The 288,358-nt window shown below is 31.1% G+C and overlaps 4 protein-coding genes across 10 annotated transcripts; 3 read left to right on the plus strand and 1 right to left on the minus strand.

The window, feature by feature from the left end:
* The first annotated feature begins 3,346 nt into the window (after positions 1-3,346).
* On the plus strand, positions 3,347-94,566 carry kay (transcription factor kayak). Of its 2 annotated transcripts, none has more exons than XM_075366923.1 (5): positions 3,347-3,655; positions 84,766-84,931; positions 86,862-87,043; positions 87,723-87,830; positions 92,456-94,566. In XM_075366923.1, exons 1-5 carry the CDS (start codon positions 3,521-3,523, stop codon positions 92,975-92,977), a joined length of 1,113 nt encoding a protein of 370 aa, XP_075223038.1. In that variant the 5' UTR covers positions 3,347-3,520; the 3' UTR covers positions 92,978-94,566. The 2 variants fall into 2 exon arrangements, with proteins under 2 accessions (XP_075223038.1, XP_075223039.1); XM_075366924.1 differs by lacking the exon at positions 3,347-3,655 and adding an exon at positions 77,768-78,026.
* Positions 94,567-96,708: 2,142 nt separating this feature from the next.
* LOC142325323 (ribokinase-like) lies at positions 96,709-137,382 on the minus strand. Of its 2 annotated transcripts, none has more exons than XM_075366925.1 (7): positions 137,118-137,382; positions 131,183-131,315; positions 129,229-129,355; positions 117,792-117,959; positions 109,101-109,183; positions 103,002-103,193; positions 96,709-97,011 (listed from the first exon to the last, which is right to left on the minus strand). In XM_075366925.1, exons 1-7 carry the CDS (start codon positions 137,231-137,233, stop codon positions 96,829-96,831), a joined length of 1,002 nt encoding a protein of 333 aa, XP_075223040.1. In that variant the 5' UTR covers positions 137,234-137,382; the 3' UTR covers positions 96,709-96,828. The 2 variants fall into 2 exon arrangements, with proteins under 2 accessions (XP_075223040.1, XP_075223041.1); XM_075366926.1 differs by lacking the exon at positions 96,709-97,011 and adding an exon at positions 102,000-102,138.
* A 579-nt stretch (positions 137,383-137,961) lies between these two features.
* On the plus strand, positions 137,962-178,461 carry Polr1C (RNA polymerase I and III subunit C). 2 transcript variants are annotated; one of them, XM_075366927.1, is made up of 9 exons: positions 137,962-138,178; positions 150,548-150,598; positions 156,391-156,498; positions 158,432-158,564; positions 159,420-159,539; positions 161,831-162,013; positions 171,325-171,444; positions 173,976-174,092; positions 178,036-178,461. In XM_075366927.1, the coding sequence occupies exons 1-9, from the start codon at positions 138,137-138,139 to the stop codon at positions 178,146-178,148; spliced, it is 987 nt and encodes a 328-aa protein (XP_075223042.1). In that variant the 5' UTR covers positions 137,962-138,136; the 3' UTR covers positions 178,149-178,461. The 2 variants fall into 2 exon arrangements, with proteins under 2 accessions (XP_075223042.1, XP_075223043.1); XM_075366928.1 differs by lacking the exon at positions 137,962-138,178 and adding an exon at positions 148,278-148,397.
* Positions 178,462-180,973: 2,512 nt separating this feature from the next.
* On the plus strand, positions 180,974-199,181 carry AP-2sigma (adaptor protein complex 2, sigma subunit). Of its 4 annotated transcripts, XR_012756513.1 has the most exons (5): positions 181,486-181,845; positions 185,940-186,089; positions 186,757-186,930; positions 191,171-192,579; positions 193,517-199,181. XR_012756513.1 is itself a non-coding variant. In XM_075366930.1 (4 exons), the coding sequence occupies exons 2-4, from the start codon at positions 185,997-185,999 to the stop codon at positions 191,270-191,272; spliced, it is 369 nt and encodes a 122-aa protein (XP_075223045.1). In that variant the 5' UTR covers positions 180,974-181,358; positions 185,940-185,996; the 3' UTR covers positions 191,273-193,325. The 4 variants fall into 4 exon arrangements, 3 of the variants coding, with proteins under 3 accessions (XP_075223045.1, XP_075223044.1, XP_075223046.1); XM_075366930.1 differs by lacking the exons at positions 181,486-181,845; positions 193,517-199,181 and adding an exon at positions 180,974-181,358 and having other exon boundaries at positions 191,171-193,325; XM_075366929.1 differs by lacking the exon at positions 193,517-199,181 and having other exon boundaries at positions 191,171-193,321.
* The last annotated feature ends 89,177 nt before the right edge of the window (positions 199,182-288,358 follow it).

Below are 288,358 nucleotides of genomic sequence, written 5' to 3' on the forward strand. Positions count from 1 at the left end.
TGTGCTTATTAATTTGGGAAACTATTTCATAGATATTTTTTCAAAATTGGGTATAATCATAATTCCAAATTTTGCATTTAAATTAAAATTAGAAATATAAATTTTTTCAAGAATATATTTTTTATATAAATAATCTTTTTGAACATGAAACAGTGTCATTTCCATGTCTGATTTGTACCGATACCTTGGTGAAAAGTCATTTTTTTAGTCAGTAAACAAGTTTTTCATTTCATCCTTCATTAACTAACAACAGATACTGCTCTATGAACAGTAACAGTTTATTAACTTCAAATAAATAAAATGAGGTTTTTCAATAACGTATCATATAATATAAAACATACTGAAGTAAAAGTTATTTTTACACAAACTCATCAGTTCTACCTTGACCATACCTAAACTTTCAGGATTATGAATTTTCAATGTTATGTAATGCACTAAAAGTTTTTCACATATTGTTATAAGAAAAGAGTAAAATTAATTGTTGTTGTTTAAGACATTCTAACGCTACATATACCGAGTATATTTCTCTGTATTTGAAAAATTTACTGAAAGTATTCATCTATTGAAATTTTATTTTTTTAGTGCAACATCATGAGAAGGATTTTTAATTAATTTTAGGGTTAAAGTTACCCATACTTCAATAATTCAATTCAATTCCCAATAACTTTAAAAACACTAAAAAAGTTCTTTCAAACTTAACTTCTTAAGTGCATCTGTAGAGAATAAAACACATTTTTCTTAAGGATAAGGATATATAAACCACTTAAAACAAAAAAGATACATATAAGTTAATAAAAAATAAATAAAGTAATAATTTTAAAGTCAAAAGGTAAAATAAAAAAATAATCATCCTCAAATAATCAAAAAATAAACGAACCACGAAAAATATAAAATATATACAAAAAAGATAAATATTTATGTAACTACTAAAAAAATAACTGTAAAAAAAGGACTGAAACAAATATCAGTCATATAAATCACCAACTCTTAAAATCAATTAAATGTTAGACATTAACAAACCCCCAAAAATAATTGATGAATAACCATTTAAGATGATTGATCATTTGCTTTTATTGCATTTCTTATTTTTATGCTTGTATGCAGTGTAATATTTTGTAATAAAACTATTATTACTATTTGTTAGAAGAGTTAAGGAAAAATAATCCCAGTGTGATTATTTTTAGTAAAGATGTAATCTGCATTACAATCATACTTAAGTGATGCTGCAAGTTTTGTTTTGTTTTTCAAGTCAATTTGTCCATTCTTGCTTTATGTTTAAACAGGCAAAAATTAGCTGGAGTTTATGAAATAGGAATTTCATAAATAGCTAAGTAATGTTAAAAGCTTTCTTTTCAAATTTTTTTGTATTTTAAATATTGTATATTTTATATTAATTTATTGCCAGATTGCTTTTATGAAACATTGTAATATCCACTTCTCAAAATTAATAAAATGTAACACATATTATACCTTGAAATCACAACCAGTGAATTGCTATTTCTAACAATTTATTTTTCTTTTCAAAACAAAAACATAGCTAAAAATATATTACCTACAAACTACTTATGATATGTAGTTTAAACTAAATATGAACTGCACCCAGAATTATTTAAATAAGTGATATGTGAGAACAAATCATTTTGGTGTAATATTCAGACATGATTTTTACTACTTCTATATAATCCTTTTGTATCAGAAAACTCTGTTTTCAAGATGATTCCTTAGGTGTTTCAGAAGCTATGAAACCATTACATTGTAAGGATGCCCATGATATAATGGTCCGTGACTGTTCCTTAATTCTTCCCTGTAACAGACATAAACTGATATTCTCATCACCGTGTATGCAATGGTTGCATCTTTCCGGTGCATTTTGGCTGTATTGAGGCATTAGAGGTTTACAGAAGAGGGGAAGAACAGAGTACTCTGTAGTGGGAGAAAGGTAGAAACAGTGTAACAAGATCCCACCTTGTGCTTTGTGATTTTGTGTAATCCCTTACATTCTAAACGTAACTCATCACTCCATGCACTCATCATCATCATCTTGTAGTAGTCATTTTCCCACCTTCCTGTACGACAATTTGCTAAATTAATATAGGAACATTATATAAAAAGATTAGGGTACAAAAAGTAAATTCTCAGTATACAAAGCTTTGGAAAGTTTTCAAATGTTCACTACACTTGAAAACTTTCAAGTCTAAATTTAGAACACTGTGCAGTGAGGAGTTCAGTTTGTGTATTTCAGGGACATTGTGTTCTGTGTGTGATGTCATATTTTGTTTGTTGCTTTGAAAGCAACATTCTTAACCATATTTTTAATTTGCAAGTTATCTTTTTCTGAATCTTTGTCTATGTACATAATATTTTTTGTTTTTATTTTTTAATTCTTTTATAGTTGATGACTTTAATACATTTGTGAGTGTTGGGTATTTTATAGTGTTGAAGTTCTTTGTGGTCTTTAGATGATGACAGTTTGTGAACCCTGCTTCTAAAATCAGAAGTGAAATTTGATATTCTGAGGTCTTCATTGTTAATTGTTTGTGTATTCTGCAAGTGTTTTCATTAGTTGCTATTAGTATATGTAAGTAGGATTAATTTTGTTAAACAAATCCTCAGTCTGGCTAATGAATCAAAATATGATTAAGTATTTGTATTTTTAAAAATGTCTTTTTCTACAGCTGTATTATGTTTGAATTACGCAGCTGGAACCAGTATCATAATAAGAGTCGTTATCAAACATTTTTTTTATGATTAAGGTGTCTAACCAATCGAAAGCCTCAACCAGCAATAAAGGCTCATGTCGTAACTTACTTTGCATTCGTGCATCGATGGCTATCATTATAGGTTTGTTGCATAATGTACTATTATACCTTGCTGGTATCACCAGTAGAGGGGTTTAGAATAATTTTAAGACTTAATTATTAAATGTCTAATGTTAGTTTATATAATTTTATAGCAATAAACTAAATGTTTTAGATGTAAAAAATATTTACAAGAGCGGAAAATTCTTTGTATTGAAATAAAACAATAGTGTTTATGTAAAGTCTATAAAATTACTTTTTTTATGCTTTGTTAGGTTTTCCTCCAAAACGGACATAGTACAACATTCCAATATCATGACTGTACATTTACGAGCAGTACACTGTTACATTCTACTACAGTCGGGAAACTGACCTTCTAGTAATGCCTACGATTCTTCCGGTTGTTCCGATGATTCATTTCATAGAACCGACGATATTTCGTGCATCGTCGTAAATGTTCGGTTAACATGACGTCAATTTGAAGGGAGGGGAGTCACGTGATCAGGGAGTGTACTGGCCTGGTCGTTCCTTGAAAAGTAAAAATAGTCTTCGTCTATTATGTCATTGGGGCGGGGGTTAGGTTAAAATGGTTTATCTCAAATAGGGGCTTCCCCTGTGGTGACTCATCTTCATTAAAAAAAGATAATAGTAAACATTGTAGTAAATATTATTACGATTGTATAACGGTAATTAAACGATCGATCGATTGCCGTAAACACGACATGTTTTCGACCGCAACGAACGCTAGGTTAAAGCACACGGACAAAAGTGCCCTATGTAATACTATCGAGTTTTTAGCGAATATGGCTAATGTGACTAGTGATGGCCAAATTCCTACCCCTTCCAGCGGCATATGTGTAAGTAGAAAACTTTATCTCAGTATACTACAACGTGGTAGTAAAATTTTACTGTTTAATCTTATTTTTAATTAATTAATTCTTTAACTTTTAAAATATTTGAAGAATACGTTGCTTAAGTGAACAATTTGAATTTGACACTATAAATAGTGAAAAACGTATTTTTTTAAAGTATGACAATCTGATGATTTTGTGATAAATTTTGTATCGAGAACGTTTATTAGAGGTTATTTACCTTTGTGCGACATGTGATTTTTAGAATTGGTCCGTGATGAGAAGTATTCTAAAAACGTAATAATACTTGAACTGTAGTTCAAGTTTTAACGTTCAATATTGTTAATAATTATTTTTTTTGTTGAGGAAAGAATAATGAAAATTAGTCAGTAAATCACTTTTTTGAAATTTTTATATGAGCCTTATGTTTATGTTAATTTTTTTTCCTTTTACTCCTCCGTAACCTGTAACTATATTAGAAATTATTTAAATCCATTTCTTTGTTTGTAAAAGTAATTCCTGTTTGGTAAATAAAGTTATGCTACAGTTAGATAACCTCAAAACATGCCAATTTTGTTCAGATACTATTTATAGAACCTCTGCGTCTTATCAAAATATAATTCGTTGCTTTTATTTCTAATTAATTGTAGATCTTTACTTTTATCAATAAAAATTTCGTACGAAAAATATCATTTTGTCTGAAATAAGTTAAGGTAAACACGAATAAATATTAATTTTTTTATTTAAAAAAAAAAAAAAATTGTCTGCGTTAATTCTAGCCAAAAAATGAATAAATTTAGCTTCTTTGTCCTTTGTATATATGATTGGAAAAGATAAAAATTAAAGCAATTTTTTTTTTTTTTTTTTTTTGTTAATTTTGTGGCTTACTGCATATGTTTATCGACGAAAGAAGATAATTTATGTTTTTATAAAAACAAAGATAACGAGAATAATTAAAAACATTCAGTTTTTATTTCTTTATTTAGATTTTTTTACTCGTGCATTAATTATTGGTAAATAGTAAATGCTATCATTGGAATGTAATGCGTAAATTTAATCTGAAAATTGAAATAAATATCTGTGCTTTTATTAGCTGGGATGCACGATTTTTTCTAAATTTTCAGTGATTGTTAGTTATTTTTTAATAAACAAATATAATGAATAGGTGCTTTTTTATACAGAATTTTTTTTTTTTTTAATTAACTACCATTTAGCCGAGTTAAAGAATATTTGTTTAACCTGTTTTCTATTTTAAATTAATTTTCTTGGCTGTTTGTCAATATAACTTATAATAATTATTTTTTTACTGTTCAGAATGATTTTTTTTTATATTGAAAACTATTTTGTATGTTATCTTAAATATTTTATATATTACGTGATACAATGCTAGCCTAAAAAGAAATGATTTTTTTCTATATAACTTCAAGGTCATGCAAAATATAATCACAACCGTTACATGTGCGAGACTCAACTGGGGAAGATCTGAGGCTATGTAAGTTATTTTAGCGTTATAAAATTTATTGGCCGGGAACTCTAAAGGAGGTCGAACACGTTGCTAATGATGACATCACATCCCCGAGTGCCGTTGGCCTTGAGATATTTAGTTCAGCTTTCTTTATAACCCTTATGAAAGAATTGCAAATTTTTTGTAATGCTACTTTTTGAATTGTGTTTTCCTAAACCCTACTTGCAGTATTAGTTTTTCTCATGTGATGTAATACATTGGTTCCTATGCAATGGCATTATAATATTGATTTATGAATCTAATGCATAATTTATTGAGATTATTATATATATATGTATATATATCCTAGAGCTTGGAATAAGGAAAATAATTCAACAACCTATATCCGAAAACGCTTTATCGAATTACGGCTAGTGTAAAGTTTCGCCTGGATTTCAGTTTCCCCAGTGAAATGAGGTCATACTGATATTTTTAAGGCGTTAATAAGGGGTAAACTTGATGGTATCTAGTGTCTTTTGACCTGAAAAATCGAATAAAACAGGTCGTAGGACTGTGTCTCCCGTAGTTTTCATTATATACAAAGTTAAACAGGAAAATTCGTTGACGACATGTCTTTTTTTAGGTTTGAAGTACAATACTTTGTTAAATACCTAATAAATGCGTAAGTTTTATTATCAAAACTTGTAAAAAATTTAATTCTGAAAACAGTAATGTAATAAAGTTTATAAAAAAAATTAGTATTTAAAACAAAACCGAACAGAAAAATATTACGAATTTGTAAAAATTAAAAACTTGTTTTTAGTTCAATAAATTTAGATCTTTGAAAAATTAAAATGTGTACTTTTAATTTACTTTAAATTGAGATCTCTGTGGTGGAGTGGTAGCGTCTCAGCCTTTCATGCGTAGGTCCCGAGTTTGAATTATGGTCAGGCATGGCGTTTTTTATACGCCACAAATTTCTATTCTCAGAGCAAAATAACCAAAGCAAAAGTCTATCATCGTCATCTTAATTTTTTTTAATATTTCAAAAAATAAATGCGCTGGTTTATACTGTAATGATTTACAATAAACGTTTGAAAATTCTACCATTGACACTGATTCACTTTTCAACTCGTTTTCTTACATTTTCTGTCGCCAACCTAATTATATATTGGAGTTCTTTGATGAGGGCAGCAGCATTGAGAATGCGAGCAGAGCGATCAATTCATCACGTTTGTCTACTTTCTGCTTGTTTACCTTACATTTCATCCATCTCCACAAACAGTAATATAAAAGAGTAAGAGCCGATGACCAATTTTACCTGTGGCCAATTTAACCGGCCCATTTACCTGTAAATGTTTCATCCAGGAATTGTCTTAATTCCATTCGTGAATTGTGTCTGTTGGTTGATCAGATCTACTTTTTATCACTTTTTGTAAGAAATGATCTTTACTAGAAAACTGTTAAGTTTTTTTTGAGGATTTGAACTCAGAAAGGAACAAACGGAGACAATCATATCTATCCCATCATGGAGGTTGACAGACCCCAAGTATAGGAAAAACTTGAATACACACCATAAGAGTGTAAACAGGGCAATAAATACTTTTAAAACACGGTAGTTCATATTTATGAACAGGTCCTAATATTTTTACAGACTTATCGATCACACATATGTTTTTACTTTCGATCGCATGGTGTGAGGGTAAAAATTAATTTTCTTAACGTTTTGAGGTAGGAGTAGTACGGTAAAAAATACCATTCAAAATACCATATTTATAGGCCTACGTATAAGATTTTGTGGCTCGAAAATCTCCAAAAATATTAGATCAATTTCATTGAATTATATATATGCCGTAGTAGTGTATCTGAAGTTGTGGATGTGAAAATTCTATTATTGATTGAATCGTTGAGATACGCTCAGTTTTTAAGATCGACAAAATTTGAACGGAACAATTTAGAAGCTTGTGGTTATGATGTTGCAAGTTGGAAGTTTTCGTTTCTTTACCTGCGATATCTATTGTTACCAATAGTAAACCAAATTAAAAAGGAATATTAAAACCAAATTAAATTAACGAAAAGTCGGTCCTCTTGCGCAGAACTGTATACGATTTTTATTATTGTGCAATAGCTTCACTTGAGCCATGAGAAACTATAACAGTTATAGTACTGAAGGGAGTAGATTGAAATATTTTAATTAATTTTTATTTTATTAACTTTTCTCTATTTCTGTCTTCAATCACTTGACTGGTTTGATGCAGCTCTCCAAGATTCCCTATCTAGTGCCAGTCGTTTAATTTCGGTATATCCCTTACATCCTCATCCCCAACAATTAGTTTTACAAATTCAAAAAGTTGCCTACATGCACAATTTTTCCCACCTACATGTTCCTCCAATATTAAAGCAACTATTCCAGGATGCCTTAATATGTGGCCTATAAGTCTGTCCCTTCTTTTAACTATATTTTTTCAAATGCTTCCCTCTTCATCAATTTGCCGCAACACCTCTTCATTTGTCACTTTATCTACTCATCTGATTTTTAACAATCTCCTATAACACCATATCTCAAAAGCTTCTAATTCTTTCTTCTCAGGTACTCCGATCGACCAAGTTTCACTTCCATATAAAGCTGCGCTCCAAACATATACTTTCAAAAATCATAAACTTTCAAAATTTTCTGGACGTTTAAATTAATTTTTAATGTAAGCAAATTGTACTTCTGACTGAAAGCTCGTTTCGCCTGTGCTAGTCGGCATTTTATATCGCTCCTGCTTCGTCCATTTTTAGTAATTCTACTACCCAAATAATAAAATTATTCTTCCTCCGTAATCTTTTCTCTTCCTATTTTTATATTCAGTGGGCCATCTACATTATTTCTATTACATTTCATTACTTTCTTTTTGTTCTTGTTTATTTTCAAGCGGTAGGTTTTGCGTAGGACTTCATGCACTGTTTCTTCTAAATCTTTTTCACTCTCGGCAAGAATTACTTTATCATCAGAAAATCGTAACATCTTTATCTTTTTACCTTGCACTGTTACTCCGGATCTAATTTGTTCTTTAACATCATTAACTGCTAGTTCTATGTAAAAATTAAAAAGTAACGGGAATAGGGAACATCATTGTCGGACTCCCTTTTTTATTAGTGCTTCTTTTTTATGTTCTTCGATTATTACTGTTGCAGTTAGGTTCCTATAAATGTTATCAGTTGTTCTTTTATCTCTATATTTGAACCCTAAGTTTTTTAAAATGCTGAACATTTTATTCCAGTCTACGTTATCAAATTCCTTTTCTAAGTATCTAAATGCCAAGTGTGTTTGTTTTTCTTTAATCTTCTTTCTACCGAGTGCTGAAATTTCTGCCTTGTCTCTTGTTTAGAGACAAGGCAGCAATTAGGAGAAGACATACTTAGATGTCTTCTCCTAACATTCTTCCATTCTCCTCTCAGTTTTTCTGTACAGATTCTAGTTAAGATTTTTGATTTTTTGCTAACGACCTAAATCATTTCTAACATTTCTTTCCTAGCATTTCTTTAACTCATATTATTTTTCTTACATTTCTTAGTTCTAACATTTTTATCTTAAAAAAAAAAACTCTTTAAAGGGCCACTATATTTTAATACTAATTGTTTACTAATAATGTAGTAATGAATAGGCTTGAATTTGGTGTGTAGAAGAATTTTTCCAGTTTTATTTTACAGATTATTACAATTAAAATTCTGATGTTTTGTTTTGTTTACCAAATTATTAAATACAGACAGCTTACGTATTGTATTGCTTGACAGAAAGGAGTAATTAATTTGTTACTTTAAACTATTTGCTCCCATTAATCTATCCTTACGATTGTCATATGTAAAATACTTGAGATACAACCGGCTCAGTTAGAGATTGTATCGTGGATCTTACGTTCATTTAATGTTCTGTTGTGATCAGAGTTAAAGTGTAACTTGGGTTGAGTATTACCTGATCTCGGTGGGCTCTGCATGCTAATAAACAACTTACTCAGTTCGGCGAAGGAGACAACGGGAATCTTTTCATTCCTCGTTTCCTTGTTGGGACTGTATGGGATGCTTGTTAATTTTGAGAAGAGTTGCCTGTTTTCAACCCGTTGTTCGCCTACAATTATAAAATATTATTGACCGAAATTTACAGGCCGGAGGTAAATCCCTCTTAGCATGTGGAATTATACAAAAGTCACATCAACACCGTCCCTCCATATAAAATTATTAGGCTTTCGGGTTGTTGCTTCTACGCATCTTCATGTTTACCGATTACGTTTATCTGAATGACGTATATTCTTACTGTTGATAGTCATGATCTATCTTGATTGGGGATAGAGTTAACGATTTGCAGTATCATTTTTGTTTGCAGTTTTGTAAGCGAAGATAGGAATTCGTATGATTTTTTAAAGTCAATTTTGTACTGCAAAAATTACGTTACATTAAAAAGATGATAAATAAAAAAAAAAAAAATATTGGTGTGGGTTTAGCTGAGTTCAGCTTCATAGCGAGCTTCTTAAAGTATCAATCGATACGTAAACGTTTCGCTATCGGACATGAACATTTCAAAATAAATATTATATTCAGAGACGCACGCACACAGTCTACGTGCATGCATGCGGTGATCATTTTATACATACACACGATGATAATTTGGCATTCGCATTTTAAGAACGGAAAGCTTTCTTTGAGATTCTTTTGCGGTAACATATCTTGTCCGTTACGTGTCTGAAATCCCTAATCCTCTCCGTAGATCGCGTCACAACTCACCACATCATACTAAAAAAAAATACAGCTCGTGTTTATCTCTCTCCTCGCATACTACGTTACTTTATTTTAATCTTACCAAAATAAACTGTGCAAATTCACTTGCAACTTACTTTTTAATAATTTTACCGTAATTATAATTTATTTATTTTTATTATTGTATTTTTTTTTTATTTACTACGATAATTAACTTTTTATTTCATTTCATATTTTCTTTTTGTTTGTTGTATTTGCTATAAAATTAAGTAGTTTTAATCAATCACTGTTTTAGTATTTATTTAATGTATTTAACGGAAGTATTCTTTATTTGAACTCTCTCTCTCTCACTCTTCCCCTTCCCCTCATTCAAACTCACTCACTCTCTTGTAGGTTTATTCTTACAATAAAAATTGTTTTAAATGAAATACAGTAACTTTTAATATAAATTTGCTTTTTTTCATGAATTCTTTGTTAACATTAGATTATATTTTATCAGTTATTATAATTACACTATCCGCTAACACATAATGAATTATCTCTGTATAGAAATGTAAATGGTGATTACGTTATATTGTGTTCGGAAATTTGTATGAATTTTTTTTAAAGGTCAATGTTCAAAAAATATTACTTTTAGTGTTTTCTTTGTTTGTAGATTCACTTAAGGCTTGTTTACATTAGGAAGTAGGTTTACAACTACGAAACATTAATTGTAAAATACTGTTATGTATACCTATTGCCTGCTAAAAGAAAGAAAAATAAATTATCTCTTCGTTGTAGTTTTTTAACTTAATAATTTAAAAAAAAAGCTGACAACACAATTGTAGGACTTTCCCGTCACGCGGCTTCTTTCTGATACACGACTTACACACGCATACACACACAACTTAATTAAAAATATTTATAATTTTATTTAAATGTAATATTTTTTGTTTATTTATTTCAATTATTCTAACTAAAGAGCGCGCGCTTACTATTTCATTCGCACGGGTGGCACTTTAAATATAATTCATTTATTTAATGCTACTGCTCATCTGTGACGTCACAACATACAGTCGACTACAACAGCTGTACGTCAGGTCTACACTAGCGTTCCTTGTGGTGAGAGGGAGTAGTATTGATGCAGTATACCCACTTTGCCTCTAGTTTATTTAGAGCATTTTTTGGGGTGAGGGTGTGATTTTGCAGAAAAAATTTCATTTATTATTTTCTAATTGTTAACAAATGTGCTGAAGAAAAATAAGACCTTAATTAGGCAAAATCTCGAGATGATGACCAGCAAGGTCATCTCGTCATGTACAGGTGAGCTTGTACAGTCTCACCCCCTTGACCTTTTAAGTTGAAAATTTAATGGTATCAGTGCCTTATATATAGAAATAATCGGACCAAGTTTGGTCAAAATCGGTTTAGTAGTTAGAAGTAGTGCGACACCGAACACACAGACACACGAACATCCGGAAAATTTTCATCCGGTTTTTTGGGTTCCTTAGGTGTCAAAACGTCAAGATCCGGTGAACATCGCATATGCCCAAATTGGACTGATAACAATAAAGCTAGAGCTCTGCTATGCGCCCTTCTAAAGCTAGAGCTCTGCTATGCGCTAGACGAGAAAGTAAAAGGAAATAAATAGCATATACAAAATCAAACATATGTTTTTTTTTGCTGTTTAATTAAGAACTTTAAACAAGCAGGAAACGCGTATTTTATATTCTAAAAAAGTAAACAAAGTTTTTTGTTGAGGAATATATATCAAAATTATTTTAATAAAATAAAAATTAAAACTAATATTTATATTAATTTAATAAAATTAATCTTAAAAACAATAAACAATTAAAAAAAGGCTTAGTCTTAAAATTAAAATATTTTGAAATCTACCCATAATTTTAAGCATCTACGAAAAACTTAACTAATTTTTAATTTTGTGTCGACTTCAAAAAAAAAATTGTTAAAACAAGAGAAATATTTTCAAATCATTTTCGAGCATTAAAAGATTATCCACTAAGTTATCTATAAAAAAATATTTACAATACGAATATAGAAACTTACTCTAGAGAGAATTATCGGTATTTTTTCCTTAGTCCATTTGGTGAAAAGTAAGAAGAGTAGAAAAAAAAGGGGTAAAATGTACAGTATAAGTCGAATTGAACACCCCCTCCTTTTTAATGGATTTCACAGAAAGGAGGCTTTCATTTCAGTCTATATATGTACATTTTATTGAATATAAATGTTTTCCCCTTACTCCCCTATGCAGGACCCGCAATTAAGCATAGAACAGCGTAGGGAGTGTCCTTTCTACTCTAACAGCCCTTTCCACCTACCGGCAGTATGTCCGGCATGGCAGATCGGGCTCTGCCGGTCGGATCTTTACTTTATATTATATTAGTAAGCCATTACTATTGCAATCCATTACGGCACCCCACTTCCTGTGCAGTTTTTTTAGCAGTGTTCCTATACCAGGCTATCCAGCTTCCAGTTGTCATTATACAAAAACTACCCCAAAGGGTCCCCGATCCCTCATCAAGAACGGCCCACCTCGGCGAACCGTCCTCTCCAGATCGAGGCTGCTCTCTCTAACTAAAAACACGCACGGTTACACACGATTGAGGTCCCAACCGTCACGGGATTTTGTATTCAATATTCTAGTAGCTAGCTTCTCCACATTTCCCCAGGCCTGCTTACTGGAAAGCATATAACCCATAGGCCTCTCTGGAGTAAGCCAGGTCAAACCCAGCTGCTGTCCAACGTCGTCCCACATGCAACAGTGGTATATGGTGTGCTCCGGTGTGTCCTGTGTTTCGCAGTATCTACAAACAGAGGTAGCGCGTTTACCATACCGGCACAATTACCCCTCAAACTCCCCATGCCCGGTTAGCAGCTTGGAGAGGTAGAATCCCCAAAGCCACGCTGAACTCACATATCAATGCTATGTGTAATGCGTCTTGTCCATTCTCCCGTAGGAGAAGCATTCCAGACTTCCTACCAATCTCTCAAAAGGATTTGTCTAGCCTCAACTTTAGGCATTCCATTATACACTCTGTACAGCACTTGAGTCCTCTGCTGAGGACTCAGGAGGGATGCCTGAAACAACTTTACCAGCATTACGGGAAACAGTCCTGTATGCCACAATAATTTTGGTGGAAATTCGCCGCTGAATAGAGGACAGTCTGTCAAGTTCCTTTTACTGGTAAATGAATCCATCCAGGCAGGGGCCGCTTAGAAAATTATGGATAAAGCCACCTGCCGGATAAGTCGCCTCTTGGACGCCCGCTGTCCTTTACGGCTTCCCATAAGTTGACCTAACTTGGTAACAACACTCTCGACACGCTCGGATATTCTCATCAGATGTGTGTTGAAGAGCCGATTCTTCGCGATCCACACTCCGAGGTATTTAGCGCACCCAGACGTCTCCAATAGTTACTCTCATCCTTTCGTATTCGCCTCCTCCCAGCGAGTGCGATGGCCTTGGACTTATGGGAGACCAGACTAAGACCTCTCAAATGTAGCCACTCACTCACGTTTTGCACAGCGGCATTCACCGTATCCTCAACCTCTGCTTCAGTATAGCTGGCGACCAGGAGGGCCAGGTCGTCGGCGTAGGCAACCAATTCGACGTCTCCATCAAATTCAAGACGCAACAGCCCGTTGAAGGCAAAGTTCTACAAGAGAGGACCCAAGACAGACCCTTGCGGAACCCACCAAACATATCAAAGGAGATTTTCCATCCTTAGTCGGAGTCGTCACCTTCCTCTCCTACAGATAGCAATTGACAATACTCAATATATATTCACTGACTCCGCGAGCACGCAACGAAGCCATAATCACTGGCCACGGAATGCTTCCACAGGCATTCCTGACATCTAGGAGCACTAGTAACGGTATCCTCCGTCGACGCCAGGGGCCTGCTGCCCGATCTTTCGCCCAATGGGGGACACGACTAATAGCATCCATAGTCGACCTTCTAACAAAACCATATTGATTAGGGAAGAGGCCGCCCGATTCCTCCACCTCCTTCCAAAGCCTGTTGACTATTAGCCGTTCCATTAGCTTGCCAGTCGTGTTTAACAGCGAAATAGGACGATAGGCAACGCTACCATCATTGGCGCAGGGTTTCGGCAGGGACGGCTGCTATCTCCCTTCGGATGCTGTCCTTCAGTTCACTGATGGTAGTGGGCTTTGTGGTGTACACCTTCTCCTTTAGATAACCTCCACAGAAAATAGTCCGGTGGAGTTAGATCGGGGGGATCTGGAACGGTGATGGATATCACCGAATCTGGAGATGAGGCGTCCCGGGAAGTGTCGAAGGGTTGTCATTGACACTACTGCAGTATGACTGGTGGCACCATCCTGTTGCATCCACATGTCCCTTAGGCCAAGCCGTCTCATTTCGGGAACGAAAAATGTTCGTAACATTGTGTTGTACGCTCAGCGGTGACTATGTCATTATGTTCGTTCTCAGAAAAATAGGGACCTATCACACAGGCATGACTCACTGCAATACCACACAATAACTCTGGCACTGTGCAATGGCGTTTCATGCAACAGTTGCTGATTTTTCTAAGCCCAGAATCGATAATTTTGTTTATTGGCATTACCATTGAGGTGGAAATGAGCTACGTCGGACGTGATAAGGTGTTGCACAAGTCATCATCTTTGCTGATTAGCCAATCACAGAATGTGGTTTGTAGAACCTTATCTTGGTCGGACAATTTATGCACCACCTGTATCTTGTATGGATACAGTTATCAGTCCTTTTTAAGGATTCGCCCCGCACTGGTTTGTGGAATATGCACTTGACGATAAAATTGCCGAGTTGACTTCTTTGATGTTTGTTGTATGGCATTGGACACGCGTTCAATGTTTATTGCACTATGCGACGATCGGGCTCTTCTAGGGACCGATTTTTGTTCGCTTTTGCGGTCTTACGAAAGTTGTGAACAGCACGCATTGTGACCTTTCGGGATCATACTACCCGTTTCTTAAAATGTTTGAAACTCCGTTGTGCTATGATGATGGAACTCCCACTACTGAAGAACGCCTCCACGACGTACAATATTACAACGGCGGTCCACATCACGATGATTCCCTATCACAATGAAAGAAACTTGTATCAGTTTCACATCCTTACATTTACTAATAATAAGCTAAATGAAAATCATGCGTGACTGGTATTGCTCGCAGTATTGAAAATATAAATATGTCCATAAATATGGCCCACCCTGTTATATATGGACTTATATCTTAACAATCAACAGATTTCCAGGTCGTTTCCACGTTTTGGTGATTATTTCGGTGATCGTGAGCCTTCAAAAAAAAGAAGAAATATTTCTGTCTATACTGTATTCGGTTAACTTATAGAATGAAGAATAAGCAAATGTTGCCTTTGTGCGAGTGAGTTCGCCATGATTCCGCTGAGTCACATCCCTTGCGTCAGTGCCGATTCACAACGCAGCCATAATATACAACACTAATCATTACGTATTGTATTACTATATTGTCGCTGTTTAATGTTGTCATGTAGAAGTCAATGTGATAAAACATTTATGTAACTTATGTCTTCTCAATAATATTAAAACCCTTGATCTTTTCATATGATCACTCTTTTGTTCTCTTGTTAAATTTTTGTGTTTTTGTTATTTATTTCTAATGTTATTTAAAGTTAATATTATGCAATTTTTTTTAAGTTTACTGGAATTCGAGTGTAGTGTATTCATAGATTTGTGTCTTTACGACTTGTGTTATACCATTATTTTGACATCATATCTGATACCGATTCAACTGATAATAGTGCACGATTACTGATATTTCCTCCGAAAAAAAGACCGCGTAAAAAGCCCTTAAGTCGTGCGGAAAAACATATCATTTTGAATGCTTACAAAAGCGAATTACAGAGTAATTCAGCGGCGTTGATTTTGGATATCGTTAGCATGTTAGCGTTAATAAACTGCTAATATAAGTGGAAGTTGTGCTGCTTTAGTGTACAATGTGATTCGCGAGTATGATTCTACTAATGAATTACGGTTTCCTTAAAAAAAAAATAAAACCTCGCAGATCAGTTGAAGAAAAAGTTGAGGATTTGGATAAAAAAGCAATTCATAAAAAGTACACGAATTTTATTTATTGAGAAATGGTTTACCGTTATGTTACCTCCTCTGGAAAATAATTCGGTTATTGTCTTACAGAACTTCCCTTATAATTCATGTAGAAAGGAGATAATTTTAGCCGTGTCTCGGAAAAAGAATGATATAATGTGGCTTAGTTCAAAAGGAATGATTTTTGAAGAGGATGAACTTAAGGTCCAATTATTGCAAAGGATTCCGGGTATTAAAAGTAATTTTAATGTGTATAAAATTGTTGGGTTAACAAGATCCAGTGGCAAAACCGTGCTTCGATTACCTCCCTATCATTGTGTACTCAACCCGATTGAGCTTATTTGGGGACAAATCAAAAGTTACATAGCGTTAGAAAATACTGCTTTCAAAATAAAAATAAAAACATCATAAAAATGTATGCTTAAAATCCGCTGATAAAACAGGGCAGCAAGAATGAAAAACTGTATAAAACATGTAACGGAAACTGTTGAACCAAATTATTGGGAATTGGATAATATACATAATAGAAAACGAAATTTTAGCGTCCCGTTGTATCTCTAAATACTGACAGCACTACGGATTTCTCGGAAACAATTGACGAAAACTGAATTGAATTCGTTTATTATAAAAATTGAATCAAAGGTAATAGTGAAATTCTACTGTTTATGGACAGTTGACAATTTCATAACTCAGAAAAGTCAAATAAAATACGTTAATTTATTTAAATTTAAAATATAATAGTGTGTGGTTACTGAATATTGCCTTCGCGTAGTTTCTTTTATATGCAATTTGCAGGAGATCATTGTGAATCGGCCGCCTGAACACTCGTACGTGCAGTTTGTTTACTTGAACTCTATAAGCTAACTGAATAAGTTTTTAGTAACCAGATTATAGTAAATATATTTAACTCTTATCGGGTTATTTTTTGTAGATTTCATAAGAAAGCTACCTATTGTAATGAGTACCATGATTCGACTTTCGGAAAATTTCGATGTATATTCAAGTTTCACATCCCCCAGATCCCACCGTCAACTCAAAACTTCACACACACACACACACACACACACGCGCGCGCGCGCATATTTATATATATTTCATTTTCTTTAGACACGATAACTGCTGTTATTTTGCGCCAATAACTTTCAAATTGATACGTAAAATATAACGACCGAAAATCTCGGTTGAGTTCGTTAACGGGAAAAATCGGACCATGGGGGTGGAAATGGGGGGCTTTATCGAGAAAAAAATATTGCTATAAACTTTCTTATTAAGTAAAATATCGAATTGGTTCAAAGTTCGTACTATTCTTTGGATAAGGTTCTAAAACTTATCTGATTAAAGTTTTTTGATATCACTAACTATTGGCTCAGGGGGTTGAAAAAATGGGATTTCAAAAAAGAATCATACCTCCCTTAATAGGCACAGTATCGAATCGGCTTAAAGTGGTCGTTAGTCCTCTAAACATTACCTAAAACTTTCGTTTTTAACAATTTTTGAAATGACCAGCCCTTACGGCAAGGGATAAGCAAAATGTTGCTGGAGTGTAAGAAGATGGGACTTGTATGCTAAAGATGTGAAACTTTTTTCACATGCAACCATTGTCGTATTGAGTAAATCTCAGGTGACCAGTACACATTCATACAAAATTCTCTTGCATACATTATATAAGAGAATTTTGTATTATGAGTGTATGAATGTGTAATATCATCTGAGAAAGCTTAGAGTTCTAAGTAAAACGTAGTGAATTTAATTTATAAGTTTGTATAATTGATTGGTTAACCCAAGAGATTATTAATAAAGATAATATTTTTAAGTAAAACATGTCCTGTTATTTTATATATGTCTATATATATTCGAAAGCGGACTTTCCCGCCGCTTTTAATAAATGAGGAAGCTGTGAATAGTAGTGATTTCTGGTATTAAGTGGTTGGCGACAGACTACTGAAAATAATTGTGTCCGGTTCATTGGCTGTTAAATGTAAACATTAAATTTTTTTTTACAAACAATGTAACCCATTTCGGTTACGGTGCTAAATGTTAGGTTTTGCTTATATTACAATTAAGAATTAATTTTTATGATTTCCAATTGAAAGTTAATGACAAGCTGTTATATATATTCGTTTTTAAATTGTATTACGAGTGTATTAATTATGCTATTTTAAGTTGTTATAAACTAAATTTTAGATAAGGAAAACAGAAACAGGAAAAAAATAATTTTTATTCGATTACGTATAATGCAGGCGTATCTAAAGTGTATTTACTATCTATAATGGTTTTTGAAGATGACATTTCCTATTGATGAAGTTTAATTAGTAAAATATAGTATAATGATAATGTATTTCCACTTTAAAATAAATATAATTTTCCTATATTTTAACTGTTATATTTTTTTAGTGGTTCCTCATCCGTCATTTAACATCATCCGGACCATTTTTTTGTTTCAAGTTAAAAAAAAAATAATAAAGACGTAAATAGTGCCGGTTTAATATAAAACTGCGGTGATGATAAGATTAATACTGTATAAGATAATGCGATGATAATAACTTCCAGTATATTTCCTGTTTGATACAGGAACTCGTCTCGTGTTGATATTTTTTGCACTGTACACTACACATAACTAATGGAGGCCTCATTTGATTTAGGTGTATTTAGATATGCAAATAGATTCAGTAGCTTCGTTTTTCTTTTTCCGAAGTTGCAATTTATTTTTAAAAAATCTCCGTTTTGCAGAATTTAAATAACTGTCTCCCGCCTAAATCTTCGTGGGAAGCGAGTCGGGAAAGATTCTCGAAGCAGGGGAAAGTTACCTCTCTGAAACCCGTGGCAAACTCTGCTCTGCGCAACATTTTACGCTGCTTGGAGTGGCTGCAGCTGGGTAGCAGTTATTGAATGTTCATCAGCGGAGACTGAGGAAGTTAACGTCCTCTATTTATTTTCGTTCGATCAGATGTGAAATATTAAAAATGTACATGGTAAAGATTGAAAAAATTAGTCAAATCTAAAAAATGAAAATCAGATAATTAGTTGGGTTGGGATAGTCGTTTCCTTACACTATCGATTTGTTTGTGGTATTTGACACATTTCTCTAGATTCGAAAATATTTGTTTTAAGGTAAATTTGGGATGTATCAGACAAGTACGAATTGACAGAAAAAATGTTTTAGTTTTATTTCCCAGTGATTACTGGTTGGCATTGAAATTAGTCTGGAATTTTGGATACTTTACGGTCCTTAAATAAAACGTAATAAAATAACCGCAAATTCAGAATCATGACGATATAAAGGTATTTTGTTTATCGTAGCAAAGGTTTTTAACTTTTTCTTTTTTATTATTAATTTCGATTTTTATAATGATTTTAAAATTTTGGCTTGACGTAAGGTAATTATTATTAATAGCTTCTAAATGTAAATAAATAATCGATTGATATAAAAATTAACATAAATGGAATACCATGCAAAAGTTTTTTTTTTAGAATTTCATGGTACTTTCCTGAAACTATACAGATATTTATTCTTTGTTATTCTCTCTCTTTTTATCTCTTCACATTAAATTTTTACTATAATTGTATTATCACTCATTAAAAGTTTGAAAACCGTAAACTTTAAACGTAAAACAAGGGGTGTATAAAGTAGTGTTGACATTGCTGAACAATGGAAGTATAGTATTTCGCAAGTATAGGACGTTGCATATAACGAGAAGCAAGTCGCCAGTCCATCCCACTCTGAACATTAACTGAACTGTTTCGTAACTTCGACAAGTAACTAGTATTACTAACATCAAATATTGGCTATTTAAGAATGTACGGGCAACTGTTAATTAACAAATTAACACTCGTCAGTTACTGTAATAGTTTAAAAGTAAATATTTTTAAAGATACTTTTTGGTAGCCTGTAATGTACTTATTTATTAATAAAAATTATATTAATTTGCCGATAATTTGTCATTTCTAATCCTTAAGCTTCAGGAAAAGAACTTCAGTCTTTTTTCTTTTACTCTAGATATCTCGAAAGCTATTAAAAATACAATTCTGGGGCCTATTTTTATTTTTTTTTCAATTTTTCAAATTAGATTTCATTTAAAACCACAAATTTAATTCTTAATATGGTTCCAAGAATTCATAGCTACCGAAAGCGCAGAATTCATAGCGAAAAATTTTATCACCTGACACTCGCTAATTAAGCGTTTCTGAATCTATATTTGTATGAAATTTTTTCTTTATTTTCATCAGTACAACATGACCGGAGAGTTTTTTACATTCTTCGTGAATCGCTCGGTATAAAAATATGTATTTGCTTACCTGAGTTGCATAATTTTCCCTTTTTAAGTTCCTGGTGGAAAAGGTTTTCTTTGAGGGGTAGTGTTTTCGAAGGTTCCGGGTTCGAATGCCGGTCAGGATTGACTTTTTTCACGCGCTACAATTGTATTTCATTTTATCTGAAAGTTGGGACATAATAAATTACTAAATTACGTCTACTTATCGTCACGAAAAAAAGGAATATAGACGTATATATACAAAAGAAATTATATAAGTTCCTTGGCTTCGATAATTCTAAAATAAACTGTTGTATAGGTTGGCTAATAAAGGACATTTTTTCGTTTTATTTGTTAATTATAACCAACTTCTATATTATAAAATCCTATACCGACTCTGTATTTTACATCTTTAAATATGTTTATTAAAAAAAAAAAAAAATCACTAATAGAAAGATAATGTTATTTTATAGTGAACATAATTTACTGCCGTTGTAACTGTTTTCTTACTTTTTAAAATACTAATAATTTTTTTCAAGATTAAACTGTTGTAATCTTTTTTCTTCAATAATTCTGTTTCTTTATTTTTGAATACTCCCGTATTTAAAATGTTATTAATTGAAGTTATATTGCTGTGTTTACCAGGACACATTTCTAAGCTGTTTTAATTCATTGTTATGCTTAATTGGCAAAAATATCCATTTAAATGTATAATATAAACCTAACAAACTGTTATAAAATGAGTCACTCGTTATCGGCCAAAGTTTGTGAATAATTCATACAATAAAAAAAATTCTCTATTATAATAACTACCATTGTTGTATCAAATTACAAAATATTTTCATTTGTTACGTTTTTATTATATTATTATGCTTTATCATGTTAATTATTTCTATTGCGTTTTATTATACTTATTTTTAACTCCAGAAATGTCACGTTCATTGTTCAATTATAACTTAATCTTATCTGCACCACTATGTTACTGATATGTTAATATTTTTTTATTCCACTCAAAATTCCTATTTATTATTCATTTACTTAGTAAATTTTTATTTAGTATTAATCGATAATATTGATATTATTAAGTAACGTGCCTTGAGTTCTGATTATAATACCGCTAGCTTTAGAACTTAAGCTTTTTATGGTTTTAGTGCATCAGATGATAACTTCAAGACGTTTTATTACGCATATTGATTGCATAATGTACGAATATTCTGGAATATCTTCAGAAAAATTATTATACAGAATATTGATTTTATAGTACTTAAAAACAAGGTGACAAAATTGTAATACTTTTCTGGCACTGGTTATGTATTCTTATATAGTGAAAAAATAATTATATATGAAAGGATTACCTAATTTCTTTTTTGGGGTGGAGGTAATTTATGATGAAGTTTTATTGTAAAATTATCATTATGTATTTAAATAAACCAAAAATGTTATAAAATTAAAAAAATCGGTATTTTTCAGCTTCCCTACCTTCAAAGTTTTTTTTTTATATTTCTATGTTAAATGGAAAAAATCTGATGTGGACCATATGACTTCCTTGTACGCCTATTAAATTACATATGCACATTTTTAAAATTACATAGAATTTTATTTCATTAATAACTTCTGATTTTTTTACAATCACACCTTAGTAATTATTAATAAATCAAGATATTAAAATTAAAAAAAAAAAAAAATTAAAAAAGGTACATCGAACCGATGTGCCTTCTTCTTGTAAGATCCAAATATTTCGTTAATAAAAATTTTATTTGGCTGTAACTCTGGAACCAATGAAAATAAATACCACTTATGATATATCGTTAAAAAGTTCTCAATAGGGCTTATTACTGCAGTTAAGAAAAAGTCTAATATCCAAATTCTTTTGGATTTTGGGATTTTTTTGACACTTTTGGTCAAGTTGATTGCAATCAAAAGGGGAGGTGCGCAACTAGATGTTACAACAGTCCTAAATCCAAAATTCTAACATATTACGGCTAATGGTTTTTTAGTTATGCGAGATACATACATACGTACGTACGTACAGACGTCACGTCGAAACTAGTCCTGAAATGGATTCAGGAATGGTCAAAATGTATATTTCCGTTGAAATCTGAAAACTGAAATCTTTCGCGATCACAATACTTCCTTTACTACGTACAAGGAAAATAAAAACTAAAATAATTCCACTAAAAAATTTACAACCAATAAAAAATTTCTTTTTTTGGGTAGGGGTTGGATTATGATGAAAGTTTAGTATTATTACTAGTAAAAATTTGAAATAAACCGATAAAAATTGAAAAATTTTAAAAAAATCGATGTTTTTAAACTTTTATTATTTTTTTTGGTCGCACTACTGCTATGTCTAAGAAGACACAAAAAATCTGTTAAATGTGGAATAAATTAGATAACCATGCATGCATGTACTGAGCTTAATAAAAAAATAGGTTATGTTTGCAAAGGTTTGAGGAAATTAACTCCCGGAAAATCCTCTTCCATTCCCTGATGATATTGACCCCAAAAGTTTACCAAAAAATTGCCCCATAATCGTGAGTATTTGTGCAAAATCTCATCAAAATCGATTTATCCTGTTAAAAGCTATTATGTCTCAAACTCGCCAACGCACTACATACGTACGTACATCTGTACGATTACTACTCCCACCTTTTTTTGGGAGGGAGTGGTCTCTGGGTTATCGAAATGCAAAAATCCATTTTTTGATTGATTACCAATATAGCTCGATGTCAGGAAAGTAAAAAATTAAATTGAGCTTTTTTATATTGTCCTCCCCATTTTAGATTTATTTAATTTTTTTTAAAGATGATGAAAATTATATTGATTTTGTTGTACTTAAAAAAAATTAAGTGGGTCTTTTTTTTTAGTGCCCTAGTAATTTTTTAGGTTTTTTTTTAACATAATAAGAATATTTTCAAATAAAAGTAGTGAACTATCCAATTAGTTTAAAAGTATAGAATGCAAATAAGTCTAAATAAAGGAGGTGACTGAAAACTAAGAAATTGGCATTTACAAAAATTGTATAATTTATTATTATACTTTTGGTTTGCAGATTACACCACGAACAATATATATTTTTTTATGCGTAGGAGATGGGAATTGAAGTTGTTACAGAACCGAAAAAGGATGTTATGGTTATACGATTACCACTACTAATTCGTAAATTTTTCGACCGACCGACTTTTTCTGATAATGTTTATGTTTAAATAGTGCTACTTTTTCTGTTTAGCCTCCGGAATCACCGGAAGGTATTACTTCAGAGGATGAAAAGAGTATAGAAACCTCGGGTTCAACCGCCATTTTGAGTAAAAGTAATGATGTCCATTTGGCGGTGAACCAGAGTTTTCGTGTGAATAGGGTGCGTTTTCAGTTAAATTTACAAGGTAAAGGAGCATTTGAAAAATACGTAGTAAAAGGTAGTTTTTTAGAAAAAAATACTAGAAAGGTACATTAATTAACAAATAATGATTTTGGTGTTTGAATGTTTTGAGGTATACATTAAATATAATAGACTGCTGATGACAACATGGGAATCCCGTGTCTGATAACATGACATCAGCTGTCAATCATTCATTAAATGAAATAATAATTAGTTGTTTTATATATATATTAGTTGTTTATATAAATAGATATTACAATAGGGTTGAACTTTGATCACATAATGTAAATTAGTTTTTCTACGCATGCGCAGTAGCGTGTTAATCGATGTTTGTTACAAATAAAGATAACTATTCGTATGATATTTTAGCCGATTTTAAGCTAATTATCAATGCAATAAGGATTTTTTTTTAACACTACTAAATTTTGTCAAAATGGTGGGTAACAATTTAAAGCATGGTATCTTAATGAAGAAAGTAATTAATTGAATTTTATATTTAAAAAAACCTCGGACTTCAATCTACATTTTGCATATATTAAAGAATGAAAAATAAAATAAAATGGACCGGTTGACTACGGGATGCGGCTGTATGTCGCCTTAATCCGTTCGGCTACACCAACTTCATGACATATTGAGTGAAAATTGTTTTACATAAGTTACATTTACGTGTAGTGAATGTTAACAGCAATACCATATGATCATTACTAGATACCGGATTATTTGCATTTGCATATTAACTCCATTCTCACCGGTTATTGCATATTTTCCTTAAATTCTAGTGGTGATGCATATTTTCGCTGTATTTACAATATTTTTCGGAAGGGTACCTAGTTAATAAATGAAACCTTACGTTATAGACGGCCAAACCTGTTAGCCGCACGACTGTTAAGAGCGCATGTCTACGGTTTTGGTAGGATAATATTATGAGGCCAAATAAAACAGACTCACGCGAGACAAAGACGGACGATACCGTTCTGCGTCGCGCTCGCATATTGCAGCACTCCTCCCACTGTTATTTTTACACGGATTTGAATACTAGATCGTGGATACCGGTGTTCTTTGGTGGTTGGGTTTCAATTAACCACACATCTCAGGAATGGTCGAACTGAGAATGTACAAGACTACACTTCATTTACACTCATACATATCATCCTCATTCATCCTCTGAAGAATTATCTAAACGGTAGTTACCGGAGGCTAAACAGGAAAAAAGAAAAAAAGAAAGCACTCCTCCCACTAGGCAATTAGATTACGCAAGTTATTATTGACGCGCTCATTGCATTAGTTTAGTTTTTTATTTATTAGAACAAAGTTTAATGTGTACCATGCCTCCCGAAAATAAAGTGCCTCTTCGTAGATAGCTGACTATCCTGGAACATTTATATACAACGGAAATGTTTTATGTTGTCGAGTTTGCGTGAAAAATATTTCGTGCGTGCCCAAAAAAGTTTCAAATAGACCAGCATGTCAAGACAAGTCTTTATATCGCAGGATTGCAAAGGAAAGGCCCACGAGAAAAACTTATAACAGCGGCAAGTAGTAGTGATTTCACTTCCAAAGGTAAACAGAAAATCTAATTTAGAATGGATTTATGTGAAGCATTGCTTACAAGTAATCTGTTGACAAACTTACAAATCTTGCCTTCAAAGATTTTCTGCGAAAATATTGCTTGAATCATAATATACCGCATGAATCAATATTGCGTAAAGATTATATACAAACAATTTACCTACATGTTCCGGAAGAAATACCCAATGATCTCAAGAATAGCATTATTTGGATTTCAGCTGACGAAACTACCGGTAGTTGTTGCCGTTACATTGCGAATTTAATTGTTGGTGCGTTAAAACTAGAGCCTACTTCTTCCTATCTGGTGGCCTACAAAGACCTTGAAAAGGCAAATCATTCTACGATCGCCAGATTTGTGAATGAGAGTATTAAAATAATATTTCCTGAATCTTCTGCAGATGAAAGAGTGTTTATATTTATCACAGATATTTTTCCTTATATGATCAAGGCAGCCAAAGCCCTCCAAGTATTTTAGCCCAATTTTATTCATGTGAATGCTTTGCTCACGGAGTACATCGATTTCCTGAGGAAGTACGATCCACGTTTTGGAATGTAAATAAACTGATTTCATCAATAAAGAAAGTATTTCTTAAGACACCTGCTTGCAATAAGGCCTATAAAGAAAAACTTTCAAATGTGCCTTTACCTCCCGAACTAGTGTTAACTCTGTGGGGAATCTGGATTGAAGCTGTACTGTTTTACAATGAACATTTCGAGATCGTCAAAGGTGTAGTAAACGACTTCGATAGTGAGGCTATGCCAGTTTGTCAATCTTAGGAAGCATTCAACGATTCTAGTAAAAAAAAAAAAAAAAAAACAGCTGTGGTTAGTACTCATTTTTCCCACAGTAAAAAGCTTGAAACCCAAAGTTTGGCGTTGACTGAATCTATTCAGTTAATGAATAAAATCCGCCAAATGAACTCCGCACTGCCAAAGGTATTCCCGTGTAAACTTAAAGAAAAATTTGAAAACATTTTGAACGATAATCCAGGCTTTGAACCTTTGCGTCAAATTGATAGTTTTATTAATGGGTCGGGGGAACTTTTACCAAACAATAAGTGCTAACATAACACCCAAATTCAAATATTGCCCAGTTACCTCAGTGGATGTGGAACGATCCTCTTCCACTTATAAAAATATTGTGAGTGAACGAAGACACAATCTTACTACCGATCATTTGGAACAGTACTGATTGTTTACGTTTACAAAAGTAACAAAATGTTAAATAATTTTAATTATCGAATTTATCGGTATGTTATTCAACTGCTTACTAATCGTATGCTGATTTTGAAATAAAATAAAAATTACTATTTTTTTATTATTTGAAGTTGCATATTTTGACACTTTCCATGCATATTTTAAGCATTCTTTATTCGCATTTGAAGCGTTTTATGTTGCATATAATCCGGTCTCTAATCATTACAGTTGTTCACCTTATTATATTAGATTTGTTTTCATGTGGGTTCTAAGTACTCCGACCAAGTGCCTATTTAACAAAACTTTTTAAAAAGTCATTACGGAAAAAATGAAACTTTTTGTTACTTCAACTAGATCTTATTGTATTTTTTCAATCACAATGCAATTATGTGGTAATGTTATATATATATTTAGATAATACATTATCTAAATATCTACAATTTAATATGGAACATCAACCCTTATATACGAATATAAAGATCTGTAGATTGATTAATTTCATTCAAATCTGATTGTATAAGATCAATAAATAAATTAATGATGCATAAATATATATATTATTTTTTTTTTTATTCAAATACATTATTGGTTATTGGTTACAGTGGATCAATGTTAAAATGTTTAAGTACAGTCTAATTAATATCAGTTAGAATCTGTAAACAATAAAGTATCCGGTATTGATGATATTATAACGTCTTCACAAATTTTTTTTTTTCATTAAAGGTTATTTGTAATTATCTTTTAACTAACATAATTTGTTTTTTAGTGTCTATTATTTCGACTTTTCTGTGTTTTTTTTTGAGATTATATTTTTACATTTATATTTATCTGTATCTACTGATTTGTATTTATTAATTTAAATATATATATATATATATACCATTATATAAACCTTTTGTTTTTATATAATTATACGATACGGTATTATTTAAATAAAAACGATTAAATTGCACTTCTAAAAATTATGTATGTTTTACTGTAAAACGACAGTATTACAGTAAAACGGAAGACATATGACATACTGTAAGACGTACAGTATGTACGGAAGACATACATTTTTACGATATCTATGATATACTTGAAGTCTTTCATTCCAACAACATTCATGTAAAGGAATTTGATTTAACGGTAATAATCGAAAATAATACTGTTATCTTTTTGATTTTTTTATACGACCAATTTAAAATTATTATTTTGTTTTTATATGAAAAGATAATTGTTATTTTGACGAATAAATAACAATTGTATCTATATTGATTGCTGTCTGCAAATAATGAAATATCCTTGGGGTTTTTACTATCTATTGGGATTTCCTCGTACGTTTTTTATTACAATATATACGTAAAATTTCGTCTAGTAGCGGTTCGTAATCTTTGTATTTTAATAGATTAATTGGAGATAAAAATATATTTTGTAGATATTTTCAGAAAAAGGAATTTTAGAAATTTACTTACGAATTTCAGTAAATAAATGCTTTACTACAACAGTCACCGCACCTTTTTTCAATTTGGTGTTTAATATATGACATTACATTTTTGAGATCTAAACCTAATAAAAAGTTTAAATATAAAGATGTCATAATTCGTAACTGTTTTTTACGTACACTTATTGTTTTTTTATTTAGACATTCTTTATATAAATCTTCTGTGATCGGTATTATCTGGTTAGAACTGTAAATTTCTTTATACAAATGCGGAGATTTGAATGTGATTGCAATCTAATATATAAAGAATATTTATTATAAAAAAATGTTGTTATTGGTTTTAAATTTTTATACAATTCAACTGCCATTTCATATGTATAATAATTTTGATTTATGTTAAACATAAACGAACTTCTTTTTAAAAGAGGATTTCTTTTGTTTTCAAAATTTTCTTTTTTGTATACCAATTCATAAGGTATATTATGCAATATATTTGACGCTGCGTTTTTATATTGCGAATTCCGTGTAGTTAACTTGGATGATTTTTCCATATGTTCAATATATATTCTATTTAAAGTTTTATTTCTACTCTTAAATTTATAATCAATAAAATTTACAGTTTCATCTAATTTTGAATATAACAATATAAGATATTCAGATATATTGTTTGTAGAATCGTCATATTTTTCTAAAATAACTGCAATCAGTAAACATGAGATCATTTTAATAAATAATAATTACTGTTATAATAAATAAATTATAAAATTGTTTTTAAACTATTGATGAAGTTTGTAAATAATTTATTTTTACATACAGTTTAAATAAAATAGTACTTATTTAACGATGAATGATAATAGATATTTGGTACATATACACGTATTGCATATACCGCAACACGAATGGAACTGTAACATAGATCCACAGATTGATGAAAATTATACATTTCAAGTGATATTACCTAAATACTATAATGTAAAAAATAAGTTATATGAATACTTTTTTTTTACAAAATAGTAAACAAACAGCATTAAATATGGCAAGTTTAAGTTTATTTTTACTATTATCATCAACAATATTTTCAAAGGAAAAATGATTCTTTAATGTATCTAAATTTTGGTAGCTGGAATTCCGCCCAACAAAATATTTCATACAAAGTAATTTTTTTTAACAATAAACAGCAATCTTTAAAAACAATATTTTCAGGGTTAATGATTCTTTAATGTATCACTCATTTCATCAGCTGGAATTCCAGCCGATAAGATAACTTAAAACTTTCGTAACATTTTTACAATAAACAGCAATCTTTAATGACTAATCATCACGCTTCAATCTTTTATCTGATTTTGTACCCGGTCCGCAATAATTGTAACTCGGCAAATGTGCCTCAAATGGTAATAAATCTATAGCTTTATTCCCTACAGATCAGATAATACCTACATTTTTACAGATAAACAACAATCTTAAACGATAAAATTATCAGTGTTCTGATTCTTTAATGTGTTTAAATTTGATAGCTCGAATTCAATCCCCAAAATATTTAATATAATGTAATTTTTTTAACGATAAACAGCAATCTTTAACGACAATATTTTCAAGGTTAATGATTATTTAATGTATATAAATTAGTTGTTGAAGCTCTTCACATATGCTGCTATTCGCACTCAACATAAATCTTTAAAACATAAATTAAGAAAAAGATATCCAATTAATGAATTCATCTATAAAAAGTAAAATATCCAAATAGGTTTTTTCAATCTTATTCATCAAGATCTTAAATTTAAAAGAAAATCTAACAATTTTGATACAACTATAAAGATATTGATCTAGCTTTTCATTAATTTCTTGTATGGGATCTATTACTGGTTTAAAGCGTTCAGCAAATAAAGCATTTTCTTCAGCCAAACCCAGCATGTATACTGCACGTCTACATTTAAAAGCTTTATTAAGCTTATCAATTTCTTCAATCATTTGCTTCTCCCTCTTGTACATGTTTCTATATAAAAAAAATTAAAATTCGCTACATTGAACGTGAAGGCTTTCGCGAATATACTAATAGTTTGAATTTGAATTTTTTTTAATCTTGTTAGATAACAAGTTTCTCCATTTACTATGGAGAAACTTTAAATGAAAAACAAACGCAACCATCTCATTAATTTATTTTCTTTACATGTGCACTTATTAATGTAAATAAACTGTTTATAATAAATAATTTTTTCTCATGAAATCATTTCATTATTATTTACGTGGAGAGTAGTAGGCTAATTTCGCGGTCCCCAGGGTGAGAAACTCTGTCATAAACCATTAAAAACGTTTTGTTGATCCCATTTTCAGCGCGGACATAGAACACACTGAGTCACGTTGGACGGCTGCTAACCCAGAAATATACGTGAATGGGATTCAAAAAAGTACTCATATCTGTTAATTTACTTATAGACACTCTTAATTTTAATATATATATTTAAATGCAGTATTTGTGAGAAGTCCCTTCAGCCATTTCCAGATTAGAGAAGCTAGCCATCCAAGTTACGAGTAAATTTTGTTGACCAAATTGGGGGCTGTAGTAATCTATAAATCGTAGCTTTAAATGCATTTATTAACTTGTACGATCTCGATGCATCGATTCTTAAAAAAATAATATTTCATTATGATTCTAATTTTTTGTGTAAATTAATTGTTTGTTTTATACTTACCGTATCCTTTTAGGTAGATTTTATAAGAAAGCTACCTATTGTAATGGGTACCATGATTTGACTTCCGGAAAATTTCGACAAATCTTCGCGTTTCACATCCCCCAGACCTCAAAACCACAGTCAGTTCAAAAGTTTATATATACATTTATGTAATTTATATATATATTTCACTTTCTTGTGGACACGATAACTGCCGTAATTTTGCGTCAATCTTTTCCAAATTGATACATAAAATATAACGACCCAAAATCTCGGTGGTTCCACCATGGGGTGGAAATGGGGCTTTTTCGAAAAAAACAAAATATTGCTATAACTTTCTTAATTAATAAAATATCGAATTCGTTTAAAGTTCTTACTATTCTTTGGATAAGGGCCTAAAACTTATCTACGTAAAGTTTTTTGATATCACTAACCATTGGCCCAGGGGCTAGAAAAAAAAATGGGGTTTCGAAGACAAAAAAATCATACCTCTCGTAATAGGCACAGTATCGAATCGGTTTAAAGTGGTCGCTACTCTTCTAAACATTACCTAAAACCTTTGTGTGTAACAATTTTTGATATGACCAACCATTACGGCAAGGGTTAAGCAAAATGTTGCTGGAATTGTAGGAAAGGGGCTTATCGTATGCTAAACATATGAAACTTTTTTCACATGCAACCATTGTTGTATTGAGTAAATTTGAAGTTTTTCTTAACTTTAAAGTGAAAATCCTTTACTTAGCACCGGTGAAATCTACCTCTGCCTTCCGGCGTGCCGAAAGGGATTTTTTCAGTTCTAGTTGTTTAAAGCTAATTTTTAATGGTTCATTGTTCGTATAGTTTTCTCTTCCACTAAATTTTTATTTTATTTATTTTGAATAATTGACTTTTCGGTGATATTTCTTTGTTTTTAAGTTAGTTTTTTGTATAAAAATTGGATAAACAAACAAAACCAGTACTGGAATTAACCCCGATGGTAGAAAACTCGTACTATTTATAGAGATAGCACAGCAAGACTACATAGCTTAATTAGTGTAATTTACTCATTACTTCATAAATTCCTGTCTAGACGCTGGGGGGAAGCGGTCGTAAAAGCCCTTAAATTGGCACTAATTCCTCTTATGTTAGTGATGTCACGGATATTAATTTAAGAGCAATATGTTTAGCTAGTTAGTATTGTAGAATAATATAATTAACAAAACTAATTTGTAATTCACCGAACTCTATTATATTTTCTTCTCTTCCTAAGTGGTTTTTTTTTGCTATAGCTATTGTGAGCATTGAAAAAAGATCGTCCAATATTTCTGTACCGCATACTTTTGATCAATCATTTTTATAATAAGTCTCTTGTTATTTTTCTTTTAATTTCAACATATTTATTACAACCAAATCATTTAATTATTTTTTTACGTGCTTTAATCTTTGACTTCCCTTAGTTTTTATCACTTCCTTCTGTTATCAGATGAATAAGGTGATAAAACCCTCGTTTTGTATATAAATATTTTCATAAGAAGTCGGATTAGTACAACTCAAAATTATATCTGACTTTTCCTCAATTTTTCTAATTGTTTAGGTCATAAAACCGATTAACAGCTTTGTCAATATTATTAAAAGGATTTTAAATTGACTATATTGAAAGGCCGTTGGACATTTCTTAAGTCGGGAGAAGGTGATCACCCTTATTTATATAGAATTGCTGCGCATCATACTCGGCTGATCATCAGTTTGTTCAGAGGAGTCGATGATCTTAATCTACGTGTTGCGAGAAGTCAGGCACTCACTCACTTTGAAGCATTGTTTGACAGTCTGGGAGGAAGGGCTCCTTTCGCAGTTCCCTTCATGCGTTCTCGATCCTAAAATTAGGCCGCTCCACGGTTTGGTTAATATAAAATCCCCTTAATTAGTTATTGTAAGAATTTATCACAAGGATCTTTTTTATTAGATTCCTTTTAAACCTTATTCATTTCGAATTTAGTTACCCGATATAATTAAGAGTGTATTTCTGTACGATGTTTTGCAGACTGAATCTTTTATTCTACTGAAACACCGAATCTAAATCCCTTGTCATTTGTCTTTCTTACTTTCTATTGTCTAAATTTTGTTGCCATACGTCATTGCATACATTCTAGACGTTTTCTATCCCTCCCGCAAATATTTAATGCTGATAAATGTTTCCATGCATTAAAAATCTTTTAACTTATAATTTATTTTTAATATCGTTTTCATTTTGTCCATCTTTTGTAATTTTATGGCTGAATAAAAGAACTTCTTTTACATCTGGTATATAATGTTCACCTGTCCTAATATTTCATACATAATTGCTTTCATTTTTTTCGGGTTTTTTTATTGCCTCCTTCTTCTTCTTCAAAATATTTCAGTTCTCTTTATTAGGTTGGCGAGGGCATCTGATTTTAAATATCACTCTCGTCTAACCGCAGAAAACGTGGTAGAAGTATGCATAAAAAATTCTTAAAACTTATTTTTTTACTGACAATCGTTCTGTGTGTCTTCAGTCTCATCATTGTTGCAACATTTTTTGTGATTTTTAGAGATACTCGATGTCATTATTCGATTTAAAGAAAGATTTAATAAATTTCTGGATGTCCGCTTCCTCTTTGTTTATCTAAGCCCAGTTTCCCAAATATTCTTCTTTTCTTTCTTTGTGCTACATTAATCTTCCATTATTGCATAATAATAATAATAATAATAATAATGATTCCATTTCGCCAGGGAGATCGGCGTGGTAGCGCCTCTGCCTTTCATCTGGAGGTGAAGAAACTGGGTGGGCGGGTTCGAGTTCCGGCCACAGATGACATTTTTTTACACGCTACATATTCAGTATCATCCATCATAATGACTATTTTTGGGTTTCAGCTTGTTTTTATTGGGTTTTTACAATGGTGTGGTCCAAGAACTGTAACTCTGTGCTTGTACAGAGTTACACTTAGTAACCAAAAGACATAAAAAAATAATATACAACAAATAAAGGCCTGTTTTGTTTCACTTTGTTATTTGAGAACTCGATTAAACATTAAAAAAAAACATCGTATACATTTGAAGAAGTTTGCGGAAAAATATGGCATTTACACCATTTTTTTTTGTATTTGTAATCGAAGCTAAATTATTTCCAAAATACAACTCTGTAAATTGTATACTTTTATCTTTACCGTCATGATACTTAAGGAAATGCCTGGATAACCTGAGCCTTAAAAAATAATTGTGTCTGTGTTTTCAGTTATTTTATCGAAAGGATTTGTTTATGGTAATAAACACATTAAAACAAAGGTTTAAAATTTCACCGTTCAAAAATTTGAACGGATAATTGAAAAGAAAATCAAATTTATGAAAATAGAAAATGTAATAATATCTTCAGACGACCACTCGCTTCGTTGAATCAGTGTAGTCTTCTGGTCTAGAAAAAATACACTCGCTATTTTGTGAAAAGTAAAGCGTTTGAATATTAGGAGGTATATTCTTACGTTCAGTAGCCATTATATATTAATGATTATATCATCTTCATCTATATATATAAAAATGTTAAGTTCGTTTGTGTACGGCTTCAAAAACTCAAAATGTCCTGCACCGATTGAGCTCAAATTTTAGCACGATATATAACTCGCATCAAAGATTGTTTTCATCTATTTTAATAAATCTATCTATCTATTTTTAATTTGTGCAGTTTTTTAAGAAATAAGAGGCTAATAAATCAGATGGAAATGTAAACAAAGGATAACCAATCAGATCAATGCAAGATGGCCGCTGTCAAACACAACGACCAATCACAAAGAGCCCGTATGGCCGTTGCCAATGTAAACAAAATCACAACTGATTAAGTAACAAATTTCTTTGAATTATATTTAACAGCTAAAATATCTGTATTTTATTAAAAAAAAAAGTAAAACACCAAAACAAAAAGAAAAGCTACCAAGAAGGATGACTTACAGTAAATAAATTAAAACACCCAACTTTCTTATAGCCCAGATAGACTTAAGACTATGCAAACAAAAAAAGGTCGAAATAACCAAATTCACAGAAAATAATATCCCTACATAATGACCAAAAAATCCTTTGTTAGGTTATTTTTTTACATATATATGACCAAACAATCGTTATTACTTGGTCCGTTCCATACGGACTATAATTACTTTTAATACGCGAAGCCCTTTGCAATGATTGAACATTAACTTAAACCTGTTCAAAAATTATTCGTTTTGAACTAAGCCACATTTTCATATCATTGTTTTTCTATAACACGGCTGGAATTCTTTTCGTTTAATGATAAGAAGCGTTGTCGAAGACAATAAGCGAATTCTCTTCCAAAGGACATAATACACCGCTAAACTATTTCTAAATAATTCAAATTCGTGTAATTTTTTTACGAATCGCGTTTTTATCGAAATCTCACCTTTTTCTCAATTGACCTGCGGGGTTTTCTTTTTTTTGGAAACCGTAATTCATTAGTAGACTCATACTCGAGAATCACGTTGTACACTGAAGCAGCACAACTTCTACTTACGTTAGCAGTTTATTAACATCTGAAATCAACGCCGTTTGATTATTCTGTAATTTGTAAGCATTACTCTGCTTTTGTAAGCACTTAAAATGTGTTTTTTCGCACGACTTAAGGGCTTTTTACGCAGCCCACAAATCTGTATATATAAAAATGTTATGTTCGTTTGTGTACGCTTCAAAAACTCAAATGTTCTGCACCGATTGAGCTCAAATTTTAGCACAATATATAACCTGCATCAAAGATTGTTTTTATCTATTTTTCGCATCAGTCACATACCCGCGACCGCGAGAAAACAGTTTTTTTAACGGTCAGCTGTGTACCAGTGACCGCGCTATCTGCCGGAAGCGAGGGGAACATTCGCCATACTAGCTAACGACAACCGCAGTCACATGTGAAACAATACCTGTTCCCAATTACATTGTTTATAAAAAAAACAAAAAAAAAAAACGTATCCACTTGCATCTGATTCAGATTATTATACAATCTGAATTAGATATTCACTTTAATCGAGGTACTTTTGTGTGATCGTGTCGTGATTGAGCTGCGCCTTTCACCAAGCTCTGAATTTATTAGAAAACGACCAACAGTAATACAATAAACCAAACAATATACAATATACCAACAATATACAATATATGTATTAATGACACGTGCAACACTGCACATCCAAACCAAATTCGCGCATTATTCGCAATTATATTTACCGCTTGCTTCCCTTCATCTCCCACAGAGTTGTGGGAAAGATATCGATCGCATATGGCTGAGGATATTTTGCATAGAGTACGCCTAGAAAATACCAATATGACCATGGAATTTACAGAAGGCATTTACAACGAAGCATTGATAAATATTGAAGACAAGTGCTTAGCTATTGCAAATAAAGTTCTTAATCGATTGGGAATGCCAACACCCACCCGAGCTGCGATTGATTCATTTGATGTGGATTTACGCCGTGAACAGAGTTACAACATTGGTGATCTTCAGTCATATGTCCAATCAAACATTCCCAAATTAACGCGTGAACAGAAAGGCATTTATGATCGCATAGTGCAAATGATAAATGACGGAGTTGGGAGGACCTTCTTCTTGAATGCGCCAGAAGGAACTGGGAAAACATTCCTCATTATATTGATTCTATCAATGGTTCGATCAAAGAATGACAGTTATCCTGTTGCGGAATATTAATCAGCCAAAACTCTGCAACGGCACGCGACTTGCAGTTAAGAAATTGATGAATAACGTAGTGGAAGCAACGATTTAAACGGGGCCTTTCAAAGGTGAAGATGTCCTCATTCCTCGAATACCCATAATCCCGACCGATACACCATTTTAATTGAAAAGATTGCAATTCCCAATTCTATCGGCATTTGCAATCACAATCAATAAAGCTTTAGAATCTTTAGTCAATCTTTAGAATTGTGTGGTTTAGATTTAGATGCGGATTGCTTCTCACATGGGCAAAACTGTATGTTACGTGTTCCCGAGTCGGCAAACCAGATAGCTTTTATATCTACGCAGACAGTGGAAAAACAAAAAATATTGTATATCCACAAGTATTGCAAAATTAAACTTCTATGAAACGTATGCTTTGTTTTGTTTCTCATTTCTCATCCATGCAACCACAATGTGCCACAGCGAAGCGTGGCGGGCAGAGCTAGTATTACATAATATAATTCTGACCCACTTAATTAATTATTTCTATTAAATATTTTTAATAAAACTATTTTTTTGGCCATAAGTTAACTATATTATGATTATTGTAAGTTACTTCTTCACAGAAGTTTATATTCATTTGAAGTTTGTGAACACACACACATACACCCATACAAATATATATATATATATACACACACACTAGCGGACCCGACAGACGTTGTCCTGACGCGGCATTATTCTGTAATAAATGCACAGACATAAATATAAGTAACTTAATTAAGTTAAAATTAGCAGGAATGTGTTCTAAATTTCATTAAAATGACTATTAGTATGATATTATCAGTTTGTGATTGTTGTATTATTGCAATGGGTTTATTGATTAATTATGTGTAGTATGGTTAATATTTATTTTCACTAAATATTGAGATGTCCGATGAAAGTTGAATTAAAAAATCGAAACGTCGTAAAATTAATAATTAGTGTAATTAATACATTTTCATCCACATTACTACTAATTTTCACTTAACATCTTTCTAAAAAAGTACCTCCTACATATTTTTTTTTATTTAATAATTTTGATGTTTCATAACCATGTTTCATAACCAGCTTAATTAATCAATTAATAAAAAAATTAAAGTACTGTAAAAAAGCAACGTAGTTAAAATTTTAGTCGAAATTTTTATCATTTTTCTCATTCTTTATTTTAACATCTATTTTACCAAATTTTTGTTAATTGTAAATTAAAAATAATTTTAGAAAACGTTTTATAAAATTAATCAGCTAAAACATTATAAATTCAATTTTTTAAATATACTTTAACTATATTACAAGTAACTTATATTTTAATTTTATAAATGTTATAATTTATTTTACAAACTTAAATTTTTATTTTCAAAGAGCCGTTCAATACTTCATAAGTTGCATAGAAACAAATGAGAACTGACAATTTAAATTTGTAGGTTAAGTTGATTGTTATTGAACGCACGTGTATACATCATTAAAATTCATGAAAAACAATGTAAAATACTCACTTCAATACTGCACCTTACAAATTTGCACAATGTACATTTTTTAATTAAACTTTAAAACGTTATTTCAATAAATATATAATATAATATAATATAATACTCAATAAGCGCGCAATTCTAGCAGACTCGATAATGCTTCGCTATTGCTAGATCTGAGTATACATACAGATTAAATGACAACAATTGAAAGTTTCATAAAACCTTAAAAAACTGAACATTAGCAATTTAACAAAATTTAACCTTTCACTTTATAAAAGTAAGAATGTAAATAAATCCAAATGGCAAAACAACAGCACTACCTATCGGATTTAATTCACACCACTCTCTAATCACAGTATTCGGTGGAAAATTATTTTTTAACGAAAAGTGTGTGGCTGCAAAATCATTACAATTAATACTGAACATTAAGAATACTTACAAAACATTACGGTACCTTATGAAATTTCACCTTTAACTTTATAAAATTCAGAATGTAAATAAATTCTATTGTCCGAACAGTACTACCTATCGGATTTAATTCAAACTATTCTCTAAATACGAATTTTAATGTAAGAACAACACTAAGCTACGACGCAAGTAACTGATATGCGAAAAAGCAACAAAATAAAAAAAAGTCCTAGAATCCGATCGCAGCACCAACTACCGGGTTTGACTGGTAAATCAAAAATTAAAAAAAAAAAAAACTTCTAAAACGTGATCGCAGCTCTGCCTACCGGACCCAATTGTGAACCTTAACCATCCCAAGATCAACAACACGTAAATAAATTTAAAAAACATTTTCACTTCAATACTGTACCTTACAAAGTTGCACAATGTATATTTTTTAATTTCACTTTAAAACGTTATTTCAATAAATAATAATATAATATATTATTTCTCAATATGCGCACAATTCTAAACGCGATCGCAGTGCTGCCTACTTGTTCTTAATCAGTTGTGTTTTGTTTACATTGATTTGTTTACATTACGGCCATGCGGGCACTTTGTGATTGGTCGTTGTGTTTGACAGCGGCCATCTTGCATTAGTGATCTGATTGGTTTTCCTTTGATTACATTTCCATCTGATTTATTAGCCTCTTATTTATTAAAACACTGTTTTCTCGCGATTTTTTGTAACACAATAATAACACAAAATTACGAAATATTTTTCTCAATTTGATCGCAGCACCAACTGTCGGGACAAACTAAAATTAAAATAGAATATTATTGAATATTCGATACTGCGATGGTAGTGCAGTCTGCCGGATCCAATGTAAAACATTCCAAAATCAACAACTACTTATAAATAAAAACATAATTAAAAAAATATTTTCCAGTGGACCAAATTGTGAATTTAAATCATTCTCGAATCCCCTTGAACACACACACAAAATTTCATCAAAATCAGTCCAGCCGTTTAGGAGGAGTTCACTTTCATACACACGCACACAAGAAATATATATATATATATATATATATATACAGAGTCATTGAAATAGCTTACAACAATTTAAAAAAATCCAATCTCAGGAACTACTAGGGATAATCAATCGAGTATTTTTTTTAAAAATTCACCAACTCAAAAAGTTTTTGTACATAACTTAGAATGTTTCGATATGAGCTCCGTTGGTCGCTTTGCACTTCGAGCCGATAATTGATTTCTGTTCAGGTCCGCTGGATCATCGTAGGCGTAAGTGTGGCAATACAGGGTTGACACATTTTAAATGTACTCCCTGATTTTTTCTCAGCGGACAATAATTTTAACGTATTCCCATAGAGAGTCTACGGGTGTCAAATCTGGGCTTCTCGGAGGCTAAAGCACAAGAATCCGGCCCTACCAATCGAACGATTAGGAAATCTTTCATTAAGAGCGCGTCGTACGTCTAGGCTAAAGTGTGGGGGCTCACCTTCTTGTTTATTTACAGCAACGTTACTTTCTTGTTCACTTTTGGTCAGCTTGCGGGAAAACGTACAGTTGTAGCACGTCTAAACAAACATTTTCTGTGATACTAGGCTCATGAAAAAAGAATGGGCCGATCACACGATCGGACATCAAACCACACGACACGTTTATTTTTCGGGAATCTCTAACATACTAAATAATTTTAATCGGCTTGCTGAGATATCCACATCCTAAAATTATGCCGGTTGACACAACCACTGACATCGAAAGTCGCTTCATCCGTAATCATAACACGTTTTAAAAATGTTTCGTCATCGTCAATGTTATTAAGCATTTTACTTACAAATTCAACAGTTTAGGACGATCCGTAGGTTTAAGATATGTAAAAACCTTTTTGGGTTTGTGTATTTAAAAAAAAATACTCATTTGATTATCTATAGTAGTTTCTGAAATACGACTTTTTTAAATTGCTGCAACCTTTTTTGATGAGCTATATATATATATATATATATATACTATTTTTGTGAATAGATTTATTACACATTTATTTTTTAATAGTTGATTGGTAAAAATATCTGTTTCATCAAGGAATGTAATCATATAAGTATATATATATATACTTATATACTTATACTATATATACACACACACCAATGTTAGGAGTTTTAAAACCAGTATTACTCATTTAAGTTTAGAAAGGTTGGTTGATGCGGTGGGAGGGGAGATTGTTGGATTGTCGGAGAGGTACAGGAATACCAACAAAAATGCACGTACGCGCGCAAGCACGTGAATGCCCTGTAAGGTGAACATGTTGTGTCTTTCCCTTTATAAACCGCCTTAATACTTTTATTGTCATAAAGTTTCGTGGGTTTAATTTCTTGTATCTGCAGTTCTGAGTCTTCTGTTTTTAAAATCCTTAATAACTTATTTAATATTGGCAATATTTTATGTCTTATATGTGAATTGTATTCAATATTTCTTAATTTGCATCTTTAAAAGTTAAATGTTAACTTCATTCCTTTACGTGAATCTCTGGGCGTAGTAAAAATTTTATTTTTCTTAGTTTATTTGATTCTGTGTTACTTTTTGCATTATACGGGAGGGATCTAGTAAAGTTCAGTTACGCGAACTTGAATTTTTGAACGAACATTTCTGGATTTTCTTTAGTCGTTTTTGTTGTAAACGTTAAACATTCAATATGATACATCTGTTTTACTTTTTAGCCACTTTTCGTCCTAATTAGATTTTAGTTCATGCATTGTGAAGTTAAGCGTGAATGAAAAGATAGAATTAAAAAGAAACCTGTTGTTAATGACTATTGAAAAATATTTTTTATAAAACTTAGAAACTAGGAATAGTATTGACAACGGGAGTGCAACAACGCGGCTGGCTGTTTTGCTACCTATGACGACGCGGTTCACTATCCTCGCCAGTAAACTATTATTATCAATGCGAACGCTACTTCAGAGGGGGAGAACTGGTGCTCATCTATGTGTTTACGCTGTTTAACCCTGACGAATAATAATTTTAAAGCTTGCTGATTGATGAGTCATTGTAGCGTTTAAGAAAACATAATTATTCTATTTAGCAAGCATTATAAAAGAAAATGTTATGTATATTACAGTTTCAAACAAATCATTGTATAATAAATTAACATTTATTAAATAGTTCTACTCCCCTTTGTTTTCTGTTTAGCCTTCGGGAATCACCGTCAGGTATTACTTCAGAGGATGATATGTATGAGTGTAAGTGAAGTGTAGACTTGTACAGTCTCAGGTCGACCATTCCTGAGATGTGTGGTTAATTGAAACCCATCCACCAAAGAACAACGTTCTCCACGATCTAGTATTCAAATCCATATAAAAGTAACTAACTGCCTTTACTAGGATTTGAACGTTGCAACTCTCGACTTCGAAATCATCTGATTTGCGAAGACGCGTTCACCACTAGACCGACCCGGTGGGTTAAATAGCTCTACCCTACCAGGAATATTAAAAACGTAGCATATTTAAGATAAAAATGTATTACTATTATTATTATATTAATAAAGTAATAAGTTGTTTAAGAACTTGTTTAAAATAAAAATTGTAACTTTTTTAAGTATGTGTGTTTCTTAAATATCCGTTTTAAACTTTGAAATATTAAGATTATAATGAATGCCTATATCAGTATGGTCTTAATATTTCCATAGACCACTTTAAAGTAAAATGTTAGAAATGTGTTTCTTAAAAGGAAATTATTACTTAGATTTAAGCTCAATATTTTTTGCTCCGTATCAGTCAGCATTGCCAAATGATTGCCAAATGTTTGGAGTTGCCAAATGTTTGGATTTGCCAAATCTTTGGAGTTAACTGACCTTTTAGCTTTCTGCATTAAGATCCACGGTTTTAAATCTGATACAGAAAAATGTTGAGTTTTCCTCCTAACTGTTCCATAATGTAAATAACGGTTTTATTTCATTATAAAGAAATGAGGAAGAGATGAATACAATTAAATAATTTTTTAAGCTTAATAAGATAATTTTTTTTTAAGCTTTGCAACAGAATAGAAGGGAATTCCCATTGTAAGGTGACCTCAAATGTCCTTGCTGTATCTAGCCTCTTAGCTTAACGGTTGTCGTCCTTCTTTCTTGAGTGTTCTTGCAATATTAATCCGTATAGACTAGATATGGGGAGACCTTTTGGCCTGTGATCACATACGCCATTCATTCATTGCCTTAAGATAGGAGGAGTATAAGTGGATACAGTAAGGTCATCGACGGTATTTCCAGTCGCTGCTTGCTACAATAGAAAAAATAAACAACAAACGGCAAAGCCATTCATATTAAATATTCCTTCATCCGGAGCTATTCTTTAATTAAATATTCCACCTAACCATTGACCTGAATAATTCTGCAACAAACATTTTCAAGTGTGTGTCTACAGGTATGAAGTGTGCCGCCCCTTCAACATTTATTTTGTAATATAATTTTGAAAGTTTCCATACTGTTGAAGATCGTCTAGTTCAACGGACTAGTGCTTTCGGTATATCTGAACGCAGTACTCCAAAAATACTCTCATATATGGACCAGAATAGTATTTTTGGCAATATAATCCTAACCTATATGAAAAATCATTAATAATTCTCATCTTATCTAAATAACGATTGAATTTTTTATAAACTGTCAACAAATCATCATCATCATTCACGATTTATTTTATATTACTTTAAAAATGGACGGCTATGGAGCTAAGTAAATTTACCAAGAGATTATTAATCCCATCTTCTTTACCATATTTCCATCATTCCCTGTTTTATAAACTAATATGACAATTTAGTTAAAACTGTTTACCATAAGGCAATTTAGGCGAAGTTATTGATAAAATCACTGTTTGGTTATAACCACAACAATGAGCAGAAGATTTCTTGAACGGAAAGTTCTTTTGTAATGAGCTGAAAACATAAGTAGAATTTTATTTATTTTTCCGTATCGTCTTTCTTTATTTTCCTGTTTAGCCTCCGGGAATTACCGATCAGGCATTACTTCAGAGGATGATATGTAAATGAAGTGGTGGTGTAGTCTTGTACAGTCTCAGTTCGTTCATTCTTGAGATGTGTGGTTAATTGAAGCCCAACCACCAAAGAACATCGGTATCCGCGATCTAGTATTCAAATCCATATAAAAATAACTGCCTTTACTAGGACTTGAACGCTGAGTCGAGAGTTCCACCTTATTTGGAAAGACGCGTACACCACTAAACTAACCCAATGGGTTTCTCCGTATCGTCTGCAGAACTTTATTTGCAAAACTTTTATATGGAAAAAGTTAAATTAAAAAAAGGAAAGGTATTAATTAAATTTTTATTATTAATAAAACCATTTTGAATTATATTTCTAAGATTAAACTACTACTTGTTTGTTGCTGTCTTCACGTGATGAGTTAAAATTACCGGTTTTAGCTGCTTAATTTTTTTAAAGTTAAATTGAACGGCATTTTTAAAATCATTTTAAAGAAAACGTTATCCTTACCTCTTTTATAAACCCAAGACCTGAAAAATTAGCTTGTCGTAGGACTCTTTCAATTCCCGCAATTTTGATTTAAATATTAAAATCCGTTCTGAATTACAGATAATGGTTGTATAGGAATTCGTAATAAGCAGCCTGTTGTATTCACAATTTTTATAAATTTGAAAGAAAAAAAAACGCGTTATAGATAAAATCAAATCTACATCCACAAGTATATTTTGTATCGTATTATTTGTTATATAAAATTTTATCAGCCGTCGTCAAACAGAAACTTTTTACTTATTCATTTAACTGCTTAAATTATTATTTTGCAATTCTAATTAGGAGCTAAAGTTTTCTGTTGAGGATTTAAAAATCATTGAAGACGCTTAGCTTGTTAATATTTGAACCAATTAACAGTGTACAACGTGACATCACACAAGTTGTTTCTCTCGCTTACCGTTTCCGATACCCTGCTTCTTTTTCTGAAAATCCTACATCTATTCAGTGACTACGTCTTAACGAATAGATTCAGTGCACTGTTCATTTGTTCTCCGGAGTTGAACGCTGGAGTTTGCTGGGAGAGAACCTACTTCCCTCGTAGGCGTATTGGGTGTTTATAACACAAACTACACCAGTTAACGGGTGCAAGGTTGCCTAATCGTCGTATATTCACAATTGTTACTTGTCAGAGAGTTGCTACGGCTTGTTGAAATGCTCATGCCGCTCTTAATGTTTGAGAGAGTGAGGGATACTCTGGCTTGACGTATATGAACACGTCTCAGATAAGTCCTTCCTTTCCTCCCTTCTAGCGCTAAACTGTGAAAAATACAAAATTAGGTTTTAATCCGCCGATACATACAATCGGTAATTAAATTTATAAAAAATATTCAATTTAGTCTATTATCGTAATTTTTAAAAATTATTTATAATATTTAATGCGAGCTGTTTATTATAAAATCGATTTTATACGGACGTTTTATAAACGGTTTATTTACTGTTATTACCTTTGTAGACTACAAAGGTAATAACAGTAAATAAACGGTTAAGACATAATTAATTGTATACCTGCTGTAAAAAAAAGTTATTCCACCTTTTTTTTTTTTATAAGATGTCTTTCCATCAAATCATGTAAACTTATGCGGTTGTTCCCTCGTCTTTACAACAATTCTAGTTATTTACCGTAATTTAATGTAGAAAACAGTTAATCCATTTATCACACAGGATCGTAGATCTTATGATTCTCTTTTAATACTTAAATGAATTGATATGAAATAACAAAAACTGCATCAGCTTTGTAAAGTATGAGAATAAAATAAAGCTAATATCAAAGTTATTTCTATTTAAGTATAGAGTCTGAAGCGCAGTTTACAAAGAAAAAAGAAAGAAAATCAGTAAATTAAATATATACAAATTTATATTGATGTCACATGACTTGCGTCATAAGACAAGATTATTACATGTGACATTAACATGCGGTTATTACTTATGAACAAACTCAGTTAATCTGTGAGTAGGATCTTCTGGTTATTTGCACTTGTGTATCATGTGATCTCATGAAGCATGTTTATTAAACGGTGGTACTTTATTTAGCAGTGATATTCTGTGGGATCTTGAGATAAATTAAAGTGTTGCTTGCGGCTAATTAATTTTAAAATTGAATGGTTTATAAGTATCATTTAAAAATACGATGATAAGATACGATAAAAACAAAGAGAACTGGTTGTTATTAGCGTTATAATATAATTACGTAATGTTGGAGAACACTGAAATTCGTTACGATGTTATCCCGTCTGGCATACATTTTTCAGAAAATTTTCATTTTGTATTCCACGCACAAATGTTGAGATTATATGGTGATAAATCATCAACCAAAATTTTGATCATGATACGGAATATTCTTTTCCATAAACTTTTCTATTGTAAAGTTTAGTTTTAGTAATATGCAATAATATAAACATAAATCTCAGCAATAACAAATATTTCTATAGTTAAAGATTTATCCAATAAAAATCACATCTCCAATTTTTATTGGAGATGTGATTGGCGGTACTTCAAAGAATTCAAATATGAGATAACATCAGATTCATAATAATGATACTGTCAAAAAGAAACGATATGAGACCGAAACAGAAATGGAGGCAAAAATCAGTACGTAAAATTGTTCAGTAATTTTCATTCAAGAATGACAAGTATTTCACGCTAGGCTCACTTGGGAAGTCTTTTTTCTCCTGTTTAGCCTCCGGGAATCACCGTCAGGTATTACTTCATACGATGAATGAGGATGATATGAATGAGTGTAAGTGAAGTGTAGTCTTGTACAGTCTCAGGTCGATCGTCTCTGAGATATGTGTGTAATTGAAACCCAACCATCAAAGAACACCGGTATCCACCCGCTTTGGAAGTCTGGAGTGAAATTAAGATGTTTCCTTTGATGACGTGAATCAGAATGCTGCGCTCAATTAAATGCAGGCGATTTTTAGTACTGCAAATGAAATTTGCGCTTTATTCATCACTACTGTCTAAGAATCAACTCTGATTGGTGTCTCATTCCGGAAGTATTTTATACTTATGTCAAAGTGTACCTTGGAAAAAAATATGTTTTCACTAACGTAATTTATCTTTTTCTATTGTAAAGTAGGATACATTACCTTTACCATCATCGTATTATGGTAGGAAACGACTGATTAAACATGTACACTACCCAAGCTTTGGAAAAATTAAAAATTTTCCCCGTAATTACGTTTTATCTTAAAAAAAATATTAGTTTTATTCATAAAAAAAATTGTTTTCCAGTAATATCATGACGGAAACTGTAACTATGGATTCCCATACAAAAAAAATCAATTTCTTAGCAATTTTTTATCTAATTCGAGTATTTTAAACTATCTTTGCGGACAGGAAGCAGAATTTTATAATTGGTTCACAGGTCAGTTCCCTTCCTATCTGATCACATCAAAGTCTCATTGGTTCTAAAATTTTCGGCATCGTCAACCTAAAGATACCAGAATCTTTTGTGTATCCATACGACCCAAAATCGGGAAGAAGAAATTAAAGATAAGGACTGGATGGTGAGAAAGGATGATTTACCCTGTCACTGGCAACTCGGCCCGGAAATTATCTAGAAGCCCATTTTACCTTTAGACACACATGCTGTCTAAAATTCCTTGGAAGATCGGAGAATTTTTAGTTGGAGTAGGACCAAATCCGATATATATTGATCTGTTACATCCGAATAAACTTTTAGTTTTATTTAATAACTAGACAAAATCCTAATTTTCCTGAAAGAAATGAAAAGAAAAGAGAAAATTTAACTGTTTCTTTGTGTGTGTGTGTGTGTGTATATATATATTATATAGTTCCAGAGTTATAGCCAAATAAAATTTTAATTAATGAAATATTTGGATCTTACAAGGGGAAGGCACATCGGTTCGAATCAGACTTCATCTCCTTTTTTTCTAACTTTTTTTTTTAAATTTAAATATATTGATTTATTAATAGTTATTTACCTCTGATTGTAAAAATATTTTTACGATGAGTTATAATAATAATTCAATAACAACAAAAAAAGTTTGGAAAAATACCAGAAGTTATTAATGAAATAATATTTTGTACGTTTCTTGTTTAAAAATTGTGTGTATGTAATTTGATAAACTTACAAGCAAGTCATTTGGTGTCCTCATCAAATTTGTTAAACTATATCATATCTCTTACATCGTACATCCTCAACTGTTTCTTTAGCGTATCCTAATTTTTATCTACTGTTTTTACAGTTTACATTTCTTTCATAATAAAATTCATCACTAAGTTTGGATGTCTTAACATTCGACCTACCAACAAAGATTCTGTCCTAAAATTCTCTTGGCCCTTTTCTACTATAGGAATGCACGGTTTAAATTTTTTTCCTTTTGGTTATGTTGATATACATTCGATTTGTCAGTACACCGAATCGACAAACTCTAACCAAACATAATCTACGCTCAGTAACCTCGTCTAATTAACCTTAAATATACAAATTAAATATAACATAACTAGATAACAGAAATAAACTGAATATGATAGTTATTAACAGTGCATAAAAACAGCGAATTTAATTCAGTAATTACTGCTTATAATCAAGTTGTTATTTTAATAACTGAATTCTATAGACAAAAATTAAGCCCACCAGTTAATTAGGAAATCACAAATTAACAGATATAACTAGTGTTTTGCTGGCAGATCTTATTATCGATAATTAAGAGTTAGTTAATAGTCAAGAGATAGTTGATTAATCATAAAATCGCTGTTTGTTTTTAGGTAGTTTAATGATAGTTGGAAATACTGTACTTCAGCTATATATTAGGGAATTTAGGATTTGGGAAATAAATTTTAAAGGTTGAGCAATGTGGCGTATAAACATTAAGAGATGTTGATCAAATAAACTGTATGACTGATCAGTGTGTAACTTTTTCATGAAACATACACGACATATATTGTAGAACACTGGTTCCCAAATTTTTCCGAGTTGCGGCGTCTTTTTTTAATTAAAATATTTTCGTGGCGTCCTGCCCGAAATAAAAGTAAAACTACTTGTAAGTACGAGATAAAAATAAATAAAACCCGTGCATTTTCATTATTTAACTTTCTTCTTCTTTTTTTTTTTTTACTTTATTAAAATTAAATTAATAATTATAAATGTCTTGGTTCAATTAATTATGAAGCTTTTACAATATTTCGCGGCGTCCTTGTGAAGAGGCCGCGGCGCATAGTTTGGAAATCGCTGCTGTATAGTTTATAAAGTGTTGCATCTGTCTGGATGTACCGTGCAATAAGTTTAAAAATTTTTTTATTTTGCTCCATTCAATGACAATTTATATGAACTTTGTTATTATTAACGTTGCTGGTATAAATAATAGGGATATTATATTATGAGTAATAACATCATTTCGTTACATTTTATGATGATTCGGATGTGCTAGATCAAAAATGATTTGGCTTTTTGATATGTAGTATGTAAAAGGTTACTTTATACATAGTGATTTCTATACGGTTGTTAACCGTTGGTATAATATTAAAATAAGTAACATTTATAAGATATAATAATATATATTTAATAACTCTCCCCCATGACGGATATCACTGCCCTACGATCACTTGTCCATTACATCTCTTTTTTTTCTTCAATAAAATACAAATAGTGTATTCAACTTATGTTTTATAAAAATGAATTATAAAACCAAAACACTTAAGCAACAAACCTTTTAATTAATTATTGACATAATCTTTCAAGTAAGATGGCTTAACAACTGTTCGCTCAATTCTAATTTTAAATACATTTTGTGTTATTGTGAAAACTATCTATACCCACATTTACGCTATTTTTATTATTAGCATTACATTTACTGTTAAACTGGCTGATATTAAAACAATTTTCCGTTTTTAATTTCAGTATTGAACTGCGTAAAATTAAATTTATTATTTCTGTCTTTATTATAAATTTTCTATTTCTATCACCCAAGAGAAACGCCCATTTAAATTTGTCTTATCACTAATGCCAACAGTTTTACCATTACAATTAGAGCTTACACTATCCTTAAAAAATACATTATCACCCTTGGAGAGTTTGCTCAGACATTTAGCACTACTGTTATAATACAATTTTTGAAAGTGAGTTCCATCGTACAATTTTTTTTAATTACTCTCTTGTCCTGACAATTCAAATTAGCCTCTGGTTTGCCTCTATACAATAATTCAGATTTTCAATTAAAGTCAGAAATTGAGTAGTTGTTAATTTAAGAATAGTTAAATATTTGTCAAAACTTGCCTCTTCAGCTTTTTTGAGTACACCTTTAACAATTTTAATATATGTTCTACTAAGCCATTTGATAGATGATGCAAAATGCTATTTATTAGTAAAATGTTTAAAACCCTATTTATTTACAAAATTTTTAATTTTGTAAATATTTTAATTTGTAAATATTTTAATTTATTTACAAAATTTCTAATTTTGTAAATAAATTAAAACTAATATAGTTTGAGACTTTATCAGAGTATAATAAATCAGGAATACTATTTGTAGAAAATACAATGTGCTAAAATCATACATTTGTGTTTTACGTACTCTCGCTTTACACTTTTCTATACCATGATGGTTAAAATGAATTTCTTTCAACATGTGTGTTAAGAGGCAAAGGAATGACTTGACAGTTATTCTTAAAAACTAAATCTTTGCATACATACAAATTTTCTATATAACTATATTATGGTTTTATATCAAAACTAAATTCTTAAATTCTGGTAAATTCTTAAATTCAGGCCAGTCATATTAAGCAACATATAGAGTTTATGATAATAAACTATCAATGTTAGAAAAATTGATCGATTGTTTTATAAACAAAAGTTGATAAGCCTAAAGGAATTCTGTTAACTATTATAATTAATCTCTCAATTTTATTTAAACAGTTCTTCTTATCAGATTATACTCAAGAGTAGTTGGCAAACCTATAACATCTTTGCTTTTTACTGCTTGAAATTCAATGAAAACGTTTTTCCATTTGTTAACGTACACTTAAGGTTAAATTTTACAACTTATTAATTTACGAACCATCATAATTAGATAATCGTGTTTTATTATTAAGAATATTACAATTTAAATTTATTTTCTGTAATATACAGGCATACCATCACATTTACTTTTAGTATCAAGCTTGAAATTAATATTTTTATCATTGATTTGTAAAACTTCATCAAAAGAATTTATATAATTACCTGCGTTTAGACTACCTATGAACAAATTTTCAAATTCAGGCTCCATATCTACACAAGAACTGACATTATCTGACACTAAATTCACTTTTTTAGAACGTCATATTTTAGAAGAATGATTTTACTTATTACATTTATGAAAAATTTTTTAGTAAGCCGGACACTTTTTAATATCACGACTGCTATCGCACTTTGAAAATAACTTGTTATATCGACTTCTTACTGCAGGCCTAATACTTTTTCATTTTGAGTTATTATGGTTTTTTGATGGGTAACATTAATTGAATGATCGCTTGAAATGGCTAGAAATTCTTTTACATGTAATAGAGTTACAAGTTCCGAAGATCTAAAAATTTTGATGTATCTTATTAGATTTAAATTCTATTCTTTTAATGATCTTTCTTTAAGATGTGCATCATTTAATCCTCTAATAATCTGATCACGGATTAAACTGTTTATTAATTGGACAAAACCACAAACCTTACTTAAACTTTTAAATGAGGTTAGAAATTCGTCAAATGTTTATCCCTCTTTTTTTTTCACGCGTAAAAAATTGATGACGCAAGAAAGTTTAATTTCTCTTAGGTAAGCATTATCTTTCAAAAGCCTCTAGTATTTTATTTATATATTTTTTCTGCTGCCGTAAGATTAAATATTTTGTTTACTTCTAGAGCTTCTTCCCCGATTACAGTAACAAACAATACAGATACTTTAATTTCACCGTGTTTTATTTCTGCTGCAACTGAAGCTTTAAAACATATTTAAAATTTCTGCTTCCAGTTTTTAAAGTTATCGTCTTAAGTTACCTTACAGTATTAAAGGTAATGGTTATTTCAGCACGTCCATCGTGCTGCCTCCTACTAGGGAATGCTACTAAACATATACATCGTTATATTTTATTACAAAACTTTTCGGTATCATATTTTATTCCGTATAATTAAAACTGGTTCTGTTTACGACTGACCATATTATATATAATCGTTAACTGGTTGTATAATATTGAAATATTTGTAACATATAATGTTCTTTTAATGATAACTGTCGTCCATGACGAATACGACTACTCTCATGATAACTCGTCTATTACAATAGTGTTTATGATTTTGTTATCGCATATTGGAGCATTATCATAGCTCTCATCCTGAGGGAATGTCTGCTGGTTTCAGTATGTACAACTTTTGTATATTTTAAATGTTTTACGTATCTTTCTTACTTAAAAATTATAAAATTTTGTTACTGTGGTTTTACTTCAGAGTTACTTTGATGTTTTTTTGTCATTGCTTATGGAAAAAAAGTTGTTTTGTTGGTTTCATTTTTTTCTTTTGCAGCTACCTATTAACATATAATACAGATTAACAGTCATTTTTTAATCGTCTCAAATCTATAAATACTAGAAAGATATTGGGATAATTAAATTCAATAACAAGGGATATATCAATCTCAGGTGGAGAGTTACTGCTTATTTCACTTTAAGGCAGTGATTTCCAAACTGTGCGCCGCGGCCTCTTCACAGGGGCGCCGCGAACTATTGTAAAAGCTTTATAATTAATTGATCCAAAACATTTATAATTATTAATTTAATGTTAATAAAGTAAAAAAAATAATGAAAATACACGAGTTTTATTTATTTTTATCTCTTACTTACGAGTAGTCGTACTTTTACTTAGGATATAGCGCCATGGAAAAATTTTAATAAAAAAAAGGCGCCGCGACTCGTAAAAGTTTGGGAACCACTGCTTTAAGGAGAACTTTTCTCTAAGCAGTTAAAGTAAGATAAAATTGTTGGCTATAATATATAACGATTATTTTTGAAATTATTTTGAAAACTATCAACAAGAAAATATTCTAATTTTTAAACCGGAAGCATGAAAAAATGATGAACGCTATCAATTTTTAGAAACATTATTTAAAGTTACTCAACTTTTAAATACCAAGTAAACTAACGGAAAAGGATATTGCTCATGGTTTTTTTATTCCGTTTTTAATTATAGTACAATTTTTATGAATAGTTTTTTTTCTATAGACAAATAAAAAAGTAAATGTTGCTCTTATTAAGAGTATAAAGCAGAATTTACAAAAATTGAGATTATTAATTTTATAATTAAATAAAGTAGGATTTAATCTGATATTTATTTCTCAAAAAATTCTAAAACTAAAATCTGATGTGTGTAATTGATACTTCTGAACGCGGTTCATGCTTACGTCTCTCTAAGGTGGATAAAATTTTGCCAGGAAACTTATTTCCCATGACTCAGATCGGTACAAAAAAAAGAAATTATTATTTTTTACTAGTGTATCCAAAAAGGAGGTTTCTGATTTTTAATTTTTATAAAACTGAGCTTATTTCGTTTTCCAGAAGGTTCAAATTATTCTTTTAATTTATGTATATGAACAAACAAGCAGCTAAAATATTATATGTAATGATCAATGCATGGTTACTGAAAAATAGGGATGTGAATAAAAACAAGGTATCGTCGTGTACGTCATCGTTATTTTACATATAGACTAAAAAAATTATTGCAGTAAATAAAAACAATTTGTCAAATAATACATGTTTGCCTAAAGGCAAACATGTATATATGTCTTTGCCTTTAGGGTGTTTTATATGTCTTCATTTCAGCCAGTATAATAAGTTGAACAACGTACGCTTGCCACGGAGGTTTTATACGAGATATATCATAAAGTAAGGGCCGTTTGGTCATTAAAAAAAAATTAACTCGTGAGAAAAGGTTTTTACTTACAGTTTTAGTTTACTACATATTACTTCACTTTTCCACATAATCGCCATTCATTTCAAGCACTTTTCGTAACTCGGCACCAGTTTCTTTAACCCCTCTGCATAGAAGTTCGCCTCCTGGGAATTGAACCACTTGACAACGGCAGTCTTGAGTTCCTCGTCGTTTTCAAACCGTTGTCCACCAAGCCACTTTTTCAAATGCAAGAAGCGGAAGTAGTCGCAAGATACAAGGTACTATATGCAGAATGGTCAAAAAGTTCCCGACGAAAATTTTGTATCTTCTTCGTGGTTAAAGCAACGGTATGAGGACGCGCGTTGTGTTGAAGGAGGATTACGCCGGTCAAATCCACATTCCACGAAATCAACCAAAATGACGCCCTTTTCATCCCAAAAAAACGGTAGCCAACATTTTTCAACTCGAATACGGAGATTGCTTAAACTTTTTCGGTTTTGGGGAACTTGAACGGCGCCACTGCATTGACTATTGTTTCGATTCTGCGTTTGTGTATGATATCCATGTTTCGTCGGCCGTAACAATGTTGTAAAACAAATCATTTCCATCTTGTCGATAGCGGTCCAAAAACGCTCGTCCACTGTACATTCTTTGCTCGTTGAATTGGTCGGTGGGCATTTTTGGTACCCACCTTGTACGTAATTCGTGATATCCGAGCCTTTCTGTAACAGTCGTGTAGGTAGAGATGCTTCCAACTTGCGGAAATTCATCAGCCAGAGCACTAATCGGTAATCGCCGATCAAATCGCAGTTTTCGGTTCACTTGTTCAACGACTTCATCAATCTGAATAAAGGGCCTGCCATTCCCGCTCTTCGTCATGCACATTTGTGTGGCCATTTTTAAAGTTTCAACATCATTATCTTAACTTTCTCTTACTCATTACTGTAGGTCCATACACTAGACACAACTTCCGATCAGTTTCAGCAGTTGAAGATCCTTTTGCACACAAAAATCGAATCACAGCGCGCACTTCACAACTGGCGGGAGAAAAATTGTCGCGTACTGTTCCGTTCCACGTCGAGCCGTCCGGTGCTGCGATCTAGCGGGTGCTAGCGCTCACCGGAGAGTTCCGCTCGTACTAGCATTTGGTCCTCGAATCTGATCCAAGTCGGTCACGTCATACTCTTAGTCCGGATGAACTCCATTCTTTGTTTGGATGAACGTTAGCTTTAATGTTTTATTTAATTTTATATTTTTTATTTTTATATGTCAAGTTATACGTTGTGTTACAATTCATTTCATTAACTGTCGAGACGACAATTAATTAAACCATTATTCAACAAGCAACAAGGCGTTGTCTTCATTCATCACCTATGGACATACAGTCCAACCTAGCTCTAAAATCTACCATCGATTCACGGGCATTGGGATCTGCATTCACCGGCAGGCAAACGACTACTTTAAACAAGTGAAGTGGCTTCGTAACTAGCCGATGATGGCCTTGCATGTGTGAAACTGAGTTCAGACTCGCTAATATTTAAATATCAGCCGACGGCCCTTACTTTATGACTATGCCTCATATATACTGATTTTGCCGTCACGAATTGTGTCGTCTTTTATGTCTACTACTTATCTTTGCCGATGAGTTTCAAATTGTTATAACTCTTCATATTAACGGTAAAATACCGAAGGTTGTCTTATTCCCTATTACTTTTATATTAATCCATGCAATTTCATTTTTTACTAAAAAAAAACCATTACACAAAAATAAATAAATGTACCTCTTTTGATATTTTCTAAACTAGCCAGAGAAAGAAAAGCGCAAAAACTTTTTTTAATATGAATTTTTACATGCTAATAACCAATATTTTGTTATTGGCCTTACTTTTAGAGGTTTTTTTGCAATGGTAATCCATTTATCGGTAATTTCCTAATTATTAGTTGTTTCAGTCAGGGATTATTGTTAATAAAAAACAATACTACGATTGGTGTTTTTGTTTAGATATACCGTTTAAGAAAATGTATAATAAAAAAAAGTGCATTACTGTATATTTGATTACCGGCCGAATAATGGCATTCATTTATAAATTACTTTTACTCTCTTGGCATCATAGCTCTAGAGTTATGCTGAAGAAGGAAACTATGGTAATCTATCAGAAAAATAGGGTCACTCTTAACGTTTCATAGCATATTAAGTTGTTAGGCTTAGCGCTCATTATATACAAAAAATAAATCCAAAAAGTCGGGGTTTCGGCTATGAAACTTATGTAACAGCACCCACTAGAGATAACATTTTTAGCATTTATTTAGACAAGATTGCTATTCATCATTCTGAGACAAGAGTATTTTCTTCCTTAAGCGTTAAGTACGGTACCATTAGAGGTGGGCAAACCAGACAAAAACAGCACAGATCTCTAAGAAGCGCACACTCTAGACCATTCGTTCTCAAAGTGGGCAATAACGCCCTTTTGTGGGCGCTGGAAGAAAGGCGGTAGAAGGCTCACAGACGGGTGTGGGGGGGGGGCATTCAGGCGGTCTAGGAAGGCGATGGCTGATTAAAAAAAGGTAAATATTGTGTTTTCCTGATATTTCAAACTAAAATTAAATAACTAAATACCTATTACACTAGTACAAAAAATTAAAGAGACACCTATATTTTATTATAAAAAAATGATTGTATTCAAACTACTTTAACTTTGTAACCAAGAGGCTTAGAGAGACGAATAAAAAAAAAATTAAAGCTTGAATACTCTACTTTTTGACCGTATACTTCAGATTTTAAAAATCATCAAATTAAAAAAAAAATCTGAGAGAAGTAAAGTTTTAAAAATTTGATATTTTTTCTTCGTGTTTGAAGATCAAGCGCATGGGGAAACGAAATTTTTTCAGTAAACTGCATTAAAATCATTTAAAAGTTAAAGACTTTAGCTTTATTTTTATTTTTTTTGTAAGTCTACGATTTTTCTGAACCGAAATATTCCACTTTAAAGAGAAAAGGCCAATTTTTTTTTTAAAGAGAAAGCATTTTTTATAAAAAATACTTCCAAATATGATTAAATATGCGTTTTAATTGCTCTCGTTTAAAATATAAGTTTCAACTTATAAATAGGTTATGACATGTTTAAAAACAATAATTGGAATTGCTATTTTTAAAAGCGGATCTTAAAAACAATTGCAATCATTATTTTTAATAGATGGTAAGTTTAAAAATTTTGGGGTGCGCTAGAAAAGTTTAATTCTCAATGTGGGTGGTGAGGGAAAAGGTTTTGAGATTCAGTGCTCTAGACTGAACTAACTTTTAACATTAACTCCAGTCGAATATAGAGAGTCCTTTTTATTCGATCAATATTTATGTTGATTTTGATATATTGCGTTTTTAGTTATTTTATTGAATTTAAATTACATTTTTCGTCTTTGATTAATTACGTCATTTTCAATTGTTTAATAATCTTATTTTTTTATTAAGGGATTGTACACCTCATTTAAATAGCGCTATTGCAAAACTGATTGTTAATTTGGGAGGTATGGTGCATTGTAGCTTGTGTCTTTATTAGCTTTTACTGGCCCGATCAATTTCAGCAGTTTATTGTAGCTTAAAATATTCATTCGATGAATCTCATAAGTCCCTTTTTTAAACATTCAATGTAAATAGAAGGCATCCAAAATTGAATTTTTTTTTGGGCAGGTGATGCAAATATTTTTAACGCTGTTGTTTCCAAAATATCCGTATTGATGCTGAGCGGAAACTTTCATTGAAAGATAACTGGTTTAAAGTATTCGCTATCCTTTATTCTAAACTGTTTGATCTAGAAATTTATTCTAATACATCAAGATCAAAATATGCCTAAAGCATTTTTTTTTCTATAATGTGTACTTAGCTTTTACGGGAACCGTTCTCCTATTATTGTAGATTATCATGCTTACCTCGGCACATAAATAATTCATTTTAACTTTACTTTTATATAACATTATTTTTTTATATCTCTTCCCCTCAGATACTTTATTTATGAAAAGAACACATAAATAAGGGTATACAGTGGAAGATCTTATTAGTGATAACCGTTGTCTCTGAAGAGGCAGTCCTGGTACAGTAATATTATTTTCGATACTGGGTAAACCTTCTATAATCGATTTCGACCAGTAATTGGGTTTTGTATTTAATTTTAACAATTCGGTTTCGTTTTACAGCTCAATTCGTTGAATTCAATAGAAAATTAGATTTCTACTCTTCTCACAAGTATTAATAATAAATTATTTTATTACAGTCGAAATGTGGTAAATGCGTTTACACGTGTAATTCATTTTGAATGAAGATATGTTAGGTATTTAATTTAATTTGTATATAGGATATTTTAAGATAATATTTTCAAGAATTTAATTCTTAGCCTTGACGAGAAAGAATGCCTTATTTTATGATAGATTACGATAAGCGTAAATTGCGTTGACCTTTTGCAAGCCAGTACGTTTGTTTTCAAGAACTATCAACTTAACTGAAATATCTAATACCGTTGATCAATAAATATGCACTGTAATTAAAAAATATAAACAAAATATTTTTCATAATTCTGATATTTTAACGACGGTACACGTAATTTGTTATGTTTTTACATTTATGTTACTATATGTTACATGATCGTATGTGTTGTTGATGTTAATGAAACCTATTCAAAACTAATATGGTAATATTTTCTAAATCAGAAATAGAATTAATCTAGTTCAAATGTATAATGGAATTAATACGTGGTGTTTTTGAAAATAATAAATATTTCAAATTAAATAAAATTAGGAATGATTGAATAATATTGAAATACATCACGTTCAAAAAACTAAGCAGTTGTATATTACCACAAAAAAATATTATTCTTGTGACGCCAGATTCATTTAAACAGGTCAAGTTATCCAAACAATTAGTGGCTTGTCATTTTTCTTTGTCAAACAGTACAAAAGCACGAAGAATTATTTGTTAACTTCTGAATTTCTCAAATTGAAAACTTGTCAAACTAATGAATGGCAACCTAGATTTATAACATGTTAACCAACAACAAAGTAATATTTTTGATTCAAGTAACAACGTCCGTTATATTTTCAAGAATTTATTTTTCAACCTTAACGAGAAGGTACACCTTTATTTTATGACATTACGATAAACGTAAATTACATTGACTTATCGCAAACCAGTGACGTAGATGTCAATATTATCTATGATGTACTTTGTCACGTTAGTCCTAAATGCCAATTGACGATTTTAGAAAACGTTTTGTACAGGCTTATCGGTTGGTGTAATTCATTTCAGTTTTCACAAATAACTAAGTTCTCTTTATTGATAAAATATATTTTAGAAAAATTAATAGTTGAACTGAACTAAGATGAATTTTATCATTACAAGTAATTACCTGGTAACAAAAAAAATAAATATTTAAAAAATATTATAAAGTTTATTACTTATTTTTTACGAAGTAAAGGAAGTATTGTGATCGCGAAAAATCCCAGATTTCAACGGAAATCTCCATTTTGACCATCCCTGAATCCATTTTGACTAGTTCGGCGTGATGTCTGTACGTACGTATGTATCTCGCATAACTCAAAAAGGATTAGCCGTAGGATATTAAAATTTTGGATTTAGGACTGTTGTAACATCTAGTTGTGCACCTCCCTTTTGATTGCAATCAACTGTGCCCAAAAAAGGCAAAAATTCAAAAACTTTGGATTTTTTCATAACTTCAGTAATAAGCCCTATTGAGAGCTTTTCGACGATATATAAGAAGTGGTAGTTATTTTCACCGGTTCCAGAGTTATAGCCAAATAAAACTTTAATTAATGAAATATTTGGATCTTACAAGGCGAAGGCACATCGGTTCGAATCTGACTTCATTAACAATATTATTTTTTTAAATTTAAATATATTGATTTATTATTAATTATTAACCTCTTATTATAAACAAATTTTTACAATAAATAATAATGCAATAATAGCAATAAAAAAGAATGAAAAAACCACATTTATTAGTGAAATAAAATTTTATGTACTTCAGAAATGCGTATATGTAATTTAATAACATATAAGGAAGTCTGCGTCCACATCAGGTTTGATGAACATCTGATTATTTAATATTTATTGAAAATTATAATTTAGAATCGCATTATTTTTATTTATGCATTTGTTTCAGTTTATTTGATGATAAATATCACTATAAAATTTAGTAACATGCGTTTCGTTTTTGTTTTCATTTTGTTGATAGTTAAATCATAATAATTTTAAAAAATACGTATAGATAGAGACATAAGTCTTACTTTTATTTAAAAAGTAATAAAGGGACTTTTACTCTAACCAATTTTTTCAGGTAAGATTGTTTAATTATTAATGTTATTAATATTTGATGTTAATAAAAACTAATATTTTAGCAATTGAGTAAGTGTCCACTTTATTAAACAATTGGAGGATCGTATCTCACATTCAAATAAAATTAATTTAAATGAAGTGCAGCAGAAAAGTGTTTATATTTAATTTAATAGGCGTACAAAGAAGTCATTGGTGTCCACACCAGTTTTTTTTTTTTTTTTTTTTAATTTTATTGTAAATAATACATGATTATACTAAAGTAAAAAATAAATTATATTTTCTATTACGAGAGAATAAATGAATTTGTGAAGGAATTTTCCAATACGTATATAATTCATACATTTATATATGTATACCAGAACCCAGTGTGTAGGATCTGCTTTTTATATTAACTTTAGAAATATAATTAGAATTGTATGATATAGTTTTGGAGAAAAAAAAATTTTTTTTTAATGCTTTTTTTGTCAGGATTAAAATATTTGCAAGGCGGGTGTCCTTGATAGGGAAAATCATTCCATTTAATTTCCAAGAGAATCAAATAAATAAATAAATAAAAATAAATACGCCGACATATAGTTTTTACTTCTTTGAGGACTGTGGAATTTTTAAATCATGATTCATCGAAACCTGGAAATGTATATTCATATCGTAATTTATTTTTTTCTGGTACCATTCCCATGATCGATTATTAACCGTTTTCACTCACTCGGTGGTGTGGTGCGAACCGAGAGATAATGCAGCATCTAAAACACGACGCTTGGTTCTCGTTAATAAAATCACTTTTAAATAACTTTCGTTCCATCGTAGAAAATATTGTCTTAAAATTGTCTCCACTGTTATCGCTTGATGTGTTTCGGTGCTAGTTTACAAACGCGCGACTGAATATTTATTAACGCATCCGTTTCCTTTTGCTACATAATGTCCTAGTACGCACAATAATGTATATTAATTTTATTATATTCTTTCGATCGGCTTCCGCGTCGAGTCATTTAGCTTATGAGGAGGAAAGGTCGATCACTATTTCATATTTCTAGACTTTGCTATCTACCTTGCGAGTTAAAGAAGGTTAAGACTTTGAACTGGTTTTTATAAATGTACGTGATTTTTTTTGCGTGTTATTGCGCAATTGCAAATAACAGTATATAGAAATTAAAGTAATCGTTGTTTAATTGATTTAATTGGATAACCGTAGATATTTTTGTTCTATTGTGTATGAACCGATAAAACCTACGCTATAGTTAGCCTTAATCCTGCATTACATTTAATTTTTTTAAGTAGTTTTATTAAAAAACTCAGGAAAAGTTCAAGTTTATGTAGATAAAAAAACCATGTAGAAATTATATTCGGCTCTTCCTGTAACAGACTGATTGAGGTAAGACGATGTTCATTATAATAAAAATCTGTTGCATCGAGGCACGAGTGTATTGGAATGGTTGGTAAAAATGAGACACCTTTGTATTTCTAAAACCTGTCTAGGATTTATATTAATTACGATTATCCATAAATTATACTTATACATAACTTTGTAAACCAACTTAAAAACTATAAACTATGTTTCTAAAAAGAACTTTCTTGTATTAAGTACTATAATGTACGTAATCTGTGTTGCAAAAGATAAATGGATGCAGAAATTAAAATAACAGTGAGAAAAAATCGTAATTTTTACGTACACAAAAAATGTAGTCTAAACGCTCTTATATTTGAAAATCTGAGCACTCTTTACAAATTTTATTGTGTAAAAAGAAAATATAAGTACCGAAAAAAGAAGACAGCGAAAGTTATAATCCCTGATACCAACATGATTGAACTGGGGAAAAAATTATTTATTTTAATTACCTGACCGATGTTGATTCTTTATGAAGAGTTACTTAGATAGTCTAAATTTTCGTAACATCTTGTTCCGCCTATAAAACGATTAATTAAATCTATGTATCATTTGCTTCACAAAGGCTAAAAAATTTTAATTTTAGTCCATCGTATTGTAATAACTTCATATCTCAACTGCTTTCGGCTCTTTCGCTTGAATTTCCTTAATTTTATTTTTATTGTTTAAATTTTTATTTCAATGTTATTTAACGTAAGAATTTTATTTGTTTAAATTTAACAAAAAAATATTTACTTCATATAGCGACAAATACACTTAAAAAAAAATTAATCTATATTTCATATTACGATTGTTAAATTCTAAAAAGTTGTAGTATTAGTGTACAATGATCAAAATCAATTTACAGATTAGAGTTTGAAGTCTGTTTCATAGCCTTAACATTTTTTGTGAGTATAAAAATTCCGTATCTTTTCCTTGGCCTACCTACCTTCCTTTTGCCAAATGCCAACTGCTTCGTGAAGACAGATGATTTTGAAATTCCTGTTACTATCCGTCTTATCCAACATTTGCATTGAAGATATGATAAGAAATGTATTAGAAGAAAGAGAAAAAGGACAAAAAATAAAGTGTAGTAAGACAAAAAATAAGAATCATAATGTTTTCTGATGGTAAAATAATTCTAGCTGATGCCACACAGGCGCTTCAAAGATTGTTAGCAGCCATGGAGGCAAGAATGAAAGCGTATGGAATAAAAATAAATGTAGGAAAAATTAAAGTTATGGAAGTAAACAACAAAGAGAATTTAGCGGTAAGGACAAGTGACGGATGAACAGAAAAAGTAAAAAAAAAAGAGATATTTGGGTACTATGATGATAGAGGATTGGAAGAGCGGAATGGAAATAAAAGGAAGATTAGCGATGGCAAAGGAAACTTTTAATAAGTTAAGAGAATAACTGTGTAGTAAAAGTCTAGACTTTTAGAGTTAGGTAGGACGTTAGCCATGTGTGGAGTGGCTTGTTGCAAGGAAGTGAAAAATGGACGATGAGGAAGAGGAAAACTGGATTAAGACTTTTTATATATGAGTATGGAGAAGAATGGAGAAAGTAGAGTGAACGGATTAAGTGATGAATGAAGTAATGAACAGGATTAAAGAAGAAATAGAATTTATGCGGGAAGTACATGAAAGAAAAGGAAATTAGTTAGAATATGTGGTTAGAAGAAGTGGAATTTTGTCGACTGCATCGGAAGGTCAGTAGATAGAGAAAGAAAGCGAGTAAGAAGGAAGAAGTTATTAGAGGAGGTGGTGATTGGAAACTACAACGGGACGAAGGAGAGGGCTTGAGGCAGAAATGAATGCGGAGAGAGGTGTGGAAGGGACCTGCCGCCAAGCAGAACACCACATGATGATTTGTCTTATTCACATGTCCCGTAATTCATTTCTATAAAACTCCTTATTAAATCGACAATTCCCTTTTTTTGTAAATATAATGGTATACTGATCGCTCGATACCATAATGATTCTCCAAATATTCCACGTAAAAATCGCATCTCTTGTGTTTTTTCCTCGCCTACCTTCTCCCTTGGACCGGAACCTGCAGTTAAGTGTAACACAGCCCAGAGGAAGGTCGTATACTCTTAAAGGGCCTCTCCGTCTCGGACCGCCGGTCGGATCTTACTTTTGCGCCTGCCTCAAACCTCCAGAAGCCCGGCTATGCCGTCCCTGGCTCCCCATTCCGGAAGCCGGGACTCGGTCTTAAGCCAACGCCTCTAACGGGGACACCCCGAGTGGGGTTCCCCGCCGGGACTCGGTCTTTTTCGCTCGGAGATTTGAGAGTCCCTGTACCTCATCGCTCGGGGACTCGAACTTCCGAGCGAAAAAGACCGAATCCCGGCGGGGATGCAGCACTCGAGGTGTCTTTTATGTTAACGTTCCTATCTGTAACGACAAGTGAGGATTCAAGTTTAAAACTATATAATAGGTCGGTACAGCCGTGTATGATATGAACTGTACAGCTGAGCTGCTAAGTTTTATAATTGCCTCCTGTAATTTTTTGTTAAAATTTCTTTGAGCGTTTTCCAGCAATCTCTGGATTACATGTAATTTACAATCGATGAATTTCGCTTTAGTGAAAGATAGATTACCATATTTTATTTCTTAACATAACTTTTGTTGTCATTCGTATCTTATAGAATCCTATACATTTCTTGTTTTATCCACGGGTAGTTCCATGTTTCATGCCTTAATAGAATTTAAATAGACCTTCAATACTGTTGAAATTATTATCAGAACAACTGTCAGTACAACTTGATCATCTGTGTGCATCATTGTTTCCGGAAGAAACCCGCTGACAGTAGATTGGCACTTTTAAGGCATTTGCTAATAATGGGTCAACATCAATAGAAATTTAAATAATTCGGACAGTAATAGTTAGCTTCGTTTGAATACTTGATTTATTTCATGTGTCCTTCCACTAATACGGTCTTATAACTTGATTTGTACAATTAACTTGAATTTGTTTAATTCGGATCGTTTTATCAAATTAAGATAAAATGTATTGAATAAAAACGTCATTATTAATAAATAATATATTTACGTTAATTAGAATTTAAGAATTTCATTTTGTTGGTATACCTTATAACAAACTGAAAACCAATTAAGAGTTGTTACTTTGTTATTTTTCCAGTTTCAGGCAGCCCAATCCTGTTATAATGTAGTTTATTTAACCTCCTAAACCATATTATATTAGTAATAAAGAATATTTTATTAAATAAAATTAAAATTGTTGTAACTAAATTGTTCTAGTAATATTTTAATTTTTGAAATGTGGGATTAATCAAGTACTTATTAAGAAAGGAGATTAGAGTTCCAAAAAATCGTTATGAAACCACGTTTAATTTTGAACGTAGATACTGGTTTGTAAGTGACGAAATAAAACTATTTTCTGTTAAGTTATCGTTCTAGTATTGCAACATTTTAAAGTGTCATTTAAATGTTTTCTTCTTGCAATACTTTGGTATTACATTAAACTGAAACTATTAGTCTGACAGATTCACCTAAATAAATTATATGAACAACAAATTACATTAGATAAAAAATAAAATAAAAAATTGTGACTATAAAACTCCATTATCCTAAAACGTGACCAATTCTAACAAAGTTGTAAAAATAAAGTAAAATTAATTTGAAACATTTATTTAATGTCGATATTCAATTTATTTATCTCATCCGGCACTGAAAAAGTTGCTAATGACTTTGGCACATTTTGCTCTATAAAAACGTTTTACGATTGATCAGTAATATTAACCATTGCGATTATAAATAAGAAATTACAAATGTATATGTTTGTGAGAATTTTATTTTTACGTAAAAATTGTTAAAGAATAAATCTCGTAATCGTATTCAATTTGAAAATATGTAAATCGTGAATAATAAACAACCTCGGATTGTTATAATTTCGAATTGAACTACCATGAAAGAAGGTTATTTTAAAACTTTTCAAACGCTAAGGCGAGGGAAGCGAAATTGAGTTTACGTTATAGTAACAATTCGACGTAAAGGAATTATTTTAATGCACTCTCGTGGATAAATATTATTTTTGGATAAAATGTTTTTTAATACTTAAGCAGAATATTTAAGTTGTACGAAAAATATTAACGAGTCATTCGTTTATATATCAACAGAAAAAAATAATCAAATGGCATCCGTATGATAACGAGAACTAAACATTTTTTTACATTTTTTCAAACAGGAGTAGTGATTTTTTGCAATACATGTGTGATGAACAGATTTAAATGTTATTCAAAAGCTTTTTCCTTGTGTATTTTGTACATACTGTTACCGTACGTGTGAGTTCGAATATAATTTACTGCAAACAGTAAACGCTTTGAATAATTCTTCGAAATTAATAGAGTAAATTATTCATTCATAATTAAAGATTCCGCGAACTGCTGCGTAGCTGTAGCTCGGCTACAGCTATTTAGCGTAAAAATCGTGCGGAATCATTTCCCGCCGTGCATAACTATAGAACAGGGAAGGTTGAACTTCCCACTCGTTTATTAGCTATTCATACACGTTATTGTATATATTTTTTTTATTACTTTTACTGACGAGATGTAATATAAATAATACATAATGCTTTGTAAGGTTATTTAATTGTGATTTTGACCCCGGATTATTCTACAGTCTATTTAATGATTCTAATATTGAAAATAATTTTAGAAATTTACGAAAATCAACCGTTATATGTTTAAAATTTAACACAATACAAAGTACTCGATCGATTCACGGTATAGTTATGTTTCCCATTATGAATTTGTAATTTTTAATTTATTGTATAATTTTTATTATCTGAATAAGTTATTTTTTTATTTAATAATTGGGTTGTTTTCATTCCTGAAAATTTATTTATAAAATATTGACCTCAACTAACTGCGTGATAAAATGTAAAACATTGAATTTCCTTATCAACTTGATAAATTTCCTTATTTCTTGATCATCGGTACGCGAGAAACTAGCTCATCGGATCCCCTACTCAACTCAACTGGTGATCACCTCTGTTGCGATTAAAAAGTTTACTTATTATTACATAAGTGTGCTAGAAAGTTGTTTAAACGAATAGTCTGACGTCGATTAGGTTATTTATTCAAATTAATAATTTTTAGAATTATTCGTAGATTCAAACGATTTCAAGTATTTTAGAATTATTGTAGATCGTACGTGTTTTCGATTTGATCTCTGTGCCTTTTTTAATTAATGTATTCAGGTTAATAATAATACTAAAAAAATGCCGAGGTATAGATGACAATATAAAGTAAATAATTTTTGTTGAAATTCTGGTATTTAAAGATTACAGGATTAAAATGTATATAGTTGATTCAAATCAGTCTATTGCAAAAACGATACATGCATGTTTAAATATTTTTATTAACTTCAGGTCGCTGGAGAAGTTATTACGGACCTATTTTGTTAAATTATATAGTCACGGAGTTTATTCTATTAATTAAAAATCGAATTAATTCCCTTTGATTTATTAAAACTTACACTTAGTGTAATAAAAAATCATTATTTTAAATTACAGTTAACAAATTTAATTAAATTCATGAATTGAAGTAAAACGAGGATCTATTCGAAAAATAGCAGATTGCTAACATCTAAATACTCCAATTTTCTTAATGGAAAGAATGAAAAAAATGCTCTTTATTTGGGTTTCATGTTAATTTTTTAATAAAATTTATCGATTATTATCGTCTTTTAAGAATTCCTTTCGTCAAGTTAACAAATGACTGGACAACGACCAAAGAGAACTCGCTAGTTATCCTAATTTCATTGCGCGTGTGTTTTTTCAAAGTCGAATGCAAGGAAGGGTAGAAGGAAGGGCTGGGAAGAAAATGCCAAAAATGTAGTTATAGTCTTATTATAGTTTACGGGTAATCGTAACAACCTGAGATCAGTGGTTTAAGTAATTAAAATAGACTGTGTTAAGTAACAAGTGGGCGTACGCGATATTTTGGAATGTTGAATCCAGTTGAATGGTTGTGCTTATTTATTGTTTATGCCTACTATCAATTCCTTTGAAGGAGCCAGGTTCTCTCGCAACAGAATCTAGCGTTCAATTCTGAAAACAAAAATATCGAAGAGCACTGTTTTCCAGTGCAGTACACTATCAAAAGAATTATTCTCATTCCTGTAATTTTTAAATTATTAAAGAACTATTTTATATATACGTGTACACACACACACACACACACACACACACACACACACACACACACACACATATATATATATATATATATATATATATATATATATATATAAAATTAATTACCTACTATAATTAATTACATTCCCTTTGTATCGTTCATTGTTATTCTGTGAACGACGATTTATATCTAAGTAAATGTAGAGTATTTTCATTTTTTTAAGTACTCAATATTTGTGATAAAAATAATGTATTGCTTTAAGTACGTATACAGACAATAATTAATTCAGATATAGGATAATTTAAATGGAAAAAAAATCGAATTTTAATTTAATAAAAAATAAATGTAACTGCTTTGAATTAAAATGATGTAATATGTTGTATGATTTGTGTTATTTATATATTTTGCTGAATATCATTTATCCTTGACCTTTACCTTAGTTTATTTTTAACTTGCTCTTGAAAATAAACCAACTTATAAAATTGGTAAATAACTAGTTAAAACAGATTTTAAATCTTATTTTGATCGAATTGATACAAAACAAACGGATTTATTATTTATACTCGTTAGCAAATGGTCTTGTTGATTTTTGCGCCTTTTTTATTTTGTACCATATATAACTTTAAAGGTTAATAATTTAAATTTTGTTCATTGGACGCATTATATTTCTGCTGAAGAGTTGAAACATAATAATTTACTATAAAAAAAAAAATTTCTATCCCAAGCGTCGAGAATGCATATTATTTAAAATTGATCATGTAATGTATAGATTTATAACAGATTAGGCTACATTAATTTTTTTACTTTTTAAATATCTGTCCTGTTGTTCTTACGCAAATGAAGAACCTGGTGAACAAAAGATATATTTTGATTTGCTTTCAAGAATAATGGTATAAACATAACAGCTAGTCTTAGTTGTAGGTAGAATATCAATTATTGGGTTGAGTATTACCTGAGTTTTTGTTGTGTTAGCATGCTGCTTGCTGTACTGTACTATATTCAATTTGATAAAAAAGGAAGTGAGAAACTTGTAACTTGGTATGATTGTCTAGAAAACTAGATATGATTTTTCTTGAGAAAGATTGTCATTTTTAGATAAGAAAAGAGTTTTTAAATTCCCTACAATATTTTGTACCTAGTAGACATATGAATTTTGATAAAATAGTTCTGCTTTGAGAATGATATTGATCAGACTCTTAAAAATACGATTATCATAATATATGCAGAATGTTTATCTCTTAGATGTGCAGTTATAAATATAACCTGTCACCTTTATCGAATGCATTAAAAGATAAAAAATCTTACATTTGGTAATAAAGATAAAAATTGAGTATTTATAACGCTTATAAATTTCGTTTATTTCCTTTAGGGTCATTGATTTTTTTATTTATTTGGGATTCATTAAATATAACTGCCAAATTAAATTGTTTCGGTTAGAGACTTTATTAATATAGTGCGTAGTTTTATTATAATTATGGGATCCTATCTGCCCCTGACCTTCAAATCTGACCAGTGTATTGAACGATGAGAGAAAGTTGGCAAGACGTTAGAAAAATAATTTTTATGCGTTGTGGCATTGACTTTGCACATCAATATTTTGTTTTTCCGGATTGTATTGAGTTTTATCGCGTTATAGAACCACAATTTGCTGATATAGTAGAACGATATATGTTTGCGGTTGGTTGACCACAAACCTTATCACAAAATAACATTTATACGAAATTTTGGGTTTTAGACGAACTATTGATTGTTAAAAAAAATTATATTTGTAAAAAGATATTAGTATATTGTGTGAATAAAAAAGTTGAAATATATCATACAAAAAAAGAAATATCATACAAAAAAAGAAAAACTTTCTTCATTATAGCTTGCACATGAAAATTACATTTTTAAAGATCAAGGTCATTAAGAAAATCTTTTGTCTTAAACTCAGTTATTTTTTTTTTTACAAATTTTCCCCGAATTTTTTTTTCAGATGACTGGTTAGTTTTTTCACTTAAAGGCTACCCCGATTTTAAATACAATATAAAGTGTATTTTATTGATGTGTAACGATTTTAGGTTGATTATTGATTTTTAAAGATCTTTTGCTCAGATACACATGCGCGCACGCCTTTTAATAGTATATTCGTAAAATAATGGTGGGTTTCAAATATTCGTTGTTTTGGGACAAACCGTGTAACAGAGACATCGTCCAATTGAGAGAAAAAAAACAGTATTTCTTTATCTTAGTATATTATTATACCTATCCTGGCGTATAAACCCGTTGTACATTAGACGATCGAAAATAAACGAATGTAATGGCTACGAACCTAGCAGACTCAAAAACAAAACAAAAAAATCATAGGTTATTGTTTATTAGTTGGTTCATCAGAGGAGAGATTATTGTCAATTATTTATCCATCATTAGTGTCATTATTTCAATTACGTGAAAGTACGGTAGTTTCTTAATAATTTGTTATAAAAGGTAATTCTGGTTTTATTCTATTTCTTGCTCTTTGAACCGACAAAGAAAATTCTATAATATTTTCTTTCTGAAATTAAGTTAAAAATTAATCCTATCAAAAATCTTATGTAATTACCAAATTACATTTTTTTATACATAACATTTGAAACTCTGTCAAAATTATGTCCCCTTACTAAGGGATAAGTATATATTGTTAGCGTATTAAATTTTGAAAGTATGCATTTGATTTTGGTTCAGAGTTTCCATGTTTGCCTACTTCGGTTTCGTTTGTTTCTCAGCGTTCGAGAATACATCCACATCGATTTCATTCATATCCATCCAACATTTTTGTTCATGTTGGGTAATTTTGGACCTGGCGTAATTAAAAATACTTTTTGTTTAATTTTTTATTATTTACTGTGAAAAGGTTTTATTTTTTAAAAAAAGTTAAAATTAATTAAATTTAATAATAAACTTATTTATTTTTATGTTAACTGTCATGATTTATAAATATTAAACACGTGGATCAACATTATCATTTGTGTTGTTTCTAACAATGTCACCTGGCTCAGTTTTATATCTAGTATACTGTGTTATATTATTTTCTTTATGTTTTTCTCTCTAATTAGTCTTTGTTTTGTTTCTTTATGTTTCTATTGTTTTAATACAGAGTATTGTTTTACGGAAATGCGTACTGATTTAACATTCTTTTATAGATTGTACTCAATAATTCTTTGTTTTTTTTTTGTTTTTTTTTAATTGTAAATGGTTTATTGGGAAACAGAAAACTTGATCGCTACGTGACTAAATCGGTACGGTTGACAAAGAAAAACATTATTAATAGCAGTTAATTAGATAAGATTTATTTATTTTGTTTTAATAACACGTGGTATTAGTGGTGGTGATTACGTTTCTATTATTACCGATAATGTAAATAATTTTTATTATTTCATTTAGTAACAAGGTTTACTCGACAATTTATGGTTTACAGAATTAAAAGTAGATTTTTATTATATTCATGTAACATAAAGTTGCATCATTATTAAATTATATAGTAAGCAATTCGTTATTTCATCGCGACATTTATTTGCGTATTTGTTTAATGTGTTTTGAAAGGCCGGTAGGATTAACCTTTTAACTTCGCACGTTGCTCCTCGCTCGAGTGCTTTCCTCATCGACTGAAATACCGCTCGTGATGGTCACCATTTTTAGAAAAGGGTGATGCTACACAAATTCTCATATTTTTCAGCAATCCTTGGGAGAAATCATTAGAACTAATATGTTTAGGTGTTATGTAAGAATCTTAATTTAGAGAGGTGGTTTCGCGCTTTGCTTACTTTTTCTGACTAGGACCAAGAGGGCTACTCAAATGCTTAGGTAAGATTAAATAGAGAGAGCAAAAATCGACCAAATTGTGTCGTTAATAATTATTTAATGTATCATCGTAATAAACTATTTTATTATGCTTAATATCTTTCAGAAACATTCCAGATATGTTTCATAAATATTTAGCTATTTTTGTTTTAAGAAATTTCTGGGAAAATTCTAAGAATAATGTAGCAGTTGGGCTGTAATAGGACGACAACGTCAAACATATAAAGCTTATGCACGTTTTTTTCTTTTTTGTTTAACCTCCGGGTACACCGTTAGGTATTGCTTCAGAAGATGAGATGATTGATTTGTAGCGTGTGTGAAAATGCCATGCCTGACCGAGATTCGAACCCGGGACTTCCGGATGAAAAGCGAAGACGCTACCACTCTCACCACGGAGGCCGAAAAAGTTCATGCACCTTTCTTTCTTTTTTCCTGTTTAGCCTCTGGAAATTACCGTTCAGGTATTACTTCAGAGGATAAATGAGAATAATATGTACGAGTGTAAATGAAGTGTAGTCTTGTACATTCTCAGTTCGACCAATCCTGAGACCTGTGATTAATTGAAACCCAACCACCAAAGAACACCGGTATCCACGATCTATATTCAAATCCGTATAAAAGTAACTGCCTTTACTAGGACTTGAACGCTGGAACTCTCGACTTCCAAATCAGTTGATTTGGGAAGACGCCTTCACCACTAGACCAACCCGGTGGGTTAAAGCTTATGCTGTATTTCGTCAAAGTAAACGGTATCTAATTCTTTAAGTATGAAATTTGATAATTATTAATTATTTTTTTTAAAAAGCAAAAAATGTTAATAAACAAGTTTTTATCTGTAGTGAAATAAAAATGTAACAATCTTATACGAAAAAAAGGGTGAGGGGGTATGGTATTTACTTATAAAAAAGTAAATAAAAATAAATAAATCTTTATACTGCATTAAAAGTACATTTTATAGATCTGGTCGATAATATTGATTTATTTATTATAAATATAAAAACAGATTATAATATGAAAAAACTGATGTGGACACTGCATGATTTCCTTCTACGCCTATTAAATTACATATACACATTATTTGTTGCACTTTTTAAACTTATTTCATTTTAAAGCGAGATACGATCCTTCAATTCTTTAATAAAGTGGGCTCTTACTCAATTGCTAAAATATTAGTTTTTATTTACATAAAATTTTTGTACAATTGTTAATTCAATAATCATACCTGAATTGTTAGGATAGTGTAAAAGTCCCTTTATTACTGTTTAAATAAATTTAAGTCTTATTCTATCTAATACTATGCTTTTTAAATTATTATGATGTAACCATCAACGAAATGAAAACAAAAACGAATAATCACATGTTTCACAAAATCTGATGTGGACACCACATGCCTTACTTGTACGCCTATTAAATTACATATACAGATTTTTTTTTTTAAATAAAAAGTAAATAAAATTTTATTTCATTAATAACTTCTGATTTTTTTATTGTTATTATGAATTATTATTTAATGTAAAAATGTTTTTACAGTCAGAGGTTAATAATTATTAATAAATCAGTATATTTAAATGAAAAAATAAAAAGTTAAAAAAAGGAGATGAAGTCTGATTAGAACCGATGTGCTTTCCCCTTTTAAGATCCAAATATTTTATTAATTAAAATTTCATTTTTGAAAAGCTCTCAATGAAGGCTTATTACTGCAGTTAAAAAAAAGTCCAAAATCCAAACAAAAATTGGATTTTGGACTTTTTTGGACACTTTTGGTTCAGTCGATTGCAATCAAAAGGGGAGGTGCACAACTAGATGTTACAACAGTCTTTAATCCAAAATTTCAACGTACTACGGCTAATCGTTTTTGAGTTATGCGAGATACATACGTACGGACATCACGCTGAAACTAGTCAAAATGGATATTTCCGTTGAAATGTGAAAATGGAAATTTTTCGCGATCACAATACTTCGTACAAGGAAGTAAAAAATTAATTAATTTTTATTCTGAACAGAACATATAAGTACATTATATTGATCACGTCAATAGTATCGATTATAAATGTAAAAGATTAAAATATGAAAAATAGACCTGTTTAAAACTGAATTAATTATTTAATTACAAACCTATGAAATTATGTTAAGGTAAATACATTAAATAGAAAAAGTTACTACCAAATAATTCACAATTCAGAAGCCGTCGTTGAAAATTATTTTGAGTACACAGTGAACAGGATGCAGAAAAAAAAAAATATTTTGTTTTAATCCTTCAACGGAGAAATATTTTTTCCGTAAAAGAAAATCTTTTATTTTAAAGAAATTGGTGGAAAGATTTTTGAGATGCCTGTGTAATTTATTAAAAATGCTAACAGAACCATAATAAGTCCCTTTTTCCAAATACTGTGTTGACTAGTACGAAAACATTTCCGTTATCTGATTTTGTAAAGGCAGAAAGAATAATTACCATTGTTTTTATCAAAGATTGCTCATTCATAAATATAAATTCAAGAATAAGTTAACATATTTAATTTTCTAAATATAGATCTGCACGATTCATACTTATGGATGTTAGATAATGATCTTACAGCCTATTTTTGTATCTTAAAATCTTATTCTGATTTTTTGAGAGAATCCCAAGAGATAACATTATACTTTATACGAAGATATATCTAGACATTTATATAGAAGTTTAGTGGTTTTTTAGGGCGCTTCAGATTCAAAATAGTAGAGTTTAATTTTGTTACAAGTGAAACCAATGTAATCATCGCACGAGAACTTGTCATTTGGTAAAACGCCCAGAAATTTCGCTTTGTGGGCAACAGAAATACTATCGTTAACATTAATGGGAATTCTGTCCACGCGATCAGCTATGTTACCTCTACCTGAGAAGTACAGTGCTTCGGTTTTATCCATATTTAAAATTAAAAAGTTTCAAAGGAGGAGAGGGAGCTAAAAATCACCAAAAAAGTGCTTAAGCAAACTATTTTAAATCGATTGAAGGCTCAGTTTGGGTTACAGCATAGAAGTGTATTTAGAATAAGATTTGCAAGTAGAGTTCTCCGAGTACATCTATGTTTAAGACTTGTAAAAACTTCGCAAATATATCTTAACTAGGAAAAAAATTTTCATCAACTTTGATCTCCAGTGTGCATTAAAATTTGCCAATTATCAATTTTTTTTCTCGGAAACATTTGTTTTTAACTACATTGAAATAAGTAGTCGCAGTTAAATTAATGTAATTTATCATTATAAGTTGTTAAACAGGTTCTAACTTGTTTCCCTTTCGTGCTCGGTATCGATCTTTACATTAAGAATTGTCGAAAAATAAATGTAAAATTTACTTAAAAGATAACCGGATATAAAACAAATTTTGTATTTTTTTTGCGACCTACTAAAATTTTTAGGCTAATTAACTCAGGGTCGTCTGTATGCCGTAATTCATAAACATTGAATTTGTGTAACAGAAGGATCCACAGAAATTGTCGTACCACAGTAAAGATACTTATACTTAGCGTCTCAGGTTAATCTTATTTTTAAAAAAAAGGAAGGACATAGGTAAAGGTTTTTTTTAAAATAGTTTCTGTGACCATTACAAGTATGATGCATTTTGGCGTTTATATGTAGTAGAATTTTTTTACGTACTTAATATTTAGTTCAGTCTTATAAAAAAATCTCAGTAAAAGAATAATAAGGAAAGGGGAATAATTATCTGGTGTTGTTAAAGAAAAAAATAAATTGTTACGTGGTCAAATCCCATGTAGGCCAAGTGCAAAGCAGTGTTATAGCACACTGTTAATTCACTGTAGCTGAAACGCACAGTTGTTTCATGCCCTGAAGTTAGAAACAGAATAAAACTCGTTCTTTTTTTTATTCGTATTGACTAGTAGTTGTCAATATGCCATAAAAAGTTGTATTGTTACTTTTTGCCTCAGTTTGCTCCAGCAGTTAAAGTTGATATATTATTCGCGTGGTATAATATAGTAGTTGTGCCCAACACACACACACACACACACACACACACACACACACACACACACACACACACACACACACACACACACACACACACACACACACACACACACACACACACACACACACACACACACACACCTCTTTCTCTATAAACCAGTGTAAAATTATAATAAAACATTTTAAAAGTAAAATTTTAATGCCTTATAGTGTACTGTTATCAATACAGTACAGTGTACTGTTAGTGTGCATGTCATCATATTTTGCTATGTAAACTAACTTATAAAAATGTTGTTATTTGGGAGGTAGAATTACTAAAAATGGACGAAGGAGGAGCGATATAAAATGCCGAACAGCACAGGCGAAACGAGCTTTCAGTCAGAATTATAATTTATTTGTCAAAACTTAATTTAAATGTCAGGAAAAGATTTTTGAAAGCATTTGTTTGGAGCGTAGCTTTATATGGAAGTAAAACTGGTACGATCGGATTACCTGACAAGAAAAGATTAGAAGCTTTTGAAATGTGGTGCTGCAGGAAAATGTTAAAGATCAGATGGATGGATAAAGTGACAAATAAACAGGTGTTGCAGCAAATTGATGAAGAAAGAAGCATTTGGAAAAATATAGTTAAAAGAAGAGACAGACTTATCGGCCACATAATAAGGCATCCTGTAATAGTCGCTTTAATATTGGAGGGACAGGTAGGTGAGAAAATTGTGCAGGCAGGCAGCGTTTGGAATATGTAAAACAAATTGTTAGCGATGTAGGATGTATGGGGTATACCGAAATGAAACGACTGGCACTAGACTGGGGTTTTCTGCATCAAACCAGTCAAATAACTGAAGACAAAAAATAAATAAAAACATTTTAATACAAAAATATAAAAGATATTTAAAGAAACTGTAAGTTAAAGAATAAAAGTACAATAAACGACCTTTAAATTACATAAGTTGACACTGAAATTGAAATGTTCTTACCGCTTGAGTGGTACGAATTTGCGTACAAAGACTTATTTTATTAAGCTCAGAGGCCTTCCTGCGATTGCTGTTAACTATTTTTATTTGCGATACAGTTATTTTGTAATTTCGCTTAGAAAAATAGATTGTGGAATTTAATTTAATTTTTTTCTTGAAGACCTGGTTAAAATTAAATCTGTTCGTTTGCTTCTGCTCCATATCTGGTCTGACCTTGTTCTGCAGCGTTTTGCTCAGTTGTTTTGGACTAGTCAGTACTAGTATTAACCATTAGATAACTGATTTTTCCTGATCATAATTAGGCCTAAATCCAGTGGATAATTTTAACGGCGTACCTGTGAATTTGGATGGTTTTGTCGTGCAACAACATAATACCGCATGTTCAACTGGGATGATGTTTATTTATACGATGTAGGGAATAATTTTTGGGGAGTATTTTCGTATCGTGCGAAAATCGGCGTCATTTTGCTGATTTCAGTGGTCTGATTTACAAAATGAGGATTATTTAAAAAAAAAATATTTAGAACTTAAGGTTTAGAAAGTACATGTTGTATTTAATCGAAATAATTCGCTTCCATCATTTCTGACTGCCGGTCGTTCACTTTCATCAGATAACTCAAAAATCATACTTCATTATTAAAAATAATAATTAAATTATAGTTACAAATTCACGTGGTATTGTAAAATTACCAAATCTTGGTAAAACTATAGTAAAATGCACGCAATTTTAATTATCAAATGAAAAGTTTCTATTATGACTTGTGAAAAGTACTAATATTTCTGCAATTAATTAGTTTTCTCCTCTTTCTTGATTCATTAAGACTGTAACAATTATATTTTTCAATTAAACATAATAAGAATGTGCTTTTTTATCAGCATCTGTTGAATTTATAGTCGTCAGTTTCCAATATAACATTATACTTGACCAAAGTTTAGTTTTTATTTTACTTTACCCTTTTGTCTAAGATTTCGTATTTAAATGATTATTTAGAATAATTTCGGTCAGTCTGTGTTGAGAAGAGTATTTTCTCGTTAGATTTATAGGTCTTTTCTGTAACATGACAAAGCATTCGTTAACGCAATACGTATGGTTAGTTTTAGTGTAGTGCAGCCTCTTTAGTGATTAATTCTCGGACAAAGAGTATGTATGACCCCTAAATAAAAAATTATAAAAAAACTAAATGTTTAAAAATAATCAAAGTAGTGTTTGTCAGCGTTAAGAGTTCAGTTCAACTACTGAAGAAAATAAACATTTTCCACCTTTTGTATAATTGATTTATAATAATGGTAGATGTAAACCCCTAATTTATTTTATTAAAAATTATATTTTCATTTCTACGATTGATATAATTGATTCTTCAACATTTTACAATACGCTAATATAATGAGTTGTAAAATTGATTAATTTAGGTTAAATTTTCTCAACATTGCACCGTTGGTATATTATTTATAAATTAAATTGATTAATTTATGATCTTACACTGTTAAAGTATAAAAATATTTATTAATTTAATTTACACACGGATCAGTTGTATTGGTAAGCTATTAAAAAAAAGACACAGTGTACATATATTAAAATAGGAATTATCACTAATTTTAAGGTTTGTTTCCTGTGTGACTTTAATCTGAAATTAATAAGTTATCAACTTAGTATGCAACAGATTATCTGTACGCGTTTGCCAACGCCGTGTAGGTTTAACTTTTACTAAATAGTATTATATGTTTTGTTAAATTAGCGTTTGCAAAACATCATAACGCAACTGTTTCAACCGGGTTATATTATTTTTTGTAGATGTACTTCAGAAAGTATGTTTTCAATTCACGGTTTTTGTTGGTAGTAAAAGAATTTTGGGTGAAATGTTATGAAATGATTTGTTTAATTTGAAAGAGGGATACGTTGTAGTATATTAAAATCGTAATTATTGATAACATATTAATATTAACGAAGTAAAATAAAATAAATACGGTATTTTTAACAATAATTTAAATTTTATTGTGCGTACTGATTAAATCATGGATAACTGTAAAAAAAGCCTAAGCAAAAGTTTATAAAATGAAGATTTGTTGAGAAATTAAGTGTGCCTTCATCGAATTTTAAAACGATTTTCAGAATGAACGGCCTGATTCTTTGTTATAACATTATGGTTGGTTGGGGAGTTCCAAGAAAACTTTCACGCGTAAATAATAAGCATGACGTCATCCTTTGAACGCAGAATGACGTCAACTGCACGCGACCTTGCGGCGCCAGACTGTGCTAGTGTCTTGATCGAGCAACATTGGTTCTTCCAACTTCTGCTGATTTGGTCTTACTGAGTAGTTTGTATTGAACATTCCCTATAAAATTTTGTGCTGTGTTCGTTTACAGTTCATCAATATAAGTTTTAATTTTTATAATATTATCTAATGTCTCAGTTAGTGCCAGGTATTTCAACTTTTTCAAACAAAGACGATTATTGTTTTGCTACAATGTATTCGGATTCGAGTTATAACGGCAAAAAATTGGTAAGATGAAATTTTTTTAATATACGGATAATTGAATCTATTTTTATTTATTTATTCAGAAAAATATAATAAAATAGCTTAGTACAGTACAGTGTATTATAATAAGTGTTAATATTTGTTTATTATTTCATTTTTGTTATGGTTATATGATTTAAGTAATATCAATTAATCGTGATTAGACCAATGATTAAGTTTTTATGTATGAGATTAGAAATGTTGACGATAAAAATATTAAGGCCTCTTTCGTTAGTACTAATATAACTTTTTTTTTATTTATAAAAATGAAAGTAGCTAAAAATTAATTTAACTGAATATTCTGTTAACGTCATATTTTCCAGGTTAAAATAAAAAAAAGGTACAGAGGTCAGAATAATATCAGCCCATATAATGTGGGACTTTGGTTCACATTCAGTTTTAGTAACTTTTAAACGATGTTTTTATTTGTGTTCTTTGGATAGTTGTGAGGGGGGTCTCGGGAGAATTTTCCTGTAATCGTTGCAAATAATATGTAAAAATAGTTGGAATTAAATTGCTCTCCAATATTTATTCGGTTTTCTCTTTTTTAATATTTAACTTAATTGCCTGGTATTTGATTTAAAGTGCATTTAGAAAATTATAATGATCCGATACGATTTACGAAACATATTTCTTGATTTTTTTTAATATTAAAAAATAAATAAGGAAAACGCATTTAAATTTAAGTTCGTTTAAACAAGAAACGTTTTCCCACAAGGACACTTTCTAGGTCAAAGATTCTGCTGGAATATAAATATTGTTCCGGGAACATATTCCATGTTATTTTTCCTGGAATTAAATTGTTAACTTTGGGTGGGGATAATCACATGACACTACTTTGGAGAGGGATAGTTGTCTTTCCGTTTTCCTTTGTGGTAAAACGTGTTTTCCCTTTTTTTGATTGTACAACTTGTGCAACATAAGTTTTGTCGTTTGAACAATTATTTTATTTTTTTGTGGAAATTTTTTAAAGATTTTTTATATTGAAAATAATTTTCATAAATGCGGTAACGTAGGTGAGAATTTTATATGCTATAAATTTATTGATATTTGAATTTTTTGATCACGTTTCAGTGATTTTTTTTTAGCTATGTTAAGAACAAATGCTTGTTATCTTTATATACACAATGACGGGTGTACTTAAAAAATCTTATCTTACCAAACGATAAATGTTAAAACACTAAAATCCATTATAAAGTGTCTTAATTATAGAGTATATATATTTTTTCTGCTATTTAAATTGCTTTATAATAAATATTTAAAAATATATAATTACTTGTTAATGTAATCCCGACACCAAAGTTATTTTTGTTTGTGGTAAAAAAATCCCGCTTGTTTCTATTATATACGGTCTGGTGTTATCATGTTTTGTATCTAACACCAACTAAAGAGGGCAAGGGGTCTAGCTTTTTATTGATTGAATAAGACCTAGCCCGTGACCGTAGTGGACTAGGGTGTTGTGTACAGTCTGTTTTAAATAAAAATAAAAACTGGCTTCACTTTAATGCTACAATAACCTACGCCTGAATTGGAGTATGTTATTTTCTGCGGTGAGGTTTTAGCTGTTGTTGTTATTAATAATGTTATAATATATTTGTAAAAATGTTCATTGTGTTTATTTCGCAGTAGATGACGCAATACTCGCGCTATGTTGTGACTGTATGAGTCATGCATTAGTTTGCGCTTGCGCAGCATCTTTGGAATTTCCGCCAGCTTTTTTTTTTTTTTTACTGTATTACCGTCACCTTGATTGCTCAACACTAGATATATCTAAAATAATTTTTGCAGTTATTTTATCATTAATTATTTAATTATTATGATTTGCGTATTTGTAAGTGTAAATTGCAATACTATGTTACTACGTTTTGTAAAGTTATTTATACACGTAGTTCCTTTGTTTATAAAATAAAAATGTTAATTTTCTTTTAAAAAAATACGCGCTGTTGTATATTATTATTATTTGTATTACTCCATTATACTTGTTTTTACGTACGGTATTAAAAATACATGATTTTTTCTTATATAAACAAATTTTGGTACTTGCGTATTAGCCCGTCGACCATAACCATAATGATCCCGTAACTTTGAAAATACTTCGAAGTTACGGGATCCTTAACACATTTTACATATAAGCGTTGCTCACAATCATAAATTAGCCAAACTTAACCCACGCCCGCTAACCTCAACTAATTAACAGTACTGTTTTGATTATTTAAATAGTTGCAAAATAAATAATTGCAAAAATTACGAAATTTATTATTTAAATACCCAAAACATTACTGTGTTAGTTACTCAATGTTAGCGAGCGTAGGTTAAGTTGGGTTAAATTATATTAAAAAAATAAATATAATAGTTATATCGGATGATATTAACAATAACTCAAAAGTTTGCAATTTATTGGTCGACGACGGACTGTTACGTAAGTACTGACATTGTTTATGCGTAGGGAAAAATTGTAATGACATGGTTTTAAAGTTAACTGGTTTTTGTTTGGTATATTATTCTGGAAAATTATTTTTTCATCACAATTTAATTCTTTGGTGGTCCAATTAGCCTAGCCTATTAAATAATGAAACACTCGTCAATTATTTTTCCATAAAAAAATTTATCTTTACATTTAGTTTCCAAATTTCTAATTGTAATATAAATGAATTTACATACGAGGTTCGGCTGATAAATTTTGCTAATATATGCGTAGCATAGGAATGAAAAGAGATAATTGAATTAAATAAAAGTACAATACCTTAGCTACAAAATTCAGTATTTATTGTTCAATATAATCTCCGTTTACTCTGATACACTTTTCCCAACGTGTGACAGTTTTTGCATTCCGTCACTGAGAAATTATTCTGGCGATCTTTCTCGGATCCAAGTGGTCACAGAGTCGTCCTTCACCTCATTGTCGGTGGTTTAATGACTTAGATCTGATCTTTGATATCCCTCTTGAGATGAAGGAAAAAGTGGAAGTCGCACGGAGCCAAATCCGGCGAGTATGGCGGATGCGGAATAGGCTCAAACTTCAGCTTGCAGAGAGCCACCAGAAAGTTTGCCCGGTGCCCATCGTGCACAGATTTTATGGTAACCCAATTGCTCGATAATATAGCCTACTCATTCTTTAGACATGCGTAACTGAATTGCGATGCGTTTCTTGGTGATTCGCCGGTCACTTTGAAGCAAATCGTCCACCTCCTTTCGATGTTTCTCGTTGGTCACAGAAACTGGTCCGCTGCGAGGTGCGTTCTCAGTTGTCGCTTTACCAGCTTCTCATTAGCGAAATTTCACCCTCCCCTCCTATTCACAGTACTCCAGTCAACAGTTTTATTATAAACCACTTTTAAACCATGGAAAATATTAGTAGGATTCACATTTTCTGCAATTAAAAATTTGATCACTGCACGCTGTTTTACCGCATTGACATACTGACCGTACTTGACTCCATTTTTACTACAACTGAAAACAAATGGGTAAACGGATTTCAACGCATTATCGCTGGGTTGTAGAGAGAGATTTTAGCTATCATGTGCTGCCACGCCCAACTCGATAGTACCTTTTGCAGCACTCTAGTTTTCAAAATTTATCCGCCGAGCCTCGTATAACTGATTACACATGAAAATTGGGCTCTGTTAAATGAAAAAGCATCTCGTTTTGTGTGCTTTGAATTTTATATATATGAATTACTTACACTGAAATTTATTGCCTATCCCTTTGCTTACTTTGGCAATTAGTAGTAGTATATAGTCTGAAAGCTGTAACAGTGCACACCTGTTGTCTTGTAGACTCATTAGTGTGGAGAATGTACTTAGGAACTCAAAAATTATATAGACTAGAGCAGTGGTTTCCAAACCTTTCTGAGTCGCAGTGCCCTTTTTTAATTAAAAGTTTTCCATAGCACCCACACTTAAGTAAAAATACGACTACTTGTAAGATAAAAATAAATAAAACTCGTGTATCTTCATTATTTTTGTACTCTATTAACATTAAAATAATAATTATAAATTTCTTGGTTCAATTAATTATGAAGCTCTCCAGGGCGCCGTGATACACAGTTTGGGAATCACTGGACTAAAGATATTTGTTTGCGAAATTTTTCACAGCAAAAACGAAAAACTGATAAAATACAGAAAGTCAAATAGTGAGGTATGGTGTCAAATTATGTGAGCATACACATACGTAATTTTATTCTGTGTTTATAGTCAACTATAAACTGTTCAAAAAAATTCAACTAAAGGACAGTTTATAGTCAATTATAAACTGATAAGCCCAATTAACAGTTTGAATTTTTTTTCTCAATTAGTGATTTAAGATTAGCAATCCTATATCTGAATTAGCATACTAGTTTCTTGATTCATCATAACAGATTATGCTATGTTATTAGTTAAAAGCTAATTTATAATTTTGTTTTTGGATTTGTCCAGTCTGAGGCAGAGTTGTTCTGAGATATTATTGTTAACTGAACTCTCATCTAATTACACCAGTAATATGAGGATAAATATCCATTTAAAAGAAACTATACTTAATTAGAATTCAAGGTATGTCTTGCAATATCTCAGAAAATGGGTTTTGCCATCATTGACCTCATCAATTTGATTTAGTGTTTGGGAGCATTGAACTCTGTCATTTGGCTTGACTGGGGAAAATTTCTTTAAGGAAAAATGACAGCATAATCTTTCGTAAATATTTTACACTCGCACACACCTTTTTCGCTGATTATAATTCTATGAAAGAAGAAAATTAAAGAATAATTTTTTTTCTATTGTAGAATTATATTAATCAAAAAAGTATGTAAAATATTTACAAAAGAATATGCTTCTGTTAATTAAAGAATATAAAGTAAATTAACAATAATACATAGTTATATATAGATGAGTTAATGATACTACTCTGTGTACCTTCTGCCTGGAAGTTTTGTTCTTATATATACAAGCCTAAACCAAAAGTATAACAGTTGTATCCAATTTTATTTTATTTTTTTAATGGATATAGTTTTAATTTGTACCTTTTTGATCAGTGGTCTTTTCTTCAAAGTATGAAGAGTTTACAGCATTTATTCCATTTTATTGTGATAGATGCTATCATTGTATCTATCATATACATGCTATCATTTTATCAAGAGGCATCAATCTGAATTAGTTTCTCAGTGATTGATGTTGGTGATTTAACCAGCCCCTTTGGTGAGCTGTGTCATTTTTATGCCTGAATATCTCCTACATTCTAGCAGGTTCAGTATGCTAGTGTACAATTACGTATTTGATTTTATATAGATATCAGGAAGTAGCTTTCCGTTTTAATCTCCCAACTAAGCTTGGGCATGGGATGCTTGCTACTTGTGTCTTACATCAGGTCCAACAAAACTCATCTGGGTGTTCTTGAAAAGAAATTAGAGTGTATAGAAAGAGCTAACAGTGATCGTTATAATTAAGAATTAATAAAGCAGTCAAATCAACCCTTGGAATTAAAATTGTGAATGGATAAAACTTTGTAAAATATCTGATTAGAATTACATTCAACTCTAGAATAATGGACGATAAAATATATTATTCTTATAATATTTATTTCATTTGTGGATGGATATGTTTCTGTTATCATAAAGTGGTATCTGCGGTTAAAATAACTGATTCCGATTAATTACCCTGAAAAAAAAAACCATTTAGATGCCACTTCCAATTTTTTTCTAATAAAACTTTATGAGATCTATTATTGTTTTTCCCCTGTAGACGTATAAGATAACCTCAGAAGATTGAAGATGTACCCGAGAGATGACAATATCTATTATAAAGATTTTGCTTTGTGCAAGTCATTACTTGTTTTCTCAGTTTAGCAAGTGAAATAAAAAGCATATCATACCATTATATTTATTTCAAAAGATAAACAAAATTCGGCACAATCCAACAAAATACAAAGTCAAAAAGAGCTCTTTCCTTATTTTATTTTTTATATTTAAAATATGCTTTCGAGGAAGTTCCTCATCAGTTGATGAAAATTAAAAATTAATTACATATTAAAACATTAATAGAACACTGAACTTAATATTATTATATATGTGACATAATATATGCAGTCAAATAATTAAAAATCTTTAAAAACATTTAAAGATTGTGCTGTATTTTAGTGGCTGGCCACAAACATGTTTAAAAAATTAATGCTTTTAAAGATTTTTAATTATTTTACTGCATATATTATGTCATATATGTAATAATATTAAGTTTAATGTGTAATTAATTTTTAATTTCAATTAACTGATTCTGAGGAATTTCCTCAAATGCGCTTTTGAAATATAGAAAAGAAAAAAGAAAATTATAGGATAGGGTAAGAGCTCTTATTCTGTACTTTGATGGATTGTGCCGAATTTTGTTGATGTTTTTGAAATTAATTAGTACAGAGGAAGATACGGACAAAAAAGGGATTTATTTTACTAAATTAATGTGTGTCAATGGGATAAACTGTAGTACGGTATGACATGAAGGATTCCCTATTTTATTTTTCAGATCAAGCAAAGTAAATGATAGCTTACACAAATTATCAGTATGCATCAGTGATCCTTTTCTTTAACATTTTCTGTTAATTAATTGTTTGATAAAATAGATATATATTTTGGAAAAACAATGTATTTCATTGAACCATTACATTTGATTTAAAGTTATATAATCTACATTTGTTTGTATAATAGATTCCTGAATTTTCTTATATTGAACTGAAGTAGTTACTTTTATTTTATTTGTTACAGTTGGATGGACTGAATTGTGGTGTCCCTACAAGAACAACTCCAACTCTTACACCTACAACATTAAGAAATATTGAACAGACTTTCATAGAACTTCAGTGCCAATCTGAATCGCATCAGAACCAGGCTGGTTTTGAACCACCACTTTTGAAACCATTAACAACACAAGGTAATTTTTACGATTTATTTTTTTTTAAATTACGTATTGTGAATAAGGTTAATTAATGTATAAAACAAAATTGTTAAGAAAGAAAACTGATTTAAAAAACTAATTATTGTGTGTGTGTGTGTATGTATGTATATGTAAATAACACTTCAATTATTCTGCTTCAAATTTTTACTGTCTGAATTCTATATTAAATTACAGATAACTGTTAATAACTTACTAAAGTTTAATTTAGCAACAACTTCAAAAACAAACATTTAAAGATATTGAAATAGTAGTGTTTTTTACAGTTAGGTATTTTAGATATTTATATAAATATCTAAATGCCTATATATATATATATAATATCTAATGGCTATGTTAATTGAAGCCAAAACTGAACGCGACCTTGAAGTTGCCGGTAATGAAGTGCTAACATTGGTTAATAACTGGCTCTCGGACCGACAACTATCTTTGTCTTTAGATAAATGTCACTATATTTTTCTGGCTGGAAGAAGGCGACTCAGAGACCTAAATCTCCGCGTGGGCGATCGTAGACTAGACCGTGTGGCAGTAACAAAATATCTCGGTGTCATTATAGACCCAGCTCTAAAGTTTAGTCCTCATCTCGCACAGAAATGTAAAGAGGTCGAGAATACCACAAAGGCTTTAATAAGATTGTTGGCTGGACATGAAGTCCACGTGCATCTAGGTGGCGGGTCATTGCCTCAGCTTTAACCTCTGTATTATTGTATGCTGCACCTATATGGGAAAAACATGCTCTGTTCTACTGTAATAGATGGACTATACATAGACGACGTGCAGGGCTGCAAGAATTAAATCCGGAGAATCTGCTTCTTTTTCTCCTGCGATCCACTGACAATTGGAACAAAATGGAGGAGTTTGCCAAGATAGTGATAAAGGCTAAAGATGATGTAGACCTTTTAAGAGGCCATTGAGGCCCTGTGGTAACTTAGTAGTTTAATATTTTCGTTAAGGCAAGCAGCTATGAGAAGATCATTCCTTCGTTTGGGGATCATAACAACTGGGTAATGTAAAGACCGAGACCCAGTTCCCTCGGCGGGGGCTAGGGACGGCTTTGTCGGGCCTGGTTCTCTGTCGGGGGGCTTGAGGCAGGCACATTAAAACAAAAGATCCAACCGGGGAGGCTGTCCTGCTGTGCCGGACATACAGCCGGCGGGTGGGGAGGCCTCCTTTGAGTTTAAAGGACACTTTCCCGGGCTGCGCATACTTGAATGGATACCCGGCCCGGGGAAGTAAGGAGAAAAAAGGGGAAAAAAAAAAGGTATTTTAGATATTTAAAAAAAGTATTGCATTTTTTCATTTCTTTTTCAAATATTGATAAGGTTAAAAACCATTATTCTAGTGCCCCTATGAAAAAAACATTTGTTTGCAGCTTGAAAAATTATTTAAAAGAACTTAGTGGTACAAGATAAAAGAGTTTGCTGCAGGGCGAGAGCTAAGGTGTTCTGGAATGCAGAAAATGTTTTATTGTTATTTTTTCCAGAATTTACAAACCAGTTTTTCTGAAACAAGTATTTCAATTAAAAACGTATCTGGATGTAAATTGGTTACCCAATATTGAATGATGCTGGTGGCAAAAAATGTCTTCAAATTGTTTTCAGTAGAAATTAAATTTTAAGTTTAAATTAAGTTCCATGTAACATTACTGTAAAACAGTTATAATATGACTCCTAGAAAAGTTAATATAAAGTTCCTGCGTAAATAAAAAAATAATTATTCAAATTGGTTATCAGATAAATAGTAAGGATTGAACTTATAGTTAAAAATTTCTGTTGTTTAATTAAGAACCTCCCCCCCCTTTTTTTGTAATCTGAAAATATTAATTCTAAAAAACCAAAAACTTCATTTTATGGTAATGACTTATGTTTTTCTGCAGTACTCTTATATTGCTTATTATTTGTTTGCACAGGTAACGGTTTACTCATGAGTCTGGTAGATACAAGAAGTTGGCAGGGGGGAAGCACAGTTGTTGGGGAACCATCAGCCCTTCCAACTGAAACCTTAAGGAATATAACGCCTTCTAACACAAACACCACCACGGCACCAACACGGAGAAACATGGGTGGTAGACGACCTAATAGGGATAAATCGGTTAGTATCTTTCATATGGGTTTATTAATTGTAGTCAGTTCATTAATTTTCTCTTAAAATATTTATTTGTTTGCAATTTGTAAGTGTTCTCAAATCTGTTCAGTATAAAAAAGTATTGTTAGATTAAATAAATTATGCTGTGTAAAATGGGTTATGTTAAGACATGTCATATATTTTTCAAATTGTGCAATTAGGAGATGTATATACAGCATTACCCAAGTCATTCTTTCAACAGGAGTTATGTCTCCTGGATTTTTTAACGATATTTAGAAGTTCAAACAGGGTCGTCATTAATACCTTGTTTTATCAAAATTGGATATGTCTTTAATTTGTGTTATTAATTTGAAAGGAGGTAGTATATGAACTGATAAATTAGTGGTTTTTTTTTTTTTTTTTAATGAAAATTGATTCTCATATTCATATAGCTGTATAATATATGTATGTACTATTATTTATGTTGTATAGTTATTTTATACAATAAAGTAATAACCAGGCCAGTGACAACAGTTGCCTCATTGGTTGTTGGAAAATAATTCTTTCTGTATGTGGCCATTGATATTATTTGAGTTTATAAATGTTTTGATACTTCATGAATGTATCTTTTCTTATTGGATAATATGCCAATATTGGATGTTTTATATTTCATATTAATTTTTATTTTATTCATTTTTTTTCTTAGATATCTCCAGAAGAGGAAGAAAGACGTCAGATTCGGAGAGAAAGAAACAAACTAGCTGCTGCTAGGTGTCGCAAGAGGCGGTTAGACCATACTAATGAATTGTTAGAGGTAGATACTTTTTTTAATTATTGTATATATAAAATAGATTCAACTTGATCCACCCAAGTACAGAATGGAATAAAATAAAGTGACACCTTATTTTTTTATATAATCTCTGTAATAGCGCATCTTCACTTGTAGATGTTTTCTTTTTATAAAATATTTAGTGTTAAATTACTTATTAAACTCAAAATTAAAAATTAATATAAAAATATGATATCTCAAGTATTATAGAATTAAATGAAATAAAGAAAACTTAAAAAAAAAAATTATATATATATATATAAAAGATATTACGATATAAACTAATTATCATTTATTATGATTTTTCAGTTAATGCTAATTTTTTTATTACCATTTTAGTAAATTATATAACTGTTACATAAATGCAAAGACTCCATTTACAGGGGATTTAATGGTTTTAAGTACTCGCTCTTCTGTTTTGACATTATACTGAATTGAAATTCTCCAAATTATAAGTTACTTGAAATTCTAAAAGAAAATTTTTAGTAACTGTTAATTAAATTATGATACATACACTTATGTTTTCATCAAGCGTTAGTCTTTTAAATATTCATTAATTTTTTTTTAATTCAGTCATTTGGTTGGATGCAGCTGTCCAAGATTCACTATCTAGTGCCAGTCATTTCATTTTGGTATACCACCTACAGACTAAATGTCTAACAATTTGTTTTACATATTCCAAATGTTGCATACCTGCACAATTTTTCCCATCTATCTTTCCCTCCAATATTGGTATAAGTGACTATTCCAGGATGCATTAATATGTGTCCTTATAAGTTTGTCTCTTCTTTTAACTATATTTTTCCAAATGCTTCTTTGTTCATCAGTTTGCCAGAACACCTCTTCATTTGTTACTTTATTCATCCATCTGATTTTTAACATTCTCCTATAGCACCACATTTCAAAAGCTTCTGATCTTTCCTTCTCAGGTACTCTGATTGACCAATTTTCACTTCCATATAAAGCTGAGCTCCAAACATATACTTTCAAAAATGTTTTCCTGGTGTTTAAATTAATTTTTGATGTAAACAAACTATATTTCTGACTGAAAGCTCATTTTGCCTGTGCTATTTGGAATTTTAGATTGCTCCTGCTTTGTCCATCTTTAGTAATACTACTTCCCAAGTAACAAAATTCTTCTACTTTCGTAATCATTTCTCTTCCTGTTATTACACTCAGTGGTCCATCTACATTATTTCTACTACATTTCATTACTTTCGTTTTGTCCTTGTTCATTTTCATGCGGTAGTCATGCATAGAACTATCCATGCCATTCATTGTTTCTTCTAAATCTTAGTTACTTTCAGCTAGAATTACTATATAATCGGTAAATTGTAGCAATTTTATCTTTTCACCTTGTACTATTACTACGGATCTAAATTGTTCTTTAACATCATTAACTGTGCTAGTTCTATGTAAAATTAAAAAGTAACAGGGATAGGGAACATCCGTGTTGGACTCCCTTTTTTATTACTGCCTCCTCCTTATATTCTTCAATTATTCTGTTGCTGTTTGGTTACTGTAAATGAACATTTTATTCCAGTCTACATTATCGAGTGCCTTTTCAAGGTCTATAAATGAACCCACTGGATGGGTCTAGTCGTGAATGCATCGTCCCAAATCAGCTGATTTGGAAGTCAGTAGTTCCAGCGTTCAAGTCCTAGTAAAGTCTGTTATTTTTACACAGATTTGAATACTAGATCGTGGATACTGGTGTTCTTTGGTGGTTGGGTTTCATTAACCACATATCTCAGGAATGGTCGAACTGAGACTGAACAAGACTACATTTCATTTACACTAATACATATCATCTTCATTCATCCTTTGAAGTATCTGAACGGTAATTACCGGAGGCTAAACAGGAAAAAGAAAGAAAGGTCTATAAATGCCAAGTATGTTGGTTTGTTTTTTTATAATCTTCCTTCTACTATTAATCTGAGTACTAAAATTGCTTCGCTTGTCCCTATACTTTTCCTGAAACCGAATTTTTCTTTTCCTAACACATCTTCCACCCTCTTCTCACTTATGTACAGAATTCTAATTAAGATTTTTGATTCGTAAGTAGTTAAGCTAATTGTTTTGTATTTTTCAGATTTATCTGTTTCTGATTTCTTTGGCATCATGACAATAACACTTATACCTTTAAACATGACCGTCTTTTTTTTTTTTAAGTTGGACAGAAACCTTTTTTGTAAATATTACACACCAGTTTCTTTAATATATCTATTGCTTCTTCACCTCCACTGCGGAGAAATTCTGCAGGTATTCTGTTTATTCCAGGAGCTTGCTTATTTTCAGATCTTTTAATGCCCTCTTAAATTCAAATCTCAGTATTGTTTCTCCCCTTTCGTCCTCTTCTTCCTCTGTAACACCATTTTCTAATTCATTTCCTTCATATAACTAATATATTCCACCCACCTATTGACCTTTCCTTTCATATTATAAATCAGTGTACGATCTTTGTTTAACACATTATTAGATTTTAATTTATGTACTACAAAATTTTCCTTAAATTTCCTGTATGCTCCATTTATTTTGGCAACGATTGTTTCTCTTTCCACTTCTGAACACTTTTCTTTAATCCACTCTTCTTTCACTAGTTCTTCTCTTCTTTTTGCACTTCCTGTTTATAGTATTTCTTAATAGTCCATAGTTCCTTTTACTTTCTTCACCAGCATTCTTATATTTTCTGCGATCATCCATCAACTGCATTATGTCCTCTGATATCCAAGGTTTTCTACCAGTTCTCTTTGTTCTGCCTAATTTTGCTTCTGCTGATTTTCCCTTTTTAACATTCTCTCATACTTTTATTTCGTCTACCTTACCTTGCAGTATCATGTAGCTTTTACTATGTGCATATTCTTCTATTACAATTTTTAAATGGGGTGTTGGCAATTACTAAATTATACTTTGTACAGAAGTTGGTCCCCTCTTTCATTCCTTTTGCTCAGCCCATATTCACCCACAATATTTCCATCTTTGCCTTTTCCAATGCTTGGATTCCAATCTCCAACTATTAGTAAATTTTTCATCACTTTTTATGTGTTTTTGCTTCATATACACACTCTAACTCATCATCATGGGCACTTTTAGGCATATAGATGTTAACAATCGTCAGCTTAGGTTTTGATTTTATCCTTGTTGCAATGATTCTATTGCTATGCATTTTGAAATACTGTATTCTCTTTCCTATCTTTTTGTTCATTACAAAACCTACTCCTGCCTGCTCTTTATTTGAAGCTGAGTTAATTATTCTAAAATCAATGGACCAAAAGTCGTTTTTCTCTTTCTACCGAACCTCACTAATTCCTACTACATCTACATTTAAACTATCCATTTCCCTCTTTAAAAAATGTTCTAACCTGCCAACCTTTTTTAGACTTCTTTTTTAATTTTTTAGAGACTTCTTTCTTAGTAGTCCTCACCCAGATATCTGAATGGGGGATTAGTTTACCTCCGGAATATTTAATGAAGGAAGGCACCTCCCTCCATCTTTGTTAATATGAAAATGCAGAGTTTCATTTTCTTGTAAAAAAAGTATGTGTAGTTTTCGATTGCTTTCAGCTGCACAGTACTCAGAAGATTGAGTGATACCAATACAGCCATTTAAGTCCTCCTGACCTACGCCCGTAACAACTATTGAAAGAGCTGCTGCCCTCTTTCAGGAATCATTCCTTAGTCTTGCTGTCAACAGATACCTCTCTGATATGGTTGCACCTTCAGCCCAGCTACTCTGTATCACTGAGCACTCCTCAAGCCCCTTCATCACTGGCAAGGTCTCATGATTCATAGAGGAAGTCATTTAAATTAATATATAAAATCTCCTGTTGCATTTTAATTATTTGAAAATTTGCTTTAATTAATTTATTACTGGAGCCTGTGGATTGTCATTGTGATTACTGATACCTGTTAGTGTTACAAATTAATATTCCAAAAGTTTATTTTATTTCTTTTAGGTTCTACTGCAACATAATTTAAATTTAACTGATTCCTTGTCATCATTTTGCTTATGCACAATACAGAATTAATTATTTGTTTTATTATTGTGATTAAATTTGGGAAATATATTTGGTAAAGATAATTGCAAAAAAAATCTTATTTTTTAATTTACGCTAAAACATGATTATTTTCTCTGTATGATCTATTATAAAGAACTGGAGAATTTTTCTTGTAACTACTATGTATTAGTAATTAGACTTTTTACATTTATTTTGATTAATAATAATAGTTCTATATGTATTTTGTTATAATTAATATTATATGAAAGATTTTTCCCTTAAAAGTAGAAAAATTCTGTAGAATTTTAATTTAAAATTAATTAAATAAATTTAATTAATTTCTGTATAATTTTTTTAATTTAATTAAGATACTTTTAATGTTTTGGTGATTATCGAGGTAGTGTGTTTTATAAGTAATGAAATTTTTTTATAAAAATATGTTCTTCACAAGATACTTACATGCCATCCTTGTTTAAAAATAGCATGAAGTATTGTTGCATGATTATACCTACTGACTTCGCAACCATGTTTTTTTTTCTTATTAAAGTTTTTTACATCATAAATAAAATTCTATACATTTCCTGATTAATAGTGTAAACATTTTTATTCCAGGAAACTGAGTGTTTGGAAGAAAAGAAACAAAGTCTGCAGAGTGAAATTCAGACTCTTCAGATGCAGAAAGAAGAATTGGAATTCTTATTGGAAGCACATAAATCTTGTTGCCGTTTAGGTGATCCACAATCGCCACCAGATGTTAAACCATTTTCATCAGAGTCATCAGAAAAAGTTCTCTTAGGAGGAATACCAGTAACTGTTAAGCAAGAACCATCAAACTCTATGCCTGCCCCAAAAAAACCAGCTGAAGGTGGTACTCGACCTAGACCAAATTCGCTTCCTGTATCAGCATATGTTAGAAAACCAGTTACAACTGTTCCAGCATCTGAAGTCGGCATACCTATAACGACACCGACATCAGGTATCCCTTTTAATTTTGAATCTCTAATGGAAGGTGGTACCGGATTAACTCCTGTCTCTGGACCAATTGTACCTTCTTGCTCCAGTCAGCAGCGAAATTCATCATGTGTTGATCTCTCAAGTCCGGATTCAGTACCCACAAAGTTGGTTTCACTTTGATCTGTGCTTAGTTACATCCTTGCTGTTTCTTCCTTTCAACTCTCATTGTGTAGTTAATTTATTGAATAAAGAGATTATTGATTGTTATTATAGTCTTATATTTAGTTGATGCTCAGCTAATAATAATTGTGACCTTAAAAAATTACAATCACTTCTGTTTTCACATATTATTAAAGTAAATTTTCTTAAACTCCATTCTGTAATATTTTTATAATTTTTATTTAATTTTTTAATGTATTTCTAAGGATGTTAAGAAAACAAAAATTTTCCCAAATAATATTAAGTATTGTTTAAATTATAACATTTTGTTTTAGAAATTGTTTTAAAGAAATTCTACTGTACTTCTTTCAGACTACTAATAGTAAAATAAATTACCTCGATATACAGTTTTTTTGATAAAATTATGAAATAAAAAAAAATAATGTTTGTATAGACCAAGTTACTATGTTTTTATTTGAGAGTAGTGACTAAAAGTGGCTTTCATTCTTGTTTTTAATAGGAAGTTTTTTCTGTGATGATTGCCAACTTTTCATCTGTTTACTAATGAAATTTTTTCCACTTATAATATTTACTAATTTCTAAAAACATAACAGTTAATAAACTGGAGAAAAACAGGTATTTTCACTAAATAATTAACAGTATTAATACTGCATTTGGTTTTTTGTATTTGTTTTTATAATATTTAAAGTAAGTGAACAAGTTTTTTAGTGCATGCAAATATTAACCTCATAGTTAATTTTCTCCTTACAATTCTCTTTTATCCAGTTGGTGGCTATTCCAGTTAACAGGTGGTCAGCTGAAAAAAATTTATTTTAGTATTTGTAGTTTGAGAGAATTTATTTACTTACTGATTAAAAAATTAAACTACTCAATATTAATATTTTTGAAGAGATATTCCTTTTCTATAATTAATTTACAAGTAAATAATTCATTTATAAATTACTTCACGAAGTACTTTTTTTATTGATGTAATGTAAAGTTGATATTAATATGTTGAAATATATAATATTGTTTAACTATTTAATATTCGCATCACTCATTTAATTTTGTATAAAAGTATTATTATTGTTATATAATTATTTATAATACATGGTTTTTATTATCAAGCATTCAGGTGTCTTGCCTTAGTTGTGTGTGCCTATGGTACAGTGCATTGATTAATTGTGTCTGTCATAGTAGAGTTAAATTTGTGATTAAAGACTTGTATATTTTTTTTATTTTTCTGGTCCAATACATATATTATTTTTATTATGTTAATAAATAATTTATAATGTAAAAATTAGTATGTACATTAAGAAAAAATATTTATAATATATAAACTTATGTTTAATTATTATTAATTTATAAATGTATTCTCAAATTATCTGTGATTATACCCACTAGAGAAATATTATATAAGAATTTTTGTATTAATATTTTTTAACAGTGTCTACAATATTGAAAACATTTTGATTCAACTGTTAATATCTATACAGAGAGTTTTGTCATTTTGTAATTTATTCACACACCATTTAATGATGTGTGTTATTTTTTTTACACATTTTTAATGTGTCAAATTAAAAGATTTACAGTATTTTATAAGACCTTTACTTGTATCGTTTTATTTTTTATATCCTGTTAAATTGCCACATTTCTTATCCTCAGACTGAGCTAATTGATTATTAATTACGATATAGTGGAAATTTACAAGGTTTTATTGCCTTCAGTTTTAACCAGCTGATGTTATACTTCATTATTAATTGCATAGTATTTTTAGAAGTAAAGGAACTATATATCTTCTATTTTTATGCTTAGTAGCAGGTGTTACTAATGCTTCTTGGTCTTTGTTTAATAGTTAGATGACAGTAGTAAGAGTAGTATTGAACTGCCCTTCAAATTGTGAGTTTAGATACATTTTTTCTACTTCAATCATTATGTTACTAGAAAGTTAATTTGTCGTCTCCTATACTTATAATCTCTTTTTTTAATAACCTTATTTTTGTAATGCAATTTAATTGCATATAATGCTGGTGTTTGAGAGTGGCTATATATTTTTAGCTGCCGAGTTCTGCTCACGTTTGTGTCATGTGATTTATTTGTTTTATGTTCATCATAACATGTAGTTGAAGTTCAATGACTGCAGTAGTGCAGTTGTGTAGATAGTAAATATTTTGTTAGTATAAAAAATGCAAATGTTTAGTAATGGTAAAAACAGAACAAACGTCTTACATTTTTTCTTTTCATTATTTATAAACTATATTAACTTTTAAATGAGTGTTAATTAAAATAAATATCATTAATTTTTATTTTAAATAAATGCTAATTAAAATATATATATATATATATATTTATATTATTTTTTTAAAATATATTTCATTCAATTTTAACGTATTTGAAATATTTATTTTTAATAAATGATTATAGCCATTACTAACACTTGCACACTTGTTATTGTGTGTACTCTGAAAATAATCAGTTTTAAACATTGAGGTATGCATTGAATTAATGATGTATAGTATTAAGCAGTGTTGTTTTGTCATATGTCGTGCCATAAAAAGGCTGTGATGAAGACACAAATCATGTGTGGTAGAGAAATCAATCATATTAAGGAGTGGTCCAAACTCTTCAGAGATTGGTATAATCTTGTTTCTCTTAAGCTCTAAGGTTTGGTAGTACTGCTGCCACTGGTTTTTGCAAACTTGCTGAGCCCTGCTTGGCAGCAAGTGTACAGGTTAGTGGAAGTGCCTGAACTACTGAGATAGTAAATAATCATACATGCGGAATTCATATTTATATCTGCTGCATGGTTTTGTTACAAAAGGTTTAATATTTAGACATACTTTTTTTCATTTTAAAGGTAATTTATTCTGTTTTGTAGAGTTACACAACCATTGGCTTTATACTGATAGGTAGTCAGCCCTTAAAGCACAGCGCATTACGATTTGATTCTGAGCTAGTGTGGGGGTGCAAGCACACTATACTCTAAGTTTACATTAGATTGTAATTTTATTGATATCCTGTGAAAATTGCTGAGTACCCTAAAATTTACTGATTAGGAGATGCTTGGAACAGTTAAGTGAAATGATGAAAGAATTATTGGAAGAAACTCAAAAACTGGGGCTTATGACAAACTGAAGGAAAACAAAACTTATGCATTTCAATTATGAAGGAACAGGAAATGTTGAAGAAGTAAAAAATGTTAAGAATTTCATCGACTTAATGTATTAAGAGAATTGAGAAAGATGGGCAGGATGGTTAAGCACATCTAACAAATACAGGTAGCATATATTTAGATCTGATGTAGAAATGTAAAATAAAACATTCAATGTGTGAAAGGTATCAGTTACCTTTATGGTTGTAAAACTAACACTGTCAAAGAAAATAATACAAAAATTAAGAACAAGTGTAAGCTCAATGACCAGAAATATGATTGGACTACTAGCAGATAAAAAACTAAGAAGTGGATTCAGTAGAAAAAAATTGGTAAATTTAAATAAAATAACATACAAAAGAAAATGGGTGGGATTGAGTTGATTTCAGCAAGGTCTAAAGAGATGAGGGACTGAAAATATTAAGTTTGTGTTTGAGGCAGCTGAAGAGGAATAGGGGAAACACTCGCTACCTTACAGTTGGTTGAATTTAGGAGGAGTGGTCAGGGATAGGAGAGAATGGTGAATGATGAGAGTAGTGTGTATTTCACTACTATAATTATAATAGGATAACTTATTTAGATTAATAAATGAACAAGCACCTGCTATTCATAAAATTGTTTATTTTACAAAAATTTAATTATGTAGGTACATGATTGTATTGCAACTACTTGCAATGCAATCATGCAAAAATAAATAAACAAAAATAAATCATTTGATTCTTTAGAAATCATGTGGAAGTAAATGTGCGATTTCATTTCTGAATGGATAACTATCTTGTGCAGATAATTTAGTCACTGTTTCACGGGCAATTTCACATGCAATTCTTACTTTATCTTCAAATCTTAATGTTTCATAATAAATCAGAAGGAAAGCTAAAGATCCAACAAAAGCTTCACCAACACCCTATGACATAAAAATACTGGTAATCATGTTCTATTAAAAAAAGACATCGCACTAAAATGTATATCTTTGTATAAATTACAGAAGCCTGTGATATTTGTGTTTTTAAGTTTTTGATAATTGATTCTTCTGTATTTTTTAGCGCTGAATTTGAAAATAAACATCTTTTTTTCCATCACGTCAGGATTTTTTGCAAATTTCAAAATTTGTAAAAAGTTGAAAAATGCGAAAATGTGATAACAATAAAATACATATAAAACATTTTTTTTTTTATAACAACTTAATATAATTTATTCACTTTTGAAGAGGGGGTCATTGACCCCTTAATTTGTAATGAAAATTGCCATAAAATGCATTTTTTAATTAATTAATTTTTATGTATAAGTTTTTGTGAGGTACATTATGCCTTTGGAAACCACTCTCCTCTTCACCCACCCGTAATGATGAAGAATGTAAAATATTTACAATTTTATTCCATGTGTCGAACTTTCTTTGGATGGCTTGTACTTTGCTTCGCGCTTTTCCTTCTATGTTTTCTAGTGTTCATCTCTGTGTAATTTTCAGCAATAGTCTGCCATCATCATAGCAGTCTATTTTCCTTGATACCTCCTTTCCATTTCTTTCACATCCTGATGAAATCTTTTGCCCATCTCTTTGCTAACGGCACACAGATTTTCAGGAAAGTAGTCTACATGTGAATTTAGTAACTTAACCTTCAAGCTCACGTAACAGCCTAAATTTTTGTACTTCTGCAGCATGTTCTCAATGATTGATTTGAAGTTCGGATTCTTCTTATTGCCCAGAAATTTGGTTGCTATATCATTAAAGGCTTCCCAAGCTTCTTTTTCTGTAACTTTTATTTGTTTGTCAAAATGACCAACTTTGAGAAGTTTTCTAATGTCAGGACCAGTAAAGACACACTCTTTTGTCACAGATGTATATAAAACATTTACCTTCTTTTGGTAAGGCTTTAACAAATTTCTTCAATCAACCTAACTTGATATGTAGAGGTGGAAGGAGAACTTTATTTGGGTCTATGAGAGCTTTTTGGAGCACAATCTTTCTGTATCCAGTGATTTTCTCTTTCTCTGCTATCCCATTCACACAAAAAACAAGAAAACTTTGTGTATCTTCCTTGCTATCCTAGAATCATAGATATTATTTTGAGATGACTGCATGCATGCAATCCACTTACTGTCATATTTAATTTTATTGGGAACTAATTCCAAATTATTGTAATCCTTTTTTAAATGGACAGAATGTCCAAGGGTATTGACAGATACGTATTCCCATTGTGAAGAAGAGCAACTTTGAAGCTTCTTTCAGATAATTCTGTGAACTGTCTCTGATCAGTAATTTCATATGGAATTATGAAAATCCATATTTTTCAGAAGAATTATTCTTCTGAAAAATATGGATGAATTCCTTTTCTCTGTACCTGAATTAGGAAAATGAGATGCCAGCTGCTAGCAGGTTCTTCTTTTTAAGCCTCGAACCAAGCAATTCTGAATTTTCTTTGGTCAGTTGTAGTCTCGAACCAGATTGTTTAGTTCGGACTGTGAATAAAGCTCTGATGCACAGCTATCTCCAAGTTCATACTCCTCATTGTTATCTTCATTTAAATCACTTGTGGAACTGTCTATTTCAGGTAAATTTTCTGGTGGAATTGGCACTGGCATGTCTGGACCATGAGGAACTGGGCATAAAGCAGACAGCATATTTGGATAGATGTGTTTTTCTTATTCTTCAAATTGAAACTGTGAACACCAGTCGAACAAAAGTAACAATCACTGGTGTAATTTCATAGTTCTCGTCATACCATTGAAACTCCAAATCTGAATGCTTCTTGTTCACCCTTGTCTAAGTCCTTCAACACGTGTGTAGCAAATGTAGTGGGGTGCCCAAGTTTTGTGTTGATCTACTTTCACTCTGAAATACGTGAGGTACACTTGCTGAACGAAACTTGTTATATTTTTTCTGCCTTTGCGCCATTAACTCATCACAAATGTAACAAAAATAATCAGCAGAGTTTTTGCAGCCTCTTGAAGCCATTTTAAAAATGGAAAGTTTGCTTTATGGCCTGAAAATATATTTTCCACTGACAAAAACATGTTTGTTCATGAAGGATGGGAAAAAACTTGATTACCCATGCTTATGGTTGAAACAGCACTCATAGTAGTTGCACAGTGAATGAGTGGTGCAGATAGCGACAAATAAACATGTTACATTTTGTTAAGTCTTGTCACAACCTGCCGGTCGTGACAAGTAGGAGAGCTTGACCTGTCGGTCAAGCTCTCCTACTATTTCGTCATCTTTAACCCAAACCTCCTTCCTCCTCTTCAGATCACTCGACTGTTTAGCTATAAGAATGTGTAGCATAAGTCAAAAAAGTGAATATGTTTATTAATTTATTATAAAAAAAAAAATGTTTTATGACTGTTTTATAGAATTGCATTTTTGCAACTTTTTACAAATTTTGAAATTACTATTTGCGAAAAATACTGATGTGATGTAAAAAGTGAAGGTTATTTTCTGATTCAGTGCTAAAAAATACAAAGGAATCTATTACCAAGAGTTAAAAAAAATTCCTCAACCCAAATTTTGCAGGCTTGTGGTATTATAATATTTTTACATGTACTGCTGTAGTTTGATTAATGTAAAGTAATTTATTGAAATTAATTGTCCATCTTTATCCTATAAAATTTTTCACAGTAGAACTTACTATAAGAAATTTATAAAAATGGAGTTTTCATACATTATATCTAGTTTTCTAACATTATTAGAAAAAAAATTGTTTATTATGTGGGTAAGAAATAATTATGAAGTAAAATAATTTAAGTAGTTGATTCTTAAAATCAGCTGTGGATCAGGGAATGTATTTTTTCATATCTGGTTTTAAAATATTTTTCCAGATTTGATAATGTATTTATTGCTTTACATCAGTTTTTAATTTTGTAATTATCTCGCATATTTATTTAAAAAATCATATATAACTTAGTTTTATTAATGAAGCAGATTGATAAATTGTCCTTAGTGGTGCATGAGCAATGGATACTCTGAATGACATGGGCCTGTAACAATTGTTAAACATGAATGATGTATGTTGCTCTCGGTATGCTTTATTAATTGTAGTTTACTGATTTATTGTATGTTAGTAAAATATAGTGTGGTTGGCTCTTTGATTGCTTCCTCCAGTAACTTCTTAGTAATGAAGTCAGTTGACTTAATCAACTATGCAATGGGATGATTTGTTGTCTAGACAACCCTGAAATAACACATCATTATTTATTTCATAAGTATTTCTAAAAAAACATTTTATTTCAGTTTTTCCCCTTTGTTACAGTTACTTTCAATAAACTTGATTGTTTAGTAACAAAACTAACTTTACCTAATAAGCAGATTAGTTATTAGTTTAGCGTTTTGTGCAACCCCTGGTTAGGAAACAGAATTCTTGGACAGTTTAAGCATACAAAGTCGCCATCCCATTTTGATCTAATAAAGATGCCACTACCCTGCTGGGTAACAGCATGGCAAGTTAGTTCTATACTTACACATATTGATAATAGTTTAATTCATCGTAAAACTAAAATAAAGTTGTAAAATTTGAAACCTATACATAAAGTAGAAAAAATTTTTTTTGAAATAAAAATAAAGTTATAATGTAGCTCTAATGTTTAAAATCCTTGATTCTCTAATCGTTTAAATTAATTCACAATCATAGGACTATAGAAGTCCTGATTATGAATGATCAACTGAAGTCTTTCTTTACTTATCCATGTTTACTCAACATACTTTATATGCTTTAAATTTAAGATATTATATATTTTGGTTATACAATTTCTAAATTAGAATAAAAAATAATTATGAATTTTCATTATTTAATTATTTTTTTTATTTTAATGATAAGCTTTTTTATTTTAAATTAACTGGTGTTATAATTTAATCAAATTTCACAGTACAGTTATGAATTTTTATTTTGAAATATACTTCAAAATGTTTATGTGCATTGATAAACAAAATAAATTTATAATATTTACTTTACGTTTCATTCCTTTAATTTTTTAATTCAAATTTTCAAATAAAGTAATATAACCACTTAAAAAAAACAAAAAACTATTCATTAACTCATTCTTCTATTATGTCAAATTTGGAAGTCAAAATAGCAAAACAAAGGCAGTGAACTAGTGTAGGAAACACAATGGAAGTCAATGAAGATGGAGGCATAAGTTTTGGGTAATCCTGGTATGGAGGTGATGTTTATCTGTGCTTCAGCAGAGGTGGGACCTCATTTTAGCCTAATTCCATTGTTTGGAATGGCTCGGTGATTGATGAAAGCCCTAAAACCTCCCAGGAATTGTATTGTTTATTAACAGGTGATGATTTTTGTATTGCCTAATAACAGATATATGTAAATAGGAGGGAAAACCCTAAAAAATGGAAAAGTAATTTTTGGTATGATTACGATATATTCTGGTTGTTACAGTATATACTAACTTAAACTATCAGGGAAGTAAAAAATAGTTAATTCTTTTTTTTATTTCAGAAAATAAATTAAATTTTAAGGGTTAAAAAGTAATTTTCTTGGTATTCATAATATACAGCTCAGCCATTTCAATTCCAAAATTCAAAAATAAAAGTAACATTGGCAAACCCTTTTTTAACTGTATTCATGTACTTTACAGTTCTAATACAGTCTTAATAAGTTTGCAAAATTATTCAAATATATTATGTAGAATTCATTTTGTACAATTGGTAATTACCAATTTATGAAATGTGAATTTATTTTATTTGAATAAAAATTATGGTGGTGACTTTTACGTCTGTTTTTTATTAAGTAAACAATTTTCAAGTAATATAAAATTTGGTTTTTGATTAACTAAAAACTTTCCTGATATTAATTTTACTTTTCAGAATTTATAATTTATAAATTACTTTTGCATTTTACAATGAATAAGCTTACTTAACATCTTTGTATTTTTATTTGATTAAAGCCCATCTCCATGGCAATGTGGTAGTGTTTCCGCCTTCATCCAGATGTTCTGGGTTTGAGGCATGGCATTTTTTCACATATTTAAAAAATTTCATTATCATCCATTAGCAGCTGCTTCAGGGTGCCAGCCAGAATAAAATCTAATAGAAAGAAATGAATTACTATTAGGCTTTCTCTCTTCCATGTCAATAATATTTATTGTCCCAAGGGTGCAGATTGTAGATATTTAATTGTGCAAACAGAAAAAAAAATTGATTAATAGAAATCCCAAAATCTTTGCAAGTAAATGTTTATTTAATTCACTTCGTTTAAATAAGCCAACTGGAAATAACACTTTATTGTTAAAACTTTAATTAGTTCATTTTTTTGGAAATTTTTACTGTAATTTAATTAATATGTTAAGTTTCTCAATATAAACTTGTAATTTTTATTGACAGATTATTAAAATTGTAGGTAGCCTTAGACCATCTTATTTAAATTTCAGATTTGAGCAAGAATATGTTTTAAAATTAGCATTTGTTTACAAAATTTGAATCACTGGTTATGCTTCTATGCTAAAATTGGGGCTAAGTCATTTGTGTCAATGTTTGTAGAATTATTCCTCTTATGTTAAGTACAACATATTCCTAAAGTTTTTCTGCTGTACATTTGTAACACACTCTTTCCATATTTCAAAAAAAGTTAACATTACCTACTTAATTTATACCACATGAATAGGGGGGGTTCACAGAATCGATAATACATCTTTTGTTTTTGTTTAATAAGGATTGAAGTTAAATTAGACTTAACATTGTTCACATTGGAGGTTTTAGAATATTTATTTCTTCAAACAAATCCTACTAATAAATAATTTGTTTCAATATTTTTTTTTAAAGGATGCAATATTTAAGAGGGTGAACAACTAAATTCATTTTTAAACTAGCTATCTTACTCTCTTTTAATATATTCATGGTGGAAGAAAGGTAAATAAATGTTGATTGATAGTATAAAAAACAATACTAACTGACATATCTGCTGGATTATCAATAGGCGTAATAATAACCTTACTTGGGATATCATAATTTTTACCCATGATAATTGCACCATGATAACCTAGAGTAACTATTGCAGTTTCACAACCAAGTTTAAGTAACTTCTTCAGTGAGTACTGTGCATCTACTACAGTTTTTACTTCATCACCAGTTATAGCACCCAGCTGGAACAAAAGAATAAGGTAATGTGAATTTTTTTTTCTTTTAAAAAGTAATTAAGAATCCAAAAAAAAATGTAAAATATTGTTTCTTATTAATCTACTCTTAATTTTTACTTTATGTTGTAATGACCATAAAAAATCTGTAGTTATAATGTACTCTCCAAGAAATAAGAAAAATTATCTTCATAATACTGCATGTACAGGATGGATTTTATAAATTTTTATGTTGCACTATTAAACATCATAGAGAAGGGGCTCATTTATCAGATTAAAAATATCAATTTTTTTTTTCATACTGAGTTGTTCAAAATATTTCTTAATGGTTCTTAAAATCTTGTGCTTATTAGAAATAAAACTTTAAAATTTTTTTAAATAAAATGAATTGTGATTAATGATCACAGATGGTTGAATAACATTTCACATCCACAATCTTTTTGTGGTAGTTAAAACACTATTTAAAAAGAAAATGATAGGTTTACTATTTCCAGGTGGCAAAATTTTAATTCTTGCTAGAAAAATGCTACATCACATTCCTACAAGTTTAATGTGATTTAAATAAAATGCCGTAGAATTAAACAATTTTTTTATTATATTTTGTCAAAGGCTTAACTTTAGTTAATTTCTTTTCTAATATTTCTTAGTCATCATGGGAAAAATTAACAAAAATTTTGTTGTTAAAAACAATGTTTTTTAAAATTATTTTACGTGGTTTATCTTGATCTGATCCCTGTAGGGGAAGACACCACCCACCCTCTTCTTCATAGCCTTATGGGCTTTACTGGAGGTCATCTTCAAAACCTCGGCTTTTGACATATTTCAGTCCACCTCAGCCAGGATACCACCAATGCGAATGCCACAAGTGACATTCCCATCAGTGTACTATTATTTAATGAACTCAAAGTAAAACATCTTACAGAATCTTAAGTAAGACTGAAAGGACGTAACTAAGCAAAGAAACTGAACTATCCACCCATAGAAAGTAAGAACGAGTTCAACACACAACATGAAATATAAAAATATTACATAGAACAATGACAACACATTAACACCAAAACAAAACAAAGGATGAAAACAACAACAAAATCATAATTTATAAAATAAAACATCAACAAGAGAAATCCAAGCAGTGCTCTAAATCCCCTCAGTGATCCTTTCTTTTGTTAGTACATTATAAAACTCTCACTGTTGCCCATTTGGCCTGGCTCCTTCAGTTTACATGGAGATTCAACCCCAACCCAATAAGATCAAGCCGACAGATGGTCTCGTGTGCATTAACTTGCACATCAAGCATTAAAAAAGAACATGGTAGGCGTCATCCAACTGTCTTCACTGAGGACACATCCCAGAATCTTCCAGGCCAAATTTCTGCAGTCTGCCCCTAAAAGCACCATGGCTGGAAAGAAATTGCATCACATATTTATTAGGGTGTACCCAAGCGGCGTCCCACAAGCCAACAACATTTGAAAGATCATGCATATAACACCCACCCTCTGGCCTGCCACAAGGCAGTGCCATGTTGTTCAATTTTTAGAACTTTATCCGAAGTCAACTCACCAGACCTCTTAGCAACATAATGCTGCTGCTTCTCAGATGCAATCAAGTTTATCGGTTTCACTAAGAGCCTGCATTCACCAAGATTGCCTCCCATGAAATAGTATAGTAATCACCCGTTATCATTAAAAATATTAGGCGTTGAGCCCTTAATTATATATCCTGATAGCTTTTATATTTTAGCCTATCTGCCCAAACAGGCGCCACATAGCGCCTATACTAGCCTCGCACACGCCTATATACAGGATGCTCATGGTCTTAAAATTACAACCCCAATCAGGTTTGACCACACGTCAAATACCGAAGAAGGCACTATAGCCTTCTCCTCGACGTATTGAAGGTGCTTCTTAAATTGCAGTTACTCATCAAGAAACACCCAGAGGCACTTTTAAACTTGAACATACTTTATACGCAGGGCTGCCATCGAAACACAGACTCGCCGACTCACTGCCAAACAGCCTTTGAGCAGTATGGATCGTGGTCTTTTCGGGGCTAAACAGCAGCTTGTGTTTATGACCCCCACAGCTCAAGCATCTTGCAAGCTTGAGTGGCTCGCAGTTTAACCTCCCTCCACGAATGTCCTTCGACCAGCAAAAACAGCCCATCATCAGGATAAACCACATTGCAACACCTGCTGAACAACCTCAGCCGCAAGAGAGAATCAAACTCCACTACCCACAATAAAGGACCTAACATGCTGCCCTGGGGACATCCCTTGGACAGGGTCTTGCTAACCTTATGGCTGCCCTCGTGGAGCAGCACATCCTGATGACTGAAGTAATTTTGCATAAGTTGTAATTCACTTACAGTACATTCTCTTTTTTGGAGTTAATAAATAGCAGAAGGCCACCATAAATTTTAATCAGTTTTTTGATGCTGAAAATGAATATGAACCCAGAATCTTTCTATCACCCACCATTTTTGGAAATGTTTTAAATTTCAATTACAGGATTTTTTAATGTACAGTTAGCATTTTAAGCTCCTATATTGTATTTTGTTAGCTCATTTTTTATTGTTTAACTTTGTTAACATAATTTGTAAGCTACAAGTAAACAATACTAGACAAAGAATTAAATCATATCATAGTCACATATTATGACATCATATCTAATTCTGAAGAGTGAGCCTTCATGGACAGATTAATCATGTCTGTGCAGGTCAAATCATGTACCTGAAAACACAGCTGTGTTTGTATTAGGCACTGGATTTAGGAGTGAATTAATTTTGTTCAATCTTATTGCTGTCTTAAGTTTGTTAACAGTGCAGTGTCATAATGCCCTCAAATTGTATAAATGATGTGAATGCCTTTTGTTATGTATGTGGTGAGTTTACCGTAAAATCAAATAGGAAAAACATTACACCTTTAATTAAAAATGCATATTTTTACATTAATGCATATCATTTGTACTTTCAGTGTAAAATTGGTGATCAGGATAAGCCATGGACTTCTCATATAGTATGCACTAATTTTTCTGTATATTTAAGAGGATGGCTGAAAGGTACATGATACCTATGGTTTGGCGTGAAGCAAAGGATCATGTATAAGATTGTTACTTTTGTTTAACAAGTGTGTCTGGAATTAAAAAAAATCTAAACATAGTGTAAAATATACTTCATTGCAGTCTGCAATCAGGCATGTTCCTCACAGTGAAATTAATCCAGTTCCTGAGCCACTTGCGAATGTGTGTTTTGAAAGCAGCGATGAAGAATTACTCAGTACTGAAGAAGACAACAATGATTTTGATTTTGAATTATCTTCCAGAAAGCCACATCTCATATCACAAGGTGAATTAAAAAACTTGGTTAGGGATTTAAATTTATCAAAAAATCAAGCTTAACTGTTACGATAAAGACTGCTTGGTTGGAATTTACTTTAAAAAATACAATAATTTCAGTCTTTCGAAGCCGAAAAAAGAACTTTCTCAGTATTTATAGATAAAAATAATTTGACATTTCGGTGATGGAAAGCCGCTATAAAGGGAAACGGAATACTAATATGCTAGCCAATTACTGTTGGACATTAATTGAGGATGTTCCTGAGGCTATTTATAAAAGAAAAGCATCAGCGAAATCATTCTAAAACAGGTATGGCCAAGCAAAATTATAAATTTTGAAGTTTTAACTATATTCTCCCTTAATTTTTTATAAACAGTTTTTAAGCGGATTTTTATACCAATCGCTTAAAAGCTATACAGAAACAAAACCCAATCCCTTACTAATGTTTACTGTAAAGATACTGTAAAGAATTATAAATAAATTTTTCAGCAGCTACACTAATTCAACCGCCGTAGTTCGCGTTGTGTTGAACTTACATGGTTTATCCATTAACACAAGTAAGTATATTTATATAAACCATCTAATACAATTTTGTTGCCCTCCTCCATATTCTATCAAATTCCCTGCCAGTCATAATCTGCCACTGGTTTTCATGATTTATTTAATGTCTAATTAGTGAAATCACTATCATTAAAACATTTATTATTATGGTAATTTTCAAGATGCCCGCAGCCGATCTTCAATTAGTCAGTTGGTAGATGGCGCTATTAATAGGAGAAAATAAATAAACAGTACATATTTGTTCTTTTTAAATACATACATTGAACTGCAATATCATTAAAATAATACAATGATACTGTAATAATAAAATAGTAGAATAAATTACAGTAATTTACGTATATAATTTAATGTATAACTTAGCAAAAACCTAACCTGTATTTTTGCCATTAAACGTGTCTCAATTTACGTGATTTCATTATACGCGGGAATTTTCGGCAACGTTCACCCGCGTAATTGAAGGTGCACTGTATGATAAATTTATAAAATAAATAAATCTAAAAGTACAAATATAATCGAACCAAATTTAACCTACGCTTGCTTCGCTCGCGATTCAAGGATAACGAGCGAAGGTTAAGTTTGGTTAGATTACATTTATATTAATATTATTTATAATATAAAATTAGATTATAATTTTAATTTATTTATTTTCTCCTTTCAGTGGCGCCATCTAAGAACTTACAACTAACCATCTAGAGATCGGCTGTGGGCACTTTTACATACCATTATTGCACAAATTGACTAACTTATTAAACTGGTATGCTTGATTAATTTTTGCAATTAATTTGATTGCAATAGAATACTATTTATTATTCTACAATGTGCCTTAATTTTATTGAAATTTGTTACTTGAGTTTCATTCAAATTATATGTACCGATTTTTTTGTAGTATCACTACAAAATGTTCTCAGATCAATATAACTGTAGAAATTACTGTTGTTTGTTAAGTATCTCAGTTGTAACAGATGCAGGCAATCAGCTTGAATAAAAAGTCACTTCTGAAAAAAATATTTCTGTGTTCTAACTAAAAACCAGCATCCAGTGCTGAGGTTATTAGGGAAAGTGAAGAATGAAGTGGTTTCCTATTATATTTTTTGCTGATGTAGTTGTACTACTGCACATCAGCATCTTCAACACGATAACACATCAAAATGCACACAGTATTCAGCACTATGAATAAACTAATTACCACAAAGAATGGGTCGTCATTACTCTGTAAGAAATTAACTCTGACTAGTACAGTACAACAGTACATTTTCAGGGATTATAGCACCAAGGAAGACTGATAAAATAGTGTTAAACAATGCAGTCCCCTTTATTATTGTAAAACAATACATTTTATTTGGTGCTTCAACACCGGAATGAAGTGACATTTATATTTCATGTATTTTTTTTATTACGGTTGGAAGTAAAATTTATTTAACACAATAATAGTTTTCATTTAATGTAGTTTTAAATACTTGGGTCATAACTCTATCATTTGCGTTGTGGCCTAATAATGTTATCAGATATCTTTAGTAACCTGCCAGATTAATCTAGTTGATAAACTTGTCATCATAAATCAGCTGATTTCAAAGTCGAGAATTCTCAGGTTTGAATCCCAATAAAGGGAATTGCTTTTATTCAGATTCAAATAGCTAGTGGATACTGGTGTTCTTTAGTGGCTGGGTTTCAATTAACCATACATTTCAGGAATGATCGACTTGAGACTGTACAAGACTACATTTCATTTACATTCATACATATCATGCTCTTTCATCCTCTCAAGTAAAATACTTTACAGCAGTTCTGGAGGCTAAACAGAAAAAAAAGAGTGTAATTACATATCACCTTACATTTGAGGTTAGATTAAGCATATTTCAATGTAGGATGTATTTGTTTATAATGCAACAAGGATAAAAAATACTTTAAAAATAAATTTTAGCCATTCAGTCATAAAAATTACCTTAGGTATAATATAATTTACAAAGTTTAATCATTTTAAACTATTGTTTTTTACAGAAAATGGAAATGAATTTGACTTACCTCTACCGTAGTAACTATAATGATATGTGCTAACTCATAAACTTCTTTAATAACTTTGTTACATGCCAGGAGGATTATTTTCCCTGCAAATAAATTAAATACACTCATGATAAGTTGTCTCCAATTTGACATAGCAGAAATTTTAGGAAATGAATTAATGACAGAATTTATTAATATGTACCCTGAAAGAATATTTTTATGTTGTACAGAACAAGATTTAAAATATACCACAAGTATTTTGTTTCATATTGTTTGCATCAAGTTGGTTCAGTTTCATAATGTAACCTTCAGCAGTATCTAGTACTGTTGTGTTGCATTGAAATTTGAAATTAATTAATCGTTGGAGCCTTTTGGAATTGATAATAGAAGTGAGAGAGTGATAAGATTTGAATTGTGATTAGAAATGTAGTGTTTTGTTGTTTATGTTTGAGTGTTTGGGAATTAGTTACAATATACAAATGCTACTTTTTTTTTTTAATTATATAAATTTAGAATAATTGTTTTGTTTCATATTTGTATAAATTCAGTCTTTTTTATGTTTATTCTCAGTCACTTATGAAACACTTTATTCACTCTATTTTTATGAAACACAAATATTCACTATATGTTTTATTTTAAGTTTTGATGTAGTTGCCCATTGTGGAATTATGTAAATTAAAGAAATGTTTATGTACTGGAGGAGGAAAGATTATTTATTGAACATTTTGGTTAATAAGTTTGCATGACCACAGAGAATCACATGCTTACAATTGTGTACTTACAAAGTGGCTTACAAATTGCCTAGACTCTGTTTGGCAGTTCACTGTCTAGGTTTTAATCTTGAACTCATTTTAGGAAGAGATAAAATTTATTTTTAACTTTTCATATAATTTTAAAAAGCTAAACTACGCCCAACTCTGCTGAAAACAGCTTGTAATGTCATGAAGTTCATGCCAATCTGTCGCAAGTAAATTGGTGTATGCTATTACTTTAAAATTATATTTTAAATTAAAAATTATAATTTTTTAATAATGTGTTTTATCATTTTTGAAATTTCTAAATTAAAAAAAAAAAATTGATTTTAATTAATTATAGTATTAAATACCAACTGAAGATGTAGAGCAGAGGTTCCCAAACTTATTTTTCTCATAGACCACTTTCAACATTTTGCTGGTTCCGGTGGAACCCCTGCAGCTACAAGTCTACCATATTTCCAGTCGACGGAAAATGTGAAGATTAGATCTAACTATGAAAATTTGCGTTACAGCTGAGTTCCACCAACTAACAGCTTCCGAAAAAAAAGTGAGAATTGATTGGTTAATTTTTGATTGACTGTGCTGTGAGTGGATGTCAAAAAAGTAAAGTTGGCCAATCAAAAAAAATGCTTCCATCCAACTTTACATTTTTGACATCTACTCACAGCACAAGAAAGCAATCAATTCTCACTTATTTTATTTAGAAAACTTTCCATTCAGAGTGGTAAAAATCAAAAGAAAAATAGTATATTTTTTATGTTGCATTTATTCAAATATGTAATCATTACACTATTAATTATTATTGTTATCATATTGCAATGTAATATAATAAAATTGTTGTAATATAATTAAAATTAAACATTAATAATGTAACTTCTACAATGACAATCACAAAATAATTACAATTTTAATGGGAGGGATGTACTTGATGGATTGACAGCAAATTATCAATATTTGGCTTCAGTTTTGTTAGGAATAAGTGCAAATCGCCTCGTTCTGTGATATTGAATCTGCTCCTTTTTTTTAATAAAAGGTTTGTAACGACACTAAAACTTTTTTCGACAAGATATGATAGGAAACGCTATCAAAAGCTTTCTTGCAATTTCCCACACTCCAGGATATTTTCTGGTATTTCTGCCTGCAGCCAAAATGTTTGATACCCTCTTTTAAATTTCACCTTCAGCTCCTCATTAGTGCTAAGCTCGAGTAGCTCCTCTTGTAATATCGCATTCTCCACTTCCGTTTCATCAAATGGATTTATGATCCATGGTGGTATTTCCATCGTCAGAATATCTTCAAATTTGATTTTGAAGTCATCATGCAGGGCAATTAAATGTTGAACGTATGTCTGAATATCCTCATCAAGGCATTCTACCTGTGACAAGTTTGAAAACTGGGAAAATACTCGCCGACTAATATTTTGCTTCATAAATTTCAATTTTCCAAGAAAAGCTGAAATTACACCCTTTGTTTTTATTAAATTGAGCCTGTCCCCTTGTAATTGTAAGTTAATGTCATTAAATTTTTTGAACAAATCTGTCAAATACGCGATGTCAGCTTTCAAAGTGATCAGGTTTTCTTTTAAATCTGAATCTTTACCTTCCAGAAACTCTAAAACTGATTCAAAAAGTGAATAAAATCTTGTTAAACATGCACCTTTCGACAACCAGCGTACTTCAGTATGTAAGAGCAATCGTTGGAAGTCTTCATCATTTTCATCGCACAATTGGGCAAATTAACGCGTATTCAATGCATTGATTCTTATCTTGTTAACAGCATTAATTACAAGTTGAAGCGATTGGTGCAATCTATCACTCAGATTTTTCGCTACTAGTTGTTGTCGGTGGATGACACAGTGAATTGCAGTTACCTCTGGTATAATTCTTTTAAGATGGCTTATAAACCCACGATATTGCCCGACCATGGCAGGAGCTCCATCTGTTGCCACCGAAATGACGTTTGTGAATGGAATTGATTTTTCGTTTAAAAAATCACTCGGGACATTAAATATTGGTTCACCTTTAGTGTCCGTCTCCAAAGTTTTCGCGAATAGTAGCTCTTCATGAATTTCTTCGTCCATAACAAATCGAACATATGCCAATAATAATGCTTCATTACCAGGTAAAGTTGACTCGTCCAGTTGAATAGAAAAATGAGTTGTTTGCAGATAATTACACAAGAAACTTTCAATATCAGAGCTCATTTCATAAATACGTCTTTGTACAGTGTTGTTACTCAAAGGAATTCTTTTGAGTATGTCAAATGGAGATTTGTGCAGAACAGTTTTTAAAAACTCTTCAACAGCAGGTAAAATTAACTGTTCTCCAATGGTGTGCGGTTTTCCAGATTTCGCTATAAGTAATGAAATATTGTACGATGCCCGCAAGCCATCATCGTTACTTTCAGACGTTGAAGCGAACATACTGTGCACGGTAGGTCTTTTTTCATATTTTTCCTTCAATGTTTGAAAATATTTCAAATCTTTACCTATTTTATCAGGATGACACCTTCTTAGATGATCTTCGATGGTTTCATAGAGTCATTGCTCAAAACTTTGCTGCACAAAAGGCATATAGGCAATCGCTTCTCTGCCTTTGATGGAAGAAATCCAAATTTAAAATAATCAACACTGTACAGTCGACATTTCTTCTTAGATTCAGCCATGTTTCGTATCAGTTACCTACTGGTAAATAAAAAAAAAAAACTTTGTTTTAGTAATCTCAAGCCGGTCTTACTTAACAGGATATGACTATTTTAACAGAATAGGATTAATTAATTATTGCAATGAAATAAAGTACCAGCGGCAAACTAATTCTAATTATTAAAAGCAATAAATCGGTAAGATCCATAATAAAGTTTTATGAAAATGGCTGAACCGATTTTAATGTTATGTAAAACATTTTTTCATTAATTATATTTTGATATATTTCTGTAAATTCTATAGAAAATACTTTTAAATAACCAATATTTTGATATCACAACTCTGCGATTTTAATCATTTATTTATTACTTTGATGCACGTTACGAGTATGTAAAGACAGATACAATTTATGAAAATATACAACGTGTTACAGAATAAGGGTTACAACCGGGAAATGGTATGTTCAGGATCAGTTTTAAGTCGATTCCAATAGTTTTTTTTATATATCTGAAAAAAAATTTAGACCAAAAATTAATAGATCCTTAAACGGAAGAGATTTCTTTTAGGAATAAGCTTCGCCTTTTGTACCTACGTATTTTTTTGTAATTTGCGCAATTTTTGTTTACTGACGTGTACAATAAATTGTCAAATAAATAAATAAACAATAAATATAATAAAAGTAAGTATAACAAAAAAGCAGGTAAGTACTTACTACTTTTTCCGACACTGGTAAACACTAACATCTATTCAATTTACTTTTCTTTTCGAAATTCCGCAAACAAATGAGTAACGTTTATCCTTGGCAATCGTATTTATATTAGTGAATAATCAAACAAGTTCATGCAAGATTGCTAGCACACACACCACAAGTCGTATTTCGTCCCTTTGCACGTCTGAACAAGCGTTGCGGACGGCGGCGGCGCTTTGCAAGTCTCGACACGTTCGTTATACAGAATATGCAAGTTTTTACAAGTAACAGTCGCATTACAGAAGTACTCGTTTCAATTGCGCCGGCTCTTTCCGTTTGAGCTTATCAAAACATTATCTGCCTAGATTGATACGCAAAGTCAAGCCAACATTTTAGTTCTTCACTATCGAAACCAGATGAATTTTTGTGGACCCCCGCTTACGAATTGTGAACCACCATTTTTTTGTCACGCCAACGTAGACCCCCGTCGAGTCTCCCGTGGACCCCTAGGGGTCCACCTGGACCACTTTGGGAATCAATGATGTAGAGGGATCCCACGAAAATCCATTGGAATTGATCTGGTAAGTTTAACTTATCTGTTTACTGGGTTTTTGTGGTTTAAGTTTAATTTAATATTAAATTTAGTTTAACACCAGTGGTCAGTATGTTAATGAATTATTTGAATTTTCAAAAAATTATCAAACCGATGTAACAAACCAAAATTAAAAATGTTAATTTATCCATATTTATGAATGAAATCTGTGCTAAAACGAAAGTCATTTATTCTTAAAAAAATAATTAATCAACCTCTACTTACCCAGACAATGAAGTGTTTTCGTTTAACTCAACATAATATTCTGGCTTACGAGAAAGAATTCTCCATTCTTTACCATTTTTAATAAATCACCAAACGGTTTAAAAGATCTTATCTTCCCATCAATTTATTTAAAATACAATTAAAAAATTGTCTCTTACAGAAATAATAATTTGTCAACGAAATCTTAAATAATACTAATTTTAAAAAACCTGGAATTTTTTGCATTTGTTCAGCATGTAGATATGAGTATATATGTGCTAAATTAATTTTCATTTATACCTTATGAATCATGATTTGTTATGCAGGTTTTCTTTATATTTATTATCTTTATGTATTCATCTTAACATTATTTCATGTACATAATTAATATGGGCTTTAGGTCTATTTTTTATTTTTTACAAAATAATTACGTATGTATGTCTAATTATGAATTTTGTGATTCTTCTCTCATGGTTTTACCATTGTTTCCCTTGATCCATCTGGGCAAATGGGTAAAGCAGTTCCTTTTCTGTCTGTGGAGTACTCTTTACCCATCCCTGATGTGATCAATAATTTTTTATTATTATATACCAATCAGAATAAAAGATTTTTTTGTTGTGCACAATCATCTAATAAAGAAACAAAGAAAACAGTAGTAAATCACGCATTCTATAGATTATCATCAATTTTTTTTTAAGTCTTATTTACTAATATTAGAAGAAATATTAAACAGTATTTGAATAAAATAATTAATGCATTTTATAAAACTTATAAATTCGTTATCTTAGTTTGTTTTCTAAAACTTTTTCTGTTGACACAATGGCAAAGATTTTTAGGTTAAAAAAAATGATCAGCAAAACAAATCATTGAAATGCAAAATTTTTTGATAGGATCTTCTGAATTATCATTATATATATAAAAATGTTAAGTTCGTTTGTGTACGCTTCAAAAACTCAAAATGTTTTGCACCGATTGAGCTCAAATTTTAGCACGATATATAACCCGCATCAAAGATTGTTTTCATCTATTTTTAATAAATCTATCTATCTATTATTAATTTGTACAGTTTTTCAATAAATAAGAGGCTAATAAATCAGATGGAAATGTAAACAAAGGAATACCAATCGGATCAATGCAAGATGGCCGCTGTCAAACACAACGACCAATCACAAAGAGCCCGTATGGCCGTTGCCAATGTAAACAAAATCACAACTGATTAAGTAACAAATTTCTTTGAATTATATTTAACAGCTAAAATATCTGTATTTTATTTTAAAAAAACAAAAAAAAGAAACACCAAAACAAAAAGAAAAGCCACCAAGAAGGATGACTTACAGTAAATAAATTAAAACACCCAACTTTCTTATAGCCCAGATAGACTTAAGACTATGCAAACAAAAAAAGTCGAAATAACCAAATACACAGAAAATAATATTCCTACATAATGACCAAAAAATCCTTTGTTAGGTTAAATATTCACTTTTGTCTGAATTTACAGAAGGCATTTACAACCAAGCATTGATAAATATTGAAGACAAGTGCTTAGCTAATGCAAACAAAGTTCTTAGTCAATTGGGAATGCCAGCACCCACCCGAGCTGCGATTGCTTCATTTGATGTGGATTTACGCCGTGAACAGAGTTAGAACATTGGTGATCTTCAGTCATATGTCCAATCAAACATTCCCAAATTAACGCGTGAACAGAAAGGCATTTATGATTGCATAATGCAAATGATAAATGACGGAGTTGGGGGGATCTTCTTCTTGGATGCGCCAGGAGGAACTGGGAAAACATTCCTCATTAGATTGATTCTAGCAACGGTTCGATCAAAAAATGACATAGCCTTAGCTCTTGCTTCGTCTGGAATAGCTGCGACATTGTTACCAGGTGGAAGGACTACGCATTCAGCTCTGAAGTTGCCATTAAACATGCAAATCATCGAGACTCCCATGTGCAATATTTCCAAAGCATTCTGTATGGGAAAAGTATTACAAAATTGTAAACTCATTGTTTGGGATGAATGCATGATGGCACATAAAAAATCGCTTAAAGCTCTTGATCGATCGTTACGAGATTTGCGTGGAAACGTTCAACCATTTGGGAATGCTTTGATATTGCTCGCAGGAGATTTTAGGCAAACATTGCCTGTAATTTCTCGATCGACACCAGCAGACGAAATAAATGCTTACCTGAAATATTCAACACTGTGGCGGCACGTACGTACATTGCAGTTGACTACGAATATGCGTGTCCAGTTGCAGAATGATCCATCAACTGAGGTATTCTCACGACAGTTACTGGACATTGGAAACTGACAGCTGCCAGTCGATGAGACATCTAGACGAATATCATTTCCTGATAATTTTTTTAATTTAGTAACATCGAAAGAAAAAACTGATGAAAAAGTATTTCCTGATATTCAAATTAATCATAGAAATCACGATTGGCTCAGTGAACGAGCTATACTTGCCGCAAAGAATAAAGATGTCTATCAACTTAATAATGTTATTCAATCCAGCATTCAAAGTGAGGAAATTACATATAAGTCGATAGACACCGTTGTGGAAGCAGATGAAGTAGTTAATTATCCAACGGAATTTTTAAACTCACTTGATCTGCCAGGGATGCCACCACACATATTAAAATTGAAAATAGGTGTGCCAATTATCCTGTTGAGGAATATTAATCAGCCAAAACTCTGCAACGGCACGCGACTTGCAGTTAAGAAATTGATGAATAACGTAGTGGAAGCAACGATTTTAACAGGGCCTTTCAAAGCTGAAGATGTCCTCATTCCCCAAATACCCATGATCCCGACCGATACACCATTTCAATTTAAAAGATTGCAATTCCCAATTCAATCAATAAAGCTCAAGGTCAATCTTTAGAATTGTGTGGTTTAGATTTAGATGCGGATTGCTTCTCACATGGACAACTGTATGTGCGTGTTCCCGAGTCGGCAAACCAGATAGCCGACATCTACGCAGACAGTGGAAAAACAAAAAATATTGTATATCCACAAGTATTGCAAAATTAAACTTCTATGAAACGTATGCTTTGTTTTGTTTCTCATTTCTCATCCATGCAACCACAATGTGCCACAGCGATGCGTGGCGGGTACAGCTAGTTATTATATAAATTATTACACTGGCTAAGGTTTACATAAGTCCTGAATTTTATTATTATATAATTTATATACAAATGTAATAAAAATTTATATAATTAATTTATATAAATTTAAATTAATTGATTATTTATTTTAAGTTTTCTAAGCATAACACAGTTTGTATATAATATTATTTATATATAAATAAAATTAAATTCAACCTTATCAACAATTCATCTGCATTCTCTTTTTTACCACTTTTGGTCATTCGGCCATCCTCAGGAAAAGTTATTCTTCAATTTGAGATTACTAAAATTAAATTATGTAGAATGTAAATTTTATAGAATGTTAAAATCATAACAACTGATCGTCACAGTATAAAGTTAGTCATGTCTGTTATGTAAGAAGGTCACAGTTGTCTATTTTTATATTTTTTAATCTATTTAGTTATTTATTTTATCTATTTAATTTATTATTTATTTGTTTAAATCAATTTATATAAATTAATTAATAACACTAACAAATTATAAATAAACTGACTGAATTTAATAACAATTAATAAATTGCCTTTACTAAATATTAATAAGAGGTTATAAAAATTATGAGCCTTGCAAGTTAAATAAGAATATAGTGATGTTTATCAAATATAATAACATAATAATCTAGACAAATGGTTAATGAAATAGAACAACATACAGTGTTAAGAGTACATTTTTGTTGCTTACCACCTCCATTTTTTATAAACAGTTTTATTGCAGCGAGTATAACATCTTCCTTAATATCACAAGTAAATAAACCAACTTTAGCATTTTTGAACATATCTTTAGCACTTTCAATATCTTCAATAGAAAGAATGTTATTGGCACCTGGTATTAGTACTGAATGGATGTTACCTGTAAGAGTGTAATATTACTTAAATATATTGTGCTTATATTACAGAGAGGTGCTCATCAAAATTAAATTGTCTATTATTTAAAATTTCTAATGGCTACCAGAAGATAGCAGTATGGGTATTAACAACAAACCTAGCCAGTGGGATGTGTATTAATTACACGACTCTTGCAGTAGTCTTTGTTTATTGCTTGGTAAACATACTGTGTTCCCAAAAACAGCAGGGTTTCACTGTTGAACATTATTTTTCCAGTCGTTCTTATGTACGTACTGGATACAAATTTTGTGGGAAATATCTGGATGTGGCAGTGCCTAACAATTTGACCATAACGAGATTAATTGCCTGTTTTGAAGAATTGTGGATCAATTGCATACAAGAAAAGAACCAGTAAACTGGCCATTCCGACTGATGCTAAACGGGATGAGGTTTAGAATATGATGCAGCATTTGCCTTCAAAAAGCTTGAGGAGACTATCCGTGCACTCTCAGATTTTATATGTAAGTGCTTACAGAATGATGAAGCAGTTACACTTTCATGCATATCATGTTTGCAGTGTTCAGAAATCCAAGGAGCCAGGTAACGAAAAGTGCATAGTGTACTGTATATGGTTTTGGTCACTTGTTGACAACCATGGAATTGCAGAACTTGACAATGTTTTCTTCACTGATGAGGCAAGGTTTCACCTTAGTGGCTTCATGAACAGTCAAAATACTAGAATTTGGTCAAATGAAAATTCACATGTGTTACATGAAAACCCCTTACACTCTCAGGAAATGATGGAAGTGTGCTGTGCCACATCACATAGTGATGTGGCACACAGGAATAGTGGGCCCCATTTTCTTTGAAACTACAGTCAACAGTGTTGTATACCAAAACATCATTATAAAGTTTATTGTGGTTCTTGAAGATGATGAACATGATTGTTGGTTCCATCAGGGCAGTGCCACATGTCACACATCTAATGAAACCATGCATTTCTGGTGTGAGTTTTTTGGCTAGTGTATCATCTGTAAAGGATTGTAGCACCCATGTTCACTTGATTTGACCCCAGATTTCTTCTGGTGGGGGTATCTTACACTGTAACAGGGCACATACACTGGAGGAATTAAAGATGAGCATAACAATTGAGATTAACGACATCAGTAAACACGTGCTCCACAAAGTGACCTAAAACATGTTGCAAAGAGTTCATTCATGCATTATTGAATGTGGCAGCCATTTTGAGCATATGTTGTGAAAATAAATAAATCTTAAAATTTTATTACTTAATGTCTTATTTTTTTTATTAATTTGATGTGCACAACTTTTGGATCTCTCTGTATTAAATCCATTTGAGTAATTAAGAGATATTGGACCTATAATCAATTCTCTATGCCAGTTTAATAAAAATGGTATAAGAGTGGTTGAATAGACCTACTTTCTTATATTCTGACCTTTTCTGACATGGCTGATTGATATTTTGTACTTATAACTTCTCATTGTAACTACTATCAATGTATAAGCAGGTGCATAGAAAACTAAAAAAGAATCCTGATACAGAACTGGTAAGTCTTTAATTTATATTGCCTTGTTTAAATTTATTTAAAATACTTTTTAAAATACATTCTATTGGAATCCATTTACATTGGTAAGAAACAATATGAGCTTTTGGAAACAGGTACAAGTTGGTCAACTTCAGGTGCTACCACAATAGGTAGGCTACCTATAGGTAGGCTCTATTATGATACTAAAGACACCTTACTGAAAGTGCTCTTTCACTAGTTTTTGTGGAAGTGAACTGATTATTATTTAATATGGCCTGATCAACAAAATTATATTTATTAACCAGTTTGATGAAATGTGATAACTTGTTACTAAATTTACAATTGATTAATGATTCAATTTAAATTACATGTAAATAGTTCTTCCAGATATAATTATGCAGCTCCTTTTCAGTAACCTTTTTCAAAAATGTCACTGAAGAGGAGATGTATATTTTTTTTTTTTTTTTTTTTTTTTTTTACCTTCAAAAAGCTCTTTTGGGAGAAAAATTTGTTTTTAATTCAAAAATAGTTTACTAATAATTAAAAATATTTTTAAAACAAAGATTAAAGTTTAGTACAAGCTATAATTTTAGTACTCTGTGGCTGAACAACACAAAAATTGAAGCTGAATTATTTAATGTAATATTTTTTCATTCTCAAATATGACACACTGTTGGGCAGCTGATTCTCAGGTTATCAGTTCTCCAGATAAGGACTACACAAGAAGAGGTCATTATAAAATACAAGGTACATGACATTCAAGTCGGAGCATAGAATTTAAAGAAGTTGTAAGATAAATTTTAAAATGAAGAATGTTTATGTTAAAGTTTAATGTAAGAGAACTATTGAGTTAAATTAGAAACAATAGCAGATTTTATGATTGGGTTGATATTGGATAATTTACAAAAATCTGAATGGAAATGCAGTTTTGGAATTAATAATAACTAGAATGCTACACAGTCAATGGAGAATTAGAAATCGTATAGTAAGAAAATTATTTTGGTCAGGATAGACTTGAACTTAAGTCATTTGACTATGTAGATAATGCGCAAACAGAAAATTTGTTAACATAAAATTAAAATATAGAGAAGACATAAATGATATAATCAACTAAATAACGCCTTAATAAGATTTATTGAAGATGAGGGACTGAAAGGAAACGAGGACAAAAATACTTGGGGATTGGACTTGTTCAAAGTAATAAATCTGGAATTAGGATTTCAGAATTGTAATTCTGAACCAAGTATAACTAGTGATCAATAATGAAGATAATTCTTTAAAAAAAAAAAGGATAAAAAAATAGAAGATGGACATTAATAAGACCAGGAAGTATGGGAAAGTATCAGATAGGTTATGATTATTTAAGAAGAGATCTTGAAAAAACTTTTATTACCTGCTAAACATATGCAGAAGCAGATTTGGGTATCTTGATTTATAATAGTTTGATTAGGATAATATGTAAGCTGAAGCATGAAGAAATCAAGGATAAACATGGAAATAAACAGATAAATTGGCAAATTGGTAAACAAAGAGATTAGATTTTTTCCTGGGCGTTGGGCGAAGTTCGTTATCAGTGCCTGGACACAATATTACTGTCATAAGCATGTAAAAACTAACTTAAAAACTTACCTGATTTAAAACGCCTTTTACGTATACTAAATAAAATAAAATCACAGTAAAAAACAATATTAAAATTTAACTTAAAACAACAAAACTATTGCTATCTTGCTTACGCCAAACAGAAAAAAATCGACGAAACACATTATCTGTTAAAATATTTGATTATTATTATAATAATAGTAATCAAGTATTTGAATACGGATGCACGACGATAAGAAATAGTAAGACATTGGGTAACATAGTCGTATCGTTTCCTAAAATATTTCTTATGTTAGTCCCAAATTTAAATTTCCGATGCAATGCTGCATAACAGATACAGTCAACAAGTACGTGGTGTACCGTCAGTTGGCAGTCGTAGGTGCATCGGTCAGAGTCAAGAGATGTCCATGAGTGAGTCTAGTGTGCTCTATTAGCAAACGGCAAATAATAACTTTCTCTCATCGGTTACTCGTGGATGATAACATATATGTTCTATTACCAAACACAAAAGTACAATCAAAATAATTTTATAGTGTTTGGAGCCGTCTGTATAAAAATATTATCTGAATTCAAGCTATTTACAATATGGTAGAATTTTTCTTGTATGATAACCGGACTTGTGTATTTTTTATGATACAGACAAAGACTAAAGCTAATTTACGAGAGAAGGCCGCCAAGAGAGGTAATAACATGGAGCAACAGTAAGAACTAGATGTAATTGTATATTTGGAGTTGAGAAATGTTGCTGAGCTCTGTTTCTGCCTAGCGGGGCAGTAGATGATGGCCGTTCTTTATATCGATTAACACTTAGGTTGGTAAACACCGCATCAAAGGTAGGATAATTTGGTTACACTTTAATACGAGCTGCAGAGAAGCATATCATTTGATTTCGTCTATTCCAAAGAGATGGCTGACCATTGTTCACTAGTAGACTTACCACAGGGCTTGAGCGAAACGAAACCTGTAGCAAGACGGATAAATGAATGATGGACTGCATCGAGCATCTTTAGCTCGTGAATAAGCCACGCAGACATAGTCTAGGCGGGAACGGACCAGAGCTCGATAGAAGCGCTACATGCATACTCAATCAACTTCCCAATGAGTATTACATAGAACTCTCAGCAGGTAAAGCATTTTTATATATTTTACCTTCAGCTCCTTTAAGTGTGTTACACATGTTTTTGTAGGTGGTCAAACCACAATCCTAAAAATTTAACACGCCTGCATGGTTCAACTGGTTCACAACAGTAAAACAGTTGAGGATCAACATGTTTTCTTGATCGGGAAGAGCAAATGCACTTTGTTTTCTCCGGGGAAAAGGTGAATCCAGTAGTTTTACACTATGATCCCAAACGGGCTATTATAATTTGGAACAACCTCTCGGCAGTAGCTAAGGTTCTACAAGCTACAAAAATTGTAAAATCATTAACAAATAACGAACACAAAACAGGTTTTCGCTTGCAGTTTGTTATACTATTTATGGCTATGGCAAATAAGGCAACAGTTAGGACAATTCCGTTTCCGTTTGAAACTTTCGGATAAGGTCATTCCAACTCGAATGTGAAAAGACCGACTATTGAGGAAGTCCCTGATAAATGCAAGAAGATTCGCTTTTATAACCCCTTCATATAGTGCATTTAGGATTCCTCTCCGCCAACCCTTGTCGTATGCCTTTAGCATATCAAAAAATACAGCAACCAAGCGTTGGCGAAATAGGAAAGCGTTTTGAATAACAGATTCCAGGGCAACTACATGATCGATAGACGATCTACTTTGGCGGAAACCGCATTGCACTTCGGCAGCAATTGGGGCGTTTCTCTCAAGGTACCACAGTAGAAAACGGTTTATCATTCGTTCCATCAACTTGCACAGGATACTGATCAAGGATATAGGACAATAACATGAGGGGAATGATTTATTTTTACCAGGTTTCAGTACGGGAATCACCAATGCTTCTGATCAAGAATCTGAAAACACCTGGTCAGAGAATATTTAATTGTAAATAAACAAAAGATGTAATGCAGTATACCGGAGGTGATATAACTGAGCCTGATATTACCATTTTTTGGGGAAATCTTATGGGAATTACTATAAGGTATACCTTAGTTCGTCAAAAGAAAAGGAAATGTTTGATTCATTTTGCAATTCTCCGATAATAAAAGGTATACTTATACCTGCAACTTATATCTGATAAACTCAGGACAACATGATGTATATGAAACTGATATAAACGTATTGCCAGTCGTGTTACGTCAGTTAACATCGTTACGAGAATGCCGTTGCTTTTCAGACCAATCGGCTGCGGAGTGTCGTGATCCACATATGGCCCAACTTTTTCCATACAACTGATGATGATGGTGTTGTCCGAGAACACATAATATACTCGGTTATGGCCAGATAATTCAGCCATGATTTCCATTTAGCACAACGAAACACTCGGCGGCACATTGATCTCGCATTGGTCTGCGATTGAAATTACATAGAGTCCTGCGACGATCCTTTAATGCACTTCTGCGGTCTTTTCCCACCATGGAACAGCAGGCTGCCTTTTCTTTCCAAATGTTGGAGAGATATATTCACTTGCCCTATCGAGTATCAGATGTGTAAACTTGGCAAGTTGGTGGATCGCACTACCACTTTTATCATACTGGTTAAAAGAAACATTATACCCGATCCCGTCTCATTTTTCATCCATCCATCTGTGTGGCTGACTCTGAGGCAAATAACTACTACTAACCAAGATAACTGTCTAAGACTGCTTCCAAAAAATATCTGAAAACTTGCAGGTCAGACTTGGAAGTAGGAATGCTGAACACAACGAGAGATCGTTACATGAAGATGACAAACATGTCAGCAACTCATCGTTCAATAAGCATAGATCTAAGTTCTGTCTCAGTCGATCAACTATACTGCCTCAGCAAGAACACTATGTTCATGTTCTAGAAATTACAGATATTTATTTTAAATGGCGCCAGTATCGTTACTGAAAATGCAGGGATGTTTGTAACCAGCAGCATTATGTGGCCAATACGTCTGCTTTTAGGAAAACAGCCACATATTCTCATCCTCTACCTTGAGCTGAATGGTTGCATCTCTTGCGGACATATACGCGATAAGACACTGTCATCCTAGGAATGGAGACGAGTTTCCTGCAGAGTCAATATTAAAGGATTTTCTTCCTTTAGAAGAATTTCAATATTCTGTTGGCACAACAGTATTCTTCTTCCTTATAATCCTCTGCATAGAAATGACTGTCTATAGTGATAGCTCTTCTGATGTTTCTGTTAATTCAATACTGGCAAAGTCACGGCAAAAAATCACTCCCTTGCTGAAATTTAATGTATTTATGGGGCTTACTATCACTCCATGTTTCCCTAAGTGCTAGGAGTTTTTGTCATTGATCTTCACTAGATACTTCAGTCACCAGACACCACTCCTACGCTTGTTAATGGATTTCAGAGACCCACAGGTTATTATCATGCATTTATTTATTAGAAAGGGAGAAACCTTTGCAAAGAATTTACCTTTCTTTTTATATTTAACTACAAGAAACCATACACTTGTTAATTTACCACTTTCTGGTATATCTATTGTTTCTATTTCGTTAGATTCATGTTTGGCTGACAATGTCAGTCAAAGTCTCTTCAATCATCCCATTTTGTTGTTTTTTTTTCAAGTGGACCAACAACCACAGAAAAATTTTTAATTGGGACTGCCATATGGTTACCATGAATATCAGCAATCTAACAAACCACTTCAGCAGAGCGCATGTGTATTGGAGCTAGGGCTGTATACAATGGGTTCACCATGGTGCTCAGAGGACATCATTTGAGACTCCTTATGTACAGCTATCCACCCAAACGGCATGATAGTTTTCAACTTGAATATGGTTGCATTTCATAAGGTGTCGCAACATCACAGAGTGTAGGTGTAAAAAGAAACACTCTAAGATGTTGTTGTGTAACTGTGAAAAGGTCTATGTTGTAATCTGTGCAGTAGTGTTTGTGGTGTGGTGTATGTGTATTGTGTAAAAACATTCAGCAGCTCAGTGTGTAGTAGGAAGTAAAGCTGTAGAGACTAACCTGGGGATGTCAAAGTCTTAAAGGGTAAGAACCCCAAAGTCTTAAAGAGAAAGATTTCCCATTGCGGTAGAATTTTAGAGTAGTAGGAAATGGTTTTACCCTATGGGTTCTTTGACCATCAATTTGGATTTTTCTGCAACCACTTGATGAGAGGCACTCACCTACCCCAGAACCCCACTAAAGAAGCAGCTGCCACAACAACTATTAGAAGATGCCATTTCGATGCCATATACCTAGCATCTAATCTGTCTGTATTGAGTCAGGGTAGCATCTAGCACAATCTCCTTTGTAGGTACTTATCCAAGGGAGAGATTATTAAGGAAAGGGGAAGAAAGACAGTAGAGGATGAGGAAAAATCCTAGGAGGATTGCATGTGCACATAGTTTACCACAATACTCTCTTTTTCTGTTTAACTTCCAGAACCACAATAAGGTATTACTTCAGAGGATGAATGAGGATGATATGTTGAATGTAAATGAAGTGTAGGCTTGTACAGTCCCAGGTTGACCATTCCTGAGATGTGTGGTTAAATGAAATCCAAGCACCACAGAATACTGATATCCACAATCTAGTATTGCAATCCGTTAAAAGTAACTGCCTTTACTAGGATTTGAACCTTACGATCGACTTCAAAATCAGTTGATTTGTGATGATGATTTCACCACCAGACCAACCCAGTGGGTTATTCCACATTACTCAGAACCTAACAAGGTGATTAATTTTAAACAGTGATAGTAAAATACAACAATATATAATATAAGAACAAATTTTTAACACAACTTGAATCTGAGAAAGCCTTTTTTTGTAAGAAAATTGTATTTCTTGTTTCTGGGGATAAAATATTATTAATAATATATAACTAATATGTCCCATAAGTCCTTACTAATTCCTACTGAAACTTTATGCTCTTCAATTTTTTAAATCTCAACTTAACACTAAATTTTTTAGCTTGAGTTACATATTTTTTTCATAGAAAAAAACTGGAGATCTCTTAGATCACAGAGCTACTCAAATATTCTAAGCAGAAATTATATCTGAATCTTATATCATTAAAATAGCTTAGTTAGGCAAAATAACTGGTGCACAAAGTCTTTGTTCCAATAATACTACCTGAAATGGCAGGCCTTTTTATTGTAATATTTTGCAGGGTATCTTTAGTCTGCATAACACAAGTAGCAATGTCATTAATTCATTAATTAGGTTAATTAAAACTTTAGATTTTAAAAAATTACATAAATTATGCATTGGGTAGTTAGAAATTAATTTTTCTTCAAATTCGTTAGTTAACATCATCAATTTTCAGTTAGAATTTTTTCAAATAGCTTAATATCTACAACTTCCTGCTACTTGATCTTTATATCTCATTTTTATAATTTTTAAATTAAAAAAATAATAATTATTCACTTTTAGTTTATAAAAAAAATTTATAGTCACAATTTTTTTTATATTTAGAGAGTCTATCATGCATCTCAGCTACATTTGTTAATAATTTAGATGATTTTTCACCCTTAAAAAGAACTGATATACATTCTTTCTATACAAGATAACTTGGAAACGGTTACTCTACAGTTTTACAGTATAGAAATTAACAGTTGTGAGGGAGGAAATTTCACCTTAATCATGTTGGTAAGACTAAGGTTCTCTCCTATGTATAGCAATATACAGCAATATTTAATGCTGAAATAAAAAAAAATTGTACATTTTGTGAGTGAATAACAAGGCAGATTGCTATTGCCTGTTGGAAACAATATATTTTGTATTCTATGTTTAGTACTGTTTACCTTTCATATCTTCATTCTTTTATTATCTGCTGACAGGTATTAAAATAACTCTATTATTAAAACTTATTGTACTTACAATAAGTTGTAGTAATTACAATAAGTTTGACATTGGAGTTATTCTGAAATGTGTCAAATATAATAAAAGAATGAAGCTAATAAAGGTATAACAGCACTCAACATATAAATCATAGTGTTCTTAACAGAAAATACATTTTGTATTTTGCAGAGGTAAATATATAATGTTTTGAATGTTATATTCTTGTAAAAAATATTTAATGTATGAAACTACGAACATATAATGACAGCAAAAACAAATTTAGCTTAATATAGTGTTTTTAAAATTTATGTTATAATGCATTCATTTACTTATATGTTCAACCTCAGTATCTGTCTGGTTCTTCTATTTTTTCTTCAAGTGTGAGCTTTTATTTTTAGATAGTGCATTTAGAATAGTTTAAATGAATGGTAGATTTGAATTATCTCTTAATTTAATACATTATTATTTTATAATCTTCATGTCAGTTAAGTTCAAGTGAAACAAAATATATTTCATAAGAATGTGAAATATGCGACATATGTGAAGTAACCAGACACTAAAGAGATTCACAAAAGCAACTGGAAACATTACAATGCAAGTTGTAAAAAAAATGTTATTTACTAAAATAAATTTGATATTGTTTGTCATTAAAAAGTAAAAAGTTTAAAAAATAATGTTTTTTACAATTTCCCGCTATTTATCATGGTCAAAAAGATCAGACTTATTTCCTGTATCAGTTTGAAGTTCAGTTTTCTTATTTTTTTCTGTATGCAGTTATCCACTACCATATGTAGATTAAGTCTGCTATTTACTGATCATTACTACCATTAAGCTACTATTAAGGAACTACTATTTCAAGGAACTCCGCACAAAAGATCTTCCCGTGATATAACATGAACTAATGTTAAAGGCCAGGGAAATTGTCAGGAATAATGGTCTTCAATTTAAAGCTAGCTATGGGTGGTGTAAGAAATTCATGAACATTTCATGAAAATGTCTTTGCCTGTCAATGCCAATGTCAATGCATCACAGAACCTACATTTGCCAGAGGTTACCATCAGATTACAAGCATAAATTAGTGCAATATCAACTTTACGTAATTGATCTACAATTAATGAAACAATACTGTCTCAATCAAATTGGTAATACTGATGAAGTTGCCATGTTCTTTGATATGCTACCAAATTACACCGTAATTAAAAGAGGCAGAAACAAGTGCTACTGCCGATGGAAATAAATTATTGCTGTATGTAATTCGGTAAAAGAAAGGTTCTGTGATGGTGTAATTGTTTGAGCTCACAGAATGCTTGGATGACAAGTGATCTAATGCAAGACTGGTTAGGGTGTGTGTGGGAATGTAGACTGGATGGACTTCTGAAACAAAACAGTACATTAGTGTTGGATGCTTTTCATGGTCATTTGTGACAAACAATAAACAAAACTGAAAATGGAAATTGTGATTTAGTTGTAACTTCTGTACATATGACAAGTCAATTACATCCACTGCCGGGGGATAATAATGATGGATGTCAGGGGTTAATAAATCTTTTAAAGATCATATTCGTGCACAATACAATCAGTGGTTGACTGAAAACGATCATCTCCCTACATCGAGCGACAAAATTAAACGGGTGTCAGTAGGTATGATTGTAGAATGGATTTCAAAAGCTTGGAATGATTTATCATCAGAAATACTAAAAAAGTCATTCTTGAAGTGCTGCTTGTCAAATGCATTGGATGATTCTGAAGATGATGTACTATGGAACTTCAGTGACGCAAATGAATCTGACTCAGATGAAACTGACAACGATGACTTGACAACATAGAAAGCTAATGAGATATACTGTTTAGTCACGAAAACTTATTGTGGTTAGTGATAAAATATGGTACTAATAAAGCTAAATATGTACATATCTAACAACATTACATTTGAGGTGCTATACAACATATAGCATTAAGTGCTTTTGCTGTAGGTGTTTTACTTCATATTTGAATTGTTCAATAAATTGTTGTAAGTAGCTACTATTTAACTTTTTATAATAATTTTTCAAGATAGATGAACTTAATGAAGAATACTGATACATACAAAATACTTATATGACTCCGTAATTTATAATAAATAATTTATACTGTATTTTAATATTTCTATTGGATAATTTTATTTTTTTAGAAATTATCTTCTAAATCATCTTAAATTCGAAGAACTACAGAATGAGAAATTACTTGTATGATAATGTACTTTAGTTACCATTTTGCGTGACGGTAATCTGAGCAACACCACTTGGAACATCATCAGTCACTAAAAGTTTTGTTGTATCAGTTTTTAACTTTTTCATCCTAGTTACATACTCTCTACCAAAACAATCATTACCTACCTTATTAAAAAAAATAAATAAATAAAAAATCATCATATAAATATAAATATCATCAATATAAACATCTTAAGATCACAAAGTAAGTTAATAATAATAATTTTAATAATCCTCCCAAGGGTGAATGCTTGTAACTATATAAAAATTGTCAATCCCAGGGTCCCAAGCAAGTAGTTACTGCACCCTGACTGGTTTCACTTCCATCTGAAATGACAGTACCAGGTTATGCAATGTTTCATACCACAGCTGAAGCATCAACTGCTTGTGTGTGATTTTTCTGGATCTGTGATTGTGGTCAATGAGAGTTCTGTTCACAGACAGCTTCCATCTTAAACAATTCTCTGGTGTGCGCTGTAACCTGTATCCTTTGAAGATGGGATCTTGGTGCTTGAGGAGTTTTCTGTTGGCTCAGCCTGGAAAAGTAGCAATGGGTGAGACTAAACAGAATTTTGGCCCTATTTGAAGTAAGCAAGTGCCCAGTTACCTTGCAACATGGGGACATTAACCATTATATTTAGAAATGAAATGATTTCTTATAAATAGAATGAAATTCTTCTAAGTTGTCAGGTAAAATAGCATAAGAATTGTCCTAAATAATACCAATACTTACTGAGTCATCATAAGCAACAACTGCAATATTTTGGATCCTTTTTCAAATGAACATTAACTAGAAATATTACAGCTAAGATACCTTACTGTTGGTTGCATTTCTGTTCTTAAGCAGCATATTTAAAGATAGTAAGCATACACTACTCTTACAGTGAACAAACTTCCTTTTTCTTCAATGGTCCATTAACATTTACTTTAAAAGAGTAAGGTCCAGTTGCTTTGTGATTTATATAAGTATCTTAGTTTATAATTATATCTCTTAACATAGCATATGGTACTTATAAGTGTTTATTTAACTCAATTTTTTAATTTTTTATTTTTGAAGCTATACTTTTGATAAAATGAAGTTCTCTGTTAACATGTGTGATCTTGCCTGAATTTTCTAAGGAATAGTCAGTCAGTCTCTGAAATCAACTTATTGCAAAATGAGTTATTCCTAATAACCAAGTTATATATTGCTGGCTATAGCTTTCTTTAAGTATCACAGTTATCCAACAATTTCAAAGTTTTGTTATTATAGTTATTCAATTTCTAGATAGCAGTAATACAGTTAAAAAAGCAAAAACATAAAGAACTTTTTTAAAAATCTATCAGACCAAACACAACTTTTTGAAGAGGCCACATAGGAACAAAACTATACAAGTTTGACTTTTACATGGTGAGGAGAAATAAAGTATTGTTTTTCTACTATTTTATGTAAAAGATGTAGTATGTGTGGATTCTGTAAAATATACAATTATATTAAACTACAAACATTTCAAAAAATAAACTGAATAAAACTTATTAAATTTAATTTAAAAAAAATTCCTCTGTCAATCATCAAGGATGAAAATATTAAAAGTATTAAATATTGAAAAATACATAATTTCATTAAAATGCATCTTTTGTATTGAAACAAAATCAGTTTTTATAAGTGTGAGTAATTTTTCAGAATTATATGATTTTTTGATTCTTTGAAAATTTCATCTTTAAGAAAACATTATGAAACAGTATGCAATGAATTTGTAACATATTCTTTAATAAGAGTATTGTAAAAATACAGTGTAAAGTATTGTAAACATACAATCTGTGTTTTGTAAAATACAAAATGCATTATGTAGATATTATAACATTCATGTGTGATGTAGCATTCTATTTGAAATATTTGAGAAAAAAGACTGCAGAATTATGTTTAATGATCTACCTCACTCTATTCTTGTAAATTCAATACTATATATTTACCCTGGCAATCAGAGCACAAGAGGCACCTAGCTTTGCAGCAGATACACACACATTTCCACCTTTTCCCCCATAAGATATATGAAATCTAGTACCAAAAACATACTCATTAGCTGTTGGAAGCTTCTCTGTAAAACTGAAAAAAAGTAATTGGTGATAAAAGAGTAAAGTTATTTTTTGGAAATGATGTATGAATATTACTAAAGAAAAATAAACATTCCATCAATTATGTAACAAATATTTCAGTTTTATACCATGGAAATAGGATATAAAAGACCATATTATTAAGAATGGATATCAAAATAAATAATAATATTTACAGAATAAGTCTTTTAATTACATACCTTGTTGATGGTTAAAAACATAGCAATGAATACTGATTCTTTGGTGAATTTATACACCTATAAAACTGATATACAGGTGTTACTTTGATAATGTGTGCTTCTGAGGTAGGAGCAAAGGACTTGATCTTACCTCATTTTATTTAGTCCTTTAGTGTTGACTAGGTTTTGGATAATATCAAATAGTCACTGGAGAGACAACCTCCAGGCAAATTATTCTCTTCTTGTGTCTGTTCATTACTGGATGTTGGCATTACATTAGGTGATGTTAATTTTACTTACTGCTTCTCCAGATATCTCTGCAGTTATATTGCTGCAGGACTATAAACTTTTAAGGCACAGTATCTGTCTTCCAGGTTTTCTTAAATTGTTGACCTTGCCTTGTGGAACCTTGTGTAAAATTTTATACCTGCTAGGGTTGGACATGATATGGCCAAAATCTCATAATGGTGGAAAGCTTTGGTGCTCTACCAATCTTACCATCACCTTCAGCATTTGTCTTATGATTGTTCCAAGAGATTCTAAGCATATGAAAATATAGCCTAATTTCAAAGGTTTCTTTCCATCATCAGAAATAATGATGGTTTTCAATCATAACTTCCATGAGTCCATGCTTCTACATCATACAATAAAACAGAAGGACATAACAATCAACAAGCCTTAATTTGTAGCCATATTCAAGTTGGTTTTGCAGCTTTGATTTTGAAATTGCATATGGGTCTTTCAATCCAGTTCTTGATTTCAATTGTTTGGCCCCACTATTCATTTACAGTCATGGTAAAGTAAGTATAGTCATGGTAAACTCTTCAGAATGGAACACTTTTCAACAAAGTGTGATCACAGCTACTGTTTTAACTGACTATGAATTTGATCTTCTTGGATTCAGCTGGACAACATATGTTTCACTAACTGCATTGATTTTACATACAAGAATCTGCAAGTCTAAAGAATGTGCAAACACAACTGTCTCATGTGCATACCTATATGTACAGCCTCCCAGCAATGACCAAAATTATACAGTCACAAATGGACAATGCCTTACTAAAGATAGCCTCAGAGTAAATATTGAACAGTAAGGGCAATGCACAACCTGCTGTATATCATGCCAAATTTTAACACTCTTTGAAGTCTCTTCTTCAGCTCACATTAGTTTTCTAGTCCAAGAAAACAGTTGTTAATAATCCCTTATATTCTTCTCATCTAACCTGGTTCACAAATGATATCAATAACCTGTGTATACTCAACAGTATCAAATGACTTTTGGTAATGAATAAAACAAAAATATCACAGTTAACATTCATACAGTGCTAGAAAAGTACCTGAATGCAGAACAAGTTCCAAGTTCCTAAGGCAGTTCTGAAACCAAGTTGGGCTCTGGACATCTATTATATTTCTTATAAACATGAATATGAATTGTCTTAAAAAAGACTTCAGCGAATGACTTATGTGACTAATATTTGACAGTTGAGGTTAATTAGCTAGTTCCTACATAACTTAGCATGGTTTTGCCTTAGGAATAAACATTGCTGAGGCATTCTTCAGGGATGATATCTGGATAGTTAAAAAGAGCTGTTGTTTTATTTACTGCATTTTCACGAATAGTTTCAACAACTCCATGTATACACCATCAGGTTCTAGTGTTTTCCCTTTTTTACCTGCTTCTTCTAAACTTTCTGCAATTATCGTTTAAAATTCTTGAGCCAGATATACGTATTTTCCCAAGGTTATTTCAATCTGTTAATGATAGTTTAATGCAGTTTCTCTACATATCCACTCACTTGCCTTTCTTAATAATATTTTCATCCTTGGTCAACCAGGATCCCTGTTGATCTGTATATAATAGCACTATCTTAATTTTTCTGGAGATTGAAAGTATCATGCTTTTTATCCACCAGTTATTTTTCCTCACAATTTGAATTCAATGAAATCTCCTTTGCATGTCTGAACATTCTTTTGATTTCCTGATCCAAAACTCGGCTTGTTTTGATCTCTTCGTTTATATGATCTTTCTTTTTTGTATTCGGTTTTTGTATTTTGTCAAGATCTCCTGAGTGGTCATTCCTTCTTTCCCTTCAACTGGCTAGGTCTCATAATCCTCACAAGTCTTTGTGAGAAATGATAGTCAATAATAAAGCAGATTTCCTGGTTCATTTGCCAAAGACTATACTGATTGTAACATCATTAAACTTCCTGTTGACTCATAGCTACTTTTAATATGCTTGTCCTTTTACAACTGACTGTCCATTCTTGTGGCCTCTCCAACCTTTAAACTTAATGAAGACTGTAGCTACAAGGACAACATAGTTTGAATTAATATTGCCTCCAGGATAGGTTTTTATAAATTTATGCTATTTCTTAATCTCCTAATCACAATATAAAATCAATTTAACTGTGCAGTATGTTATTTTCTATATCTGCTGGTGACTTTCACACATGCAGTCTTTGCAGTGACAATCAAACTGTTATGACTACAAGCTTTTTTCAATGCAAAACTTAATTCACCAGATGCTCATTCATTTCTGCTTCTCAGTCCATGTGTTGACAATAAATATTCTTGTGCATTATGACTCATCTTGGCATTGAAATATTCTATTATAAACTCTACACTGACTTTTTTACAATCTATTATTGATTATACTCTGTATTACATAAAGTGTTTTATTAAACTCCACTTCAGAATTGCTTTTATTTGATGTGGATCTGTAAACTATTTCAGTATTCATCTGTTTCATTTCTTGGATTATATTTTGCAGCTTACAGCCTAATACAACAATCTTAACTTCAAGCACATATCCTTTCAGCTGTCCATGTATTTTGCTAGCTTCAATCATTCATTATTTTCACTTTTAGGAAACTAGCTAGCTGAGGAAATAACTCCATAATCCAGTTAAGCCATTTGGATTATACTAATGATTTCCATGCAAGCTTTTAATTAGAAGGTTTCCTGCCTTCTGTTTTCTATAGTGGGTACAATATACTGTTGACCAACTAATGGTATATCTACCTTCTGGAGTAATTTTGCATCCAAAGCAAGAAAATACATGCTCATCTGCCCATTAGCATGCAGAAGGGTTACTGTTAGTGTTGGCAGTCACTTAGTCGTTAAAACCTTAGAGTAATAAATGGTGTATATCATGCAGCACGCCACAGCTACAATTCAGTAAGATGAGGTTGAAAACTATATAGGAGACACATTCACATACCTTACTCTCCTTTGAATGTATGTGTAAAGACAGACATTAACTCAAGTGATTAGTTATGTGATATTCAATCTTATAAAATGACTAAAAGGTAATGTAAATTAAGTTTTATCTTTTCAGATTCTATTGAAGCACATATAATATGCTGCTCAGATGTTGTTCAGCTTTTCATGAATGTTAATTATCGAGTTAAAAATATTATCTATAACACTAAACAAAAATAGTTACATGTGTAGGCTTATCATACACCAGGTAATTAGTGCAGACAGTCCTGGTTTTTTAGTGCTGTCTGGGGTAATGTCCGGGGTTTGAGAATTTTACAACTGGTAAGGATTTAAAAAAATTTTAGACCTACATGTTAGACATTGCATTTTTAAACATTTTCTTATGGCCGTGCATCTCTCAGCTGATCTTGGAGCAAGCGCTGAGGTTGATTTTGATGGAGGCATGGCTACCAGTCTCACCACAACTTTTTACTGTCATTTGGCAACACAACAGAGGCAATGTGTTTGTGTTGTTTTTGTGTGTGAAGTAACTTGTCAACATGTTTTTGATCACATTATCTTTAGCTGTTTTTTGTTTTATTGTTCAGCAATGAGCAAAAGATAATGTCTGTTTAATGTTAACCTGCAACAAGAATACAAATTTTTGAAACTGTGTAATGGCAGTAACTATGAACATGTTTATTGCACACTATGTACTGGAGAATTTTCTGTTGCACATAAAGGAAAGGGTGATATTGAAGACCACATGAAAATATCTAAACATAGGAGTGCTATTAATGCTACTGCTTCGGCAAACATAAGAGATTTTTTTAAAGCCAAAGATGGGAATAACAATAACAGTGATCTGGAGTGTGCTGCTAAAGAAGCTACATTTTCATACCACATTGCTATATACGAACTCAGTTTCAAAACATCAGACTGCACATCTAAACTGGTTAAAAAGTTTTATGACCCAAAATTTTCATCTGCTAGAACCAAAACTGAGGCAGTTATTGTTATTGTTATTTCACTATTTATATTTGATAATGTGTTATGTTCTTTAGAAAACATTAATTATGTAACAGTAATGATGGATAGCTCAAACAGAAGTGAGGTAAATCTTGTTTCGATTATGAAAATGTATTCAGGAACGTTAAAAGTGATTTAGATAACCTATTTTAGGAATTGGTTGTTCAGCCCACATTGTAAACAATTCAGTACAAACAGCAGTGATTCTCTACCCCTGGGCATAGAAGTTAGTTATAAAAATTTATAAATATTTTCACATATATGAGTAACAAAAATTAAAGCGCTCTGTGAATCTGTGGGAACAGATTACCAAAAAGTATTGTCTCATAGCAGCATAAGGTTCTTTAGTTTGTTACTTGCAATAGAAAGAATTCTTTTCATTTTTGATGGCCTAAAATCATACTTCTTTATCTTGTGAAAAATGCTCAAAATTATTATTTGATTTTTTGAAAATCTAGAAAGTTAACGGTTTTTGAAATTTTTATATGGTGCTCTACAGTTATTTATTAATGTAGTTCTGAAACTGGAAGCTAATTCTATCACAGCAAAAGAAGCAATTCAGACATATTCTAATAAATTGTCAACTTCAGGAAAGAAAAACCCACAGATTTATATTATCTTCTGCCAAAGAATATCTATGCACTCTAAAAGAAAATAATGATGTTCAGGAAGAAAAATTCTTCACAAGTGTAGATAATTTTTATAATTCTAGTATCCAATACTTATGTGGAGAATCAGTTTTGACAAAGTAAGTTTCAATAGATAAATTTATGAACTGAAATTGCCTGGTCTTATTTAGAGGAGTGGACAAGTTACTGAAATAATAAAAGAATCCATAAATATTGATGACCTATTTAATTAATGTACATCGTTGAACCAGGTAATTCAAAACCAAAGGGTAAGTTGTAGTTCAAATACCAGATACTATTGAATAGAAGTGTAAAGCAATTTTTGAGGGTTTCAAAAGACTGATATTTCCTGTTGCAATATTTCTAAAATTATAGAGTTTGCGATGTCTTTGCCAGGGACATCTGCTCCAGTTGAGAGTTTTTTTAATTAAAGGTAACATTTGGTCTGCAGAAAGGGGTAGACTTTCAGTATCTACTGTTAAACATCTGCTAAATGGTAAAATTAATTCAGAATTTCTTGTTGTGAGTTTTATGATTTAATTGAAATAAACAAACCATTTCTGAAAAAAGTCATGTCTAGTGAAAAATACAACTGAATAAATAAAGTTTAATGTTTCAGTAAACTGTTAAGATTTCAAAAATATGTCCTGGGTTGGACCAAGATATAAACCTACACATGTGCCATTTTCAAAATGGATAATTATTTTAAATGATTCTCAACAGAACAAAAATGAAATTATTAATGATTACTATACCAGATTAAGTCAATATAACATGACCCCACAATTACTACATCATTAAATGCCAACTCTGAAATATCCATTTCCTCATCAAGAATTCTTTGTTTCATATGAAATATAATTACAAGCATATAAGTTAGCTGAAATTACAATAATTTATTACGTTTAGCTTTATTAAAACTGTTAATAAAAAAATCAATATTAATCAGTTATTCTTCAGTTTTCAATAAATAAATTACATTTTAAATTTACTTTTCTTCTAAAATTATTGATACGTGCACTAACCTAATCATTTATAAATAATACCAATATAAAAATAATTAAAAAATTTTTTTGTAGAGGGCACAACGTTTGTGGAAAGTAATAAATTTGCAGAAAAAAGTGAATAATCTAGTTGTAAAGTTAGAAGACATTTCTTTTCAATAAGAAACACATTTTTTCACTTAAATATTTAATGTATATTATCGTCACTTAATCTCCAAATACAAAAAAGAGAGCTTTGAGCTTTGTAACCTAATTACTTGTGTAATGAAAAAAATAAAAATTAAACAATTTTTTAACCACCTTAGCTAGTAATGTGGTTAAACAATTTTTTAAATTATTTTTAATTAAAATATATCAGCGAAAACCATGTTTAAGAAATTTGTGTAATGAAATCGCATATTATATTTTTTCATGAAAAACCTTTTTTTGTTACGTGTTTAAATTTGTTTTTTGAAGCCCTACTATTTTAAATGGTCGTTATTGAGTTTATAATTTTGGCCTTTTGCCGATGATTCTATAATTTGACTGAGCATTTTAAAAGCACTTATGTTAAAAAATGTTCACGAAGTTTGCCTCTGTCATATATAGGTAGCGCTCTTGTATCTATAAAATATATAGTTGAACGTTCACATCAAAGAAGTTCACGTGTTGATGTTTTGCTAATGAGTGATTATTTTGAAAGATTACTTTTTTTGCAGTAATATCTTACTTTTGTCGATTTATTTCACATTCCTTGGGTTACTTTTAGTCACATTTACATCAAAGTAATCATGGAAAACGATTATATTTTAAAGGAACACGCTGTATCAAATGTAAGTAAAATCGGTTAAACTTTTTGGTTATGTTTGAATTGTATTAAAAAATTTTATAAATCTAGGTTTATGCAAATTTATTTCTTTATATCTATCAAAGAACATTTATTTTCAAGTAATGTAAGTGTGTGGTTGGAAATTTGTTTTGCCGAACACTACAACCGTCTTAAGGGTAATGAAATTAAATAATTAGGATTATTCATTTCAAATTCAAATTTTACATTTAACAGTCGTGGAATTTAAAAATTTTTGTATGTATCAGTTCCAGTCGCAAACCACTTTATGTAAACAAGGTCCACTTAGAGATGGTTTGTAAAGTTAGTACTATTCACTTATTGTATTTTAATGGATCTTCTCTTTTTGTAGGTCTAATAATATTGTAATATTGTATAATGAAAACTTGAAAATTTTGTGGGAAGCTTATCTTGCATCTATATTATTTTGTGAATATAATGCAGGTGTAGTTTGAGCAGATCATAATGTATGCTTGTGTATAAAAAATAATGAATAAATTTATTATTTTCTTTATTTCAGTTATATATTTGTATTTCTGAGATAATTAGATTTGTAACATAGGGAACTGAAACTTGTGTTGACAAGATTGCATCTTTTTTATGGTTGATGATTACACCAGGTTGAAGTTTGTATGTAGTAATATAGAAATTTCTGTAGTTTTTGAAAAATGTGAAAAATGCCATACCAGTGTTTCTTGCATCTTTTGTGATTTGAATGGTGTACCTTTTGGGCTGAAAAGCTACTACTTCACCAGTGAGGTTGACTAATATATTTAGAGTAATTATAAAATTATATAAACTTGTGGTATTAAGTAGTTATGTAATTGATGTGAATGGCATGAATTCAGTCATTTTGAAATATGGGTACACCTTATTCGTTGCTTGTACTTTATATTTTGGAATCCACATTTTCTAGTTCATTACACTTACCAAAGTGGTACTTATATCTCACAGGTGATAAAATTAAAAACTGTAAAAATCCCACAAAGCCGTTTTGAAGAAATGTATCTACTGCAGTGTCCCCTGATGTCTTATGATTGTAAAGCTAATCCAAGAACCTGCTCTGAGGTGATACCTATGTAATGCAAAAAAAACCACATCAAAATCGGCCCAACCGTTTCAGAGAAACACATCTACAGCAGCACTCCTGGTGGCCTATAACTGTAAAACGTCTAAAAACCTGATATCTATGTTAGGTAATGTAAAAAACTGCATCAAAATTGGCCCAGCCATTTTAGAGAAACACATTTACTGCAGCACCCACTGGTGGCTTATAACTAAAACATATCTAAGAACCTGCATTGAAATGATACCTATGTATTGCAAAAAACTGTATCAAAATCAGTACAGTAGTTTTTGAGGAAAATGGTAACACATACAACACAAAACACCTCTTACCCCCATGGTATATGCGTTTATATCATCTCTGTTCCATCATGGGTAAAAAGGTAGTTAGTTTATTTGATCTTATAGTTCCAATTTTTCATTCCTATTGACTCCAGAATTATTTAAATTATAATTTATAAACAAATAGTTGACTATTTTATGAGAATAACTTAATCATTTTATATAAATTTGGTTATAATAGAGGTTTAAGTACACTTAGAGTAACGTCAACTTTCTTTAGAAATTGGATGAAAGCTATTCTTGCTCAAAACACATGTGGGCAATGTTGATAAATTTATACTCCAGAAGAGGAGTGTTAGGTTAATGTGTAGATGATAATAACCCGCATTAAAGGAAAGAGAGGAGACTTGCTCCCTCTTTTGGTCATTAGAAAGATTTCATTAGGTTAAAAATCTTGGTATTGTCTACTTTACATTGTTTAATGCTTATTAACAATAACTACATCAACTTGTAGAATAAAGATATGTGTGAAATAAATCCAATATAAAAATCCTAAATTTACTTAATATACAATTTAAAAATCTACTTTTATTTATAATTCACTTTTACTTATAAAAATTCATTTACCAAAAGAAATAAGAATAGGAGGCTAGCTGTAATTGTGTAGAGGCCTGTAGATGCTGGAAAGAGAATAAATAAACAGAACATCAGTAAAAATACTGGCTTGGTCCAGGAAATGATTAATATAACTCTAAAATAAAGATTAATATATAAATTAAAAATTTTGTAGAAAAATTTATAAAAATTTAAATACGTAGGTAGACTTATTTGAATGTGAGAGTTTGGTGAATTAAAAACATAGTACCTATATAAATACTTCATACATAAGCATTGTTTATCTATATTTGGGAACATTCTCCCAATAAGATTTTTAAAAATTTGTGAACCTAATGTTAATTATAATTTATCATATTAGGTACTATTTTTTTTTTTCCTGAATTTTTATGGGCATCGACTGCTAAGGTCATTAGCCCTCGTCACAATCTTTAAAATAAACTACTATCACCATCTGGATCGTCATATGTAAGGGTGTAAAGGGCCCTTACATTTTATTTAAAAGCACAAACTACACAAAACATTTAAGACATAAAGACAAGGACAATCACAAACACTTATGGAGTGTAAAGGGCCCCAATATTAAAATTTGAGATAGGTTCCCAAAAGACCATTAAATTAAAATTAAATTAAAACTTATCCTACCATATCTTTCTTTCTTTCTTCTACGAGTCTCATTTATAGTTTGTTTAAGCACCCTCGGGGCGACCAGAACCGTGGTTGAGCAGTATATCAGTCGCGCCAGGGTGCCGTGGCAGTTGAATCCTTCTTATAAACAGGCTATAGGCATGCACAGCGTACACCCACAGCCTCGTGCCCTCAATCCACCCTTGAGGGTCCCCCATGCCATCATCGGACACACCCCGACTCACTGCTCTTGAATGCAGGTGAGCCAAAATGGCCTAGGCAAGAGGGCTACCTCCCGTCACTATATGTGCCACGTTTCAAGACTCCCTTATGTATATATGCATACATTTAAAATTAAAATTAAACTTATCAATACATTTTTTTCTTTATATATATATATATATATAAACTACCGCTTAGAGTTTCTTTTGTCACAGCTTTAAACTTTCATTTTTATAGACTTTTAAGAAGTCCACTGGCGTGTAAAAATGCAACTATATTTTCTTCATTTCCATTATCCAGATCAGCAGTAATATTATTTCTAAAACGGAACCTCTTTCTGAGGTCCTCATATATGGTACACTCTTCTATAAGATACTTGATTGTCAGTGTTTTATTACAAACACCGCACATTGGTCCCACTTCGCCGGTTAACAAATATAAATTTGTTAATCGCGTATGACCGATTCTAAGTCTGGTCACCGCTACTTGTTCACGGCGAGTCAACTTATAGTCGCTTTTCCATTTATAAGGAGAAGATTTTACTGTGTTTAATTTTGTATTTAATCTCCTCCATTCAGCATTCCACTTGTTTTTTACTATGTTTGTTAGACGGTTTTTAACATCTGCCACTCTTACAGGAAATGCATCCAAATCATCGCAGACTGTTGCCTTTCTGGCAGCTTCGTCTGCGATTTCATTACCTGTAATACCAGCATGCCCCGGAGTCCATACAAATACGCATCGCTGTCCTCGTTGTTTTTAGTACGTATAAAATGAACAGGATGTTTGCAATTAGGACATCCTTAATGTTCTTGTTCCGAATTGCGACGAGTGCACTTAATGAATCGGAACATATTAGCACTCTCTCTTCGCAATAGTGTTCAGTGTAGCGAAGAGCTTGCTGAATTGCAGTGAGTTCTGCCGTGTAGACACTGGCCACACCTGGCAGTCTCCAAAAGTGGGCTTCTTCATTTACATATAACGAGCATCCAACACCATGTTCGGTTTTAGAATCGTCAGTATAAATTCTAATATGTTCTTCGTAATTACTGACGGTTGCCAAAAATTCCTGCTGGATGATCACTGCTGGTTTCTTTTTTATTTCTCCTTGAGAGAGATCCAAACTTGTATTTATCGCTGGCAAGAGCCATGGCGGTATTTCTCTAGTAGAAATTGCTAGAGTCTCTGGTATAGCAATTTCATATTTTCTTCTTAATTCGTGGTACCTAATTCCGGCTGGTCTGGAATAGGTAGCACGACGTTCGTATAATGCAGTCATGGGATGATTCGTAAACAATTTATTATTTATATGAGCAGGGAAAGCCCATATATTTGCTGCATATCTTAACAAGAGGATCTCTCTTCTATAATGTAGTGGCATTATTCCGGCTTCAGACATCAGACTAGCCGCCGGACTTGTGCGGAAAGCACCTGTTGCGTATCTTATTCCGCTATTATGAACTACGTCTAACTTTCTTAAGTGCGACTTTCTAGCGGATGAATATACGATACATCCGTAGTCTAGTTTAGATTGAACCAATGCTTTATACAATCTCAATAATGTCTCTTTTTCTGATCCCCAATTTAAGTTCGATAAACATTTTATAATGTTTAGGGCTCTTTTGCATCTATCACTCAAGTCCTGTATATGTAATCCCCATGTAAGGGATTTATCCAATACTAGTCCTAAATACCTTACGCTGTCTTTATATTGTATTGGATTATCATCAATTGTCAACGCAAGACTTTGATGAGGAATTCTCTTCCTACAAAAGTGTACACAGCACGTTTTTTCAGGTGAGAATTGGAATCCATTATTCCTTGCAACTTCATTTTGAGCATTGATCGCTCGTTGCAATTTGTACCTCACCATAGCAGTCTTGTTGCTGGCATATACGATTGCCAGATCATCAACATAGACGCTTTTGCTACTGGAATGGCTAATATCAATTTATTAATGGCAATGGTAAACAAGGTACCGCTCAACGGCGAACCTTGCGGTATGCCATTTTCCAAGATTCTTTCACATGAATATTCATTGTTGACGCGTACTTGGAAGGTACGGTCATTCATGTAGTTGCTGAGCAGTATAGGCAGATTGCCACGAATGCCCCATTCATGTATCTGGAGCATTATACCATGACGCCAGGTCATATCAAAAGCCTTCTGAAGATCAAAGAAGACTCCGACACAATGTTTCCTTGTAATAAAGCTGTTATATGTAATGTCCTCTAAGCTGATCATTTGATCAGTGGTAGAATGGTATTGTCGAAAACCTGCTTGATACGGTGATATCAGGTTTTCTTTTTCCAAAACCCAGACGAGTCGATTATTAATCATTTTTTCCAATATTTTCCCCATAGCACACGTCAAAGAAATAGGACGGTAGCTATTGGGGTCTGTTAAATTTTTATTTTTCTTTGGTACTGGAACAACATGAGCTTTTTTCCACTGCTGCGGGTACGTTCCATCCCGCCATATTTTATTATAAAGTTCTAATAATCTACACTTTGCAGTGGTATTCAGCTGCCTGATCATATTATAGTGGATTTCATCCGGACCAGCAGCTGTGTTACCTGCTTTTTCCAACGCTTTCGCGAATTCTTCCATTTTAAATGGTACATTATATGAGTAATTATACTCAGTTCTAAAATTTAGTAGACCTTCAAGTTCTTCTTTTTTGGTTCGAAAACCTTCCTCGTAGTTGGCCGTTTTGCTGGCCTTTTCGAAGTGAATGGATAACAGCTCTGCAATTTCATATGGAGTATCTTTTATTTCATCTTGAAGGCTAGTTATGGGAGCAAAATCATTACGCCCACAAATCGCCTTCACTTTCCTCCAAACATCTGATGCAGTAGTAGTTTTGTCGATGGATGACACGTATTGCTGCCAGGATCGTTTTTTCGAATCTATCATAAGACGTTTTGCATACGCCCTGTATTTCTTAAAGGCAACAAGATTTTCTATACTAGGACGATTCTTAAAGGCGTTATACGCCCTTTTCTTTCTTTTTATAGCTTCACTTATTTCATCGTTCCACCATGGAACGGATTTCTTTGTAAGTTTCCCAGATGTTTTGGGAATATATCTCGATGCCGACTGAATTATTGCATTTGTTATGGCGTCGACATCGTCTCCGATAACTCCAGTTGTTTCTGGGAGTATCGTTCTAGCTGTGAAGCTCGTCCAGTCTGCCTTATCAAATAACCATGTTTTAGAGACGGGATATGCTTTTCTTGTAACATCAGTTACAATTTGCACCGGGAAATGATCGCTTCCATGCAGATCGTCTATGACATGGAAGCTGTACCTCGGTGCTATCGATCCGCTTCTAAGTGCAAGATCTATACAGGACGTCGATCCATCTCTGGCATTAAAAAAGGTTCCTGATCCGTCGTTTAAAATAATAAGTTCTGAATTCATCAGGAACCCTTCCAGTTCTCTTCCACGGGGATCTACTCGACCTGATCCCCAAAGAGAATTATGAGCATTAAAGTCACCCACCAGTAAAACAGGTGGGGGAAGCTCGGAAATTAGTCTTGCTATGTCATCCTTATTCCAATCAAAATACGGCAAGTATATGCTGCAGACAGTGACCTGGAGCGGACGCTTCATTCTAACGGCGACCGCTTGTAGGTTTGTGTTTAGAACAACCGCTTCGGTGGTAGCTCTAGTCGATGTTAATATAGCTACTCCACCTCTAACTCTTACATTTGGCGGTTGATCTCGCCGAAATATATCGAAACCTTTTAAATTAAAATTTTCATTTCGGCGGAAATGCGTTTCTTGCAGACATATACAAATCGGGTCTACATCATGTACCAAGCGTTGGAGCTCATGGATGTTTGAAAAACATCCATTGATGTTCCATTGTACAATCGACTCGCTAATTTTTAATTAAATTATGACCTTGGTTTTCCTTTCGGCCATCCTTTTTTTCTCTTCTTCTCCATATTGCGAACGGCATCATGTTCGCGGAGAACATCGTCGCCGGTGTAGCTTCCGGTCTCCGAATCGGAGACCACCGAAGCCGCCGACGACGACGGGCATGGATCGGCGCCGATTGAGAGGCGGCAACCTGGCCGCTCCCCGACACGGGGGGCGCACCGGTCACCGCCAGTGGAAGGGGGGACACTCGTCCCCCCTGTGAAATTTTTTGTGGCCTCTGAGGCTTAGAGGCCACTTCAGTTACAGGAGGCTTGGGAGCCTCCATAACAGACTCTGTAGCTGTCACTTTCTTATCTTCAACTAAAATCTCGCTAAGACGGACTTGGATATCAGGTTTAGTGTCCGTTTTCTTCTGTGTTGGAGCGACTTTTTGTTTTGCAGATGTGTCTTCAGGAGGCTGTACAATTATTCTTGGCTTAACAGGTTCTTAAGTGCTGAGAGGCTTCATTTTGTTTTCGATTATCCTCTCAATTAAGCCAGCCAAGGTAGGTGCGAGTTTGTTGATGATTACACTCTCATCAACAGCAACTGGAGCAGGAGCAGGAACAGCAGCCGCAGCCTGAGCATATGTTGTTGTTGCTCTAGGTCTGCGGGCGTTTACGATCTTTTTTGCTTCAAAGTAGCTGACTTTTTGCAGGGTTTTTACTTCCTGCACAGCTACTTCGTCTTTGTAAACAGGACAGTTCCTGGATCTACAGGAATGCTGTCCTCTGTAGTTTATACAGGTAGGAGGCTCCTTAAACGGCTCTCCTTCATGAACTGCATCGCCGCACACGCATATTTGCGGCCTCTCACACCTAACAGCGGTGTGTCCAAAGCGTTGGCATTTAAAACATCGCATTGGTTGCGGGACAAATGCCCGCACATCCAACCGATGTATGCCCGCTCTTATCTTCTCCGGTAAAGTAGGCCGGTTAAATGTAAGAACATGGGATGCAGAAGGAAGGACTTCGCCATTCCTTCTCATGTTCAACCTCCGACATTCCAATACTCCTTGCGGCGCTAATTCTTCTACAATTTCCTGCTCCGTACAGTTAAGAAGATCCCGACAGACCACAACACCCCTTGAGGTGTTGAGCGTGCCGTTAGGATCAACACGTACAGCTAATTCTCCAATTTTCTTCAGTCCTAGAATCTTCTGAGACTGTATATCATTAACAGTCTCTACATGAAGTCCCGTGAAAGTTTTTCTTATTTCTTTAACAGGGCCTCCAGCACATTTGTTTATTTCTCGAGCGATGAGGAAAGGACTCACCCTCGAGAAATTACCTTCTTCTTTCTTAATAACCAAATACGTAGGTTTTGGGATGCTGCTCTTAAAAAAAGCTTTTGCAAGCTTTTCCTAGCCTCAATTTCAATCCTCTTAATCTCCGTACTTTTTCGGCGTTTCGCCTCAGGCGAAACACCCGGTTCTAAACGAGGGTGTTTGCGTGAACCTTCTGCCACGTTTAATTGTTCAGTTTCCATGAACAAATAATCCCTTCTGTAGTAAGGCTAGCCGCCGGGGTACACCCCCACTCCAGGGCTACCAACCCTGGAGGTCCGTTCCGGTACTCCGGTGGAACCGGCATATGTCCTGGCAGAGAACGGATGCGCAGTCTCTGCACTGACTCCAGGCCCCTACACACCGAAGCTTTCAGGGCTCCCATGCTCCGAACATGCTTAACTACATGTACCTTAACTACATGCTTGCCATCGCGGGGGGCATGTGGACGACGAAAGGTCTCCGTTACACCTGCAAATAACTTTGACCGTGGCCGCCACATCGCCAGCTCTAAAGGCGGTATTAATCCATTTCCGTAATCGTTAAGAATGTCGTATCTGCAGGTGGCCGTAAAGTCCAGTCCTGTAATTCGGCCTATAGATGTAAATCGACCGAAAAAAGCATATCCGAGAAACAACACTCGGAACCCCGTTAGCCAGCTATATGTAATGTACTTGAGTACAGCTGTTGCCGCCCTGGACGTGGGGAATATCTACCTCAGGGCATTAGGTACTATTAATTTATACTATGTTTGTAATTAAATACTAAATATTTTATTAAATTATATTTTGCTATTAATTTTGTGATAGCATGGTAACTCCTTAAGCAGTATACTTAATTTTAGTTTTGTGTGTAGACCAAGCCTGGGAAATTGTTTTCTTAGGCTCTGAATCCAAATCTTATTAATTTCTCTATAAGTCTATTTGTAATTTCTGGCATCAATTAAATGATTTTTATTAGAATTATAATAAAATTTTAATAAACTATTACCATGTTAACAACACTTCTACCGAAGTGCTGATTAGTAGTGGTTAATTGAACTCCAACCACCAAAATACACTAGTATCCACTGTCTAGGTATGCAAATCCACATAAAAACAACCAATTTTTCTACGATTTATTCAAGGTTAAATTGCATAATGGCAGACATGCTTGCATATATGCGTGCAAATAAACACAAGCAAAATCAAACTTAATCTGTAAAATGCATCATCTCTCAACTAAACTGCTTGTAACTGTTATTTGTTTAAATATAGTGTATGCTAACAGTAGTGTTCTACTGACCTTGTATAAAATAGCTCAATGATTTTTATTTTATATATACATACTAAATTGGCTGCGGCCCCCAAGTATAATTAATAATATTTAAAAAAAGGGAAATAAATTAAAAAAGTATGACAATGTTTTAGGTATAAAAATTATCCATTTATCCAAGATTTTTTTCTCTTTACTAATATGTACATTGCAATCTGTTCAATGAGCAATCCTTCCCTCCATGAGCCAATGAGATGATGATATGTATGACATGTAAATGAGGTGTAGTCGTGTACAAACTCAGGCCAACCATTCCTGAAACTTGTGGTTAATTGAACCCCAACCACTAAAATACACTGGTATCCACTGCCTAGGTATACAAATACGCATAAAAGCAACTAACTTTTCTAAAATTTATTCAAGGTTAAGCTAATTATTTTAAAATATTAAAATTTAGTCATAGGGTTAAAGAAAAATTGAAGTATGTATGTAAAATATATTTCTGCTCATTAAAATTCAGACAAAAGTAATATTAAAACTTATATTGTAATTAAGATTGCTGTAATCTGTAGTATGAAGGATAATCTCTTTCATTGAGTTTAGTTTTAATTTATCTCACTAAATGAAACATTATTTGGTTCTTATCAATTATCTGCCCGCCATGCATTTTTCCGTTCCAACGGGTTCAAAAAGTAAGTAGTAGTCAGTTAACATGTTAGCTATGTATTATTTACTTAAATGTCATTATATTTTAAAATTAGTGAAACAATTATTACAATTTGGTAGTTATCTCTATTAAAAGCAGCTCTTATCATTCAACAGGTATATTATGAATACTACTTGTTTTTATTCTAGTTAGTATTTCACTTCAGTTGGATCGGTTCTGAGTTTTTTGCTTCTAATTTACATTGTACAAAATGAACATTTGGTAAGTACCAAACCAAAACCAGAACACCTTGCAGTTCTTTATTGAGTTAGGTTATTGTTAGGTATTGCTTTAAACCTTAAAACATTAATTTAAACAATGATTGTATGTGGTGGGCAGATAAATTATTAGTACCCATTATTTTCTTTTATATTTTGAAATTATGTCTGATAACAGTGGATTCACCAAAAATGTATTAATTGAAATAATGTACTGCTGGTATCTAATTTTAGGATTTTCATCAAGATTTGTTTGTTTTTTTACTTGATTTTAATTTATATTTATTTCTTGATGATTTGTTTTAAATCATAAAAATCTTGTTTTCCTAGTTTGTCAAAATGTAATTAAACTGTTCTTTTAGCTAGAAATTAAATGTCACTTAATAAATACATGAATGTGCAAAAAGTAATTTTTTTTTTTAATGAAAATCCCAGGAAAACATTTTGGATGACAGCAGTTGTTAATGAAGACATTTTGAAGTGATTAAAAATTTTTAGTATGTGATGTGGTTTATGGTTTTTATCAAAGTTAATTTTTTCTTAATATTAATTTTATATTTTTAACTATTTTATGGCATCTAAGTGCTAATGTACAATTTGTATGTTGTTAAATCATTTTGAAGTATGATTATATCAAACGGCAGGTACAATATTTCAGTTAGGAACCTAGAAATGGCTAAGTTGGCTGTGAAGATGGATATATGAGTCAGTGTCAGAAAGCTGGTAGAAGAATTTATGCTTTTGCTTAAAAGTAACTGTCAACTACATTTTTTCAGATGAATGCAAACACAGTTTTGCTTCAGTTTCATTTTGGGGAGTTGGCTCCATAATTTATTCCAGCCATAGCTCACAATTCACTAATCATTTGATGATGGTCCTTTTCTGTATTTCTTGGTTGGCTGTCATGATCAGTCATCTTCATTATATTCAACCCTGAAAATATACTTGCCATTCAAAATCTGTCTTTCAAGTACAGAATATTCTTTAAAACTCTTATAAATACTTAGCACATGATTTTTATTGAGGTTAGATTACACCCAAACTTGCTGTTCACTGTAGGTCATGAATCTTAACAAATGACTTAACCTCACCATTTATCAGTTTAGACAGGTATCTTCTCAAAAGACAGAATGCACCAAACTTACCACAGCTGGCAAACTTATACACTAAAATTTAATCGTACCTTATCTCACAGAAATGTACTCATTGTTTGTTTGTTATATGATTTTGTGTATTTTTTCTTATTTGAATGTGATTTGTAATCTTCTTTCCTGAAAATATTAACAATTCTGTACAAATGTTGATTGATGTACATTAACACTGTGTATTTTCTGTCATTAGGTATGTTTTTAATTTTCTTCTGTATTTTAGGTAGCATGTTGCATGAGTGTGGATGAGTAACTTAACATAATTACTGTAAGTGTGATATTTTATAACATTATAATTGTCAGCTGATGAAGGTGTGCGCATAGATGGTTCCGATAAGTGACAGAATAGATGTAACACACCTGTTACCAGAAAGTACATAACTTTAATGTACATCAGCTAGCATGTGTACAGAATTGTCAACATTTTAAGGAAAGAAGGTTACATGTCACTTTTAGACAACAATATAAAATACACAAAATCATACTAAAAACAAACAAAACACATTTATTGAGCAGACTAGACATTCATTCACTCTTAGATATAAAGAGCTCATTTAAGAACACTTAACAGAATCAACTTTAACAAATTACCTCACAGAAACAGAATACCCATTCTGTTATTTACTACAAAATGCAAATTTCAGACAACAAATGTGATTCAATATGATAAAATAGTATAAAGTTTACTAAAATACAGTAAATCTAACAAAAGTGGTGCAATGAATTTACAGACAACTGCACTATGTGATCAAATATTAGATTAATTCAGCCACTTCAGAATGGAGTGCTGTTGAAGATAGCTTTCAACATGTTGAATTAAGGTAAAAAAATATCTACTACCAAAGTTACATTTAATTAACTGGTTTCCATTCTAGTTGGTAGTACTATCTAAAAAGCCTAATAACTAATTTATGATACATGTTAGAAGCAAACATAAATTCTCATTATGAATAAGTTTGCTGATTTCTTTATTTTTCATTTTTATTTAATTCTGTTTTTTTTTCAGGAAATGTTAGTGGGGCTTAATAAACCATGGAATTTCAAGAAAATCAAAAAGGTTGGTACAATACTGTATGTGGAACTTTATTGCAAGTTCTTTTACATTATTTAATTATAAAACTGGATTGAAATAAGATAAATAATTTCATTTAGAATAGGCTAGTAATTATTATTGAACTTATAAATTTCTGTTATATTGTAAAAGTTTCACCAAAGATGTTTCAATTATTTATGTATTTACTTTTGATCTTCGTGAAGACAGAAAAGAATAAGTTCTTAACTTCTTGAACAACTGTATTTTACCATTTATTGTTCTTTGTTATAAGTATCATTTAGGTTTTTATGATGGCTAATTGTTAAGTTTTGCAACTTTTATTTCATTGTGGTTTTTTTAATGACCAACATAATATATATATATATATATCAAAGACAAAAGTATAACACAGTTTTCCACCAACAGTACAAAATTCAGTAATGCCAATCACATTATGCTTATTGTTTTCCCATTTTAAGAGCCAATTTCAAGGGTTTCCCTCATTGTCAGTTAATAAAAACGTTTTAAAATCACATTAAAGTTGTCGTCACATATTATAAAAATATGTAGTCAAAAAATTTAAATAAATATTTCATGGGCCATCCACACATAACAGTACTGTATGCCTGAGTATCTACTGAATTCAGTAGTTTGTGTGGCTGGCCACGTGAAATATTTTATTTTAATTTTTTGACTACATATTTTTATAATAAGGGAAATTTGAATGTTTTTGAGTTTAATGTTTGATTTTATACTCTTTATATTTTTATAGCTTATATTTTTATACTCTGCCAATACGTAACACAGCAAAAAGAAAAAAAAATTCTTTTTATATCTCAGTAATAAGTAATTAAACTCTATGTTTATATAAATTAAATTAATATGATTTTTTATCATTTGTAGTTTCATGGGATTAATCAGTTACGTTTTAAATTGTTTCTTCCACTCTTCCACCCACCTTCAATTTATACGTGGCTCACTTTGGCAATCTGACTATTTTTAGTGTGTTCCAGTTTTTTCTTGTTTCACATGGCTCATTCCATGTGCTTTTTATGTTAGTTTTGAAAATCATCCCCTGTAGACCATCTCCAAATATCATCAAATTTTTGGTGGAGGTTCCCCATGAACTGAAATGCCATTTTATCAAATTGCAGTTCTTTATCTGTTATGGATGATTTTTTGTGGCCTCTTGAAAAAGGGGTACTTATAGTTTGTGGACACATGTAAAAATTGTTATCTTTGACTAACAATTTTAATGACAATAATAATGATACAGATTCAAATTTTGATACTGTTGGTTAACTTTTTATGCTACATCCGAATATGTTAGTCACAAGTTTCTTTTGGAACCTGATTTTGAGATATAGCAGCTGAAATTCAGTCAAAAATTTGTCGCAACATTTAGGAACTCAAAGTTTGAGCTTATATATTTCCTTACCTTATTCTTTCATCGAAATGAAACTTTGTAATTTGAAAAAGGGAATAATTACGGTAGGATCCTCCTGTTTCAAAACAGTTGGTATCTTATGTCAGGAGAAAACCATCACCAAATTTGGTCAACAATTTTTTACCATAATTTTTGACCCATCATGGAAGGCTTATAACTCAGGTATACCTTCTCCGATTTCATTAGTTTTATAGTAGGTGGAAAGAGGACAGCTTTTAAACAACGTAATCCATGCATTTTGTTTTTTTGACCCAACATTACAGTAGGTAAAAAAACTTTTCAAAGTTAATCTTTTACATGTGACAGATATTTAATCTGTGTCCATTTCTAGTTATTTAAAACAGCTGATGGTGGAGAAACATTCAATGCTTCAGAATATTATTATATTTTTTAAAGAATGTTCTAAAATATATAATATCTTGAAAAAAATTTGCAATGTTCCAGAAAATTTTGAACTGTTGTAGAACTGTCTAGGCTGATCTGAAAAAAAAAATTTCTAGAATATTCTGTAAAACCCCATTCTCCAAAACATTCTATAAATTTCTCCAATATTCTGGAAAGCAGTAAGCAGTGTCAAGGATGTAAAGATCCTAATTGCTCAAAGCTAAACTTTTGATCTCACTTAGCTCGCCTACAAGTTCAGATTTTGACATTGGCACCCAGTACCTGGAGTATTGAGTAAACAGCTGATTAATTCCAGTTTAAATGTGAATGGTGAAGCGGGCCAGGAAGTTCAAATCTGAAGTTGGTATTTTGGTGACACCAGAAAAAAAGGAGGAAAATAATTGTAGGATGATATTAGACAACAGGTCCTCAAACTTTTTTAAGATGATGAATTTTCCTGAAGCAGTCCAGGAAAGAAAGATTTTGTTTCAGTTAGGATCAGTGGTGAAAATGGCCACACACAGAAACATTTACTTCTGTGCGATTTAAAAGAGATGTTCATAGCTTACTGCACATATTGTGGCTGTGAAATTGGCTTCTCAAAATTTTGTGAACTTAGGCCAAAGTGGTGCATTACAGTTGATGCTGCTGGCACACATTCAGTTCAAAATGTTAGCACGTGGTAGCTGCAACATCCATCAAGGATTACTACAAGTTATTGATTGAGAAAACTGTTTGCAGCTTAGAATCTAAGGATTGAATGCTACATTATGAACAGTGTCCTGAAAAAACTGGATTGGAGTCCTATTTATTAGATGAGCTTAAAGATTATGACTTGGAGGAACTAATAGAATATAAGCAGTGGATTCATATAGATAAAGACATATTGGAGACACAACAGGTGACTGGAAAATTCGATTGAAGAGCTTTCCATAAAGGGTTTTTGTCTGACTAGCCACTGTTTTGTTCAAAACATCAAAGTTCTTATTTAGAACAACTGAAGGAAAATTTAATCGATAATCATACCATTATCCTGATGGATTTTGCTGAAGACTATTTATTTGTTGTGCAAGATGCTGTACAGGGATTCCATTGGGAAAACAGCCAAGCTACACTGCATCCATTCATGGTTTTTTACAACAAAAATGAGCTTCAGAATCTTAGCACTGCATGGTCAGTGATTGTCTGCACCATGATATCATTGCTGTTCATTTATTTTTGACTGAACTGATGAAATACTTGAAGAAAGTGATTGAAATAAAGCATATACACTACTTCAGTGATGGTTCAGCTACTCAATACAAGAATTTTATCAATTTGTGCCACCATGAAAAAGACTTTGGGATAACAGCTGAATGGAACTTCTTTGGTACTAACCATGGAAAATCATCTTGTGATGGAATTGGAGGTACTACAAAACGATTAACAGCATGTGCCAGTCTTCAGCAACCTATAGAAAACCAGGTATTGACACCAAGACTTATTTGAATTTTGTAAAGAAAATAATACCAGGAATTAGGCTCTTTTTTATTCCAAGAGAAGTTGAGAGAATCCGACCTGAACAGGAAAGCTGGTTTAGTAGTGGTCACACAATTGCTGGAACAAGAGAGAACCACCAGTTTAAGTCAGTTAGCAAAGCTAAAATCTAAGGCAGCAGAGTCTCAAATGATAATATTCAGTATTTGAAGCTGATGTTTTTTGAAACTGATATACCTACTTAAGGTACATCACATACCAACTTGCAATCAGGACAATATGTGGCTTGCATGTTTGACAATACTTGGTGGATTGGAAATATATGTGATATATTTTTTGATGAACATGATGCCCGCATTATTTTTATGCACCTTAATGATGCAGCTCATTCTTATCATTGGCTCCCTCGAAAGGACACTTACTGGATTCCAGAACAGTACATTTTTGCTACTTTTGAAGCATCATCAATGACATCATCAGGACAACAATATATGTATCCAGAATACATCTATATGATTGAGAAACAATTTAAGCTGAAGTGGAATTAAAAGTATTGTGCTAAAATGTTTCTGACTACTTCATATATTTTTATTTTATTTTGAAGCTATTGTGTTCTATAATATTGCAATACTCTATTGGACTCTGTTATTACTACTACAACTATATTTCATTTTATGAGTTCAGTATTTTTGTGCATTTGTAATAAACATTTAAAAAAATTTTGCTTGCCTTAACAGACATAGTTGATACTGTTTCCTCTGCATTCAATAGGAGGCAAGGTACAACTAATTCAGTTAACAACTTTGTATTAAGAGGCAGAAGAATGGTTGACATTACTTAAAAGATTACTTTCTACTAGAGAGTATTAATTTAATTCATAAATATTATGGAAAACTTGCTCCCTGTGTGAAAGGTACGCTATCTTTCAATTATAAACTATTGGTCAAAAAAACAAACTGCGTGGATTTTGTAGTTTAAAAGTTGCTCTTTCTAACTATTATAAAATTAACAAAATCTAAGAAGGTATACCTGAGCTATAAGCTTTCAAAGGTAGGAAAAAATTGAGCTAAAATAGTTTTGACCAAATTTGATGATAAATATCTCCTGACATAAGCCTCCAGTTGCTTTGAAACTTTAGGATGTTACACACACTTATTACAAAGTTACAAAGTCTTGTTTCGATTAAAGTACTAGATATAAGTTCAAATTTTGACTTACAAAATGTCACAACAATGTTTTAGTTGAATTTCAGCTGCTGTATCTCAAAACGAGGTGTTAAAAGAAGCTTGAGAGTAAAATATTTAAATTCAGCATAAAATGTTAACCAAAAGTATTAAAACTCAAACCTATAGCTTTATTATTGCCTTCAAAATTATAAGTCAAATTTAGAATTTTTTGCATGTTTGCGCGAATTACCAGCAAGTACCTTTATTTCAAGAGATCACAGAAAATCAGCAATAGGAAATATAGAGCTACAATTTGATAAAATGGTTTAAGACCACAGTGAGAATGTCCACGCAAAATTTGATGAAGTTTGGAGATGGTTGACTGGGGACCCATGGTCCACTTGACATGGAATGAGCTACCTTCCTTGTAGAGCTATGTTAAAATTTAATTTGCATTATTTATAATTTCTATTGATAGTTGAAAATTTCCAGCTAAAAGATGAAACAGAAAAACATATTTTTTGATCTTAAGAAAAATGCTTACTTAAATACTATTAAAAAGGATGTTTATCAAGTGGATGGGCAGTGGAGTAATTATAATTTCATATGAACATATTTCTCTCTGTCTCTGTCTCTCTTTCTCTTTCCTCTCCCTCAGCTCTCTCTTTCTCAGATGCATGAATTGATAGAACTTGAACCCCTTTACAAATACATATGAGCACGTACTATTCTTATTAATTTTTTTCTTATTAAATATGCCATTTTTAAACTTTGAACCTCCTTTGGAGGGCTACCCGATGTTCAGTCAAATTTAAAATGAAATCTGAAATTCCCCTACTTTTTTTGTGGAGAACCTGAATCAGGTCTCAAAACCTGGAGGGAGAAAGTTTGCATCAAAAAGATAGCTAAATAAAAAAAATATTGCAATGGTAATTTAGGTATGCTGGGGTATAGTGAGTGACACCACTTGCAGAGATCAATTTTTAAGAATAAAATATTGTGATTGATTTATAGTTTTTTTGCACCTTATTGTTTAATTTTTTGTATGTAATTTTTCATTTAGTATTTTCAACAGTTAATGTATTTGCTTTAGTATTTAAAAAATGTTTGTTTTTATTTCTAACTATAACTATGGAACATATTGTCAGATATTTTATTGCTATGCTGTGGTTGTAGTGGAATAATCAGCTAGAGTTGTATTTTATTATTTTATGATTATTGGCTGTTTGGAAGGACTGAAGGAAGCTTTTTAATGAAGTTTGTTTCCTTATGAAATTCATTAATAACTAATTGTTTATTTGTATAATGAACTTTTTAAATTAATTTTTTTCCATTTTTTATAGGGAATGTCAATATATGTTGTAAAATGTGATAAAGAAGAAATAGAATTTGATTTAGTTGGTGTTATGCCTGCAATTGCAAATGCTTTTAGAAGAATATTGCTGTCTGAGGTAAGTTATTTATTAAATTAGTAAATGAGTTTAAATGGTAAACACAGCAACTGTGTGGTTTATAACAAGAAGTGTGCTGTAACTTCCTATTTTATGTTTTAATTGGAATTATTTTTCTTATTGAGAATGAGATACCTGCATCATCCGTTATTGCAAACTGAATTTTTTACTGGAGTAGATGCAAAATAGCTCTCATTGAATAGTAGAGGTGTATTAGGATTTTATGAATGACTTATTTAAAAAATAAAATTTGATTGACTGTCATTTGTATTTTGAGTGGGAGACTCATATGAATTCATGACAAATAAGACTACATCTTATGTTACAACATTCATCCTTGCGGATGCCTGTACTGGTTAAATCTATAATTTGTGTCTGATTTAATAATTAGAAGTCTTTAAAATTATTTTATTATTTTTGGTGTTAAAGTGATTATTATTATTTTTTTTTGTGAATGGTGACAGCATAATTATAATTTATTATAAAAATATCAATTTTACAAGGCAAAGTAATTTGTCTTTGATCTGATTTGATTTTAGAAGTTTTTGAAACTATTTTATTTTTTTGGTATTAAAATCATTATTTTTTGCTTTGGTATTTTATTCTATGAATAACATATAGCATAATTATAATTTATTGTAAAAATAACGTATAGGCAAATAAATTTCTTAAATGGGATTTTTTAGAAGAGGTTTTATGAAATACTATGAGAATCTCTTTAATCAACAAAGTGATTAAAAAGTGTTATGATGAAACAAATAAAAGTACATGAAATTACTTAATAAAACAGGCTACAAAATTACTTCGTGGTTATTGAAAAAAGTTAGAAAAGTTACTTTAAAAGTGTGCAAGGGACTGAAATAAATTCAGAGTACAATTCTGAAAACAAGAAGAAAACTAAATTAATCTTAGTAAGGTGTTTATGAATGATTTGATTAACTTTTCATATGAAATTTACTAGAATTTGAATTAAAATTAACATCAAAACTTTATAACTTCAGATGCATTCTATCTAAAGGCATGATTATGAAAATTTATAACAATTAATATACGTAAGCAAAATTAGTTCAATAGTGTATCAAAATGGTGTGGATTAGATTTTCCATACTATTATAAAAACTATTATGTACTTATTCCTTATTTTTCTCTCTTTTTTCATGTTAAGTCCATTTATGGAGATTTCTGCTTTGTCAGACCATAAGAAATGATATATGTTTGATTAAAAACTTACCTTAACAAACTACATAGAGGTATGTTTATCATCTCAATCATTGTTATGAAATTAATCTAATATAAATTTAATATTAGATGTATAATTTTGTACTTCCTGATGAAGCAGGAATCTGTGAAAGCGCTTAACATGAAAAAAGAGAAAAGAATACACAGAAAATATATGGTAATTAGTTTTTATAAGTAATTATACTCTTCTGCTGTGATGCAATTTGTTAGATTTGCTACTTTTCATTTTATTATAGAATTACATTTTTGCTTTCATCTCTTTCTACTGATATGCAATATTTTTATGTGATATTTAGGACTATCACATAAAAATTTACATAACCAAGGTTGATGTTAAAAAAATTTAATTCCATATGTTTCTTCCCATTCCTACTACTAGAAATGTTATTTTTCTGCAGTTTTGAAATCCAAAATGTATATCTAATTTACCTACCTATTTTGTCAGAAAAATGTTTATAAACATCAGTTCTTCGTAAATTATTAACAGTTATATACCGCTGACTTTATTGGATCAAAGGTTTTGTAGTGTTGATGAATGTTGTGTATAAGGCATTTATAGAACTGTGAAAACTATTGATAATTACTGTAGTTATTTCATGAAATTGATAGTACTTGCTAATTTTTTCTTAAATTTAACTTTAAACCTGTTATATTTTTATCAGATTTTGCTTTAAATATAATGAATATTTTTCAGGTTCCAAGTATGGCTGTTGAAAAAGTAATGATTTATAATAATACTGCTTTATTACAAGATGAAATATTAGCTCATAGGTTAGGATTAATACCATTAAAAGCAGATCCAAGATTATTTGAATATAAATCAGAGCGTAAGTTACTATTTTTAATTTTTGTTGTAAGTAAAATGAGTTAGATGGAAAGAAAATTACACACCTGTTGATTCTAATTTTTAATTTAATGATATGTTTGACATTGCTCCATTTAATTTGTAAACTAAAATGTGTGGTTTTATCTAATAGTGCGAGTTTTATAAAAAAAATTGTAGTATAAGAAAGTTATGACTGCAGTTTTTTTATTTTTTATTTTGGGCTTTTTTTGGACCTTTTTGATTCAGTTGATTGCAATCAAAAAGGGAGGTGCACAACTAGATGTTACAACAGTACTAAATCCAAAATTTCAACATACTACAACTAATTGTTTTTGAGTTATGCGAGATACATACGTACGTACAGGCATCATGTCAAAACTAGTTAAAAATGGATTCAAGGATGGTCAAAATGGATATTTCCATTGAAAACTAGAAACCAAAATTTTTCGCAATCGCAATATTTCCTTTACTTCGTATAAGGAAGTAAAAATATTTACAGTTAGCATGAAATAACCTGAAAATTTTATCTATGTAATTTATTTAAGTATGGCCACCTAATGTATAATTTATGTGTATTTTCTGTTACTGTTTACTCAAGCTTGTTGCAATGTCTTAACAGTGTAATATAATTTTTTAGCTGACTGCTTATAATTTTTTGTGAGTAGCTGTGTTTATAAGTATAAATAGACAAATCTTTTAAATGTGTGAAAATATATAAACTTCTAAAAAATTTTTCATCCAAAATTAATCCTGGAACTATTATTTTAGCAGAAAGAAGTGTGAATTCATACAAAAATTGTAGCTTTTAAATTTTTTTACTTGCTTGTACTTGATTTTTAATTACTCTTGATTTTAGCTGATGCTGAAGCTACTGATCAAGATACATTGCAGTTTGAATTGAAAGTAAAATGTAGTCGTAATAGTAATGCTCCTGCTGATTCTACTGATCCAAATGATCTTTATGTCAACAATCATGGTTAGTATAGTTCATAATTGTTTAGAATATGCACAAATGCGCTCACACACACTAACATATTTAAAGAATTAATCTCCATGATGATTTTTATATTGTGAAATTGGATGAATAATCAACATTGATAATGAAAACAGAAAATATGTTTTCATTTTTTATTATCATAAACAAAATTAAACATTATTGAAAGAATTCTTTCTGGTGTCTATGTGTTATTGTATCTAACTGTTGTAAGCCACAGACTGTTCAAAGTTAATGTCCTGCTTTATAGCACATATTAAAATTAATTATGGAAAGAAGATTAATGAGAATTTTTGTGTATTGCAGTTGTCAATCTAATTGATTAAATATTTCTGTATATTATTAAAAATTACTTTGTTTAAATTGCCTCAAGTTTGGTATGGAATTGTCAAGCATTGAAGTACTCATAGTTGACTGAAACAAACTGAAAAAAAAACAAGTTTAAGTTGACTGAAATGTGGCTGAAAAAAAATAGTTATAAGTTTTAAACGTAAACAAGAATAACTTCAATATTGGAAAATATCAATCTAGAAACAAAATCAGTTACAGAGTATAAATCGGTTACAGGTTTGAAAGGTTGTACATTTTGTAACGGCGAAAAACAAATCTGCTGCTGAAAGCCACAAAGAAATTTATGATGTTTATGAACCAAATCTTATATGGGAAGGTCAATTTTGAAAATTTGTTGTTTAAAGAAGGCAGAATAAGTTTTCACAGTGAACATAGCAGTCTGTGAATGATTTATTGGATAAAGGGAACAAAAGAATTCCATAAAAATACATAATTTACAATTTCACATTATCAAATGAATTTCCAAATCTTTTGCATTTAGTGATTTATTAAATTTTAATTGAAAACTGGCTTACAAAAATCTATGTACCAGTTGGGTACCAAATATTTTGACAGATGAACACAAGGAAGAACATCTTGCTGCAGCTCAGGAGTTTTTGCAGTGCTACCAAATTGAAGTTAAAATTGAGTTGAACCGCTTAACCACATTGTGACTGAACTTGGACATCATGCTCTAATGTTGAAACAAAGCATAATTGATCTAGTGGAAGTGTTCATCTAGTGAGCATTCTTGACAGTGTTCAATGCTTATGAAATTTAAGTTAGAATATTAAGGTAGAAGCTTATGGTCGCTGTGTTTTTTTTTTGGGGGGGAGAATTATTGAGTTCATTAATTACAGAAGTATTATAAATGCCATTATGTATTGTGAAACTCTTAAAAAACCTTGATGTACTACTCGGAACAAAATGTATATGATTTAGTTTTTTGCACAACAAAATCCCCGAAAAAATTGACTGCACACTTCAACAAAAATATTTCAAGAATTTAAGTGACTTTACTGAGAAATCTTCAAATATACACCATACAGTCTTGATAATGCACGTGACCAATTTGCATCAAGTTCATGCACCTTTTTCTCCATTTAAAATAATTGTTTGCATTCCAGAGGTTGAAAATGATAGGAACTGAAAGACAAAATGAAATAATTGGTTTATATCACTAGTGGGAAAGTTTTTCAAAGATAAAAAATAAAGTTAGTAGAATGATATGAAAAATGTATTGCATTGAATGATGGAAAAATACTGGTTGGTGGTGGTGCACTGAATGATGGATGTGGAGAAATAATGGATATATCAAAGTTTATCTTAATTTAATAAATGTTTTTTGTTTTTCACTTTTGTTTATATAAAGATTGTCCTAAGAAACATTGAATGGACATGTTATTAAAATATTGTTAAATTTATATACTTTTTCAGTTTTTGATTGCGTTTAGATATCACTTAAAATTTCCTTATTTTCATGTAACATGGAACATTTACAAATGTCAGATTTTGTTAGGGAATAGTCAGTGATTTGAATATTGAATTGAGGTTTTTATTAAAAAATATAGATAACTTAAACATCTACAGTGCTAATCAAATTTTGTCTGTCAGATGTCTAAAGTGTTAGAGCTAAAAATTTGTGTTTGATTTTAGAACTGAAACCAGATACAGCACTACAAAAATGTAGGGGGAATGCATTTTAATTTGTCAATGGTGTCTGATGGTTTTCTGTCCTTGCATTTAATTAAAGCAATTATTTTATCTTATGTATCATTTTATAAAAAGAGTATTCACGTATATTAGAATTCATTAGTAAAATAATGAGTTATAGAATAACTAATAGATATTAATAGGATTATTCATTTAATGCAGTTCATAATATGTTTAGAAAATTATCCATAAAAACAAGTGATTTAATTATTTCCATTTTTAATCTTTAGTATATACCAAACACATGAACTGGATTCCTCTTGGTGGACAAGCTGATCTTTATAAAGCTAAAGATGTTGGACCTGTTCATGATGATATCTTGATTAATAAATTACGTCCTGGACATGAACTTGATATCAAAATGTTGGCTGTTAAAGGTATTGGTCGAGACCATGCTAAGTTTTCTCCTGTGGGTATGTACTCCAGACTATATTTGTAAAATTAAAATTCATTGTAGTTGTAATTATAATTGCATTTTAAAAGTACAGTTAAATACTTGAAATCATTTTAGTTGAATTTTAAATTTATAACTGCTGAATGTCAAATTTATTAAAGGAAATGATCTGAATTCATTTGTCTTGCATGAAACTCTTTGTTAATTTATTACATTTAACAAATTATAATATTTTCATGCTTTTTTTATACAAATTAAAAATTTATGTAATCTGGTTTTGAAAAGTATTTGGAAAAGGAAATTAGTTCATTTCATTTCTTATGACTGTTTAATAGTATCTTGTCCACATGGTAAAACCTCATAATTGCAATGACGGATTGATTCTTTTTTCTATTTGATGATTTTCAAATCAGTGTTGGTAAATTATATTTCAGTAATCATATTCAGTGGAATAGAAGAATCATATGTTCAAGTAATATACTTTGAAAAGAATAATGATAATCTTTAAATATATTTGAAAAATAAAAATCAACAGAAATAATTTTGTTATGGAGTGTTATCAGAAAGAGACCTGTGTATATTTCATCTGCAACTGGTGATACCGAGATTGTGCATACATAATCCCTTTAGTCAAGAATGAAGTAACTTAACTATTTTTATTTATATCCTTGTTAAGGATCAATTTGTGAACAATTTGTTTAACAATTGTTAAACAATTTGCCACTAGTAATGAAGTATGATCAAAATATCAGAAATGTTTGACCATTTGAAATTTAGCATAAAATTCATGAAGTTTACCAGTTGTGTATAGTGAAAATTCTGCTTTCCTTTTTTTATGAAGGAAAGGAGAATGTTTATGATTAGAAGTAGTGGTTGTCTGCCTCTAGTCATGTAGATTTACAGGACAGTGGCCCCAAGAAGATGTATTCATTTGGATGATTCATTATTTATGATTTGCCTGTGCAATTTCCTTACATTTTAACTTCTTTGTGGTCTACTGAGTTTCAATGTTGTGTTGTGACAGCACAATGCACAACCAGTTTCGCATATATGACTCTGAAGTAGTTCACTGGAAACAATTCAGTCATCCTCTTCTACAGTCTGGGCATAGGATCAAGCAATTTAAAATATCTTAGGCTTGTCAACAGTTTCTTGTGGCCAGAAATTTGGAAGTGTTCAAGCCAAAAATGTTTCAAGTCACAGGTGACTTAGTTCTGTGAACAAGTTTTCTCTTAGGAACAGTAGATTAGTGGCAAAGTGTGATAAATGCTAGTTTACATGGGTATATGTTAAAATATAAATTAAGGTATATGAATTTAATGGTAATAAAGTAATTGTTTTAATTTTCTACATTTAAAATTCCAAGTAGAACCAAATTTTTATTTTATAGAAAGTAAGTTATGAATATTTCTTAATTATGCAATAAAAACACATTCTCAAAAAATGTGTCTTATGAAGCGTGAAAAGATACTATATAAACTACACCACTTGACAAAAGCAACTAATTTCAGATAGTTAAATAAAAAATTATACCATTGCAATTTGTCAGGTGTTTTGTGTATCTGAAATGTTCAAATTAAATGTAAAGAAGTCAGCAATTTCTAATTATTAAGTAAAATGTATTTGTAGAATATAAAAGGTGTATACTTCTTAGTAATTCTGTTTATTATCTAAAGAGTATATTGGTATTGTATATGTTCTCATAATTCCTCTGGATCATAACCTGAGAATTTGTGAAAATGTTATGGAAAACAGGGTAGAGATGTAAAAAAAAACAATTATTTTTACGGTGTGCACATTAGGTTAATGTTATGGAAAACAGGGTAGAGATGTAAAAAAAAACAATTATTTTTACGGTGTGCACATTAGGTTAGTCTGATGGAAAAAAAAATTACACATAAATACAAAAGGAATAAATAAAGGTTATGTCAGTTATATTTTACTATCTTTTATTTTTATTTTTTTATCTTGGATTTGTTTAAATTTCAGCATTCTTGATATGTTTTGTGTTTGTTGAAAGAAAAATAAAGAATCTAAATAAAAAATTTCCAAACTAACCTGGGAGAAATGAAAAATGTTAAAATTCACTGCTGATTTTATTGTTTAGTGTAAATATTAAATTATATGGAATGATTTTTAAGTCAGAAATTCAGTCTGAAAATATAAAAAAATAAATTAAAAATATTAATTACAATGTATTAAAATATCAGTCAAATATGTACCAGTCATGTAAAAAAAAATATGGGGGTTTTAATTTTTTTTAATATCTCTTGGATGAGGTGTACAGTGTTTACTTAAGGGTAAAATCAAAGAGCAAAATAAAAAAAAAAAAACAGTTTATTTTAATTGGGTATGGCTGTAGATTGATTCCAGATCTTTCTGCTACACAGCACTTCTAGCAAAGATAGCTGCCACTCCTGAACAGAAAGTCTTCTGTGTTTTGCTGTTTGCTAAATGTGAGTTTTTAGTAGTTACAGTACAACATGTGTTCTGGAGAAAGTTTAATTGTGATCTTTCAAATGACAATATCATTTATTGATGGCATAATTATTTTGAAACAACAGAATGTCTGTATATAGGGAAGTGTACAGGATAATTGTGGATGTCTGGAAAAAATGTTAAATGTGTCAAGGGATCTTTCCTGCATAGTTCTAAAAAATAATCTGGCTGCAAACTAGCAATGCCAGTATGGATGTTTTAAGGAAATGCTTACCTACATGTCTATACCATGTACAGCTGTTACAGGCTTTGAAGTCTACTGACTACACTGTGTATGGTGACTTCTAATCGTAATGTTGCACATGAAGATGACTTTTTTTTTATCGCATTTTGTTTAGTGATGAGCCAAAATTTCATGTCAGTGGAAAAGTTAATACACATAAGTCTGTATCTGGGAGTCACAAAATTCCCATGAACTCTTACATTGTGAAAAGGAGCTACCCAAAATTAAATGTTTTCTATGCAGTTTCGACAGTAAGTGTTCTTTTTTGCTGAAGCAAGTATAACAGGAGTTGCTTATTTGTATATGCTGTGCAAAATTCTCCAGATAGACTGGAGAATTTTGTTTGGTAACAAGATGGTGTGCCTCCTCCCTGGGATAACTACGTACAGGATCAGTACTGTACAGGAAGTGATGTTTTCCTCAACCACTGAATTAGTCAGCATGAACCCAATGATAGGGCTTGTTTGTGAAGACCTCTAAAGTCACCTGATCTGATCCCATGTGACCTTTTTTCTTTTGGGGTTTTATAAAGGATCTTGTGCGTGTGCCTCCACTATCTACTGATCTACCTGATTTGAGCCATAGAATTGAAACATCTGTCACTTCTATTTATCCAGACATGTTGGTTAAAGTATGGGATGAACTCAACTGTTGGTTGGATGTGTGCAATGCGACAAAGGTGCTCATATTGAACACTTGTGAGGAAAACTGTAAGTTACTCTTTATTTTATTTGTACTTCATTAATGTTAGTCAAAGTTAAGAGATATTAACTAGTTTTGAAACCCTCACATTCTTTTTTGTATATCCTATGTATCAGTCGTGCACGTAAAATATATCAAAAGCTGAAAAATTTAGTCTTAGGATATATAGTTAAAAAATGTAAATGAAGTAAAAAGAGTAAAAAGGGAAAATTCAGTATAGAATTATAACTATGAATATTAAATGTATGTTTAAAAATAATGAAAAACGTTTTAATTAAGGTATGTAGTGGTGTATAATAACAAAATGTGGTCTATAGAAAAACCAAAGGTAAAAATGGAGGGTTTTGAAATTTGGTATTTCACGTGTTTTATAATTATGTGGGCTGACTAAAGAAGTCTTAAGATGAAATAAGTTTGCAGAAAAGTTTCACTTTAGAACTATAGGCTGTTGGTTAATTTTTTAAGATATTTACCTACAGTTGGTTAATTTGGTGATACAGGATATTGTGGAGAATCAAAAATGTAAAGGGGGAGACAAAAATTAAAACGCATTAAACAAAAAAACAATTGGTTCTCATCTGCTGACTTATGAATGTAGGCTACTGTCTGTCCCTTGGACAAAAAAATGAGTGTCATCTGAAAAAATAACTTTTTTCCACATCTCAATAGCCATTCTTTATAGGGAACTGCTGTAGTCGATCAGTTTAAGGCGTCAGCCCATTGTTTATGTTCCTTTGCCCATTGAGGTCTTTTTGTCTTCATAACCTGTGTTCTTCATAAACTGCTTCTTTTTTAGGTTTCTGAGGAATCCTTCCCACTGCCAACAGTCTTCTATGAATTTTCATTTCAGAAACATTAGTCCCACTGGCTTTCAAGTCCCTATTAAAGTTGACAGCTGACAGTCATGTATTAATTTTGCTTTTTCTTATTAGTAATCATCGATACTGTGTAGGTGCGGTTTTCTTTTTCCATCCACATTTCCCTTTTCTCTTTGGAGAGATAGAACCTGTTTTCCTAAACCTTTTCATGATTTCATTTACAGTACCTAACTTCACACTCACTGGCAATCTGTCTTTGAGTCATTTGTGTGTGTTGGGACAGAACAACAATTTTTGACTGCTTTTGTGGGGTTATATCTACTGTATTAACTAGAAACAAATAACAAACTTATAACAGAAACTCAAAAGGTCACCAAAAACTAATTGACAATGAATTATAAAAGCACAAAAACCACTAATTCTGTTTGTATATGAACTAACAACATAACCTGAAACACCAAACAGCAAGCAGTCTGCCACAAAATGAAAATTGCCTACAACAGAACAAAAATTCCCTTTGTTCAGATTAATTTGTTCGCTACTGTATATATATATATATATATATATATATATATATTTATTCTTCCAATATCGCCATTATTTTAAACCAATTCTGAAGGCTCTTTCAGATCTTTTTTGAATGTGTATAAGAAACATGTGCTTTCCTGAATTTAAATTTTAAAACTATCTCTTCAAATGCTACTTTCCTTTCTTGTAGTGTTTAATAATTTAATAAATCATATTTTATTTTAACCTTTTTAATATGCTAAAAAAAAACTATAAAATTAATTACAGTATTTATGAAAAATTATTGTTAAAAATTAAGCTTTTACCCTCAATTCATTACTGCTAATTCTGTCAAAACCGTAGACATAAATTCTAAAACTAAATCTAATGAAGGTTTTTGATTTGAATTGGCTTTGTCAAATCTGTAAGATTTTATAACCAAATTAAAAATATTGTTTTCCCTTAATTGAAGCAGTGTTTATATATTTTATAAAATGCAAATTCTGTTCATTTTTTGTAATAATTTTTTTTCGCCAGTCACTTTTTACTGTAGTTTCTATTATTATTATTAAGAAAATATTGAGTGAGAACACAAATGTATAAGATAGTTCTACTACAGAGTAAGCCAAATGGTAAGTAATCCAATAATATAATAATTTTTTTTTGTCTTAAGCCATTTGACTGGTTTGATGCAGCCCTCCTAGATTCCCTATCTAGTGTCAGTCGTTTAATTTTGGTATATCCCCTACATCCGTCCCATCCCTACATCGTCCCCAACAATTAATTTTACATATTCCAAACATTGCCTGCCTGCATAATTTTTCTCTTCTACCTGTCCCTCCAATATTAAAGCGAATAATCCAGGATGTCTTAATATGTGGCCTATGAATCTGTTCTTTTAACTATATTTTTCCAAGTGCTTCTTTCTTCATTAATTTGTTGCAACATCTCTTCATTTGTTACTTTATTTACCAATTTGATCTTTAACATTCTCCTATAGCACCACATTTCAAATGCTTCTAATCTTTTCTTCTCAGTTACTCTGATCGTCCAAGTTTCACTTCCATACAAAACGATGCTCCAAACATATACTTTCAAAAATCTTTTCCTGACATTTAAATTAATTTTTGATGTAAACAAATTCTATTTCTGACTGAAGGCTCGTTTCGTCTATGCTAGTCGGCATATTATATCGCTCCTGCTTCGTCCATCTTTTGTAATTCTACTTCCCAAATAACAAAATTCTTCTACCTCCATAATCTTTTCTCTTCTTATTTTCACATTCAGTGGTCCATCTACATTATTTTTACAACATTTCATTACTTTCGTTTTGTTGTTTATTTTCATGCGATAGTTCTTGTGTAGGACTTCATCCATGTTGTTCATTGTTTCTTCTAAATCTTTTTTACTCTCAACTAGAATTACTATATCATCAGCAAATCATAACATCTTTATCTTTTCATCTTGTACTGTTACTCCGGATCTAAATTGTTCTTTAACATCACTAACTGCTAGTTCTATGTAAATATTAAAAAGTAATGGGGATAGGTAACATCCTTGTTAACTTCCTTTTTTATTATGGCTTCTTTCTTATGTTCCTCAATTATTACTGTTGCTGTTTGGTTCCTGTAAATGTTAGCAATTGTTCCTCATCTCTGTACTTTAATCCTAAAAACCCTAATCCTTTTTTTTAACTCAAACATTTTATTCCAGTCTACGTTATCGAATGCATTTTCTAGGTTTAGAAATGCCAAGTATGGTGGTTTGTTTTTCTTTAATCTTTCTTCTACTATTAATCTGAGTGCTGAAATTGTTTTCCTTTATCCTGTACTTTTCCTGAAAGCAAACTGTTCTTTTCCCAACATTTCTTCTACTCTCCTTTCAATTCTTCTGTACAGTATCCTAGTTAAGATTTTTGATGCATGACTAGTTAAGCTAATTGTTCTGTATTCTTCACATTTATCTGCTCCTGCTTTCTTTGGTATCATGACTATAACACTCTTTGAAATCTGACGGAACTTCCTTTCGTAAATTTTACACACCAGTTTGTATAATCTATCTATCACTTCCTCACCTGCACTGCGCAGTAATTCTGGAGGTATTCTGTCTATTCCAGCCTTTCTGCCATTCAAATCTTTTAATGCTCTCTTAAATTCAGATCTCAGTATTGTTTTTCCTCTTTCATCCACTTCGACTTCCTCCTCTTCTTCTGTAACACCATTTTCTAATTCATTTCCTTCTTATAACTCTAATATATTCCACCCACCTATTGACCTTTCCTTTCGTATTATAAATCAGTGTACGATCTTTGTTTAACACATTATTAGATTTTAATTTATGTACCACATAATTTTCCTTAACTTTCCTGTATGCTCCATTTATTTTAGCAACGATAGTTTCTCTTTCCACTTCTGAACACTTTTCTTTAATCCACTCTTCTTTCGCTAGTTTGCAATTTCTTAATTGTCGATAGTTCCTTTCACTTTCTTCATCACTAGCATTGTTATATTTTCTATATTCATGCATCAGCTGCAATATATCTTCTAATATCCAAGGTTTTCTACCAGTTCTCTTTGTTCCGCCTAAGTTAGCTTCTGCTGATTTAAGAATTTCCTTTTTAACATTCTCCCATTCTTCTTTTATGTTTTCTACCTTATCTTTTTTACTCAGATCTCTTGGGATGTCCTTCTAAAAATCTTATTTACCTTCTCTTCCTCAAGCTTCTCTAAATTCCACCCATTCATTTGACACCACCCAATCTACATTTCATTATCATTAAATTATGGTCGCCATCAATGTCTGCTCCAGGGTAAGCTTTGCAGTTAATGAGTTATCTGATACCTTGCAGTATCACCTGGCTTTTTCCATGTGTATATTCCATTACAATTTTTAAACTGGATGTTGGCAATTACTAAATTATACTTTGTGCAGAGCTCTATAAGTTGATCCCCTCTTTCATTCCTTTTGCCCAACCCACATTCACCCACAGTATTTCCTTCCTTGCCTTTTCAAATGCTTGGATTCCAATCTCCAACTATTATTAAATTTTCTTCTCTTCTTTTTATGTGTTCTTTTAATTGCTTCGTCACTTTCTTCGTATACACTGTACCTCATTATCATCATGAGCACTTGTAGATGTATAGATGTTAACAATTGTTGTTCGCTTAAGTTTTGATTTTATCCTTATTACAATGATTTGTACTACGCATTTTGAAATACTCTACTCTCTTTCCTGTCTTCTTGTTCATTATGAAACCTACTCTTACCTGTCCTTTATTTGAAGCTGTGTTAATTATTCTAAAATCAGCTGACCAAAAGTTGTTTTCCTTTTCCCATCGAACCTTACTAATTCCTACTACATCTACATTTAATCTATCCATTTCCCTCTCTAAATTTTCTAACCTATCAACCTTATTAGACTTCTAAAATTTCACGCTCTGATTCGTAGAATGTATTTTTTAATTTTCTGATGACCCCTTCCTTAATAGTTCCCACCTGGAGATCCGAACGGGGGCTTAGTTTACCTCCGAAATATTTTATCAAGGAATGATGGTTTGATATTACCAAGGAATGATATTTTACAAAGATGGGGCGTCCATCTTTGTTATATGAAAATGCAGAGAGTTATATTTCCTTGGAAAAAAAGCAGCTGTAGTTTTCCATTGCGTTTAACTGCGCAGTACTCTGAAGAATGAGTGATGTTGATATGGCCGTTTAAGTCCTGACCTACGTCCTTAACAACACTGAAAAAGCTGCTGCCCTCTTTCAGGAATCATTCCTTAATCTGGCTTTCAACAGATACCTCTCTAATATGGTTGCACCATCGGTCCAACTACTCTGTATCACTGAGCACTCAAGCCCCCTCACCACTGGCAAGGTGTCATGACTCATAGAGGGAGAATATAATAATAATATTCTTAAAAAATCATTATTAAAATAACATAGTGTGCTGTATTTTATAGGTGAAAAAAAGTATTTATTTAATTTTCTCACTGTAGATGGTGAAAATGTTCTTCATCTGCTGCTACACATGCCTCAACATGTTTCTTCATGTTAGTAGCTACTTTTCAGATGGTCACTGCACTTAGGGGGATATTTCATCTTTGCTGTTATGGTGGAGCTGGTCGATTGCCAACACAAATTCTTACCAGCAAAAAACTAAATTTCCTTATGCAACATTTTCAAATTTAGGGTTGTGTATCTTTTGGCTTAGTCTGTATTTTCTTGCATCATAAAAATCTGTTACACACAGTAATTGACATTTTTATCAATTAAATTCATAAGAAGAAAATAACTGTTCTATAAATTATTTGCAAACTAGTTTTTAGGGGTTTAATTAAAAATTGGATTTATTCTTCTTTATTTCTTCTCAGGAGAGAAGAAAATGTTTGTTTTGTCTTCAAATACCACAAAAAATACAATGTATGAAGGCTTTCTTCAGGTTTGTTTATTTATTTATTTTTTTGGAATTCTTTACAAAGGATCAACATATTCTCCAAATTTTCTCAGAATAATTATATCATTTAAAAATATTCCTAGTTGTATGTTTTGTCTAATTAATAATTATTTATAATTTTTCAGCTACAGCTTCTTACAGATTACTTCCTGAGGTAGAATTACTGACAGAAGTTGAAGGTGAAGCTGCTGTTAGGTTGCAATCTTGTTTTTCACCAGGTGTTATAGGAATCAAAGAATCTAATGGTAATAATTAAAATAGATAAGGTTTGTTTTAAATGATTAATTAAAGAACAGAATTATTAATGTGAATAAGGGGCTAAACACGTTTTACAGAAGTAGAGTAACTAGTTGCTTTTTCATGATGCTGTGTACTGCAGGAAGATTAAGTTTCGCTTCAAGCCTTATTCCATAAAACTTGTTACATTACATGCAGTTTATATTAATATACAGTGTGTTTCAAAAATGAATATAGTGGTTTTAAAGCTATGCAATATTTCTCAAGTATCATGTACATTTATTATACACAAAATGAAATAGCAGCTTAAACAGTTTCAGATGTATGCAAGTTCTATAGCTTACAGATTATGGTTTGTGTGTTAGCTTGGTAAATGAAATGATGATGCGAATCTAGGATTCGCATCATCATTTCATTTACGTGAAAATCCCCATGAAATATTGTAATGTGAATAAGACTTCACAAAACTGAATGTTTTTTGTGTTATATCCTGATGGCAAGTTTACGGGCTGTTTTTCTTTGCGGAAGAAAGTGTGTCTGGAATGAACTACCTTGATATGCTACAACTGTAGCACTTTCCTCTACTGCAATATGAACAGCAGAACTTTATTTGGTAATGAGATGGTACACTTCATCACTGACATAACGCTGCACATGATTGGTTGAATGAAATTCTCCCCCACCGCTGGATTGGTTGCTGGGGACCAGATGACAGGGCTTGTTTGCCACGGCCTCCATGTTGCCTGATCAGACTGTGTGCAATTTTTTTCTTTGGGGGTTTATAAAGAATCAACTGTATGTGCCACAGTTACCAGCTGACCTACCCGACTTGAGACACAGGATTGTAGTAGTTGTTGCATCAGTTACTCCAGACTTACTGATTAAAGTAAAGGATGAACTCTTGTATCAGCTCAGCTGGATGTGTGCCATGTGATGAATGGTACTCACATTGGACACTTGCAGGAAAAACTGTTTGAGTTGCTCTTTCATTTTATGTATAATTTATCAATGTAAGTAAAACTTACTAAATATTATGTAACTTTAAAACCCTGATATTCATTTTGAAACAGTATAATTATGTATGTAATTCATTTCTCTTCACTTTCTTTTGCATATAGACTTCTTAATTTTTATTTACTTCAATAACAGTTATCTATCTTTCATTTAGAAATTTTTTTCTGCATTCTGAAATTTCATTTTTAAGTTATGCTGAATGTTTGATTTGTTTTGTACTTAAATAAGTACTAATGGACATGTGTGGGTTAGTATACAAACATCAACTATAATATTGTATTACCTGTGCATGTACTCATTCTCAGTCTCCTGTAGCTAAAGAACAAAGAATGTGCTCTTGTAAATAAGAATGTAACACATGAACAATATATACGATTAGTTATATTACAGTACAGTTTATTTTTATTGCATAAATAAAAAATTCAGTGCAGATTATTTTTACTAATATCTTTTCAAATCTATTATTCAGTGTCAGCTGTTTGGAGTACTTTATTTAGAAATAAAGTTATTTCTCATAAAGTTTTATGAGATAAGATGTTGTGCAACTGTTTACAGTTTTCCATTACTAGGTTTCAGTATATTTTTTACATTCATTAAGTTTTAAAATTTAGAGCACTTTGTTTCTTTTGAAATATAATTAATTTCCTAACAACCAATAGAGAAGAAATTTAAGTAATGTTTGCTTGATTATATTCATATTTTTATGGCTATCAATTATCTATACGAAATAGTGTTATAAATTTATTAAATAACTATCTTTTGAAGGTATATTTATTAAAATACTTAAATTACTAAAAGATTTTGTCATTTTTAATATTTGTACATTATTAGGTACATTTATGATTTATGTACTGTATTGCTTGAAGTTTTGATGTGGTCCTTTACTCATCAAAACTTAATATTAAAAATGATGTATAACTACTATTTTTAATTGACATCATTTAATATTGAGATAGGCTTTATAATTATTTTATATTACAACCATTATTTTACTTAATTATTCAATAATTCTTGGAAATAACTTCCTATAATTTTTATCCGCCAACATAGCATAAATGACTTTACATTTTGAGTAGTAATAGATAATGAATTTCTTCACAAACATTTCAAATGAGTGCTAAATTGGGTGTAAAATGAGTAGAATGAAAGTTATTTGAAAAGCAAATGAAGTAATTTAATTAAAATGACAGACTGTACTGGTAAAATAAGAAATAATAATGGAGGGATTGTGTATAAGATGTAAGATTGTATGAAAAGTGAAGGTTCTTACAGTAGTAAAGTTGTATAGCAAAAGGGACTAGAAAAAGGTTAATAAAATTTGTTCAGAAGAAGAGTACACATCTGCTTTACTTCAGTTCCTGATTTTTTTTTTTCATTAATACAATAAATAATTCTGCTTTTGATGATTATCAGTTTCCTTTAGAATTTACAAATATATTTCTTCTTTCACCTATATAGTTTTATAATATTATTTCTGAAGATAAAATAGCTGTAATCATTATAATTTATGACTTTATTGTTTCAGGAAAAAAAATTGCCTTTGTAAAGAATGCTCGTTATGATGCTTGCAGTCGAAATGTATTTAGGTACAGTGATTTGAAAGATTCTGTTCGAATGGGTCGAAAAAATAATCATTATATTTGTAAGTACTGTAGGTTTTATGTATGTATACAGTAAATGCCCGATTGTCCAAATATGGCTAAATTGAAACCTGGGTGATATTTCAAATTTAATTTTTGGATACGAAACTTATCAAAAACCAATTTTTTAATTTTCATCATTGAAAAAAACAATTTAAAAAATCATAATTCTCAAAAAAGGAGAATAAATAAAAAATTCAATATTCCCCAAATTTATCTTTGTAAGGTATTCTACTCAACTGTACTGTAGATTATGGTTTGCAAATAGGATATTATACTTTTTTTTTCTAATAACAGGGTAATCTATTTCTTTACTGATAAAATATCCTTCCTGTTCCATTATTGAAATTATAACAAATTTAAATATACACAATGATTATGTTCTTCAAGCTACATTTAAATCATTTCCACATATAGACGTGATTGAGTTTGGATCTTTAGTTTTTTAATTTATAAATATAAATGTGTTATTTTAATAATTTACAAGAAATTTGTTAAAAAAAATTAATTCAAAAGAAAATTTCCATTTTTTTGGAAAATAAATACATAAAATGATTAGATACATATTTATATACAATATTAAGAATAGGCATAATTTTCATTATTTTTTATGCATATCATGCTTTTTAATATTAATTTTATAAAATTGTTTTCTTGAACAAAAAAATGTTTTAAACAACAAAAGAGTCCTTTCTTAAGGACTCTTTTGTTGTTTTAATGTATTAAATCCAGTTTAATCTGAAATTAATGTAGCTCCATTATTTTTTATAATTTGATATCTATATTTATGTAATAAATGTAGGATGCTTTATCTATTTACAAATAAAACGCATGCATGCTGTATTTAAGAATCTGAAAGTAAAGTAATATGACTTAAATTTTTATTTAATTTTTTTAATGATCCATGTAATTTCCAAATTTTGTGATATGTAAGTACTTCTGAAAAATAACAATGAATTGATAAGGTACTTGTACTTTACTGCTTATGTAGATTCATAGATTTGAAAAATCTCTTAAAATAAATAGAAGTGGTTTAACGTTACAGAAAAAGATTGTCTAGATGGAAAAAGTATCTTCTAATTAAAGGTTCATGTAGGTGAAAAAAAGCTCAACAGAGAAGAATGGACTGAAGAAAGAAGAGCTAAACAATCTGAAAGAATTAAAAAAAAAGAAACTACATAAAATGATATTTGTGTGGTCTTTGAAGGCCATTCTGCAGAGAAAAACAAATAGAAGTGGTATTCATAATAAAATGCTCAATATAATTTTTATGTATATGTTATTAAACATAATTTATTTACACAAGCTAGAATATTTGTTATTATAGTTATTGGCAAATAGAATCTGTGGTAGGAAGTGTATAGGAGAGAATGAGAGCATGGAATAAGGAAACTTCTGGTTCTCAAATTAATTTCAGAAGGTAGACTTAAGAGAGACTTCACATGAAGGAATTTACAGAGCTGGAGAAAGAATTCCATAAAGTAGAGTAAAAAATAACATTTAAAAAAAATGAATTATGAGGAAAGAAGAGCTATTTATAATCTGTACAAGAATTGGGTATCGGCTATAAAATTAGAAGATGAAAAAGTGGCTTTGGTTAAGAAGGGATTGAGACAGATATGTAGTTATACAGAAACGCAATAAGGAAATACAGTATTTAATCAGTTATTTAAAACTTGCTCATAAGATTAAAACTCAGTATTAAAATTCACTCATAATATTTTATTGATAGAAATTGAGTATAAGAAGAAAAGCTGAATGTCATGGATTTGTTATGAACAGAATTGTTTTTTAATTTTAAAATAAAACTGAAACAAATTTAATGAAATGTAACAAAAAGAAGGATAATGAAGAATTAAGTATTAAGTCTGGAGAGACTATATAAAGAGGGTGAGAATTTCTGTTATTTAGAGGTAAAGTTGTAAGGGATAAACATAGTAATGCAGACTTAAAAATCAGACATGCAAGAAATGAGAACTTGTATGCAGAAGTAAGTCTGCTAGTACCAAATATAGATCTGAGAATTAGAAAGATTCTTGAAAGTATTTGTGTGGAGTTCAGAGCTTTTATATTATCGAAACATAGATGATATCAAACACAGAAAGCAAAGGAATTCAAAGGAAGACATTTGAAATCTGATGTGTTAAAGGATGATGGAAACTGTAGGTGGCTCAATATAATTTGAAATGATGTGTTAAAATGTATAGGAAAAGAAAAAAATTCATGGGAATTCATAGGAATGGAAAAAATTCATCTCTTAAAAGGAAAGCAATTGGAGTGGACCTTGTGTTAAGACATCCAGGTTTAATTAATGTAGTAATAGAGGTATAGATAGAAGTAAGTAGATAGATAGTAATAGGGTAAAAACGATAGAAAAACACGAAGATTGGAACAAATAATTAAAATATAATAAATCTGTTGGGGTTAAAAGATTAGCACAGAAATAAATTTTACTAATATTAAGAATAATTCCTATGAAAGGAATTTTAATATCATCAAACCAATCAGCTGACCACTAAAAAAAATTACAAGGTGTGGTTTGAAATTAAGGACTGATCAGTGACAAATTGAGAACAGTTAAAATATGAAAAATTTATTTATTTGTGGTTTCAAATACTCACATATTTACTTTATTTTTCTACATAATCACCATGAAAATGAGCTTATTTAAATCCACTGCCTGGGATTGTAGATATTCTTGCATAGAGATTTTCAACTCTTTAGTTTCCTTGAATCGTTGAGCTGCAACAGTTTTTGAGGTCTAGGAGATGGTAGCCACTTGGCTTGAGATCAGGACTGTAAGGGATGATCAAAAAATCTGCTCCTCCCATGAATTTTTGAATTGTGTCTGTTGTTTGTGCAGCCATATGTGGTTGTTACCATGAAGAACAATTCCTGATCTTGACATTCCCCATCATTGGTTTTGAATGGCACGACATTTTTTTAGAAAGTGTTTCACAATAGACTTGAATGTGATGTATGTATATATGTGTACGTTGCCATGAATCTCCTTTGAAACTGGGCTCATTTGAATTTTTTTGGTTTAGGTGAACCAGATTGATGCCACTGCATGGATTGTTGTTGTCTTAGCATTGCCATACAAAATTCATGTTTTGTCACCAGTGAAATATGGTAAAAAAATTTGTCTCCCTCGTTATTAAAGCAGTTGAGAATAGCACATGCATATGTTATTATCTGATTTTTCAACATTTTCAGCATTCATCCTACACACAATTTACCATAGCCTAGAGTGATCGTCACAATTCTACACAGTGTTTTCTTTGAAACTTCTGGAAATTCTAAAGAAAGATTGCTGATCGTAAAATGACAATTCTCTCTTGCTTTTGTATTCACAAGTATGATCTGAACACTAGGTCTACCAGTTTATTCATCAGAAACATTTGAATGGTCTTCCTTAAACTCATACCATTGCGTACTTTACCTTTTCCTTCACTCATTGCGTAGGCTAATATGTTTTACACCACTGATGTCCTCTTGGGTTTAGAAATCTAATCACTGATCGAACTTCACAACTGGCAGAATTTGTATTATCACATTTATTTTAAGACATTGGCTTGCAAAGGCAAACAACAATGAACGACAGCAGTGTGGTGGTTAAAAAAACTAGTAGGTAATAATTTTAAGAAAATAATTACATTCTGCTGCTAGGTTGCAGTTTACTATGATGTTTATTAACTATATGTATAAAATTTCACTAACTGAAGTTCTAAATTTCATTAATTTCTTTTAAAGCTTTCATTATATACTTGTAACCAAGATAAACTTTTAGCTAAGATTAGCTTAGCCAAAAGTCCAGCTAATTTTCCAATTTGTAAACTTGTTTTGATTACTTAAGTTATCTAATATTTCAATTTGCAAAATTCCAAATAAAAATGATTAATTCTTTGCCAACTGTATGATGTTATTTTTATTTTTTTGTTTCAGTTAAAATTGAATCTGTTGGAGCTTTACCACCAAATGACTTGTTTATGGAAGCTATTAAAGTTTTAAGAAATAAATGTCGTATGTTCATGGAACAATTAAATAGTGTTAAATAAAATAAATCTGTCTACTGCAAATCTGTGTAAATTTACTTTCCACCTTGATTTTATTGTAAGGACTAACTTGTATATGTATATCTATATCTAAGGAGAGAAAAAGCTGTTTTTATAATTATTTGCGTTGGCTTGTTCAATTATAAGAAATGCTGACTAGATATTGGCAGACAGTGAGGATGGGATTCTTATACCCAATGAAAAAAAAATCACCCTTGCTGGTGTTTGAATTTTGCCAGTTTTTGTAAAAGCAGTGTCAAATGTAGCCTTTGGTTATAGAAGTTGCACTAGTTAATTCTGTCCATTACTATAGCCTCATTACAATAAATGGATAAAAGTTAATTAGGAATCTTTTTTATTGTATTTGAGATGTGTTTGTATAATTAGTTTTATAATTGTCATTTCTTTTACAATACAAAAGATGTGGAACAATAAACAGAATTCAAAATTAAAAAATTATTGTTTTTTGGAAAACTGTGTTTTCTTTTATATCATTTCTCTTTTCCAGCATCAGATTTTATTTCTTAAATACTTCATAAATATTAACCTCCTCCTTCACTTCTTTAATTCTAGTATATATGCATAAAATTTTGTTGAGTTACCAGTCAGTCGCCTTCGAAAGACTGTAATAATGACGTGTATTCTTAAAATGAGCTATTATTTCTTGGTTTCATTTCTATACATTGTTTCTTAAATAGCTTTGAAAAAGGGGGGTGGCAGTCTAATGTTGGGTAAACTGTGAGGCCCATCTATGTCACTGAACTGGCAGGAAGCCAGCATACAGAATGTGTTATGACAGAGCACCAACATACTTTTGTCTGAGGTCTTGAATCATGGTTCCATCCTGATAAAACCCACAGTTTGGGAAGAAGCTCAACCTGGAGAAAACTTTCTAATTGTTTAGTTATTGTTCTATATGAATCTGTTTTTTTGTTTTAATATAAAAATAGAAGTGCCAGTAATTGCTTGGAAGACGTCACACCAAAAATAAATGTCACGTAATTTTTAAATCATGATGCTGGTGCCAAAAAATTTAATAATGAAAATATTTATTTTTTATTTTTTGTATTTTAGAACACCTGAATTGTCTAACAGATTTCTACATAAACAAATCTATCATAATTTTTTAGTTTTTGGAATATCTGAAATTTTTAAGGGCGAACGTACAATTCAAAATGAATTCTACGTACAATCCAAAATGAATTCTACGTATAATCCTATCAGACATCTGCATGCTTGTGTGCTGCTCATCTCAGTCTCCATATTATATACTCAGTTAGATGACTGCGCACTGATCAAGGTTACCTGCTGGATTTCCTGTCATACAGGATCTCTTATGTTAGTTTTAAAATTACCACATTAGATTACCACATATCCTCTTCATTAGTCCTCTGCCTGACTGAATTTGTAAAATTCAATTTGTTTTCTTAATTTGTTTGAATCTGCTTTTAAATCACCTCTGAATTGTTATGCAAACCATAGCTTACTTTATAACAACTCTACAGTGCCTGTTCACACTTTTGAGAAAAATCTGAATCTCCACACTTGTCAACACAGGTGGTAAATAACTACTCTTTCGCTACTCAAAAGTTGGAAAGAAAACCACTTTTATAATGACACACATGTTAAATAAATTATCGCAATTAAAATCAATTTACTCAAGGTAATTTGTTGATGTACTGAAAGTTTCCCAGACTGGCACTGGCATTTTTATTACAATTAGTACACTAATCTAACAAATAACCCCTAGAAATTTCACCTTACTAAACAAGCAGGTGAAAAATTATGTAGGAATTATTACAAAAAAAAAAAAGAAAAAAAGCTGAATAAAGAGATACAAAAACTGCATTACTAACTTAAATAAAAAAATGTAGATGTCTTTTAAATGTCTTTTTAACTGTTTGTAAGCATTTTGAATTTGTTAAGTTTTAACTTCTTACAGTAATAGTTGTAACTAATAAAATGGTTTATGTCTTACAAATAGGAAATGATCATACAGGGCAAATTATTTTTTTATAGCACTGTTATAATTGCAAGCAATCTATTTACTTTACTTCTGTAAGGTATTTACCACTGTTGAGCTCCCTTTCCTGGAATCTACCATGAAAAAATTAATTTAAAAACTTTTTCCATTTGTTCACTTAATATTTAATTTTTAACATTGAATTCGAAAAGAAGCCAATAATTGTGCCTCAAATTTCTATCATTTGTAGTTGCAGAAATATCATGACTTCATAAAAAGCAAAATGATAAATATAATCATATATGATTCAAGATTTGACAGATCTATTTAAAAACTAGAATAAATAATGCTTTAGAATTTAAAACTTATAAAAACAACTTTTATCAGAGTCTAATTCTGGCTAGTAGAGTACTTAGGGACACTTAAGGATATGCTCAGAAGGAGTACTTACTATTATGTAAATAAATATTTTATTAATAATATACTGGCAGTAATTAATGAAGTACAGTCAAAAACACCTTTTATAAATTATCCACTTAATTGTCTTTAGTTCATGCCCTATTGTAGACATATATTGGAATTTAAGATGTCAAGTATTAACTTTAAACTATTTAATAACTTTCTGAATAGAAATTTGTAGTTATGTAATATTACATAACTTAGTATTTCATTGTTTTAAAATTATAACTATTTATCAAATAAAAAATATATATATAGACAAATTAACAATAAATATGTAACATCACTCGACTGTTATCTACGTTTCTTATCAATGTGTGGAAGTTAATTTTTTATGATTATCACAAATAGTCACATTAATCCACATCTTATGAGTCTTACATAACTCAATGCCTAAACGGATGATTTGAACGCGGTTGTGCTTCACAATCACTAAAGTGAAAACAAATTAAAAAATACTTACAAACGATTAAATGTACACTACCGGCATTTAACTGCTTCTATTACATTTTTTTAATTATTACGAAGAATTTTTTCAATGTTTTACGAATCAGGCAATCTTTACCGGTGATATTTTGGTAACATAACCTCCATCTGTTACATTAAACAAAATCTCAACTGAAATAATAATGTATTAAATAGAAAAGGCAAAAATACTAACGTTTACAAATTTTTTTTTTTAAGTTAAATTCTATAACAAATCTTCAAAAAGACGTTCTTTTACGGTTAGGTATATTTTATGGACAAAACATTAATCTGCTAACGTTAGTTGCGAACGGTTTAAGTCTACTGTAAGTACTGGAGATTATTTCCTAAACAATACGCGTATTAATTAGGTACTTTTAGACAAGTTTTATACAAATAATTGTTACATAATCCTAACCTAACAAAGTAAGCTACATTCCCAGCTGACGAAACCTTAATTCCAGTTCAATACTGTCAGTTGATTTGAGATAAACGACTGACCTTGCGCGTATCAGGTTAAGATACACGAGTTATTTCGTTCTGTCGGTATATCCTGTACGTTTGTCTATTTGGGGGCGTATACGCTAACAAGTTGTTATTAATTTTAGGTTAATAATTGTTTCATGCTATTTCTTTTATTGCTCACGTATGGAAACTAACCTTATATGCTAACAGTTGTGTTTTAAATGCGGAAGTTTGTGTATTAACTGTACTGTTTAATTTTCTTTGAATATTTTTTATTTCTTTGATAAATTCTATCATTATCTGGAGAAGCTTGTTTGTTATTTATATACTATTTCTTGATTAAATATGGTAAGTTATTGGTTCTCTGATTTATTACTGCAGTACTTTCGTTAGTTATTGAATGGGCTTTTTGCAATTGCCAACTCACTAATTAAATTAATATTTATATTTAAAAATAAATAATTCATTTTGCAATAAATATTTCTTTTCTGGACAGTTTTACGAACTTAAATTATCTTTATACAATTTACGTAATTGCCTTATAACCTAATTATAGGGTTAGGTTTACTTGTTAGGGGAAAAGGGAAGCAGTATTGAAATATAGTACCTTTGAAATTCCTATATTCGCAATATTAAATTTTATTAAGTATTTGTAAGTTCGTATATTAATGAATTAGTTATTTACTCAGCATTGAATTCTCGAGTTCAGAAAAGGTCATGTGGGAATATTCACTAAAATAACTTTAGGTATAATAAATTTCTAATGCACAGAAATGATGAAAACATGTATTTTTAATTTTCAAGCAAACATATGCTAAATACTTTATTACATTTAAGTGTGAGACATTTTAAAAATTAAACCCATAATATAGAGTTCCAAAGGTAAGTGTGTAGAAGATATATTGTATTCTATTAGTGAGCATTTTGGGTGCCATAAATCATGTATGTTTTAGAGTGTAAGAGAAATATTATGAGATCTGTAATGTAGACAATCATTTTTTTGGATGAGCTATGCATTTTTATTACTGAGATGTGTGCATTCTTATTTGGATGTATACATTCCTATAAGTAAAAGTCGTTCTATCAAGCTGTTTTTCCTCTACTTACAGTCGTACATCTACTCCTCTCTGCAAGATCCTTTCTAAAACTGCCCAGCTGTATGTGTACTTTTGGCTGATAGTTTGGAATCATTAAATTTGGTCATATAGATTTATTAAAATTGTGTTTCAAAGAAAATATCTTAGCTGATGAGTTAAACATTCATTTTTAGATTTGTGCTGTTTTTGTTGTAGCTCTTTAACAAGTGTAACCAAATGAAAAACGGATTCGCTACCATTACCATTTCAAATAGTGTTAATTGCAACTTCATTTTTTATATTCTTCATGACTGTAAAGTACTTTATGCATTTTCAAATGTGTTTTTCAATTATAATATTTCTCTTATATTTTCCCCTGTAAACAAATTAAAAATTCCTAATTGTCTCAAATTTACAGTTTGAACACTTTGTTCAGAATATAAAATTTCTTTTTATAAAATTTTGCCAGACTTTTCTTGTTTTAAAACTCCTTCATTTAATACTTTTCTTATTCAATTTTTACACTGCAGTGTCTGAGAGCTGGCATCAATCTCCTTCGTATTTTCTATCTTCTACTACTTTCTTATTTTACTCATTTACATTCCTTATCACTGATATTCTTTGTTGAAATGTTTTATTTCTTTTCCATTATTATTTATTCTGTTCATTCTGCCAATAGCTGAGGCTGTGTTGGATTCTCTGAATTCATGTTACCATGAATTTATGCATGCATTTAAAAAATATTTAAATAATAATGACATGTCAGATAAAACAATTCTTATATAATCATAAATATAAATGTTCTTTACCTAACAAATTTGTTAATCTTAAATAACAAAATAGTTAATTCTATAAAAACACTGATATATTTCATAGAAATGGATGTAGCGTCTCTTATGTCCCGAGTAAACCAATAAAGTATGTTTTATAAAATAACAATGATATTAACAAATTTGAACTTTGTGTAATTTATAAAATCAATTGTAAAATTATGGTCATACAATACATAGGTAAAGCCACCAGATCTTTCATAGAAAGGTTTTCAGAGCACTCTTTACAATTATGAGAAAGGAAATATTAAATTTTCCATTGTTATTAATTACCTTTTAAAGAATAAACATAAGATTACTGATATTTATTATAAAGAATTGATTTGCTGGAAAAATATTATATTATAAATGTAAAAATATAGACCTGTTAATAAGCAAATTTAATATGAAACATTTAATATAAACATTGTTTAAATTGGTAGACCTCATATAAATTATTAAAAATTTCAATATGGTTTTATTTCATTCTGCCCAGGAATCAGGGCGAAATCTTTCACTAGCCATAACTCGCTAACAGAGTATTTTGAACCCATCTTTATATGAATGTTTTCTTTATTTTCACTAGTAGAATGAGCTCATAAAACGACACTATGTGACTCTAACATTATGTGTATATATATTTATGTATTTTGTATTAAACATACAGTACACAATTTATGGACATTTGAGAACTGTGGACACTGCTAAATCTGAGTTTTCTTTGTTTGAGGAGGCATAATCAGAAATATAAATGCAACGTATGCTCATTATAAAGAATAAAAACTGATTTAATATCTTAAACGATTCTTCTCTGACTGTGGTGATCATAACTCAAATTTCAAGAAATTGAGTTTGTGTTTTTTTAATAAAATTTAATGAAATATTCAATAATTAAAACTGAATTTGAGAAAGTTATTGAGAAGTTACAATTCATTTAAGTGGAGGAATCCCATATAGTACGTAATAATTAAGAGTTTATTATATTTTACTTTCTTGTTGTTATGAAATTAAACTGAATGAAACATCATATAGCAACTCTACAAAACTTGATCTAAACTATGAACTGAAAAAGCCATCTATCACTCTATTTCTAATTTGGCAGAAATTATTTGAATTTTTACCTCTACAGTCAATCTGTCACTAAAAAAAGGACCAGGAAAAGTCAAACATATTTCTTTTAAACAGCATTAGCTCTAGAAATGTTAGAGTTCAGTTAACCTGTAATATTGAAATAGCTGCAAATTTCTGTTAGTCTTGAAAATCAGAAAGAAACTTAAAGTCATAACTCCTAATTGTCTAAACAACAAAAGCCAAAGAGAAATTGCGTGATTCGAAAATGTAATTATGATTGTATCTGTCTTTTAAAAGCCTTATGCTCTGTTTCAACTTGCTTTGCCTTAAGTTTGATTAATTGTAAAAAAGCATAATATAGTATTTTTAGAAATTTAATACGTCATGACTTTTATGTGATGGTGTTTTTGAGGTATTTTCTAAAAGTGGATTGGAATAAGAGGGTAATTAGAGTGGCTGGTCAAATCTTTAGATTATTTCATCACTATATTATTTCTTCTGGGCTTCGTAAAAACAGGAGTTATTTGACAAACCCATCAGCTCTGAATTGATGTGGGATATAATTGTTTTAGTATGATCATAGTTACAGACATTTAGAAAAATGTAACTATAAATGGATTCTACCAGCAACTGGCTCATTTTCTGCGTGCAGAGAGGAAATATTTCAAGCTCTTGGTTTTAATATTGCATAATGTTTGTTTAAAGTTTAAGTTTAAGCTCATTCATTCATTTACTTTATACTATGATTTTTTTTATTAATGCTTTCCTAATTAGATTAGTCAATTCTTACAAAAATTTTAGGATGAATACCCATAAATACTTAATTATAAAGATCAAAATTTTAGTTCTATTTAAATCGTACTTGAACAACAGATGTCATTCACTTGTCATTTAATTCAGTTAAAAGTAATATTTTGGAAATAAATTATTTTTTTAGACTTCAACTGACTACAACTTTTCATTGAATTTCAATTGCTAATATAGCACCTTTTCAAAATATGTAGTTTCTGGAGACATTTGATGTATTATATATAATTACATTATACAAAACTTACATATATTTTAGAACTTATAAAATCTCTTACAGTTTGTGTAATAAGTGTAAAGTGATGTTATAACATATATTATATCACTATAAATGTACAACATTTTGACATCTTTTCAACTCTGCTTTGTTCCTGCTGTTCTGCCTCATTCATCCTATCAAATAACACCTCTACTTAGTCTTCTCAAACTAACATTTTTTAGTAACTGATTGGATCATCCTCGTGAGATCCTCCTTATTCTGTTTGTTGTTACCTTTACTATATTTTGTTCTTAATTTATCCTACAACCATTGAAAATTAATCTTTATTTAGTAGTTGAATTAATTTAAGATCTCTTTTTATTTAAGTTCTCATTTGTAATTATTGAAGTCTAATAGAAAAAAATGAAGTTTAAGTCTATGTATTTGTTATAATTACAATTTGATCTTTCCTTTTTTCAGATACGCTTTATTCTTATTCAGAACAGAGCTGGTAAAACAAGATTGGCTAAATGGTATATGAATTTTTGTGATGATGAAAAACAGAAGCTGATTGAAGAAGTACATGCAGTTGTTACAGTTCGTGATGCCAAACATACGAATTTTGTTGAGGTACATTTTGTCTCTTTATATTGAACAACTTCATTTATACAGTTTTGAATTATTTGTTTGTAATGATACATTTACAGTGTTTGTAATATACATTTCTTGTTTAATTTTGTGTATTTTAAAATTATAATTCTTGGAAACTTAAATTGACTGTTAATTTTACTGAATTTTTTGATTTGTGATAGAACTAAAAGAGCCAAGACAGTTTGGTATAGGTTACTAATGTTTGGTTTATTTCTGTTAATTATCTCATATGTTTTTCTTCACTGTGAAGGAAGGGTTAAATGTGCTATTGCTGTAATAACATGTTATTACTGGTAGATATATTTTGAAAATTTAAAATGAGAAAACCAGGATAGAGGGCTTTCAGTATTACAATTTTTATTTTTTAAATTTGAACATACTTGAAATTATAAAGGTTCCACTTATTACTATATATATCTATATATATGGAACAACTTGTATATGTTGTACTCCAATCTTAGGGAATAGCATTCTGGAAATTGAAGGTTGTGTTGTAAGAAAACAGAAATCAGAATGCCAGGGAGTTGATAAATTTAGTTCGTGTAGATCACTGAAGTTAGTTATTGTTATTGGCTTTTTTAGTGTCTAATCACATTTGTATTATTGTGCTTAAAGAAAAATTGATTATTATTACTTAATGTTACAGTTTCGTAATTTCAAAATAGTTTATCGGAGGTATGCTGGTCTCTACTTCTGTATCTGTGTGGATGTTAATGATAACAATCTATGTTACCTTGAAGCTATACATAATTTTGTTGAAGTTTTAAACGAATATTTCCATAATGTTTGTGAATTAGATTTGGTGTTTAATTTTTATAAGGTAAGCCAGATAATGCTTAAGTTGGTTCTTATAATTATTTTAAATTTCATATTTTGGCTGTGTGTTTTTTGTATATTTTTAATCTTGTGTCCAAAAGAAAATGCAGTTGAAAATTTGTATTTTTTATGCATGTGTTAATGAACAGAATTGCTGTTAAACATAATAATAACCTTTTATCATAAATGTAACAATAGGAAAAGTTATTACAGAGTACAAATCATTTCAGTGAGTTAAATTTCTGTGTTAACAGCTATCAGATTAATTGAGAGTGATGACACAAATTAAAAAACAGGATCATTATGTTTAGTAAATAAAATTTTTTAAATATGCACTGTTTAATTTTCGTACTTGTTTCTATAAAAATTGTTCAGCCATTCTTTTCTGAATTGGAGCTTGGGAAATAAGTAAGATAGGCCTATATTAATTTCAAATTATATAGAGTAGTTAACAATTTGTGGTACTTATTGGTTATCTGCCCATCATGTACAATCGTTTAAATCAACGTTTTAATCGAACTCTTAGTTCTTAGATGAATGAAAGTTCTTAGATGGTGCCACTGAAATGCTATATTGAAATAAAAAAATAAATAAGTAAAATTATCAATATAATTAACCAAACGTAACCTTCACTCGTTAACCTTGACTATGCTCGCTAATCTTGACTAAGCTCACTAATCTTGACTAGCAAGTGAAGCGAGCATAGTTTAAGTTTGGTAAGATTATATGTATAATTTTATTTATTTGTTTTCTTATTTCAATATAGCATTTCAGTGGCTTTGTAGTGTGTATGAAAGTGCCATGCCTGACAGAAATTTGAACCCGGGACCTTTGGATGAAAGGCCAAAATGCTACCACTAGCGCCATGGAGGCCGTCACCATCTAAGAACTAACTACAATTTGAACCCATTGGAACAGAAAAGTACGTGGTGGGCAGATAATTGATAAGTACCACAAATTGTGGTACCACCCATTTTTTTAATTCGTATTTCATGCTTTATTGAATTTTTAATTTTTATTGGTGTATGTATTATGACAATTGTAAATTTAAGAAAAGAAATTTTAATTAAATACAAACCAGGAAATCTTGAATATTTCATTGTGGGACATCTTACTATTGGCTAAAAGATATCTATACTTAATTTGTTCTTAAAAATTACATGTGGCAAAAGTATAGTGGTGAAGAGCTTCTAGTTGCTGCTGGTATGGTATTAAAGAAAAAGGGGATTTAAAGTCAAGTTTTAAGTTTTGGATATATATAAATACATATGTGCATGTGATGGATGAGATACAGTTGCAAGCCAACAATGATAGTGTGATGTAAAAATAAATCTGTTTCCTAACTTCGACAAACTTAATTGAAATTGTGACCATTGTTTAAAATCCTGTCATTCATTCTTATGAAAATAAAGAAAAAAAATTCATAGCAGCTTAGTTATATTCAACCATAACTAAAACCACAATGGAAGATGTTGAAATGAACCTCATTTTTAGTGGTGGGGGTGTATGTTATCAAAGTCTGTCACTTTTTCAAATTCATGAAAATCATGTAAGGTTGTTCGTTATTCTTCACTGTGAAGGAAAGTGTTAAATGCTATTCCCTGTTACAACATGTTACCAGTAGATTTATTTTGACAATTTAAAATGAGAAAACTAAGATGGAGTATTGCGATTTTTATTTTTAAAATTTTTACATACTTGAAATTATAAAGGTTCCACTTATTACTCCATGTATATGGAACAACATGTTTATATTGTACTCCAATCTTGGTGAGTAACATTCTATAGGAAAATATTACTTGGATTTTGGAGATCTTCAAATCAACAGAAACCAGTTCTTTTCATGGAATGGTTGTGGTATTTTCTTGAGTAACTTGTACTTCATGTCAGGCTGTCTGAAACCATTACATAATGGCTTAAACATAAAAAACAAGTCTTAAAAGTTGTTACTTTATTCATCACTTTTTCTGTACACTTTAGATTACTATCACTTCTTATAATTATTATTATTTTTATATATTAGTGTAGGACAAAACATTTCAGATTCTTTTTTATTTTTATGTTTGCTCTGATCAAGGCATTGCTACAGTTTTCCTTGATCTTTCTAGATAATTGTTGGTAAAGTTTTGTTATGAGTAGCATGTTTAGCCATTATTGACATTACCTTCATAATGCATAATTAACCACTTATCTGAATCAAAGATTTAATATTTATTTGGGTTTTGGGAATAGTTTCAGACAAATAGTTTCAGTCTGTCATGTTTTGCAAGAGTAGTGGATTGTGCAAGTGAAATGTAACATGTTTCTTCATTTTTCCTGAATGTTCTGAAGATTTTTGCTGTTTAATTGAAAAATTGTTTCAAATTTTTATAGGTATACTAATGACATAATGTTTTGCAGTGAATGCAACATAGTGAAGAATTTATTTTAAATATTTTTAAATTATTTTTTCATGTCAAAGGGTCAGTTTTATCTTTTATCTTCTGCTTTTGTGTTAATTACAATGCAAAACAGTAATTTCTCTATTCAACAAAAATGTTGAACATAATTTTTCCCTTCAAGAAAAGTTCTCTCATTAAAAAGACAGTTAAACACTTGTGATTGCTGGTGCATAATATTGATATCGAAAAACAATTTTCGTGACTATTTAATTTATTTGACTCTTTCTGAATCATTTGAAATGATTAATGAGTAAGGTGATTTGATTCTTTCTGAATCATTTGAAATGCTTATTGAGTAAGGTGAATATAACATAGATTTTATTATTTTTCTTAACTTCTGTGTGTATGGATATACTGCTTTTCAAACATTCTATCATTTATATAAAGGGATGGTCTGGGCATTTTCAGATGATAATTCTGTTGTATTATTGGACATTGACAGTGTAAAAGAAAAAAAGAATATTTGTATTTAAAGAAGAATGTGTTTGTAATTATTAAACACTTGTACAACAGTGATATACAGCTATTGTAGCCATTTACCAAATCCTGATTTTTATTTAACTTTATCAAGAATATCCTCATCATTTAATTGTTTGCTTTGTATTGCTTCATCCACTTTCCTTTGCTACCTACTTCGTGGCCTTCCTCTTTTTCTTCTGCAATGGCAGGATCCACCCTCAAATCTTCCCTAGCAGTTGACCATCATGTATTCTGCACATTTGCCCATACACAAAAATAAAAGTAATTTACAGGTATAAGTAATTTTTAAGTATTTAAAATTAATTTAAATTTAAATTAAAAGTAATTTCATTTCAGTTTGGTGTGCCCTAATGATAAGTCTATTCTCAGTAAAATGAGTAAATAAGTGCTAAATGCATAAATATGCAAATTATGTTGCATATTGTAAATTATTAGAAAAACAATCGCCTAATTCCTCATTAATCATAAAAAAATGTAAGTAATAAAGAGCTTTATAAAAGTTATGGAATATTCATTAAATGGTGAGATTTGACATACCTTGCCATTGCTACTTATCTACGTAAGATTCAGAGGTAAAATATTAAAGTTTATTTTATTTTATTGCTGGATAAAAATAGATCTGTCTTAAAAGTGCTTCTTATATGGTCATTTATTTATTTTTAATGCTCCGAACTTAACTATTGAAGAGAACCTTTCAGTTTTCTCCTCATTAATTCCTTTTTTTTAAAGAAGCATTTGCACATGAGATTTTTTCATTAACTTCATATGTTTTTATGTTCCATATTTTGCTTTGTTACTACTCATATAAGTTTTATCTTTATGCATGAAGCTATGAATGTGTATAGCTGTTTTGTAAAACAAGTTTTGATTTTTCAGCAGTTGCAGTATTCAGATATTGTACAATATTTAAAAAAAAAAATACGCAATTACTGTTTTTAGGGTTAAGCTGACCCTGCCTACCAGAATATTTGAAAACTAAAGATGTAATAGATGTGAAAAAATATAAGATTATTGCTTTAATTAAAATGTGATCTTTTCTTACAGCTATTATCTTTTATGCTATTGAAATTTATTCTCTTTAATATGATATAGAAATATTTTACTGCTGGGTTGTACTAATTCTAGGATTGAATTGGCTGCCCATTCCTATAATGGTTAGTGTACTCTCTAGATCATTTGGTCGTAGATTTGATTCCTGACATGAGACTAGCATTTTTTCATGTATTGTTTTCATTTATCTCATCTTCCTCAAATATATAGTTACAGAACTTACCCAAAGAAGTAATACTTAAAAAAGGTTGGTTATTTTGTTCTTTGTTCCAGGTATATACAGTTGTTGACGAGATGTTTCTTGCTGGAGAAATTAGAGAAACAAGTCAAACAAAGGTTTTGAAACAGTTACTGATGTTGAATTCTTTAGATTAATTTGTAAATATACATATTTATAAATACAGAATTTATAAACATTTGTGTTCAAACAAATATTAATAAGAAACGTATTAATATTTATGAAAAGGAAATTTATATTATCAAATTTTAATTAATTTCTGATGAAAATAATACTGAATTGTTATTTATTTCCTATGTAATATTTTTCATGACAAGTGTAACAGTTTGCTACTTTGATCTGCAGAATTTTGTGGATATATAATAATAGCTCTGCTTATATTTTTTTCTTCATATTATTGTAATAAATGTATATACGATTAAAGCTACTGTGGTTTTGAATGCATCATGTTCTTTTTATTTCATACTAACTGAAACATAATTTTTATGAAAATCTTGTTTTTCTGTTATATTCAGATTTATAATAGTAAAACTGTGGTTTAGCATTTTCAACTACAGGCTTGGTTTTTTAATAAATGTATTTGGTTTTTCTGAACTATACTGATACATTGTTATAATTAAAAAGTAAAATTATTGAAAATATGAATGGTTGAAGTATATCAATATACCAGAAATTTATCTTTTTCTTCTTTGATTTAGAATTTCAGGTTAATTCTAATTTGTTGCAGAAGAAATTATCTGTAAAAAAAGTGGAGTAAAACTGTTAATATTTCAATGGTATAATTTGATATATTCTGTTAAGATTGGCTGTAATAAATATGTTAAATTTATTTTTAGATATGATTAAAAAATACTATCTGTATGAAATTGCTTGTTGCATTAATAATTTAATTTAATTAATTCAATAACTGTTTTTTAATTCAATAATTTACTATATTAATTTTTGTGATAAATTTCATCATTATAATCTATTTACTTTTAAAAAATTCAATTCATTTTTGTTCATTTTATTATTTCTTAATTATTTTCCTTATTTAATAATATATTACATTAAAAATACATCTGTTCAGTGAATCTCTGTATGATTAGTGTGTAATTTAACAATGTTATCGATTAATTGTATATTACAAGCCCATTCCATTTGTAGATTTTGTGTAATGTTTTAAACTTTTAATGTATATAATAACAAAATAATTTTTTTCCCTGTAGTAATAAGCTACCAGAAGCAGTTTGTCCATTGAAAATGTACTGGACACGGTATTGAAACTATTTAAGGACTAATATTTTAAATAAATTTTGTAATTCTTGTTTTTTGAAGTTTACATACAGTATAGATATGCTGGAAAACATTAAAGCTGTTGATTTAATCAGAATGTTTGAGTAATGAATGGTAACAAAAAGAGAGCTCATTACCCTCAATCTCAATATGGATCAGAATGTGTTATGTAAGTTTTTCTTTATAAATGTAAATGAAAATGTGTCTCATAGTTCAGTATTGGCAAAATAAATTAATTACTTTTTAGGTTTCATGATTTGGAACTGTTTCGGTAGCTTTTGGTAGAATGGAAATTAAATTCTGAAATTTCATACAAGTATTTGTGGTAAAGTTTGTATATTTATTTAAATAGCATTGAATGTATGGTGTTCTTTATTGTATAAAAATAAGTAATGCAAGACATGTTGAACTGATCCTTCTAAAAATGCTTGTGTTTAGTTTGTCATTGATATACATATCCTATTGTTTTTAAACAACTATATTTATATTTATATGTATCACTTAAAATACCAGTGTAGAAAACTGTTTCTCAGTTATATCTCCTTTGCTGTCTCAGTTTTTCTCTTTGTGACTTTGATCAGCTGTCACTGAGATTCAGTTAATAATTATATTTTTTCCCCTTTAGTGATATTATTTCTTTAAAATGTTTTATTTCTAAACATTTGAGTTTTTATTAATATTGATATAAAATGATATACTCTTGTGTGATAACTTAGTAAAAATGTATTCTTCTATGTGTATATTAGTTTAAATTCTTGATTATATTCATACTGTTTTTCTTTTTTGCACATTGTTTTTTTTTATTCATTAATTCTTTTAGTGCTAGCCAGCCTATATAAATTATGCATTACAATTACCAATGGTAAATTTTCAATTTTTGTAGATTTTTAATTTAAAAAATTTACTTTCAATGCAAAGTTTTTTTTAAAATAATTTTTTTATAGTAAAAATGAGTTTTAATGGTGATTAATTTATTTAATTAACCAAAAAACTCATTTTGTTTACAAGTTAATTTTTTTATTTCAAAAAATGAAATTAAAAAAAATGATATATAAAAAAAGATTTTAATTTAAATTGATTTTCTAATCTTTAATTATTTTTTTCAGAAACTATGTGAAATTTTAAGTAGTTGAAGCGAGGAAAAAAATCAAAACAATCAATTTATGCAAATTATATTAAAAAAAAAAATTGTAAAATATGAATAAGGGCAAATGAAACACAAAGAATAACAATGTGAACTAAAAACCATTTGTATTTTAATTACATATTAAAATTAATAAATAATTAAACAACATGAGTGTTAAAAGGACAAAAAAATAACGCACAAACTCCATTAAATGTAAACTCATGCTGAATATAATCAAACTCAACCAGTGCTTTCAGAAGCTTGGCGTATTCTATTTATTGAATTTCTACTATCCTAATGTATATTTATTGATCATGTGTACTCTGCATAGGTAGGGCTTAAAATATAGTTTACTGTTGCTGTATATGATATGCCTACATGATCTGATAAAAATTATGAAGATAAAAGCACAAAAAGAGTCAATATGATTGGCTCATGGCATTTTTTATAGATTGGCTTTATAAATTGGCTCAATCAGCTTTTAGCACTAAAAGAGTTAAAAATAAAAAAAAAAATAATAATGATAGTCATATGTTATGTGCATGATAAACTAAAGAAATATGTGATTATAAAATAAATAAATTATATATAATGATATTTTATCATGTTTATCATAGTCAAATACTGCCTAAGTTATAATTTACCATATAGAATATATATATTTTTCCCTGTTATTATTATTGTGTTATGATACTGTTATTAACATATAATGATTATAAAATTGCTGTTTGTTTTATTTTAATATATGAGGTTTGTGACCATTGTGTATAAAACATTATGTAAGATGTCTTAGAAATTACTGTCTGAAAGTTATAATGGAAAAAATTCAACATTGCATATTGTACAAATAATAATCATAAAATTAGTGCACACAAAAGTCATGGTCCTAATTTCTAATTTTATTGTAGGTATTGTGATAATTCTTCAAAATAGTTTTTTTAAAAATTAAATTCAGAAGAAAAGAACACTTGATAGAAAAATGGTAAAACATGAATTAAACTATCTTTTTACTTTATACAAATGAACTATACTATAGTCTTGAGATCTATTACTTCCAACACATAGAGTGGAGGGGCAGTATTTAATCCTTTTTCCCTATCAATGTTGCATTCAGATATATGAAAAAATTCTGCTGACATCGGTTTTTTAATCATATCTCTGACATTTACTTTTTAATGGTAGTGTAGTTAATATGAATTCTGCAAGAATTACAACAGTGTAAACAACTCTGGAATTGTTAAGTGAAAAATTAAATATTATATTGCCTATATATTTCAATGCCCTTTTCTTAATACTGTTATTATTAAATGTGTAATCTATTAGATTGAAATAAAAATTACTACCTTAAGTATCAATTCTGGATATAAAAATATTTTGCATTAATATTTCTGAATGCAAGCTCCATTATAGTTATTGCATTAATATAACACTATCCCTGCATTATAAGCTATATAAACAAATTTTCCTTTAATACTGTACTGTAATTATGTTTTGTATTTATGCCTCTATTTATACTGACTGCAGATTTATATGGTTACATTAAAAACTTGTAATGCTATTTTAACAGCTTTTGGGTAACTAATAATTTCATTTTAAAATAAATCAAACATTAAAACAAAATTTGCTTAACAAAAATTTGCAGGTGTACTAAATGAGGGGGGTAAGTTAAAAATGTTTTATTATTTTTCATGGGTAGTGATATTATGAATAATTTAACCTAAACTACTTCTGCTATGTTTCTCTTAAAGGTAATTTTTTTAAAAATAAAATTGTGTAGCTCACTATTGTATTATGAATATATGAGGAGTGTCATTCCAAATTCAGTAATCTCCATCAAATTATTTTTTGGGAAAATTGTTAGAAATTTTTTTTAAAGTCATGTTATTAAATTATGTTGACATTTTACCTCTTTATATCATAGTTTTCTGAGCTTGTGCTATTAAGATTATACTCAAATTTTTTAGTCAAAACAAAGTAAGTAGCAATTTTATGTTTGAGATTGCTAACTTTTATATGAACAGGTGGAGATTGCTTATTCTGCACTGAATTATTGTAACCTTATAAGAAACCTTCCTGAGATAAATATAACAATAATTCTAAAATAAGGAGTAAACAAAAAAAAGCTTTTCTCAATTCATTAATGTAATTATAATAAAAATGTATTTGTAGAACATTAAATCAAGTAGGAAAGGTAAATATCAAATAATATAAAAATTTATTTTGTAAAAAATATACATTAGACAATGAAATCTGGAATTTCTGACAGTCCTTCACACACATGAACTTCATTTACTTTTTCTTCTTCTCCCTCATTTCGTTCACTGTACATCAAAAAGAGATGTTTAAAATAATCAGAATCTGAAATTTTCTCCTACTTTTCTCCAAATGGTTTTGTAGCAATTTCTTCATATCTGTTAATTTTTTATTGCTTTACTCTGAATATTTTTTAATAATGGCAGTATTTAAATTATTTAAATCAACATTTCTGTTACTGATCATTTTGTAGCAGCCTTTATTGTGCTTATATACAAGTTCATGTTTCACAACAATATTTTTTAGATCACATCTTTTGATAGAAATTCTTTTGCATTCAGTGATTTTGAAGTGCCATTGGCTTGTAATTGTCATTACCTGCTCTACTGCTTTCTTAAAATGTAACACTTTTCAGTCAGTACCCAATTACAAAACAGTCCCTTGCTCAGAAATTATTTCCCTGTACACTTTAGGATTTACATTTTGTACTCTTTAGGTTTTGCATTTCTTAATTTTCTGTTCTATATTACCACATACCCTGTTGGGTGGAATAAATGAGTGACCTATCACCAGGAAAATTAACTATTTCTTTAATATTTTTGAGTGCATGAATTTCCAGCCAGTATGAGGACGCTATAATTACTATAAAAATATATTTTTACCACCACACCCATCGGCGATCAAATGAACAATACATTTTCCTTCAAAATCGGCTGTCAGTAATTGATGAAACAATGCAGATTCTACTTCATTAGATCCTTTTTTATATTCACACTCGGTCCAAGTATAAAAAAATGTATTAATCTTTGACAAAGCATCACTTGACGACCCTGAGTTACTGTGAAATTATATAAGTACAGTTGCCTGCTTTGCAGTCAATGCAAAAAGTTATTATGTTTGTTATCTTTCTTAACATTGAAATTTATGCATTACGTATAAATTAAATGCATTAATATCATTGAATGCATTAAGTATGCAATTTGTAGTTTTCCTTCAAGCTTTGATCTTACTTCATCATTCTTTTCACTTCCAATTTTTATTTAAAAAAAAAAATAAATAAATATCTGGTGCTTTAGGCACCAGATGCCTAAAGCCTAAATTACATTTTTTATTAAAAATGTTAAAAGAAAAATGTATGTTTTACTCTCGGTTCAGCAGAACTCTTACTGTTGTACATTCAAAACAATTTCTTAATACAGACTTCAGCACTCAAGTATTTACACACAGTATTTATATCACAGTGTTTCTCTGTTCACCACCATGAAAGATGATTTTATTAATGTTTATCATAATGTTTCTGTTAATCACCATGTTTCACCAAGATTTTATTTTGGAAATTTACCACTTTAGAAAAAAGTTTTTAATAACACGTTCGACTCAAATTCTCTTAATATTTAAACCTTTAGAAATATTGTCAAGCATAGTTGAATAATTGAACCATCAGTTTTCCTTATATGATAACGAGTCTGAAATTCTTTTGTATGTGTTTTTCATTTTTAATTCTCTGTCTTTTAACTGGAACATACTGACAGAACTTCAGAATCATTGCATCTTGTTGGTACTGAACAACTTATTTGGTACTGAATATCATGAAACTACCTTTAAATTTCTTATAGTTGTTTACATTATGATACTCCAAACATGTGTTTAATGATCGGGTATGTGGATAACACTTGGTTTATACAAAAAATAAAAAGTTGTTCTGTAATAAGATATATTTCGCTATTTTAATGTAAAACTCAGAAAGGTTTTGTAGAAATCTTATGTACACAAGTTGAAAAATAACACACCCAACCTATCAGAAACAGAAGAAGTAAGTTACGACACAACACCTCAGTTCTTTAGCTAAAGAATGTTTCCATTTGCTGGGGTCAGATGTTCTTTTTCTTGCTCTTGATGGTGAAACTTCAGCTGGATTTTCTTCCATATTAATAACTTTTTTTTACTTATTTTAAGCAGGCTTACAAAATCACAAATGCAAGCTACACACTCCCTGAATTAACCTAATTATCTAAAAAGTGACTAATATCTTCATTTCTATTTGTTGAAGAGGTTGATTTTGCAATATACAAAGAAGTGGAGTTTGCTTATTTTGCAGTGAACACCAATTTTTAAAAGCAAATTTATTAAGGATTTTGGTGGTTTGGTCACTAAATCAAACCATCTTTTTTTTAGTTAACAAACTATATAACAGATATGACCCAAAGCTATGTATAGAACAAAAAACTTTACAAAAAAAGGAGATTGCTGACTTTGCAGTGACACCCCCTCATTTATTATTTGAAAAAAATATGTAAAAAGTTTCACAAAAAAAAATTAAAATAGAATAGGATTATTGTTAATACCTATAAACTCCTTATAATACCTTGTACATTCCTTATCCTGGGTTGGGACAGTTCATATTGCTGTGATCAGATTTGTAAGAAAAAGTTTCTATATATGCGCATCATATCTCTCATTTTCAATGTCTTTGAAAATAATCTTGTAGCTGTTTTAAAAAAAATCTTTATTTTGTGATTGTGTGTTCAACCTTTCATCTGTTTAAAAAAAAATCTTTCATATTCCCTTACATGTCATGACAGTTTTCTACTGTTAAAAAAAAAATTGTAGTTATATAATAATAGAACAGAAAGAACTTGTTACATATATGTGATTTACATAGCAAAAACTAAATACTATTATTACAATAGATAGAAGTTTTACAATAGATATTAAAAAAAAAACTTTTTACATTTGCAGAATAATGTAACAAAGGCTGTGATTGCCTGAATAATTGTGGTGTGAGGGACTGGTAAGGTTTGTGATAAGGCACAGCATTGTAGATATGCAGATTTCTGCAATAGACTACAGTAGAATAGTAAACCTGTGTTGGATTTATATCTCAAAGTGTAGTTGTGTAAACTAATTTTCCCACATGTGTATGCCACTCTGTTGAGCCAACATTATTTATTCTCGGTTTACATTGATATTTTTTAAAACAGGGAGAAAATTTGCTGTGTAATTTGTTAATTTCATTCAACTTAAAGAAAAAAAAAACAGTTTCATTACAACTTGTTTATTAGCTATATTTCAACTAATAAAAAAAAAACTGTCAAAATTTAATTTAATACATTGTATGTTTTTGAAATTAATTCCAGGCATTAATGATTTCATTATAGAGTTTATATGATAATTAAGTATATAATATATTTTACACTATTAATTATACTTAATAATTAAGATAAATTTACTATTTCATTTTTGTTATTAATTTTTTGTAATATTTTAAAACTCAGTACAATGTAATGTCTATTTTTGTTATGTTTAGTTTATAAGTACTACCATATTTATTATTTAACAGTTACTATATATATTTAATGTAGCTATGAAAGGCATTTAATAAAAATAAAATTTATTATTTATTAATGTCAGTTTTATTTTAGTGTACAGTGTAAATGCCTAAATGCCATCACATTAGTCTCAAATACTATTACTCCTAACAGAAATAAATATATGACCCCTAACAGGATAGTAGAAAATAAAAAGAGTAGGTAAATTAGGTGATAACTGAACGTGTTTGTTTTCAAGTCTAAAATCAATTGATCAGCCACTTCCACCATGTTGCTCTGTCAGAGCTGGGAACATATGAATATTCAAAATCCAATCTGATTGTAGAAAGTAAGGAGAGTTAAGGAATTATGTTTTCTATTCCAACCTTTTTGATCATCTGCAATCTTGATAGATTTCAAAGTAATTTAAAATCCCATCGATTCTTGACTTTTTTCTTTGGATTGGGAGAAGCGGTAACTCTTCGTGGATTAAAGTATTTTAATACTTGTATGTTGCTATCCCACTACACAGACTGACATACAGATCAAATGATACATATAGATTACTTGAATATCAGCTAGGAAGGTGTAAAGGCAAGAGAGGTGTAAGAAAGTTATGTCATTACATAATTTCTACTGCCAAAGTAGTGGAAAGTTTATTACAAAAACAAAAGTATATAAAACTTAATTGTGCTGCCTGTACCAGAGTAAAGAATGAAATTCAATTTAGTGAAGCCAGATTAGATTATTCCTGTTCTCTAATTATCTCCTATCTTGGTTGAATAAATAGTAGGTTAACATATAAATAACAGATCAGTGTGCAAATACTGATTTTTCATGAAAATTACCAGGATTGTAGAAAGCATAATGAGGTATTACTCAATTCCTTATGTTATTTTGATTTTCTGCTGTTTTCACAGGAGGTAAAAGGTATAAATTTTGCTGTTTATACCAGAACAGAGTATTATATTGAAATTCAGTTTTTAGATTAGTTAAAATCTAGTAGGATAAGAAAAAACTTATTTCCCTACTCATTTTACTTTCCTGTTTATTACATATGCATGTACATTTTTGTGCGTATACCAGCCCAACATATTAGTGATGAATAAAGGATAATAGTAAAAAAACTTCAATAACTAAAGTAGTAGTAGCAAACAAGAGGTAAATTAAGGTTAATTTCTTAATTAATTCCTGTAATTTTCTGATTATTTGTTATCTTGGTAGAATAGGCTAAATGTAAACTGAGCTGCCTGCTCAGAGTAAAATATCCAGAAACAAATTGATTGCAAGTTAGCAAATGTAGTTGGCTAACAGAAAACAATAAAATTGAGCATGTACAAGGTAATTCCCTTACTCCTCATCGTTTCATAATAATTATAAAACTCGTACATTAGAATCTCTACCAGAATAACATTAGTGAGTAATTTTCATGAACAATCATGAGAATATGATAGTAGAAAATATTTCAGTAATTACTAATAACCCTATTCTACCTTTCTGTAATTTTGGTTATCATGGTAGAATTATTAAAACTGTACTGCAGAGAAATGAATATAGTTAATATTCATTTTTAAGATTTGCTTGTTTAGTTTGTATTAACTTTATTGCTTCATCTGTTTAGTGTTGTACCTCTTTCAGCTCTCACATTTCAAAACACACCCCACAGATTATATTCATTCTGTTAGAATTTCATATGTTTGCTTTATTTAAGAATAGAATCTCAAATAAAAATGCATGACAATTGTAAAATAATCTCTAGCAGCATTAATTAAGCTAAAACTGTTTTTTGTTGTGTTCCCATATTCATTACAGAATACGGGATATTCAAGTACGCATCTCTACTTATTTGTACAGTGTGATCATTTTATCGTGCCTATCCTTCTGATATTATACACTATAATTCCACTGTGGAATATAATACATTTGATTTGATTCATGGAATGTAGTTATGCAACTGATATTGTCTTACAGCAAGTGAAGGAGATGTCCATCATTTTCTAGAAGGCAGGTCCAAAACCTTCGCATCATATTTTTTGACATCCTTCGTCAAAGGATGTCAAAAATGGCATCATCAGGTGATGATGTCATTCTATCACAGGTAATGAAATTCATCTCTGCAGAATGGCTCACCCCAGGTCTTGAGTATGTGGATTTAATCGATATACATGTCCTTTCAAAAAAACCCCAGAGAAAGAAGTCTGGTGTGACTATAAGTTAGGGGAACAAGAAGGTCACTGATCTTTTGTGATCATGTAATCAGCAATCATTTCTTCAAAAATTCCAAGGTGTTTTTGGATGTATAGCATGTTACCTCATCTTGTTACAGTTAACAATAGCAATCATCAGGTTGGAGAAGAGCTATAAATTATATAGTTATATCCTGGTGTGCCCAGACTGTCGAGTTTTGTAAAAAAAAAATCTGGCCACTATTCATTGTCAAGAAATTGCACACCAAACCTCTACCTTTTGAGATTGCAGCAGTGATTCATGTAATTTATGCGAATTTTGTGTTTCCAACATATGTTGTACTGACTATTGATATTACTGCTAATGCGAAAAACCTGTGTTTTTTTTTTAACTAAAAAAACATTATCCAATATGCCTATTCCATTACTTTCCGCCTCTTTGATACCAATGGCAGTACCTAATTCCTTTAACAGTGTCTGGGGAGTTTCAGTTCCTGTACGCAATGTAGATATAATTTCTTTGTGGCCTTTGTGCACTTCTGTATGACATTCCTGTCTGTGATGATAATAATTTATGCAAAAATTTTCTTGAGACTGTTCAATTAATGCATGTAATGCACGATAAAATGATCGCACTGTGTGTTATATGAGACATAACACAATTATTGAATGATCCTTGTAGGCTAGAGCTATGGAGTTTATTATGCCCTTTTGCAGGGTGATAGCTAAGTTTATAAAATATATATATATATATATATGTTTTAACAAGTTTACAACTTATATAAGTTTTATATATATATATATATATATATATATATATATATATAATATTCTTTCAGCCTCTGCAAGCACAGAATTAGAGAATCACTCTTACCTTTAATTTTTTTACTTCATCAGAATGCTTTTGGGCCTAAGCCTATCCCCAGTGGTATCTTTTATAAATTCTTAAACTGTTTACAGTTTACACAATAATTCTATTAGCTTTTTACATTTTGTAAAAATTCTTTATTTAAAATAAAGTAAATTAAAAAAAATATTTAGAAACTTTAAAAAATATTTAAAATTCATGTAAAATAAATTTAGAACAAATATTTTTTCACTCAAGACTTTAATATATTCACTCAAGGTTTACAATAATATTAATAAGAATGTGAAAAAGAAAAACTATGAATTTCATGTCTGCTGATTATTACCTTTTTTATTTGAATGTATGGTATACCTTCTGAAATTTTTATGAATTTGTAGATGTTATACTAGAAGAAATTCTAAATTTATAACAGTTTTTTAATTCTGGTATTATTAAGGAACACTGTTTCCAGATATCATCATTTCAGTATGTGTAACACATTGAGCCAAGCAAATAAAAAGAATTATCAAAATCTATCTAGTAGTTCTTGAAAAACGTGACAAATGCAAAAACAATTTTCAGAAAGTGGTAAAAAAAAAATTGTCATTACTTCAATACATTCCTGCGTCATAGGCTGGCTTTCTCTCTGAATTTTTTTCCACTAGCTTTCTCTTGACTCTTCTTTGCTGTCTGGAACTTTTTTCAAATTGTGAAACATTTTTCTCTGAATTTCTTACTCTTTCAAGATCTAGCATAGTATTCAGCATCCTATTTCCGCACATCAAGCCACATTGCGACAACACTTCACATTTACTCATAATTATCCCTTGTCGTTAATTGTTGCTATAGCATCATATACACCAATCTAACAAAATTACCTGTTACTAGTGTAACAAAATTGCTTTTAGGAATTCTTGTCAATATAACATAGTTCACACTTTCATTAACATTGTCTGTTTTTCCATGTGTACATTTTTTCAGGAGAGTATTGCTGCCAGGTCTCTAAATATGGGCTTTATTACTTCCATGACTGCTCCAGGAATACTATTTTTATGCTGGTATTCTCCTCCAGTTAAAGCTTTGTTATATCTGCACCAGGGGGACAAAAACCGTGAGCTGGTTTCTTTTCTGTTGACAGTATGAAAATAAATTGCCCATACAGTTTTCTTCAAGGCATTTACATCATTTAGATTCCTTCTTATGGCTAACCCATAGTAAGTTTGTAACTGATTTACTATCCTATCTGTCAATCTATTCTTGCCACCTAAAGGTAAATTGTCAGAAAGTTTTTAGCATTTCATATTTTTCTTTAGTATCTGGAGGCTAGCACCTATTCGTTTCTGTATGTGACCTACGCACTTTAGCTTTGATATAGCAACATCCCCATATGGCTTTGCTTCCAGTACAGATTTGAAGCTTTTGGTGTTACCATTCCCAAGATATCTTACATAATGTACATTATATTTAGTCAACTGACCTGCAGAATTATTTGTTTTCTCCAGTGATCTTCATACCTTCGCTATTCCCCTTATAATTAACCTGGCAGTTGCCATCATGATCACCACTTATACAATGGAAGTGTTTTGTAAGTACTTTGATATCTATCACTTTACCAGTGTCAGTTCAAGTAGAAGTAACTGCACCATTTAGGGATGAGTACCCACACTTCTGCCATGTTCCATCGAACGCAGCAGATATATTCCTTTTACTTTGCCCCTCCCATTATTTTCTATTACAGCTTCTACAGCATTTTTCGTACATATTTCAAAAATATCTATAGCTAGCTACCTGTCTCAAATATTTGACACACACACTAAATTTCACAGGGGACTGAGGTACATTTAGAATACCACATAGCATCTGACCTGCCGCTAGGCCTTTACCTGTTGACCTTAACCTATAACTAATCTTAGATTAGTTTCAAAGAGTTTTCCTGATTTTTTTTTAATATGTAGCACTGCAAACAGAATTTACTTCTTTAGAAGTATAGAATTTCTCTATAAAACTGCAATAACTACAACATATTTCTAATTGTGAAACTAAACCTACATGGAAATCACCAGTCCTTATACCTAAGCCATTGACTTTAAAGATTTTACACAGAGAATACTGTAATAATGCACTAATTCTACATCAGTTATTTCATTAGTTATTAGTAGGCGACAAATACTTACCCAACTGTAAGACTGATAATTTTTTCCAAGAACTAGGTGGTTGTTTTGTACATGAAGTCGCTTCTAGATTAGCAATATTGGCAATGTTTATGTCACCGTCATGTTTATCCTTCCTGTAGTTTACTCTTTTCTTAAAACACTGTTGCTAATATAGGCATTTTTATAATAAAATACAAAAACAAGCACAAAACAAAACCTACGTAAAAAATAACACAACTTCAAACAAAATTATAATCTCCAACGTAGTAAATACAAAACATACATAAAGAAAGCACGACGTGTTTAGTAATCAATTTAACAATGGTACCAAAAAAATTAGCACAAAATATTGTACAAAATATCAATAACATGAAATTGTAATCAGTAGTTCAAAAGTTACAGCTATGAGCTTTGGAAAAAAAAAGAACCAAAATCAGATGTAATACAGTAAAAATTTTATGGGATTACAGAATTGTAATCCCATAAATGATAAACAAAAAGTGTCCATAAAATTATGGTGTTTCTTATGCAAAAAACAAAAATTGTAATTTTTTTTTATTCTCCAGGTCCCCTTAACATAAAGACAATAAACAGATTTTATTTTATAAAACTAAAATAAAATTATTTAATTATAATTTACAGTATGCCTGTTACAATCTATAGGATGATAAAAAAGAAAAATATAAGTATTCTTGGATTGTAATAAGCAAGCTGAAAATTAAAATAAATTTATTTATTTTAATATTTTTAAGTCTTATAAAACATAATTTGTAAATTTAGTTAATTGTAATACTAAAATAAAATAAAGAACCAACATGAAATTCATATAATTTCATTTAAGTAATATTATAAAATATACACAATAAACTCATCTATATAATAAAATGGTCTATTCCGATGTAATCAGTAAGAATAATGAAATTCTTAATATCCGTATCACAGATGTGGTGAGGCTCTGTAAGAAAGGGTGCAGTACACCATTAACACATGAAAAATTAAAAAAATTAATAAGGATGTAACAATGTGGGTAAGGGGTGCTTATATGAAGAACAACAACTCTATCATCTATCGTCCTGAAACTTGCGTGGGTTTGAGGAATAAGGAACTCATGCATAGGTGGTAATGTGTTGAGCTGTTTGGTTTAACAAACTGCAGCTGAATGTTTCAAGAAAATGTTTTTCCTTATTATTTTTTTCTATTATTAAATTCATATGATTATTTCCTCTTGGGTAAAATATTATTGAGCTAAAATAATCTCTTAGTTGAGTTAGATTCAAGTGATAGAAATTAGAAAATGTAATAATTTTTTTCTCTTGGAAAAATTTTACTCATCTGTTTCCCAATTCACTCCTTACCCTTAGCCAAATTTCCTATCACACTTACCCCTTTACCTTCAACAACCTCTGCATTCCAGTCTCCCATCAGTACCTTATAGCTGTCCTTTTCAAATTTTGTTACATACTCAGTACCCTCATACATCTCTTCAACATCTTCTTAATAATTAATTGTAAACATTGCTTGGTGTGAGTTTTTACAGTCTTTTGATAAATAATTAGGTATCCCATCACCCTCTAATATTTCTACATTTACTCAGTTCATCTCTATGGTATCTTCCATGAATACACTTTGAAACTAATATTTATAATTATTCTCTCTTCTCAGCAGAAAGTTCTTATAATATTTTTCTATTTTCCACACCCAAACATGAAAATCTTATACTTATTTCATTCCTATTTACTTTTTATGGAAGACTTTACAATCATCATTATACTTTTAATCAAAAACTTCATACTTTTTTTTGTAGAAGGTGTTAATTAACATTAAAAATGTGTGAAGAGAGGACCAAGATCTAACAGTTAATGACTGAACGTTCAAGATGAGACCGCCTGTCAGGAGGGGCAGTTCTAGATATTTGGCCGCCTGTGTGCAGTTATTATTTGGCCGCTCCTATCCAATAAATTAAAAAAAATTAAAGTCTTAAATGTAGTACAAAAATAAAATTTTTGGTATATAACAAAAAAGGGAAAATATACGTAGATAAAAATTATATCATTTTTCAAGAAGTAACTTTGGTGAGCTTTATTGTGTGCAAATTCAACTGTCGATCATGCATATCAATTTCATCTAGTAATTTGCACTCAGTTGATATAATTGTCAAATTTGTTAAACATTCTTGTAACATTATCGATCGGTAGTAGTTATTTATTATTTTTAATTTGGAAAATGAATGTTCACCTGATGCTACAGAAACTGGTAGAGGTAAAATAATTCTTAATACTACAAATAAATTTGTAAATGTTTCCTGAAGATTATTTTTAAAGATATATTAGAGCAATTCGTATGGTTGTAAATTAACATTTTTTGTTTTTATCTGTGCCCTGAAGATTATTTTTAAAGATATATTAGAGCAAGTCGTATGGTTGTAAATTAACAATTTTTGTTTTTATATGTGCCCTTATTGACAAAATTTCATGATCTAAATCATATTCATCAATATCAAATTCTTTTCTGTGTTCATCTGTTAATTTTAGATGAAGATCTTTGCATGATTTTAATAAAATTTCATCTGAAATGTCAGATGAAAAGAAAGAAAGTCATGTCAGATGAAAACCAAATATTTATGGTATTCAGTATTTGTTTTATGATTGAAATCTGGTCTCAATAGAGGATATTGCTTTATCTAGAATGCATATGTAAAAAATAACTTCAAAGCAATTTTTGGATTAATAATGATTTCATCATCTGCTTCATAATCATATTTTTTTGTTTTTTCCTAGGTCTAACATATTCAAAGTTCATTTCTATTGCTAATTCTTCTGCTAAATTATTTGCATTAGAAGATAACTTACAAATGTTTCTTTGGAATGATACTTGTTTTAGTCTATATTAAATTTTTCAGATAATTTAAACATGAGCTAATATTTTCATTTGGATTTTGTAAAATTTTTCTTACAAGATTAATTTTGAAAAATATTGTACCAAATTATAAAATTGTATCTTTTATTTTTATACCAACCATTAATTATTTCACTGAATTAGTTTTTGTAAAAAGTAAGGCATTTTTTTATTAGAACTTTTTAGATTTTTCAATTCTCTGATGTTCTCAGACTACAGCATCAAAACTCACAATCATCTCAACAGCTTTCAAAATATTTCCGTTATGTTTATACAAAATATCAGATGAACCTCTAAAATCTAAAGACTGATGTGATAAATATTTAATTACGTATATAATTCGCTGAATTACACTGCCAATGTTGTCTTTCTAATAAACGATGATTAAAACAGTTCACAATAGTGAACTTTGGCTTTTCAGATTTTATCACATAAATCCATTTTTTTATATTTTCGTTATGTGATAAACTCTTCTCATGTCTACTTAAAATAAATAATAAATGTTGTCAGTCAGCATACCCTAACTTTTGTGTTAAAAGAAGATGTGTTAACATAAAAAATTTTATAAGTAAAGCAATAAACTGAATCATTTCATTTTGAATAAATTAACCAATCCCTGTAAACTTTTTCACCTTTTGGAAGAATATGTTCATAGTAACATTTGGAAAATTTGCACCCAAAAATAGAAACAGTAAAGTTAAATTCTGTGACAGGATGTAGTCCCTTTTCAATTAAAATTGGTGCTACTTTAGTTGTTATTAAACAAAGGCAAAAACTCGGATCATTCTGAAGCAAGTTTATTTCAGTAGTATTTTGTTTCATTCTGCCATCATAAAGGGTCGCTCACTGATGGTTCATCATCTACCCATCCTCCTTCTAGATGTAGACCAATCTTCTTTTATCCAGACATGTGATATCAACTCATTATGTATACATAACAGCATCAAGGACTAAATTGCTTTGCTTCGTAAGTGCTATGAAAAACTCTTAATCAGGATAAGGAATTTTCACAAAATTCATCTTGCATACTGCTGCCACCACCAACACTGGCTTTACCAGTGGTCATCTTATCCACCGTTATGATTCTTGGCATGCACATGCCTTGTGAAACTGTTCAACCAGGATTTTTGCTAAAAACATTATTTCATTTGTAAATATCCTGATAATTTCCCATTGAGGAATCTCTCTACTTTAGGCACTCTTGACTTTAAGGAAATAGAGCCGAAATACATTTGTGACACATTTCCAATGTCAGAAATGGGGTGAATGGTACCTAATGATATATTAATTGTAAGAAAGATATAATCGGTAGCGATCCCCTCAAAAGGTTTGTTGAATTGTAAAACATTGCCTGATGTGAGCTTTTACAGTCAGGTGATGATTATCAGGTTCTCATTACTCGTTAACATTTCTATGTCTATGCTATTCACCTCTACATAACATTTCCAGGTATATGCTTTGAAAATAGTATTCCATAATTGTTCTCTCTTCTTCATAGAAAGATCTTATAATACTTTTCCATTCTTCCCTGCCCAAATATGAAAATCTTATACTTTTCTTCATTCTTAATTTATTTTTACCGAAGAATTTACATTCACTATAATACTTTTAATTTAGTTAACCCCTTTTCTTCAGTTTGAGATTTAGAGCACACTATCCAAACTACATACATTTCTTTGTAGAAGGTATTATTAAGTACCTTTTTTCATCTGTAACTTTGATTAATTCACAATTTTAGAAGCAGAGGACAATGAAATGAAGGCTTGAGATCTAATAGCCATGGCTGTATGTTCAAGGCTACAGTGCCTGTGATCATGACGGATAACAACGGACCACTCGAGAAAGAGACGGCTGCAGTCAGACCACACCTGATGGACATGGCCAAGTCTAACCACCCAAGACCAAGACTAGCCAAGGCTATAGACCCACACCAAGAATGTTGAGGCCAAAGAGCAAGGCTGCTACTGTTGAGGCTGTGGAGGCCAAAAACCCAGACCGAGACCAGCAAGGCCAACGACCCAGATTGAAACTGATGAGATCAAGATCCCAGACCAGAACTACTGAGACAGCCTTGGTGGAAGACTGGAAAAAGGAAGCCGATGCCAAAGACTTAGACTGATACCCAGTCTAAAATTCTTTGACTGGGATATTTCTTCTGACAAAAATATCCCTTCTTTGGAGGGATATTTTTGTGACTGAGACTGTCCTGGCAGAATACAGACAGATAATGTGGTCACAAAAGACCCAGACTGTGACCTCCGACCATTAAAATCCAGACAAACAAGACAAAGCTAGCTCCGTAAACCAGACTAAATTTCCACACACCAAACCTGCCTAGCTCTAATCACATGAACATTTTAGCTGACAAATCAAAAACACTGGCCACTACCAAGGAAACACCGACCTTACCCAGATTACACCAACTTCCCCAAGACAAGTCCAAACCTGGTAAAATGGTAAAAGTCCAAATGGTAAAGACCATTCTTTACACCAAGATGACCTCTTTTCCTATCCTTTCCCACCACTGACAATGCAAAACTGTGTAGTACAGAGTGTTTTTTGCCTCATTATTTGCAATCCCCCCAGCCAAATATTCTGTACTTAATTTAGAACAGTTATACACCACAGCAGAGATGATCAGACAAGAACAGCATCTTAAGTTTTCTACTCTGCCCTACCGCTCTTCTCATGGATTAATTTTCTATTGAGAAGTACACATTTTTTTCACACATTGTTCCAGCATTTCAACAAATGTCTTAATTAATTTACTACTTCCATTATTTTTGTTCCTCACCATTCAGTAGTTGCTGGATTGTAGAGCTAAAGGTGAATAACATCCTTCCTTTTAGAAAAAAGACAACTGCCTTGTGGTGATTCTAGATGCCAATTCCATCCCTTCCGCTTCATAGCCAAGACTGGCTTTACTGGAGGTTATCTTATTCATCATGATTCCACCAAATGCCAAATTGCAAATGCCTAGTGAAACCGTTTGATCAGGATTTTTGTAAAAAAAACATTGCCTTCGCTGTGCATTTCTTCGAACATCATTTCTCCCCTTGCTGCTATTGAACAGTGTCTGCTATGAGCAAATTTGATGCCTGAATCTAATGACCCTAAAAGTCTTTTAATTAAGTCATTAAAACTTTACCAAAATCATTATTTTATTACAACATAAATACTGATAATTGCAACAGTACTATCTTTACTGATAAGTTCCCAGTTGACAACCAACCAATTTTAATTATATAACTATTAAATATATAGAAAATGAAGTGGAAACATTTTTCCTCAAATGTGCAGTCATTCCAAGCAGATTATCCACTGAGTTTAACAAATATCCTCTCGTCTGGCCTTTTTTTCAAGTGGGAGGTGAATCCCTTCACCCTATCACATCATCATGTTATACATGGCAATCATTGTTGAATGGCTGTTCCTAAAAATATAATGATATTGCTAGATATCTGCTCTTGCATAGTTCATCAACAAATTTGCCCAACCTTTAAGAATTTACCCAATTCTGCAGGCATAAGGGTCACTCATGGTGCATCATCTATCTACCCAGCTTCTTGACATAGACCTTCTTGATGCAGGCATCAAGGACTTCTTGCATTCTGCTTCTCCCCTATAAATAAATGTAAGCAAGTTTATTATCGGGATAAGGAGTATTTGCAAAATTCATCTTACTGCCTGCTGCCCTTATTTCATTTGTAAATATTCTTATAATTTCCCATTGACGAATCTCCCTACCTTAGGCACTCTTGACTTTAAGAGAATAGAGCCGAAATACAATGTCAGAAACGAGGTGAACGATACCCAATTACATGTTTATAATAAGAAATATACAATGCTAGTGATTGCTTTATAGTTATTTCAAAAACCAATCGTACACGATTTGGCATTGATTCAACAGGTGTACTTCCCTTTTTTTTATTTCTTCATCATGAAATCATAACCACAGTATTGCTTTAATGTGGTACAATTCATTTTTGGGAGTTGTTTTTTGACTATTGCTCAAAGATTTTCAACTGGGTTTAAGTCTGGGAAATTGCCTGGCCATGTCAGCATTTTAATGTTTCGTTCTTCGATAAATTTTTGACTTCTTTTACATTATGGCATGGTGCCAAATACATCAGTCATTAAAGTACAATTGCTGTACTTAGTCCTTTAACCACGATTGTTCCATCTGGATGTAGTCAGTAAATTTTACTTATATCTACAGTAGCATGCAAATTAATCCAATCATAGGGAATCTTTTGTTTATTTCTATGTTGTGGCTACACTGCTTGACCACACCCATTCTTTAAATTGTCTGAGTAATGCGAAGCCATTGATTGCTCTTTGTCTGTTTTAATGTTATACATTTATTTAACAATTTCATGTTATAAATAGGGTTCTGTGAAAGCATTTTTTATTACAAAACCATAGTGTCATATTTTTGTTCTGTGTGTCGTGACTATACAATAATCAATGTAAATCCAAGAAAATGTTCAAAGATTGTTTCTCTTTTTGAGTATACCAGTATGACACAAAGACAATTAGCTTCTGACTGTGGTGCTGGACTAAGAACAGTGAATGCTATTTTAACAATTTAAAAAAGTGGTTTCTTTTCACCTCAAAGGAAAAGCAAATGTGGCTGTAAAAGAAAAACTACTCCAGCATAGGATTGGTTATTAGCGAGAATAAATAGACTTGATCCAAAATTGTCTGCTGTGGACTTAAATTGAGAATTAACAGCCAGCAGAATAGACTTGCTCGTGACAACTGTTAGATGCCAACTTCTTGCAGCTATATGGAAAACTTTTTGGCCAACTAAAAAGCAGCTTTTAAGCAATTGTATCACAATGTGTCAAAAAAGGCTCTGGTGGGCTAAAGTACATGAAAACACAAATTGATTCTGAAATCACTTAAAGTGACATTTCACTGCATGTTAACATGTTGATAACAGAATAAACTAAGGTCGTGTAATAGCAATGTGTTCTATATAATGGATTATGCCAAGTTGGTAAAGCTCTGAACTGCATAAAAAAATATTTTTAAAGTTTTTACCATTTATGGTATCTAAATTGATTCCTGCTGAAGATTAGTAATTATTTAGTTGGCATAAGGTCATGTATGAGTATTGTTATGAATTTTTTATACCTGGCCTGGTAATTTTTAATTTAATAGTTATTAGTGAGGAGTGAGGGGTAAAGTTAAATGTTTTTGTTTATTCTAAAGGGACATTGTAAAAGCTTAATTAGCTATGCTAATTTTCTTTAATCTTAATTATTCACTAGATAAATGTACCTCAGCTTGATAAAACTATCTTTTTATTTTTGAAAGTGGATATTAAATATTTATATTATCATTTAAAAATCTTTAATGTTAGTTGAACTGACATGTTAAGATTTTTACTTTGAATTTTTACATTGCTTTTAGTTACTATCTGTAGTATAAGGTGGCCCCTGGGGATGACTAACATACATTTTCTCAAGTTACTTATCTTTGTTTTTTTACTTTGTTTTATAAAACTCTTGGCTTCATCTTACTGTTGATTTTTGTGTTGTCATCTGCTTTTGCTAAAGTTTTACACCAGAGTTTTTCTGAATATTATTTGCAGTTATTATAATTCTTATTTTTACTTTCATTATTGAAACATGAAATAAGCTGTAAGTCTCAAATTCTAATGTTTGATTCTGAATGGAAGGCTTTTGTTAATATTCATGAATTAAGTGAGATTAGTCTTTCTGTGTAGATGCTTTTTAAGTAACTCACTATTAATTAAGTCTTCAAAAATTAGTTTAATTTCAAGTAAAACTGATGCAAGGTGAAAGTATTCATGATTGTATTTTTAACTTTCAGTTAAGCTTTCCCAGTACTTGCTCAAGCTGTCTTTTTCTTTTGGCCTAGGATAATGTAACAGATTCTGAATTGTTAACTTCAATTAGTAATATTCTCCTCAAATTGTGGTCTGTACCTTCTAAGTTGTCATCTAATTGAAAAGCCATAATACTATTGTATGCTTGCAACTTTACAATTGCATTCAGACTGAGTTTTCCCATCCACTAATATTTCATTTGCTGGATTCTAATTTTAATGAAATGGGTCTGACGTTTTTGTCAGCCACAGGGATTCAAATTTTCCTATAATACACTCTTCCCCATTTTGCTTGTTGTTAACTGCTCCTTTGAAGAGCAGATAAAATATAATATCTATTGTATATAATATATATTGTGATATAAAATATAATAATAATAATATTGTGTGATTTCAAATTTATCTTGTGTCATATGGAAGATGTTGAGGACCTCTCTTATTTCTCTTGTGATCTGAAACCTTCATGGCACCACTTACTTTTCCTGAAGTTTATAGTAGTTTTTCTTTTAAATATTAGTATTTCTATTTTGTCATCTGCAGTACTAATTCTATTCAGAAACATGTTCAACTTTGCCTGTTTCTAATGATGTAGCAGCTATTACAAATCCATTCCATGACTAATGGACATGTTTTTGCCATGTACTGTTGGAGATACACTCAGATCTCTGTTATTTTGATTTATTTTAACAGTGTTTTACTAATTCATACATTTTCTTGGTCAAGTGTAATTTTTACAAACTGCCATAATAAAAGAAATGTAAATTTCATTACAAATCTAATACTTTGTACATAAATTTTTAACTGAATCAGATTAACTCTCATCAAACAATTTCCAAGTTCATTTTTTTTTTTATTGATCTGGAAGCACTTTCATCTATTAATGGTTCTTTACCCTTTTGTTAAAACTTTTTTAAATCATTGATTTCTTGGTTCTTTTAATTATTTATTTTTAAAAAAATAATTATTATTTAATGTTTTTTGTTTTATTTTCTTCTTTAATTAAATTTCCCTTATTTGATTTCATTTATGATTACCAAAAGCTCAAGTTGAAGCACCAACTTATGTATTTTGTATAAAAACTTGGCATCAGAATAACTCTCATCACAAAATTTAGTGTGAAGTCCTTTTTTCTTTATCAACATGGATTCATTTTGTCTAGTAATAATGATCTTGGATATTCTTTTAGAGTGAAAGGAACACTTTGAATTCTGATATATTTTTATGGCTGATTTTTATTACATCATGTCCTAATGTGATGATAAAATATAATATCTATTGTATATAATATATATTGTGATATAAAATATAATAATAATATTGTGTTATTTTAAATTAGTAATTTTATCTATGACAAAGGCAAATAAAGTCGGCTTGAGACAACCAGACATGTGAACAAAACTGAGCTTGTTCACTTTGATGAGAATACTTAAAACCATAGTCAACCTTACTTCACTTCATAAAAGTTTAATAAATTGTGAAAAATAAACATTCAGCAGCGTGATTAAATAAAAACGAGAAGTTAAATCTTTTTTTAACAGAAGAAGTTAAACTGTTGAAGAGTTCTTATATTTGTGGTGAATTTTTAGCTGGAATTGTAGAAGGAATATTAAAAATCTAGAAAAGGTATCAAAGATTATTAAATGAAAATGAAAAAAATTCTGAAGAGATGAAAGTAAATGATGAGGGAGATATGATATGGGCATAAAGACCAGACTGTACAAGAGGCATGCTTAGACAACAGGTGCAGAACAACAAATAGGAGTTTTAGAAATAGAATAACACTGAAGGAAGAAACTAATTTGCAGAAATGTTACTTATGCACCAATATGGACTTAAAATTATGTAGGATTTTAATTAGCCAAGGGTTTGGAGAAGACGGTAAATCTACCTTTATTGGTAGTTCATTATTTTTCACTATCTATCACTTATGAGGAGAAACTGAATGGACACAATCAGTTCTTGAAAGGGAATGAATTGCTAATTGTAATCCTTAAGAGAAAAGCAAAAGGAAAAAAGAGATGGAGGAAGCTGCAGGGGTTTTTTTTATGATACCACAGTATAATATCATGTGAATAGATGAAGGTTCAAGTATTAAGATGGATTTAATGAAAACAGCACTGGAGCTAACACTTGTTGCATGGCAAAATAAAAGTATCAAATCATTATTGTATTTATGTTTGAATATGAGGTACTGTATTATAATAATTAATGATATATTCATTAATAATTTCTCATACGTTTAATAAAGATAAAAAATTTACCTTTATACAAAGAATAATAAAGAGTTTAAAATGAATTTCCTATTCAAGTAGAGTAATAAGAAATTTAGCCATTTAAGTTTAGGTGAAAGGATAATTAAGGTGTAACATTTCTGTATGCTCAGTGAATAAAAGATATGTAATTTGTTCTGGATTCTTGTTTCCAATTACAAGTAAGCGACTAACTTTAATTAAACTTTTAGAAGAAAGAATTGGTTCATGGCAAGACTCTGACTTATTATGTAGTGTAACTAATCCTTTTTTTCTTTACAAAACATTTCATTTCACCCTCACATTCAATATTAAATTTCATATTATATTTTTATTGTAGTAAATGTTATTTTAATTTTTATTATTTCTAACTGTAATAAATATATCAAATGGTTATAATTAAATTTGATTATTACCTAAACGGATTATTTTTTAATGAAGTCTTAAAGAGAATCCAGTTAAGTCAGTTTTCATAATTCATTTTTATACTTGAAATGTACTCCAAGAGTTTATATTTAAACTGTCTATTATGACAATCTAGACTTTGGTCTTAATCTTTTTAAAAGTAAAGGTACATTCTAAATCAAAACTATTGATTTTGTTTTATGTTTTGACTGAAGGTTGTTTTTGTGTAAGTAAAATTATATAGAGTTTGACAATTAAAAATAACCAAAATATTCTTCTGTCTAAAAAAAACTAGTATATTATATCTTTACTTCATCATTAAAAAAAGAATTGTACAATAAATTTAAAGTAGTAAAATTATACAGAAATATGGATCTTGAAATGTTTCAATATTAAAATTACTTGAAGTGGTAATGTTGTACATTATTTGTCAATAATCAACTGAACTACCTCTGTATGATGAAACTGAGTATTAGATAGAATATTAAACATAGTTTCTGGCAATACACTGAAATTCATCACTGTGTAATCAAACTATAATTACTTTGGAAGTCAACAGCTTCCACCCACAGTATGGGATGATATTAAAGTTCTCAAATGTCCATTTAAACAGTGGTAGTTCAGATTATCTGTAATAATTTATTGAAACAACTCAATCATCAAAAGAGAAAATAATAATTAAATACTAGCAATTTGCTTTTAGTTATATGACTACTTTCAGTGACATTATGTTACTATTTATCACTTAGTTATTACTAATGATTTTTTTTAAAGAAGAAAGACATACATGTTATCAAAAACTTGCATTAGATTTAAAATGTATCTAATTATTTAATATGCCATTATTGTGTGAACATACACAAAAAAAAAATAGACTGTGAATTTATTATATTTGTAATAAATACACAAATATTATAAAATATAAAAATAAAGACCCATAATTGTGGTATATAAAATAGATCTATCAATTTAATACAGTTTTTTGAAAATGCCAAATCTTGAATCTGTCTTTTTTGTCTTCAAATTAAAGTTTAAAAATAAAAAAACAATAAAATTATTTAGTGATATTGTAATATTTTACCATTCCTCTTAATTACTTTCATGGTCATACTTTTTAATCTTTTTAAAAATTTGGTATATAAAGTTAAATAAGGATACACCTCTATCCATTCACTATAACTCATTGTGTTTATAATGTCTGACATTATTTTCAGTATTTTTCCAGATTATGTAATCATATTTTCTATTTTCAAAATTTTTTAATGAATGTGAATTTTATTTTTTAATTATAATTTTTAATGATTGTTATGAAACAGAATTTATAATAATTTTATTGTTCTTTAATTATTAACTTTGTGTATTTTAAATTTAAAAAAAATATTTTTACTTACATTGTACAATTTTTTGCTTGTGTTCAAATTTTTAAATGAAGAATTGCAGCTCTGGTTACCATTATAGTCTAAATACTGAAAACTTTGGACTATATCAGCAACCAAAGAAATTTTAAAATAACCATTTTAAAATGTTATTTTACTCTTCATTACATGACAGAGTTAGTCAGAGATGATAAGAGTTATCACATCATAGCTGATTATCTCTGCCTTTGACACTGAAAGGAAACTTTTTAAAATGCATTCGTAATGATCTAAAATATACATTTTAAACACATTCACTTATATATCTTTGGATATAAAATTGATGAATATACTACAATTTTTTTTTTTGCTAAAGCATATCCGGGCTTCCTACAAACTTGCGTTAGAACTCAATGACAAACTATACCGGATGATTCAAAAAGTACTTCATAACTTTAAAGGCATATAAAAATTTATAGAGATAATTTACAGATTCGTTTGAGGTCTGATTTTATAGAAAAACAAATACAGTTTGTCGACCAGCATTCACTTTGGTTTGATATGGCTTCCATTTGTAACGCGACATTCACCCTACCTAAACTCGATTTTATTCCAGACTGTAGCTAGCAAGTCGGACTCTGCAGCTGCAGCGTTAATTCGAAGTATTAGCTCAACAAGATCAGCAGGCAAAGGTCGTATGTAAATCCGATCTTTAATGAAACCCCCACAAGAAAAAATCTGACGGGATCAACACTGGGGAGCAAGGTGGCCATGCAGTTAGAACTTCACGACCAATCCACAAACCTAGGAATCAACCATCAAGAAAATCTTGGATTTATAGGCGGTGGTGAGGTGGTGCCCCGTCGTGCTGATAGTAACGGCATTCATTTTGGTTATCATCGTCTAACTGAGAAATTAGAAGATTTTGAAGTATTTCCATATAAACGATACCATTTACGGTTGTCTCCTGAAAGAAGAACGGGCCGTACAATCTTTGTTTGCTTAGAGCACAAAACAAACTTTAGGGCTATCACAATGTGCTGCAAAGTTTCATAAGGGTTTTCGCTACCCCATATTCGACAGTTAAGGGTCATATTCGGGACTTTTCACGTCAGTGGAAAGGTGAAAAGTTGACTCATCACTAAAAATTACATTGTCTAAATTGTGTAGTTGTTCTATCCATCATTTCCAGACAAAACTGCAGCCGAACAACTTTGTTGTCATCTGTAATGCGTTGAAGCACGGTTAGTTTGTATGGCTTCAAGTGTAATCATTTACGTAATATACGCTAAACAGTCGTTTGTGAAATACCAGTCTCATGTAACGCACGTCTACTCGATTTCTTTGGACTATAAGCAAAGCTTTCTTTGAGCTTCAGGGACGCATGGGCATCTTGATGGTCTTCTATGGTTAACAGAACAACCTGTCTCAACAAAGGTTTGGTGCCAAGAGTAAACTGTGTGCTCTCCTCAAAAATCTTCTTTACCTCCTCTTCCTCAAGCTTCTCTAAATTCCACCGATTCATCTGACACCTTTTCTTCAGGTTTTTAAACCCCAATCTACATTTCATTATCACCAAATTATGGTCGCTATCAATGTCTGCTCCAGGGTAAGTTTTGCAGTCAACGAGTTGATTTCTAAATCTTTGCTTAACCATGATATAATCTATCTGATACCTTGCAGTATCACCTGGCTTTTTCCAAGTGTATATTCTTCTATTATGATTTTTAAATTGGGTGTTGGCAATTACTAAATTATACTTCGTGCAAAACTCTATAAGTCGGTCCCCTCTTTCATTCCTTTTGCCCAGCCCGTATACACCCACTATATTTCCTTCCTTGCCTTTTCCAATGCTTGCATTCCAATCTCCAACTATTATTAAATTTTCATCTCCTTTTACGTGTTTAATTGCTTCATCAATCTCTTCGTATACACACTCTACCACATCATCATCATGGGCGCTTGTAGGCATATAGACGTTAACAATCGTTGTTGGTCTAGGTTTTGATTTTATCCTTATTACAATGATTCTATCGCTATGCGTCTTGAAATACTCCACTCTCCTCCCTATCTTCTTGTTCATCACGAAACCTACTCCTGCCTGCCCATTATTTGACGCTGAATTAATTACTCTAAAGTCACCTGACCAAAAGTCGCCTTCCTCTTCCCACCGAACCTCACTAATTCCTACTATATCCACATTCACCCTATCCATTTCCCTTTTTAAATTTTCTAGCCTACCAACCTTATTTAAGCTTCTAACATTCCACGCTCCGACTCGTAGAATGTTATTTTTTAGTTTTCTGGTGACCCCTTCCTTAGTAGTCCCCACCCGGAGATCCGAACAGGGGACTATTTTACCTCTGGAATATTTTACCAAGGAAGGCGCCTCCATTATTGTATATGTGAAAATGCAGAGAGCCACATTTTCTTGGAAAAAAAAACAGCTGTAGTTTTCCATTGCTTTCAGCTGCGCAGTACTCAGAGGACTGAGTGATGTTGATATGGCCGTTTAAGTCATTGTGACTCACGCCCCTAACAACTACTGAAAGAGCTGCTGCCCTCTTTCAGGAATCATTCCTTAGTCTGGCTCTCAACAGATACCTCTCCGATATGGTTGCACCTTCGGTCCAGCTACTCTGTATCCCTGAGCACTCAAGCCCCCTCACCAACGGCAAAGTCTCATGATTCATAGAGGAGGCAAGTTTGATGAAATTAAAAATATAATAAATTAATAAACGATAAAATAAAAAACAAATAAATAATGAAAAAAAAATTATGTATGAAAATAATAACTATGTAAAATGGATAATGATAATAATTACATATTAAAATGTATAAAAACAATAGTGTATGAAGAATGCATGAGACGTAATTTTCTTGCTGTTCGGGTTGAAGAGAATCCTAGTAAAGTCAGTAATTTTTGTACCGATTTGAATAATAGATCGTGGATACCGGTGTTCTTTGGTGGTTGGGTTTCAATTAACCACACATCTCAGGAATGGTCAAAATGAGACTGTACAAGACTACACTTCATTTACACTCATACATATCATTCTCATTCATCCTCTGAAGTAATATCTGAACGGTAATTACCGGAGGCTAAACAGGAAAAATAAAAAAAAGGTTGAAGAGAATGTCGGGCTGCGTGACGCGAGTGGTAGCGTCTTGGCCTTTCATCCGGAGGTCCCGGGTTCGAATCGCGGTCAGGGATGGCATTTTCACACGCTACAAAAATTGTCATTCACCTCATCCTCTGAAGTAATACCCAACGGTGGTCCCGGAGATTAAAAGAAAAGAAAAAAGAAGGTTGAAGAGAATACTTGATCTTTCATAAGATATTTCATCATTTCATTCCGTTTAGATTAAATCTCTGTTGTTAATATTCCACTGTTATAATTTATTCATTTGTTGTATCTTATAATTTCATACATTTTTAAAATAATTTCGCGAGTTGAAAGCAATACTGCCGGATATTATCATTTTCGAGTTAATTTCTTTCCTCGTATTTATTTATAGTTCTATACTAAATTGGTGTTAAATAGTGGTAGTAGTAAAATTATATATAAAACAATTATCCAATCTCTGATCTAAATTACACAGCTATTTCTCAGCGCGTAATATAATGTAAAAATAATTATCATATTATACATGTATATGAGAGTGAAGTTAAGGAAATAAATAGAGCAGGTACATTTTATTTTAAAATAAAATATAAAATAAAGCTTTCTAATAATGTACTTTAAATCCTATTCTACTTCCCAGAAAGAGAACAGCTGATATCTTTTCGAGTTCTAAAATAAATACACTTTTTGTTTTTATTATGTTACGTAATCTTACTTTAAATACATTATTGCAGAACTACAGACTTGAGCTTCTTCTGTAATATAAAGTACAAAGTTTATTTTTCATTGTTTTTATTATTTTATTTTTTAATAATGCATATTTTTATATAGTTTAAATAAAATATGTTACTTGTTTTGATATTTAAAAATAAAAATTATGAGAGATAGATATTGTTTGTAAAATACTTAATATTTTACACAGACGACCATAAAATAAAATAAACTCTGACAAAAAAAAAAGATATACAAACTACAAGGAGTCAGTATTTGACATTGGGGAACAGTAAATATTCTAGACAAACAGCTAACAGTGAAAATGTCTACAGAAAAATTTCTTACCAACATTCACATAACAAATGGCATGCACATACAAATCTTCTACAGCATTACAATAAAAAACACTAAATTTTATATTCATATTGTTTTATATTTATATCACTAGTCAAAAAAAAGACTACTGTTATTTTTGTAACGGTATTCACAAAGGACAGTCAATAAAAACATTTTTAATAAAAAATATATAAGTAAACTTTGTATTAAAACATAATATTTAATCGTTTTATCAATTGAAATAATTTAAATGCTAGTTAAATGAACTGAAAAATAATAAACCTGTTAATAATATTGTTAAAAAACCTGAATAAAATAACTGCCATATGCGACAATCTAAAACAAAAATAGAAAATTTATTGTACTAAAATCTGTTAAATTAAATCCACCAATACCAAATAACATACATCACAACATAAGTTAACAAACGGAACGGTGATCACAATGCACCGGATCTAAATTTCGTTCAGTTGCCCGTCTCCCGCCTGCGGAAGAGGCTGCAGAGCCTTGCGATAGAATCATGGAAGTTAGAATGGGATACCACGACTAAGGGAAGATACCTGTAAAAGTTTATACGGGATCTGGGGGAATGGTATGCCTCGAGTTCGTTTTTAAGGGCAACGGGTGCCCAGGTGCTCACCAACCATATTAATTTGAACCAATATCTGTTTCGGTTCCGCCTAGCAGCTGATGAGCTGTGCGTCTGCGGGGAGGTCCAGTCAAATGAACACTTGATGTTTGACTGCCCTGCTCTTGTGAGGGGGCCACAGAGCGGGCCACCCTGCAACTTAGAGGTCAAGGGGAAAATTGGGCACTCACAAGCGGCAAGTCAATGTGGCGAGAGCCGCATTGTCGGACCGTGTGGGAGTTCTTTGATGCGGTTGCTATGTTCATCCGACATCAGTAGTTTACCTAAGGGAAGACTCCTACCGCACTGCTGTTGGAAGCTAACCTAGAAATTTGGCTGACCATCAGCCAATTAAGACTACAAGCGCTTTAATATGGTGGACAGGTACTTGCTGGCATTCAGAGACCTAGGCGTGGGAGCGAATTGCTGTCTTGACAAAGTAAATCTTAATTTATGGATGTCATATATATTTTTAGTAGTTGACGGGGTGCGCCTACCCATTTTAGTAAATATATGACAAGTGAACGGTTGGGCCACGTAAGCCGGTGGTGCATGGCACCGCGGTTAGTCCGCTCACGCTGTTAGGTAAGCTCTAGGAGCTATTTAGGACACTGGTCGCTAAACTGTTTCTAGGCACAGTAGCCGTTTGTGGCACAGATATTCGGTCTTACGCTTTAGGGTGACCGAATGAGGTGGTGGCGGGAGAAATGTCAAGCAAACCAATAAGTTAACAAATAACGTAACATATTTTGTTATTCTACTTTCTAAAACTATTCACTTTCAGTAACAAAAAGCCTTCAAGATAAACTAAAACTGTTTTGGGTGGTTTCTGCAGTTATATTCTTGACTATAACTCTCATAAATAAAAAAACATTGTTAAGTACTGTGTTCTTTGTGAGGAAGCGCAGTAATTTTCAGGGAATATTTCACCTTTTCTTTAATTACACTTTTAATTTTGGTTTATTTAAGAAATCTGTTATTTTTAAAGCTAAAACTAGGCTAAAATTTTGAAAACTAAATAATCTATATATATAAAAATGTTACGTTCGCTTGTGTACGGCTTCAAAAACTGAAAATGTTCTGCACCGATTGAGCTCAAATTTTAGCACGATGTATAATCCGCATCAAAAATTGTTTTCATCTATTTTTAATAAATCTATCTATCTATTTTTAATTTGTACAGTTTTTTAATAAATAAGAGGCTAATAAATCAGATGGAAATGTAAACAAAGGAAAACCAATCAGATCAATGCAAGATGGCCGCTGTCAAACACAACGACCAATCACAAAGAGCCCGTATGGTCGTTGCCAATGTAAACGAAATCACAACTGATTAAGTAACAAATTTCTTTAAATTATATTTAACAGCTAAAACATCTGTATTTAAAAAAAAAACAAAAAAAAACAAAAAACAAAAAAAAAACACCAAAACAAAAAGAAAAGCCACCAAGAAGGATGACTTACAGTAAATAAAATAAAACACCCAACTTTCTTATAACCCAGATAGACTTAAGACTATGCAAACAAAAAAAGTCGAAATAACGAAATACACAGAAAATAATATCCCTACATAATTACGAAAAAATCCTTTGTTAGGTTATTTTTTTACATATATATGACCAAACAATCGTTTTTTTGTCATTTAGCGTTCTTTGCTATGTAAAAGCAAAGAACAAAATTAACAAATAGTAACACTGAAACCAAACTAAGTATTCGTTTTTTTTTTTGTTTTTTCTAACCTCCGAAACCTCCGTTATGCATTGCTTCAGATAATGATATGAATGGTTTATAGCGTATGAAAATGTCATGCCTGACCGGGATTCCAACTCGGAACCACCGGATTAAAGAACGAGACGTTACCACTCGCGCCACGGAGGCCGGCCAACATATTCGTTAGGAGCCGAATAAAAACACGACTTACCAATATGGCGTTGTGTGTCAAACCAATTTTATACGGACTATAATTACTTTTAATACGCGAAACCCTTTGTAATGATTGAACATTAACTTAAACCTCTTCAAAAATTATTCCTTTTGAACTAAGCCACATTTTGATATCATTGTTTTTCTATAACACGGCTGGAATTCTTTTCGTTTAATGATAAGAAGCGTTGTCGAAGACAATAACCGAATTCTCTTCCAAAGGACATCATACACCGCTAAACTATTTCTAAATAATTCAAATTCGTCTAATTTTTTTTACGAATCGCGTTTTTATCAAAATCTCACCTTTTTCTCAATTGACTGCGGGGTTTTGTTTTCTTTGGAGACCGTAATTCATTAGTAGATTCATACTCGAGAATCACGTTGTACACTGAAGCAGCACAACTTCTACTTACGTTAGCAGTTTATTAACATCTGAAATCAACGCCGTTTGATAATTCTGTAATTTGTAAGCATTACTCTGCTTTTGTAAGCACTTAAAATGTGTTTTTTCGCACGACTTAAGGGCTTTTTTTCGCAGCCCACAAATCTGTATAAATAAAAAGGTTATGTTCGTTTGTGTACGCTTCAAAAACTCAAAATGTTCTGCACCGATTGAGCTCAAAGTTTAGCACAATATATAACCTGCATCAAAGATTGTTTTTATCTATTTTTCGCATCAGTCACATACCCACGACCGCGAGAAAACAGTTTTTTTAACGGTCAGCTGTGTACCAGTGACCGCGCTATCTGCCGGAAGCGAGGGGAACACTCGCCATACTAGCTAACGACAACCGCAGTCACATGTGAAACAATACCTGTTCCCAATTACATTGTTTATTAAAAAAAAAAAAAACGTATCCACTTGCATCTGATTCAGATTATTATACAATTTGAATTAAATATTCACTTTAATCGAGGTACTTTTGTGTGATCGTGTCGTGATTGAGCTGCGCCTTTCACCAAGCTCTGAATTTATTAGAAAACGACCAACAGTGGGATATATGTATTAATGACGCGTGCAACACTGCATATCCAAACCAAATTCCCGCATTATTCGCAATTATATTGACCGCTTGCTTCCCTTCACTCTCACAGAGTTATGGGAAAGATATCGATCGCATATGGCTGAGGATATTATGCATAGAGTACGCCTAGAAAAATACAATATGACCATGGAATTTACAGAAGGCATTTACAACGAAGCATTGATAAATATTTAAGACAAGTGCTTAGCTATTACAAATAAAGTTCTTAGTCGATTGGGAATGCCACCACCCACCCGAGCTGCGATTGATTCATTTGATGTGGATTTACGCCGTGAACAGAGTTACAACATTGGTGATCTTCAGTCATATGTCCAATCAAACATTCCTAAATTAACGCGTGAACAGAAAGGCATTTATGATCGCACAATGCAAATGATAAATGACAGAGTTGGGGGACCTTCTTCTTGGATGCGCCAGGAGGAACTGGGAAAACATTCCTCATTAGATTGATTCTAGCAACGGTTCGATCAAAAAATGACAATTATCCTGTTGCGGAGTATTAATCAGCCAAAACTCACCAACGGCACGCCACTTGCAGTTAAGAAATTGATGAATAACGTAGTGGAAGCAACGATTTTAACGGGGCTTTTCAAAGGTGAAGATGTCCTCATTCCTCGAATACCCATAATCCCGACCGATACACCATTTTAATTTAAAAGATTGCAATTCCCAATTCGATTGGCATTTGCAATCACAATCAATAAAAGTTCAAGGTCAATCTTTAGAATTGTGTGGTTTAGATTTAGATGCGGATTGCTTCTCACATGGGCAACTGTATGTTGTGTGTTCTCGAGCCGGCAAATCAGATAGCCTTTATATCTACGCAGACAGTGGAAAAACAAAAAAAAAAATTGTATATCCACAAGTATTGGAAAATTAAACTTCTATGAAACGTATGCTTTGCTTTGTTTCTTATTTCTCATCCATGCAACCACAATTTGCCACAGCGAAGCGTGGCGGGTAGAGATAGTATTTATATAAAATTAAAAAATGAACTAAAATCTAGATTTAGTATTTATTTTCAATATTGGGTAAATGTTGTGTAATAATTTGTCAAATTCTGTTTGATTTTTTGTGCTTTTCGTGGAATTATGTAGGAGATTTGAGCCAGTACATAATGATTTTAAATGATGTTATGGTTGAATTATCAAATTTTAAAAACTTATAACTATTGAATAATTCGCTTTCAAATTATGGGAACTGTTTCTTACAATGGCTATTTTAATTAGTAGTGTCTTCTTCAATGGAGTTACTGGGGCGCTATCTTGTTCTAAAAGGTCCATTTGAAATAAAAAGTTCGAGTTTTTTTTTATAAAAAATTAATCGTTTAATAATTAGAAACTTTAAAGTATTATCGTGGATATAAACGAGTATTTTTCAATTTTTTTATTAATTTTTAAGCTTTTGTTTCGTTTTTAATGCTATTTTGTGTATTTGTAACTACTGATTTTAATTTTTATTTGGATCACTTATTTTCTACCTTTATTACTTACAAGTTATGTTCCTACATTGTGGTGTTACGAGGAAAGTTATGTATTTCGGCAATGCATTATAGTTACATTGGAAAACAAGAAGAGCCATTTATAAATAAAATTAATTAAATCTAAAACTAGATTGCCAGTTAGTATTTTAAACAGTCATAATCAAAAGATAATGAGTATTAAAAAACACAATAATAATAAATAAATAATGCTTAAGAAATCTTTCAAAAGTAATATTTAATCAATATTTTATATGTAATATCTATTGGTGTACATAGATAAAAAATAAAAACCTGTTGACCAAGAAATTAGTTGTATTCTTTTAGGCTATGCCAATCAAAACTCTTATAGCTTCAAAAATGTTCGGTTAAACTTCCATCTCATAATGACCATCACGATCTAATTCGTGCCCCAATTGTAGGGCTGGATGATAAAAAATTTATTTCAAGAAAGGTAGAGAGATAACATGCACCAATTAGAAATATATAGCCGGCCTCTGTGGCGCGAGTGGTAGCGTCTCAGCCTTTCACCCAGAGGTCCTGGGTTCGAATCCCGCATAGCATAGCATTTTTCACACACGCTACAAAACACTCATCTCATCCTCTGCGGAAAGAATTGCTTGACTGTGGACCCGGGGGTTAAACGAATAAAAAAGAATAAATAAAAAATTAGAAAATATGACCAATCACGCATAAAATTTAAGGAGAGTATGACAATGCTGTGATGAAGAACTTTCACAAAATACTAATAATTTGAAGAATTTAAAAGATGTTGGTGCCTTTATTATAAAAGTGTATATGTTGTTAATTTACCAACAACATATATATTTTTTTATTACGGACACTAAAAAAACTCATGTTATGACCAGCTTGTAGGCAATTTTAGGCTACGCCAGTCTTCTATATTTATAATGAACCAAATGCTTGTTTATTATACTTAAAAATTTCCTTTAATTTGTCCTGCGAATCCTAAATTGCAAAATTGTCTTCAGAAATCAATTAATAAATTGATTTCACAATCCTTTCCCTTTATTATTTTCTGTTTTAAAAATTTTTGAGTTTCAAAAGTCACTCGTGCAAGAGGACAAAATAACAACTGTAATATGATGGAGGGTTAGAAAGTGGTTCTATGATAAAGAATATTAATCTGTCCGTTCATTAAACAATAACAATATTAGAATTAAATAAACAAAGCTGATGTACTTTGTAATGTGGTATTAGATCAAGACACGGTAGTTTTCTTATTAAAATTAGATCGTTTGAAATGAAAATATTTTATGTAAAAAGGAAATTGAAAACTATAAAAATGAATATTGGATTTTCATAAAATATTTGAGTGGAACTATTTTATTTTTTATTTAAAATTTAGAAATTATGTAATATAAAATGTATTAAGTTTGAAAGGAAAATAATTCTTGCCATAAATAATTTTAAGATTAAAAATAGATACTTATACGTACATCGTTAAAAAATATTCGTTTCACAATGTGAGAGTGCAAAAAATGATAATAAAACAAATTTTTTACAACTGTGGTGTTTTTATTATTCTTTCATATCGAATTGGCTATGTCGTAGAATATCTACAAATATTTGAGAGTATATTTATGAGCGACATGAATTTGTGTTAGTGTACGTGTGTATGTGTTTTGGCTAGTTTTTAGAAAGAGGGAGTGAGGAGAAGGCATAACGTTAGTTGCTTTTCTTGTTTGGAAAAAGTTTTTATTATAGTAAAAGTGTTTTACTGTTGTTATTCAGTCGGACAAATATTTCTGCACAGTTCTTCGGTCCGATCACGGGAAGGGAGGTGAAAGAGAAAGTAGAAATGAAAGAGCGAATGATGTAAGAGGTTGAGAGAGGGGTTAAAACGATGAAGGCGGTATGGTTTGAGTTAGAATGAGTAATAGCGAAAAAAGTCGGGTTTTTGTCCTTTGGATGGTCTCTTCCAGAAGCATGTTGGCTCTGATTTTTATTTTTTCATATAAACATTTATCTGCCATAACTTACAGCTCTGACAGAATCCCTCCTTCCAGTCCAGTTATCTCACTACTATTATAAATATAAATCAAATTAATGATACAAAAAGGAGAAAAACTAAAAATCTTTAAAATTATACATCTTAAAAGATAGTAACAAAGCATCCACCGAAACCAAAATGAAAAATCGGTTATTACTTTATCATAAAATATTAATTTTATTTTTATTAGTTATAAACAACAGTTCAATCACTTTATTATATTTTTATACAATAAAATTTAATGTACGTCATAAAAATAGGCTATTTTCTTTTTATTTAGGAAAGAATTTATTTTAAAATCATTTTACAAAATACAATCTAAGATCTATTGGCAGTTTAAATACTCCTTTAATGGAAAGTATAAAACGGTACGAAAACTTCAGATTTATATTTGAATGTTATTTATACTTTAAAAAGCTAAATTGACGTAAATGGAAGATAAAATTATGTAATTCACTGAAAACTATAACTTTTTTTGTAAATGCATGAATGTGTATTTTAAATTAAGAAATAATTAGTAAAATACCGCTTCATGAGATGTAACCAACAGGACGTTAACGTTCAGCCACCAAAACTTTGATAAAATTTTCTATATTAATCGTAAAAAAATTAAAGAAATTATTTGTACATATGATTAATGTTAAACCAATAATTTTCGATACAAGTTTGGATCATCTATAATCTCGACCCAATGTTGGTAAAAACATAGATAGAAAATTTCACGATCAACGTGATAGAAAATTTCAAGAATTATAACGTAAATATCCAAGGTAAAATGTATTCTTCCAAATCCGAGGTCGGATTTGGAGGGTGGCAAAAAAATTGTTTCGGGTGGGGGGTAAAATATGCGGTCGGGTATGGATCGCGTAGATCCAAGAGGAATTTGTGATTGGGGGTACGGACATGGAGTTATAAGGAAAAGAAGTTCCCCGGCCAAATCAGTAACGCTGTAGGACTTAGAAAAAATTCTCTACTCACCAGCTAAGGAAAATTTTCAAAGTCCTTATTTACCAGAAAGATGACTTACTCTTCCTGCAGCAACTTGTCGATCGACTTGGAATAGTATTCACCAAGTAATAGATTATGTAGAACCAACTTCATTGTATTTCTTATGGCAAATACAAACCCACAGAAAAAAATAAAAAAAGCGGTATTAATCCATGTCCAAAATTCACAGGCACGTTCACAATTCACTAACCAACAAACCAAACAAAAAACACCAAAAACCCGAACTAAATACCAAAAATCGCAAAGCGGAACAACAGTAGGTCTACACCCTATGAGTACTCCAACTGGACTAGAATGTTTGCTACTTAACAATTATTTTCCTCCAACAAACACCCTTGCCTTCAGCACAAAGTTAGCTTAGTAAAACGTTTCCTGCTACAGTCAAATAAATTTTTAAATATCTCAACGTTTCCAAATGCAACCAGGCGCCAGTGTAGCATTAAACTACTTGTAAATAAACAATTTAATATTATACTCGTATGTTTAATATTATACCAAAAATTTAACAATATTGGTATGTGCTACGCCAAGAATTCTCCTGAAGAAACGCCAATAACCGAACAGAACGTTTATTTATATTACTTCGAAACAGGTAAAATTGAATTTAACAGCACAATATGAAATGAAATTAGATGAATTAGGCGGAAGTCATATATTAGAATCTTTCTACGGATCTTTATAACTGTTATGCCTCAGTTTTAATGGTAACTGCATGATTAACTACATAAAAACCTGAAACAACTTGAGTCCCCTTGAAGTTTGCGAATTAATTGAACAGCGAGCAGTGATCTATTTTTTGCTTTTCGAAGACAGTTAATACACACTCTCGTATACACTCTGACCAAAAAATACGGAAAAAGTTGTATAACCGTAGAAAGTTTTACTAGCGGGTAGAAAATTTAAATTCGGTCGAATTTTAGTGACTGACGAGCACCGTTCTAGACGTCCGATTGGAGTTTCAACTCCAGCGCTTAATATAAACGCTATTTATAAAGCTCGTATATACTCTCATAGAAAATGGCCGACAGATTACAGTTCAAGTTAGAGCTGAAAAATTACAATTGAGTGTTGGTACAGTACATAACATTATTACCAACTGGCTCCAGTACCGAAAAACAAGATGGGTTTCAAGAGAATTGGCAAATCACCATAAGGAGGACTTCGTATGTTCTCAGATGTGAAACAACGGTATCAAAAGGAAGGTTATGTTTTTGCACAATATTTTCAACTGTGATGTGATATGGATTCACCATTATGAACCGGAATCAAAAAATCAGAGCAAGGAGTGAAGGAGGCAAACGAGTTTAATTGTGACAAAAAATTTTGAACCCGACCATTAGCAGGAATAATCATTTATATAAATCTTTGGAGATGCAAAGGCCCGGTTTTTGTAAATTTTCTAGATCAGCGAACAATAGACAGCGCATAAAACTGTGACATACTTATCAACAAAGTCAGCAGTGTTGAATAAAACGCCCTGGATATCAGCGGAAAGGCATAATTCTGCTTAACGATAACGCCCGGCCTCAAATAACTCAAGAAACCATAAAAAAATTGCATTGGTAAGGTTATCTCACCTACCATACAGTCCTCACATGGCCCCATCAGATTTCCACTTGTTTGGTCTACTCAAGGAGGAACTACGTGGTAAGACGTTTAATGGTAATGACAACATCAAAGAAAACGTGTTAAGTTGGCTTCGACATAAGGCAAAGATTTCTTTGTCGCAGGCATAAATAAGCTGATTCAGAAATAGGAAAAGTGTATTAATATTGATGGAGATTATGCTGAAAAAATGAATAAAAAGTCACAGTTATTAAATAAACCGTTTTAGCTCCCAATCAATTTTATTTAATTATTATAAGAATCTCGTGTATGCATATATATGTATATATATATATATATATATATATATATATATATATATATATATATATATTTATGTATACACAAACACACACATAACACATACGTATTATTAATAAATCTATATTAAAATGTTTCATCTTTAGTAAACAATAGAAACATTATAGATAATTTTAATCTTTGGATTAACTTCACTAACTTAGGTATAATTTGACGTTTCATAAATCATATTTGGTAATAAAAAAAAAAGAGGAAAAGCCGAAAACAAATAATGGAAAAAATATAATTTAGATAGGAAAAGACTAATCCGGTCGCAGGTGACCACTGGAACACTTTTTGTTGAATTAGAAGGGAATTCAAATGAGGCACCCTTCCATTCTCTTTGTTCTAAAATCCCAACAAAGATGACGATTAAATTTAATCGGATTTATTATATAAATGCTGCATCTCTTCCCATTATTTTCAAATATACTTTCTCAATATATATACGACCTGTAGTTGTTTGATATCGTATAATCCATTTTTTTTTTTGAGCACGTAGTGATTGACTATAACGCCCTCTGTTGGATCTCTGGTAAAGGTAGTTGTAATTCTGATTGATTATTAAAATTAAACCTTGGTAACAGTAAGTATACGGATTTCTGTCTATCTTTATTTGATAGTAAAGTTTTCGTTATCTGGTTGATCTGCAAAATCAACATAATATTTGCAATAACTTTTATCAATAAGTATTATTCACAATCCGAATATCTTATTTAAGAAGAATATCTTGCCTATAGAACTTGACTGCAAGTATATTTTATCAGTAATAGAAACACCACCAGACAGGGACAGATTTTGAAAAAAAAAACCGTTTTCTTATTATTCGAGTGATTCATTCTATAGTGACATATAAGTAACAAATCTCACTGCTACATTCTATTTCCCTGAATGTTTTGAAAAGTTTCCTCGTAGAACCACATATTTTGTTTTGTTATTATCCTTTCGTCAGACTACCTTATCTGTATTTCTGAATTAGTCCCTTACTATTGTTTGTAGATGCTACTAACTGAAACTAGTAAAAAAGAAACAAGATTACTTTTTCAGAATATTAAAGGTCCAGGATAAGAACAGGATAATATTATTTGCTACGATGTAATGAAATATCATACAAAGACAAATACGAATATAAAGATAAATGTTTAAAAAAATAAATAAATATTATACTTAGACCTGTATGAAATATAATACTTACAAAGAAATATTTTGTGCGCAGATATGTGTTATGAGTTACCGTACATTTAATTGAGTGTAAAGGGTAATATTGTACGTAAATATATATATATATATATAAAAATGTTAAGTTCGTTTGTGTACGGCTTCAAAAACTCAAAATGTTCTGCACCGATTGAGCTCAAATTTTAGCACGATGCGGGTTATAACCCGCATCAAAGATTTTTTTCATCTATTTTTAATAAATCTATCTATCTATTTTTAATTTGTACAGTTTTCTAATAAATAAGAGGCTAATAAATCAGATGGAAATGTAAACAAAGGAAAACCAATCAGATCAATGCAAGATGGCCGCTGTAAAACACAACGACCAATCACAAAGAGCCCGTATGGCCGTTGCCAATGTAAACAAAATCACAACTGATTAAGTAACAAATTTCTTTAAATTATATTTAACAGCTAAAACATCTGTATTTAAAAAAAACAAAAAAAAAACAAAAAACAAAAAAAACACCAAAACAAAAAGAAAAGCCACCAAGAAGGATGACTTACAGTAAATAAAATAAAACACCCAACTTTCTTATAACCCAGATAGACTTAAGACTATGCAAACAAAAAAAGTCGAAATAACCAAATACACAGAAAATAATATCCCTACATAATTACGATAAAATCCTTTGTTAGGTTATTTTTTTACATATATACGACCAAACAATCGTTTTTTGGTCATTTAGCGTTCTTTGCTATGTAAAAGCAAAGAACAAAATTAACAAATAGTAACACTGAAACCAAACTAAGTATTCGTTCTTTTTTTTTTCTTTTTTCTAACCTCCGAAACCACCGTTATGCATTGCTTCAGATAATGATATGAATGGTTTATAGCGTATGAAAATGCCATGCCTGACCGGAATTCCAACTCAGAACCACCGGATTAAAGTCCGAGACGTTACCACTCGCGCCACGGAGGCCGGCGCGAGTGTATAATAATTCAGATTATTATACAATCTGAATTAAATATTCACTTTAATCGAGGTACTTTTGTGTGATCGTGTCGTGATTGAGCTGCGCCTTTCACCAAGCTCTGAATTTATTAGAAAACGACCAACAGTGGGATATATGTATTAATGACGCGTGCAACACTGCACATCCAAATCAAATTCCCGCATTATTCGCAATTATATTGACCGCTTGCTTCCCTTCACTCCCACAGAGTTATGGGAAAGATATCGATCGCATATGGCTGAGGATATTATGCATAGAGTACGCCTAGAAAAATACAATATGACTATGGAATTTACAGAAGGCATTTACAACGAAGCATTGATAAATATTTAAGACAAGTGCTTAGCTATTGCAAATAAAGTTCTTAGTCGATTGGGAATGCCAGCACCCACCCGAGCTGCGATTGATTCATTTGATGTGGATTTACGCCGTGAACAGAGTTACAACATTGGTGATCTTCAGTCATATGTCCAATCAAACATTCCCAAATTAACGCGTGAACAGAAAGGCATTTATGATCGCACAATGCAAATGATAAATGACGGAGTTGGGGGGACCTTCTTCTCGGATGCGCCAGGAGGAACTGGGAAAACATTCCTCGTTAAATTGATTCTAGCAACAGTTCGATCAAAAAATGACAATTATCCTGTTGCGGATTATTAATCAGCCAAAACTCTGCAACGGCACACGACTTGCAGTTAAGAAATTGATGAATAACGTAGTGGAAACGACGATTTTAACGGGGCCTTTCAAAGTGAAGATGTCACCTTTGTTTAAAAGATTGCAATTCCCAATTCGATTGGCATTTGGAATCACAATCAATAAAGCTCAAGGTCAATCTTTAGAATTGTGTGGTTTAGATTTAGATGCGGATTGCTTCTCACATGGGCAACTGTATGTTGCGTGTTTCCGAGTCGGCAAACCAGATAGCCTTTATATCTACGCAGACAGTGGAAAAACAAAAAATATTGTATATCCGCAAGTATTGCAAAATTAAACTTCTATGAAACGTATGCTTTGTTTTGTTTCTTATTTCTCATCCATACAACCACAATGTGCCACAGCGAAGCGTGGCGGGTAGAGCTAGTGTTAGTATAATTAGCGTTGTAAAAAATTAAACAAATAATTTCAATGAATCTACCAAGATTATGTGTAAATTATATGTAATTTTATGTTTATTTTCTTCAGACTGTAATCAAAGTAATAGATAATTTTAATTAAGTACATTAGCAATGTGGGTATTAGATATGATCCATTTTTTCACATCTCTGATCAATATTTTATTAAAATTATTACAGATAAAGAGTTGTGGAATGAAATTAATCAATCTACATGATATGTACAAAATTTGTCTTCTACAGACATTTAAATTTGTTTTGCGTAATTCAAAAATCATCGTTCAGTGATCGCAAATTATATATTGTTTCTCGAGGATGATCTAAAGTGTTATTTTTATTAATATTTTAATTTTTAATGTAGAGTTATCCCTAAGTTAATGTAGAGTTAAAACTAAATTCCTTGAATAAATAATTACTTGGGTAATGATTTATCGAGGGCCTAGTACTGCGTTTATCAGACTCTTTTGAATTACAAAACTTTCATTCAAATGTGCATTTACGGTACTTTTCCAGACACGAATCCGTACTGAAGAAATTGCCCATAAAAAACAACAAGTCTGGATTATATTGAAATTTTTTTATTTATGTTATAAAATTTGAAAATAAATATTTTACTCTCTGCCATAGATTATCAATATGCATATCCCACCGTAAATGTGGATCTAGTACAACTAGATGTTTAACATGTTTAACTCTTTCTAATTTTAAATGCAAGTAGCATTTAAAGATTCAATGGAACTGGATCAAGGGATTTTTATACAATTTAAATTAGATGATATACCTCTAATATTCGCAGAGAAAGTGATGTATATACTTTTTTTTTAACGTTAAGAGTTATTTCTTTTAAAATATAATTTTCTGAAAGAAAGTAAAATAATATTTAATACAAAATTAATAACACTTTTATTAGCGTTATAAAAATCCTATTACTTTAATTTTATGCAGAGTTTTTCAAAGTCTATGTTCATGTTGTAAAGTACATGTTGCGTACTGATAATAAACTTTTTTTTGCGAAATTGTTAAATTTTATTTTAACCAATGCCATGCCTGACCGGGATTTGAACCCGAGACCTCCAGATGAAAGATGAAACGCTATCACTTGCGTCACAAAGATTGACAAACCACGGAATTGTGGTTTGAACTGGTAAAGATGAACATTAGGCATGGAAAAGATAATAATTCTAGGTTTTAATGTTATGATATAAATATTTTTTTTAATTTTCAAAAAAATTGTAAAAAGTATTAACCTTTAATTTTATTTAAATAGTGTAATTGTTTAGTTTAAGGATTCTTTTGCTTTCTTATAAGTTGATGAAACCTGAAGAAAAGTGGTTCGTTTATACGTGTTAAAAATGTGTATAATAGTTAAGTAGGATTTATTCATTACCTGCACTAAATAAAAAGTTTAATACCTTGAAACACTTAGGATTGAATAAAAGCGAGATGAAGAGGATCGAAAAACAATCCAAGGGGTTGGATAAAAGGCTTTCTACAGAACGTTAAGTTCTCACAGATATCTATTCTACACCTTAGATGTGTAGTAGAGGGGTTAGGTTTCTGTACTTCAATACACAGCCAGTAACCCCTACGTTATGATGACAGGAGAACTTTGTCTGGAGATAAGTTTAATTGAAATTGACCTAATACAGTTGTATTTAATATTTTCAGTAGGGCTGGAAGCTGGTGGTATGTTTCCCTCTCTCCTAAAGAAAGAAATGAGGTGTTACAATATAATGAAATTTAATAATGACGTCTAAATTATAGTTTTATTATGTTGCTTTAAAGTGAAACAATACTAGTTTGGTTCTACACTTACAAAGCTATGATATCATAGGATGTATTCAATAAATTATTATCTTGTTTCGTAATTAAATTTACGCGAAACTACGATACCTGGAATAGTCCTTGACTGCCGATTTATTTGCAGATAATTAATGAAATGGTTACTTTGTCAGAAAGGTAAGAAAAATCTTCTAATTTTTATTTTATTCATTGGACACCCATAATTGAACGTATTTTTGAATATTATTTTTAACGGTAATTCAATTTAACGCTGGGTTTCTTTTTTCTGAAGTTGTTTTTAATAACGCGCCACCGTGAATTTATGTGAATTTGTAGAAATATTCAACTAACTTTTTCAAAATCGCGCGGGTGCACGCATATATATGCAGATTTATACTGCTAGGTGATATCCACTATAATATAATCCATAGTTGCTATGTACATCCACTTGATGGAATAAAGTTAAAAACATTTTGTAACTTTAAAAATCAGGAAGATTTTTCCCTCAATTTTACTAATTGTAGTGATTAGTTAATTTTCTTTGAAGACGAAAAATATGTCCTATAGTTGTAAAATCCTTTAATATGTGTAACGTTATCTGAAAATTTCAGAACTTCCATACAATCTTTATACAATTAGGTATAGACAATTGTGGTTAAATCTATTTTTGTTTTCAATTATAAATAATTAAGGCAAATCAGGCCTTACAACTATTAGACGAATGGTTAGATAACAACCAACTCCAAGTAGCCCCAGCTAAGTCAAAATGCATTTTGCTCTCTGGTAGGAGAAGGGTCAGAGGAATAAATATAGAAATAAGGGGGAAAATTATTCGTGAAGTCAGTAACGCCAAGTACTTGGGCGTATTCATAGATAAGAGTCTAAAGTACGGTCATCACATAGATATGATTTGTCAAAAGGTTGCCCCTACAATTAAGGCTCTAAGAGGTCTATTTAATAACCACTGTGCACCGAAACTGGTGGTCAGAAGGTTGATCACAACGGCAATGATGTCATCTATCTTATACGCGGCACCAGTCTGGGGCACTGCAATGAATGTACAACGCAATAAACGCAAACTTAGAAGTGTGCACAGAGTAGCACTAATACGAGTTGTCTCAGGATATAGAACAACTTCTTACGATGCGTTATGTGTCTTAGCTGAAACGCCTCCCATTGAATTACAGATAAAAGGCCGAAGCATGAGGGCGGCAGGTGTGCCAAGAGCCGAGATAGAAGATACAGTCGTTAGCAACTGGCAAACCGAATGGTCATCCGCTCAAACAGGAGAGTAGACAAGGAGACTTATTCCCAATCCGAAAGAGTGGTTGGGTAGGGAGAAAGGCGGACTAAATTTCCGCACCACTCAGTTGATGACAGGACATGGGTCGTTCGGGAAATACCACAATAGAATCGGGAAAAGGCAGACGTCAAGGTGTCCGTACTGTCAGGAAGAAGACGACGCGGAACACACCGTATTCAACTGCTATAGATGGGAGGGTGTCTCAGACATGAAATAAGGCATAATAACTTTTTTTTTTTCCAGCTTACCTACAGCTCTTCGTAAGGCCTTTATAATATGAGAGGCCATTATCTTATCTCCTTCTCTAGAGTCATAGATTACCGTGTACCTAGTTCCGGTATTTGTGATCTTTCCATCTTCGAGGATGGTGGAGTCTTGTAAGATCATTGCCCCAGGTGCCGTCCCAGCATACCGGCTGGATGGCTTTAATCCATTCAAATCGGTGAAAAAACAGCTGTCATCTCCTGGTCTTAGATCTTTCTCCAGGGTCAGCCTGTTCATTACCCAGGTTGACCATCGTGTGGGTAATCTGTCTATCAGTTGTTCATCTGTCAGCTCTACATCTAGAATATCTGACATCTCGTTCCTGCCATGACTTTCGGTTTGCGTACTTTGGTCAACTGTGTCTGGAGTCTCATCATTTATTCGTTGTAAATCTTTATAAATTTCTGTCAGCACCCTCTCATGAGCCTTGATTGCCGTTACACTGGCCTTGCCAGTTAGTTGCCTAAGCTGTAATAGTGCATTACCCAGCCTGTACGTAACCTCCTTCAAATTAAGGGGGGCCTCCTCTTCTTCTGATGAGCCTGCTCTCGGCCGCTTGGCGGTTCTCCCCTCTACTGTCTTCCACTTTGCTTTTCCTTGATTTAATCCTGTAATGTCCATGTCTTCTGAGACTTCAGAAACACCATCCCTCCTTCCGGCAGTTTCCCTCGAAGGCCCAGCCTCTGGAGAGGCCTTATCTTCTATTGGAAGCGAGCTTCGTCTTCTCATGACTCGGATTCGAAATCAGGGGTTGATTCCGAGTCCTCTGATACCCCACACGGGCGGGTGCCCCCCAACAAAAATTCGTGGTGGGGGGTGGGGGGGGAAGTAAAATGTATGTGTCCAAATCCGGGGTCAAAAATTTTTGGGGGGGGGTCAAAATATGAGGGGTGGTCAGAAGGTCAGAAATCTTTGGTTTCGGATAGATATTTGGGAATTTTGGTTCTATGGTAAAAACTATAGGAGATATGGAGGATAGGAGTTTGCCCGTGTAAAGTATCGCAAACAGCAAAATTTCTACTAGTACACAGTAAAACCTCTGAAAATTTTACAAGTCCTTGTTTACTTGTATTTCAATGACGTCACGAACAAGCCAGAGCTTGTCGCTTGACTTGCAAAATTTGTCTCTGAACAACCGAAATTAATTAAATTAATTCCAATATCAAAAGTTTATCACTTGAATAATAATAAACAATATTATCAGTCGATGCCAGTTACAATTGTCTATGACATCCACTACAGATAAGCTACACCTGAATTGAAAACAACTCAAGGTACACCACTACTAACTCACACTAACCACTGCGACCAGCAGTCAACTATGAACCTTATTGCTATTGGCAATAAGGCTACTCAGATAAAAAATTCAATAAAAAGGTCAGTCCGCAACCAAAAATCACCAAATTATATTAAAACACTTCCGAAAATTTTCCACCGTCAATTCCCAATTCCAAAAATCAGACATAAAACCGTTGATCCGAAAAAAAACAGTATAAGACAGAGCGCACAACAATACGTCCGACCGCAACACAAGCTTCCACTCGACTAACCTGACACATAATAACCTGACACCTGACAACCAGGTTAGCTGGCTAATGCAATCCAATAACAACTGGGATTGGTTTTCCAATTTTGCGAGCACCGTCCTCAAATCTAAAGAGGTAGAGGAGAGGCATCACAGACGATAGGCGCGAAGATAGGGCAGGGAGGACAGTCCCACCCCGGAGGGCCCGTATGCTTAGGTATGCGGGTTCTGGTGATGGGGTGGGAACTCCTGGGTTTGCTTGAAAGGGATAAAGAAAAGACCGAGTCCCGGCCGGCGGTGTCGGTTCCTGGGGGCGCTTCGGTGCTTGCTCGGGCTGGCGTCGCCGGTTTGAGGCAGGCATAAAAGAGTAAAGACCGAGACCCGGTTCTCTGCGTGTGGGGGGAAGGACGGCATAGCCGGACCTTCCCTTACGTGCGGAGGATTAGAGGCGGGCAGCAATAAGAAAAGATCCGGAACCGGGGGGGCTTATCTGCCGTGCCGGACGTAACAGCCGGTGGGTGGGGAGGCCCCCTTAGAGTCACAAGGACACATTCCTGGGCCGTGTATACTTGAGTGGATGTCCGGCCCAGGGATGTAGGGAAAAAATAATTATAAATAATGTTGTCAAACGTTTTTCAGTGCTATACGTTTGCATAAAAATTTTGATTTTTTCATCGAAAAACTAAACGTAGGTTCTTTCATTTATGAAATAAGAATCTGATTACCAGATCAATAATCATCAATCACGTTCTCCAAAAGGTGAGAGCGTTACCAATTAATGCACAGCATTACAACATATATAAAAGAATTGTATAAGTATTGAAATTTTTTAAGAATTTAAAAAAATAAATTAGAGGGTTTCAAAGTTTTTTTATGCTTTAAAAGCTTTCTTTTGTTTATATCTTTGCTTTTTATTTTGTTTTTATAAATTACATTCGAAGCGAGGATAAATGCCAAATATAATTTTTTCATCAAAATATTGTGGATACAGGTAAATATTAAAGAGAAGAAATGTAAAGCAAGTACTGGTAAGATTAAATCGAGAAAATTTTACGCTTAATAAGTTCATTTTTGTAGTTTCCATAAAAAAAATTACGTAATTTATGCGAAAAATAAAACGTGATATTCTGAGATTAACGGCATAAACTGAAAAAAAAAACATTGTAAATAAATATTTTATAAAAAGGCTTTTCGATTTTACTTTATGAGTGCATATATCTTACCCTAAGATAAAATGAAAATAAAACCAATCTTTTATTTATTGACGTAACTGAAATTAAATATACTCTACATAGATAGCGCTCGCTACGAAAATTTAGATGACGTACTTTACATCTGTAAATTATAACATTCCCTCATATTTTAAAGCTTTACTGTTCTTCAAATAATGAAGTAATTCGGATACGAATATGGCTAGAAACAATTTAAAAATTTTAATAATAAACATAATATAAACACCGGCAATACAATTATTCATTTTCGTATAAAAACTCTTGAGTTTAAAGAAAAAAAATTCTTGATAGAAAATAAATATATGCATGGATATACAGAATTATATTCAGTTATATATTAATGCACAGGTTTTAATTTTGTCCAATTAACTCGCGTGTACAAATTTATTAGTTATATAAAGTTTCTAACCAGAAATAATAAACTGTATTAAATGTTGCGTGTTCACACACAAATCAATACTTCATAAAATTATGAGAATATTCTTCTTTTCATGCGAAAAAAATAATACAGAGTGAGCCAAAAGATACGCAACCCTAAATTCGAAAACAAATTGCGGAGGGAAATGTAGTTTTTTGCCGGCGGAAATGTGTGGTAGCAATGGGTGAACTTGTGGTAGAAGAGTAGGACATTGTAGCCAAGCAATTTCCCTCCTTTTTTATGACAGTGGTGAGTAAGTTGTGAGCGGACAAATATTAGTTTCTCCCAGGCTCAACGTGGTTTATTTTTGAAAGTTATTTTAAATCTCAGTCATTCTTAAAATGTCGGGAAGACTTTAGGGTATCTTTTCTTGAATCGCGGGTGCCTAATAAATCAACGATTTTATGCGTAGTCGCCTGTTTTAGAGAAATCGGTAGTGTGGGTGTAAACGGTCCGGCCGACCTACAGTTTTAAGTGAAGCATCCATGGAAAGTATCCGCGTATCCTTGCTACGTTCACCAAGAAAGTCGATATGAAAACTATATCAATGAACTGGAATGTCTTATGAGAGTGTTCGCAGAGCCACAAAGAAGCTGAAACTCCGTCCGTATCGCATTCACGTTGTGCATGAGCTTCGAGAACCTGATAGGGGAAAAATATTACATTACTGTCAATAGTTTTTGCGTTTTATTCGCTACAGTGTTCGGATGTTAGATTATGTTTTCTACTCTGATGAAGCATGATTTCACTTAAGTGGCTACGTAAGCAGTGAGAACGACAGATACTGGAGTTCAGAAAATCCTCACATTTTCATGAGACCCCTTTACATTTACAGAAGGTTACCAGGACATCATCGTACAATTCATGGCACTATTAAAGGCTGATAAACGAGACTGCTGGTTGCAGGAAGACGATGCATCGGCGCACACAGCGAATAGTACAATGGTAAAGTTGCGTGAGTTCTTTAGGGAACACATCATTTCTCGTGGACTGTGGCCGCCTCTATCGCCAGATTTAACTCCCCCGACTTTTTTCTTGGGGATATCTGAAGGATATGTCTATAACAACACCTCTCACACAATCGACGTACTCAAGCACAACATCGAAAACGAAATATCCCTCATAAGTGAAGCGAACATCCGAAAATTAGCAACTAACTTAAGAAACGTGTTGAGGCATCTGCAACAGCAGATGAAGGATATTTATAGCATCTGTTGTGAGAAAAATAAATATAAATACTTTTTTTTCACCTAAAAATTAGAGTAGAGTATATTATGTTTTAAATGTTAATTATTGGGTTGCGTATCTTTTGGTTCACTCTGTACTAATAAATCGACGTATCCTGATAAGTATAAACAACCATATTTTCAATATAATCTAAAACAACGGACTATTATTACTGGCTCGGATTATCTTGTCTAATTGCTTATTTTTTAGCTCATATTTGCAATTCTAAGTTTCTATTTAATTATAATTAAAAATAAGTAATTACTATACATGCATATCTTCTTTTATCAATTTCTTATTTTAAATTATATACCCTATCGTTTCATTAAAATTTTAGTATTCCAAGCTTCTATGTAACAAATGTCATGGTTATTATGTTTTTGGATGACCTCCTCTTAGTAGACATGCACAATTAGATAACTATTTTAGTTACAGAATATTTTATCCAGGAGACGCTATAATATTGAATAATACAATTTTTTTTTTTTTATAAAACCTCACTAAAATAAGCTGTCATTGAATACTGTTATCAACCGAGTCGTACTCAAAAGCTTAAATAAATAAGTTTGTAATTACTGAAAAGGCTGTTCGTCCTTTTCAGGAAACAGGAGATTCTAACGCTTTGTTTTTCAAAGGCTTTGATTGGTCTCATCCAATCATTATGGTGGAAGCTACGATACAGTTACTTGATCCTCAAACACCCTAATCAATGATAATGTCTAACGCATATATATCCGAAATGGCGGGGAAAACAATCTCTTTTTAAAATATATAAAAAATTCAAATCACGTATACGACTAAATTTTTGTTTTGTTAAAGAAAATTCACGTAATTAATAATTGTTAGAATTAGATTTAAAGAATTTTAAAGATATAATGGAACGTTTAGTCGATTATATTTATGGTTTTGATCATTTATGAGGACAAACAGAAGCCAGAAATATATCCAGGTTAAATAATTAATTTTCATTTAAAAAAAAAAAATGTTTAAAAGAGATTTATAATATCGCAAAGAGTTAATTGGCTGGGTCATTGTATTAATGAGAAAAGGATATTGTACGAGAGATTTTTTTTTGCGCACAACGAAGGTTCGTTATTAGAGCCAGGAAGCAATAATTCTAAAATAACATACGCTAAGTGTAATGGATACATAAAACAAAATAAAAAATAAAATTAACAAACAAACTCCACAGTAACACAGGAAAAATAGGGAAAAAGTAAAACGCAATATAAAATACTAAAAAAACATATTAAATTAATTATTAAATAACCGAATATAGATAGAAGTACGGATTTAAAAAACAAGATATTCGATAACATCCTCGTATTGTTTCCTAGAATATCTCGGATTTACCTCCTAATTTAAATTTCCGACGCGTTACCGCATAACACACACAGACCACAAGGATGAGGTATATTGTTAGTTAGCAGTCGCAGCGAACACAAACGGGTGCATCGATCTGATTCATTAGATGATGTAGACCAAAGATCTCTTCTGTGAAATATCTCTTCTCAAACTATCTCTTCTATGATTGTAGCCGCATAAAATAGAAAACTACTTTTTAAAATCTGCTGACGTAGTAATAATTTTCAAGTATTCTATTAATGTCGAAAAATCAGACAAAATTTTGCTGATTTTTCTCATTAATTAGGGAATCTTCTTTAAAATGTAACTGAGACTTTATTCTAGGATTACTTACTTTATAGACTAACTACTTATAAGAATATATTTTACTCCATTTAATTTTTTAAATAATTTTCCTGTTGATTTTTAACGGAGAAAATCTAATTTTGCTATGTAATTTTCTATCGGTACACCTGTGAAAAGTAAAAGTATGAAAAATTTATGACTTGTGGTAAAATTCTAGTTAGTTATCCTTTAACTTACTCGTATTAATACAAAATTGTGTAATGTTGTTGACATTTTAAAATTATAATTTTAATTGTATAACCGGATTGAAATACAAAAGTTAAAATTAACAAAAAATAACAAAATTATATGATAAATATTATAAAAATACATTGAAGAAATTTTAAGAAACAAAAATAGACGTAAAGATAGATAAAAATAGTGTTACTCATACACACACACACACACATTATTCTATCAGTTTGAATGATGAGATTTGTAAAAATGTTCCAGGGAGTGGTGTAGTGAAACACATTTTCCCCTTTTTTCTTTTTCCTTATGCTTGTTTCTCTCCGTTCTTTTCTATGCTTGTTCCTCTCCTTCTTTTTTTTCATCATATATCAAAGTCACTCCTCTCAACGTCTAAGAACCCTTTACTCCCTTCACTACTATTCGCTAACTACTTACTTCCATTGGTCACACTCAGCCCACAGTTCTACAAATCCTCTGATTGATGGATTTTGTCAAACGTGAAATTCTTTATATCTTGGGGGCTGCAGTTACATTACATTTACTACTTTATTTTCAAAATAAAATAAACATGCACGGCTGTAATCCCGAACACATACACCCCCTCCCAACGCGCGCGTGCACATACACACACATATAAACACATACGTTTAATGATTAATAAAACTGGATCAGCCGTAACAGCACAATATGGGTGGTTACCCACATCATGATTAATAGGGTAATTAGTCGATATATGTGGAAATATAATTTGTTATTGCTACACAAACTACTGAAATTTGATAGAAAGATTTGTAAAATCTAAACTGTTAAATTAAAATGATGATTACTTGTATGGGAGAAGAGAGTCAATGAAAAGATATGATAATTCAAAGACAGCCAAAAACTATGAAATTTTTCACACCATATTTCAAGGAAATAATTTTTTAAAATTATTTAAAAAAGTTTTGTCTATTATACCTTAATAATCTCCTTAGTCTCTAAAGTCGAGATCTTAATAATCTCCCGACTAGTTTGCTAAATGTGATTTCCATTTTGACTTGCATAAATCTATATTCATAATATCAAAAATGAAATTTTAGAACTGAAATAAAACTGGACAGCCCTTGTAGAAATAGACAAAAGTAGATAAATAGATATTCTAATCTTTTTCTTTGGGAGAGGTACAAAATCTTATAGCTGCTTCTTAGTTTCTTAGTGCATACTTAAAACAAAAAATTACCAGTTTATATAAAAATTACAACGGATTATTCATAAAGTCCCAAGTAAATATCTAACAGTAATAATTACAACAAAACTTAACTGAAATAAAAAAAAAATGTGTATTAAAATTTTCAACAAAATTTGTGCATTTGAAGGTAAATAAATAAAAAAAAAACACATTAATCATACACAAAATTATGTAAAGCAAGGGTTTCCAGCCTTTTTGTACCCTAGACCACATTCCTGTAGGGACCACATATATTACAACAAAAAACTATTTTGATGTAATTTTATCTGCTAGATCCATAAAAATTATTGTTTAATTTCTTGTGTTAACTATATACATACAAAGTATACACTATAAAAAAAAAATTAAAAACACATCTTGAGACTGATGAGTCAGTAGTGTGGTCTTTGGATTGGATTTAATTGGCCATTGCCTTATAATTAGGACAGTATGTGATATTCCTGTTAATAAGCAATGATCAAGATGCTCAACAGTGAGTCGTGATTTATATTTTGAGTTTCTCTGTCCATTAAATCCAAGTAGTTATCTGTTATGTCTGATTTTAGCATAATGTAATTCTGAAGATCTAAAATTTCTAGCTCCAGTTCTTCAGCCCTTAATTGAAAAAGCTCTGCAATATGTACAGTCATTTCTGTTTTATTTACTTGGTAAGTAAAACTGATAAAAAAGAGACCATTGGCTCGATGACAGTAAACAGGCAATCTGAAAAAACCAAAACCACCAACCAGCAAGAGTCAAGTAGTTAATCGAAATTCTTATTTTTGACTTTAAGGTATTATTTATTTCTTCATTCAAATAAAAAATAATCGTATTATGGAGCGATAACAGCTTGGTGCTCAGCGATATCGCTGTGCACTGCTTAAAAATACAGGCGGATAATTATGTTAGATACAGATAAGATAATACTAGATACGAGCGGGATAGCGATAATGGCTGAGCACTTGGTCCAGCCATTATCGCTATCCTGCTCATATCAACTTCTTTTATTTATCTTTACTTCATCTTGATCTCTCCCTCACTATCAAACCTTTCCAAGGCCTTTACGTCAAAGTTAAATTTTTTTTCTAATTATTGCTAGATAAAGGGACAGCTGCATTCGAATGCACAGAACTCGTATCATTATCAGAACGAATCCAATAAGTATTTTGAATTTGAATTCGTTTTACTCAAATTGGAAAAGTATCGAAAGTGTTAGAATAAAAATTACCAAATTCACCCTCCGAATATCGAACTCGAATTTGATACTTTGAAGAATTCGATATTGCTCATATCTATTCACCACTACTCAATTGGGTGCACTGAGTAGGAGGCACAGAAATTGTTATACGGACACTATTCTGTCCGCGGGCATAGGGTTGAGTACTCTGATGTACCCAGTACAAAAAATAAAACATGTACTTGGAAAAGGTCATACGAAATCAATTATGAAGAATAAGTTTCCAATTTAACCGCCCAAAGGACTTCAGATCAAGAAAGAATAAAAAAATTAAGTGCAATGGAAAAGATTATAAAGCCTTTCTTCAATCTCATAAAGACTGATCAAGTGAAGGCAAAACTAGAAAGTTTCGATGAATTATATTAAAAAACAAGAATACATTAATTCATTTTTAAAAAATGAAAATGAAGATCTGAAACAAGACCATCAGTTACAACTTATAGAGTTTAATAGAGAATATGACAAAATGGGATTGCAATATGATAAACAGGGGGCTGCATTTAAGAAGCAATTTATAGCAGCTTTTACAAAACAAGATTACTTCGATATTGTACATAAGGTAGAATTAAAAAACCAATTAGAAAATATAAAAGAAGATTATTTAGAAATTTATAATGAACATAAAAAATGCCTTGAAAACAATTGTGAAGAAGGTAAGGAAATTATTTAAAACATTTAAACAAGCGCGACTACCAGCAGGTGAACCGGAAGGTCTTATGATCAGAAAACAGTTAAAATTTGATGAAGATACTAATAAACCGGAAGAGCAGAAGAATGATGATGATATGCAGCCAGTATGTGGTTTAATTCAAAATTGTGAAGATACGAAAAAACTGAACGAAAATATTTCTGATATCTGGTTATCATTGGAGAAATTGAACCAAAGTATTTGTGATATCCAGATATCTTTGGAGTCAAACCGGGATAACAGTAAAGAATTGTATTCTGTTAGAAGTCTTCAATCATATCCAGAATCTACCATCATTCTACCACTTGCAGGAAGTTGTGCAACTGCACAGATATCTTTCTTCACCATATCTTACAGCCACTGGAATCGAAAAAATTTTATCGACCAACGATGAGACCGAAGATGTATTTGATGATGATAAAGATAATTTAGCTTCTCAAAAAGAGTCTTCATTGGAATCAACAAGGAATAGCATTTCCCCTATCCATATGGGTAAGACCAAAGAGGATGATGTCTTTAAACTCTAGTCCTTCAAAATTGTTTATAATTTTAAATTAACAGTGGAATATTACAATTTGTTATAAAAAATTCACCGTAAAAGATCTTCAGTATTACATCTTGAAATGTTTGAGAGATTACTTCAAAACATTCTGTGCTATGAACATGTATATTATTGTTTCCCGGATATAAAACTAAAATTGATCGTAATAGTTTTTCTACAAGATGTTTTTAAGAATTTCATATTTTTACTTGATCGTATATAATTAAAATTAAAATGAGGATTTTATTCAACATTCAAGAAATATGTATATTAAGTATATAGATATATAACAAATACATATCTGTCTTTGTTGTTTTATAATTTCTTGATGGTTAATTAAACTGTTGTGTTTGATTTTAATTGTAGTGTCTTTTTTTTAAGTATTACTTTAAGATTCTAATCGCTAAAGGATGAATAGTTTTTAATTAACATCTTTTTCGATAATTATTTATTTACAATGTTAGTTGTGACAAATATAAAAAAATAATGCCCCCGTAATAAACCAACATTTTTTTTATATTTACAAAAACACTTTTTTTTAAAAGATAAAAAAAAAAAACTGTTTTTGAGCAACATAAATTTTATATTTATTCCTAACCGGTTAAACAAAACTGAATTTCTCCAATATACACATCTTTTCCATTCAAGTGCCGTCATTTAAATACCAATAACTTCAATGAACAAGGAACACTTTGTTAGGATCTCAAAAAAAGTATGAACGTTAGGCGTTATAAATTAGTGCCGATAGAAAATAAAAAGATGAAAATCTAAGCTACTGTATCAAACTTCAATTATTCTGATTAATTTTAGCGTTTAAATTTTTGAAGTAAATTCTATGCGGTATTACTTCTCTGGTAGTATGTGCAGGTGTTTCGTGAAACAAGAGATAAATATTAAAAAACAGAATTGCCAAAAAACAATGACAATTTTGTATATAATATTTGTTTATAGTATCATTTTTTCCTAATTCTTTAAATTTAATCAAACACACAGAGACACACACACACACATTTGTATAGCCTATCACAGTTACAGTAATGTAACGATTCTAATTCAGGGTCATAATCTATGTCGGTTCAGCCATTAAGCTGTTACGATGCAACAAACATACATCCTAAATACATTAAACTCTGTTTTGGACAGTTGTGTAATAAGTGAACTGGCTAGGCTGGAAAGGATGACTGGTCTTATTTAAATGAACAGGTTGATTTCTTGCTGCACTTCTGTTTAAATATAGCTTTAGCAGTTACCATGAAAATCACAAATGTCTTTCGGTTTTGGTAATTTTACTGTTATTGAATTAACATCAGAACTTGAGAGAAATGTTAATTCAAAACATGGAATTTTGTACAACATTTTATACGTAAGAAAATTGTTTCTTTTTTAATTTAAATAAAGGAAAATTTATTATTATTATTATCATTATCATTATTTTTTTTTTTTTGTATTTACGGGCATCGACTGCTAAGATCATTAGCCCTCGTCACATTCTTAAAAAGAGGTTTGTATCACCATCAGGGTCGTCATATGTAAGCGTGTAAAGGGCCCTTACATTTTATTTAAAAGCACATAGTACACAAAATCATTAAGACACAACAACAAAATAACACTTATGGGGTGTAAAGGGCCCCGATCTTAAAATCTGAGATAAAATCCTCAAAGAACATGAAATTAAAAATATACGTCTATACAATACCATTATCTCCTTCTACCTGTGTCGTTTATTAATTTGTTTAAGCACCCTCGGGGCGACCAGAACTGTCATTAAGCAGTATATTAGTCGCCCCAGGATGCCGTGGCAGTTGAGTCCCCTAAAAACAGTCTCGTAGGACTGTAGGATGTAACCCATCGGGGTCCTCCCAGCATCATAAGAGCAATCTGACCATACGTTCAGGAAGGCCAAAAAGCCCCTTGGCAGGGAGGCTACCCTTCCTGGTCCTGACCTACTAGGCTACAGGCATGCATTGCACTTATCCATAGCCTCGCCCTCTAAGTCCACCCTTGAGGGTCCCCAATGCCATCACTGACACACCCCGACTCGTTGCTCTTGCATGCAGACGAGCCAGGGTGGCCTAGAAAAGAGGGCTTACCTCCTGTCACTATACGTGCCATGCTTCGAGACTCTACTAATATATATAAAACTACCTCTTAGAGTTTGTTTAACACAGCTTTAAATTTTTCACTTTTATAGACTTCTAAGAAGTCCACTGGCGTGTAAATAAGCAACTATCTTTTCTTCATTTCCATTATCCAGATCAGCAGCAATATCATTTCTTAGCCGGAACCTCTTTCTGAGGTCCTCATATATGGTACACTCTTCTATTAGATGCTTAATTGTAGTCTGTGGACAGGTCTACAATACAAGTAGCCACCACTAACCGCATCATATATCAATAATACACCAGACCTGAAGTTTTTAATATTGAACTAGTCAGATCTGTCCAACACCCACAATCCAAATGAGGAAAAAATAAAAATAAGCAAACGAAGAAAATAATTAAGAAGTAATATCTTCTTGCAGGAAACCATAGAAAACGGCAAATTACCTCTCTAACAGGATATGTTTATGACTCCTATTAGGTATTGGGCATCTTAAATTCATCAGGAGATCAATCAGTTTATCCATGAATGGAAAAGCACATAACTGATGAATGATTTTCATCTCTTGCCAGGAAAGTAAAAATCACATTAGATCATGAATGAATCAGATGTAAAAAAAAGAAAAAAAAAAGAGAGCTTTCATTTAGCCAATTGGAATTGGAAAAAGCTTTCAGTAGGAGCTTGGAAAGAATGAAATACAGAAATACAGCTATAAGTTTTTATCAAAAAAATAATAAAAACATGAAATTGAACCTGAAGTTGAAAAAATATGCTTTAGAGGAAAATTTGTGGGATTACACTTTTTACAGAAAGCTCATTAATTTGTAAAATCATACTAAATCAATCTAAAGAGTGATACAAATTAAGTTTGTGTATTTAACTTGGAAGAGCTGCTTGTCTGAAGATAAAAAATCAAGAAAAAGAGAATCATGTATAATTAAGATCTACTACATTTACTTGTGAAATGTAATATTATTTTATACAATAAAAAACTATAACATCCTAATTCAATTAGTAAAAACAACTGATTGTTGAACAAATAATGTATTTGCACATATGTTTATTTTTATGAGATTCTTATACAAAGTTAGTGAAAAGAACGTATACATCTTATGAAGATGAAATAACTTCCTAAGATTTCACCATATTTCTAGGATACTAACCATTTATAAACTAAGAAAAAAGTTTTCCTCTTTCCTCTCACATTCATTAAGATTTTTAAAGCAAAAAACCAGATTTAGTTATTCTGCTATTTGTTTGGATTTCTAACATTGTCAGTAATCATGAAACAAATGTACGTTTTTAACTTTTGTGTGTACTACTATACCTTGTTTATAAATATTTTGTTTGTTTTTATATTCACTTTTATTAGTTCCTTTATAAAATGTAACAGTAAAAATTACTGAAGGCAATAATTATTAAAACAAAAAAAATTGTATCCCATGTATTCTTTAAGAAAAAAGTTTAATTTTTATAATAAAAGTGATAAAATACTACAGAATAAATGTACTTAAGTAGAGAATAAATTTTACAAAGTTTTACAAATTTTAACTATGTTAATACCACTGATGAAAATGCTAAAAAATAACAATCAGAAAAACATATTACTATTTGTATTTCATAAAAAGTTTGTGGTATATAAAAAAGTCTTGTAAATCTACACTTCTTTATAAGGGCTGTGAGTTCAAAAATCTACTTTTTAAATTTTGTGATAATTAATCCACAAGTAACAGAAGAGATTTCATCAGATGTAAACTGCAATACATCATCATATAATTTACACTTCTTTGAGCCGACTTAATGAGACATTGGCACACAAATGTCAAAAGGTTTAGCTACCATAACCTCCAGACTTATTATTATGAAATATACAGGATATATATTATGAAATTCTGTATAAACAAGTTACTGTATTGAAAAGTTATCATGACTGGGAAAGTTAAAATTTAAAATCTTATGAAAAAGATACTAAGTAAAAGTCTGATATATCCAGCAGCCTAACAATAAGAATACTCTAAAAATCAACATATAATTGTCTAGTATGAGGGCAAATCATCAAATTCACTGTGTAACATCTCTCAAAATTACATCTGGGAAAACTACATATGCTCAAATTGGACAGATTACAATACTTTCCCTTTTAGAGCTACAGCACTAGACAGGAAAGTAAAAATGAATAATTATAAGTACCACAACTGTAATAAGTATTACATATGGTAACAGAAGTACAATCTTAAAAGAACCAAAAATGTGACAGCAATTTCTAATGAGATGATGAAATAATTTAAAACATTTTTTTGTGCTAAAAATATAGATGTATATGCAATGATTGAGGACTGTCAAAATTCAGCCGTATTTTCTGAACAGAAAATTTTGCAATTATACTCTTCATTTCAAAAGTGACCATTAGCTAACAACAAATAAAATGTATTAGTTATACTCCAAACAAAATAAAAATTTGAATTGCGGTTTCTTAAAAGTAGTTTTCTATTTATTCATTTTTTAGTAAGCATGCACATTGATTAGAGGCATTATTATACAAATATTATACTACATTTTTAATAACAGAGAGCCCATTAAAATATTGTAAATATTATTCTAATATCCAGAAATTTTTATAACCATCAATATCCCCGACCAATAAGTACTGATATTGGATGTTTTACTGAAACAAAATCTACAACAAAACCACAAGAATCACACCTCCTTCAATGACAAAATTTTGAAATATATAAAAAAAAAAAAATATATATATAGATGTAAAACATTTTTACATCTTAAAACATCATATTAGAATCTCCTCATCCAAACTTCAATTAACTAAACTCAAGATATCTAAAATGTCCAAAAAAAACTGAAGGCAAACTGATCAATTAAAAACCAATCAATGGTAATAACAATTATGTCTGTAAGGAAAATAAAATACAGTGTTTAATTTATTTTTTCTTTATTATTATTATAATACAGCATGTATTTTTTTTACATAAATTAAATGGTTGTTGCACACAATGTAAATACTGTTATTGTTACACAAAACTATTAATTTTTAGTGATAAGTCAAATGAAATCATTATGATAACAGTTTAAAAAAAATTACAAGAAAATATGTTTGGTTTGTTTTTTCATTAAAAATTATTAAATATCATAAAAATTGAAATTACTCAAAATTAATTCATTCTTTAGTATAGATAACCAGGATTAACTTCACTTTTCAAGCAACTTATTTTATTTAAATTACATAGTATAATAATAATTTTTATAAGGCTCAAACTACAATATGTAATGAATAATTTTTTATAAACTACAAAAATAACAGTTTAAATCATTTTTCTTAAAATTGTATAAAATATCTAAAAATCATCTATGAAAGAGCTTTGCATTTAAACTCTTTATCACACTTTTCAACTTATAAAATTACTCAATTACAACCATTTTCAAAAAAAAAAAAAAAAAACAGACTTCCAGAGAAGTTGGAAACATAGCACATTTATAAAAAATGATAATAATAAAAATACTCTCATATTACTGATATTAATCAAAAACACATTAAGGAACAATAAAAATCAATTTATTTAATATAAATTCAACCAGAATATCTTAAAAATATCCCTAATACTTTGTACTTCATGCTTCAATATAAACATTGTAGAAAACTCTGTTAATGTTTTGATCTCAATGTGATATGTTGTATTATTGCTAGTGTTAATACTGTGTTTAGTTAATGTACACTTGTTTATAAAGTAATTTTATTAGCAGTGAACTTCTCTTTTATGCAGTATCTTTTATTTTTAATTTTATTAATTAGAGAAATTTTTATTTTAGCTATAAAGAAACTGGGATAAGATAAAGTGAGGTGCAATTGATAATTTTATAATTTATATTAACTGTATTGTTATTGTAAGACCCTTGTATTTTATAAAAATGGATTATGGAGTGTTCAGTTGGCATTCACACTGAAACAGTATGTCACAAATTGACTTACAATAGATCTTCAGTATTGCACGATATTTTAAAGTTTACTGAGATCAAGTAACACTGATATTTTTAAGAAGTGGATTACTGAAAGAAAAAATATCTGTACTTTTCATAGAACCGAATATTTAATAAATATTTTCATACTAATGGGAAAAGTTGCTCTGACCTATTTAGCTGTCTACTAAACCAGTTAAGAAATCTCAGAGAAATATCTTTGACACTTTCAACAAGCAATCCAAATTTAAAATTACTTCCAGGTAGAGCACTGTGTACAAAATGTTTAAACAAAATACAAAAACCACACAGAAAGTGAACCGGAATGTCAAGATATATTTGAGCCTCAATGTTTTATAGTTGAGTTGTTGAATAAAGCTTGTTCAGCACTTGGCATTTCCCCCTGTTAAGGTTCAAAAATTATTGAGCAGCATAAAGGAACCAATTTAAAAAAAATAAAGTTACAAAAATAGCTGAGTCAGTTACCAGTTAATTAAATGATTCCTTTGATTTAAATATTTCAACAGAAGAAACCAGTTTAATACCACAAAATTATGCTGATTTAGGTAGGAATATGAAGAATTAATCATTAAAATAAAGCATAAAATGAAAACAGTTACATCAACCCAAGAAAAAATTAATATTTTAAGTTTATTACCAAGCAGCTGGAGCATTCAAAAAATTCAAAATGAGTTTAGTGTTAGTCATTATTTAGTCCATCAATCTAAACAGTTAATTAAAACAAGTAGAATTTTGCCACAAATCGGCAAAAAGAAACCCAGTCACATAATTGATGAAAATGTGTCCAAGATTTTTACCAGAATAATGAGCACAGCTGAATGATACCAGGAAAGAAGGACTGTGCCTTTGTAAGACAAGCTGATGGAAAGAAAATTAATATTCAAAAAAGGCTTATATAAATTAAAAGAATTGTACACAGCCTTCAAAGAAAAACATAATTTAAAAATTGGTTTTTCAAAATTTGCTGATTTAAGACCTAAATTTTGTGTTCTGGCTGGTGGGTCAGGTTACTCTGTTTGTGTGTGTCACCCACCAAAATGTAAATCTCATATTACCTGCTCTAAAAATGAAATTTGATTATAAAATTCTCCTTTCAACTATTGTATGTGATATAAAGATGAAATGTGCATGCTGTCACAGTGTGAAAAATGTCCAGGTACTAATGAGGTGCTGAGATTACAACAAGAGAGCTGGGATGATTTTGATTCTGAAATTATCTCCAAACAGTGGGTTTCTGTTGACCATTGTGTACTAATTACTCAAATTCTTTCATTTCAAGAGTACTTAGATAAACTTAATGAAAATTTAAATAATCTAAAAAGGCATCATTCTGTTGCAAAGAAACAAGCTAATTTCCTCAACATTAAAAAGGAAAATTTGTTGGAGAGTGAATGTATTGTAATGGGAGACTTCTCTCAAAATTTTCCTTTTTTGATACAGGATGAAGTCCAGTCATATCAATGGTCTAAAACTTATCCCACTGTACATTCATTTCTCATATACTTTGAAATAGAAGGAAAATTACAAAGCCAAAGATACTGTGTGATTAGTGAATATTTTAAGCACAATATTACATCATTTTTTCTGCTTCCAAAAGCAAGTTATAAATATAGTAAGAACACTGTTACCACAAGTTAAACAATTTTTTTATTTTTCTGATGGCTTCTCAGCCCAGTGTAAAAAAAATTCATAAATTTGTGCTACCATCAAGAAGATTTTGAAATCGCAGCTGAATGGCTTTTTTTTTGCCTCATACCATGGAAAAGGACCATGTAATGGGATTGGTGGAACTGTAAAAAGGACTGTGACTAAAGCAATCCTTCAAAGGGCAGTCAACAATCAAATTATTACACCTTCTGAAATGTACAATTATTGTAAAGACAATATTAAAAGTATAACATTTATTTTTTGCTGTAATAAAGATGTTCAAGAGACTGAAGAATACCTCACCATTCTGCTATCAGGTATTACAATAGTCCCAGAAACAAGAACCTTTCACAATTATGTTCCAAAAAGTCAGAAATGTATTCTGAAAGTCTGGGCGACCTCTGAATCAGAAACATTTACATTAGTATTGGTACACGTTAGTGTTTCTGATTGCTTTATAGATTTACCAAAGCCAGAATGTAAAGATTATGTCTGCTGCATATACGATGGCAAGTGGTGGTTAGGTGAAGTCACTGAAATCAAAATGTATGAAAATGAAAAGGAACATCGGATATACTTTTTCCATTCGCAGGGTCCTGGTACTTCATTCAAGAAATCATTGAGGGATAATCAAACATGGGGTCAACTGGAAAATATTTTAAAGATTCTCATGCCTTCAAAGATTTTCTATCAACTACTGGAAGAGGAAACAACATTACACCAAAGATGAATGAGAACTTATCAGTTTTACTCAATAAAAAAATGGCAGGAGCACTAAGTTATGTTAGTTAAGCTTGTTATCAAAAAGTGCAAGTTTTACTCATAACTTTCATTAGTAGGAGTAAAATAAGGTAAAAGTGAATTGAACAACTTGTTAAACTAGTTGAATTGTTTATCACTTTGTAATTATTATTTATCATTCTGTAATTGACTATTTATTAATTATCAATTTATTCATTCTAATGAATTCAGTTGTAATTTTTATAATCTGAATAAAAATACATAACATCAGTATTTTTGGATACACGTTTTACAGTTAGAAGGAACAATGTTTTTAGCGGTTTTGATGGCTACACTACTCGTCAACCCTTTAAGTAACAAAATAAATTTTATATGGTTTTAAAGTAAATAAAAGGTACTTTTGAAATGTTTACTGCTGTAAACATTTCAGAATTTTGCCACTTGTCCCACATGTGGTTTTTTGGACCCAAAAATGAGACATTTTAAAAATCTTACAATCTGGTGGCCATTTTTTTTTAAATTAAAAAATTACATTCGGTAACAGTCCAGTTACAAAAGTGATGAAAATGGCTGGTTTTAGTTGTTGGTGAGTTAGAAAATAGTCTATTACTCAACAAAAATTAAAAAAAAATATATAAAATATTTTTTGGCCACTACAAGATTGGTAGTTATATACCAAATGTCATCAAAATCAAAATCAGCGATGCACTAAGCATTGTTGAATTAATATGGAATACCCCATTAAGAAACATCTATTGACTAATTTATTATTAGTCATTCTGCCCATAATACTGATTTAATATAGTGTAATATAATTGATTATTGATAATGAAATTGATTCTGTGGTTTCACTTTTAAGTGCATTCAGATTACAAGGAGTAAAAAAGACAAGATTGACATTTTCTTAAATACTTTGCTTCTTCCGATAGCCAAGATCCATTGAAATGTTTTCTACTTCCAAAATAAGGGAGATCAGCATTAGTGAAATAACATTTTATAGTAGATGCAAAATTTAAAATATGAATGATAAAAACTAGAATTTTCAGGAAGTATTATAATCCTACAAAATTTAAAATGACAAAAATAAACAAGAATATTTAATTTTTATTATAATGATATACACACACAACAAAACAATAAAACCATTAAAAAGTTGTTATAAAATACGATTAAGAAATAATATATTTTATGGAGACATGGACAGAAAAGCTAGAGAAAAAACAGAGTTAGTGTTACAAGTGAATATTATAAATTAGACGAGTTGAAAATTGTCGGAGAGGTAAGATTTTATGATATACTATCATATATAGAGGTTTGTAGCAGATCTACTTAAACGAAGAACAAGTTTGATGGGTTACATTATAAGACGTTCTAGTCAGTAGACTCTAGACTCTAGACTCTAGAAATTGTGAATAGAATTACTAAAGTAAAGACAAAAAGTAAAGAGAAAGAAAAAAAGACAAAAGTTTGTAGTATGTTTAATAGATCATAGTAGATCTAGTATTAATGTATGTTGGGATTAAACGATTGGAGTACAGAATGGGGATTTCTTTCTCTTTCAAACAACTCAAAACAAAAAAAGTGTCTAAGAGTTGAAGGTGACAAATTGTTTTGAAGGTCGTTTAACTATATTTATAAGTCATTAAACTATTTTCATTTCAAACAAGAAAACTACATTTAATAACTTCTTATTCATTACGAATTATGTTTTATTTATATATTATTAAGTGGAATTAAAAAACACTGAAGATTAGTCAAGCAGACAAAATCTGCAGTAGATATTTTTTAAACTCTTTTAAAATTTGAACAGCACATTACTGATTTTATAGCATAAGTACATAAAACCCAAAACAACTACACAAATTGGCAGAGACGATAAAAAGTGTAATTGATTAACCACAACTGACTAATATACATTTTTGTTAGCTTAAAGTAATTGTTGTACCATTTGAATTTTACAAAAAGCAGGAAGAAAGCTTACATAGAGAACTTAATTTAAACAGTTTTAATCAAGTTTGTCAAAGCAAAGGATATGCACATTCCATAATCAAATCCTAGTATCAATGTTTTCCAAAAACTTATCTTAAGATTATTAATTAGTTTAAGTTCACTAAAAAATGACGATCACTAAGATTGGAATGTAAGAAATAAATAAACAAAGAAATTGAATATATCAAACAGTGGTAGTCTTAATGATTAAATTCCCTCTTTCGCATAGCGAAAAAGGTGTTTTCAAAAAATCTTTTAAAAAGAGAATTTTTTTGAAAGATTTTAGTAATTAATTTTTTTTCTAAGTAGGATTCTATAAGAATTTTTAAAATGCTCCGCTAAATAATCACTAATCAAAAATTTAACTTTTGATTATTAATAGAAAATGCTATTCTAAAATATCACCAACTTAAATTTGACAATTAATAAATTTAAATTAATTTATAAACTACTTCTGAATTATGTGTAACAGTAGTCTATCAGTATGAATATCTAACCGTTTAATGAAGGTGTAACTTTCTAATTTCTAACTAACTAGGAAACTGGTACAATGAGAAACTAAATAGAAAACTATCAGTATTCATTTATCACCTACAATTTTAATTATATTTATTTTTCAAAAATAAATAACATGACATATAAAAAAAGTAGTTTTTGGATCTTTAAAAACTTTCACTGAATTAAAAATTAAGTAATTTCTAATACAAATTAACTGGATTATAATACACTTTATTTTCCGCTTTAATTTAAACTGTAAAAATATCATTTTGTACAAGGGTCAATAAATAAATGTTTAGATACAAACACTAAGTAGATGTTACTAAGTGTATATATCATGTTTAGGGTGTATGTAAACATATCTAATACCATAAGGTATTAATAATAAATAATAGGAAATATTCCATTTAAAACAACTTAGTATGTCAATAAGAAAAGTTTATATTTCTTAAAATTGTCAAAATTTAAACTGGAATTTAAAAAAGAGTTTCATATAATTTTGATAACATTTTAATATGTTATACTATAGATGTTAAATATACTATAAATATTACTAAACATGTTAATTCTATCTACAATGTGTTGCTTACTACAGACAGGGACCGTCTTTTTATAGTTATCATCTATGTGAAGCATTTCAGGTACAGGCGATAATAATTAAAAATTGTTTACTAATAGAGTAATGATGTTAATTATTCAAGAGAATATTTGAGTGTACAGTTTTTGGAAGGATGACTAGTATTTCAATATCTTTGGCTATGCATTTAATACAAAAAAACAAAAACGCGCGAAATCGCTCCCCCCCACACACACCAACGCAAGCATATATATATATATATATATACACTACTTTTTTTTTAAAATGACTCTTCTCAAGAAGGTACGACATTTTTCGGGGCTATGGATGACGATAAAAAGGAAAAGAGAAATGTTATGGTCGCGTAAACCAACTTACATTAAGTGTAACTTTAAGGCTTAAAATACAATGCTGCAAAAATAAATTAGTTCTTAAAGAAAAATGAAGATGAAATGGAAAAGAAAACGTAAGTGAGAGAGAGGGGCTGAAAAAAGATTAAGGAAAACGGATAGTAGACAATTGAGAGAGGAAAAGAAGGAAATGGTGGTAGTCAAGTTGTTTGTTTAAAATAGATTGAGAAACTCTGTGATATACGTTTATGATGGACATTAACTATTTACGGAAGCAGTAAATTAAAGAAATGAAGCTAACTTCAGTACACGTTCTCTAGTGAGGAAAGCTCTTGCCTACTGCTGAGAAGATATCGTCTCCACCCAAATATTTACTGTAGTAACAGTGGCTGGTGGTTACAGAAATGACTATAAAAGTCATTGCAATTTAGCATTACATTTTATCATTCTTCTTTTTAACAGATTTAAAAATTGTTCTTCTATTTACCAATTTACGATTATACATTTTATTAAATAAATGAAATCTTTCAATTACCTTAATTTCTTTACAAAAAAAAAAAAAAAATATATATATATATGCAACTGAATCATATAGCAAAACCAAGAAAAAAAAAAGTACTATATTTGATACGTTATTCCATAATGGACAGTTTGTTAATTTATGTGATCTGTGCGCGCGTGTGAGTGTGTATGTGTGTATGTATGTATGTATGTATGTATGTATGTATATATGTGTGAGTCTCGTTCAAAACTTATAATTTTTTAGTTATTCATAAATAACTATGAATTAAATAAAAAATACGATAAGAAAAAACACTTTCTTCAATATCATCACATCCGATTTAAAAAATTTATTACAAATTTCTTCATTTATAGCAGCAAATTAATGTGCGTTAACGGAATGAAATATCACCGAACCACTATAAATAATTCTAATTTGTTATTGTTATGACCGTTACAAAATAAAATTGTCTCCGATTAGGAAAAATAATGTCTTCAAGATTTTACTACGCTCATAAATCAAAATTTTCAAACCATTTACAATTTTGATTATTTAAGAAGATTTTATTTAAAAAATAAAAGATGTAACTGTTCCGATATAGTACTCTTTTATAAGATGCAACCATACAAGTTGGCAGTTTAGGGGAGGTATTAATTTAACGTTTTAGCGGTATGGTTTCTATTTACAATTTACTAGTTGTACAAGAAAGATTAGTTCCTTTCAATTATGTTTGATTGATTACTATTTGCATTTTGAATAGTTTCTGTAAAAAGTAAAAGATTTGTTTTATCCTTTTAAGTTTCATAAACTACGAAAACCTACCTGTATATGGATTTTTGAATTAGTGTCGTTTACCTGAAATTGAGGTTTTAACACTACCTCTGGTAGGGTTTAAAACCATTTATAATTTACAGATTTTTGTCACGCTGATACTGTCTTTTTATATTTTAATGAAAACTGTAACGGAAAAGATGTCCACAAAGTATCTGAAAAGTTCATACATGGTACATACTAAAACTCAGATAAATAAAGTAAACCCATCGGGTTGGTCTATTGGTGTACGCGTCTTCCCAAATCAACCGATTTGGAAGTCGAGAGTTCCAGCGTTCAAGTCCTAGTAAAGTCAGTTATTTTTACACGGATTTGAATATTAGATCGTGGATACCGATGTTCTCTGGTGGTTGGGTTTCAATTAGCAGGAATGGTCAAACTGAGACTGTAAAAGACTTATATTTCATTTACACTCATACATATATCTTCATTCATCCTCTGGTATTATCTGAACGGTAGTTACCGGAAGCTAAAAAACAGGAAAAAGAAAAGATAAATAAATTAAATTCTTGTTTTGGTGTAACTAAAAGATGACGGCTGTGCGTTAATGAGAAAATCGCACACACATACGTTAATGAGAGGTTGAGAGGGGGAAAAATAAAGAGAGAGGGGGGAGATAAAGAGAAAGAGAGAGTGTGAGAGAGGTTGTGAGAATGAAAGTACGACGGGGACTCCTTAAGTATGTTGTATAATTAAACCAATTTTTGCAAATTGAAAAATTTTAGAGTTAATTATTTAATTCAAAAAAGGCCTAACACGTTACTGTTGAAGAATATTTATTACAAAATCTTGAGAGCTTTAAATATAATTAGTCTAAAAAAATATTAGTTTAAAAAATAAAATATATACATTTGTTACAGGTACTGAAATGCTTAAGTGGTCTCCTGATTTATGGCCTATTTAAAGCTTAAAATCTCCTGATTTATCGCTATTACTGGTGTTTTTTTTTTTAAACTGTTTTTTGTGTGGTTGGTATCAATCAGTCTACTGAACAAGTTCTAAAGAAGATAAATGAGTGTTAATTGTTTTCTACGATTATTTTTAAAGCTGAGATTTATGAAATTAAATTTTGCACTTCATGCTAATGAGGAAAATACACCGTTAAAACATTTTTATTGGTAACTTTTTTACTAATTATAACTAATTGTTAATTTAGCATTAAGTGTAAACTAAATTATGCATTCCAATTCCATTTTATCTATAGAGTCTAAAAATTTTTTGGTACCGTAAAAATATTTTTAATCTACGAATATTCAAATAAAGCGTTGTGTATTTATTTTTGAAACAAATAAAATCAATCCTATTGTTATTTAATGATTAATATTAATTTGGAATACTCTTTTATATTACAAACTGTGTATTGAAATCTAAAATTATTGAAACTGTTAGAGTACTGAATTTATGAAAGTTTTTGGTATGTTTTAATAATGATGATTGTATTTAAATTTTATTTAAATTTTTTTTAAATTCTATTATTACTACATTGGGAGAAACATAGTCTTTCCTTTCTTAATCATATAATCGTCATCTATTTCCTGCCTATTCAGGAGCTTTAATTCCTTACTCAAGGCTAAGAACGCCCTCTTGGCGCTGTCCTAATTAGTTATTTATTTCCTGTCCTGTAAGTAGAACTGGATGCACTTAAATATGTTTAAAGATATTAAGATTTTTTCGCTTATCCCCTTCGACAAATCGAAAAGAAGATCAAAAAGTTTACAGGAATCATTAGAACAGACCAAATTAAACAGAAGGCAGGCTGAAATCCTTTGGCTGATAATTAGATAAGTTACGATAAATGATGTCAGGTTTTCTCAAGGCAAGCTTTGACAGTTTACTATCCTTACACCAAAAGAAGATATTTGATGGTTATTGAAGAAGTGAGAAAAATTTGTGTTTACGATAGGGATTTGAAGAAGAAGGGTACAGATTTTAAAAAGAATATTACTCGTTAAAAATGCGGATAATTGATTTTCAAGACTGTCCAAAAAAAATCAATCTAATAGTCTAAAATATGGAATAATATGTGAAGGAAGATCTCTGTTCAAGTTCGGGATATAAAGATCGCTTATATGGTGGATTTTTAGGCCCATTCCTTGGGGGGCTAAGTATTCGTCAAGACCCACACAGCCTATCTTCCAGATGACAAAGACTTGGCTAATGTGAACTTTTTTCTTTTTTCTGTTTAGCCTCTGGGACCACCGTAAGGTATTTCTTCAGAGGACGAATGAAGATAATACGCATTAAGTGTAGTCTTACACAGTCTCAGGTTGATCATTCCTGAGATGTGTGGTTTATTTATTTATTTATTTATATATAGTATAAAAGTAACTGCCATTACTACGATTTGAACTTTATAAATCAGCTGATTTTGCGATGATGAGCTCACTATTAGACCAACATGGTGGGTTTCCATATTGTGAACTAATTTCATAATAAAGATTTTTAATCGGAAACTAGAAGGAAAAGATTTTCTTAGAACTGAGAAAAAAATAAAAGATCTTCGAAGTGAAACTCGACAGATTGTCATTGTAGATGAATTAGTAACAGTAGCAGTAGCAGTAGCAGTAGTAGTAGTAGTAGTATAAGAAGTAGTAGTAGTAGTAGTAGTAGCAAGAAGTAGTAGCAGTAGTAATAGTAACAAGAAGAAGTAGTAGTAGTAGTAAGAGTAGAAGTAGTAAAAAGTAGTAGTAATAGTAATAAGAAGAAGTAGTAATAGTAATAAGAAGAAGTAGTAATAGTAATAAGAAGAAGTAGTAATAATAGTAGTAAGAAGTAGTGGTAGTAGTAGTAGTAGTAGTAGTAGTAGTAGTAGTAGCAGTAAGAAGCAGTAGTAAGAAGAAGTAGTAGTAGTAGTAGTAAGTAAAAAAAATAAACATATAGAGAGAGGATAATAGAGACGAACATGGTGCAAGGAACCTGCCTCGGAGCTGATGACCATATAATGAGATTGAAAACAAAACTAATATAAATATAAGTTCTAAGTCATAAAGACACAGAGTACGCGCTATAGAAAATAACAGAAAACACCTTTCTGCATATAACGATAATTTTTCAAACTATACATGTTAATATGAAAATACGTAATCTGGTTCTGATAAATTTTGTTCCTTTATGTATTAAGTAAAGTGGTTCCTTTCTATCAGCGAAAAAAAAATTATATTGTACGTAAAAAAAAGTCCAACCCTTTTTTTTAGAAAGAGATATACTAAACGTTTACTAGAATAAAATAATTTATAATAAAAACGTTAAAAAAATTTACAACGGTTTTAGAGCGATTTCATTTAACGGGATTTTAGTTAGAATTAATTAAATTTCATCGTAAAGTGATTATAATCATTTTCTATTTACAAATCTATTTATTTAGTTTTAATTCTATATAATTTTTTACCAGATTGATATCATATGTGAAAGTCACTTGGTAAATGCATGGTAACGCCAGCCAGATTGTGTAGTAGTTAGCGGTCCTTCTGGATTAGCTGATCGGATTTGGTCTCCTGGAAGAATATGAAATTTTTCTCATCATTTCATTGGTTTTATTTTCACGTTAAAATAAGTTAAAAATCTTGTTTGTGGTCGAAATAATTAAAAAATAAAAAGTTCTTAGATAAAAAAGATTTTAATTAACTTAAAAAAAAAAAATTAACTTAAAAAACAAGTGAGTAAGTTTACCAGTGTTTTAGTTTTTTTTTTATGGTAATAAATCGTTTTAGTAGTTTTAAAATATGAAAAGTATGTTACCAGATTTTTGAAATGAAAAATATGATAGTGAGATTATTTTTATTCTTAATATTTTTATTTCTGTGATTCTTATTTTAGTAAAATAACGTAATAAAAGTATTAACCTAATAAAAACTAAACAATTCAATTGAAATAAAAATTATCCATTAAAATCCGATTGTCGTAGGAAATATCTACACAAGACGTTATACCGGATGAATTTTTTACGACAATCTCGTAAAGTTGAAGTTGTTTCACTTTTTTTTTTATTCGATGCCACTTTTATCCCGGCTGAGTGTTCACGCTCTATTTGTCACTGCCATTATCATCACGACAATCAGCTTCGTCTTCATTCAGTTGAATTCTTTTTTTAAATCTCATCCACACTTACTTTCATTCAATATTTTATCTGACATTTTTTATTGCAAAAAAAAAATCTAATTTTACATTTCTATAATATTATAGATCATACAGATTTATATTAATTATTTAATATATGTTAAATTATTTATATTAAAATAATATGTTTAACGTCATAACAAAATAACACAATCCTTAATTAATTGTAGACCATTATGCAATTTAAATTGTAAACTATAAGAAAAACAATTAAATTCTTATTTTTTATGGAAAAGAATATCCGATGATAGTAACACAAGATAATACTGGATTTAGCTTCCTTTAGTAATGAATTTATTTAAATATTTATTAAACATTCATCATAAGAATACATCATAATTATTTTACTCATGATTAAAAATTATGTCATTGTAGTGGTTTTAATTCGAATTCAAAGATGAAAATTAAAATTAAAAAGTAATTACAAGCAATTGCGTTTCTAGGTAATTCTTAAAATATTTATATTTTCTGTATTTAAGTTTTTAAAAGTTGTATTGATACGTGTGTAATGCTGCAACAAAAAAAAACCAGTTTAAGATTAGATGTAATAATATTGATAGTAGCGAAATATTCAGTGATAGCACTGTAATTGTAATTTCTAATATACTACTAATTAAAAAAAAAATCCCTTTCGGCACGCCGAAAGGCGGTGGTAAGTAGGGGATAAAAAAGATTTCCACCTTAAAGTTAAGAAAAACTTCAAATTTACTTGCCGCGTCAGGACAACGTCTGTCGGGTCTCTCGGAAAGCTACCTCTTTCGCTAGTATATTTATAAACTTTTGAACTGACTGTGGTTTTGGGGTCAGGGTATGTGAAACGCGAAGATATATTGAAATTTTCCGGAAGTCGTATCATAGTACCCATTACAATAGGTAGCTTTCCGAGAGATCCGACAGACGTTGTCCTGACGCGGCATTATTCTGTAATAAATGCACACACAAATATAAGTAACTTAATTAAATTAAAATTAGCAGGAATGTGTTCTAAATTTCATTAAAATGACTATTAGCATGATATTATCAGTTTGTGATTGTTGTATTATTGTAATGGGTTATTGATTAATTATGTGTAGTATTATGATTAATATTATGGTCAATATTTATTTTCACTAAATATTGAGATGTCCGATGAAAATTGAATTAAAAAAATCGAAACGTCGTAAAATTAATAATTAGTGTAATTAATAAATTTTCATCCACATTACTACTAATTTTCACTAAAATCATTCTAAAAAAGTACCTCCTACATATTTTTTTATTTTTTATTTAATAATTTTGATGTTTCATAATCATGTAACAGCTTAATTAATCAATTAATAAAAAAATTAAAGCACTGTAAAAAAGCAACATAGTTAAAATTTTAGTAGAAATTTTTATCATTTTTCTCATTCTTTATTTTAACAAATAAATTTACCAAATAACAATTAACAATTTTACCAAATTTTAGATAATTGTAAATTAAAAATAATTTTAGAAAACTTCTTATAAAAATAATCAGCTAAAACATTTTAAATTCAATTTTTTAAATATATTTTAAACTATATTTTTAGTAACTTATATTTTAATTTTATAAATGTTATAATTTACTTTACAAACTTAAATTTTTATTTTCAAAGAGCCGTTCAATACTTCATAAGTTGCATAGAATCAAATGAGAACTGACAATTTAAATTTGTAGGTTAAGTTGATTGTTATTGAATGCACGTGTATACATCATTAAAATTCATGAAAAATCATGTGAAATACTCACTTCAATACAGCACCTTACAAATTTGCACAATGTACATAAACTTTAAAACGTTATTTCAATAAATAATAATATAATATAATATTCTCAATAAGCGCTCAATTCTAGCAGACTCGGCAATGCTTCCCTACTGCTAGATCTGAATTTACATGCAGATTAAATGACAATTGAAAGTTTCATAAAACCTTAAAAAACTGAACATTAGCAATTTAACAAAATTTAACCCTTCACTTTATAAAAGTCAGAACGTAAATAAATCCAGATGGCAAAATAACAGCACTACCTCTCGGATTTAATTCATACCACTCTCTAATCACGGTATTCGGTGGAAAATAATTTTTTAACGAAAAGGGTTGTGGCTGCAAAATCATTACAATTAATACTGAACATTAAGAAACTTACAAAACATTACGGAACCTTATAAAATTTCACCTTTAACTTTATAAAATTCAGAATGTAAATAAATCCAATTGTGAGAACAACACTACCTATCGGATTTAATTCAAACTATTCTCTAAATACAGTAGTCCGTTAAAAATACGGATTTTAATTAATGTAAGAATAACACTAAAGCTACGACGCAAGTAACTAATATGCGAAAAAGCAACAAAATAAAAAAAATTCCTAGAATCCGATCGCAGCACCAACTACCGGGTTTGACTGATAAACCAAAAATTAAAAAAAAACTTCTAAAACGCGATCGCAGCTCTGCCTACCGGACCCAATTGTGAACCTTAACCATCCCAAGATCAACAACACATAAATAAATTAAAAAAACATTTTCACTTCAATACTGTACCTTACAAATTTGCACAATGTATATTTTTTAATTACACTTTAAAACGTTGTTTCAATAAATAAGAATATAATGTAATATTTCTCAAAACGCGCATAATTCTAAACGCGATCGCAGTGCTGCCTACTTGTTACTTAATCAGTGTGATTTTGTTTACATTGGCAACGGCCATACGGGCTCTTTGTGATTGGTCGTTGTGTTTGACAGCGGCCATCTTGCATTGATCTGATTGGTTTTCCTTTGTCTACATTTCCATCTGATTTATTAGCCTCTTATTTATTAAAAAACCGTTTTCTCGCGATTTTTTGTAACACAATAATAACACGAAATTACGAAATATTTTTCTCAATTTGTTCGGGACAAACTAAAATTAAAATAGAATATTATTGAACATTCGATACTGCGATGGTAGCGCAGTCTGCCGGATCCAATGTAAAACATTCCAAAATCAACAACTACTTATAAATAAAAAATGAATTAAAAAAACATTTCTCAGTGGACCAAATTGTGAATCTAAATCATTCTCGAATCCCCTTGAACACACAAAAAAAATTTCATCAAAATCGGTCCAGCCGTTAAGGAGGAGTTCAGTTACATACACACGCACACAAGAAATATATATATATTTATAAACTTTTGAACTGACTGTGGTTTTGGGGTCTGGGAGATGTGAAACGCGAAGATATATTGAAATTTTCCGGAAGTCGAATCATAGTACCCATTACAATAGGTAGCTTTCTTTTGAAATCTACCCAAATTAATGTTAACAAATATGTAAAATCTTGTTTATTTATTTTATCCTAATAAAAGTTTTAATTTTTTAACTATTTTACTTTTAATGAAAGACTGAAATGGTAGATTTAAGTTGTATGAAAATTTTGATACAAACTTAAGAAAAATCAATGTTGATTTTTATCAATAAATAAGATTTGAATTATAAAGGTTAACCCTTAGCGAGTAGTAGTGCAAAATATTGCAGAGAAATTTTACAATAAAATTTCTTAAAAAATCAAATAAATAAATAAAACAATAGATTAGATGGTACAATTTTATTTGGCTTTTTTTTAAACAGTTTATACATATTTATTTTTCTACTGAATTTTTTCACTTAATGAAATTTTTTTGGTAACTAGGTAAAAAAAAAGATTTTGAGATTGATTAAATGAAAGCAAAAAAAACATAAAAAGAAAACACTGCAGAATATATATAAAACAGAAAATTCTGATTAAAAGATTGATTTCGTAAACTACTGTTAAAAATAAACCAGTTTTTTCTTTAATTCTTTAAAATATTTTCTCTGGTTCACGTAAGTAGTAAGATGCTTAACAAGTTTCAGTTAGTTTCTACGAACTATTAACATTTATATTAAAACAAAACTAAAATTATATATAAATTGGTTTAACCTACATAAATAAATAAACACATAACATTTTCAGCCAGATTTATGTGAGGCCGTGTAAATAAGTTAGGTTTTCACAGCTTATATTACACCTTCAGGAGTGTTAAATCTGCTTTACAAGAAAATTTACATAAAAATGTTCATATTTTTAAAAAATTGTTTATCCGCTGGACAAGGAATGCTTTCATTTTTTATGATCCTGTTTTTGTTTATAAAAACAAGAATTATAACACTAATGGTTTCTTTTTTTACCTTTGCTGAATTATTTTATAACTTGTGATATACGACGTAACTACTTTTCTCTTGAGTTTCCAAAAAAGCGGATCTTATTCTGTTTTGTGAGTTGTGAGAAATATCATGCGTGATGTTTATTCAAGGAAACTAAAAGAGAAAATATATATATAAATATATATATATATATATATATATATATATATATATATATATATGGCAGCCTTTTGCACAATACCGCAAAAACTATTTTCATACCCTAAGGTAGCTAGCTTATTTACCGTTTTATGTTGTCGGTACTTGAACACAAGTATTAATAAAAAAAGGAAATAACGCTTTACATGAGAAAGAGATGCTACTACCTACACAAGAAGCATGGTTATTTATTGTTTATAAGTATGAACACGATTTACGTAAAAATATTTTTTTAAACATAACTAAAAACGAACTAAATTCTTTATACTTACATCATAAATGAAAAAAAAATCTCATGCTAATATAACCACGGATTTATCTTTTTTCTCTTTATTCTCATAAATGTTTTCCTATTTTTTATTTTTTTAGAAGAGAATTTTTCTAACAAAATGACTTTTATTTACATGTTAGTTAATTTATAAAAAGTGTATGTGGGAAGACAAAAAGAATTGAAATTACCAAAGGAAATTACCAACAGTGATGTCAATATTTTTAAAGAATTATTCTGAGGGTAACAATATTCGAGTTTCGATGAGTAGTTTGCTGACATATCTCGACATGGATTTTGTAAACTACGGCGGCGGGGCGATTATTTGAAAAATTATTCGAGGTCTTTCACTATGAAGAACTTTTTACACTACTTTCAGTTAAAACATCTACCCTGTAAGAAGGATGTGCTTTGTCCTAGTAAAGGCAGTTACTTTTATACGGATTTGAATACTAGATAGTGGATACCAGTGTTCTTTGGTGGTTGGGTTTCAATTAACCATACAACTCAGGAATGGTCAACCTAAGGCTATACAAGATTACACTTTATTTACATTCATTCATACATATCATCCTCATTCATCCTCTGAAGTAATAATTAACGGTGGTTCCGGAGGCTAAACAAAAAAAAAGAAGTGAAATGAAAACTTTTCTGGCTGGTGATTTATGGCATTGCGATGCATATAAATTTTTATCATCATCATAGTTTGAACAATCATTTATACATATATATATATATATATACATTTTTATTCTTTTAATGCGAAACCCACATTTAATTGACATCCAACAAAAAACAGAAATAAATATCAAGTTATTATTCGAAAAATACTTACAATTCTGTTTTATTAAAATTTATTTCGGTTAATTTAGTTATCGTCCCAATCATCATATTGTTATCAACGTATTGTTATCTACCCTGAGGCTGGTGACTTGCACATAAACGTCTTCGTTCTTTTCTATTCTCAGCTAATTTTTTTATTTCCTGGTACACCCCTCTTCCTTTTAGATAGTCTACAACTTTTATTCTTTTCCGGTCTCTCTATATTCTGCAATTTGCATGTTATACCTTCCTAAATTATAACTCAGTTTAACGAATATTTGTAAATTGTTACGTCAAAGTAAATATTTTATAAGTAAACGATATTTAAAAAGTAAGCTAACTGGCATTATAACCAATAAAAATAGGTTGTTTTATAAATCAGAAGAATTATTAATTTACTGTTTCGAAACCAGAAAAACAATTCAGTTAGCTTATATATTTTTATTACCTCTGGGTGTATCTCCATGATTTATGTAGTTCCGTTGTATTCATCTAAAACGCCAAGTAATTGTGGGGCTGGATGACGGTTTTCATGACCGAAGCTTTAACCTCGCTTCAGATATTTTTTTTTTTTTTATTTACTGAAGGAACAATCATTTGTTGCAAAAAATAAAATAATGTTTTGCATATATTTTATTTGGTCTGCGTAAAAAGTTGGTCTCGATCCATCCAAAATTCGCGGAGATGAGCAATTTTTTCGCAATCCGCCGATTTGAAGTTAAGAGTTCAACTTTATTCGCGCTCGACTGCCACGAATCACTTTCTCCCCCACGAATATCACGCGAGCACGCCCTATTTTTTGCTCATTTTCGAAGAAGTTTAAACAAGTTTTACATTAATTTTTGATCTAAAACTTTTCACCATATGAATGTACAAGTCTTGAAGAATAGATTGCACTTGAAATGGATACGAAAAAGTTCTTAAAAACCAAAATAATGTAACAAGACCGGTATAGCGGACCTGAGTAACGGATTCCTGCCAATTAAGAAGATAGTAGTAGAAAATATAATAATGGGAGGAATCCAGAAAGGAGCTAAAAGAAATCCTTTAACTAAAGGTAACAGGTCCGTTTAACAACCGTACTTTGTAATACTGCCCACTGACACATTTAAACAGATATTGTTTCGTGAGAAGAGTTACCGGACCCAGGTTTGGAATCTCATGGGAAAATGTGAAGGCAGACGATCATTCTCATGCTTCGAGTTGGGTGCGGTCCTGCAGGTAAAGAGGATAGGAGTATAAATACTCCGGGAAAGACCCGGTCAGTCTGCGAGAGAGTTCTAAGCGACGAGTTATTATGAGAGTTTGGAGCGAGATTATTCTGCGAGGAGGTCTATGAAAACGCGAATTTCTAGTGCATACAAGTTCGACACGATTAAGGTGACGTCACAAGTCATTCTAGTACATGAAAACTAGAAGTGGTTCGGTGAGTTACTGTTAAACTATAAGTGAAAGAGATAATGCAATGGGAGGCTGTGAGGCTCGTGCGCACAGGTTCAATTCCCAGCCACTGAAACATGCAGGATACGCGAGTTAAAGGGTTATGCGGCGAGTCGGCGTATCGACGATGTCAAGAACACGAAATATATTCTAAGTTCTCACAGAGACAATTATAAGGAGGATCACTTTTGTTAATTTTTCTAACTTCCTGTTCATCCTAGAACAAAACCATTCAGGATCTCCACCGATCCGGGCCACCGCCATTTCTTGACCCCAAATCCTAAAAACCCAAAATTTCCGCCCCCCCTCAAAATTTTCGCCGTCAAAATCTTGCCGTTTCTAGGCGTTTAATAGTTTTTATAGAGTATTTTGGGTGAAAGGTCGGAAATGGCGAAAAACGGTTTTAAACAGAAGGATTTGACCTGGCGAAGATTGTGGGGGGGGGTAATTTTTTGGGTTTTTTTTAGATTTTGGGGCAGGAGATAGCGGACGCCGGGATCGATGGAGAACCGGAAGCGTTTTGGTCTGGGACGAACGGGAAGTCAGAAAAATGAGAAACAGTGATCCCCCTTATAATTGTTTCTGTGAGCACTTAGAATATACAGGGTTATCATAAAAGAATGGTGCGGTTTCAGTAATTCATAGGAAGATTGTAGGGAAATTTCTAGGTGTTTTATTGGTATCCCTGAAAGGCTCCAACCCAAAAGTTTGTTTATCAGCAGTTGTAACCACAACATCAGTTCTTGTATTGTTGTTGCGGTGACTTTAATGAGTTACTATGTTTCCGGATAAAGACAAAGCAAAGTGTGTTTTATCGATACCTAAATTAAAATCCGTAATTTTAGTCCAACGTGCGTTTCGACATGAGCAGTACGGAAATAAGGGTACGAAAACCATTTGTGACGTCATCCAAGATGACGTCACGACTGACGTCAAGATGGCCAACCATCGCCATCTTGAATATTAATAAAAAGCCGTTGGATCTGGTGAGGGAAGCCGACCGATTACGATCGTTTGCGAACGCAAACGCGGAAAACAAAGAGGAATTGGCAAAAAACGGTTATTACTATTCCTTTAATGAATTGTGTGTAAAATGTTGTTGCTGTAACGAAAGGATGGATGTGCATCACCACTCAACTCGTTGTCAAAACTGCATCAAGGAAAACGTACCGCTTTCGTTTGAACATGTTGTTCCACGTCGAGTACCGCTGTAGAGTTAAGTCTGCTGTAAGATGTTGATGAATCAACATATTTAGTTAGAGATCTCAATTATAGTTATTGTCTTCCATCTTGGTTTTATGCCAGGAATATTATTTATGCTTGCACTGAATCACTTGCAAACATTTACAAAAAAAAAAATAAATAAATAAAAAAAATATAAAAAAAGATTCGAGTGTTTTACAGTAGGCCTATTGGGGAGAGATTTCACTCATGTAAAAAAATCTCAACGCGCCACGGTTGCTACCTCGTGCGTGGTGTAGAAACGCAAGCGGGAAATAACAGGAAGTACAGATTCCATAGCACTGATAAGGTATATATATTTGTCGCTCCGCTCACTACAACATTCATTTCACAACACAGCTGCACATTAGACGAACATGGGTGAAAGAACATCGACATCATTCGAACTTGCTAATGCAAGAGTGCCTACCAGTATTAGGAACTTAGTGCGCAATATCACCAGTGTGAAGGGTGCAGACATACCCTTTTTAGAATCGCTTAGTGAGGCATTAAGAAATCTGAAATGTGCAGTAGAACGAGGTGTTATACAGGATGAAGATTTGATCAGTATGCTGCGATGTAAAATATGTCTGAGTGCACGTGTAGGAGCAGTGATACTACCGAGTGGTCACACATTCTGTATAGATTGTGTTCGTTATTTAATTCAACACAGCCTTCCATGTGGGATGTGTAGACAAGGAGTGGCTGGCTATATAAAAATTTATTTTAACTAATCACCTCTCCGTTTTTTCCAAACTGTCCTTTTCAGGACAACAACACACTACACAAACAACACAAAATTACACAGACATAGACAGAACAAAAAACACTTTAAACCCCCATACAATAAATTGTAACTAATTATTGTTTTTTAATTTAAAAAAAACGATATTTATTTACATTTTTGAATGCAGTGGTTCCAAGGCTCGTGACGCGATATGATATTGGATTTATCCACTATCAATTGTGTTACAAATGGTGAGGAGAGTGTTTTACAGTAAACCTATTTTATTTTTTTTCCCTTAAAAGACCTTCCGTTGTGTAATTCCTCCGCAGTTTAGCGATGGATGTTTATATAGCCGCATCGGTGTGGACGATTAGATTTTTTCCGAATCATCGCGTAAGAACGTTGCGTCATCTTATGAAACTTACAATTGCTGCGTTTCCTCACGCAACAAGTATTACCGCAGACATACACCGTTTCAATACGGTTAGAGTGGTTTTCAATTACAACGCCACTTACGCTGAACTTCACGACGGTTTACAAGAAAATTTAGATAGTTTAAAAATAGATAATGTAGACGGCTTGTGTAGACATTATATTCATAACAATAGGGAGGGGTAAAGTATAATGATGATGGAGAGGTCTTTCACCAATTCGGTTAACGAATTGAGGTTTATTGCATCGCATATTTGCAAATATTGTTTTATGATGCTTGCCACCCACTCTGTTCACTACGATGATAATGATGAAATACATGCTTTCGATTGTAAGAAATTCGACTACTGCGGACGTGGTCTACCAGAATACTTATGTTCGTGCGAATTGATTATTGAAAACGTGAAAAGAATGCACGCTATGGTACGTGCAAATAATTACGAAGTGTTATGGGAAAGTCCGTTCGCCTGTACAGTTATCGATCGTAACGAACTCTATCGGTTGTTTTGCAAAATTGTCGTGGAAAGAGGGGGTAAGAAGGTAAATCACACTTGCAATTGCCATTCGAGTGTGAGCACTGTGAATGTTAAGATGGACACCGTAGCATTTATTAACATTTTCAACGATTAATATTGTTTTCTAAAGAAGATATCGTTCAGGAGGATGACCGATCTTGATATCAGTGTGAGCTACGTACTGTTGGAAATGAGAAAATATTTACTCAATACGGCGAATTCCGTATTTGCGTAATATTGTTCGACAGTGAATCGGATGAACCGGACAGCTTTCAAACCTTATTACCAAAGACGTATACAAACAGATTTACCGACGTTGTAAAAAATCATTCGATGAAATTAACTTATTATGGAAAGAAAAAACTCGCCAACGGTGACGTTCACGAGTTCACTGAGGATATAAAAATAAGTTTGTCAAATTTTGCACGAGTGTTTGTAGGCCTATTGGGGAGAGATATCACTTGCATAAAAAATCTCAACGCGCTGCAGTTGCTACCGCTTTGGTGGTGTGGAAACGCAACTCGAACAAATATATTTTTTGTGGTGGTGGTAAAGGTTTTTAAGAGACTTATAAAATTTCTCTCATCCTCTCACAATGCGAATGTACCTTTACCCGAGAGGCTTTAAATTCTTAAATGTACATAATCATAATTTTGTGTAAGTCTTTTTTGCTTTATTCTTTGTTTTCTTTATAGGTCTTCGGTGTTCATTATTATTATTGTTTATTAAAGTTTGTAAATACTGAAAAATCTCACCAATATTTGGATCGATATTTTCTTTATTATCACACTCTATTTCGTACAATATAAATTGCTCGTCGGTAGCGAGATCCATTGTGCATAGCGTTCAGTGCACCGTCTCTCTTTTAAATACTTGCTAACAAGTTTGTGGTTGATTTGTGATTACTGTTTTATAAGGAAAATATAATTTTTAATGGGCACGACCGAATACAAGTTCTAGATAAGCAATTTCAAACTTGTTCGTATGCGGTTAATTGGAAAGAAAAAAAATTATATTTAATTATTTATCGCGTTGATAAGAATAAAAATAATTGGCTCAACCGGATGTAGATAGTAGATAAGAACTAAAATAAATACGATTCGTGGAATTAATTATCGTGACGATAAGAATAAAAATAATTTATGGCTTTGATAAGAAAAAATAATTGGCTCAACCGGGTGTTGTTAGTTGATAAGCAAGTAGAAATATATTTTTGCGGTTGATACGCAATTAAAATAAATATTAGTCGTCGATTCTTGGATTACCGAATGCAGATGTTGATAAGCAGATGTGTTTGCCATCAGTCTTGGACAAACAACATCATCATGACTGATGGCAACAGAAAAGATTTTATTCATCAATTGAATAAGCGACTTGTTGCTACCAACTTCGAAACAAAAAGCGTTGGTGATCTCACTATCGGTAAACCTTATGAAATTGTATGGTTAAGGGAAATCGCTACACGTTATGGGAAGAGCATAGTATGTCGTTTACGAGATGGCGAAGAACAACCATTTAACGTTTATTTACCAAGACGTTTTACCGAAACGCTTAATGAGGATGAATTAGAAACAATGGTATCTATGAAATTAAAACTCGTATATAAAGGACTAATTGGTAAAGCTTTCGATGTAGTATTCGAATAATGATTAACAGGTAGCTATTTAAACCGTCCCTTTCAGGTCAACACATTAAACAAACAACACAAAATTACACATACATACACAAAACAAAAAACACATTAAACCCCCATTCAATAAAAACTGTAATTTACTATTGTTTTTTTAAAATGTTTTCTTTTAAAGAAAACAAGATAGAAAACGATATTTAGTTACGTTTATTGAATGCAGTGGTTCCAAGGCCCGCGACACGATCAGGTAATATATTTATCTACTATCGGATTATGTTGCAAATGGTGAGGAGAGTGTTTAACAAAAAATGAATTTAGTTCTATTTTTAAAACTTCTCGCGAGGAGCGTCTTAGTCGTCTGCTAATGACAATAAGTTTATTTGTGCTTAAGAATTCAGCGTGAACTGTTGAACATCGGGAAAATGAATATTTTATTCTGTGTACAGCTTTTGTGTTACATTATAATTACTGTAGAGTGTCTCAATTCGTTATTCTACAAAACGTATATGCAAACGTTAGTTTTTCGGTGTAAAATACCGCAACAAAGATCCGTACCGGTAATGAGTCTTTCGAAAGATTAAATTCTCAAAGATTTACTTTCAGACCGGTTTATGTCGTTCTATATCGTTGTGATATAGGTTCGGGTTGTTGTCATCAGAGTCCTGAATTCGTATGCCAACCAGATGTTAATGGTATCGAAAAAGTGATAGTCGAAATTAACATAACAGAACAGTTTATTAATAACACTTTGAAAATGTATCATAGAAAAATTGTAGCTTCAAATCATACAAAATGCACTTGTCAGGATATCACCATACCTATCAGATGAATTTTTCCGAATTGTGGAGGGGAGGTTGTGACATTCTGATTCGTTGATAGCAGGGTGTGGTGGTGGGGAGGAGCTTATAAATAACGTGTAACTGAGTGAAGCAGTTTGCCGCCCCAAAACCGCGATCGAGTATAGGCACCACCATTTGTAAGTTCCCTATTACCTTCCTTTCCTTTCAAGAAAGAAGAAAGAGGGAACGAGCCCAGCAGCCATCAGCCCAGCAGCCATCAGCCCAGCAGTCGCAAGCCCAGCAGCCACCTGCCCAGCAGCCACCTGCCCTGCAGCGACCTGCCCAGCAGCCACTGACAGCACAGAAGAGCGAAGAAACCTGCACTTTCCCCCGTTCAGCCCTTCGGGGCTTCGGGAATTACAAGGTTAACGGTATGTAACTTCGGTTACTACCAATTCTTGGAAAGTGCAGGCCAAAGAAGAACGAAGAGGTCTTCGGGAGAAGAAGAGGGAGAAGATGAAGAAGAAGGAAGACCAGCCACTCGTCTCAACATCACGGACTGGAGTCCGGAACAGAGCCCAGCAGAGATGCGTCCTGAAGGGCAGCCATACCAGAAGCGGATGAAGAGCTTCTATACAACCTCTCCTAATTTAGAACTTACATAAGACAAATAACCCAGCAATAGCGACTCCTCCGGAAAAGGGGACGCATTGCTCCCTCCTTTTTAGCTAGTGTCCCGTTGTGGCGTATTCCTGCTAGCCTATTAAAGAGCTAGCACCGAAAGGACTTCAGTGGACGGTCTGAAGGGGAATTACGTCGGGAGGACAGGCTTTATAAGCCTAGCCTTCCGCGGTCGGCCCATGCAATGGGTTTGATAACGCTGGTTCAACAACGGATTGGAATGCAATTAAATCCGTCTTTAATTCACTAAAATAATAATAGAAAAAATTGAAAAATTAGATCCGAGATTAAAAAATAACCTTTTAAAAAAAAAAAACAAGCCCGATTAGAAAGATCCAGCAGCAAGGGACTCTGTCCAGGCTCTGCGATAAAGTAGGGAGTAATAGACTCCTGCCAACTTTGCATTCCATTCCATTCCATTCCATTCCGAAGCAGTTTATTCGTTGAGAAACGTTCGAGGTGTAAACATGAATCGGTTTAGTGAAGAAGATGTATGCGTGCGCGTCGGTGACCATCATCTGACGCCTATGTGTTTTAAATTAAATTTAAATTAAAACACAGTTATAAAACACACGTATATATTGTCGATTTATCTGAACATGATTTAGATAAAAACGGTGATAACTTGACCATAAGAGTGGTTTTCAATGATGATGATGATGATTTCGGATATGGACGAAAATATTATTGCGAATTTGAATGCGGTGAACAAGCTATCGCACTTATTCACAGCAAAGAAGTACTTTTTTCTTGATTCTACGGTGACGACGGTAACGTTAAGCCGTTCAAATTAAATCGTTCGTCGAATATGAAGTTTAATGCGACGGTGTTAAAAAATCTAAATACGTCGCATCGAAAAAATAACGTACTCGCTGTAAACGTGTTTCCTGCAAATGATAAAAGAAGAGTAACAGCTAATTTTTAATTAAAGAGTAACAGGACGGAGGACTTTTCTTCAGGACCCGTGATGAGGTAGATTGTTCTAATAACGACGGTGATGATGATACCCAACCGCTATTGGTGGGTATACGACACAAATGAAAATTCAGAATTCGATTACATTAAAGCCAATCGATATATGAGAGGATGTCATATCGCTTCTCTTTATTTTATTTTGTACAAGAACGTAAAGAAGAGGATAAAGAAAACCGTCAACGATCGTCTGCACGAATTTTTTAATTTCTACGATGTTTAAATAAGTCCTCTTAAGGACTACAACACATTACACAATCAAAACAAAATTACACACATACACAAAACAAAAAAATACTTTAAACCCCCATACATTGTTTTTTTTTAAAACCGATATTTAATTACGTTTATTGAATGCAGTGATTCCAAAGCCCGCGACATGATGTGGTAATAGATTTATCTACTATCGGATTATGTTGCAAATGGTGAGGAGAGTGTTTAAATATTTTACACAACTTATGTATGCGAAACATTTTTTTTCATGTTACTTCATGGTATTTCTTTACAAGACCATGATGCGATAAACATCAAACGCAGATGATGGGTACTGGTAGACTTGCAATTGTTTCGCATACATACATGAAAGTTAACGGTTTTTTTCAGATAGATGTGCAAGTTTATTGGTAACCATCATCTGCGTTTGATGTTTATCGTATCGCGGTCTTGTAAAGACATATCATGAAGATGTTTTTTTTCTTGTTAGAGTGTTTTGTAGACCTACTGGGGAGAGATATCACTCGTTAAAAAAAATCTCAACGCACCACGGTTGCTACCTCTTGGGTGGTGTGGAAATGCAACAAATTTTTTCACTTATATACAAACACAACTGGATTTAACCGGTTACAACAACTCAAGACACTTTTGTATTAGTGACCCGATAATTATTAAAAAATAACATTTTCCTTATCGCATCCGCTCTTATTAGAAGCGACGATCCAGTTCGCACGTAACCACTAACTGCTAGTGCGCATGCGCCGATTCGAATTCCAACTTTGCGATTGGTCAATCGGACAACTTTAGACCACGTCAGTCCCACAATTCTTCAGTCAAGCGCCGCATCTCGCACGGTAAACACCCTACGTCACTCCGCTGACGCACGCACGCAAACACACGCGCAGCAGACACCGCCGCCACCACCTCCCGGTGGACGATCTACGACGAGAACCTCTCTCCTTCGCGGTGACGCCTCTCGACGCCATCGCCTGGACGACCAGGATCATCCTCGAGGTACGTCTAAATTTTATTTTTATTCACTTGTGTGTATATATATGTATGTGTGTGTGTGTGTGTGTGTGTGTGTGTGTGTGTGTGTGTGTGTACAGACTGATGTGACGTTAAAATTCACAGCTTATGTAGAACATTTTTCACTTTGAGTCACTGCAGCCGATTGGTTTAAGGCGTCAGTCGGTCGCGTCCCGTCATGACCGGGTTCGAATCCTCTAGCCGACCGAATTTTTTTTCACTTTAAATATTATTTATTTATTTAATTCAAACCGACCGCTACACAACAGTGCTACCAATCTTTGAAATATTACTTCAATATATAACCATGACACAAAATAAATCAAGTTGGCAACACTGATGGGCTACGGCCGCCACTGACGTCACAATCCAAAATGGCGACCGTACCCCTATTTCCGTACTACTCACGTCGAAACATCAAAAGCGTTGTTAATACACAAAAAATTTCGCGACCTAAAGCACTTAAAAAACAGGATTAATGAAGCAATGACAACCATAACGAAGAAATGTTAACCAATCTTTGGAGAGAAGTTGAGTATCGTTTGGACATTTGTCGAGCGACTAAGGGCGCACATATTGAAATTTATTGATTATGTAAAAAAATGTTTCAGACGACAAATTTGAAAATTAAAAAACATAAACTGTAAGTAATTCTTTTTTAATTTAAACCATGTTCAAACCGCACCATTATTTTATGATAACTCTGTATAACAGCTGGCAAAGTAGTAAGTAATACCTAGTTATTAATTAGTAATAATTTGCGCAGCTTTTTCATTGAAAAATATTTTTCCGCATTTTAGGTCTGGGTTTTATAATTTAAGAAATTGTAGACATTGCTTGGTAGATTTATATATGAAATATAAACTTTCAAAAACACTGTGAAAAATATTTATACCTTAGGGAGATAGAGCAAAGAAATAAAAAAAACATATATTTCAATTTTGAGAGACAGGGTTGATTTCTTGAAAAATATATATTTTTGGATTATTTATATATGCATTGTAGGTAAAAAATTCGCTTCAATAAAGACCTTTTTAAAATACCTCTGAAGAAATTCAAAATTAGTTTTTTCGTGACATCCCAGTTATCAAATTTTGAAAAAAATTATTGATACAGAAATATTGAAATATTTCAACCAAAAGTGGTCAATGCAGAAATATAAGGCCAAAAGCAGCGCGACACACATACGTACGCACATACATAAATATGTGTGTTTTTTGTCTAGATGAACTAGTTTGACCCTAAAATGTAAAAATTTGCGAAGAATTATCTCATCTTTGACATGGTCAACTTTCTCCTTTAATATATGTTCATTCTAGCTTGTATTTACCGGGAAAGTAATATAATTACGGGATGTACTCGTACATACACAATAACAATTTACAGCTTAAATTTTGTAACAATAATATAAACTAGTGAAGAAATTCATAAGATAAATTCAATGATTAATATCTGATATTCGTTGCAGAGGTGAACATGACATTTACAACTTCTTTTGTATAATCATCTTTTTTTATGCTTTCTTGTAAGACTATAAAGAGAACTTCATGTAATGTAGCTGTGGAGCTATTTCTATTTACGAGTTTATTTTATACTCGTTATGCTTATAAGTTGTTCGTAAACTTTTGTGAAAGACGGATAAACATACAACATTTCACATCGCGTATAATATATAAACTTACCAACTAAGTCTTGACATTAAATACAAGTCACCTATAAGTGATAAAATTAAAAGATAAAGAACAGTAAAGCTATTTATGGTAATGAGAAGGACAGTGAAGCACTGAGGAAAATCTTTATGAAGTGGTTTATAACAGTGTTTTATAACAATTGTTTATTTCATTTTTTAATATGGTATAGAAATGCTGAATTTAAAAAAAGAAAAAGGAAACCCACGTTTAAGTTCTCAAATACGATGACAGGGAATAATGGAAAGAATAAAATGGAACAATAAGGTTAAGAACGAAGTAATTGTAGAGAGAAAGAATGAAAACGGGAGATAACAAAGGAAATATGAAAGAGGAATAGTAATTGGTGGGGGAATATATTGAAAAAGACCTAAATAAGAGCATTATAGAGATAAAGGAGAAGGAGAGAATAGTAAGATATAAAATGCGGTTAGACCTGAAGATAAGGACAAAGGCTGAAGTAACGGTAAGTACTCAGTACATTAAATTCTTGAAAGACACTTTTCTATTGATATCTATAAGAAGAGTTTCAGTGTGATGATTATGAAGATAATTTCGAACACTTATTGAAATTAAAATGAATTTTTATAGATTTTATCAATTTTTTTACTTCACGTTAAATTTAATTAACGTTAAAGGATAATTTGTTTCATAAAATTTTACTAGTCTATCCTATATAGAATTCTTTCAACCGGAGTTTCACGTTCTATTATTTATTGAAGTAGATTAAATTATGTTTTGTCTTCCCAATAAAATATTACCGTAACTTTTACTGTATGTTTTGTCTCAAGAAAAATATGTATGTTTAAATTTATTAGTTTATAGTGATTTTTTTAATCAAAGGGTTTTTCAATAAACGTAATGCTATTATTAAAAAAATTGATCTTGATAATTAATTATAATATTGATAATTAATCTTGTATTTTGAACACTAATCTAATTGAGGTTTTCTCATAGATTTCCCTAAATCTTGCAGGCAGATGGTGTGGTAATTGCCAGTCTGGTCATTGCCAGTTTCATAACGCTTCTTTGGCGCGCAATGATAATACAAATTATTTTCTCGTCCTAATAAAAGAGACAAAAATCAGTAAGGTGAGAGGATTTATTGAATAAATAGGTAATAGAAATTAATTTAATTTTTTTAATTGTTAATTTTTTTTTTTAATCTTTAACTGATAACTTCCTCCCCTCTAGGGGACTAGGGACTCAGCCTTTAGGTTAAAACCTTCCCTGGAATAACACGAATGTATCCTGCAAATTTGAAAGCAATCGGTCGGTTGGTTCTAGCGTGATTACAGACAGTCAGACAAACAAACAAGCAAACTTTCAGCTTTATATAACAAATATATATAAATCAATATATCATACAATATATATATATATATATATATAAATATAAATATATAAATATTTAACACATAAATATATTTTTTAAAAAATAAAAATTAAATAAAATTTTATTTAATTTTTATTTAACTTCTGATATTTTTTCTAATTATTTCTTTTTTGTTGTTATTATTGAATTATTATTATCGTAAAACATTTTTACGAGAGTATTTATTAATAAATCAATATATTTAAATTAAAAATAAAAAGAAAGAGTTAAAAAAAAGGAGATGAAATTTGATTTGAACCTATGTGGTGCCTTCCCCTAAGATCCAAATATTTCAATAATTAAAATTTTATTTGGCTATAACTCTGGAACCAATGAAAATAAGTACCACTTGAAATAAATGGTTGAAAAGCTCTCAATGGGGGCTTAGTTAAGAAAAAGTCCAAAATCCAAATGTTACTGGATTTTGGGATTTTGGACACTTTTGTTGCAGTCGATTGCAATCAAAAGAAGAGGTGTACAACTAGATGATACAACAGTACTAAATCCAAAATTTCAACCTCCTACGGCTAATCGTTTTTGAGTTATGCGAGATACATACGTACATACATACATAATACATATATACAAACATTAATTATCACACAAATGTCACGTAAAAAATACGTACATCACATACGTACAAACGTCACAGCGAAACTAGTCAAAATGGATTTAGAGATGGTCAAAATGGACATTTCCGGTGAAATCTCGAAACCGAAATTTTTCGCGATCACAATACTTCCTTTACTTTGTACAAGAAAGTAAAAAGCAGGTTCAAAAAATAAACTAAAACTCGGAATTACTTTTTAAGAGTTATTAGAAATAAGAAAAAGAATAAGTACGGAAGTTGAACAATTGGTCATACGATGAATGTAATAAAAAAAGAATCTTGGAGTGTGAGACGGCAGAGACTTACTACCGCTCTAGGTTAGTGTATCTTGTTAAAAAATACTATGAAATCGTCTGACTCCTACATCTTCTATTGCTTCTCGACCTATTATTTGATTTAGTGTCCATCTACCTTCATGACATACAATACAGTAACTAATATACGAAGAAATAAAAATATTACTCAAGAAAAATACTTCCTTTTTACCCCCCCCCCCCCTAAATCTATTTCAACTAGAGAACTCATAATATTGGATTTTGTTCTGAATGAACAATGAGAAACGCTCTCAAAAATCGATCGCAAGCGTCGACCATTTATTTTATTTGCTTTATCGTAATATCGATTCAAATCACGTATCTCAGTATGTTATTACTGTCATTGTAAGAGTACAAAATGCATTAAAAACTTTTTAAAAATATCTCGTCCTCCCAAAACTGATATTTCCCGACTTTATAAAAATTAAAAATTTGGTAGATTTATTGCTTCTGACTCATGTGGTTGAAAAAAAACTTTTTCCATTAGGGACTAACCAACAAGGAATTTTAATAAATTGAAAATCATTTAAAAACAAAATTACCTCATGCAAATACTCTTTTATGTTTTGTTTCTAACTAAAATAAAATAAATAGATACGTGTGATAAAAATGTCTGGCAATTAAATAACAGCTGCAAAAAAAAAAATCAGATGTGGACTATACATGACTTCCTTCTACGCCTATTAAATTACACATACACATTTTTTTAAAATTAAAAGTACATATACAATTATATTTCATAAATAACTTCTGATATTTTTTTCATTGTTATTATTATTTTTATTTATTATTTTTTTTTTGAGGTTTTTAGGGGCATCGACTACTTTGGTCATTAGCCCCATCCCACTTCAAAAAAAAAATAAAAAAAAGGGTTCAATATTTCACATTTTCATGTGTCAAAAAAATGATCAAAATTTTACTTTTTCTTATAATTTCTGATCCAATAAAATTACACTTTCTAGGCTTTCCTTTCGGCCATCCTTTTTTTACACCGTTTTTCCATTCTGCGAACGGCCTCAACTTCCGACGACAGTGTGTCTGAGGCTTCGGACATGGCATCGTCTTCTCTTTCTGACGCCAATGACGTTCGCCGGCTTACATCAGGTGATGAAAGCTTCAATGGAGCTGTGAGCATCGTTGCAATTGAATCTAAACTTGCAAGCGATGCACTTTCGGCGGCTGATGAACTTGATTCAATGTCTAAGGCTGTGCTTGGGTCGGCTGATACAGATGCTCTCGCCACAGTTGTTCTCTGAGCTTTTGGGGCCTCTGTACGTACAGTTGTATTATCGTCTGTGTCTGGTACTTTTTCGATAGTTACTTGCACCTCCATTTTGGTTGACGCAGATTTTTCCTGTACTCTTGTCGCAGTATCCTTAGCTATATGACTCGTCATCGGGGTGATCTTTTGATCTTTGTCGGATAAATCAAGATTTTTCTTCATTACGTCTATTGATGGAGATATAATCGAAGATTTTGCCGGTTTTTTAAACTGCGCTGGTACGGGTCTTCTGTCAGCGACGTCAGTCCGGGAATGAGCCTTCTCATGTTTACTTTGTTGTGTCTGATGAGTCGACTCGATTTTGGAATCAATGATTCTTTCTATCATTGTCGCGAGACTTGGTGCCATCGTATTAAGCAACTGCTCCACGTTGATTTTAGGTGTGGGGGGAGCAGCAGCTGCTTCTGCGTATGTAGTCGATGGTCTAGGTGTACGTAGGTTTTCAATCTTCTTCGCTTCAGGGTAGCTGACTTTTTGAAGCGTTTTAACTTCCTGAATGGCTGTTTCTGATTTGTATACTGGGCAGTTCCTAGATCGACAGTTATGGTGCCCTTTACAGACTGGAGGGTCTTTACATGGATCACCCTCATGTATCTTCATTCCGCATATACAAATTTCCTGCGCTTCACATCTAGCTGCAGTGTGTCCGAAACGTTGACACCTAAAACATCTCATCGGCTGCGGAATAAATGCCCGTACATCAAGCCGATGGATGCCAGCTCGTACCTTTTCAGGAAGATTTGGCCTATTGAATGTCAAAACATGAGAGGCCGAAGGAAGAATCTCACCATTTTGTCTCATAGTAAGTCTGCGACAATGTGTCACTCCTTGACTAGACATTTCCTGCACTATTTCTTCTTCAGTACAGTTAAGAAGATCACGGCAAACAACAACTCCTCTGGATGAATTAAGTGTACTATGCGGTTGGACAGTAACCGCAAATTCACCGATCTTCTTCAGCGCCTGGACTTTCTGGCTTTGCATGTCGTTGATAGTTTCGACATGTAATCCATTAAACGTCTTACGGATTTCCTTGACAGGACCACCAGCACAATTTGTAATCTCTCTAGCAATTAAGAATGGACTTACCTTTTGGAAGTTACCATTCTCTTTCGTAATGACCAAAAATCTTGGTTTGGGAACATTATTTCCAAACAAAGCTCTTCTTATATCTTTACTGATTTTATCAGCATCTTTTCTCATGTTATCACTCTCCTTACTTTTTTCCTCTTTGCTTGTGGCGAATCGGCGGTTTCTAAACGAGGGTGTTTACGTGCACCCTCTGCCACGTTTGATTGTTAATTTATTATAAATAAACCCCCACTCCAGGGCTACTAACCTTGGAGGTCCGATCCGGTACTCCGGTGGAACCGGCATATGTCCTGGCAGAGAGCGGATGCGCAGTCTCTGCACTGACTCCAGGCTCCTACTCACCAAAGCTTTCAGAGCTCCCATGCACAGACATACATGGGCACCATTGCTACATGCTTGCCATCGCAGGGGGCATGTGGACAACGGAAGGGTCTCCGTTACACCTGCAATAACATTGACCCTGGCCTCCACACCGCCAGCTCTAAGAGTGGTATGAATCCATTTCCAAAATCGTTTGTTATTCCATTTCCTGCAGGTAGCCAAAAATCCAGTCCGTTTAGTGAACCTTAACAAAGCATATCCGAGAAACAACACTCGGAACCCCGTTAGCCAGCTATATGTAATGTACTTCAGTACAGCTGTTGCCGCCCTGGACGTGGAACGTAGATGTTGTGTTGCGGACGTGGGAAATATCTACCTCAGGGCAAAATTGTTATTATTGAATTAGTTATTGTTAAAAATTTTTACAATCAAAGGTTTATAATTATTAATAAATCAATATGAATTAGAACTGATGTGCCTTCCCTTATAAGATCCAAATAATTCATTAATTAAAGATTTATTTGGTTAAAGTTTTATAACTTACAAAACTTTGACTGTAACGTTGAGGGATAAGAATTTACTATGAAATCCTTTTAACCAAATTTTGAAATCAATTCGGTATAAAAATTCTCGTATACCCATAAATTTTAAATTGTAGGATGTATCTCTTTTTTCACAATATTAAATTAAAGTAAAAGACAAAGAAGAAGATTTTATTTACCTGTAGCAGCTGATTTTTTTTTTCTATTTTTTCCCTAATGTTAACTTTGCAAACTCTTCAACTTGATGAACATTAAGCAACCTCATGGCCCGATGATATGAGGATGATATGTGTGACGTCTAAATAGTGTATAGTCGTGTACCAGTCATGTATCTCGCATAACTCAAAGACGATTAGCCGTACGATGTTGCAATTTTGGATTAGGACTGTTATAACAGTCCTAAATCATTTAATGATTTAAGTTGTGCATTTCCCTTTTGATTGCAATCGAATGGACCAAAAATGTTCAAAAAACAAATCAAAAATATTTGAATTTTTGCTTTTCTTAGCTGCAGTAATAAGCCGTCATTGAGAGCTTTTCATCGATATCATAAGCGGTACTTATTTTCATTGTTTCCAGAGTTATAGCCAAATAAAACTTAAATGAATGAATTTGGATTTTACAAAGGAAGGCACATCGGTTAAAATTCTACTTCATGTCTGTTTTTTAGTTTTTTTAAATTTAAATATATTGATTTATTAATAATTATAAACCTTTGATTGTAAAAATTTTGACAAATAAAAATTCAATAATAACAATGAAAAAATATCAGATAATGAAATATAATTGTATGTACTTTTCATTTAAAAAAATGTGTATTTGTATAGGGCGTACAAGGAAGTCATGTGGAGTCCACATCTGATTTTTTTTGCA

This window comes from Lycorma delicatula, chromosome 5, assembly GCF_047948215.1.
Source record: "Lycorma delicatula isolate Av1 chromosome 5, ASM4794821v1, whole genome shotgun sequence".
In the NCBI taxonomy this organism is placed as follows: domain Eukaryota; kingdom Metazoa; phylum Arthropoda; class Insecta; order Hemiptera; family Fulgoridae; genus Lycorma; species Lycorma delicatula.

Excerpts from the sequence above, each read along its gene's own strand:
- LOC142325323 (XM_075366925.1), bottom strand. The coding sequence starts at position 137,233 with ATGCTTGTAATTATATTTCATATGAAACAAAGAATTCTTGATGAGGAA. Across the intron at positions 109,184-117,791 it reads GTTTATAAAAAATGGAGGTG|GGAAAATAATCCTCCTGGCA; the intron begins GTAAGCAACAAA and ends ATTTATTTGCAG. Across the intron at positions 103,194-109,100 it reads TTATAGTTACTACGGTAGAG|CTGGGTGCTATAACTGGTGA; the intron begins GTAAGTCAAATT and ends CTTTTGTTCCAG.
- AP-2sigma (XM_075366929.1), top strand. Across the intron at positions 186,090-186,756 it reads AACATACGAATTTTGTTGAG|TTTCGTAATTTCAAAATAGT; the intron begins GTACATTTTGTC and ends TTAATGTTACAG. Across the intron at positions 186,931-191,170 it reads TGGTGTTTAATTTTTATAAG|GTATATACAGTTGTTGACGA; the intron begins GTAAGCCAGATA and ends TCTTTGTTCCAG.
- Polr1C (XM_075366927.1), top strand. The coding sequence starts at position 138,137 with ATGGAAAACGATTATATTTTAAAGGAACACGCTGTATCAAAT. Across the intron at positions 150,599-156,390 it reads ATTTCAAGAAAATCAAAAAG|GGAATGTCAATATATGTTGT; the intron begins GTTGGTACAATA and ends CATTTTTTATAG. Across the intron at positions 159,540-161,830 it reads TCTTTATGTCAACAATCATG|TATATACCAAACACATGAAC; the intron begins GTTAGTATAGTT and ends TTTAATCTTTAG.
- kay (XM_075366923.1), top strand. The coding sequence starts at position 3,521 with ATGTTTTCGACCGCAACGAACGCTAGGTTAAAGCACACGGACAAAAGT. Across the intron at positions 3,656-84,765 it reads CCCCTTCCAGCGGCATATGT|TTGGATGGACTGAATTGTGG; the intron begins GTAAGTAGAAAA and ends TATTTGTTACAG. Across the intron at positions 84,932-86,861 it reads GAAACCATTAACAACACAAG|GTAACGGTTTACTCATGAGT; the intron begins GTAATTTTTACG and ends TTGTTTGCACAG.